Source organism: Malaclemys terrapin, chromosome 8 (genome assembly GCF_027887155.1).
Source record: "Malaclemys terrapin pileata isolate rMalTer1 chromosome 8, rMalTer1.hap1, whole genome shotgun sequence".
NCBI classification, from domain to species: domain Eukaryota; kingdom Metazoa; phylum Chordata; order Testudines; family Emydidae; genus Malaclemys; species Malaclemys terrapin.
Genome location: NC_071512.1, coordinates 107,095,480 through 107,299,779, shown reverse-complemented (window position 1 = coordinate 107,299,779; position 204,300 = coordinate 107,095,480). Strand labels below are relative to the sequence as shown.

At 50.3% G+C, this 204,300-nt stretch overlaps 2 protein-coding genes across 2 annotated transcripts; both read right to left on the bottom strand.

The window, feature by feature from the left end:
- Positions 1-2,943: 2,943 nt before the first annotated feature.
- On the bottom strand, positions 2,944-162,897 carry ZSWIM5 (zinc finger SWIM-type containing 5). The gene is made up of 14 exons (XM_054037212.1): positions 162,550-162,897; positions 48,930-49,286; positions 36,919-37,067; positions 35,628-35,778; positions 24,757-24,936; positions 20,422-20,598; positions 17,474-17,620; positions 16,546-16,683; positions 15,165-15,425; positions 13,862-13,997; positions 12,229-12,386; positions 6,376-6,539; positions 5,317-5,398; positions 2,944-4,377 (listed from the first exon to the last, which is right to left on the bottom strand). The coding sequence occupies exons 1-14, from the start codon at positions 162,710-162,712 to the stop codon at positions 3,515-3,517; spliced, it is 3,126 nt and encodes a 1,041-aa protein (XP_053893187.1). The 5' UTR covers positions 162,713-162,897; the 3' UTR covers positions 2,944-3,514.
- Positions 162,898-194,273: 31,376 nt separating this feature from the next.
- Positions 194,274-202,413, bottom strand: LOC128841984 (selenoprotein Pb-like). The gene is made up of 6 exons (XM_054037572.1): positions 202,321-202,413; positions 201,297-201,350; positions 199,650-199,878; positions 199,110-199,322; positions 196,506-196,641; positions 194,274-195,556 (listed from the first exon to the last, which is right to left on the bottom strand). The coding sequence occupies exons 3-6, from the start codon at positions 199,856-199,858 to the stop codon at positions 195,326-195,328; spliced, it is 789 nt and encodes a 262-aa protein (XP_053893547.1). The 5' UTR covers positions 199,859-199,878; positions 201,297-201,350; positions 202,321-202,413; the 3' UTR covers positions 194,274-195,325.
- Positions 202,414-204,300: the final 1,887 nt, after the last annotated feature.

Here is a 204,300-nt window from a genome sequence, read left to right as displayed (position 1 = left end):
GTGCTAGACACTCCAGCGCGGGGGCCAGACCCGGACCTGGCGGGCTGGAGAGCAAGAGTCCAGAACGCTGCTCGGGGCCTCGACCCTGCAGCCCCGAGCCGCAGGTACTGACACGTTAGCGCTTGGGGGTTCAGGGGTGCTCCGAGCCCCAGGCCGGGGGCCGGAAACATCTGCCCCCCCCGAAGCAATAGGACTCCCGGTAATTCCGCTATGGGGTTAGTGACGGCTCCATAGTAACGTAGCCCAGAGCCCGAGTCAGGCACAGGCAGGAGAGACCCAGGCCGTGGGCCCCAGCCTCAGGCAACGACCACAGAATCGGCCTCTATTTGTTTAAAACCAAAAGCGAAGGCGCCAATTGTTCTGGGTCTGACCAAACCCTCCAAAATGTGATGCAGGGACGGGCCTGAGTCTGGGACCTGGCTCGGGGGGGGGGGGGAGACGGATACCTCGAGTGTAACTGACGCAGGGACGGGCCTGAGACCTGGCTGGGGGGGGAGGTTCGAGAGCCGCTAACATAACCTTACAGTGATGTTAACCTTGAAACTCTCTGTCCTGGGAGCCAACGCCAACAGCAGCCTTGCAGGGGTCTTGGAGCCGCCCATCATGGCTTGGCTGGGGCGGCGCCAGGAGGGCCCCCGGCACACAGGAGGAGGGGGGGAGACGGGCCCAGCACACGGCTTGTGAGCAGCTGGCCCCAGCGATGGGCCCTGGCCAGGGGGGATCCCCCACGTGGGGTGTGGCTGGGACGCTGGATCAGACCTTTCCAGAGCCTATTTCAGGGTTTCCATCTGGCCATTCTGCTCCCTGGCAAAGCCACGGGGCAAACACCAGCCAACGCCCCCCCACGCGAGGGCGTCCTCCAGGGAACCAGACCAGCTGTCACCCTGCGGTGCAGGACCCCCACTGCACCCACTCAGTGCATGCCGGCCTGGGCCCGTGTTACCCAACGAGCACTTTCCTGAGACTCCCTTGGGAACCCCCGACAGCCGCATCGTTTCCCCCCAGGATCAACGAGCCATTGCAAAGCCCCAGGCAGCCGCCATGGCGGGGGATTTGGGGGAAGCAAATGGAGGCTCCCGAGAGGCAGCGTGAAGTCAGTCCCCTCTCCGGGCGCGCGGGACGCAGCACTGCCTGGGCTGTGCCGTTCGGGGCTGGAGCAGCCAGCCAGGGCTCCCCAGAGCAGGTTCCGCTGGGCATGGCTCTGTGCTGAGGCGGGAGGGGAGTTCCCCCGGAGCTGCCCGGCGCTCTTTCCGCTTGTGAGCAAGGTGGCGGACGCTGGGCCCCGTCCTGCGAGGGGCTCTGCACAGCTCGGGGCTGGGCAGCCAGGCCTGCAAGAGACAGAGCCAAATGCCGGTTCTCAGCAAAGCCAGGAGACAATAGCTGAGCCCGTGGGCCTAGACACTCCAAGTGACGGACACGCCGGAGACCCTGGTAGCCCACATTAGAGTCCCAGCGGAGTCTGTGCCCGAGCAAGGACAGGCTCCCATCCCGCAGCTGGCTCTGTGCACGCAGAGCCCTGAGCATCTCCAAAGCCAGTTGCAGGATCAGGCCCTGGGGGGAGGGTCTCCTAAGCACCCCCATTGGCCTGACTCTGCTCCCACTGACCGCCACGTCTGCGGGCGCACGGCTAGCCAACGCTGGGCCACCTGGAGACCCCGCCCTGGAGGGCTCGCTAGCCTCTGCCTCTCACTCCATGCTGCTCAGAGGTAGATCCCGTAGGCGCCACCCGCAGAGCGCAGCGACTCAGACCGCTTTCCCGGGCTGGGCGTTCTCACGCAGTGCCACCTGGGGGCGCCGATGCCCCGCCAATTCCTGCCCTTTTCGCCCAAATACCAACTGACCTCAATTTGGGGTCCCCCCGCTCCCAATTTATTCATTATGAAAATAAAGAACAGCACTGAAATTCCAACACAGTTTATAGAAAAGGGTAGTAGTGATACATAAATAGTATTCGCTTTTTAAAAATTTTATTATTAAACATTAGGTCAAGAGGTTGCGCACACACAAAAAGAGAGAAACAGGTTGAAGAATGATACTTTTGTGGCAACAAATACTGAGTACAGCTGGTTTTCCGGTCCACAGCGCAGACACAAATCTCTTTCCAAAAGAAAATTAGACAGTTGATCATCAGTCCACATTGTCTAGCTACAAGTCACCTTCCCCACTGGCCCCAGCCCTCCCAACCCTTTTAAAACTAAGACACACTGGACCAGGGGAACACAAAGACACCTGGAATGAGGAAGACCATCCCTGCCCCGCGACAGGTTTGAATCTAGCCCGGATCGCTAAGCAGTGGCAGGAGACGGAGTGACACAAATCGGGAAACGTGACGAGACGCCTTCGTCCATCGGGTGTCCGTGTTAGCCAGAGTGACAAAGGCTTGGAAATGGAGAGGAAATTAAAGGACAAAAGTAACCAAAGTCATCGTGTTCGTGTTCCTGCCCCTCCCCCTGTGCAGAAAAGGCCATCAGCCCCCCACCACACACACCTCCACGCACCCAGACATTCACTCCTCACACGCCCACACACAGAGAAGGCCAAAAATAGAGATATGTACACACTGGGCCCAACGGCTCCATTCTTTGTGTTGTGTTCAATCCTCCACCAACCACTTGCGGAACTTACAAGGGGCAGGGCTCCCGGAACGTCCGTCCGCATCCGACCAAGTCCATCCTTTGACTGTCCAGATGCCCTGCCGTTAATCCAGCCTGCCTAGGGCCGTCTCCCCCAGGGCCGCAACCTCATTGTGGTTCTGCAGAGATTCTGGATTCATTTCGATTTGCCCGTTGCCTCCCTCCCACCCCTCTTTTCATGTACCAAGGATGCCGGGGAAACCTGAGAAATGGTCACGTGTCTCCTCCTCCTTTTTTTTAATTAAAAAAAAAAGTCCCAGCCCATGACAATTTCAAGTATCCCCCGAATAAAAGACAGAATAATTATAAATAATTATAACTTTACAATTTAATAATTGACACATATACTATAGTATTTACAGTATCATAAATGCTTTTTTTGTTTTTGTTACTTTTAGTAAGCAATCCCTGAGAACAGTTACTCTAGTTTTTCTTTATGTATCTTCACGAATGGAGAAGAGGAGTTTCACGTCTCCGCAGGGTGCGTACGGCGCTGCAAAGCCATCGCTTTTGGTGACGCATGAGGTTTAGTGTTGCGTTTCTCTTTTGCTTTCGATTTTTATTCTTTCCTTTTTCCTTTTAGCTTGGCAACCTTGGGACCAGCCGGCGAACGCTTCCTTTAGGAAAGAGGTATTAGATTTCCAGGTTAGCTTTTGGTATTAAACGGTTATACACTCAGGAGAGTAGGATGCTGAGTAAATTGTTCTTCCCATGCTTGTCTTTTGGTTTGATGTGCCCGAAGAACGTTGGAATCCTCGCAGGATGTGAAACGGTTAAATCCAACAAAAGAACAAAAACCCTCTGTTTTGCCAATTGCAGTTAGATTTTCCTTTCTTCTGCGTGTAGTGCCCCTGCCGAACCCTGCCAGCGCCAGCGGGAGCTCACCCAAACCGCTCCCGCACCAGCATCATCAGTTTTTTCTTGCCTTTGTAGATCTGTTTGAGATTGTCTATGAACTGCGCGAACTGGAGGTGGCCGTCCTGGGCCAGGAGGAAGGTCTCCCTGGCTTTGCTGAGGAACTCGATGAACTCGCCGTAGTGCCGAGGGCTGATGTGGGTGAGCCGGGAGTGGGTGGTGTTGATGTAAGCGCTTATCGTGGCGTCCAGCAGCTGGCGCAAGGGAGCCTTGTCGGTGGACATCAGTTTGCCAGAGTTCCTGCGGCCGGGAATGCCGGCCAGGCCCGGGGCCGTCATGGTGCAGCGCCGCAGGATGTCCGACAGCACCGTGGCGCAGTGCACGCTCTTCACCACCAGGGGGATGATGGCCGCCAGCTCGTTCTTGCCCAAGGAGTGGCTTAGCGCGCAGGCCCACAGGACGTCATTGATGGCCGGGTGGGTGTCCTGGTTGTAGGCGAGGTTGAGGTGCGTCATGGCCAGCGAGGCCAGTTTGAAGGCCCGCAGCGGGTAGCCCCGGTGCTCCATGTAGCGGGCGATGGTGAAGAGCTGCGCGTAGGTCATGCCCGTGGCGGCGGCGTCGATGACGATCTGGTAGGCCGTCTCGAAGGCGATGTGGTCTTTCTCGCACAGCGTGAGGGCGGAGAGGGCGCAGTTCTGGGGGTCCTTCATGGCGCACTGCAGGGCCAAGGTGCGGGCGCAGCCGGCCAGCTCCTCGCGCTGCGGGTAGTCCAGGCTCAGCCGCAGGATGGTGTTGTGGGACATCACCGTCGCCGCCACGATGCTGGTGGCTTCCGTGGGGGTGAAGAGCGTGTACCAGTTCTGCAGGATGCTGAGTAGCGCCCGCACACCTGCCGGACAGGAACACGCCGTCAGCGCGGGCTGGGGCCCGGCGCCTAAATCCTCCAGGGACTCTGCCGGGCCTGGAACGCCGAGCGATCCCAGCTCCCTCCGTGCTCCTTGGGACCTGGGGTCGCTCGGCACGGCGGACAAGTGGGACACTTCTCATCCGGAGCCCGGGGGGAGGACCTGGGAGCCCGGGGGGAGGACCTGGGAGCCCAGGTTGAGAGCACTGGCTTGGATATAAAGGGACAAACAGAGGCCAGTGCACTGCAGACAGAGATATAGCTCCAGAGCTTCAGGCCAATGTTCCGAAGCGAAGCTACGAATCCCCCGCGGTGCAATAGTGCAACCGTGTCCCCACGAACGGGAGCCGGAGCCAGCAAACGCCAGCGCACTGCGGGTCACAAGCTCCCCTCCAGGAGTCCTGCGGTTCCCACCACAGCCCTCCACTCAAGGGCTGGGCGCTGACAGCTCAGGCTCCAACTGTGGGCTAGATCTGGGGTCAGGAAGGAATTCCCCCCAGGGCAGACTGGCTGGAAGCTTGGGGGGAGGGGAGGTTGCATTCCTATGCTGCACGGGGCGTGGGTCACCTGCCAGGGTCATCTGGGCACGTGTCAGCTACTCAATACCCGGGCACTGCAGGGGCCGCAGGCACTGGTGCCCCCTGGTCTCTGCCTGCGGCACTGTTCGGTCTCAGCACAGGGGCGACTGGGGGACGTTCTTCAGCCTGGGCCATGATCCAATGGTCTCGTCTGGCCTGAAATGCCATGAAATCTACGGATGTCTCATCCCGTCGCTCAGGGACTTGGCCGCAGGCTGGACCGAGCGAGCCCCTCCCCGGCCCTTTGGCAGCGGGGAAGGGCAGGCACCGGTTAAAGGGACAGGGAGTGGAGCAGAGACCCAGCCCCTCCTGGGGGGCCAGGACGGCAGTGACGAGCGGCACCCACCCACTTCCGTCGCACAGGTGACCAGCCACCGCACCATCTCCCTTCGCCTCCAGTTCAGGGTGGACAGAGTCATCCGCATGACCTAGAAGAGAGAAAACAGTGACCAGCCCTCCTCTTCCTCCCTGCTTTGCCCTCCCCTATGGGGCACCGCTAAGGCCGGCCTCGCTCCCGGCCCCCCCGGTGCAGTTTGCTGAGGGCGCCCCGGCCCAGGCCTGCAGGCGGAACGGCTCCAATGCATCTCCAGACACGTCTGGGAGCGGAGCCAGGACAGCCCCGTGCCCTGGGCCATGGAAAGGCGGCGTCGGAGGGGCTGCGAATCGCCCCAAACCAAACTGCGAATATTTGCCAAGCTTGTCCCGGTTTGACACTATAGAGTTACTGTCACACGCGGACTGGCCCCTTAGTGAGGGGAGCTGGGGCCAGCCCCACCTTGGTCAAGCTTAAATAGCTGCGTCCCTGCCTGAGGCAGGAGGGTCTGACTGGACAGCCGGGCCTGGGACGGGGAGTTACAGGGAGCCGGCAGACTCTGGTGGAAGGCCTTGAACCAGGGTGTGCAAGAAGCCCAGGGCGCCGTTCCAGAGCAGGGAAGGCTGCAAGGGGCTGAGAGCAGCCCTCCAAGGGAACCCGCCTGGGGGCTGCAGGGGACAGACTGTCAAAGGCAGCCCAGGAAGGGGCCAGGAACTGAGGAGAAGCCCCCAAAGGGCTGAAGAACTTGGTTTGTTGGGACTTTTCAGTCGGACTGCTGCTGCCCTGGATGGGGCTGCATTTGTGACTTGGCCAGAGGGCTAAGCCACGTCTCCAGCAGGAGGAGATCCACCTCAGGGAAGGAAACTGAGGCAAGGGGCCTGAAGTGCCACACTCGGCCAGCAGGGGACACTGCAGGGCAGGCACCCCTCCGACAATTCCGTTCAACACACTCCAAACAAGGCCTTCCCCCAGCCCTCAGCACTGCTGCCCACTTGTCCGGGGAAGGACCCAGCCAGACTGCCTCGGAACTGGGCCGCCCAAAGCAGCGGCTGGGTTAGCCTCCGAAGACGACACTGCGGCCCCCTCCTCTACCTGCAGCCCCAGCTCCAGCGCCACGTTGAGCAGGGTGGTGTCGGGGTTGCTGTCCGCGGGCGTGGCGATCTTAAAGGCGTCCTGGGCCAGCTTGAAGATCAAGGACGAGGAGTGGATGTTCTTCTGGATTGCTTCCAGGACGGTGCGTAACCGCAGCATGTCACCTGCACGCACAGGAGGGACAGGTCGGAAAGTCAGGCCCCGCCCCGCCAGGGCCCTGCCCCTCCAGACTCCTTCCAGCCACCCCAGGTTTTCACTTGGGTTCGCATCTTCCCAAGTCTGGAGGCACCTAATTCCCAGTGATTTCCCAGGGGTGAGGATCTGGGCCTGGCTGGGCCACACACAGCGCAGACTGCCTCTGCGTTTGCAGCCGCGCAGGGGTCAGTGCTCTGTGCAGCTCCCGGGCTCTGCGGGGGGCTCAGCGAGTCCTGCCTGACCTGGTCTCTCGCTCAGCCTGCTCGAAGCGGGGCTCAGAGAGCGCACACAAAACTCAGTGCATCATGGACTCTCCTGATGGGGCTTCTCCGAACAGAGCTGGCAAGTGGGATTTCTCCGTGAAAGGCGGCTGGTGAAAACGGTGTCTGCTCGCTCCGCAGGCTGGGGGCAGGGCTTCCTGACACGAGCGCCTAGCCAGCTGGGGTGTGACTCTGCCACGCACTAATTGTCTGCATGGACCCCGCCAACGCGCACCAACAGTTTTAATGCACTTGGCTCTACTCCTGCTTCAAAAAGGACGAGATCAAAGCACACTAGCGAACTAGGGATGAGCCTCAGAAGCCGCCCCCTGCCCCCACCCAGCCTGCTGCCAGTTCAACGTTTGTGCAGACAGGCCCTCGGAGGCCTCACCGCTGACCGGAGCAAGGGCAAGTTGTTACTTTTGGCTCCTGTTAGCCCTGTGGGAGTCAGCCCAGCCTAGAGCAATGGACCCCAACCAGTGTGGCGTACCCCCTAGGCACGGCAGGGGCTGGGCTGGAGCGGCACCCAGCCCTGCTCCGACCCCAGCCCCAGCCCCGGCTCTGGTTCCGTTCCTGGTTGCAGCCCCAGCTGGCCCTGGGCTCAACCCCCCCTGCTCTCAGCCCCGATTGTGGCCCCACTCCCAGCTGGAGCTCTGGCCCCCTGTCTCCCCGGGAGGGGAGGTGCGGACAGATTCTATTACTGGTAAGTGTGTGTGTATGGGGGGGGGGGGGGGGGGAGAATTGAAAAAGTTTAGGGACCACTGGCCTAGAGACTGGAGTCTGTTCCAGCTCTTGCCTCCTCAGCAGAATTGTTCACTACACTCCAATTACTGTCATGGGGAAGGATTCGAATCTAAAAGATCCAGTCTGTGTATTGCAGCGTGTCCACCGATAACTACCGACCTGATACAAAAGAAATGTACTCTGCACCCCGAAAGGATCCCCGAGGGCCGGACCCTTCCAGCCAGTCCCAGGGCGTCACGGTGTGTCCGATTCCATCCCACGTATGATCAGTCATGTCATGTCACTTCCTAACGCCACGTCACTTACATTTCATCCCACATTTCTACTCGAAACCTTCCCCAGCCCTTGGCACGCTACGGCTGTTTGGTGGCCACTACCTAATTACAACCTAGCCGACGCGTTCACAGACAAGGCAAGTGCAGTCGTATTCTGCTTGCCCCGGAAAGCACAGACAGCTCTGGAGTAACCTCCACACATTGATACCACAACTCCGGGTGCACGACACACACACACACACACACACCCCCCACTGGTAGGAGACCATTCGGGTGAGTTCCCCCCTCACGTGCCGTACAGCCCCCACTCCTCTGCGACACGGGACCCCCCACTCCAGGATGTTCAGTGAACTCCCTAAGAGCGGAAACGTGCTGAGTTTTATCTTCACTGTTCTTGTAGCACATGCTACGTTCCTAGCTATGGTTCCATCCACCCCCACTCAGCTCCAAACCCGATTCTTCACTCCACGTTCTGGGAGCAGAGCTCGCCAACCTGGACATTTCGACATAAGGAATAAGGTCTCTTCAGCTGCCTTTCCTAACCACACTCGGCCGAATCTACCCAGCTCACTCCATGTGGTGGGATTTGTCTTCGGTTGTAAACGGATACGTTCAGGTGACCAAATCTCATCATCGCTCCTGCACTGTTCCTAGGACCAGATGATACTGATGATACTGTTCCTAGGACCAGAGAGTAAACCCCTCCCTCTGTGCTTTGATCTCAGGTGCGAGCTAGCCACGCTCGTCCATCCACGGCCTGACCATCAGCCATGAATTTTTTCCATCAAAGGGTCTGCCCAGATAAAAGCCCTGATACAATTAACCGATGTGGTTAATTCTGAATTCTAGATACACTGAAAAAGAAAGTGACTTGCCACAGGGATACCTCCGTCTTCTGTTAGGAGCTGTGGGGTTAAGCCTTGTCGTGGGTTGAGTGTGCCCGTTACTTAAGACGGCCGTGCGACAGTGAAGGGGCCACACCTAAACTAGAGTCTGTCCAGAAACTAGCACCGGGGGAGAGGGCTTGGCACGCCCAGGTGTAAAAAGACCAGCTGGGGCAGACTCAGAGAGACGAGGCAAAAGGCAAGAAAGCCAAGCAGGAGCTGGGCGCACGATGGGCCCGTGGACAAAGCTGGCTCTGGTAAGCGAAGAAACTCTTCCTCTTGTTTCTGGCTCCTCTTGCGTTTGGAGAAGCAGGACTTCGCACGTTCCTTGTAAGTAAACCCAGTTGCATCAAAGACAGTGCCAGCCGCCATCGTCAATTTCTACCCTCAGCTGGAACACGCCCCCCCCCGCCCCGCTTGGGTCAAACCCCTCTTTCGTCCCATAAGCCCTTTCCAAGTGTGAGCGCCCAGGAAGACCTCCGCACTCACGGAAGTAAATGGAAAGACACCTGTTGGCTTCAATGGGCTTTGGATCCGGCTCAGGCCGAGTATTGGACATTTGCAGCAAGGGAACGTTTTTTAATGTCTGGAACTTTCCACCCACACCTGCCCGGAGGGAGGAAAACTCAGTGTCAATTGCAGGGTCGGATTCTGCCTTTGGTAACAGCTGTGGGACCCCATCAGCCTTCCCCGGGGATGCACATGGACAACAGAGGGCAGAATGCGAAGACAATGGGATTGCAGACGTCACCACGGAGGAATTTCACTGCAAAACCTGGCATGCTAGCAATGACGACAACCCAGAAGGGCCCGTTTGCGTCCTAGGACACTGGTCGAGTTTATGGCAGTTAAAGAAACAACTCCTCTCTGCAAACAGCCCATTAGCCGTGGCGGCTCGGAGATGCAATCGACCAGGAACGATGGAAAGTGACTAAAGATGTGCAGAGCAGAGCTGGACTTGAAAACGAAAAGCAATTTCAAATGCCAAATGATTAAAACGATCTTCTGCCCCCTCGGCAGCAGTCACCACAGTGCCAGGGACTCATGAGCCAAGGCTCCTCATACGACCAGATGTAAAAATGGAAGGTGTGTGTCGGAAAGATGGCAACGAGACTGGATTGAATACGGACACGCTTCAGCATTTGAACCTTTGGGGGGGAAATGTGAGAGCTGGAAGAAAACCAAAAACCGAACTCAAGCGGCCTTTTCATCCCCAGCTCCTGCCCCCTCCCTGCTCGGCCCCCCCACCGTCCCCTTCCTCATCCCTCAGCCTGCCACTGGCTTGCTGCATCCCTCCTCAGTCCCCCACCCATTGCTCGCTTCCCTGCCCGCCATTCACCCCTACGGTGCCGACTTCCCCTCTGCCGGGTGGGGACTCGCCCACCTCTTCCCCACCCTCGCCCTGCCCCCATTCCACCCCCTTCCCCCAAGTCCCCGCCCCTTCTCCACCTCCTCCCCTAAGCGCACCGCATCCCCGCTCCTCCCCCCTCCCTCCTGGAAAGCGCTAAGTTCCGCCAAACAGCTGTTAGGCAGCGGGAAGTGCGGGGGGGAGGAGGAGCAGGGATGCGGTGCGCTGTGGGGAGGGGGAGAGAAGGAGGTGAGGAGGGAGGAGCTTGGCTACAATTTTTCTCCGTGGGTGCTCCAGCCCCAGAGCACCCACGGGGTCAGCGCCTCCCACCCGCTGGCCTCCTTACCCGAATATCAGGACAAATGGCGTCCTGATCGTACATTGATCGGAACAAAGGGTTAAATATCATAGAATATCAGGGTTGGAAGGGACCTCAGCATGTCATCTAGTCCAACCCCCTGCTCAAAACAGGACCAATTCCCAGACAGATTTTTACCCCAGATCCCTAAATGGCCCCCTCAAGGATTGAACTCACAACCCTGGGTTTAGCAGGCCAATGCTCAAACCACTGAGCTATCCCTCCCCCCCAAGATGAAGTGCCCAACATGGGTATGAACCCACGACCCTGACATCTGGTCGCCCTAGCTCAGCGTCCTACAAGATCACAGGGAGGTGAGAGCAAACCAGAGCCCTGAGAATGGACAAACTGGAAAAAGCAAGAAGGGGCTGGGAAAAGTTCTCATGTTGGCTTGTGACGGAATGGGAGAATGTTCCGGTTTCGAACGGCTGCGAGGGGCTGGGATTTTACGGCTCTGAGTGACACGGTTATCGACACACAGCGGAAGCCTGTCAACTGGCTCTGATTTCAAGCCCTCGAAGCACATCATGGCCTGTCACCCATCTGCCTGACGTCACCATTTATTTGCTTCCCTGTCCCGCCTGACCTGGGGGGTTGGTCTGGTTTCCTGTCAAATGGAACTTTCATAAATACAAAGTAAAAAACCCATTTGCCTTCCTGTCTCGTCCGTGCGCCCCGGCTCAATAGATCCCCGGCCAGCGGTTTTACAATTTCTGCATCTGGGACCCCAGCGACGGGGCGGCAGCACACGCCAGCCCTCGGTGGCTTAGGTATCGGACTAACCTTGTTGAGACCCACACGCTGCTTCCACCTTCCAAAACCTCATGGTGAAAAATCACCCCGACGCTCGCTGTCTGCTTGCGGGGAGCAACGCAAAGAGAACGTACTGAATCCAGAGAGACGGACGTCCTCACCCCCGCCCCCTTCACTCCCTTCGTGGGGGCCTCAGCGTCCCTGAGGGTCTTGCTTTATATGTTCTGCCTTCCTGGGCTTCCCACTGCAGCCCCAGCCCCCTTAGAATGGACAGGACACGCAAGCAGAGGCGGTCAGCTGGGAGAGCCACGCCCCAGCACGCTCAGCCCCGAGAACAGGAGACAAGGGGCTTGGGTCAAGTCCCGCTGAAGCCAACAAGGATCTTTTGATCCATTTCAGTGGGCACTGGGTCAGGCCCCAGGAGAAACTGGACCCGTCTGCCCCCTGGCACTGAGCAACGCCAACCCCCCCCGGCTGCCCCGGCTGTGCACGGCGAGCGCTGGCGCTACCTTGGCCGTGACGGCCAGTGCAGGACGGACTGCCAAATCCAGACAACGCTACCGCTGGGATGCAAACAGCCAGGGCGTCCGGCTGATCGGGAAAAGGATTTGGGACCACGGCCCCAAGCAACGCAGGATTTCTAAGATTTTCAGCATCTGAACAGGAGTTCTCCCTCACCTGCCTGCATTCCTGGGGTGAGCTGGGGGGGGAGCAGGAGGGTGTCTCTCACCTTTGAGAGGGTCACACGCCCCATTCCCCTCTCCCTGCCGCACTGGAGGCTACATGGGTGATTCTCTTCCCAGTACTGCGCCCGCAGATCCCTACCAGCTCACGGTCCCTCCCACCTGCCTCCCACGGGGGAGTTTGCCGCATGCTCCTGGAGTCTGTCCATCTGACAGAGCCCCCCACTTCCCACATTCCCCTTCCAGCGGGTTCTGCAGTGGAAAACCGCGGGGAACCTGCTGGGGGCGCCGGCTCCGCTGCCCAGTCTGACATGAAACACTCTGCTCAGGTGCAAGACGGGCTCCGCACCCACCTTTAGCTGCCGTCAGCATGGTGGAGGCCAGTTCACACTGCTGCGATTCCAAGTGGCCCAGGGTAAACCACCGGGGGTACCTGCTGGGCACGACCGACACCAGGTGGTGAGGGTGCGTGACGTCTCCGGAGGGAGCGGTCGTCTCCAGCACGGGCAGCCTAGGAGAGACAGGAGAATGCCAGTCAGAGGGTCCCTGCCAACTCAAAGCCCTGCCAGCGAGGAGGGGGGCTGATCGCAGGCGGCCTGGTGCACCAGCGGGTTCAGCGAGCTCTTTGAACGCACCAAGCTGAATTCCAGGCGCGTGACGAGTCCCGAGGCTGCACGCGGAACACATGGGCGCAAGGATCAATTTCAAACAGACTTGAAAGGAGCCGAAAGCCGCCAAGTGATTTATAAACTTGGAAAAGCTCGCTCAGGCTCCTTTCATCTTTGGGTAAGTGGAGCTTTCAGGCAAATCATCTGGTTCCTCTTAGAGCAGAGGGCTGGGATCAGAAGTAGCAGCATATTGCCCCAAGGCCCCTGCAGTGGGTTTGGGTTACCTGCTCGCGTGGGAATAGTCCAAAGCCGCAGAGATTCTGGGTGACAGGAAACCACAGGTTCCCCCTCCTGCCCCGGTGCTACTGGGAGCGACTGAGCAGGCAAAGGACGGGGACCCCCCGGCGGCTAAGCTCGCGTCTGCAAGCCGCCATTCGGACTAGACAGTGCAGTGCCAGTAACTCCGTCTCCCGGAGGGCGAAGTTACACATCAGCAGGTTCAGCGGGCTGGAGTCCCGGGGTGGATTCCAGACCAGCCGGGTTACGGAGGCAGGGAGACAAGCAGAGCGAAAGGCAGAGGATGCGTAAGCAGCGCCCGCCCCTCTTCCGCCAGGGAAAGCTAGGACGGTCGCAGCCCAGGTCGGAGACCCCAGCACGAGGGCAGGGTGTCGGCTGCCAGAAGACAGAGCCCCCCAAACTCAATCACAGGGGAGCCATTTGCCATTGTCGTTCATCCCTCTCGTCCCCCGTCTGATGCGACATTCCAGGGGCGTGTCTAGCTGGGTAACAGCAATTCCAAGGGCCAAAGCCACGACTCGAACGGATCCCAGCGCAGCCCTGGGCCAGGGGAGGCTGGGGGCTGACAGACAGAGCAGGGGACTGGCCCCTGGAGGATCCGTTCTGCCAGTTGTCCTGCCACCGTCAGTGCAGGGTCAGCTGGGTGCCCAGCCCAGCCGTGCTCTCCCCCAGCTGGGCTTTTCCTGTTCTTGTCTCTCCTCTCAATCGCGCTTCAAAGGAGGAGCTGGATGCAGAGAACAGGGTCTCTGCGCCCAGGCGAGGGGAGATCTCCTCTGCCTTTCGCTCTCCGTGGGAGATGGGGGGAAGGACCCGGCGCCGATGGATGCAGCCAGTGCCTGGGTCATTCACCCAGCGCAGCAGACGGGGCGGTTTATACGGGAGGAAATCGTCTGGTGCGGCGTAGGCATTTTCTCGGACGAGCAGAACCTAAGCTTGGCCGTCACAAGCTCCCCCAGCGGCTCCCAAGCAAACCGACACCGACTAGACTCTGGGATGGGGGGAGGGGGGGATATCGGGCGCGACGTCGCTGCTCTTGAGATCAGATCGAAACCAACCCCAGGCGGAAGAAACGCCCACAAACCTCATGGCCCGGAGCGCCAGCTTATAGGCCAGGTCTGCGTCGTGAGGCAGCAAGGCGGAGAACAGGTACTTGGCAAAGGTGTGCATGGGAACGCTCTCCCGATGGATCACTTCTCCCAGGCCGCTGAAGGGACCACCTGCACGACAGCAAAGCCGCGTCAGCCACTGCGCCGCTCGGCCAGACAGCTCCCCACCAGCCACGCTGGGGCCAGGGACCAGAGCCGGCTACGGAGAGCCTCTCGGGTCTAAATTCCTCCAGGGCTCGGGGAACGTGCTCAGCACCGATCTCCACAGTCCCTTGGAGGTGAGCACTCCGGGGTTATCTGAGCAGCACGAACAAGCCAGCCCCTAGCCCGTTCTCCTAGACTGCGGGGCGCTGCGGTGGCCAGAGGCCCTTGTGCCTGGCAGGAGGAAGTTACCAGTCACGCATCCAGCTAATGGTGCAATCCTGTACAGCCTGGTCCCCAAACTTCTCAGAGTCGTGGCCCCCTTACCTGTCTGCCACCACGCCGGGAGCCAGGGCCGGGAGCGACACAGGCAGGGGTAAGGGGCCCAAGGCTGGGGCTGCAGCTGGGGATGGGGCCGGGAATGGAGTCACAGCCAGGGCCCGAGGCGGGGGTGGGGCTGGGAGTGGGGCCAGGAATGGAGGTGGAGCTGGGAGCGAAGCTGGGGGGTGGGGGGGCTGGGAGGGAAGTCACGGCTGGGAATGGAGGCGGAGCCAGGGCTGGAAGCGGAGCTGGGGGTGGGGCTGGGAATGGAGGTGGAGCTGGAAACGAAGCGGGGGGAGGGGAGGGGGGTGTCAGGGTCAGGAATGGAGGCAGCACCAGGGCTGGGAGTGGAGCCGGGGGGGTCGTGGCCGGGAATGGAGGCGGAGCCGGGGCTGGGAGTGGAGCCAGGGGGCCGGGGCTGGAAGCCAGGAGCAGGGCTGGGTTGCACACACTCCCTCCCCTCCGTGGGGGCTGTCCCGGGCTCCACCCTGCCCCCCCAAACGTTCCTCTGTGTCCCTTGGGGGCGTGCCCTACACCACCGCTGCGTAGGGACTGGAGTGACGGACTGCTCAGGCACCGGGCTGGCAGCCTCAAGGTTAATGACCCTGGTAACACGGGCATGGCAGCAAGTGACTGGTGCCTTGCCAGAGCCCTGGCCCAGCAAGCGCCTGCGGGGGGGCCCTCCCCGTAACCAGCCTCCCCCAGCTCCTCGGTCCCCTGGGCTCCTGCACTGTGAGCGAGGGGTAATCTCCAAGGCCGGCCTCTCAATGCCACCAGCAGCTGTTCAGTGCAGCCCGGTTCCCCGACCCCCCTCACCTTCCAGCAGCAAGATACACTGCTTCCGAAGGGCCTGCACCAGCACCGCGTCCAGCTCCAGCTCCTGCAGCCGGGCGCTGATCTGCTCTTCGTTGCGGCACACTTTATCCTGTGCGTACAGCCCCTCGGGCATCACCCGCTGCTGCCCCATCCCCATCAGAGCCACCTCTAAGGCCAGGGACAGGTAGGACTCGCCGCTGTCCTGGCAACCAGTCCCCACAGGCACGTGCTGGTACACCGGGGGCTTGGCGTCGCCGGCATCTAGAGGAGAAGGCAGTCGCTAGGGTGAGAAAGGAGAATGACCTGGGAACGAACCCAGCATGAAACCCAAGCCCAGCGCCACCCTTCCCTGCCCCCAAACCACGGCCAATGGAAGCCAGGGCCATGGTGCTCATTGCTTACGCTGGTTCCGCGGAGACTGAGCAGAACCGAGCGAGCCCGCGTGGGAGGACACTGCCCTGCATTTCTGACCCGGCTGGAGGGAGTGGCTTGGCGGAAACCCAACCTGACCCTCCCAGTTCTGACTCCAAGTGCCAACGCAATGGGCCGGGCTATGAGCGTCCGCCTTGCTTTTACCAGCCATGGGGAAACAAGCCAAGTTCAACGTGCCATGGGGCAAAGCCACCCAACAGGCAGAACGGCCATGTGTCCCGGGACGACCTCGCACAACTCTGGGCATGGCTGTTCGGCTGTCGTCCGACCGCCTCAGTCTGCGGCCACCCTGCACCTGGGAGGTGCCACGTCCCCCCTCGCTGCGTTATAGGTTCCCAGATTCCAAGGGCAGGATGGTTGTGCCCATCTCGTCTGACCTCCTGTACAGCACAGGCCCCCGAATAACTCCTAGGACAGAGCTTCTACAGAAACATCCCGTCGGGCTTTAAAAACGGCCAAGAATCCACCGCAACCCTTGGGGAACTGTTCCGGTGGTTAATGACGCTCACTGTTAAAAAACGAGGCCTTATTTCCAGGCTGAGTTTGTCTCGCTTCAGCTCCCAGCGACTGGATCCTATCAGACCTTCCTCTGCTAGACTGCAGAGCCCATCATTAGACATTTGTTCCCCATGTAGCTACTTACAGACTGTGATCAACCCCCCCCTTAACCTTGTGTTGGGCTAAATAGAGCCTATCGCGATCCCTCCCGGCCCCTTCTCTTCCTCTGCAAGTGGAGAGAGCAGAGCTGGGCGCGAGCGAGACGGAGCGGTGGGGTGAGACGCGGTTGGAGAAGCAGGAGAAGTTTGAGGAGGAGACACAGAGAGAGACACTATACGAACGGAAGCGTAAGGGGCAGGGGAGCCGTTAGCTGTGTCTTGGGGTCAGCAGCTCTCAGGCTGGAGCTCTGGAAGTTTAACTCACTGGTCTGGACAGGGAGTGACTCAGATACCTGAAATTTCAAGGCAATTTTCCTCTTCTAATCTACAAGCCTCCGTCAAGGTGAGGAACAAGCAGCCCACGGGATTCAGAGGGTGCCCGACCCAGCCCTCCAGGTTTGTGATGGTGGTGGCTCCCCTCTGCAGTAATTCTGGGGACGGGACAGAAGCAGAGCGTTAGATACACAAACGCTGAGTCGAAGGCCTGAAGCCGCGGCGGCAGGTCACTCAGGTCCCGCTCAGGTTGGGAAGAACGCCCGGCGGGAAGGCCCGGGAGAAACGGCGCGAGAGTGCTCCAGCCGCGGTTCTCAACGCCCGGGCCCCGAGATCTCCCTGACACGGCTCAGGAAGGCAGCCAGCTAGAGAAACACGGAAGGGTCGCTGCTATAACCAGCTCGTTCAGTTATTTTCCAAACCCTGGGGGCTGCTCTCCTGAGCAGTGACCCACCGTTACTAGTCACCGGCAGGACTCGGCTCAGCGCGAGGGGAAGTGGGATCGCTGTGCTGCTCCCATTGGTGCAGCACGTGACTCGGGAACGGCAGCAGGAATGTCTCTGGGAGGCACAGGCCTGTCTACAAACGCTTTCATGTCGGTCTTTCACCCCCTCCCAGACATGACGCTCAAGGCCAGGCCACGGCAATCCAAGCTATCCAATATCAAAGGCTATTTGGGCATTTTTCAGATTTGAAAACCTGGCGTCAAATGCTGCTGGGATCAGACAGACACACCGGGCGAGCGTTCTGCTGGGCAGTGGGCTGCATCCAACGCCCTGCAGCACTGGCAGTGCCCAGCGGAAAACAGATCGGCTCTGGGGCACCCATGCGCTCGGCATTCAGCAGCATCTGAGTGAGGCTGGGCCGCCGTCATTTGCCCCCAGGATACTGGCCAAGCAAAGTGGTTGATTCCAGGGTTGGGTCTACAAGTCTGGGAACAGCCCATACCTTTCTTCTGGTGTTTGTAAATTTCCAGCTGCCTTTGCTGCTGCAGTCTCAGTGTATTGATTATGGCAACCGTCAGTCGGAGCGCTTCTTTGGGGTACCCATGGGAACGCAGGGCATCAACCCGCGCACACGCTGTAGGGACGTGCTCTGCAAAACAAGGTTAAATGCAGCGTGCCCATGAGCCTGAAGAGCACCGAGATTCACGGCTCTGCGGCGGGAAGGAAAAGCACCCGGCACGGTCAGCTTTCTCCCTGGAAGTCCAGCCCCTGTTCTCTGCCTTAGCGTCATCCGCCCCTCTACCGCTCCGTACGGGGATGCTTGCCAAGAATATGAATGGAGTTCCTGCCACATTCTAGGAACAGCAGCTATAAATAACCAGACCCTGCCCTGGATGGTACCCCAGGAAACGAACTCTGCTTTATCTAATCTAGGAGGCACCGTTGAATCTCAGTGCCAAGCCAACAGTGAGGGTTTGCATTACATTTATCCACAAAGGGATTCTGCTTTTCACTATTCCTAGGTGCAGTCCTCCCCGCTGAGATCGCTCTTCTCCTCCCCTCCCACAGTTCTTCAGCTTTCCTAACTTCTGCACACAGGCACGTGCTTTGCATCGTGACTTTCGATCCGGGCGTCTAAACTGCCTCCCGGATGCCTCGCTGGAACCAGTGGTAACGATTGTGTATTTTCTTGTTCTCTTTCCTGGTGGTTTATTATTAGGAACAGTTGCATGAAAAACAGAATCATGGTTGCTTAGAAATTCATCTGCTCCCACTGCTTATTCCCCACCTGAAGTCAGGAGCTACTGCGGAGAGGATTATGACTCTGCGTGAGAAATTAGCAGCAGCAGATGATGTGCCATACTGTACGGTGAGGAACTAAGATCTTGTCTTCCTGCAAATGTCCCTAACAAGAAAATAAATGGGAAATGAAGAAGATCTAAAATTGTGGACGCAGGATCGTCCGTTTCCATGAAACATCAGAGGGTCTTTGCACAAAAATCTCTCTCTAAATCCCAATCTGGTTTCTATGTTACACCGAGCACAGCCCCCCCATGTGGAAATAGGTGAAAAACAGCAGGGTTTGCAGAAGAATTTCTTACTGGCTTCCTCTACTGTTTATTTGCTAAATGGGTGAAATATTTGCCTTCTCTCTGAATTCATCATTAAAATGTTGCTGACAAATCAGATGCTTTCCATGGCATTGTGAAACCCTCCAGAAAGAGGCTGTGAGAATATAAAATGGACAATCAAGGCAACAGAGCTATTAAAAAATAATCGGGACAAGAATGTGCTTCGTTAAGTCTTTTTCCTAGACTAGGGTGAAGCAAGAGGGATCTATTATCAAATCTCTGATAGTCAAGGTCTCGAGGAACTGTGGTCCTCTTAGTCCAGCGCTGTCTCTAACAATAGCGGGGCTCCCCTGCTTCCGAGCAGGGTGCAAAGAGCCCTGCTGTGAGACAGTTATGGAAAAAACTCCCCACTCTGGCAGTTCATGGCTAGTTTATGCTCCAAAGCATACAAGGCTGTAGGGCCTTTTTACCCTCTCTAACCAGGAATGTTCTGATGATCTTTATAAACACCGATGTATGTATTTATTAATTATGGAGCTCTTGGCCTTGCTGGTAGCCTCGCGGCAGTGAGTTCCACAGGTTAACTATGTGGGTTATCTTTAAACGTTTTCACTTATGTCTTGGGCCTGTTTCATTTCCTTGTTCTTGTGATATGGGATAGGGAAAACAGGGAGCCCGATTTGCCTTCTCTATCCCAGCCACGGTTTTATATAGCGCTGCCTTTTCCCCCCTTACTCATCTCTCTACACTACACAGTCCTCAGTTTTTCAATCTCTCACTGCACACAAAAGACTTTTCAGGGCTCTGATCATTTCTGTCACCCATCTCTGCCCCCCCCCCCTTCCTGCACTCAGTTTTGAGATTGACTGACCCGAACCAGACACAATATTCAAGGTGATGAGCTGGTTTCAGATCTGCTGTAGGTCACAAGCACCCGCATTTAACAAAACCACCTGGTTGCTATGGTCACAGAGCCCCACATGCCTGCGAGGGAGAACAACAATTGACACCCAAAGTAGAGGTGATGAAAAACTGTCCTAAGCTCGGTGATGGGGTCGACTCTGCCCCGGGGGAGCCCTGCTGACGGAGGATCTCACCACCACAACTCTGCCCTGGACGCTCCCTGGAGGCCAGGGCCTGGACGGACACGCAGAATTTGGGCTGCAGGAGCTGGGAGGAATGTCGGGAAGTTCAACGGGGGGGAGGGACCCAGGGCAGCCGGGCTCACAGTCTGGGGTCATCTGTCCAGCAACAAACTAAAATAAACGCACGCCACCGAAAGCGTGTGCCGTTTGCTGCCACGTGCCAGAGGCATGGCCCGTCCTGGCGGTATTCTCTACGCTATCCTTGCTGCTTAGCCAACGTCGAGACCCTTTCAATGCCCTGCGGTGGAATCCGGGCTCCAGGGAAGTCAATGGGAGTTTTGACATTAACATTAATGTGGCCGTGTCCAAGCGTACAAGCATGCTAGCTAGCAGGCCAGCTCCTCCCCACACCCGCCTGATGGCAGCTGTGCTGGCCAGAGATGCTGAGGCTAACGGAGCTCACCCAGGCCAGAATCGGTGAGGTTTGGGAAAAGGATGTTTCTAGCTAAGTGGCAGAGATCAGATCTGGTCAGTGTCTCACCGCGCTGGGGGCCAGCCAAGTCCGGTCTCTCTCCAGAAGCCTTGCTGTGCCCGAGGGAACGAACCAGCCTGGCTTCCCTGGCAGTGCCTTTCAGGGAGTGGTGGAAGTCCAGGTGCCCAGATGCCAGGGGATAGGCCCCGCACAGAGAGCACCTGCCCCCAGCCCTTGGAGCAGGGCCCTTGGGGTCCCCATGCTCGGGGCGACTACAGAGGCATTACACTCAGGGCATGGGAGGCTCGAAGGGGGGGGTTACCTAGCCACAGCGGCTGTCCTTGCGCATTGAAGAGGAGGCTCTCGCCGTCCCGCTGGTACGAAGGGGACACGTAGAAATCGCTGCTGATTATCCGCTGCAAGTGGCTGTCCTGCCAGTGCAGGTCGCAGCCCTCGATGGCGCGGGTGAACACCGTCCGTCTCGGCCGTGCCAGGGAGTCTGCAAAGAAAAGAGCTCTCAGTGTCTCTGCTCAGCGGCTGGGTCAACGCCCATCCCGGCTAACGAACCTTCGCCGCCCCGGCGCTCAGCTCCGCTTGGCTCTGTGCAGAAACGGCCCCCGCCGGACGGGCCTAATCTCCTCTCGGCAAGAGCTCGGCCGCACTTCGGCCACAGAGCAGACGACAGGCTCCACAGGGAATGGGGGCAGACCCGCTTCCTGAGCCACATGCCCCGTCACTTCAGCCAAGCTGAAGGCTGCTAGGATCAAACCAGCACCTCCTATTCATAGGATATCAGGGTTGGAAGGGACCTCAGCAGGTCATCTAGTCCAACCCCCTGCTCAAAGCAGGACCAATCCCCAGATGGATTTTTTACCCCAGATCCCTAAATGGCCCCCTCAAGGATTGAACTTACAACCCTGGGTTTAGCAGGCCAATGCTCAAACCACTGAGCTATCCCTCCCCCGGAAGTCACAAGCTCTGGGCCGTGCTGCTATCTGCAGTGGAGCGCAACGGTCTGATCACGAGCCTGAAAACAAGAATGTCTGAGTCTGAATCCAGTCCTGACACCAAGAACATAAGAACGGCCAGACTGGGTCAGATCAAAGGTCCATCCAGCCCAGTGTCCTGTCTTCTGACAGTGGCCAATGCCAGGTGCCCCAGAGGGAATGAACAGAACAGGGAATCATCAAGTGATCCATCCCCTGTCGCCCATTCCCGGCGTCTGGCAAACAGAGGCCAGGGACACCATCCCTGACCACCCTGGCTTATAGCCACTGATGGGCCGATCCTCCATCAATTGATCTAGTTCTTTTTTAAACCCTGTTATAGTCTTATATAGTCTCAGTTATAGACACTGACCTTCCATGGACTTGGGCAGGTCCCTCCCTGCCTCAACTTCCACCTCTGTGAAATGGGGAGTATGCGACTTACCCAGCTCACAGGCTGGCTGCCAGCAGTCGTGTTTTGAAACCGCACCAAAGATGAAAATCACCCGGTAAAAGCTGCTCTTGTGCAGATCCGGGGGAGCCCTCGGGCTCCAGAGAAGCTGCCAGCGCAGCCTGTGCTAGGTCATTCTGTCATTAAAGTTCCAGGCCAATACCCCTTGCCACGTTAATCAAGTGCCATACCAGTGTCAGCTGACCCAGACCGAGGGGTCAGTGTTTATCGCCTGTAGAACAGAAAGGAACGGTCCATGTTCTAAGCTCATGTTCCAGTGTCAAGTCAAAAGACTGACAAGACCTGTCTATTTCGGTGATCACCGTAACCCGGAATGGAGATCTGTTTCGCCACAGGACAGGAGTGACACCGGGGACCAATCCAAGCACAGGTAGGCAGCTGTTCCCTGACGAAGGGGGTATTCTGGCAGGCCGGGCTGTTCCATGCTTAAATTTCTGTCATGCTACATCCCTTCTTGGCCAGGGCTGCTAGGGGTCAGAGGAGGAATGCCTGGGAACTACCGGCCACGGGGAGAAACGGCAGGGTCGGCTCAGCACTGCGCGGCACTGCTCCAACGCTGGGCAGCTTACGGCAGGCTAGAGAAACAGACCGAACGTGCATCCGAAGAAGTGGGCTGTAGTCCACGAAAGCTTATGCTCTAATAAATTTGTTAGTCTCTAAGGTGCCACAAGTACTCCTGTTCTTCTTTCTTTAGACCGAACGTGCTTCAATCAGAAAACAAAGGCAACTTGGGCTCAGATTGACTTCTGACATGGAATGGGCAGAGCTGGAAAATAAACACATGCTCATTCCCAGAGAGCCAGAGCGAGTCTAGGCTGCAGAACTGCTTTCAGGCATCAAACACAGTATCTTACGGAAATAAAAACACTAAAGCCTCATGGAATTTCCATCTTCCAGGTGTTTTACATGCATGCGCCTCCGAACCCTGCTGGGAGGTAGGTCAGTGCTAGGCAGCCTGCGATCGACAGGACCTCAGACAAAGAGATCCCAACGGTCCCTCCCTGCTGGCCTTGGAATCTATCAGCCCTATTTCAATGTTGGGGAAACCACGGGCCACATTTTGGAAGGTATTTGGGTGCCTAAAGATGCAGACACTTCGCTGCTTTCGACACCCCACTGGGTACCCATCTGCAGCTTGTGATACCTTTCAAAATCTGTTCCAGCGAGCTCGCAGGACTCGCCCAGGTCACCCGGAGACACCAGCAGAGCTGGGAACCACCCGACTCCCAGGCCTGTGCTCAGCTCAGGAGGCCAGGCTGCTCCCCAGCGTAACACCAAGTCTCACTAAGCCCGTTTTAGATTCAGATGGTCCTTGACAAAGCGCATTTAAGACGCGAAGGTCTAGCAAGTTGAGAGCGCATCTGGTTCTGAGCTTAGCTGCACCACAGCTGGTGTGTCTGCTGGGGGACTGCACGATTAGTGGGGGAGGCTTAAAACTCTAATTACACCCAGAAGAGTGAAGCTTACTTCGCAATATCGCTGCTTCCCTCCCCCCTTTCCATACTGGCTGCATCAAATACACGGAGACCAACTCTAGTGCGGCAGATGCAGACATCGCTAGAGCGGCATGTTTCAATTAAGGTCTATCTTGAGCAAAGAAAAAAAAAAGGTGCTTACAATTAAAGGGATCGAGAAAATCTTTTAGTGCTAATGAACATTCCACAAAGAAGTTGCTTGATTCGTGCTCTGCACTTGCGCTGCACTCAGTAGCCCCGGTTAATAACTTATCCATTGAAACGCACAAGCTAAAATCTAAATGTAAGAGCATTAAGGGAGATTAAACAACCGGTTAAAAAAATGGTGACTGGCAAGGTCTCTACGACATCAGCTAATTCCTCTCACTTGTGGAAATATTACATCAAGGATTTCACAGCTCAACTTCACTGCAATTCACACAGGACTGGATTTCTGTCTTGCTTTTTCAACTGCCCACTTGGATCGGAATTCACAGAGCGCTGGCGGCATTAAAGGGACGCTGTCAAGGAGTTTAGGTCCAATCACAACCAGGTAGAACAGAACAGAACCCTTTCATGAACATTTAAAATTAATGCCAGTGAAGACAATGTTTTCTATTGAAAATTCCCACAGCAGCGTCCTACTGGGCATGGGAACCGGCTGTGAAACTGACCAGAAACACGTGAAACTGAGCAGCCTAGTTTCGGGGTCTGAGCGCAGAGCAGGAAGCAAAATGACCCTCTTCCGAGTTGAATTCAAGGTTTATGTTGCAGTCTGCATCCAACTGAGTGCGTATCCGGGGCAGCCTCCAGACCAGGCACTGACCTAACTCCACTCCTAATGCAGTCAATGGTAAAACGCCCACTGACTTCAATGGAAGTGGAGTTGAGCTAATGATGAGTTCTCAAAAATCCCACCACTCGTACTTTAAAGCAGGGGTCTCAAAGCAGGGGTCTCAGGGCAGGGAGTTGGGGTGTGGGGTGCAGGAGGGGTGAGGGGTGTGGCAGGGGTTCAGGGTGCAGCAGGGGGCTCAGGGCAGGGGGTTGGGGTGCAGCAGGGGGTTCAGGGCAGGGGTTCAGGGTGCAGTAGGGGGCTCAGGGCAGGTGGTCGGGGTGCAGGGTGCAGCGGGGGGCTCAAGGGCAGGGGGTCGGGGTGCAGCAGGAGGGTCAAAGTGCAGGGGGTTGGGGTGCAGGAGGGGTGCAGCAGGGGGCTCAGGGCAGGGGGTCAGGGTGCGGGGTGCAGCAGGGGGGTGGGCTCTGGCCCGACGCACACTGGGGCAGGGCAGGCTCCCTGCCTGCCTGCCCGCCCTGCCCCTGTGCCGCTCCGGGAAGCAGACGGAACGTGGGAGAAGAGGGGCGCAGGGATGTGTGTGGCTGTTGCTTCAGGCACCGCCCCCAGCAGTTCCCATTGGCTGAGAACTGGGAACCGCAGAAAATCCCCCGCGGGCCGCGTGTTTGAGACCCCTGCTTTAAAGCACGTTTGACTTTTTCCATTCCCATTCTAGCGCAGCGATCACGCTGTACTCAACCTGTCCGGCTGTTTTTGGTACAGTGCATAGATACAGGCGAAAAACAATTTAACACAGGACACGGGATTTTCTGTAGTGAGATTTTTATCTTGCCTGTATCTGTTACATTGACACCCAGCTGCTGCCAACTACAGGTGAATCAACGGAAACACATCTGGTGAGATCCTGCTGGAGACGGCTCCGTGAAGCCCTCCCAGCCAGGCAGTCCCGACTCACCTTGGCTGTGATTTGAGCTCTGCGTCAGTGCGTCGGTGATGTTGGGAAGCTCGTTGCCGTAACTGCCGTCCTCCAGCGGGCACACGTCCATGTCGCCCCACTTCCGGAGCTGCCGGAGCCAGCAGGATTTCTCTTCGAGCTTGCAGTGCGGATTTAACACGACACACACCCACAGGGCCCCTACGGGGGAAGAGAAAACGACACACAAACCCACACGCGCATGGAAAAACGATTCAGCGTGATCTGGCTTCAGCGAGCCGGCTTAGCTAACACCTCCTGCCTGCAGTGAAAACTGGGAACATTTCTAAACCATCAACAGCCCATTGCAGGGAAATCTACAGAGCCCAGGAGGCAGATTTAGAAGCTTAAAATAATGCAAGTAAAATTCCTCCATAATGAAGCTAAATTATAACCTCAAGAGGTGAGGAGCCTGTCTGTTCGTTCGACAGGACTTCCGTCGGCCAGGACAAATCTACTGTTTGAACTACACATCAAAGCAAGCTCCAAACCACCCTGGCAAGCTGGCGAGTCTGCCTCTCCACAGAGCCACTGGATTCTGATCCTGCCCACGTTCCCACTGGTTTAAAGCTGGAGCAGGATTTCAGCTGCCACCGTTCCTGGGGCCATTTGCATTCGACTATTCAAAAAGAAGATTTGATTTATTTTTGTATTAATCCTCCAATGTCCCCAGGCCTCAGCAGAGACACGTGGAGTTTGTGTCCTGGAGGCAAAGTGCTCCAGGGCTGTGACACTCGGAGAGCTCACAGGCCGGCCAGGAGCCCACTCGCCCCGGCCCGAGGGTGGGGATGGTAGCGATACAGGCCGGTGGCGCTCTTCCCGGGGTCACTATCGAACCGATGCCCCAGCCCGGCACTAGGAGGCGCTGCGCTGCTGCAGATGCTGTCTTTTAAAGGAGATGCAAAACCAAAGTTGCGAGCGTTTGTGACCGTTACGATCCAGTGACATTTTTCATTAGACCAGGGCTGTTAGCCCTGGCTCCTAGCAGAGCCAAGCGTTGCTCTCTGTACACACTTGCACCCCCCCACTGACTGGAATGGTATCACGGGTATAAATGAGGGCAACCCCCTGCTGTCTACCCCACCTGGGGTAATCACACTCCTACACACATCTCCCCTGCAGACTCAACCAGATACAGTATTTTTCATCCCTTCCCGGCCTACCCGGTGGTGCAGCGTTGTTGTGCACTGCAGAACAGCTGTTATGTTCTACCCCAGAGGAGACTGCATCACACAGATGCTTCTACTGATGTGCCAGGCCGAGGAGGCCAAAGTGCTGCACGTGGTCTGTATGGCAGTTCTGGGTGGAAAATGTTCGTATTAATGCAAGGAGTTAGCACTGATCTCAGCGTAATCCAGCAGGCCCAGAGCTACCCCAGCCGTGGGCGCTCCCAGCTGCCTCAGATACTCCAAGGTGTGGAACGCATGCGTTAGTCACATGGTTCCCGGCTGGAGCCTCACCACGGTCCCTCAGGTCACATCGTGATCTGATTTTAAGCACTGGATGTCAGCAGGGGACACAGGTTCTCTGGAGCATCTTCTCCTGGGTCCTATCTGACTTCGGTGTCGGTATCACACTGGCAGCCCACCAGCCAGCAGTGAGCATCCGAGAGCTGTGCCGCTCGCAGATCACAGCCCCTCTGCTGCATGCCGGACAGATCCCCTTTCTTCAGCCGCACTCCTCCCCCAAGTATTAATTAGAGACTCACAGCCCAGCTGCTGTCTCAAGGTGACTGAGCTTGGGCAAGACACAAACTGGAGTGGAGAGAGATGAATGCAGATGTTGACACTTTGCCCTCTCGGCCACGCTCAAGTGCAGAATCGTTTTAACATCTGTGGCCCGGGTTGAGGGGGCTGTGTCCTGCCTGGCCCTGGGGGAAGGACTCAGAGAGAGGTCTCTCCAGTCTCTTAACCAGCACGACGCTCCTACAAACAGTGCCCGGTTCGGACAGTACGGTAACATAAGGCAGCACCATCACTCTGGTTTGGCTTGCTGCGGGAGAACCAATCTGCCCTTCCTCCGTGCCCAGCACGCCTCTGCTACCATGCGCAAGGGTGAATGTTTTACAAACCACCTCCTGGTTTGTGAGTGCTCAGGCCATCAGAGGGCCTTCTGAAGCAACAGCTGGGCCCTCTAGACAACCACTGACCAGGCTTCAGGACCGGCTCTCACTCAGCCTCTGCAACACGTGCAGAAACCACCTCAACAGGCACCGGACTCAACAGGGCCACTGGTGTCTCAGCTGAGACGGCGAACGCCGACGCTGAGCAATGCCGATTGCGGGGGGGTGGGGGGTGCTGCTGCTGCTGGTTAGGCGGACGCTGGCCTGCCAGGTCCGGCCTGTGAGAACTGATTCAAGAACAGCTCGACACCATGGCTCGGGATGGACTCGACGGCTGTCCTAAGGGGAAGGAGCCGTGTCTCCAAGCTACACATCTCATGAAGAATAAACTGGAACTAGGTCTCGGGCTGGAAACATTGGTAACTCAGTTGGCCTGCAAACGGGCCAGGACATAACGTACCTTTCACTTCCCCCGCAAGTGGCTGTAGTATACAGACCCTGGAGCCTCAAGCAGTCACCTTTCCAGCTCCAGGGAGGCTCAGAACTAGGTCAAGGCTCGAGGGCCAATCCTCGTTTTTCTCTCAGTTCTGACTCTCACCAACCGCCAATTCATTTCGGTAGCAGTTTAGCCGGATTATGGACTGCAGGATTGGGCCCATCGGCAAGGTCCCAGCTCTCCCTCCTGAGACGTTCACAGCCCATAAATACTGCACAAACCTTCCAGATCTACTGGACAGTCCCTTTTACTACCATTCCCTCATTCCCAGCCCATGGCCAGGGCTGGCTTCCGACTCGCAGAAGTGCGCAAACAGGGGCTGGACCCTGGGCAGCAAAGAGCGTGCTGCTTCCCTCCCTCCTAGCCAAGAACTGTTCTCAGCCTCACGCCCACAACTGGCCATCGGCTCACCCCCCAAAGCGACCGTCAGCGGCAGGGCACAAACCAAGAGTCCATAAAGAACGAGGAGAGTCAAAGGGAGGTTTCTGGAGGCCACAGCCCATTCGATTGAGCTCAGAATACCTGGACAAAGCTGATCATCACGATAATGCACAGCTGATGCAAAACGCATGCACAGAAACCTTAACGTGCTGGCTTCCTAATACACCAGACAGGCGGGTGGCGCACGAGAAGTTAGTTCTCGGCTCACGAAAAGGTTTCATTGCATTTTCAATCACTGCCCTGTATTTCCATGTTTTCCATGGCTGGTTCCCGATCCTCCTTTCCTCTGCCAGCGGGTACGGCACACCTGCTCAGGCTCTCCACTCGAGTCGAGCAGCACAGCTCCAATGAAGCCCACGGGCTACATCAGTTTATGCCAGCTGAGAATCCGGCCTGTTATTCACTAGAAGTGACGTTACGATCGAAAGGGAACCAGCGTGCACTGCGGGGCCCCAGATTCAGAGTTAGCGCACGGTAAGCCAGGGGCTGAAACTACAGTGGACTAGCTTGCCAGGCAGCAACGTCCCTTGTGCGCTACAGCACACGCCAAGTTCTGCAGCGCGCGTCGACGTGCTCCCGGGTCAAAGCGCACATGACAGAGCCTTTCCCCACCATCAGCCAGAGCTTTTCCCCACCGCCTGCCCCCAGCCGGGGCCCTTCCCCGCCGCCTGCCCCCCAGCCAGGGCCCTTCCCCGCCGCCTGCCCCCAGCAATCAGAGCACAGCGATTCGGCTGACAACGCTTAAGGCAGCACAGATGCCATCTTGCCCTACTACGGACACCCCGGTCCTGCAGGGCTAACGGGAGCAAACAACTGTGTTTCGTCAGTGAAGTCAACAGCTCAGCGCTGTGCAAACGTAGGGAGAGATGTCCCTCGCCCCAAGGAGCTCCAGCCTTGTATGCACCGACTGACTGGGCCGCTCCGGGCGTCTGGCTGAAAGGCGTGGTGGGCCACGTCACCCGGGGAACTTGGCACCGGGCTGCTTAGCCCACAAGGAGACAGTTCCAAGCCCAAGGGACCAGGAGAAAGGCCCAGAGGTGGCGATCAGGCAGGAGGCTCGGGAACCGCACAGATGGCCAGACGGTTGAAGTGAGAGCGAGGCAGGCAGCGCAGTTACGCCGGGCGGTGCCAGGGGCACGAAGCTGACATGGAAGGCGGGAGGAAACCAATGGCAGGATCGGAGCGGAGATTCTGCCGAGGAAGAAGGTGACATTTTTACAATCTTTCTTCGGGATTTCACACCATTTTCAAGGCAGTAGGGCGAGTGATCTGCAGTTGCTGTTCCCAGCGGAGATGCTGCTGTTACCGGGGCATTATTTACATAGCGCTGGAGGCGTGCAGGGGGTTTCACGCATGCAAAACCCAGCGGTGCCCCTGCTCCGAAGAGCTGGCTGTGGAAGACACAGTCAAACTGCCGCTGGGGAAGAGGTGCAGGAGAGACAGGAGGGGCGGCTGCTGCCGCTGGGTGCAAACGGAGATGGGGGTCCCTTCCTGCACAGAACACACAGCCCACGTATTTGGTGCCTCACACTCTTCTGGTTCCCGTTAGTGGTCATGGCGTCTCCGCTGCAGGAGTGCCTGCACGTTCAGAAAGGCACTGCCGCAGCCCAGTTGGGAAAAGCCGTTCCTGGGGGGTTCCGATCTTTGTTTTGTTTTTTGGCTCCCTTCAAGAGGAAAAAGCGCAAGCTCCGCTCTTCCTTTGAAGTGTCCCTGCTGGGTCGCCGTCCCGTTCAGCTGCATGGCCCGGAGCAGGGCTGGGTTTCCAAAGCTGCCCGTTTAAGGAGTCTGGTCTTTTCGAGAGGGTGGGAAGAGTGGCGTGATGCAGAGCACAGCTGCAGACTTTGAGCCCCTCCCCTGGCTTACAGAAAGCAGCTGAACTGCACCTTGATCACGGAGGATTCAGGCGAACGGGGATTCAAGAAGAGTCTTGAAGCCCTACGTGGGGTGACCCAGCCCAGGAAGACGACATGGAGGACGATTTTAGTCCTGTACATTAAACAGAAAGGGCTGGGTTCAGAGGCGAAGTGCAAGGGCTCGTAAGTTACACACTGGTAACAAGGTACGGGAATCTCTGCTGATGTAAGTGACACACCATGTGACCTGAAGGGGGGTGTAGCAGATGATATGCCAGGTAAGCCAGTTCCCACCTGCTTTCACACACCTTCTCCCAGGCCCTGGGCACGTCGCTGACCTAGATTCCCTTGTGCTCTCAACACCTTTGACTTTCACCCCATTAATACACCCGAGGAAAACTCCAAAGGGAAGCTCTCAGCATCTCCGGGTTTAATGCCGAATATGAACTGTTCTCCTGGCTGAGCTGGGGAACGGCCATTCTCACATACCAGCAATAGGGGAATGTTGAGTGCATCTCGCACCAACGTAAACCGAACGCTAAGGAAACAGGCCGCATGTATCGCTGCCCCCTCCTGAACAACCCAAGTGCAGCCTGAACGCTGAGCAGGCGTATCGGTTCTACATGGACGGGTTTGGATGATGATGATACGGTTGCTATGGCTTTCGTACATTCCACTGTCCAGAATTCTCTCCTTGGTTTTGTATTGGCATGAGAATCAGTTATAGCATCCGATGGCAAATGGGGCTACAAAGTAACAGTCAGGGAAAGATGCAGGAAATCTCCATGAATGGATGATACTGGAGGTTGGAATTGTTCCAAATATAGTCAACATTTTTATGTAGAAATGACAGCACTGAAATGAGCCTGTGTGTGACCCACCACCACGTGTCAGCTCATCCTGGCAAAACTTTAGGTCTTGGGGAACAAGAGGAAACCCCTGGGGTTTTAATTTTAAAAGTAGCCTGCCTGAGACGAATGAGAGAGGGGGCAGAAGCATGACTCCTCTAGCTAAACAGAACAGAGGCAACGGAATCGAAAGGATCATTTGAAACATTTCTTCTGCTAAAAGGTCACTGAAAAGATTCCAAAGAATATTCACTGGTTTTCTGATCAGACTGTCCCAACGTTGGAAACTAAATCAACTGCTAAAGGGTGAAACAAAGAGATTTTAGACCTTCTTTAATGGAAAACTGCAATGCAACCTTAACTGTGAAGTCGCTCCCAACTACAGTCATGTAGTTACTAGCGCTATTCTCTTCTCTATGCAGACAGACATAGGACAAGGAAAAGGAATGTGGAATGGTGCATTTAACTGCGGCTGAAAAGTAAATGCTCTGTACACTCTAAGTGGCTTAGGAGCATTTATGGTTCAGGAACTAAGCACGGTAGCGTAAGTGCCCGGTTTAAGTACTGAAATGCTGGGAAGTGAAAAGAAACGGAAAGACATTCTCACGAACGACTGAGCTCTGCAAACGGCCCCGGAGCTGCACAGCAGCTGGGCTGATTTTCAGAGGGGCTGAAGGGCCCCAGCAAACACTGAAATCAAATAGGAGCTGTGTCTGCTCAGCGCTTTACAAATCAGACCCCCAGGCTTTGAATCCAGTCTTCGTTAGGTCTCTGGTTCAGGCCGCACGACTCATAGCCAGGGGATGCTGTGAAGGCCAAAAGTATAAGAATGAGACGTTCATGGAGGACAGGTCCATCAATGCCTATTAGCCAAGGTGGTCAGGGCCCCACCCCCATGCATCTGCCTGCCAGATGCTGGGACTGGACGACAGGGGATGGATCACTCGAAATCGCTCTGTTCTGTTCGTTCCCTGGTGCTGGCCGTTGTCAGAGACAGGATGCTGGGCTAGATGGGTGTGACGTGAAGAGCTCTCCAATGCCCCAGGCAAGGGGCTAGCACCGTTGGTCTGACCCAGTGTGGACATGATGAACTTCTTATGAGTCTGCCTGAGTTTGGAGCCTAAGCTAGTGAAATCAGTGGAAAAGCCCTTTCCATCGACGTAGGAAGCGCCTACACTGCGGTGTGACACGCCCTGGGTCTTGGCTCAAACTAATCCGCGAGGCTGAGGTGCTGGGAGTCCTTTGGGGAGTATTTTAACTCTGATCCCTCACCCCAAAACCTCCGCTCGCCTAGAGTTCTCTGCTTGCAGTGATGTGAGGACACTGCAGGTTGTGTGAAGCGGACGTGTCACTTCGTAGAGTGGGATGAATCCGACACGATGTTCTCTGGGAAATGGAAAAAAGTTTTACCTGCCCTTCGGTCAAATGACATCAGCTGACAAGACCATTCCCGGAGCTTGGGTTTAGAGGGCTGGGTTTTGGTCTACGTATCCCTTTCTCCTACAAGCACGTTGATTTGCATTTAGTTGCATTGTCCGCTCTGCTGCTACATAACCCTCCATCTGAACTTTTCAGGAAACGGCACGGTAAGGAAATCTGCCCAGCACGATTCCACTGAGCCCCTAGACAATGATTTCAGCTGGGTGATGGGAGGAAGGGGGCTAGTAGAGCTTCCTCCAGCCCAAAATCTCTCTGATCACCTCCCTGAAGAAGACACACACTGACGTTCTACACCTGAGTTTGCAAAGAATCGAAGAACTTCTCCGATTTCCTACAATGCCCGTCCCCTCCCGGACCCGGGGAAATGCCCTGTTGTAAACAAACAGGGGAGCTGAATAAACCCGTCTCCAGGCAGATTAAGGTCAGGCTGCAGTTCAGCTGTTTTCTATTTCTCATGATGGGGATTTAATCTTAAATCCTAATGCAACGTTGCGAACCCTCCAAAGCGACTCAGCTCTCAGACTAACCCCAGACCGGGTCTTTCCTTTGGCTCGGAGCCCACCACTTAAATCAGGCTCTGTTTGCAGGCTAGATAGAAGCAAATTATGCCTTTGAGAGGTTTTTAAACTACGAAATCCAGCCAAGCCCTTCACTTTTCACCCAGTATAAATCCACAATCTATTTTAAGGCCGGTCTTTTTCCAGTCGTAAATGAGGTTTGTACAAATAATTATTCGTTATTAAGTGTGTCCAAAAACATTCTTTTTAAAGGGCCCGCTTTCTCTTTCATACCACAAAGCAGGTTATGGGTAGTCCAGTTTATTTAATCAGACAGGTACAGGGCTGCTACCTTATTACATCTTACGGCTTTCTGTTGAAGGTGTGTCATTCTCTACCACAGGTAGAACTGCACTGGTGCGAACACTGGTGTAAACACAAGTGTAGACAGGGCCCAAGTGTTTTCACCACTGTCTCATGTATGGCAAACCCTAATCTTAATCTCACTAAATTGGGTCTCAATAAGACCTTGCAGCAGTGGGTTTCACAGATTAACTGCACTGCATAAAAACACATTTCCTTTTATCAGCTTACAATTTCTTATCTTTCAAATTTCCCTGCATCTCCCCCGGCTCTTGTATGAGGAGAATGAGTAAAGAGCAGCGCCCGATTTACAAACCATCTGCTATTAAGTACACCTCCATCACGTCTCCTCTCATTCCTCCCTTCACTAAGCCAGACGGAAGTCTCTCCACATCACTAATAATTTTCATCACCAGTCTCTGAACATCCATTATTTCCATTGTCTCCTTTTGAAAGGTGACTTGGTCTGAAGACAGTATTCCAGGGGAGGCTATACCATGGATTTACAGACTACCATTATAATATTTGCTGTACACAGTTGGATTCCAATGTTTCTTCTTCCTGTCCGGTTGTTTGCCTTTTCGATTGCTGCTGCACGCTGAGCCCAGGTTTCCACCGAGCCGTCCCCAAAGATCCCTGGATTTTTCCAGGTGAGAATCCAGCAATGTGAAGGAGTCGTTCAAATGTTTCTTTGCAATGTGCATCCCCTTGCATTTTCTGGCTTTGTATTTCAGCTGCTATCGCACTGACCTAGCCTTGATGGGTCTCTCTGATGTTCCTCAGATGCTTCTCTCGTTTTGGCTAGCCCCAACCATTGTGTCATCTGCAAACGTGCTCACGGCACTGCTCAGCTCCTTCCCAGATCACTAATAAATATCACAGTGCCAGGCCCCACGTGCCACGGCGGGGCATCCCCCCGCTAGCCCTCTGCCATGCTGAAAATGGACCGTTCAGTTCTACTCTGTTTTCTGACTCTTCACTAGTCTACAAAGCTGTAGTCCGGTGGCTCGGACACTCGACTAAGACTCAGGAGACCTGGCTGGGTGACTCTGGGCAAGACCCTTCCCCTCCCTGTGTGTATGTCTACATTGCAAAGAAAAACCTCGATTGACCCGGGCTGGAGCTGTGGGGCTAAAATAGCCGTGTAGACATTCCCGCTCGGACTGGAGCCCAGACTCCGAGACTCTCCCTCCTCGCCAGGGTTCAGAGCCCGGGTGGGGATGTCTACCCTGCGAGTTTTAGCCCAGCAGCCCCAGCCCCTCAACCCTGGTCTTCGGGACCGCTGCAGAGTGCCCCGCTCCGTGCAAACAGAGCACCCCTCAGTTCAGCACTCTCCTTAGCACCAGGCACTTAGACGGGTCCATACGAAAACCAAATCCAAGTTTGTTTCACAAGCTCGAGAAGTCAGCTGTGTAAACGTGCTGTGGGGAAGGGCGGGGGCTTGCGACAGCCCCCAGAGCGGAGCGCCTGCGTCACCCGCAGCTTGGGGAAAATCCCTCCCACCCCCACAAACATAGACGAGGCTCCCTCCTGCAGCGAGTCACCCTGGTTAACCCTGAACAGCGTCACTCCCTCCCCCACACACTGGTGACCTGCCCCCACTGCCTGTCACGGGGAAAAGCGTCACTCCCTCCCCCACACACCGATGACCTGCCCCCACTGCCTGTCATGGGGAAAAGCGTCACTCCCTCCCCCACACCCCAGTGACCTGCCCCCACGGCCTGTCATGGGAAAAGCGTCACTCCCTCCCCCACACACCGATGACCTGCCCCCACTGCCTGTCATGGGGAAAAGCGTCACTCCCTCCCCCACACCCCAGTGACCTGCCCCCACGGCCTGTCATGGGAAAAGCGTCACTCCCTCCCCCACACACCGGTGACCTGCCCCCACGGCCTGTCATGGGAAAAGCGTCACTTCCTCCCCCACACACCGGTGACCTGTCCCCACGGCCTGTCACGGGGAAAAGCGTCACTCCCTCCCCCACACACCGGTGACCTGCCCCCACTGCCTGTCACGGGGAAAAGCGTCACTCCCTCCCCCACACATTGGTGACCTGCCCCCACGGCCTGTCATGGGAAAAGCATCACTCCCTCCCCCACACACCGGTGACCTGCCCCCACTGCCTGTCATGGGGAAAAGTTTTGCTCCCCCGGACAAAGCTGAAGAAGCCACCTCTCTCCTTGCAGATTAGGGCTCGCTAGTAACACTAATTCCGGCCCATGGCAACAAATGGTGTGGACCCCCGCAAAGCTCCTCTGACCTCGGCCACCGCCCGAACCTTTGAACGGGTTTCTCTGCCAAAGGCTGAGCAGGGAGCTCCAACTGGCAGACGGCTAAAGGGAGCGGGGCATGACGCCCCCTGCCAGAGCTGCCAGCCCCAAACCAAAGTCTACTCAGAGATTTCTAGCCAGCCAGACGAACTCCCTTCCCTACCCCCATGGCTAAGCCACAAGCCAAGTTGTTCCCACAGCAGCCTCTAGGACTTGCCGCTTACTGACTTCCCTGGGCAGACATTTAGCCGAGCAGCTGTCAACATAGTCACCTACACCCTAACACCGGTTCCTCTCCTGGGTAGAACAGGGCTGGGTTGGTTGGTTATTTCTAAAGCGGAGAAGCTAAATCAGGGGGAAAAAGAAATTAATTTCTGTCTGATCGATTGCTATGAAACTCACCCTTCCCCTTACTGCCTAGCACCTGTCTAGCCTTCTGCAGCCTGGCTGTGCGGAGTCAGACAGTGCTGGGTACTTACGGTCTTTCAGGTCGCTCTGCTGAGACGAACTTTCCCGCCCTTCCCAGCCCAACTGATCTGACAAACCGACAGCCCTGCTGTTCTTTGCAAGATGGGAAACTTACCCAGCTCATCCCAGAGCTGCCTGCATTTGTCCGTCATGCCCGTTCCCTGCTGTCTCCAGAGGGAGAGCCGGGGATCCGCCATGAACTGCTCCGTTATTAACGTCAGCATCCTGGCGCCGTTGGAATCTCTCATGCGCAGCATCTCCCGGACCTGAAGCGGGGAAGGAGGAAGAGGTCAGGAGAAGTCCTTAGGTTAGAGACGGGAGGGGTCAGCTGGAGAAGAGACGGTTTTTAAAGACACGCTCAGGCTCTCCGTAGACACGCTCCGTCTCACCAGGATCACATTAGCCGGCAGGACAGTAGGATGCCGTGCTACCTCTAGGCTGGTGGCTCAACCTTTCCAGACTCCGTCCCCCTTTCAGGAGCCTGGTGTGTCTTGTGGACCCCAAGTTTCACCTCGCTTAAAACCGAGTTGCTACAAAATCAGACATAAAAATACAGAAGTGTCCCAGCCAAACTGTTGCTGAAAAACTGCTGCCTTCCTCATTTACCATAGAATTATACTATAAATCAATTGGAACAGAGATAGTGTGCTTACGTTTCTGTGTATCGTATATAGAGCAGTATAAACAAGTCAGTGTCTGTATGAAATTTTAGTTTGTACTGACTTCGCTAGTGCTTTTTATGTGGCCCTTGTAAAACTAGGCAAGTATCTAGATGAGTTGATGTATCCCCTGGAAGACCTCTGGGTACCCCCACGGGTCCACGTACCCCCTGGTTGAGAACCACTGCTCTAGCCAACCCGTGGTCACCCATCCAGGCTACTAGAGGGACAGTAACTTACCCAAAATTCTTTCAACAGGGCTCTGATGAGCCCAGCCCAGCCCTCAGAACCGTTTGAGGCGGCATGTCCATCCCAGGCTACAGAACTGCTGTTTTATTGGGCTTGGGCTCATGAAAGATCTGGAGCAGACACTTAACGACGGGAGCAGAACTAACGGTGCGACCCACCTTTGCAAGCACACGCAACCAGCCACAAGCGTTCACTTGGATTGCTCCTGGATGCACAGTTTGGCCGCCCTCCCCCATCCCGCGCTGGCAGGGGACCCGGGGGTGAGGAGGAAGCCACTTCCTGGAGCACTCTGGGCAGCCTAGTGGGGAGAGCATGGCGTGGAACGGACAGTGTATGGACGACAACATGCTATGTCAATAGAGGGCCAAGCTGTGCCTTTGAAAGCCCAACCCCCACACAACGATTCCCAGCCGAGCGCAGGGTGGTGGTGGAGGAGAAGCCTCACGTGCGGACGAGCACCATAGAACTCCACGTGGAAAAGAGTAACCAACGGCTCACCTTGGCGAACATGGAGTTGAGCTGCTTCCCGGAGCCGTAGTACCCTCCCTGAGACAGGAACAGCTTCACTTGTTCTCTCACTTGCTCCTCGTCCAAATGCCAGCAGTTTTCATCGTCGATGCTGGCCCCAGCGGTGGGGTCTGGCGCACCTGTGGAAAGGGAGGCGATCACGTTTATAGCTGCAGACGCCAGACCCGGGCGCTCTCCCCTCGCACGCTTCCCCAGTGGAAGAAGCCCAACGACTTGCAGGAGATGCTGCCTGCCGGTGTGAGGCCTGAAATGTGGTGCTTGTTAACAAAGAGAGAGAAATGAGCATCAAGCCCTCTACAGGTTCTACCACCACCAAAAACTTTCCATGATTCATTTTGTAATGGTCAGTGAATGCTTGTGTTTCTCCTTGTCTGTCACCAACCTAGGCCAGGGGACGTGAACAGGTCACTGACTAGGAGTGGAAGGGAACTCCCCCGCGAAGTGAGTGAAAGGGGAGAACAGACCCCAGGGGAGAAGTCAAAGGCTTTGGGAATGTTCAGGGTTAGCCATCTAAGGGCTCAGGTCACACTCTAACGCCCTGATCCTGCAATTATATCCAGGTGAGTCCTGTGCCAGGAAGCGTTCTGGTGTCCGTGTGGATCCACTGGCAGGATCAGGGCCCAAGATGACAAACCAAACTGGTGGTGGAGAGGGATAAAATGAACCCAACTCCCCCCCACGCTCCTCTGCCAAGCAAGGTTAAAGAAAAGATAAGGAGTGAATCTGGTTTCTTTTAAATACAAAGAGGATAGGGACAATGTCACTACAGCAGATGGGCTGAGGTTTTCCTCTGGCTCTTCCTAGTGGTTGGAGATTTCTGTTTGCCCCAATTGTTGCAAACCTTCCTCAGACAAGCAGGCCTCACTCTCACGAATGGACCCATCGACTTCAGCAGATCTGCTTGTGTGAGCGAGGTTTGCAGGGGACGAGCCGTATTTTCTAACAGCTGAATCAGGATATTTCAAAGGGAAAAATAGTAGTGTCTTAGAGAAAGAAAGAGGAGGATCTGATTTTCCCTTCCCTCTCTCGTTCTCCTTTTCGTATTTCAAATTCTTCTATCTGTTTTGCTACCTTCATACCCACCGTCAATGACGGTCCCTTGCGTTGCAGGCTCACACTAACTAGGTTACAGTTACGGAGCTGGTGGAGCACAGCTGATATGCCCAGCCCAGTTTACCATTTGCATGGAAGATACCCGAATACGGCAGCTTCCAAGACATTCCTTGCAAAGTCAAAAGGAGCTAAGCTTAGAGATGGAAGACCCAGTTGACAGGATTTTTCTTCTCAGAAGCCACTAGATAAAATGCAGTGTGTGTCTCTCGAGCACAAAGCAATATTTATTCTGCAGTACTCAGCTGTGCAGCCCTCCTGTTAAATTAAAAAACATTTTGCATCTCGGAGCCGCTGTCGATTTGCGCTAACCACAAATATACAGTATTTTAAAACCTTTCACATTCTTCAAAGGCAGCTTTGTGAGCAGCCGAACAATGCTGCTACTTTGTAAAAATTATCAGCATCTCTGCATCTGGATGCTTGACATTAGATAACAAAACCCTCCGACTCCCTGTGCGCGACTGTTTCGGTTCCATAGAGCAAAAGGGCTCAACAGAAATTCCTCAGTGAAAAATGGTGACAATGAAAAATCCAGGAGCCTGGAGCATGTGCCGCTGAACTTTAACCGACTTCTCTCATGCTTATTTTTACTCCTGAGTGAGTAAGGGGGTCAGCGCTGGAACAGCAGGACACCGCACGGACAGCAATCGCTAACACGTTCCCAAGTAAAGCTGTATGACGTATTCTCTGCTCTGCAGGAATGCGACCAGGAAAGCACCTCTCTACTGTCACGACCGGCTGGCTAGGAAAGGCAGCTCTGATCTTCCTGATCATGGCTGGGCCACGGAGTTTTTCCTGCAGGTTCTCCACCTCTAGGAACTAGCCCGGCGTGCCATCCAGTCAGCTCCCGCACTGGGCAATGGGCCAGATCCCGAGAGCACTCAACTCCCAGAAAGGGCCTCTTTGAAAAAGACGAGAGACAGTCGCTGTTGCTACATCAACGGATCGAAAACAACCCCTCTAAAGTCCAATTCTGATATTTCTGGTGGAGCCAGATAACTGCTTCTGAGGAGAGGGCAACAAAACGAAGCCACTTGGCGACCTGTCGGGTGTGATACTGAACACATTTGACCCGATAAGATGTAATTACTTGTCTTTTATACAACCCCTTTAAAAACCTCCTTTAATTCTTGCTAGCAATCAATGCGTGTGGGACTTCCCAGCCAAGCCCTAGACATACACTGTACCATACCCAAGGAAAATACTGATTGCTATTTCCTCAGCAGCATAATTTATAATCAACGGGACACTATCATTGGGGCAGAATTTAAAACAGTAGCAAGGACATGAACAGACACTGGCTAAGTCCAAAGGCATCCGTGTGGCGCTCCTGACGTTCAACTGGAGACAACAGGCTGATCCTGATTCCACTGACACCAATGGCCAAACCCTACGACTTCGGCTGAAGGAACAGGCCCAAGGGACTGAAACCCTTTTGGCTCAACCCCGGGCTGGAGTTTAAACATCTTTCGTCTGTATTCCTGGTTAGCTCCTCTCCCCGCCCACTAATGAATGAGAGAGATAGAGAGATTGGTCTGATTACCCAGAGCCAGGGACCTCTGATCTATCTCAGGCACTTATCTGGACGCCATCACCAATGTCCCTGAGCCCCTCCCGCCTGCAATGTATTTAGCCAAACACCACCCCTGGACAGAGGTAGAGAAGTGCTGCTATCCCACTGCACAGAGACACCGAGAGACCAAGTGGATGGCTCAAGGTCATACAGGGAGTCTGAGGCAGAGCACGGACCTGAACCTGGGTCTCCCATGTCTAACCACTGGGCCAGACCTTCCTCTCATGCCCTGGTTTGTAACGTTCTGAGCACCCATTGCTCTCAACGGGTATGTCTACACGGGGATAAAAACCCCGCAGCTGGCCTCGGTCAGCTGGCTTGGGCTCACAGGGCTCAGGATCAGGGCTGAATAATTGCTGTTTAGATGTTTGGGCTCAGGCTGAAGCCCAGGCTCTAGGACCCTGCAAGGGTGGAGGGTCCCGCCCTGAGCCTGAATGTCTACTTGGCCATTTTTAGCCCCGTGAGCCCAAGTCAGCTGACCCAGGCCAGCCGTGGGGCTTTTATCCCCGTGTAGACAGACCCAATGTCTCCTAACACAAGCACAAAGGGGCGGTCAATGACATTGAAAGGCGACAGATTTAAAACTGATAAAAGGAAATACTTTTTCATACGATGTGCAATTAAACTGTGGAACTCATTGCCACAGGAAGTCAACGAGGCCAAGTATTTAGCAAGCTCAAAGAAAGACTAGATGTTCACATGGATAACAAGAATACCCAGAGTTGTAATAGATATTGCTAACCAAAAAAAAGTGTTGAAGGATATAAAAACTCGTACTTCAGGACCCAAACCAAGGGATTAGGAAGAGAGCTACCTAGGGGGCAGAGTACCCACATTGGCCTACTGTGGGGTTCCCAGACCTTCCTCTGAAGCATCTGGCACTGGCCACTGTTGGAGACAGTATCCTGGGTAGATGGACTTCGGGTCCGATCTAGTCTGACAATTCCCATGTTCCTAGGGAAACAGTGCGGACTAACAGACCAGACATTGGATTGGGACTCAGGAGACCTGGGTTCCGTTCCTGGCTCTGCCACTGGCTTGCTGGCTGACCTTGGGCAAGTCACTTCCCTTCCATGTCTCAGTTTCCCTACCTGCAAAATGGGGGTGATACCGACCTCCTTTGTAAATGTAAATAATAATAGTACATAGCTCTGCTATGGCTCTTTACATCTAAGGGCTGTATAGACGAGCTAGGTATGGTGATGAGTGGTAAGTGACATCGCTGGGAACGGTGCACACTCAGCGCCTCTGAAAAATGCGGCCAGTGGGTTTAAAGTTTAAACCCAAGAGTAATGAACAAGAGGATCGTTTAAAAACATGCAAAACTGGACTGATCCAGGGGTCGTGATTTCCATCCGGCAATCGGTTATAATGGTCATTGCTCTAAACAAAAACATAATGGCAAGAAAGAAGAAGCGTGTGAGTGGATTTTGTATGTAACATTGTCCCCCTCCACCATAACAAGTCACCCAGGTTTCACATCCAATTTTTAGATTTCAGTTGAATAGTAATATACTTCTTGCACTTCAAAATAAATATCTAGTTATTACTTGTGAATTTATTTTGCATTAATATAAAAGATTCATAGAGGGTGTTTGTAATATCAGACTCCTACACAGTCGACCGGGAAGAGCAGATAATGTATTACCAGTTACACTGGGGAAATAGACAAACATTTAAGAGTAAATAATGGGATTTGTGAAATGTTTAAATATTAATGATAGGAACACTCAATCGTATATTGCCAATTTTAACATTGCGGTAACCTAGCCAGTAGAATGTGGTGACGTAAGTAAAACCGAAGGGTGGTTCTTTGTCCGGCCTCCAAGTTAACAGGGAACAGCATGGAAAGCAGGTCTCGAGTCTGCTTAAAATGCTGCTTATATTACTATAGCAACATTCCTGTTCTAAAAACCCTGTTTTCAGATACGCTTGACAGATTTCCTACAAGATCAAGATTTAAGAAAGCACCACCACACATCTCCCCTGGAAAGGGTGCAAACCCATCACACAGACTTCGGAAGTACAGTTACACATGAAATTGGTCCAACTAGCGCCAGCCAAACAGTCCCATCCATTACTCCAGCCTCAACGCTTAAGAATTTCCAATCCACGTAAGAAAGATAATATATGGAGATATATCTAACTCCTAGAACTGGAAGGGATCTTGAAAGGTCATTGAGTCCAGCCCCCTGCCTTCACTAGCAGGACCAAGTAATGATTTTGTCCCAGATCCCTAAATGGCCCCCTCCAGGATTGAACTCACAACCCTGGGTTTAGCAGACCAATGCTCAAACCACTGAGCTATCCCTCCCCCAGAGGTCTCCTTCTGGGAAACAAAGCTAGACTAGAGAATCAAAGCTATCAACCTGGTTAAAGAGAAGATGAAACAAATGGCTAAGAAATCAGTTGCTAGATCTGGAAAAAACCCAATTCCGTCTCGGAACGTAAGTGGCCAAATTTTCACGGCGTTTGGCTGTGGAATGCAGTTGGAACCTAGCTCTGTTCACATGATTACAAGGAAGAGAGTCATTCACACGGCAGGTGGACAGGAGAAAAGCAGACCACCAATGAATATTCAGATATTTCCTGGCTAGCCTCCAAAGGCCACAGGACCCTCGTGTCGATACCCCAAGTGCTTGAGCACAGCCAAGTTCTCCGACAAGTGCTTCCTAATGTGATTCTTCTGGCGTTCCTCTGAGGTTGTGCCTGCCACCTGCAATGCCCTCTGACTGGCTGCAGGTGGCAGGGAGTCCTTCACCCAAAGAGGGTCAGAGGTGTGAAAGAAAGGCCGACAACCCCTGCCTAGCTCCACAGCCATGTGCCTGCCCAGGAAGCGCGTAACCAAATGCAGAAGCGGTCACAAAAAGAGACCGAGAAAGGGGTTGCTTGGGCCAGGAGAGGGACGGGTAGGGGAGGAATAAAGGGGATAAAGCAGAAGGCCTGGCCTCATGGCGGTTCAGACGGTAGGTCTATGTATGGATCAGAGATTGTGCTGTCCTGGGGCTCACTGGTGTTGCTCTGGGACATCTGATGATCCACTGTGTTTCCACGCTGGTTTCCTCTCCCAGCCCCCTGCTTTCAAATGTATTTGTCTAGGGATTTAAACATCCCTCATCACTGTAGTAGCTCAAAGCCACATGCTGCAGCCTCTGTTGCTCCAGCTGCCTGGACAGAGCATTCTGCAGAATGTAAAGGACTGCAGCAGCCCTCAGCCCCTCCCCTCCTTCCTTCTCTTTGCAAAAAGTCACAAGCTTGCAACTACACAGTCACGGCACACGAGAAGGAGACTGAATGAGACTGGCGTCTGGCTGTGCCTGTGTGTGAGAGAGACGCCCTCGGCCACATCGGTACTTGGATGGGAGAGATTTAATAGGCAAGTGCTAAAAAAAAAAGGGGGGGGGGGGAATAAAAAAATCTGGGTAAAAAGAGAAGGAAAGGATTTTTTTTTTTAAATCTGGAAATGGAGCAAAACCTCTCTGAATACTGGCTAGGAAGGCAGCGCCTTCTCCAGCCATGAAGCGCCTTCTCCAGCCATGAAGCGCCAAACAGAACCACAAGGCTGCTGCTGGTAGATCTGCACTGAAGGACGGTCTGAGTCTCAGCTCCTACCTAGGGTGCTTAGGACTTCTGCTAAGGGGCTTCCCAGCCAACCTCGCATGGACCAATTGGAAGCTTTGAGGGAGGTCAAAAGTGTCTTGAGGCACTTGCCCTAGGACCTGACAGCTCAGGAAGAAAACCTGAAGCCGATCTCAAAGCCGGCTAAGCCATGGCCTGCCCCAAAGCCCAGGAGGAATGTCTTATGATTGCACACGGGGCCTCACGGAGAGCCCGCTGGGCTGCTTCTCTGACGTTTGGAGAGAAAACAGAACTGAATGAAAGCCCCCCAGACAAACACTCAAGGGGAAAAACAGGCACCAGGAAAGCAAATGACCTATAACAAGAGATAAAAATAGCAGAGAAGTGGAGGCGTGGAGAGTCATGTCTTTTGATGGGTCTCTCAAACCGCCTCTCTTTTTTTAAACTAAACGAGCTCAGATGAGGGTTTCTAAGGAAGCCTGAGGATTTAGACAAGTGACCCAGCATACAAAGCGAAGACAGTAACTGAAACTGAGTCAGGTCAGAGCAGTAGCCCTGGAAGCTCCCCTCCTACCAGCAATGGCAGAAGACTTGATGGTACAGCTGCTCTAGCTGCGTTAGCCGGAACCATGTTTAAACAGGATGGGAAACCACACATCTCACGCACGCAGTTACATGCCACCGTGTGCATCATCTCTGGCACCCTGCATCCGACTCCACTCCCATGACTCCCAGTTCTGAGCAATATCACTCCTCCTATCAGCCGAGAGACAAGTTACTGGAGAACGTATGCGCCAGCCCAAGCCTGCTGCTGCACAATGACCTTTTTACACCACCAGCCGCACGTCTGCCATCACGTCGCCCATTATGGGCTCATCCGCCACGCTGGGATGTTAGGGTGGAAACACTCTGACGAGAGGAATGGATCCGTTATAATCCCCAGCCAGTCCCTCGTCGCCGGCCTCACGATCTGCCCGCCTGGTTCTGACCTGTCCCATCGCCAGTGGTCCCTGTTGAACAGGTTCCGGACCGGGCAAGGTCTCTGTGCAGCCGACCAGTAGTGCTGGGGCCTTCGGGACAGCCCTTTGTGCAGCCACGGCGCCACACAGACGATGCCACACGTTGTCGAGGAATGCCTGCTGACTAGGTTCACTGGTGGCCTAGAAGAACTGCATCACGCCACTGCAGACACCATCACTTGGCTAGACAACTAGACACACGCTAAATAAATCAAGGGAAGGAAGAGGGAGGGTTTCACCGCCGCACGGGCTGACCAAGAACCGAACTGACAGAAACCTCGATGGACAGATACGTGTAAATGCAATGCTCCAAGGAGAGGCGTGCCCCGTATCACCCACCTCCTAGCGCATGCCTCTGCAGGGGTGATGTTGCCAGCGAGACTAACACCATGTGAGGCTTGAAACGTTGACATTTCACTGCTTCATAGCCTTCTCCCGCAATACCCTTTCACTTGGAACACACTTCCCCAGTCCAGTGTAAAGATTCTCCTAATCTTTCCCCCTCCGTCACCTCCTCAAAGACACACTTCTCTCGTATGGCATCAGCTAATCCCCCCATTTGAAGAACCACTGCTAGAGAACCCCCGCTCCCCCCCCAAACAAAACGGCTCTCCCTCCTGCGTCTGCACCATGTGCTTTCTTGTTACCTAACTCTGCCGCCGTAGACTGCCTTGGGGCAGAACCATGATCTCGTGTTCTGTATAGCGCCAACCAAAATCATCGTCCCCTCTGTGAAAAGCACAACTTCGAGTTCCGTGAGCTCTCAGGGGCTGGGAATGGGTCCATCAGCTCACCCAGAGGGAGAGGAAGAGGGCAGGCAGCTAGCCGGAGTGATAAGAAACCCTCCCAACAGGGAGAGCAGTGGGCGCGGGGGCTGAAGGAGAGAGAAAGACTTCCAGTAGCTTTAGTTTGTACCACAGTAGAAACGGCCACAACCAGTTCGGTCTGCCCCTTTAGCAGCTCTCCCTTGCTGCCGCCGGCTGCGTGAGGGCCGTTACCACCCGAGGCAGACAGCCGAGGAAAAAGGACAAGAAACGGAGTTTGAGCTGCAGTGTTAATGACAGCAAGCCCACCATTTTGTGCCACCTCTGGGGGTCACGTTGACTTTTACTGTAAGCCCATGAGACTCCTCCTGGGGGACAATGCTCATAATGAAAGTCTCTGTGGTCACCTTATTAAAACTGCCAGAGAAGCCTCAGAACACGGACGGGTTTAAGAGGGTGAGACACTTTCATTATGAGTCTTTGCAAGGTTCCATTCGAGCCCACGCCTGACGCAGCAAAACAGACCGACGGTCACTCACAGGGATGATGAGGGGCACCTTCAGCAGCCCCGGTTCGATCGAACCCTCACGATGCCATGGTTCGTCACTGTTAAGCTACATCCCTGGAATGCTGGAGATCCCCTATGTCCCGCTAGGGAGGGGATTTGAGCAGATCTAAGCCCAATATGGAAATTAACCGCCCCGGCTCCCTGACAGTAACAGGAACAAGCCCTAATACTAAACACACCCACATGGGCTGCCGGACACAGCTGGCTGCACACGATGTTCCATGCTGACTGCTCCGAATGCACTGAGGAACTCTGGCAGGAATGTGAACATTATCATCCCTATTTTATAAATGGGGCAACAGAGTCACACTTCACCGAGGTCACGTGACGGGCCTACGCTCACCCAGCAACTCAGAACACACCCAATTCCCAGCTGCTTGCACTAATCACTAGACGATGCTGCCCCCGCATGACTCACAGCGCTGAAGGTTGACAGCTCAGAACGAGGCTGGTTAGTGAGGGTGAATCACAGGGGCTGGACACCCAGGGCGAGCTGATCGGTACATACACCTCTACAAAAAGCAGCTTCTTCTGGGAGCAGAGCCAGGCAGGGAAGATTTAACACTGATCTGATATGTGAACGCTCTCTCTTCACAGAAAGGTGGGATTTCAGGGCAGACAGCTCCTTCTCCAAGATGAAGTAACCTCAGGCTGTAGAGGCTGACATGCTGAAAGCCTCCCCTGACTTTAACACCATGAAAGGGACTAAATCTTGGCACCCGGAGGGTTTCAGTCAGACAAGACCAGGAACGACGGGGTAGGGGGGAGAATTGGGGAATACGTCTTAAAAGTACCATTTCAAGTATAGCCACATGATAGAACTTTCAGGGGAATGGAATCAACTTCTCAAAGAGGTGGGTGAATAAAAAAAAAAAAGCTACAAATTTTTAAATCACCCAGCTTCAAGAATACAGAGAGATTGTCCTAGGCTGGCACGTGTTTGGGCAAGGAAGGGCAGGGAAAGGGAAAAATAGACTAGGCCTACTTCAGATTGCTGTCCGCTCCAGCCATTGGAGAACTCTGGTGTACTCGCAATCTGGTACACACAACCCCTTCCGATGGAGGCTGCAGAACTTCCTGGGTTCCTTGCCTTAGGCCTTGTTGCTCAAGATGCCCGTTCCGTATAACTGCATTACTGCTGTGCGTTATTGGTGGCATCCAGAGTGCATTGCGTACTAATAAAAGTCTGCAATACTGATCCGGTTCCCAAGCTAAAACCTGGGCAACAGGCACCTTAGACCACTAAAATTTTCTACTGGGCCCTTTAGACTCCGAGTCATCTGAGGGAACTGATGATTTATCTGAAGTTCTTTGAGCCTTGTTTTGAATCCTGGTGCAGTGGGAGAGATCGACTGATTTAGGGTTTGTCAAAGCATTATGGATCTCTCTCTCTATTCCAGGAACCGTGTCTGTGTCATCTCCAAGGATGAAGGCATGTGATATTTAAGTTTTGGCATCAGAGCTTTCTCATTCATGAATCTTTGGATAGCTAATCACACACCTACATTAAGGGTAGGTCTATACTTACCTCCGGGTCCGGCGGTAAGCAATCGATCTTCTGGGATCGATTTATCGCGTCTTGTCTAGACACGATAAATCGATCCCGGATCAATCCCGGAAGTGCTCGCCGTCGACGCCGGTACTTCTGCTCGGCGAGAGGAGTATGTGGAGTCGACGGGGGAGCCTGCCTGCCGTGTCTGGACCCGCGGTAAGTTCGAACTAAGGTACTTCGACTTCAGCTACGTTATTCACGTAGCTGAAGTTGCGTATCTTAGTTCGAAGTGGGGGGTTAGTGTGGACCAGCCCTTAGTAAGCATGTGTTGCTTTGTCAGAACAAGGTAATTTGTTAGTGTGAATGTATGTGTGTGTGTGTATATATATATATATATACACACACACACACACTGAGAGAGAGAGAGAGAGAGAGAGAGAGAGAGAGAGAGAGAGAGAGAGAGAGAGAATGGATTTTTTAAAAGAATATTTCACCACTCCAAACTTTAAAATATAGACACTAACTAAAAAACAGCATCTGATTTTTACAAGACTTGGAATCAACACGATTTTGGCTGCTATCTGCTGACTACAGCAACAAACGAATTCCCTTCGTACAGGGTCTTCGGGCTCTTCCTACTCTGGAGAAAGAAGTGCTATGAAATGGCTCGCTCACCAGCTACACCCCAACGGTGAGGTTCAGAGCGAGAAGAGAGTTGCCACCATTTTTTGCTTAAACGTGAGCAACTTTGCTCTACACAGGGATTCAGACCAGTTTTGATCCTACTTACCCTTATATTGGACTTTCCATCTTCACAGCATTTTACACACGTTCATCCCCACAATACCCTTACGCAGCAGAGAAGTATTATCAACTCCTCTTTACAGCTGGAGGAATAGACACAGTAACTCCCGGTCTGATAGTCAGAGGTGCGGAGCATTCCAAGACCCCACTAAAGTCAAAGGGAGCTGAAGATGCTCTGCATCTCTGAAAAACCTGGTCGTGTCTGGCTCAAGGCCACGTCAGAAGCTGGATTAGAACGAATGAGATCCTGGCACTAAATCTTGCGCTCAGATTGCTGGACCAAAAACATCATTACTAATACTCACCTATACAGTACCTTCCAGAGGAGGATCTCGAAGCACATTATAAATGTGAACTGAGCCTCACAAACTCTCCCCACCCCTGATGAAGTAGGGTGGGATTGCTATTCTCATTTTACACTTGGCAAATAGATGCATGGAGAGATTAATGCCTCATCAACACTTGGCTACCACAGGGTTAGCCCCAGAGGAGATGGCAATGTTTGAAACATCCTCTAACGCAGCTCTGGGCTGGCACAGCTCCCATGGTGCTGCACTGGGGCTCCGCACACTGCTGACGCTGGTGGAGCACAGCCGGGGATGGGAAGAGTGAGCATTTGCCAAGATTTCCCAGGGTTAGGTGAGCTGGCCAGAGCGATGCCGGGAATCAAATCGTTCTCCTGACTCCCTGTCCTGTGCTTTAACCCAACAAGGACTCCTTAGAGGAGACAAACACATGCAGCCCTCCCCCTGTCTTTGACTCTCCCCTCCCCCTCTAGTCTGTGCTATTTATCGCACATCATCTGTGACCCTTGGTTGTATCTGTCTGTGTGATCCACTGGCCAATGAATAAACATGCAGCCAACAACAGAGACCAAAGCAGATACAAAAGGCGAATGCCGATGTGATACTAACGCAGGCGCTTGGCTGTCAATTTAATTTGTTCCTTTTCATCTCTCTCTGGGCAGAAGCAGACAGGCAAGGCCGCGTCCACTACTGTGCAATCTCTATCGCCAGCCCCTGAGCCTAAAGATATTAGTGCAAGTCATCAAACAAGCCATAAGAATTACCATGCGTTTGGTTGATCTCGGAGTTGGAGGACAGGATGTCATCCGCCAGTTTCTGGGCAGTTGGCAGTACCTCGGTGTGGTGTTCTGTGATTAAATACTGAACAAACTTTTGTAGCTGGTCCCTGTTCATCTGGAAAAGGGTCTCTGAGATGGGAAGACGGAGTTTGACCTGCTCTGGCTTGCGGATCCTGTACAGCGAGAGCGCCACCACGTGTGCGCAGTAAAAAATGTCCTTGTTCCCGCAGCCGCACGTCACGGAAGTGATCTTGCAGCGATCGAAGCTGATGGCGACTTTATAGGTCATCTCTGGTTCTGTCGCTGTTGCCGGCTCCGTTACTGTCCCGCTCAGGTGGAATCCTGGGAGAGAGGGGGAAAAAAAATCAAGAAAGGCAATTTTAGCTTTGCAAATGGCCACCAACACATATTCACAATGGTGTGAATTTCTGCAAGCACCTGTGCATTCCAAAAACCATCACCCAAAATGTAACGATTTGGAGAGGACTGAGTCCATGGACTGCGTAATTAATTGTATTATTGTAGCTCTGAGGAGCCGTAGTCAAGGACCAGCGCCCCACCCTGCCAGGTGCTGTACAAACAGAACAGACAGAAAGTTCCTGCCTCAAGGCGCGTATAATCTAAATATAGGGCAAGGGAGGACAGATGGATACGCGCAGATGGACGGGGCAGCACAGGGAACAAATGAGACGATATTGGTCAGCACGATGGGCAGTTGTCTCTGCACACCAGCAGCTTAACTGTGGCCAGGTTTTGGTAGGAGCCAGGGTAAAGGAGTTTTGAAGTGGCATTTGAAGGTGGATACTGAGATGGCTTTGTGGGTGTCTGGGAAGCGCCTGCCAAACACGTGGCCCAGCCTAGGAGAAACCACAAAGGTGTCTGAGAACTGAACGAGTTGGCAGCGGGCCGATCGGAGGGGAGCAGGGATAGCTTGATAGGTAGGATGCTGCCTCATTCCAGGACAACGACAAGCTAATCAGTTACACCTTGGGTCCAAGAAACTGCCAGCTCTGCAGAACTGATGCCCCTCTCCGCCCCTGCACACTGCTCTATAATCACCAGGCCCTGTCTCCGCAGTGTTCAGCTTAAATCATCCAAAACAAAATACACAGACGCTGCTCCAGAATGAATCTTCCTCGGTATGTGCCTGTTGCTATTGTCCCCGCTGGCTGGGGAGGACCTGTAACATACACGTCCCATTGGAAAGCTACAAACAGAGCTCTGCTCGAACAGACGCCAATCAGGTGGCTCTACTTTGAAATGACTATCTGCGCAGACACACTTTAAACCATCCACACACAAACAGCCCTTCAGCCGCTTTATTTAACAGCCGAGTCTAGGGTTACCATACGTCCAGTTTTTCCCGGACATGTCCGGCTTTTCGGCAATCAAACCCCCGTCCGGGGGGAATTGCCAAAAAGCCGAACATGTCCGGGAAAATGCCGGCCGGGCACTTCCCCTCCCGCGGCTGCTCTGCTCCTCCCCTGACTCTTCGGCTCTGTTTAAGAGCCGAGCGCTACGGGCTTTGGGCAGCCCCCATACCTCCGGACCCTGTGCCGCCGGAGCCCGGGAGGGGAAGTGCCCGGCCGGGGGCGCAGGGTCCAGAGGCATAGGGGCTGCCCGAAGCCCGAGCGCTACCGGCTTCACGGTTTGCTGGGCAGCCTCCAGACCCTGCGCCCCTGGCTGGGCGCTTCCCCTCCCGGGCTCCAGCTGCGCTGGGGAAGCGCCGGCCGGGGGCGCAGGGTCTGGGGGCTGCCCGGCAAACCGTGAAGCCGGTAGCGCTCAGGCAGCCCTTTTTGCGTGGCTGGGAATGGGAGGGAGGAGGGGGCGGAGTTAGGGCGGGGAAGGGGCGGAGTTGGGGGGAATGGGCGGGGTCAGGGCCCGTGGAGGGTCCTCTTTTTTTATTTGTTAGATATGGTAACCCTAGCCGAGTCTAAAGAAAAAAGTTGAGCTATTCTGTGCAGTATCTATTCTTCCAACCATCATCTCTGAATTCCCCCAAGGGCCCAATCTTGCCAACACTTACTCACCCAAGCAAGCCCTGCATGCCTGGTGTTATTTAGGTGATTGGTACACACACACACGTGTTGGGATTAAGAGGAACCAGCCAATACGTTCTGTTTCCCTGACAAGGATATATTTTAACACCATGCAGGTTCCTGTTCAGTCTCTCAACCAGTCAGGTTGCTTTCAGATATCACAGGAAAAACACGCTTTTCTAAAGGGCTGGAACAAACAATGCAGGGGACTGACCCTCCGTCAAGAAAAGGTGGCTTATGCTTCCAGCTCGGCAGTATTGTCTGCTTCTCCGTGAACTTTAAACCCACGTTTGTTTGTTCAATGAATTACATCCCTCTCAGAGCTGGGTAACCGAGCTTCAATGGAATTTCTGTTCCACGGCTACACAGTGTTCTGCCTGTCAAACACACTGCGGCGAACCCTTCAGATCCACAGACACAGGCAGGCTTGAATTTTACTGAGCTGCACTGCCTAACCAAACCGCTCATTTGTTAACGAGAGAACACACACACACACACACACACACACACCCCTCCCGGGTCAAACGGGAAAAGGCCTGGTGGCTCTTAAAACCAAGAGCATCACCAATTCTAAGGAGCCAGACGCAGAGGAATAAATATTCCCTGTTATTTGTGATCAAAGTACGGCAGGTCTACATGGCATGTTGCAAATGCCTCTCACAACAGGGCCTCTCATGCCAAGAATAGCCACCCCGATTTAGAAAGAACCAGGACAAATAATTGAGCCTCAGACATGAAAATGAAAGACAAGATCAGCCAGAGAAAATGGAGGGTGAGAAATGGGGGTTTCGGGGAAGGAAGGTCTTTCGGTGCATGGCACGGAGGGTGCATCAAACAAAGGGGTGTGCGGTTGTGGAGAGACGATTGTACATTCATCCATCTGCTTTTGAAATTAAGACGGTAGCTAAGAAACCCCAGCGTCTGTCAAGGAGCTCTTTGCACAAGGAAGCTACCAAAGGAAATGAACCACCATCCTTGGCAGTGCTAGAGCCTCCCAGCAGAGTAACTCCCTGCGCTTCACAAACAAGGCATTTGGCCTTTCGCCTCACAGTGCCCCACACACCCGGGGAGGCACGTAAGGATTACGGGCCCACATTCGCAGAAGAGACTTGTGATTCTGCGGGCCCAACTGGAACAAAGTGCTGAGCACCCATCGTCCAAAAACCAGACACGTTTCAGTCTCAGAGGGGTAGCCATGCTAGTCTGGATCTGTAAAGAGCAAGAGAGTCCTGTGGCACCTGATAGACTAACACATGTATTGGAGCATGAGCTTTCGTGGGTGAATCCCCACTTCGTCTGACGTCTCTGTTAGTCTTAAAGGTGCCACAGGACTCTCTGTTGCTCTTTACACCGTTTAAGGTGTCTCATGCCGGGCACCCAAAATCACTAGTCACCTTCGGAAGTCCTGGCCAACAAGCCTGACCTACCTCGGCGGGGGAGCAGCAGGGAGGAGAGCTGGGAGGCAAAAAGAATGATCTGCGAAGTGTAGTTAGTTCCTTCCCCCCCCCCCCCCCCCCCGGAAAACAAAGGCACAGGAAGGCTAATGGACTTGCCCGGGGTCACCCCGTATGCCTATGCTGGAGCCCGGTGTGGTACTCCAGAACCCAACCCGCGGTCCTGTGCGCCTCGACCATGGTCCTGGCTCCTTCCCCAGGGACGATGCTCACTTCGCCTGTGTCGCCGGAGCCCCGTTAAGAACCTGTTTCAATGGAAGCCTCCCGGGGCCTCCCATCCCCCTGCAGCAGGCGGCTGAAAGGGTTACAATTAACGACGAGAGAGAGAGAGAGAGAGAGAGAGAGATTAAAATACATTAACTGCATAAAACCCTTGTGCGCTTGCCAACCCTCACAAAGGCTTTCCGAGACAAATTCTACCAGAGGTTTTTAATAAATGGCATCAAAACCGGCTATTCACTGCCAGTCTCTTTAAAGCAAGGCCAAAACCCACATTCGAATCTGATTAAGTGTCAAGGAGGCCTGCTTTCACTTTAGAACCAGGGGGAGAGAAAAAATAGACCTGTTCAGCAGACCTCTGCCATTCGGATCGACTAAAACCCAGTTCATGCGGTCGATAAAAGCAGCTAATTTGGTAACATTCAACTTCAGAAATAGGAAGGAGAGAGCAGGCTCCCTCTGTCTCTCATTTGCACTCCGGACTGAGTGTGGTGTTGAGATCTATGCAGAGAGCCAGAGGGGGCAGTGTATTAACTAGCCCCTAACTCCTCACGAATCCATCTGGCACAGCCGGGCCACATAAATCCCCAGGATAAACTCCAAAGTGTTTATGTTTTACCACATCTTCGGTCTGCGGTACTTGGCCAGCTCCTCAGTTTCACTGCCAGCTCCTTCCAGTTTATTTTTGAATGAGTTAAAAGGATGTGAAACAAAGTTCTTTCTAATTAAAAAAACCCCCAAACTTTGAGACCAATTATTAGCTATAAATGCTGCCTTAAAACGCTTGCTTTACAGGGACTTTGGGGCAGGGCATCCTCAGTTAACTGGTGTAAACCCAGAGGAACTCCAGTAACTTAAGAGAGCTACTCACTTTACACCGGTATAACCGTGGTTTGAATCTGGGTAATCTGAGTGTGAGTTTAACACGTGTGAAAGCAAGGGTGTGAATGCACTGGCTGCAAGCTTCTCGCACGCACCACTCTCAAAGCTGCCTCCATCTTGAGCGGTGGCATTTCTGGCCCTGGCCAGCCACTACTGAAGAGCGTTGGTGGTTTTGTGATGAGCGAGAATGGGGTGACTCACATTCACTTGGGAACCAAGTCATAACTTGACCCCCACGGTTGTGTCTGCACCGCGACATGACACTACGATTGCTGCCTGACTGCTCTCAGCGAGGCTTGGTCATGGTCTGGCCAGTAGTGGACAGAAAGCCAGTACGTTCCACACCCTTGGTGGAAAGCCAGGCTGAGGGCTTGGTCTCCAACCTCTGCATAGAGACACTGGACCGGGCAATCTATGCTGAGAATCTCTGTAGCTGTTCCATGCGTACGAGGTGCCAATCCAAACCAGAGACCCTGAGGAGCATTGGACCCTGCCATCTCCTGTCTGCTACTGAAGTGATGCTAAGGAAAAGAGTGAGCTCAATTCAGGTCCTATATTTTTATAGCAAATAAGACCATTTAATATGCCAGCATCTGCCAAGTTAATCTGGCGTTAGAGCCTGAAGTGTCAGTTTAGAGTCTAGCTGTCAAGGCAGCAGGTCTATATAAAATAAACTAGAAACGCTATACAAAATATTTATCATAAGCTTAGCTGGAAATTAAACACGGCTAGAGAGAAGAATTGGCCACGGCGGCAGAGTTATTTGGGAATATTTACATTAGCGCTAGGAAAACCTGCAGCTACCCACAGTTCCTGCGTGTTCTGTAAGCCAGTGGGAGAACCATCCGAGCCTAATGCCAGGGGGAGCCCCTCCTGATCCAGACAGCGCAGCAGCAGGGCTGGGGACCCACCAGGCTGTCATGGCTCCGGCCCCCACTCCCCCCACTCCTAGGGGCGGGAATTTGAAGAGAGGGTGGTTGCTATAGGGATGAGGAGCTCTGGAATTAGGGAGCACTGGTTAAAGGATACAGCTTTTGTTTGGGCTATTTATTTAATTCTCTAGTTAAGCACCTATCCCTGGCTCCCAACACATAATGTTGCTGCCTGCCCAATAATGCAACACTTACCTGCTACAGATACAAACCCCTAGTAACCCCACAGTCAACACCCTACGGCCCATATCCCACTCCTCTCCGCAAACGCCGCCTATTCAAAGTAGGCCATCATCTCATCTTCTACTATTTGGCGAATGTCTTTTTAAGGGCTGCTGGGTAGTCAGCTCACTTAGGTGGCCGAGTTCTATGCATTCCACTTTGACCACAACATAGCAGCATTCTCTTGCTGCAAATGGAGGGTCTCGATCATGCTGACAAATGGACACACTACAAAAGAGGTCATTTTCTGTTTCCCTTTGTTGCTCGAATCTGGAGCAGGTAACGCCGAAGAGACCTATATTTGGCTCTGTGTTCTTCCCCCGCAGTTCAGTTTAAGACGTTCCTACAGTCGAATGCTTATCTAGGACTTTATCTTCTGTTCCAAGCATGCATTTAACACAAACTAACTTAGTGTTTGATTTGCTGCCAGCACAGCGCCTGTGCCAGGATTGGAAAATCATGAAAAAATTAAGTCTCTCAGTCGTAATTAAGGTCTTGTCAAATTTCATCTGAGCTTGACTTGCCTAAGAAACAGCTACAGTTTCTCATAACCTGCTTCCTCCCTGCCCCCATCACAACACCCCAAATATTTATACTAAGGCTCAAAATACTATGGATACTTCCCAATTTATAACACACAAAATTCATGCTCCGTACATACACAATTCATCAAACCTGCTTCAGCAGGTCACTGCTAGGTCACAGAATGGTTAAGGGTGTTTAAACAAGGCTTGTATAAAGTTTGTACTCAGCAGAGCTACAAATGTTTAAATCACACAGTGCAGGCTTAGTAGGTCTCCTTCCTAAATAAACTCTAGTTACCTACCAAATGGACTGGGGATAGTGGGCCACATAAAGCCGAACTACTTAAACTTCCTGCACCGGGGCGCTAACCTGTATGCAGCATCCAGGAGAGATGCTATGACATCCGCAGAATAAAACAAATTCAGTATAGGGTAGAGTGGAGTTCCATCTCTGTATGTTTCTAGTAAGCTCTCACTACATGTATGTATAGTCCCTACCACAATGGGATCTAGCAGAAGATGCATATTCACTTGGGGTTTGATTTCTTGGCCTGGAGGACCCAGGAATATCATGATCTGGACATCAGGCTAGGATGAGGTTCTCTTTCTGTTCCAAACAGCAGCCCTTCCATCCTGTTAAGGTGCAGCTCTGTCATGGCTGCTCTATACAACGAAACTTGACTGTGTTCTGACACAGTCGTGACGAATCGAGCTAGCTGACTTTCACCGTGCGTTCAAACATAGGAAAGCTTGAAAGTGAGACAAGACTACTGAGGTGTCAACACAAGTGCCCTTAAAGGCCAGGCTAAATCCCTTGATCTGTAGATCTATCCAACCAAAGGTGCTTACAAACTCCTCTAGTTTCACCACCATCAGTGGAGTCCTTCACCAGAGTTCTGCAAACCCAGCCGTCTGCAACCAAACTCATTCGTGCTACAAACTCAAAGCGCTGCAGTCAGAAACTGCCAAATTCTCTTATTTTGTAGATCTCAAAAATGAAGAAAATCTGGAAGTTCTGAAAGTTAAATTTGGCAAGATCTTTACAAAAGAATCTCTAATGGTGGGATCCTTAACAAATTCATTTAAAAACACAAAGTATAAAGCTACAGAGGGTCCTGTGGCACCTTTGAGACTAACAGAAGTATTGGGAGCATAAGCTTTCGTGGGTAAGAACCTCACTTCTTCAGATGCAAGTAATGGAAATCTCCAGAGGCAGGTATAAATCAGTGTGGAGATAATGAGGTTAGTTCAATCAGGGAGGGTGAGGTGCTCTGCTAGCAGTTGAGGTGTGAACACCAAGGGAGGAGAAACTGCTTCTGTAGTTGGATAGCCATTCACAATCTTTGTTTAATCCTGATCTGACGGTGTCAAATTTGCAAATGAACTGGAGCTCAGCAGTTTCTCTTTGGAGTCTGGTCCTGAAGTTTTTTTGCTGTAAGATGGCTACCTTTACATCTGCTATTGTGTGGCCAGGGAGGTTGAAGTGTTCTCCTACAGGTTTTTGTATATTGCCATTCCTGATATCTGACTTGTGTCCATTTATCCTCTTGCGTAGTGACTGTCCGGTTTGGCCAATGGACATAGCAGAGGGGCATTGCTGGCACATGATGGCATATATCACATTGGTGGACATGTATAAAGCTGACGCACATAGATCACGTTTATCAAACTTAGACTGTGTGTTACTTTAAAACCACTGAGCCGATTGTCTTCAAGTTTGGATTATATTTCAACCCCCAGAAGAGCTACAAAAGTAAGCGAATATATAAAAATCTGAAGTTTCTACCTTAAGAGGATTGGGAATTACCCAAGTGCAAAATGTCTGAGCAGATCATACGGAGAACGTATGTTTTGATGCCTGTACAACTCCAATACAGCTCAACTGATTTTGCTCAAACTTTCCAAACCGAATTCACCTGAGACAAAGCATAGGACGCTGCAGTCCAAGAACAAGTGTAACCCATGCTTACTCTCCACGCCCTCTAGCGTCTGTGCTTGGAAAAACGTGAGGAGAAGCTGTTAAAGCACCAGACTTGGACTCTGGAGACCTGGGTTCAGCTCCAAGCTCTACCATAGACTCTGCGTCACTCCCTGATTAAACAGATTTAAACTGTTATCCCACTTTGGAACATTTGTTCTTTGATTTGCTAGATCTTGCAGGACGGCATGTTCGGTTGTCTCCCACAAAGCAGTAGCACAATCCCTTTAGTCAGGATTTATCAAGGCCCAACCATTCCCAGAATTTGGCATAGGACCAACATGCACTGCCTGACAGAAACCAAGCTCCGGAAAATGGGCTGTCTTGTTACAGCTCCGTTCTAGCCACTCTGGGATTCAGATTCATGACACCTGGGTAGCAAAGGGTCAAGTCGCTTTGCTGCTTCACTGCCATGGCTGGGACGGAACGAGAGCCAGCTGACGGGGAAATGCTGACCCAGATCCCTCTCAGCGGCACTTCAGCGTCTGTAGAAAGTCCCTCCATCACAGAGCTTAAAGTGCTCTTCTCGGAAGCGTCGCTCCTGCGTAAAAGCAGGGAAATTAGCATCTCTCCGGTGTCAAGCACGTAACCCCCTTTGTTCCATTCAATGAGACGGTCATGTTGGACACTAGCTTGAAATGACAAGATGAGATTGATTTACTCACACTCACACACACACACACACAGTGTGTGTATTTATTTATTTATTTATTTTGCTATTAGGCTGGTACGTTAAAATGTCAAGTAACTGCATAGCTACCAGGCCAATATTCTGGGAAAGCACCTTTAAGATCAATATTCGTAACTGAAGAGAAAGCCAATATATGCTGCTTCCAGAAACCCTCAGTAATTTCTGTTTGCGCGCTGGCCAACAAAGAGCGGCTGTTGGGGCGGGCAGCTTCACGGCCTCTCTCCTTCGCTCTTACAAAGCATATCATCTTACTCCATGCGCCCAGCTCCCAAGGACCCACATCTAATCAGACTAACCCAATTTCAGATCTGCGTTTGCAGCACAACAGGCCGCTGTCCAATTACCAAGCTGACTGGAAAGCAGGCATGTAATAGTGATAAATGGACAAGAAGGCATGCATCATATGGCTTTTCCTGGATGAGGTTGATTTGGCATCTGCTGGACTTTACCCTATCCTTTGTCATCAACCTTACAGAAGAGGGATGCTTAAACTACCTTTACTGTCCTGCCCCTCCTTCCCCCAGAGATGCTGCCCTTCTAAGTCGGAGTTAAGGTCAATTATGGGGCAGTGTGCCGCTATCTACAGAAGGACTTGCCTCTGAATAAGCAGATGTTTTGCAGTATGCAAGACTGTCAAGACTCCCAACCTTCAGACAGACAAATACTTGGAAAAACAAATGGGAAAGAAGACATGGATATTTATGGGACTCAGCAGATGTGTCCAGGCTTAGTGGCAACCCTCAACACGAGTCATATAAACAAGGTTAACGTGACCCAAAATATTTCAGAATTTCCAGGCTGTCGCGGGAAGGTATTTTAAACTAAACTGAATCCAGGCTCCTTAGTGATTTTAATAAACACACACTGACTGCAGCTCAAGCTCATAGTGGAAAAACCATTTGTTTTTCCATGGGGTGAAACCAATAACTAGCAATGAATAATAATTGCAGCATTGAGTGTTATTTATAACCCACTCTTGGTCACATTTCCAAGACAGAAAACACAACAGCAACGGTCCCAGGGTTAACCTAAACCAGTCAATATTTGTAATGGATACACATGCTTTGTAGAAAGATCTCTGTGTGCGCGCGTGCAGTGAGAAAGGGAGGTTAGCAAACTCTCAGAAAGCTTTCTAGCTAATAGATCAATTGCTCCAGCCAGCTGAAATTGACAATTGCTCTGTCCCTGACCTTGCAGTTGGGAAGAAGATGGGCTCGTGAACTCATTTGCACATGACAATGCTCCAGCAAAGTGGATCGTCTGCCTCCGACAGTAATGGAGAGTACTTCTCTGTACAGCCCTCCCAGGCTCCATTCAAACAGCACAGGGATGGCCTTTTGTTCGTCGAGTGCGAGAAAGACTCCGCTGAAGATGTCTGCAATTAAACCCACTTTTCTTGTTGCTCTTTTGATTCCCCAGGATTCACAGAGGCGCCCTAGGCAGGTGTTGCCACACAGAGAGAAAATGTGTCTTTTCAGCAAAAAACGGAAAGAGAAAAAGCTGAATCAATTGTAATTTCTCTCTGGCAAAACACAGACTCAGTGGTTAGAGATCCAATTAGAGAAGAGATGGCTCATATGAATTTCAGCCTTTTCCCTTGGAAAGCAATTTCCTCCTGTGACAAATGGATGGCGTAAGCAAAGGGGCTGCGATCTGGTGAGACCTGATCGTGCAGGTCCCTTGCACGGTGTGGGAGGCCGGCCCTTTCCTCGGCTGCAAGAACCCACTTTATTTATTTTACATTTCTTTCTTTCCCCCTCCCTCAACACCCAACAAAGCAAGCTCAAGATTCTCAGAGCAAATAAGCCATTAAGATAATACCTTGAGGAATTGTGTTTGTCAGCAAAACCTCAGGAGAGTAACAAAGGGATGAGGCTGAATTAGAAGGGTTCTGTTAGAATGTTATCCAACGGGCAGCGGAACAGGCAGCACCTATTTTACATGGGTGTACACACACACGCACACGGGCCCAATAAACAGGAAGCACAAACGATTGCAGACCTAAGAGAGAGACTGCAATCCGGGGGGAGGGCCGCAGAGGTAAGAAATTTACACTGCAGCTTTAAACGGAGAAGATGTAAGTAGACTTGTTTGTGCTAGAGGTCATGGTAAGCTTCTCTGAGCAGCTGAGTAAGCTGGAGGGACGCTTTCCTGGCCATCTGCTCCTATCCCAGAACACCTCCTGCAAATCAAGAGTCAATCCGCTGGTTTCTCTTCCTGTTAACCTCTAATCAGCCACAAGGGCCCTTCTCTGCTTTGCTCTTTATCTGCGCCAGCTAATGCGTGAAGTGGCCTTCGCTTCCCATCTGTTCCAGCATTAGTAGAGTTAAAGAACAATGAAGCTTTCCTGTCCCGAGCATTCACATACACAGACGCCCTTGTATTAACTCAATTTTCCAGTGTTTCCCGCTATTATCCATACAAGATTTTTGGTGTTTGTTTATTTAGAACCCTGAAACCGAGGTTTCTTTTCTCTCCAGGCCTTGGAAGCTTTTCAATGAAGTCTGTACGCCAGGACAATGTTTCACGGCAATGACATTTTCCCAGAAAATTCAAAGTGAAGATCGAATTCAGATTGTTCCCTTATCTTGCCCAACCCCCAGGTTCTTTGTTGTCTGTTAAAAATCTGGGATGTCTCTCCTTCCCCCACCCCCCAAAATCTCCTGCATCACCCAGAACATCCATCAGTCGTCCTGTAGACAAATGGATTTTTAATCTGCCCAGACGTGCAAATCAGATGGTCTCCTGCTAAGATGACATAGATTTGTAAGAGTGTTTGGAAGGAAAAAAATTCAACAAAAACCTAACAAAACCTTGGCTGCACAATGGATTTCCTTTCCTAATTTCAAGCCTGATGAACTGCATCAGAATATCTGCTTTGCAGTAGTACAGACAATACAGAGAATTTGGACAAAGGAAAAATATAGCAAGTCTTCACTAAGGTGTATTATATGCCTGTGTAATACCTAAAAGGTGACATGCAGTCAAGCCTGCGTTCCATATTGCAGGACTAACATTTCTAACTCATGGTGATGTCTAATCTAAAGAACAGCAAGCCTTAATACCTAGAGAAAATAAAAACTAACGCTGGTTTGTGTAGTAAGTTTCTACAAAGAGCAGGGGAACATGGCTGCTTTGTATCAAGGCAATATAGAGGAGTGTTTGTGCTTGCAGATCACCACAGCTCAGCCTTCACTTGGCTTTCATTAATGGATGTATCGGAAGGCTGAATGCCTAATCCAGTCTCGTAAATTCACACAAATACCTTATTCTGACATTTTTCTCAAAAGATGCAGTTGGTGCTACCCTGGTTCGCTATAAGCATTGAGAAGTCATCAATGACATTTTTTTTACCTCAGGTACGAGTTCAAGTAACCAGGTTCTGTTTTACACTGATCAAGATTGCAAAAGGGAGCAGGCCAAGCTCCAAATTTTTACTATATGCAAGAACCCAACCCAAGAGTCACACAAAATGCCAACACACATATAGAGGGCCAACTCCTGAGGTGGTGTAAAATAGCATAGCTCTACTGACTTCAATGGAGCTCCCCAGATTTACACCAGTTGAGGATCTGGCTCACAATACAGAAAAGGTTTTTAATTAGAAACGGCTCGTTATCAATCCATAAAATCGTTACCACTACAGCATACCTGATCTTCAGTGGGTTTGAAACCTAATGCCATTCTCCGTGTGGCCTTTTTAATATGGTGATTCATGCATACGCCACAGAACGCTTCAGTACTACAAAAAATCATCCCAAACGCTAAAGCAAAGCGCCTATCCGTGTCTGATTCCTTTTAAAAAACAATGACGTTGTTTTTACTGATGAGTCACATCAAGCAAAAACTAGACCCTTTTGTTAACCCAGCAAACCTGAACTGGCTGGGGCGGCAGGAATTTCAAACCCCGATCCAATTAGCACAGGGCTTTCAATTTTATTATAAAACAATTGAATCAAACCCAGCCGCCCTGGCTGTCACTGTAACTGAGTCACACCTGCAGTATGCAAATACGGCTCAGTAGTCCATGTTCAGATTTGCTTAGGGAATCATAGAGGGCTAAAAGCATTCAGATCTCATACAGCAGCTCAGAGGAGCTGTTCTTCAGGGGGAAAACCCCTACTGTCAGCAACTCTGTCTGAATAAAAATTGAGTTACGTCTGCATAATCCTGTTAATCGGTCATAGTCTCCTTGTACCCATTGTCCCAGTCTCCCGGTTTAAGCTCTTGTCACTATGTACCCTCTGGTAGGGAAAGAAGTTACTTCAGAGCATGGTAATGTCCTTTTCATTCCATACACTCATTCTCATTGGTGACCTGCTTTTCGGAGACACAGCCTCCCTGCTGTGTGTGCAACTTTACCAGGCCTTTTGTTCTCTTTACAGGCTTAGATTTTGCCTCTAACCAGAGCAGTGCCTTGGTGACAGCTTGTAAGCATGGCTGAAAATGAGAGGGTTGGTCCAGAGCTGCATATGGGGATGTACAAATGGAAAACAATTTAGAATTAAAAACACTATTAAATAAGATGCTGCCATTGCCAAGATCACAAGAGTTCGGGATACGATCGTCTCTGCTGCTAGGAAAGGGAAATAACATCAACCACTGTTGCAATTCAAAATGCACTGGAAAATGCCAGCTCCACGGAACAGGATGCTGGAAAGCACTGAAGGGTCTGATATTGCTAGACAAGAGTACAGTGTTAAATGCGCACACACAAACACACTCAAAGGAACTAGTGTATGACACAAGAGTGTGAAAGCGATGAGAAGCAGAATTATGGGATAAATGGCACTTCTTACACACTTTGCAGGTCAACTGCACTCTGCCCACTAACGCACCTTAAGACTAATTCTGCTATTTGGAGCAACTTCCAAAGAGCTGCCTTTTAAAAAAACTAATACATACTAACCAAGCCTCCACGAAAGCCTCCTCTTCTCTCCACACACAACAAAATAAAGGGCTCAGAGGTGTACGCCCAGTAGCAGGGGAAGGGTCCAACGTATTGTGACCCGTTGGGATCAGGAAGGGGTATTTTATACCAGTGAAGAGGAATGGATACCACCCTGCAGTTAAAACAGCAGCACTTCAATGTATGGGAAAGCTCTCTGGTATAGTTTTCCTGGCCTTCCAGAAGCCTACACAGTTAGACAAGAGGCAGTTAGGCAGTCTAGATTTACAGGAAGAGCTGGTCAAAATTTCTCAAAAGGAGACACTTTTTCATTTTAAAAATGCCCTTTTACAAATATGAAGAATTTTGAAAGAAAGGACTTCTTAAATATTTTGGCAACATTTTATCAAAAAATAGCAGTTACCAAAAATCCAGGTTTTGGCAAAGGAAAAATGTCACTAAGCACGTTGATAACTGTTTTCATAACATTTTGAGTAAAAATTTCAGTTCCTATTTTTCACAAATTAAGAAAAAGCAAACCCCAAAATGGACATGGATCTGTTTTGAGGCCCACAAGATGGAAACGACTGCAAAAATTTCAACATTTCTATAGATATTTTCCCAGCCAGCTCTGTCACAGACAGAGCATAGTATCAAACACCTTTTTATTATTTAAGACTCTGTGAAGTCTTTTTTCTACAATATCCATGTCACACAAAGAACAGCATGAGGTGGCCTGATTGGCCTAGGTTTCAAATACACTACACTTCACACTCACGCTCAGCAACCTTTATACCACTTGCCTCATTTCAGGGTGGATTAAAAATCGATGACTTTAAAAATAAATCAAAATATCAATTTTTAAAATTTAAATTAAATATTTTAAAAAAAACATTTAAAATCAAATTTGAAATGACGACAACCTATGGCAAGGCCTAAATTTATTTTATTTAATTAAAATTATGTTAATAGATTATAAACAATAACAACACTGGCTAAGCCCCTGGAACCAGAGTTAGGGCTGGTCTTCACTACGGAGGTAAGTCGACCTAAGTTACGCTACTCCAGCTATGTGAATAATGTAGCTGGAGTCGATGTAGCTTAGGTTGACTGACCCCGGTGTCTTCACGGCGCTGAGTCGGCAGAAGATGCTCTCCAGTCAACTTCCCTTACTCTTCTCGGAGAGCTGGAGTACCAGGGTCGACAGGAGAGCACTCTGCCATCGATTTAACGGGGCCTCACTAGACCAGCTAAATCGATCCCTGCTGCATCGATTGCAGCAGCATCCATCTCCCTGGTAGTGGAGACAAGCCCTTAGTTGAAGTGCTAAACCAGCGTTTGACAGCAGAATCCTCTTCCGCAGGTGAATAGAGAATATTTCTTCATTTCAATTTATTCTACTAGTTCAGGTCAATGACCAATTCATTCAATGGGAGCTAAGAAAGCAGAAAAGCTTGTTTTCCTCTTCCAGTCTATGACTAAAAACTACATATGAGAGGATGAGATCTACTAGCTCTAAAATCTTGAAGGACATGGTGACCAGAAACAACCAGTTCAATTCACTAACTACAGGTGGCACTTCCTTAGTTTAATACATCAGTTAGTTTTAAATGCAAGGCATGTTTTGAAGAACTTTTTGATAATCTTTCTTATGTATCCAACACATTTAATTAATTATGGGGCATTTTTAATTGAATTTGAATTTCCATCAAAATAGAGCTTGAAACCAATCACAAGTAAAAAATTAATCAAGTAAATTAGACATGTATCATTCACCATTTTCTAACATAGTAAATATGCAAAAATTAAGAATCTGAATAAATGTAAATTAAACTATATAACTGCTTAAACAAATATGCATACATATGGTGTATCACCCTGGTCCTCCAAAAGAGACAACAAATATAGTGTAAAGGCTGTATTTAGTTGCAAATCAACATGGTTACCAACCAACGAGAATTAATCTTTCTTTAGGAAAATACCTAAAAAGTATAAATGCAAAACACAATTAAAATCAATTATTTAAATCAAGTTACATGCTTGATTATTTAAATAATGATAAATATCAGTGCTTTAATTCATTTTGATTTAAATTAATCCACCCTACCCCACCTACACTATTTTTCAATTTATATTTAGAAGATTTTGCTTTTCCTAGCTGTTAGTTTGATTTCTGCATCTTCAGTTCTCCAAAATCAGAGTGAGAAAAGTGGCTCTGATGTGGGTAGGGGAATTATATAGGGGTCCTGTGCATGACTGTACCAGTCTGGATCTGGGGAAGAGGAAAGTGTGGGAGAGTGGAGAGAGAGTCATCCAAAATCTACCTTAGTTATGTGGCTAGTGAAGTCTCTGTACAACAGAGGCCTAAAAAGGAAACTACATGTCTGCTGTATGCGCACTGAGCAAGGTATCCTGGTATCCCACTATACTCAAGATGAAGAAATACACCAACAGAGACCATGCGCACAACAGTTCTGAGCTGCTCAACTGAAAGGGGTACAACCAATGTTTTCTATATCCACCAGTTAATTATCGGAGCTCTTCTAGAAGGAAATAATTTGCAATTCCACCTTCCTCACAAGCATGTGGCGCTGGCCCCTACTGGAGTCAGGATATCAGACTAGATGGAACCTAATGTGACTCAGAACAGCTAATGCAACGTTCCTCCATTCCAATGAAAGAGGGGAGTTATCAGATTTGTATACGGTGGAGATAGATTTGAACGGTCCCTTGCAATGAGAGCGAGTTGGGAAGCAGGACCATTAAAGGGAAGGCTTCATTAACATTTCTTTTATAAAGCCCATTGATAATCAAACTATAAATATTCTCTTTGCAAGAGAACTTGGCCTAGCAGATCTCAACCAAACACTTATTTATACTTGTAAAACCAGAAGAACTTTGAAAAAATTAGTTTGACTCACTCTGATTATGGGAGTCCCCTCCCGCCCCCCCAAAAATAAATAAAAACAAAAATGAGTGGATTGCAAAAAAAATGAAATTCATTTCTTTATTTGAATCTGAAGGTCTGCAGCCTATTAGGGCTGGTCTACATGGGACACAAAGTGACTTTTATCCCAGGGCACAGTGTCAACTCGGAGAGCTATTCTGGAATAATTTATCCTGCAATTTCCCTGTGTAGACAATCGCTTAGTCCGTAACATGAGTGCAACTGGCTGGCAGACTTTGTCTGGCAAATCTCCCTCTGTTAGCAGGCACTGATACTGCTGGGTGACCGCAGGCTCTGACAACTCATCAAGGCTGGTGGTGTGTTACCCCATCAGGATAAGGAAGGTGGGAGTAGCTCTGGAGAGAAAATCTAGCTTGAGTACTTTAGAGGAAGGGCCCTAGAAGCAGCAGAGCTTGGAGAGAAGGTTTAAGCTGAACTTTATCTTATTGTTAATTTCGGTGTTCGGAAACCCCAAACCAAAGAAGGTGGGTGAGTTTGGACTCTACATTGTGTGTGGTTCGTGTGGAGGAGGTGCTTTTCCCAACCTTCTTTCAACCAGTGAGGCAGTGCTGGAGGAGTTCTCCACGGGAAAGAGTACAGGACTGTGTCAAGAGTTTTAGATGCTCCATTCTCTAGGCTTTGAATGCCACTTCAAGGTCCGCATCCTGGTATTCCAAAACTTCCATGGAACTAGTCCAAACCACCCAAGAGACCCCGTCCTACTGTGACTTCCCATGACAATTGCATTCTACTGGTACTATCTGCCTCAAGAGGCGGTCTTCTCAGTGCAGGAGACCACACTTTCAAACAGCTGGACCAAGTCTGTGGAATCCACCGGAGATAAGGCCCCCAAATTTTGCCACGATTAGAACTAACTGCAGATACACTTCTTCAGATGTGCCTTCCCGCAACAACTACTTTAAGAAAATTGCAACGAAAACCAACAATTGCAGCTAGAGAAAGGATTTAGGCACTAGACAGGGAAAGACAATGCACCATGCGTGGTGCTAGGAGGGGCACTTGCAGTCAGCGGTGGCCGCTTTAAAGGGGGGTCTCCCAGGCTAGGATCCGAGTGCGCTCAGGGCCTCATTGCCTCCTCCAGGAGGTATCTGCAGAGGCGGAGCTCCCAGGCCTCTCTGGTTGTGGATGGGAAAGACTTACAGAAAGCACAATTCACCCAGATGTGCACCTTGCCCAGACAGTCGGAGAAGGAACGAGGACAGGAGAGACAGTTCTCGAAACCCGGGATTCTGGGCTAGTGAAGGGCTGAGTCTCCCAGACCAGAGAAGTTACACACCATACTAATCGATACTACACAAACTTATTTAACTAACTCTATAAAGTACCATAAGCTATCTACAAAGCACGGAACAGCTGTCTTGGCATGCTAAGCACGAAGAAGGAACGGGGGTTCCGACTCAGGCCATGTAGCGTTAAGAGGGAACTGGAGTGGCGTCAGCCCACTCTGCCCCTTATATCCTCAGCAGGGAGATGAGGAGACGCACTACACAAGTGCAGTCAACGGAGACTGCTCGGAAACACGTCCGGACACAGGGGCATGGCGCACATGTGCACCCACGTGTGGCATACACATAGGGGATCCCTCGAAGAACAACGCCTACATCACAGAAGTATGTGCAGGGAGAACGGGGCTGACTGTGGCTGGGAAAACTGTTGCAGCACCAGCAAAATGAGACCATGAATCAGACTGGGGAGGAGACAGCCATTTACCAAGCAAAGGACTGATTTTCACAGCAGGAAAACACACACACACACACACACACACTTCGAGTGTGATGCTCTGATACAGCAGTTATGAATGAGAAATAATTCCCAAGAAGAAAGCTTCCTTCACACACATCAGGCCCCAGCCTGCAACCGGGTGCCTCAATTCCCACTGAAGTTAAAAGGAGTTGAGGATGCTTAGCAACGCGCAGGATCAAGCGCAAAATTATTAAGACAAACAGGCAATGGGCAGGATTCTGCACACTACGCCGTGGCAGTCTGATCCCGCGCAATATCAAGGAAACACAAAATTCCAGTGTCAGCCAACCCCATTAGAATAAAGAGCTTGGGAATCTTACCCAGCCAGATCAATGAAATTCATCACAGCAGTCACACCTAACATTCCTCCACAGAGTAAAAACCCAAACTTCAGGAGTGCACGACTAACACGGGTACTACAGAAACATCAAAAAGAAATTAGAGAGTCCCAAGCAAGGCAATGGTTGAACAGTTCAGCCAGTAGAGTTTGGATCACGTTTGGTTAGCAGGAAATCATCTATTTCTGCCCCCAATACACAATAACAGTGTTGCAGCCGTGCTTTAAAAAACAGGCAAACTTGACTCTCATTGCTCCAGTGTGACCCTTCTGGCTAGCCAGGTGTGGTACTGAGGGGCTTTAAAAGTTGGAATCTTTGCCAGCCATCCCTGGTGGAAAAGAAGGCTATTGTGACAAAGCCTCAAGGAAGAAACCAGCTTCTTCTAGAGAGGAAACTTGAATTGGAGAAGTATGCGGGGGGGCTGAAACCTACTGGAATGCATCGGCTCTATTTTCTATTGAAAGGTCAATCTTACTCCATTGTGTAGCAGTCTTCAGAATAATAAAAGGCTATAAACAGATAACCAGTGAAATCTGATCCATCACTTCTTTGTGTTGGAGGCAGTTTACCGGCTGCCTCCCTAAAACTCATGTTTCTGATTAAAAACATCTGATTAACAGATTTTTGCTGGAAAACATTGTTATTCAATACACAGACTACAGTGCAGTCGCCTTCCTTTGCTTTTGGTGCAGTGCAAACATCTAAAATGACACCGCATAATGACCAGATCGATCACTGGGCGAATATGGCTACAACACAAAAAATAAAACAAAACATTTTTAAAAAACTGTCGCAGACAACTAAGGAAAGAGGTTTGTCCTCGCTAGAGCCGATAAAAAAATACACAGAAAAAGAAGAAGTGAGTTACACAGCTAAAGCAGAAACCATAAAACTGAAGGGAAGGGGGGAAAATTGTGAAGAGAGGCATTTTGCAATGTTCTCCCCTCCCTCCCCCCCACCGTCATTAAAATATCCACAGTATGGCATGAAATACTTTTGGCAAGAGAAGTAGATTCTCCAACTTCCAAGCCCACAGATGTCTCTTAGTCATTAAGTCTTTTTATATATTAAAAATATATATAAATAAAAACCAAAAGTAAAAGAGAAAACCTTGCAAAAAACTCAGCCAAATATCCGCTGCTTGACTGAAATATAATTTCAAAGTCCCACAAATTCATTTAATCTTCCTACGCTATCCCCAAACCCTTCAGAGCTCTAATCTCTTGCCGATTTGGCCCTTTCTTTAATAACTCAAATTAGTCACAGCTCCACAGCAGAAGACACTACACATACGCGCACACACACACGCACACGAGACGTTTATTTTGACTTGGCATTTGAGCAACCAAACTCAGTGACACTCTGCATAATAAAACAGAAACAAAGCAAAGAGCAAAAACAGATGGGCAACCATTTCTCCATTTGCCTGGGGTAGACAATCCTGTATAAGGGCTTCATCCAAGATCACAGAGAAGGGTTTTTGGAGACAGGGGCTAATCATCAGCATATTATTTCAATATCAATTGGAAGCTTCCATTTGGAGAGAGATTATTTTAAATTAACAAGAGACATTTTCCAGGAAGGGTATAGGAAAAAACCAGGAGAAGGTAAGGAGGGTTTGGTGGGATACACAATCTCTTTGGGCTTTGAGAAGAGAATCTTACTGTTGAATTCAAGTATTCTACAAACATTCAAGCTATGTCTACACTAGGAGAACTCTACGGGTTTAGGACTAGCAGTCTATCATACTGGCAAAGCACCCCTAGTGGGGTCCCAGCTATGTTATTCAGGGATCACACCTCTGACCCACATGGCGGTGACTGGCAGAATTCTAGAGTGCAGACATTGCCCAAGGCTTCGAACATCCTCTCTCAAACAGTGGCGCACGCAATATACATTCCCGAATGGCCATGTCAAGTGCCTGGGGTGATACGTGTTGTGTTTGCCATGCGGTAGCAAGGCAATAGATGCCGTAGACGTATCTAAAACGGGTAGATATTTGTTCAGAACCATTTGCCCGCTGCACAGTGCTTTATCCTAAATAATCGTCAGGCGTTTACACATTTTCCCATTAAAGTGTTGTAAGGAGAAAAACAACTTTTTTGCACCCTGGCCCATCAAGTGCTCAATCATTTTGTTTCTAAAATATAACCACCCGACCCCACCCCAGCTCTGCTCCTTAGAGAAGTGCTATGTTCCAGGCCTAAAACAGAGAATCCCCTTTTGCCATTTCATGGCTGAGTCTGCGCACCTCAGCAAAAACAATTCAAGCCGAAAGGAGCGAGTCTGGTTCACAAGTCCAAAAATAAATGTCCAGACAACTCAGTTTGTTGGGGGAGGGACGGGAAAAACTGAAAACTGCTTTCTAAATAAAGTCTGGAGCCCTGAGCGAACCTCCGAGCCCTGCACAAAGACTGAACAATGCTGCAATTCAGAGCTCAGCTCAACCCAGAATGCGCCAGAGGAACCCAGTATACAGCGACAATGAGCCAGATGCTAAATATGGAGTAACCCCAATGAACTCAGTGTGATTATTCCGGATTACACCCGTGTAACTGAGAGCAAAATCTGGCCCAGCGTCTTGCAAGATCCAGAACTCATCCTCCTTGCAAACTAATCACATTTTTAAGGTTAAAAGGAACATAGCTACATTGAAAACAATACACTGTTACTTTGCCAACGGGATCAGCATGTATAGAACATTTAAGATGCTGCCAAGGCTTTCTGAATAAGCACCACTTTTCCACTGGCCTTTTTCTGCCTGCAAACACCAGAACGAAACAGACAAGCGCTGTGTCTTTGTAGTAACCTCTCCAATGGAACAAGCTGTGTGTGGCAGTGGAAATTTAAAGAGGAATTGGGGGGCAGAGGGCCATTGTGTGAGGTATGTTTGCATTCGCGAATGTGAGGAGTGTCGGAGAACCTAGTAGATTAAAAAGTAAGGGCACGAGGGCCTGGCAAGATGCAGAGAAACGCTCAGCCTGAAGAGAAAGATTGTCTCAAGGGACAGCAAATGACCCCAGAGGATGACAAAGGAGTCAGCCCACTAGAAAAGTGACCTGATGCCAACAACAGTTTTAGATGGAGTGAAACCAATCCTCGATCACACCTTTCTGTAAGGATGCCGGAAGCAGGATCCCCTATCTGCCCTAGGAGTTCGACCATCTCAATACCAGTTCGGTGGAAACATGTTAACAACTGTTGTCAGCGACAGGCTGATTCCTCTGATAGGTGGGGCATCAGGCGGCTGATTTCCAGAACACCTCTGAGCTGGTCAGTTTCTGCTGCACAGAGAAATGGATCTTGCAACACCAGGTGGCCCTCGCTGATTTCACTGTTCACAATTTTCCTCTCCAAAGATTTACTGGTGAAGTTCACCCCAGAGTAGACTAGCACCCCACACCCTACTTACACCATTAGCAATGGGCTTTAAGTGGTGTTTACAGGGAGCCTTGCACTAGGATGCATTTCACCCTAATGCAGCAACAAAGCTTATTGGATAAAGAATTCCTATTAGAGCCGTGCGTGCCACCAACTTAGAGCCATGCAGAAAAGCAAAGACTGGCAGAAGAGGCCAGGTTTGTGTTGCTTTAGATACAAGTCCCATATGATCCTAAACAAACTTTATGGGTGAGAGGATTAGTACCATCTGTGTATGAAATCTGTCAAATCTATTCCATAATTTGAGTATATTTACCGTGGATGTCTACTAGACCCTACAACAACATGCCAAACCTGCAGAGAATTTATATTCTTGTTCTAGGAATGGTTTAAAGAGTTTTCCATAGTATTAACAATTAGGGTGACCAGATGTTCCGATTTTATAGGGACAGTCCTGATTTTTGGATCTTTTTCTTATATAGGCTCCTATTACCCCCCACCCCCTGTCCTGATTTTTCACACTTGCTGTCTGGTCACCCTAATTAACAATGCTTAGTACAGTTTGCATAATCACAGTGCTTTACAAACCTTTATTTAACTAACCCTCAAAACAGCCCAGCGTACTGACCAAGTATTAGCCCAATTTACAGATGGGAAAACCGAGGCAGAGTGATTAAGTGACTATGGAGTCCGTAGCCGAGATGAGGATTAGAACTCACCAACTGACCACACCTCAGCAATTTTACATGGTTGTTTGCAGTGTTGTTGTAGCTGCAATATGAGAGAGACCAGGTAGGTGAGGTAATATCTTTTATTGCACCAACTTCTGTGGGTGGAAGGGAAAAGCTTTTGAGCTACACAGAGCTCTAAGACGTGACAAGATCGGTGAAACTCAAACGCTTGTCCCATTCACCAACAGATGTTGGTCCAATAGAAGATATTTCCTCACCTACCTTGTCTCTCTCTAATTTGCATGGTGTCAGACAAGAACAAAAGGGAGAAAGAACCTTATTGCCACATCTCTGGAAAGAAAATTCCCTTCTTGAGGAGCAAAGCCTCCCACACAAGCTACATTCTTGGTTTCAACCTTGAATATCTGCAAGGTTTCAGTAAACTCAGAGGTCAGTTTCTCCAGGAAGTACCTCATTTCAATGGAAACCCAATCGGCTACGGTGCATAATTTACAAACTAAATTGCTCTAATCAAGGGGGTCAAGGCAAATGCTGGGAAAGTCACCCTAGCTGAGAACACACCTGAAAATTGATCTATCGGTTGATTCAATCTTGCCCCAATGTTATTAACTAGGTTTCCTGCTGTTGCCAAGCAACCATAACAGTTTGCTGCACTGATGCACATTAGGCATTAAATACCCTCACACTTTGTTTTTGCACACGAGGAACAGCCAGGAGAGAAAAGAAAGAGGCCACGTCCCCCTCTGAGATGTACTGTCTGAGCATTTGTTTGACTACAAAGTGCACCTGTCAGGAGAAAAACGACACACAACATATGTTGGAGAAGAACGCCTTGTCAAGCCAGTTTTTGGTTCAGATGTTCCCCCAAGAAAGGGTCAGATCCCCACGCGAGCCGAGTGGACTGAGATGCTATAAATCCACTGCATTCTGGGTATCCAGAGGTGAAGCTCTTGGTAGGTTCAACTGTTCCAGACCAGCTCTTCCAGACTCTGACTGCACAATGCAAACAGGGGAAACTTAAAAGCACAAGGAAAAGGTGCAGGGTTGGGAAAAGGCATGTCCGGACCAGACTATACGCCTCTCGGAAAGCTTGGCCTTGGGATTCACAGGCAAGTAAGATACAGTTAAGGGTGTAGCTATTTACACGCCAAGGGCCCAATCCTGGCATCCGGCTTTATGTCTGAATGGGACTCTGAGTCTGTATTATTCCACATGAATAAGTCACAGAATCGGGCCCTAATTGGTCAGGGTCAGATTAATCTTTCGTGGGCCCCGGCACCTTGACCATGGCCCCACCCCCTGCTGTACCCCCACTTGGCCTCTTCCCCCAGACCCTGCCTGCTGCTTGCCTGGGGGGAAAGGGGGCAGAGAGGGGAGAGCGGCAGGTGGGGCCTCAGGTGAAGAAGCCGAGCAGGGGCATGGCCTCAGGGCAGAGTGTGGGCGGAGCATGGGGAGGGGCCACAATCTGAGTGTGGGCCCAGCACCAAGGCGCCACTGTAAACCCAATACTGGTACTGGCATACTGCAGTGAGCAGACGCACACACATTTTAAATGAGAAAATTCAGTTGATGTTGCTACACCACCTTCATTCTGCCCCTTAATTCCCAGCCCTTTTTCCCTTATGCACATAGGAATTACATTGCTTTATTGTCATACCCACCCTTGCTTTGTATGTCAGCTGCCAGATCTCAGGCCGTATGCACGGGTCTGGAGAGCATCCGGCCCGACCAGTGCTTAGGTAGCTGTCAGGAGAACAAAGTTATATGTAGGGCCTGGCAGAATTCAGTATTTCTTATTTCATAACTTTGACGGGTAACATGGATGTTGATTTTTAAGCACTTCACCTCCCCCAACTTTTTAATCAATTTAAATTTTCATTGTTGCACATAATTATGGGTTTAGGCCTCTCCTTCCCCCTCCCCATTTTTATCATTTTAAATGGTCAGATGTGGGAAATTCTGGGGAGAGGTCTCAGGCAATAATAATTTGACAGCAAACGTTGAGATTCAAAAAGGTAAAGCAGGGCTAGACAACCTATGGCACGTGTGCCGAAGGCGGCACGTGAGCTGATTTTCAGTGGCACTCACACTGCCCAGGTCCTGGTCACCGATCCGGGGGGCTCTGCATTTTAATTTAATTTTAAATGAAGCTTCTTAAACATTTTAAAAACCTTAATTTACTTTAAGTAACAATAGTTTAGTTCTATATTACAGACTTATAGAAAGAGACCTTCTAAAAACATTAAAATGTATGACTGGCACACGAAACCTTAAACTAGAGTGAATATATGAAGACTCGGCACAGCACTTCTGAAAGGTAGCCGACCCCCGAGTTAAAGCTTTATAACTGTTAAAACCCAAATTGTCAACATCCCATGTCAAAATATACAGAGTCAATATCCTTCAGCCAAACTCTAAGAAGTTATCAAGCAGCATTTGCCTTACTTTGCCTAGCTGTACCATCTGATTATTGATGGAACTATTTGTGCATCGGTGTGTATGTGTGCGGTGAAATCGATATTTACTGACATTTACCAACAAAAATCTAATCCCGCCAAGCCTTGTTATCCGTTATCTACCCTGTAACTAGAGGGCAGGAATCCAACCAATAGTACCTGGGCCATCTCCCAGGTAATAGACTTGGATGCTTTCCCTCCCTTCCACGGAGCCGACAGGCGAACGTGAGCAATGGGGTACAAGAGGGATTGTGGCACTCTAATACAGCCTTTCATCATTCCAGGGCATTAAAAATGGAAGCACATAGATGGAAATTTGCTAATGTCTAACTCAGCCACTGCCTAATCATTTGCTTTCCAGGACAACAAATCTGGAGAGGTTTCTCTCGCTCTTCTGGCTCAGGTAACAGTAACCAGGAAAACCAAGAGGAAGGACGGTCCAGTGCTTATCACATTAGCCCCAGGGTCAATTCCCTAATTTGCACAGACTCTCTGTGTGACCCAGGGCAAGTCACTTAGTGTCTCTGTGCGTCAATTCCCCCTCGGTACAAGGGAGGCAACAGCCCTGCCCTGTCTCCTGGGGGCAGGGCTGGCTCCAGGCACCAGCTTCTCAAGCAGGTGCTTGGGGAGGCCGCTCCGGAGAGGGGTGGCACGTCCAGGTATTCGGCAGCAATTCGGTAGATGGTCCCTCACTCCGCCTGGGAGCAAAGGACCTCCTGCCGAATTGCCGCCACAAATCGCGATCGCGGCTTTTTTTTGTTTTGTTTTGGCTGCTTGGGGCGGCCAAAACCCTGGAGCCGGCCCTGCCTGGGGGTGCTGTGCAGATGAAGGCACTAGAGATTGTGAGGCCAGTAATGGGGGGGCCACGTAAATGCCTGAGATAGAGGATGGAGCTGAGAGAGGGAGAGAGAGAGAGATCTTAATGAGCAAACATCAGTGAGGATTGCTACAAAGGCTAATTTCATCAGTCCACAGACGACAACTCACAAAGTGGACTCTCCTGCTCTGGACATGCCAACGTCTCGTACTTGTCAACCTAACAACATTTTGGCATCACAGCAACGGATGATTTAGCTCACAGTTCCTCAAATGCGGCCACTGGGCCACAGCAGTTTCCTGAGCCGGGGAGGGCGAAGGGGGGGCATCAGCCCCTCCAAGTTCCCTGTAAGCTGCATGGCCGCGCAGCAGCTTATTTAGCGCCACGCAGGCACTCAGGGAACCTGCCCGGGGACCAGCCGGGGGGGAGGGGTGCCCCTCCCCCGACCCCAACTTAGCCCCTCCCGCTCCCCCAACCTGTTGCGGACGAGATGCCCCTCCCCCAACCCAGCCCAGCCCCCAACCTGCTGCAGCCGGGATGCCCCTCCACTGGCCCCAACTCTGCTGCAGCCCAGCCCTGCGGCAGCTGGAACAGTGCGACCTGGGCCAGCCCCAGGTGCAACCTGGGTGCCCCTCCCCCGGCCCAAACCCGGCCCAGACCTGCTGGGGCAAAGGAGCACCTCTCCTGCAGCCCCAGCCCCGGAGTTGCCACAGCGGGGAGAGGCACCTTTCCCCCCAGTCCAGGTGCTGCTGCAGGGAGAGAGAGCTCGGGGGGGGGGGAAGGTCCTCTCTCCCTGCCATTGCCCTGGAGCACCCTCCTGCACCCCAAGCCCCTCATTCCCGGCCCCAGCCCAGAGCCTGCACCCCCAGCTGGAGCCCTCATCCCCTGCACCCCAATCCTCTGCCCCGGCCCAGAGTCCCCACCCCCAGCCAGAGGAGCTCGAGACAGGCCAAGGCCCCGAGGAGCCCCTGGCCAGCTGCAGGCACAGCCATGTCTCCCCTCCTCTCCCCTCCCCAGACCCAAGCCGCTCAGAGATGTTTTTCATTATTATTTGGACTTCTACTACGTCAAAGCATTTTTAAATGTACTTCAGAATTGTTGTACAAACACTTTTACCAAAAAAGCAAAAGAAACAATAATAAAAGAAGACAAGACCATGCAAAGCACTTTATTTGTGTTTCTATTCGGTTACGTCCAGTACAGAATAGAGACGTGTGCATTCTTTTTACTATTGAGTCTGCAAAAACCCCAAAGCCTTACATAAATAAATGACAATGATTTGGATGTATAGATGTGCATATTACTTTATTAATTTAGGAAAAATAAATAATATTCAGAAAAAGTGTCAGTGCGGCCACCAGCAAGAGTTGGTGGCCACACTCTGAGGCCACCAAAAAATGTGTTGCGAGAACCCCTGACTAGCTACTAAGGGGTGGGCAGAGAGCTGAAGCCAAATCCAAGAGGAGATCTGTCAGCAGAGACATCCAGAGGCTTAAGCCTCAGCTTCTGAATAATCCAGTGTAATTCTTTCATCTCACACAGTCCTGGACATCCTTGCTCCAAGACCTACTTTCAAGATTTTAAAATGATTTTTATTTTGTGCAAGGAACTGCTACTTCTTAAAAGCTTTTATCAGAACGGCCCTATTGGGTCAGAACAATGGTCCATCTAGCCCAGTATCCTGTCTTCTGACAGTGGCCAATGCCAGGTGCCCCAGAGGGGATGAACTGAACAGGGAATCATCAAGTGATCCATCCACTGTCGCCCATTCCCAGTTTCTGGCAAACAGAGGCTAGGGACACCATCCCTGCCCATCCTGGCTAAGCGCCATTGATGGACCTATCCTCCATCAATTTATCTAGTTCTTTTTTGAACCCTGTCTTGTCTTTCACAACATCCTCTGGTAAAGAGTTCCACAGGTTGACTGTGCGTTGTGTGAAAAAATACTTCCTTTTGTTTGTTTTAAACCTGATGCCCATTAATTTCATTTGGTGACCCCTACTTCTTGTGTTATGCGAAGGCGTAAATAACACTTCCTTGTTTACTTTCTCCACACCCGTCATGATTTTATAGACCTCTGTCATATACCCACCAACCTCTCTCATGTGGCAAAAGAGACCATGTACAAACACTTCTGCACCACCGATTTTCCTGCCTTTAAAGAGCAGATCGCTCCCTTGCCGTTAAGTGACCTGCCTCAACACCAGAAGAATAAACAAATAAAGCAGAGACCGGATGGGCCACCCTAGTATAACCGTTCATCCCTACTGATCAATTGTAATGCAGTCAGCCCTGCACTCCCCAGAGCTTCAGAGGGGATGCAGGGGTTCCCCCCAGCAAGGAATGTTGATTCACAGATGAGAGAAAACCTCATTGTTGTGGGAGGATTGGTATGGTTTAATATTGTTCCACACTCCCCCTCACATCACCATTCCCCTCTGAAAGCCAGATGAACAAAATATCCAAACAGCCATGGGAACCGCCACAAGCCTCTTTGGCCCCACCCTCCACTGCCAGAGCTGTGTTTTGAGCCCTGTGTATGAAAGAAACCAGGATGCAGATTTTCGTTAGCAAATGTCACGACCCAAGACCTGATTTCTGGTCTCCTCCCACACAACTCTCAACCTTCAGTCACTCATCCGCTGTCCAGTCCCGAACGGGGAGGTGAGTACGAACTGTGTGAAGCGGAGGCGAGAGATGCTGAGGTCAGAAACAGCACAAAAAATAAATTTGGCCCCATTTTCCACAAGTTTTAGGCAACTCTGCTAATTTTCCTAGCGGAGTTTTAGCAGTAAATTGAGATTCTAATGCAGACAGATCTTTCATACACTCCATGAAAGCCATGTGGAGCGTTATGGAAGGAGGAATCTGACTGGTCAGCGAAGGACCTGGCTACCTACCAAAGCCATACAGGTCAGGACTCATTAGAGCTTATTTACTTTTCTGCCTGGCATTATGCCCCAGAACGGATATAAAAATTCAAGGCTGTTATAACTCTGTAAAGTGTCCACTGTAAAATAGATCCAGGTCACTATGCACGCACAGACGAATAGTTAAAATTATCCTGGTCTTATGATCTAGATATACCAGCCTCTCTCAAAAGAAAAAAAATTATTACTATCATTATTTATTTTGCAATACTACCATATAAATAAGACGCCACATAAAAACAAAACCCCAATAAAAATCTTAAATTCTTAATACACTGAGTAGGGAGGGAATATCTACAAATAAATTGAAAGAAAAAAATGTATAAACAAAACAGCACAAAACAACACTTTTGTTGACTTGCCAGGACCCACCACATTCTGCACGTGTTGAAAACATCAATACCTGAAGCGGTTGGGCAAATAGTTTAATGGTTTAGTTATTTGGGGAGTCAGCCACTCTTTCAGGGGGAAAAAAAAGAAAACTTCAAACTCAGGCCCTCACTGGTAAAAATCAACAGAATTTAAAAATTAGAGCTTTCGTTTAAAATGTGCTTATCTGCAATTCTGGCTACGGATCTGTCCTATATTAATGACTTCAAGATCTAGAGAGAGAAGCTTTTTTTGTTTTTTTAAAGCAATTCAGTTCACCGTTGAAGAGAACAGAACAGCTGATACGTACTGACTGGAATGGAATTTTTCCATCGGCTGTGTATCGAAGCTGGAGCAGGCCAATAGAGTAGAACCTGAGAGTTACGAACACCTTGGGGACGGAGGTAACTGAACAAAATGTTCTGGTTCTTTCAAAAGTTTACAACTGAACATTGACTTAATACAGCTTTGAAACTTTATTATGCAGAAGAAAAATGCTGCTTTCCCTTAATATTTTTAGTACTTTCCCTTTAACACAGCACTGTTCTGTATTTGCTTTTTTTGTCTCTTCTGCTGCGTGATTGTGTACTTCCGGTTCCAAACGAGGTGTGTGATCGACTGGTCAGTTCATAACTCTGGTGTGCTGAACTCTGAGGCTCTACCACAACTGTAAACATGCAATGTAGAAAATAAAACTTCTACCCCTGAAAAGTACAAGCCATTGCTCATCACTCACTCCAGACAATCAGACGTCGAACTCTTCAAACAGTTTTCCACATTTTGTTGTGCCGTTAACAGCAAAGAGAAATTGTTCATTAGCAGATTTAACGGTGCCCCACTCACTCATTCGCTCCCGTGACAGCAGGCGCAAGGTGCAAGAGGGGAAGCTGTGGGCGCTGAAGGGGCTGAGCATAGACCCCGGCCCAGGACTCTGTTCTGCCAGGGCAGGACCGGAGCCGTCCCTGCACCTGGCACCTGCAGCGATCAGGTGTCACCGGGCCTGTGGCCGCACAGGGAGCCCCCTGCAGTCCCGCTGTTATGCAAGGGAGTGAGCAGGGCAGAGTAGAGACCCCCAGCAGGATGGGGAGGAAACGAACCATGATGAGCCCCCACAGCTGCTGAGTGGCTCCTGCCCTCTTGATTATCCAAACTCCCAATTACCTGAATAAAATCCCCCCGCACTATTCAGCTTAGCAGGAGTACAAGACAAGAGACAACAGACGGATACAGACAGATGGGGAGTGCAAGGAAACAAGGAGATGATAGCGGTCAGCACAATAGGCTATGGTCTCAACACACCTGTAACCAGACATTATGCCCATTCAGTGCCAGCTCCATAGGCGTGCTACAGAACTGACACGGGTCCCCAAACTGTGGGGTGCGCCCCCCACAGGGAGGCGCAGAGAAATGTTTTGGGGGGGCAGGCAGGGAGCATCACCCAGCCTCACTCCACTCCCAGCCTCGGCCCCCGACCGCTGCCTGGCCACGGCTCCACACCCAGCCTTGGCCCCTGTCCTGCTCTCGGCCCGGCTCAGGGGCGGGGGGCACACAGGAGGCACGGACGGGGGCAGGCAACCCTGACAAGTCTGGGGACCACTGGTATATGGGCTCAGTCACAGATTGTAAGAAACTTGATTTGATTGGTCATAACTAACGTAACATACATGTTTAACATTTTTACAGGTGCCACAGGGGCGCCCGAAGGGAAGCAAATTAATTTAACAGCACAGGGGGACTTCTTACAACCATGAGCGGTTGGCAGAAGCCTGTCATTCTTTTATATGTAAGTACGTGTGTGAGACAGGGAGAGAGCGCAGGTGCAAACAAAATAACTAGCCCACCTAAAAACACGACCAAGGTTAATAATGCAAGGAGCATTCAATTCTTTCAGTGCATTACAAGCCAGTTTGCTTTTTACAAATAAAAGCAGAGATGCTTCCATACAACCCAACACAATACTGATGCTTCAACCGGCCCAGCACTATTTAATGATGAGCTCCGGCCCCCCACCTTTACCCACATTCAGCTGTTACTTGCAACACAAACACTGTCCAAGCTAGCAAATGGGGAAGGGAACGCTGAGATCCAGTTAATTCAACTGCTCATTTCAAGCAACGCTGTAGGAGCCTGCCCAAGAAGTTGCACGTTTTGCAGTTTTTCCATATTTTATCACAGACGTTCTCTAGCCATTTATATTTTCGTAAGCCTCTGTTTCTAACCGGCTAAGAGCTGGACGTGGTCAGCATGGTCCCTTTAGCCAGTGCTTAACACAGATGTCAAGTTCAAATTCATGAGTTTTTTTTGTTTGAATGTGAGCTAACCAGTGTGGCACCTCTCCCCGCCCCCTACCCCCTCAAATCTCTGCCACGTGCCAAACACAATGACCCTGCGGACTTGCATTCCAGAGGCACTCTCCAGCCATCCCCATGGCTGCAGCAGGGAAAAGCAAAGCGCCAGGCGACCAGCCAAATCCTGGAATTACAATGCAATATTTGGGAGGGCCAGGGTAGCTGGCTTCGCAGCCTATGATCAGGAGTCAGAAAAATGCAGTTATGGTACAAGGGCAGCTGTGGATATTTCTCTTTCAAGAGGACACGATCTCCTAGCTGTTCTTAGCCAGATTTTCTGGCTTTGTTCTACATATAAAGTCAGAATGGCCCAACAGTCAAAACAGTGCTCATTAGCCAGGCACACTGAACTCTAAGCAACCCAAATTCCTGCACGCTATCCACCTTAAACACAGGAATGCAAACAGACCCATTTTCCTGTTCTGTTTTGCGTTTACAACAGGTCACAAACCTTTGATGTTCTTCGGAAGGGTTTTCAATTCAACGGACCTTTGGGGACTGGTCCTGTTTCAGATGACAATTAAACCATCTACATTAATCTCCAATGCTACGCAGCCCTGCAGATCAGTTATTTAACCCAGCCGCCAACCTACACGCATTCCCTTAATCTGAAACTGACTGATCAATCTGCCTCAAACATGGGGGAGTCAAAAGCTAATGAAAAAAATCCCCCTGGGGCAAAGACACCACCAGATCGGAATAGTTTTATTAGACCTAAACCATGCGAAATTGGAAGCTCTTTAGCTGTTTAATTCTAATACTTTTGACTCTGTGAAACATTAACTGTATAAATAATCAAATCCCTCACGTGACTGAGCCGTATGAACAATCTGGGGCCAATAACTCCGAGGTTAATGAAGGGAGTCGTCTTTGGGCTCAAGGATTTTCACAGCTCTGAAGCCCCGCAAACATCAGAACAAAGGCATTCGCTTTCCCTCCAAGGGCTTCAAAGGAAAAGCTTTGACTCTCTCCGGGTAGACCACATCAAGACATCTCACAGACATTCTAATGCTACATTTCTCACAGTGCAATCTGCTTTAGAGCCGCATGAAGACACCAGCTAGAGTACGGTAGGATCTCTGGCAAACCAGCTGGGTTTCAGTGCAGACTACAGGAAAGAAATAGCCACAACCCAACAATCAGCCACCACCATTGTCCCCGAGTTGGCTGGCTTTGGTGATTGATCCACGGAGATTGAGCTTCCCTCCCATCCACATCCATCTATGTCATGGGGAAGCACATTAGATGGAGTGACGCAGCAGAAGCTTACCCAGCCCCGTTTCTTGTGCGGTACCAGTCTCGTGGAGAAGGGCTTCCACCATTACGACTCCCAGCCTGTACCTTCCACCAACTTACACAGTTACACAACCAGGACATGGTGTGCGCACACACACCCTGTCCTGAAACTGCGACTATTCTGGTGCATCACACTGAAAACACAGCACACGCCCTGTTCTGTTAACACCTACAGCGTGTCGCACAAACGCCAGCCAGCCACGACGGATTTCACTGCTTCCAAAAGGCAGCCTGGTCTAGGGAACCGAGCTCAGGTGACGAAACCAAGAATGCCTGTGTTCTAATCTCGGCTCTGTCACTCACTGACTCGTTCTGCAGCCATATGTTGAGAGCCCTGATTTCCAGGGGTGCTGAGTATGGCAGCATCCCATGACTTCAGATGGAACTGTGAGGACTCAGCCCCTCTGAAATTAGGCCTGTTCCCTCTGTGCCTCAGTCTCCCGGGCTGCAAAATGGGGATAACACCACTGACCTAGCTCACAAGGGTGTTTAAAGATCAGGTCTGTGACGTGCCTTGAAGATTCATAGATTCCCAGGCCAGAAGGGACCACTGTGATTATCTAGTCTGACCTCCCATATAACACAGGCCAGGGAACTGCCCCACAATAATTCCTAGAGCAGAGCTTTCAGAAAAACATCCCATCTTGATGTAAAAATCATCAGTGATGGAGAATCCACCTTGAGCCTGAGTAAACTGTTCCCATGGTTAATTACACTTACTGTCAAAAATGTACGCCTTATTTCCAGTCTGAGTTTGTCTAACTTCAGCTCCCAGCCACTGAATCCTGTTAGACCTTCCTCTGCTAGACTGAAGAGCCCATTATTAGATATTTGTTCCCCCTGGAGACACTTATAGACTGGGATCAAGTCACCCCTCAACCTTCTCTTTGTTAAGCCAAATAGACTGAGCTCTTTGAGTCTATCACTAGAAGGGATGCTTTCTAATTCTTTGATCATTCTCAAGGCCCTTCTCTGAACCCTCTCCAATTTATCAACATCCTTCTTGAACTGTGGGCACCAGAACTGTGTACACAATTCCAGCAGCAGTCACACCAGGGCCAAATACAATAACCTCTCTCCTCCTACTCAAGATTCCCCTGTTTATGCATCCCAGGATGGCATTAGCGCTTTTGCTCACAGCATCACACTGGCAGCTCACATTCAGCTAATTACCCACAACCCTCAAATCTTTTTCCGAGTCGCTACTTCCCAGGACAGAGTCCCGAACCTGGCAGCATGGCTTCCATTCTTTGTTCCCGGACATTTACAATTACATTTAGCTGTATTAAAACACATGCTGTTTGCTTGTACCTACTTTACCAAGCGAGGATACTGAGCTCCTTTGCCAACGCCTTGAGAGCCACTGATGAGAAGAGCTAGGATTCATTATTAGAGCCGGTCAAAACATTTTCATCGAAAAGAATTTTGACCAAAATGGCTTTTTGTTGCAAACAAAATATTTCACTTTTTTTTTTTTTTTTTAATTTTTGATGATTTTTTCCTGGTTTTGGACAACAAATCAGAAACTGAAAATTGAAAAAAAAAAATTGGTTCTAAAATGTATCCGGTTTTGGTTTAAAAAAAACAAAAATCAGGTTTTTGGAAATTCGTCGTTTGGTTTCATTTTTTGGTTGAAAAACCAAAACGTTTTCAACGGAAAATTTCTGCAAAAATGCAAAAAACCCAAATGGTTTGACATTTCCCTTGAAAAAACAATTGGTATTTTTCAACTGGCTCTGGTATCAACTTACTTCCTAATGGACGTCTACTATTGTCGTCACAAAATGGCCAGAAAACCTGACACAATGAGATCAGGCCTGAGGTGTATTAGCACAGCTGTCCACTCTGGGGTCTGTGAGTGCAGGCGGGTGGCGGAGGCTGACTATGTTTTGTCCAACACCCGTCTACATTACGTTGGGCTCAAGAACAAGCCTTGGCCCTATCCTGGCAATTTAGGGGTCCATGAATGTGGCAGTGTGACTTGCGATCACTGCCTGGATCTAGGAGAACGTGCAGAGAAGGAAGTAGGCCAGAGAGACATGGCGACTCAAAAAGGAGACACTGCCTCTGGTTTTATCCATTACGTTGTTGATTTAATAGTTAAACCAAAGCATTTCTAAAGCCCAAGACTCGCTGCATCATCAAGAATACAACACTCCGTCCCAATCATGCTCTCACTAGGAAAGGGGAGCAGGATGCAAACCAGGACTTGCAGGAGAGGGGGGAAAACACAATTTCTCCATGGCTGTGTCTGAAACCTCTCTAGATTGCAGCACAGTCAGTCTCAGATCTTTGCTGCTCTGCTCTAATTAATAAAGTACAGGTGGCGCACTGGAGCAGTACAAAATATTGCTCGAAAACAGTAGCTGAAAGTGGCTTTTTCTCACAGGCCCAGGTGACTTGGGAGGACCTGGCTGGTTTTTATGTGACTGAAGACGTTTGTACTGCCCTTCTTAGGAGACACGCTTGGATTGCACAACAGAAGAAAGCTGGCTTTGTGATACTGAAGCACATCTGCCTTCGTGCCTACAGTCTGACCTGGAACGTCCCATCAATTCATTCCCTATATTAAGAGTACGAGAGACTGTGAAAAACAGCTGCAGCTGTCTTCATATTTTTCATATTGACGTCTTCCAGGAACATCTAATTCAACAGTGGGACTTGTGAGGTAATGACCACACTAGTCCTTGAATGCTTTACACGAGGGAAAATCCCTCAGCCCTCAAATGGCAGCAAATGCTGGGGCGGTGATTCTGCAGTCAGCTCCACATGGGTGGACCCTTATATGCACCTGTGGAGAGAGCCCAACTGACCTCCAGCAGATCTGACTGCAGGTCTGGAGCCTGTGCGCAGCATGGCTGGATGCGGTTTCCTTTATATTCCAACTGCCTCTCTTTCTATTTCGTAACGTATCAAGAACACGGAATACGATCTCTGAGCGAGCACTTAACCCGGCAGGCAAGGAAAGACAGATGAGTTGCCACAACTGGACTCTCTGATCATTTGCTACAGGTGGCTGCTGCAGCACGCTAGATGGGAGAGGGGACAGGGGAGAGAAGCCTGCATTAGCTGCTACCTAAACTGGGCCTGTTCTGTGGCTGTGAAGCAGCCATCAGCCTCCAGGGCTGTTTGCTCAGCACCGTTCACCAGCTTCAAATTCCCTGAAAGATCCCGCAGAAAGGAAAAAGGCACCTCCCGGCCTGCCGGGCCCGGGATCTCATCCTGACCAATTGTGGGGCTGTCTCGATGTTGCCTTTTGTGTGTGTCTGACTGTAGAGACGCAATGTGCATTATTCAGCAGTGGGGAAAGTCTGCCACCATTCCTCCACGCCTGAGCAGATCATTAATGCAGGTCACTCTGCCATGTCCCAGCAAAGCCAATACTGTGCTAGATTTCCAAAGTTGGCTCAGAACGATCGAGAACACAATTTTCAGCAGAGCTGTGGGTCGAACGCTTTTCCATTTGGCTCCAGCAACTTGAATTCTCAAAAATCCCTTTCAGCTTTTAGGTCAGCATTATAGTGACAGGCATCAATTTAAAAATGTGGAAGGCCAGAGTATTAGATGGTTACATGTACCAAAACCAGACCTCAGCTTGACCTTGGAAGGGGGATGCAGGCAACAGTTTTTAAATACTTTTAATTTTTAACTCCTTATGTATAACACCTTCATAGAAGGTAGTGAAGAGATTTTTTTTTTTTTGCCCACGTTATGCAGGGGTTTTGCTGTATTACTGATATTCGATCGTCTTGCTCATTGTGGTGGATGAATAATTTGGGACTGGTGTGACTGTTGCTGGAATTGTGTCTGGCTCTAGTGCCCACCCTTCAAGAAGGATGTTGATCAATTGGAGAGGGTTCAGAAAAGAGCCCCGAGAATGATTAAGGATTAGAAGCCTGCTTGCTAGTGACAGACCCTAATGGTACGTCTACACTGCAATATAAGCCCAGGCTTGAGCCCAACCCTCCTTTCCATTCACACACAAATCTCAGGCTCAGACCCAGAGTCCTAGAGCCCCGCGGGGGTGGAGGGTTCGAGACCGAGTCAAGCCAAGAACCAGGGTTCAAGCCCTACTGCTTTTCAGTGTGGACGCAGCCCCGCCACCTCCCCACTGACTCGGATCCTGGGAATCAGCCGAAAAGTATCCCACAAGCCCATGGGCCAACTTCCTTTGTTCTCTCCATGCCAGGAATTTCCAATCGACTTCAGGGAAATGGAAGTAGCCCCCAAGGTGTAGCGCAGCAGCTTGGTGAGTTAGTGTTGACCCCTTCCCATAGCCGCCTGACCGCCGAGCTGCAGACGTGCCAGCGGCGAGCTTTCTGTGTTTGCAACGAAGACTGACCAGAAGCAACGTTTTGCAAAGCGCGCTGTGTCGTGGCCACGGCAGCCCAGGCAGACTTTGGTAAATCTCTGGTGCGAGGCCAGCCACCCAGTGGGAGTACAAGGAACGACCATGCACACCAGCATACAGTGAAGAAGCTGGCAGCATTGAACATTTACCGGACCAGTGACCAGTGCAGGACGCAGATGAAGTGGCTCAAGACTGAGTAGGGCGGCTGTGGAGTTCTCTGTGCTTCCATATGACCATGTGACCAAACGGGTCTGCAGACATCTCCCATGGGATTTCAAGCTGCCGAAAGCACATTCAACCACCATTCTACACCTGCCGAGAGCATAATTCAACTGTCCTTGGCCAGGGCCTCCGAAATCAGGGTATGATTCCATAAGCCACGGGTTCTCTAACCGGGGTCAGCTGACTCGAGTCCCACTAACCCTGGGCTTTCCTTGCCATGCAGACGTACCCAAAGAGCTCAATCGATTTAGCTTAACAAAGAGAAAGTAAATGGGTGACTTGATCATAGTCTATATAAGGATCTACATGGCAAACAAATATCGAATAATGGGCTCTTTGGTTTAGCAGAGAAAGGTCTAACACCGATCCAATGCCTGGAAGCCGAAGCTAAACAAACTTAGACTGGAAATAAGGTGAAAATTTTTGCCAGGGTAATTAACCGTCGGGACAATTTACTCCTGATCCGGGTGGGTTTTTCATCACTGGCAACTTTTACATCAAGACTGGATGTTTTTCTGAAAGATCGGCCCTAGGAATTATTGTGGGGCAGTTCCCTGGCCTGTGTTCTACAGGAGGTCAGACCACAATGTTCCCTTCTGGCCTGGGAATCTATGAATCTTCAAGGCATGTCACAGACCTGATCTTTAAGCAGCCTTGTGAGCTAGGTCAGTGGTGTTATCCCCACTTTGCAGTCTGGGAAACTGAGGCAAAGCAAGGAGAAGGGCCAAATTTCAGAGGTGCTGAGTAGTCAAGTCCAATTGAAATCACTGGAAGTTGAGGTGCCCCAAGAATAATTTTAACCAAGTGCTTTGGCCTTTCTCCAGTGCCTTCTCTCCTCCCTGCATTCATGGCCACTGCCTAAATCCTGCCCCAGGGTCCGAGAGAGAGCAGAGCATGGAGAGACGAGAAATGCACAATCACCTCCGAGATGCCTTGGCCAGGTATCATTGGATTGTGCAGCACCTGGAAAGGGACTGATCCCAATTTTACAGGACAGGCAGAAACCAGTAAGGGCACAAAACACCCGAAAATAAGAATAGATGCAGAAAAAGACATGCCATTTTTGGTTTGTTTGTTTGGGGTGCCAGAGCTATGTAATTAAAGAAAAGATTTTTCCCTTGCTAAGACTCTCCTATTTGGGTTATTTCTTCACAAACGCAATGGGGCCCCTCAACCCCGATCCCATTCAAGTCAGTCACAAAACTCAATGGGGCAGGATTAGACCTGATATTACTAATGTGTGTGGGTGTTTGTCCGTTACCGCATTCTAGCTGATTCTCTAATCTCTCCCAAATGCTGATCCACGTCAGTGAAAAAACACCATTGCCACCAAAAGCAAACAAAGCCCTGGGTTAGGCTTCCAGTGCACTTGTTGACATGTCTCTATTTAAAACACAAAGGGAGCATGTCTACTTTTTAATGTTGTACAGCACCAAGCGCCCTGTGCATAATAAATGTAAGAAAGTCCATTTCCTTCTGAAATGGCTTTTAAAACAAAGCCAGGGGGACACGGACTCAGTCTGCCAAGAAAATGTTAAGAAATCTTAGAAGATGAATAAATCGTGGGCCTGGATTTTGTTTTTCTTACTGGATCGACAAGAGTCCTGCAGTTCCACTGACAACCTCCTTTTCTCCTGCCTCCTTAAGAGACGTTGTGGAGAGAGCTTCAAAGCCCTATTCCAGCTTTGCAGCAGAGGGCCACCATATGCAAAAGCACAGACCCACCAGGAACATTTCGAAGGAGAGGAGTGGTCAGTCCTTAGTAAAACCAAGTGTTAGGCAAATATCTTACAAGGAAGGCAAAATCTAAGTTTAAAAATAGTTAAGAATTGCTCCTCTTCACAAAGGACATGAGACTCTTCCACTGGGTCAAGCTTTCAGGGAGACAGTTCTTATATGCTAAAAATGAAATAAATAATTATCTGATCTCTACATATGGAGGTTTTAACCCTCACTGGCGCTGCCGGGAGAACAGAATTGCAGTAAAAGCTGTGTTATCCGGCACTTTACCAACCGGAAAGCTCTATAAACCAGCATTTCTGATCTTCATTGCAAGTCCGGTTTATAGTCCGGTTGGCGTGGGGCCGGCAGGCTCCCTACCTGGCTCCACGTGGCTCCCCAGAAGCAGCAACACGTCCCTGGTGCAGCTAGGCGGCTCTGCACGCTGCCCCAGCCCTTCCCTTCCCTGAGTGCTGGCTCCGCAGCTCCCACTAGCCAATGGAACCACGGCCAATGGAAGCTGCAGGGGCAGCACGCAGAGGCGCTTGGCCGAGCCTCCGCCTAGGAGCAGCACGGACATGTCGCAGCTTGTGGTGAGCCACCTGGATCCAGCACCCCAAAACCCTTCCTGTGCCCCAACCCCCACCCAGAGCCCACTTCCCACACACCCTCCTGCACCCCAACCCTCAGCCCTGAGCCCCCTCCCACACCCAAAGTCCCTCCCTCTTAACCAGAATTTTTTTTACTTACCGGCACTCTCCATTCCCCCAACATGCTGGATAACAAAGCTTTTACTGTAACAACAAACCATTTTGTTTGATTTCTCTGTGGCTTGCTAACACTCATTCCCAGCTGTACAAAACATACAGAGCCCATCACAAGGAGGCGTGCGCGCCGGTACTTCTCCAAACAAAGTGCATGCAGTGCGAAGCCAGAAGGGCCCAGAAGTCGGGCTCTCACAAGAGAACGAACATTAAGAAAGTTCAGCTCAGGCACTCTCCCCCAAGCTAGGCCGCTCCTAGGGTTCCTACCTCAGGACAGCACAGCCGCCCCCAGATGCTGTGTCTCTTGCCCCATATAATGCCAGATATAATTCCAATTTCCTAGCAGCAGCAAAAGAGTGCCCATCACCTGGGGTTTGGGGAGTACAGCTAAAAGTTCCTGCACTGGGAGGGCAGATATTTAGACAAAAAGGACTAATGCTGTTTCCATTTCCACTGCATAACAAGTCACCAAAATCAAAAGGAAGTATGCACTTATTCCCTTTTCTCCAATCTGGTCCCCATACTCAAATTCTCTTACTCTCTAATAGAAAACTCAACGCTGATTTTATTCCTGGCTTGTGCATCCTGACGAGAAGAAGCCCAGACCATCTGCTGTAGATCCTTCACAATGGAGGCAAAAGATTGTACACTGAGACTTCCAGGCAGAATCTAAAGAGGGTAACACGTGAGACTCATCTTGGCTTGGCTGTTCAGTTCTTTAATACAGCTTTGGATCCAGCTGTTTTAAATACAGTAACCCAGCTTGTATTTGTTGAAAAACTTACTCTGATTTAAATATCCCTTAGAGCACATCTCTCCCACTAAACACACTCTGCAGAGCTATTGCTCTGTGCTGTAAAAGTCATTCTTGTCGAGTAGAAAACTTGCCTGTATAAAATAAACATTGCTTGTAACCAGGGAGAATGCAGAGATTACTTGGAGGCTGACTCTATTCTCAGTGGCAACATTTTGTACGACGGTAAAAAGGGTTCCAGCAATTCCCAAACTCCTTACAACGAACCCTCTCTCAAAATTCTTACAGGACGCAAGTGGTCGGGGATTGAGAGAGGAGGGTGCCCAGAATGGATCCCTCTCTTACAAAGGACTCTGGGGAAGGAAAGAACAAAAGAACTACCGTCCATCACATCTCATACAGGCATTATACTACTGGGCTCCCTTCCATACGGACCTCTCTGTAGATCTCATCCTTGTCACTTTAAGAGATGGATTGTGCCCAAAGCCTACAAGCTCATCTCTCCTAAGCACACCAGAAGGAGGCTCTGTACCCCGGCGCAAAGACCAACCGGAAGAGGGACTGACGCGTGCTGGATGCAGTGTTTTATAACGATTGCCCTCAGCTGCTGTACAAAAGGGAAAATCAATACATAACATTTCAAATAAACCTTACCGCATTCTTACATCTAAATCCGTATTTCCAGGGGCACTCTTTGCTCCTATGTACAATGGGAGCATCATTTGAAAAACAAAAAGCAACTTTCTACTTGATTTCCATAGGCGCAGTGTGACAGTGCAGTCTATATGGTTTTATAAAAATATGCTAATGAGTAAATATAATGTAACTGGAATATGCTTCATGCAAAAGGTCTCTTGTAAGGGATCATTACAAAGCTTATAATCTACTGAGTGTGGTCATCCTATTTGTATAAATGTATCACTCTTGTATCTGAAACTAGAAATATGAAATATAACTCTGAGGGCCTATTGTAATTATGCAAAGTGTGGGCCATTAATGGTGGTTTGGAATCTTGATGACTCCCATTAACCAGGACAATTGACTGTAGATGGCTCTGTTTTACCTGTGAGTCTTCCTGTATATGTGTGTGCTGGCAAGTGGGTAATGAAGTCTTGCAGTGACATGTGATCATGTCACCTGAACTGGAATCCATCTTTAACCTGGTGCTTTTCCAGTGAGAAGGAGGGGGTGGGAACCCAAAAGAGGGACAAAGGGTTCCCGCCTTATGCAAAAGATATATAAATTGGTGGAACAGAACAAAAGGAGAGAGGAGCCATCATGAAGAATCCCCTAGCTACCACCTGAGCTGGAACAAGAGCTGTACCAGGGGAAAGAATTATGCCCAGGCCTGGAAGGTGTCCAGTCTGAGAAAAAACATACTGAAGCATCTCTGAGGGTAAGATTATCTGTACTCAGTTTGATTAGACATAGATTTGCGCATTTTATTTTATTTTGCTTGGTGACTTACTTTGTTCTGTCTGTTACTACTTGGAACAATTTAAATCCTACTTTCTGTATTTAATAAAATCACTTTTTACTTATTAATTTACTCAGAGTCTGTATTAATACCTGGGGGAGCAAACAGCTGTGCTTATCTCTCTATCAGTGTTATAGAGCGTGAACAATTTATGAGTTTTACCCTGTATAAGATTTATGCAGGGTAAAACGGATTTATTTGGGTTTAGACCCCATTGGGAGTTGGGCATCTGAGTGTTAAAGACAGGAACACTTCTGTGAGCTGCTTTCAGGTAAACCTGCAGCTTTGGGGCAAGTAATTCAGACCCTGGGTCTGTGTTGGCGCAGACGGGAGTGTCTGGCTCAGCAAGACAGGGTGCTGGGGTCCTGAGCTGACAGGAAAAGCAGGGGTAGAAGTAGTCTGGGCACATCCGGAGGCAGCTCCCAGGAGGTTTCTGTGATCTAACCCGTCACAGTCGCAGCAATTAAGCTTGGCTTCCATCATTCTCCTGGAGTGTCTTTTCTCATCTCTGCGGGGCTGGGAACCAAAGTCTGAGCTGCAGTTTTCCCAAGTCCCAAGCAACAGGAATGTTTCCCAATGTATCAAGACACAAGGTGGGGGAGGTGATATCTTTTATTGGACCAACTTCTGTTGGGGAGAGAGACAAGACAGTCCTAATGCACCTGTCAGAGTGAGATACCACACAAAGACTTGCTCCCAAGAATAGTCTGGCTTCAATGGGACGATTCATGTTAGTAAGCACTACACCCATAGTAAATGTTGCTAGAATTGGGCTAAGGAAGCAAATTTCCTTACCCATGTTACCAACCTCTTATATTATTAAAACTGGGGAAAATTTCAAACCTGAATTAACATTTTATCTCTATGCCTGCATGTTTTCTGTTTGCGTTTCTTTCAGCTTGGACAAAGAAATTCAATGGCGTCAGTTTTTGCTTTTTTACAGTCAGTTTCACTTTCAAATTCTCAGGGTGCCATAGAATCCTAGAAAGGTAGGGCTCGCAAAGTCATCAATAATAAATAATAAACTTAGACCATCCCTGACTGCTGTTTGTCCAACCTGTTCTTAAAAACATCCCGTGACGGGGATTCCACAATCTCCCTGGGAAGCCTGTTCCAGAGCGTAACTACCCGGAGAGTTCGAAAGTTTTCCTAACATCTAATCTACATCTCCCTTGCTGCAGATTAAGCCCATTGCCTCTTGTCCCGCCTTCTGTGAGCATGGAGGACAACTGATCACAGTCCTCTTTATAACAGCCCTCAACATATTTGAAGACTTCTCAGTCAGGTCCCCCCTAGTCTTCTTTTCTCAAGACTAAACATGCCCAGTTGTTGTTGTTTTTTAACCTTTCCTCAGAGGTTAGGTTTTCTAAACCTTTGATCATTTTGGTTGCTTTCCTCTGGACCCTTGCCAATTTTTGCGCATCTTTCCCAAAGGGTGGTGCCCAGAACAGGACACAGTTCTCCAGCTGAGACCTCACCAGTGCTGAGCCGAGCAGGACAATTACCTCCGGTGTCTTACACACCACACTCCTGTTAATAAACCCCAGAATGATATTAGCCTTTTTTTTTTCAGCTCCATCTCATTGTTGCCTCATATTCAATCTCCATTTTGTCGTTCTGTATTTGATTTTTATTTCCTAAGTGAAGTACTTGCCTTCACTGAATTTTATATTGTTGAATTCAAACCAATTTTCCAATTTATCAAGGTCCTTTTGAATTCTACTCCTGTCCTCCAAAGTGCTTGCAACCCCACCCAGATTGGTGTCATCTGCAGATTTTATAAGCATACTATCCACTCCAGTCTACAAGTCAATATTTTCATGAATGACTAGAACCAAACCCAAGGCTGACCCCTGTGGGGCCCCACCAGATACGCCCTCCCAGTCTGACAGCGAGCAATTGATGATGACTATTTGAATGTGGTCTTTCAACCAGTAGCACACCCAGCTTATACTAAATTCATCTACACATCATTTCCCTAGTTTGTTTATGAGAATGTCATGGGGGGCAGTGTCAAAAGCCTTACTAAAATCAAGATATAGGATATATCATGTCTACTGTTTCCCTCCTATCCACTAGGCCAGTAACCCTGTCAAAGAAGGAAATTAGGTTGGTTTGGCATTGGATATCTTGTAACCTGGTATCCTCAAGATGCTTACAAACTGATTGTTTAATAATTCGTTCCAGTATTAGAATTTAGACTGACTGGTCTATAATTCTCTAGGTCCTTTTTGTTCCCATGTTTAAAGACAGGTGCTGTGTTTGCCCTTCTCCAGGCCTCTGGGACCTGTCCTCCAGAAGTTCTCAGGGATAATTGCTAATGATTCCGCGGTTGCTTCAACTAGTTCCTTAAGTATCATAGGATGAATTTCATCAGACTCTGCCAACCTGAATACATCTAACTTATGTAAATGCTCTTTAACCTGTTCTTTCCCCATTTTGCGTTGCGTTCCTTTCCCCTTGTTCATATTAATTCTGTGTTGCTGGCTATGAAACTGATGTACCCTAACTGCGTCGGCCTGATGAGCTCTTGGCTCAGGGAAACTTTGACCTTTCTGGTGAAGACGAACAAAATTGTCATTAAACACCTCAGCCTTCTTGATGTCACCAGGTATTAGCTCTCCTTCCCTACTAAGTAGAGGACCTCCACTTTCCTTTGTCTTTCCCTGGCTCTTAATGTATTTAAAGAACCTTTTATTCCTATTTTACCTCCCTTGCTAGGTGTAAGTCATTTTGTGCCTTGGCCTTTCTGATCTGGTCCCTACAAGCTTGCCCTATTCTTTTGTACTCCTCCTTAGCAATTAATCCGTGTTTCCAGTTTTGGTAGGATTCCTTTTTTATTTTCAGGTCATTAAAGAGTGCCTGATGGAGCCATATGGGCTTCTATTTTTCCTATATTTCCTTCGCATCGGGACAGTTTGCTGTTGTGCCTTCAATACTCTCTCCTTAAGAAATCGCCAGCTCTCCTCTCTCCTTTATCCCTTAGATTTTCTTCCCATGGGAACCTTAGCTACCAGCTCATGGGTTTGGTAAAGTTGGCTTTTTTAAGTCCATTGTCCATATTCTGCTGCTCTTGCTCCTTCCTTTCCTTAGGCTCATGAAAACTCTCATTTTATGGTCACTTTCACCCATATTCCCTTCCACCTTCAGACTCGCTACCAATTCTTCCGTCGGTCAGAGTCAAGTCTAAAATGGCTGTGCGTAGGGTTCGTTCCTCCACCTTCTGAAACACAAAGTTGTCCCCAACACATTCCAAGAACTTATAGGAATTGATCCCACCAAGTCTCTGTGATGCCAACTATGTCATACTTGAGCTTATGGCTAATACTTGCAGTCCTTCCTGTTTATTCCACATACTCCTTGCATTTGTGTACAGACATCTAAGATACTGAGCAGATTCCTCCACTGATTTCCCTCTCGTTGCTCCTAGGATCCTATTGTAATTTTCCATGGCCTCACCTTACTCTGTTAAGGTCACCTCTTTTTATGCTTTGTCACCTGCCCCCACTGAACCTAGTTTAAAGCCCTCCTCCCTAGGTTAGCGAGTCAGTGCAGGAAGATGCTCTTCCCCTTCTCGGGCAGGTGGACCTCATCTCTTGTCAGCAGACACTCTTTGCAGAACATCCTCTCATGGTCGAGGAAGCCAAAGCCCTCCCATTAACACCATGTGCACAGCCACGTATTCATCTCCAGGATGCATGTGTCCCTACCTGGGCTCTTACCCTCAGCTGGGAGGACAGACAAGAAACAAACTGCACTCCAGACCCCTTCACCCTTGCTCCCAGAGCTCCTCTGCTCTGTGTCACACCTGACAGTATCATTAGTGCCCATGTGGATGAGCCTTGGCAATCTTTCCATGACTCAGACACGGGCTACAGGCAGGCAGCACATCTCCTGGGACACCACAGCACGTCAGCAAACAGATGCCTCCATCCCCCTCAGAAGGAAGTCCCTGACCACTAGCACCCTATATGCCTCCTCCTCTTGGTAGCGGGGCTGTGAGCCAGTAGAACATACCGGTTCTTCACCTCGATGGATGGGGGACCTGGATGGAAGACCCAAAGTGGCCAACAGCCAATCTCCTGCCCACAGAGCAGCCAGTTCTCCTGCCTTCTCTGGTGCCACTGTAGTCATCTGCCCCCATGTTCAGGTTGCAAGCAAGGCAGGGGAATGTTTATTTAAAAAAACCAACTGTTTCCACTAAAACATTAAAAAAATATTCCAACAATTTTTCAAAGTGGTTGTGGTCGTTAGAAATGCCCGGTTTAACAACATACAAATATAGCCGCAAATGTGTATGTCCCATTAACTTACTGCCAATCTATAAAACGCTGCGCACTCCGACAGTGTTACAGAAATAATTATACCCAAAAACACTATGTTCAGAGCGCATTAAAGGTTGTAAAGTCAAGTACGCCAAAGTTAGGAAATGCCGTAATTAAGGTGGCCTGGGCAGCCCTAACTCAGCCCCCCTCGGACATATGCCTCCGATAGTGTCTTTAATGACATGATCACATACTATTTTTCCACAGGACACCTGCCTCCCGGCTCCCAATCCCAGTCTCCTGGGACAACTCCCCCCCCCCCCTCCTGATTCCCAGTCCCAGTCTCCTTGCCTAGCCAGTCCCAGATTCTCTCCTATTTCCCTCCTTATCTCAATCTACTCCTTTCCCTTCCCTCCTTTGTCCCCTCACCATTCAAATCAGATGGCACCCTCCTCCTGGGTGCACAGGTGAGACAGATTTCCTTGGTCTTCATGTCAGTACCAGGCCCCACCCTGGCCTGGAGCAGCGGGAACGGCCTTCGCAAGGAAAGTCGAACTTTGGCCTGCTGCTCTGGGCTGCAGTATGCACAGCGGCTCTGTGGGGATGGCACACGCACAGGCCGGTCACCAGCAGGAGCCGAGGGAGGCTCGAGCATGCTCAGTGAAGATGGAATCTTCGGCGATTTAGCGGCGGAAATCAAAGAAGTCTCTACTGAGCATGTGTGAACTGCGATTTTTCAAAGGCTTATCCATTGGCCAAATTTGAGCAAAATTTTACTGGGACGGCAAAAGGCACATCCCAGACACAAAGGCCAACTGTCTGCCAAATGTCAGATTTCTGCTCCAAAGCCTGAGGACGCTAGGGCTGTTCAAAATAAAAGGAGACCAGGTTTTTTTATTCTTTTTATTTTTATTATTACTGGAAATGGCTGAACCATTTTGTGTGAAATTTTAAAAAATCAGCAGGCAGTAGACACCCAGCCTGGTCAATTTCAGCCTAAATGGTTAAAGTTTGGCCAAGTTATAAACAATTAAAAACAAGTTCTTACACTGGGAGTGTCATGCAACCTTAATAATAGGTGGTGCTACAGTCCCGCATGTAATACACCTCTACCCCGATATAACGTGACCCGATAGAACACAAATTCAGCTATAATGCGGTGAAGCAGTGCTCGGGGGCGGGGGGGGGGGGGGGGGGCTGTGCACTCCGGCAGATCAAAGCAAGTTCGATATAACACAGTTTCACCTGTAACGCGGTAAGATTTTTTGGCTCCCGAGGATAGCGTTCTATCGGGGTAGAGGTGTATTTTAAATCCCTTGAGCAAACTGCTTCCAGACGTCAGTCTACCTCAAACAGACAGTAACAGATCACTCATTTCAAATCAACCTTCCCCAGTACAGACACCAAAATTGGAAGAGAATGACAAGATGATAATTTAGGAGGAAATTACATTTTCCAGATAACTTACATCCACAACTATATTTAGCAACGAGTAACAAAATATCAGCACATATTCTGTAAATATGTATGTTCCTCCAGAATCTCAAGACAGACATTTTAAAGATACTCTTCACATATGGACTGTTAAAAATCTACCTTACTCAGCTGGTATTTGATCGTGTTATTAATTGCTGTCTTAAATAAGGAAACAGAATACAACCTCCCAATACTGAAACTTCTAAACTACAGCATGCCTAGAGATAAACTTGCTGTCCTCTGATCTCCATACCCCGCGTCGTTTCATGGGAAAACTGCTTTCTTATGTGAGCTACAGCACTTCAGCATTATTTCGCCTGCAAACTTAATTTAGTGCACCAGTGAAACTCTATCACGTAAGTAAGCATCCATTTTTTGTGGCCTACATATAATCTATTGGATCAATGTCTGAAACTAATTCCTCTCCTTCAAAACTGCCAGCTTTGCAAGAAGACTGAAGCCAGCGTCTTTCCACCTTTCACATCCAAGAAGTATTAATCACAACTGCATCACTCAACCTATTGGAATTTCTGATCTAAACGGATGAATTTTCTCTATTTCAGGTATTTAGAGAGGTTGGTATCTAAAGGCTGAACCTGGGGAAGGGATACCGTACTACTTCCCCTGCCTCCATTATGGGTCAAAGCCAGGAAACAGTGCAACTTTTTCGTTCTCATTTCCTCAGATTTCTACCCAAGAGAGTTCAGGAGGTTTAAATCAGCACCTGGCACTCGATCTATCAGATATGCTAATAAGGTATCTTACCTTAACAAACACCCTCAAGAGCAGACTCATCTATCTTAATTGGTAAACGCTTCATTAATAATGCAGCTAAGGAGTCTCAAGTTCGAAGTATAAATAGCAAGTTCTGATGCAAGGGCTTTTTGTGTTCTATCAGCTTGGATTCAGAAGAAAGGTCTCCACATCTTTGACTCACTGTTCAGCATTGCAGAATGAAGAGAGAAGATCCCTTTTCAGCAACCAGAGGATCTAGAAAAAGCCCCATTCTGTTTCAGCCAAGATGAACCTTCAGATCATCCAAGGCATCAACTCAAGGGGGGAGGGGAGGAAAAGAGGCACATTGGATAATATTCCTGAATTGGAAAGAACTGAGGCTCAGGGAATGCAGTCAAGTGACATAGCTGGGGTCAATAAAACATCACCACTGAGGCAGTGTCTTGTACGCTGCTGATTGATTACAGGAAAAGCATTAAAATGTCTATTCAGTTAAGTCAGAAATTCCAGCCTCGTGATTAACACTGCTTTTAGCCAAAGGACAAAGCAGGATCGGACAGAACTCCACCAGAAGGGACGCCATTCAGAACAACATCTAGCATAGGTAAGATTCTATGCTCTGCGATGAAATGACCTGACAGCTACCGTATTAGTCTCTAATTTTCCACTTTAAAAAGTTAGCCAAAACAAGAGGAAAGTTTCTGAAATCCTGCACTGTTCACACATTCCATGGGTGTTGAAATAACAGACTTGGAGTCTCTTTCTCCTATAAATTCATCCTGTATATAAAGTCGGGCAATTAGATATTTAAACATATGGTATCATGAGTCAGTCCAGCTGGAGACTACATTCTGCTAATCTAATCAAGTTTTATCGGCATCGTTCCCATTATTTGTACGCAGATCCTTTTTACCTACACGAACAACCCTTGCTGCTGTAAAATATATGCAGTGGTCATCATTACGGTCTATATTTGCCAACAGTGACAACAGCTTTTCCCTAGACTCAGAAGAAGAAATAACTGGCTTCTCAGTACTATGATGTGGCAACTGTTGGCAGATGCTGACTTTTTTAACGGTGATCACTAGAAGCCCAAACCAACTCCCAGTAAAGTACATGGAAGACTCCCATTCATTTCAGTGGTGGGTCTTCATGATCCTTTAAAATATTGCAAATAATGGGTTTTCAACCACTTTCCTTTAGACAATTTTCCAGCCACCACTTTTCCCTGATATTCAGTCATCATGTTCCCCATCTGAATTTTAATCAAGTGTCCCTACTTATCCCCCTACAAAATTCCTCTCTAACCCTGATGTTTATATCCACACCTTTTCTTGGGTTTCTTTTCTAACTAGCTATTTGAAATGGCTTGATGTCTTTCTTCAGCAAGTAATTTTAAAGTAGTTAAAACTTGTGCCTAAAAACCTAGAATCTTTTCAAAAGCATCCAAGTTACTCTGCAGCATTTCAGTGAGACGTAGGCTACTAACTACCTATCTTTTAAAAACTGGATTTAGGCCCTTTTGAAAACCATCTGCCTAGTCACTGTCACAAACACTTAACACTCACTCAAAAACTGGCTGCCTGCCGAGGGGTTATTTTCATGGGCTAAAAACAATCCATCCTGGTAACTCTGTATTTTCCAAAACCTTCCCCAGCATGGACATATGGATAAACTTTTTACACGATGATTTTAAGAGTTAGATACATATGAAATGGAGTATACAATTTTGTACATGCTGCAAACAGCTGACCAATTAATGGTATTAACATGTGTTTTTGCAAAGCATCTGGGTTACTATCTAAGGCCTTTCAATAGCACTGATCACCTCAATAGCTAACATTGATTAGCAGCTTAAGAGAGCCCAGTTTCAAACACTGACCTCATGCCTCAGAACAGAATCAATCCATAACAAATCCCTACAAGCGAAATGCATCACAACCCAGGAAGCTACAGAGACAGCCAGCCCTGCAGAATGTCAAAGCAATTGGAAGCGAGCGTCTTTGGCTGCTCTGAATTCCCAAGATGCATTGATTAAAGTTTTACCAAAACAGGTGGTTAATGGGATCTCCTCCAAAATGCAAAATGCCGGCATTAGAGACCCCTCCAGACCTGTCTGCTGTCTGTACAAATTCCCCATTTACAATTCACTGCACTGTGTACAGCATCTTTCATACAAAAACTGTCCCCAATTTCAAGGGCTTTTTTCCCCCCACCTCTGTGCTGCTATTCTGCCAATTGCTAAAGCCTGCTGCTCTAATGCTGTCACACTAATACTTCCAAGCACCAGGGTGCAGACAACAAAACAGAAAACAAATCTGTTATCTTCCTCCCTGCCCTCCCCCATCTGCACTTTCCTCTCCTGCAGACAATCTGGATTAGGCTAAACTGGAAGGGTTCAGACTCCAGGAGCAGTGGGAGCAGTTCCGACTCTACACAGTCCCTGCAGGAAACCAGACTAATGCACTTAACTTCACTAACTCAGGGGCCGAGGAGCTCGTATCAAACATTTTTACGTGAGTGGGGAAACTGCAACGTGGATTGTCCCACAGCTGGCTTCCAACTGCCATCAAAGAGTTAAAACGCTACACACCTGTCCATTGCTCAGAAAGGCCCTTTTGTAAGAGGCTAACATCAGGACAACCGGCTCTGCCGACAAAAATTTCCTGCTTCCAATTTTTTTTTTTTTAATCCATAACTACCGGCTTTTAAAGCTTTAAATCAATATCTCCCCACCCCTTGTGATCTGCATTCAGAGAGGAACTATTCACACTGGGAAAATCAAAATTAAGCTAACCCCGCAGATCCATGAGAAACTTAAATCACAGCCACCTTTAAAACTGGATCACCAGCACAGCCTGCATCTTAGATTTGAATGCAGACTGAGTGGGGAAAAATACAGCTGACGACATTACTATGCTAAAAAATAGGGACCCCAGAGTCTGGATTTTCCCAGAGGCACATGCTAATGAGCCTTGCTTCGTAAGCAGAATTCAGCTGATTGGTCTGTGCTAATTTCACCCCCTCAAATGGAACAGCCTAACCATCATTATGTGGGGGCGGGGGGTATTCACCTGGCCAGGCCCACCCCGGAGGAAGTTCTAGCAGAGGCAAGTTTGTTGTGTGGCAAGGAGGTGGCAGAAAGCTCCAGGGTTGGGCAGTGCTGTCTTTTCAGAGGGGCCCACTGCCCCCAGCGCTCACTGGAGAACCAGGCCCTCAAATGCACCCCCTGACCCCACACCTGGCAGAAACCCCACGGGAAAGGGAAGAGAGCAACCAATCAGCAATGCTCCTGGAGCTGCCAAGACCCAACTGAAAAAGGGAAAAACCCTCAGGCAACTGCTGTTTGTGGGGAAGGAGGAACCTCGGGGGAATCTATCCTGAGGCTGTCCAGGGGAAGCACACAGCTAACGCTCTCACAACTGTGAAGATCGCCTAGGCCTCCTGGCACACCTATTCTCCACCCACACCCTGCCCTCATACACCTGAGGAGCTGAGAGTTATTACTCCTCAGTGCAGAGGATACACCAGCATTTAACCTTACCCATGGCCCACACGAGCCTTCTTTCACGCCCTTTTATCGGCGCACAAGAACCCGACGCACCCTGCTGTGCACCACACAAGCACTTGAGAGATCAAGGCCTTACTGTTTGCAAAGTCCTTAACAGATCCATGGTGGGGGGCAAGAGAGAAGGTCGACATATTATTATTTAATAATAGCATTTTATTCCATTCCATCTGCAGGATCAGTTTCTTTGTCTGGACCTTCACTGCACAAGCCAAGGGTTCAAACTTACCTCCTGTGGGATCTAAGCTGGACATCCTGGGCAAAAAGACGTGTTTGGACTCAAATAAGCAGCTTTAGATCTAACAATAGGGTGTTGAAAACAAAAATACTCCAAATGCTAGAGAAAATCAAAACTGTTTAAGTATCCAAACCTGACATTTCTAACACCACCTGAAATGGGTATTTTCCTTTCCGTTTCAAAGCCTTATTTTCCAATCAGATTACATGCAGGATAAATACCATTATACACTGACAGCAGGCATTGCACAAGAAAATTGAGGATAAAGGTAAATGCAAAGATTTACAGATACTTATCTCAGCATCTGTGCAAAGTGTTAGCTTTGAATTTGGTGTTCAAACACAGTGTCAATCACTCAAACCCAGAGAAACTGCAAATTTGCTTAGCTGGGTTGAGCCCGAGAGGGGCAAAATGGAGCCAGGTTTTTAGGGAATGGAAAAGAGCAACTGGCTATGAAGAGAAGGCAACAGCTTGCGTGAAATGCTGACCTGATCCAAGCTAGCAAAACACAAACACAGTCGAGCGATCATCAACCAGGGCCGTATGGCTCCCAGAGAACATACTGCACCCCAGAAGATCAGATTCTAGCCACAGCTGCAGTGAGCCACTACCTTCTGCAAAGAAAGCGTTCTAATGGGGAGGTAAGACAATCGCAGGTGCTAGGAACAAGGAGGACACATTTACAGCTTTCTAAAGATTCACAAGTAATTCCTAGAGGGCCTGATCCTATCCCTAGTCACACGAGTAATCCTTCCATTCAGGACTTGGTGTAATTTCCCACGTGCACTCACTCGTATTGTCCCTGAGCATGGGGCGCAGGATCGAGTCCACGGTGAATAAACGACCTTTGAAAGAAAAGGCTCTGCTATAAATATAAGGAATTTGGGGCCCAACCTTGCTCTCATTAAAATCAGTGAGTGGTGAGTTAAGCAAGCGCAAGGCCAAGCTCTTCGTGAATATCAGTTTGGAGCAGTTTTGACCTCAAGCTCCTCATCACAAAAATAGACCAGCATGCTTGTTTGTTTGTTTTCAAATCGTGATGCCTGGGCTAAACCTCTATTTGACTGACTCAGTCTTCCTACCTCTTAGCCACCGGACCCACTGTGTCCAACACTGCACGTCGCTCACAACAACCAACTGCTGTAACAGTTCATCAGACTGAAGCAGCTCCGTAAAAGCTTCAAAACGTGGATCTTGGTGAAACTGCTCCAGATGCTCCTTCGCATCAGGATTTTCCTGCGCTGCATACATTCCCCACCAGCTCCCTACACGGACATCTTCAGTCAATGCTGGTACCAAGGTTTGGGACCCAAAACTGATCCTAATGACAAGCCATGCGGTACAATCTCTAACTGCAAGCCTCAGACGGCAACCAGAGATCAACCCAAGAAAAAGGCAACGCCATGACCTGCAATCTTATCTGTTCACTGCAGAAACCCAGTGAAGAAGATCAAGTTTCCCTCATTCCATCAAATAAAGAAACACTCAGAAATATCACTGGCATGTTAAAACTACTTCGGGTTTCTGCTCTGCAGCCAAATATCACTCCCCGGCTGTTAAACAGATTTTTTAGCCATTAGTGGAACATTAGAAGTTCAGTGAATCTGAAGTTTATTATTTCCATGATTCAGTTGATATTCTTTTCTGAATTTATACTGCTTGGCTGAGCTACTTCAGCTATAAATCAAACCATTTACTAAGTTGGTTAATACGCCGCGGCACAGGACTGGCACATTTGTGCAAGTTGGCTGCAGAACGAGAGGGTTTAAGGAATTGCCAGAAACACTAAACCCAGTTATTTAAAATCCATTAAAAAAAAGAATAAGCCTGTGGTGATCATTGGATGTACAGAACAGGCCAAACTCAAGTAGTTGTGCTGCTGTTCAATATTACATACATTTGTGGGAGTGGTTTTTAGATAGAGAGAGATAATGCTTTGAGCAGGGGGTGGGACTAGATGACCTCCTGAGGTCCCTCCCAACCCTGAGATTCCATGATTCTATGATAATGTGAGGTCTAGCAGGTTGGGGCATATTCTCCTGAAGGAAGTAGCATTACTTGGCACATCTAATACCAGAAGGGACAAAGCAATAGAGAGTAAGTTCTAGGCAGGCATCCTGTCCTGGCAGTGGAACAGGGTAGATATGATCCAGGACTTTTCCATCTCTAACTTCTACTTGTGGGCTTCATAATGTTGAGTTTATGCCATTGTCTTGTCTGATATCTTGCCATTTCTCGCCAGGCTGTTACCCTTTCTTCCATTTAAGAAGTGACCCAGAGAGCAGGCTGTGGGGATTGCCATGTGGGAGCCGAGGTTGAAAGCAGTTTGATATAGAACGGCACAGAAGAGAGGTTCGTTCTCCTACCTGAAAACTGGATTTCTGCTAAGATCTCCTCCCAGCGTGGGGCAAAAAGGTTCCTGCTTCTCCCCTGAACTAGTTACATAATGAATGTGTCCACCTTTTGGCACCCATTTGAACAGCCCATTCCTCACGGCCATGGGCTGGCATTTCCCTGATCACAGAACTATTAATTTTGTGCTACTTTGTACCACAATTCAGGTGCAATTATCCAGCTCCGTACTTCTGTTCCCGCCCCCTCTTCAGGGCCCTGTAAGTACTACACATGGGCTTTCAGGTGGGCTGGTTTAATAACCGAAACAGTTCAAACAATCCTGAGGGTCCCAAAACAAAGGTTCATCACCACACAACAGTCCATACTTAGCGCTGGTGTCTTCTCCCACAGCCGGAGCTCTTCCTCTGCCCCAGTCTGTTCTCACAGCCCATCCTCCCAGCGCTTCCTAGCTGGAGCTCAGCCTTCTGGCTCTGGCCTCTAGCTCCCAAACTCCATCCAGGTTTTTCCACAGAAGCCTCCTGGGCTCATTTCTCACAGCTCCCTCGAGACAAGAACTTCCCTGCAGGACCCTTCACCCTCCCTGCTGACTCTCTACAGTTTTCTATTCTTCCCCTCTCATTGCGGTCTCCAGCTGCTCTTTGTAGGGCGATCACCCTGATCTCCCAGGCGTGACTCATTTGTTAATTAGGGGTGGCTAGCCTCAGCCCTCACAGGGTGGGCCACTCTGTTCTAGGTGCTGTATGTACCCAAAATGAAAGACAATCCCCTACCCCCAAGGAGTTTCCAATCTACATCGACCACCACCAGCATGCTTTGCACTGTACAAAAATGTCACTGGCCCGAGCTCCAAAGATCCTACAGTCTGACCAGCAGCTAGGGTTTCCAGGCTGGGAGAGTCCTTCGCAAAAATAAAACACTTCTAGACTGGGAGAACTTGTGAAGAAATGCAATTAAAGAGCTCTGCTTAGCAGTAATCCTAGGCACCCCTAAGGACAGCAAGATCAGCTGAGACAAGCTGCCCCACTGAGGAATGCCATATCTACAGGGTGGCACATGGTAAAAGGTTGCTGCCTGATGGGTCTCTAGCACCAAAGGACAAGGTGACTCTTAGTGACCGTGCCCAGGCCCCCAAGGAGGAGAGGGACTCTTCCCAGCCTTTTAAGATTCTTTAATACAAGACTGTATCCACTTAGTCAGACCAGATCAAGCCGGTTATGGACCTTTCTTGGAACAGAGGATAAAACGGGAATGGGGAATCGCATTTGTTCAACTCCTGAGTTGCAGGGAGACTGGAGTTTAGAACCTCAACTCCATCCGGGCAATATCAGGATTTCTCATTTTAGAGACGCAGACACCTTGAGCCCTATGAAATTTACCTGGGGAGAGAGATGGGAACCATTCTCTTGGGCCAAAAAATAATGCAGAGGAATTTACAAGGCAGGGCCTGCTTCCCTTCCCACTTGAACGATCCCCGGCAGAGGTGGGATCGGACTCTGCACACCTGACCCCTGGTCTCGCCTCTAAACACTAGGCCAATCTTGCCTCCGGTGGACGTGACCAGGCCCAAAGATACTTCAAAGAGCCGCGACAAGCAGCTTGGTCTAACTACCGGAGACGGGGAGAAGGAGCAGCCCTCTATTAGACATTGGGGGAAATCGAGCAGAAACAGGCAACAAAGGCAAATTATACTCCCACTTATTGGCTAATCTGCGTTCTGCAGCTTGGTCTGCGACAGCACAAACACAGCTTCCTCCTCCTTCGCCCTGACAGGCCGGGTGACAACTGATAGCCACCCAGGCTTTCCCCCACACTCCGCATCTTCAGTCCGATTCCTTCTGTTCAGGACAAAATCTGTTAGCCCACTCCAGCTCCCTGCTAAAGGCAGAGATTCTTTCTCTGAACTCGCAGCTCGGAAAGCTCCGCAGAGCAGGCGTCTGTTCTGTCTCAGCTGACCCACAGAAAGCACACGAGCTAGTGTCCAGGAGTATAAATCTGCCCTTCTTGCTTGTTTCATGGTCAAGGGCACCCTGCAGGATATCCTGTGGTCTAAGCAGAAGCCACAACAATTCGGATTCTATTGGCGCATGTAAAACTATGATGTGGGTGCCTGGCTTTATTTGCTGCGTGTTATCTGGAAGTGGAAAGAACTTACTTTAGGAGACGAGAATACTGGTCATCAGGCATTTTACCGCACAGAAAATGTAAACTAGATTTTGTTGCTAAATAACGTGCATAAAAATAAGAGCTTTATTTCCCCCAAAGGATTTCCTTGTATCTAATTTTTCTTCTTCTTCCCAGAAGTCAAAGTTTTGTGATATGAGAAACAGAAGGGGAAGCTCCTTCCACGGTTCCATCACATGATTTATGCAGCCTTATATAGCCCTTCGGGGCTTTACATATATAAGTGAGTGATGGTGCCCTCTAGTGGCTGGGCACACAGGGCACATGGAACCTGCACACCTAGCACCTAAAGGAGACCCCCTTAAGCTCAAATAAGAGAGGGCAGTGGTTTTGAAGCCAAAGAACCAGAGTTCAAGTCCCGGGTCTCCAAGCAAAGATATCCTTTACAGAGTAACTGAGTCTCATCTGCAGTGTGCTGACTGCTTACAGCTGAGTGCACGGTTTATAACAGAACGTGACACAAAGTCATACCGATTTCAGACATGCACTTAGATCATGCAGGGGCATTCTGGGGCGGGCAGCTCAATTCGTTTGTTACGGTTACAATGCAATCAAATATTTAAAACCAACGTTTTGTCTCCGGTCTCGCCCTGCCATTCCAGCAGAAAAGCGATCGCAACCGAGCAGGGAGAATGTGTAGTGTAAACAGAGAGACGCTGCTGAAGGGCAGAGTTTCGGTACTTGACATGCTACAATAGGATACACTGTCTGCTTTTCTTGGAAATGAGAGGCTGATATTGTGAAGCAGTTAAATGCTAGACAACCAGGAGAGGCTATCGCGGTCCGGTGTCTGAAAAGCCAGCCTTTGTCTGCCGCTCTCACAGAAACTTGGTAATGTGCGAGGGAAAGCAGTGGGTAAAGCCTTGGATCTCTTTACTTATAATCATCCATGGTCTCATCACAAAGGGCTTGAATACATCTTTGATTGGTTATGTATTAGAGGAACTATCCCACAGCATGGGGCCAGCCATGTGCAGGAAAAGGAATTCTATTCACCAGCCAGGGCTGAAATGTAAAATGTGGTAATTATTTCATCCAAACTGGTTTAAAGCTATTTCTGGTTCAATACGACTTTTCTTCAAAGGAGAGATTGGAGGTTTTGGGGGGGAGTTAGAGAGCCAGTGCCCATTCTGATGATCCTTAGCCCAGCTGTTTCCCACCCCACAGCCATCTGAGATCTCAGAGCCGAGACCGACGGGGCGCAACCCTTGTTGTCCAACCTCGCTTGAGCATCTAAGCTCCTCGGTCCGCCTTGTTTGTTTGTGAGTCAGCCACTCCCGCCTCTAGCCAGCCGCGGCAGGGTGGGCATCCGAGCCGCTGCCCTTGTTCGCACGCAAGCGGCTTCCTTGTTGTTCTAATGAAACAAAGGACCGATGGCACATGGGCCTTGACAGGACTCCCTTTAATGAAGGTGATTGAAATTCAAGTGAATATTCATAAATTATCCCTGCTCTAATTTGTACAAAGCGACAGCCTGAAAACCAGTGATGACTGAAGAGGCCCCAAATAATTTTGTTTGATTACAATCTCCCTCACCTTCATTATCTTTTATGTCTATTTCAGCTCTGGACACTACACATTCATCTCCATTCTCCCTCGGTCTCCCCTTCTGTTTGTGTTTCCCTCCCCCACCTTTTATTGTAATTTCCCTCTTGCTTCTGTTGTGCATTCACGGATTGTTTTTTTGGAGTTCATTTTTTTTTTTTAAAGGAGTGTGTTGTCTGGATAGAAAATTACATTTGCATGCTTGAGAGGGGCCTGAGGGGGTTCGCTATGGGTTTTGGCAAAGATCCTAGCTTTTGGGGAGGGGGGAGGGACGTTGATTTGATTTCCTCCTCTTCCCACCCCCTTCTCCCTTTTCTTTCCATATTATAAATGTCTGGCTGATTTTTCTTTTCTTTTTCTGCATGTGCAAACCACTTGAAGAACAATGGCACAGATTAGAGGCCTTCCTTAGGGCTGTTTATGAATGCAGTTGTAGAGTTCAGCAAAGCAGAAACATTACATACACTAATTGGACATTTAATTACTAATGAAGCTGGCAACTGAGTAATTTTTTTCTGAGGTCTGAAGTAATTTGACAGTCCCTCCAAAAAGCTCTCTTAACTGCCCATTTAATTACAGCTGGGCACAGGTTTTCCTGCTCACACAGCAGCCTGCTGTCCTCTTACAAACGCTTTCACCTTTTATTCATTAAAAAAAAAAAAATCGGATCAGTTTTAACCTCTAAAAAATTTCCATTTTGGCCAACTGGGCAAGAGGGAGCTGCGTGGCCTTTTTGCTCTAAGTAATTGACGCCGAAGCAGTGTCAGAAAGCAACGGCTCAGGATACTGTAGGTTTCAGGAAAAATGAAGGCTTGTAGAGGTTTGAGAAGGAAAACACCTGGTAGGTTAGCCAGTCCACTGGCCACAGCCCAGACTGTTCCTCACCAGAGCATTTCCCACTCATAGTCTAATCTAGTTGTTAAATGACCCAGGTGTCAGGGTTTAGGTCCTTTCCCATAGGAGCCTGTTTCACGGACCAACGCATCTCACTGTCAGGGAGATCTCCCCGCCCTTCAGTGGTCAGCCTACGTTTTCCCTGCCTTCCTGTCGCCATCTTCCCTGTCGAGCTAAGTTTGAGTGAACTCCACCCCTGCGCAGCCTATCCAAGCAAGGCCCTATGCACCACATAAGCAAAACTTTTCCCTCCCCAGTGCTTAAAGCGATGCTCCTGAATCTACAACCAGGGACTACAGAAACATAGCCTGACTTCCAGAGGTGCTGAGTGCCTGCAGCTGCCATGGACTCCAATGGGTTTGTGGGCACTCAGCACCTCTACAAAGCAGGCCATGTTTATTTAGCTGCCTGAGCTCCCAATCCTGGGACTGACAGCAGGCGAGGAGCGCCACGTGACGGCAGCGAGGCTCCCTGCAGGCAAGCCGACCCACCCGGGCACGGTCAATTGCAGAATCGGGGCCTACCCATGGATTTTGGAAGCTAACTTCAAGCCACCTTGCTCAGACCCCCAGCACTGGGGTGAATTTCATCCACTGTGACTTGGACTGCTCTCTTTGGGTTAAGCAAGCCCCAATGTCTCTATGCCTAGCATTAGGCTCCAGGGAGAAGATCCTAGAGCTTCGGTTGATCAGAAATCTTTTAACTGTCAATGAATGTAGCGTAGCAAAATGACAGGGTTTAAGAGTATAAAGACAGCAGTTTACAAAAGTGCTCTGTCATGTAGAGTTAGGGGGATGGGGGGGATTTCTAGCTTTAATTATGGAAGTGCTGGCTGTAGCAGGTCCATAGCAATCATTCTAAGTAAGTTAACAAATAATCTTTAGTTATCCTCTCCTCCGGATTTGCCATCACATCGTACTGTCTGTCTATCAGACTGTAGGCTCACCAGGGCAGGAGCGGTCTGCTTTTGTGTATTACCCAGCCCACAGTCAGCACTTACATATAAGAGAAGAAATGCGTTTTTACTGCCCACTTCTGAGAAATTGGGTTTGTTAACTTGCTTCAAAAACTATCACACCCAGGTACATTTCTTCACAGATCACAGTGCCCGGAGCTTTTAGTAAGGCCTCATTTTCATGCGAAAGTGGTGCCCATTTTAACTAAATCAGTTTAGAAACTGATCTAGTTAATCCGGTGCAGGGCCCTCGTGTAGACACTCATTTCGGTTTTGAGTGGCTGGGTAAATGGATTCCTTATTGTTAAACTAAACTGATCCATGGCGATCTTAGGGCTGGTCTACCCGGGGGCGGGAAATCGATCTAAGATACGCAACTTCAGCTACGAGAATAGCATAGATGAAGTCGAAATATCTTAGATCGATTTACATCGGGTCCTCACGGCGCGGGATGGACGGCTGCGGCTCCCCAGTCGACTCCGCTTCCGCCTCTCGCTCTGGTGGAGTTCCGGAGTCGACGGGGAGCACGTTCAGGGATCAATTTATTGTGTCTAGATGAGATGCGATGAATCGATCCCCGACAGATCAATTACTACCCACCAATCCAGCGGGTAGTGAAGACGTACCCTTAGACTGAAATAAAAGAGTGTCTGCACAAAGGCATTGAATTAAAGACATTGGTCTCTAAACCAATTGTTAAAGTCTCATGAAGGCAAGGGCTGAAAGCAGAATTGTGATTTAGCCAGAGGATGCGGTATTCGTAAGTGACATGAAGCCACAGTGGAGATGGTGGTGCTGTCACCAAAACCATTCCAAAGACTAGACTGGTTAACTCACCCTGTGGACAGCAGAGCCCCATGGCCCAAGCTGTCTGGATGATGTCTGGGGAAGGGCTGAGGAGCAGCTGAACTGCATTTCAGCTTCCTAGCATTTCTTGCAACGGTGAGGCTGCAAGTGTGCTGAGATCACTGCCGCTCGTGCTGGCTGATATTGTCTCACTGTTTCCTTGCATCAGTCTCCATCTGTTGTTTCTTGTCTTATATTTCGACTGATAGTTCTTAGGGGCAGGGACTGTCTTTTTGTTCTGTGTCTGTACAGCATCTAGCACAACGGGACCCTGGCAAATACAAATACCAAGAGATCAGGCACTTCCAGCAACACCCTGTCACTTTCTCTTTTGTGCAGAGGGTTCAAAGAAGAACTATTTAACGCTGAGCAAGATTTTTTTCCAGGCCTTCATTCACACAGCACAGCTGTGATTGCAATTGATTTACTAAGTTATACTTTTAATGAGGTAAGTCTTTTAGATTTTTTTTTTTTTTAAACACACACACACACACACACACACACACACACACACACCAACAACAGAACATATCAGTGTCCCAGTGCAAGGAGACTGGAGGGGGAAGAACCATTTTTTAAAACGACAAACATCACCGCATATTGGGAGAGCAAATCCTTTTTTATTTCGAAGAGCACCAAGTGTTTTATGAGATAAGGCTGGTGGGGACGAATCAAACTGTGTTAACTGGCCAGAGGTTCTTCTACAGAAGTGGTGGCCCATACTTGTCCATTGGTAGTTCAATGCAATGGGAACGGCACCTTATAAACCAGAGACTCGGTTGCTCTTCTGCATACCGAGAAAGCCTATTGGCTCACCTCAGTGGTTCCAGTTTCCTGGAGAGTCCTAGACATTAGGAACATCCCCTAATAGATCCTGACGCCCACAAGAGCACAGATCATATCCTTCAAATTCTATTAATGTTGGATACATTTCAAACTATCGTAAAGCAATCTTGGCGAGCATGGAAACCAGGCTCAATGAAGATAGCTCCTTAAAGCTTTCTTTACCCATCTCAGTCCCCTCGAACACCACAACATTGTGTATAACTCACACATAGGCTAAATACAAGGGCCAAGATTTTCAAAGGTGACTTGTGATTTCACGCGCCCAATGGAAACACTTCAACAGGGGACTGTGCACCCCCAAATCTTAAAATCAGGCTCCTGTCCAGGTCTCAAGATGGGCAACCAAAATCTGTAGAACAAGTTGGCCTCTCTTGCTCTCTTCGTTATCTACCCTTGTGGCTCTCTTCTCTAGATGACAGCAGCTGAGGTTGCAGGAGAACCTCAAAGGAAAGATCAAACAAAAGGGACACTGTGCTTAAACTGCACTGTCCACTGAAATGAACCAAACGGACATCAGCATGTGTCTTCCTGAAAGGTTTATGCTCATGTCACATTTGCCCTCTTACTCACATGCTCAGCTTAGGTACTCACTAATGAAACTTCTTTTTCCGAGAAGAAACTGACAGGTAAGGAAAATTCTCCTCTTATTTAACACACGTCCATCAATCCTTTGGAAAGTAGCCAAAACATATGTGCCAAAAGAAGAAAAATCCTATAGACCGATTTTTCCTTTTTCTTGGCACAGATGCTGGACCCGATGCCCATCCCATACGTATTTGCTGAAGTTTTTGGACTGTTCTTATCCATGAAGGAGGGACTGCTGTGGTTCAATGAGCTTCTCTCTTTGAGGGCTAAAAACTCCTTTTAGGGTAGGTCTAGACAGCAAGTGAAGTAGGAGTGTAGCCCAATGCTAGCTTTAATCTAGCTAGTCCGTAACAACAATAGCACAGATGCAGTGGCCCACAGAGGGGCCTGGGTATGTTCTCTCCTTGCTATGTACTCTCCCACACTGAAGCCTGCACGGCCACATCTACAGTATTACCGTTCCCCGGGCTAGCTAGATTAAAGCTGGCATGACTATGCCTACCTGTGCTACAATCATACTTCCGCTTGCCATGTGGACATGACATACCCTTGGAGGACAGAACTCTCTGATGCCATGTCTGAGCCACTGAGCCAGAGTACTACACTTTGGTGTCCCTACACATAAAAATCAGAATCAGAGAGAAAAAAGAAGTGAAACTTTCCTGAAAGGGTCTGGTTGTTTGTACATTTCCAGACACCCTACAGACATCAAACAGGCCTGTCTTCTTCACAATAAAGATCTGAGCAGTAAAGAAGGTAACACTTTCTTTAGTGAGTGGTGAACCGTCACTAACTTTAGGAGTGGACGCACCCAGCCCGATTACCACCACTTTGTCCTGGTGAAGCGTGCGGACATAAGGAGTCCCCTGATCCAACACCTGTCCCACTGAAGTCAGCCAGAAGGAGAAATGCTACCTCCTCCCACACTAAACTGCCAGGGTAAAGTGGCCTCTATTGGTTCAAGAAATTAGCTCAGCAGAGCTTGCAACTCAAAAGTTTAAATCCCAGACAGATAACTAAAATAGCTGCCCCTCTTAAAAATTCCACGTGTAGACGTTGAAAGACAGCAAGAGGCTTTCAGTCCCAGAACTGCAACTCACACCAGCATGGCTTTTAAAATCTTAATCTCAGCGTTGGGTCTGACAGGAGGAATTCTGTAATGTCTACTCATTTTGCTCTTTCTGAATTAAATTATTTTATCCACATACCAGCATCCAAATCTCCTCCATATCCTGGCACATACTCTGGGGGGTCATTTCTCCCCTTGACCCTAATAATCAGTGGCCACCTTACAACAGTTTCTATTAATAGTTCTCTCGCCACCTCTAGAACGGCAGAGCTTTTCCAGATGCAAGTCATAAATGAATCCCTGAAATCACAAACCCCATTTGAAAGGTAGATGTAGATACAGAAAATGGAGGACCATATGCTTTCTCTCGCTCTCTCTAGCTCGGTCTTATTTAAGTGCTGCTAGTGGGTTTTGGTTTGTTTTTTCCCCGAAGCAGACAATTCTATTCATTGCCTTGACCCAGCTGTCTCAGACCCTGTCATGCAGCAAGGAGATGCAGCTGCTGGGGGATCACCTTCTGATTTGGAGAGTTCCTTTGAGATTTGGGAACGACCACAAACAAGGCCCCTCAACAAACATCAGAGAGAAAGAGAGAGTTCCATTTGGTGCTGCAGCAGAAGTTAGCTCAATACAGAGATGTTACATAGCATTTTCCATCCATCGTGCTCTATAAAAGGAGAAAAGCATCACTATCCATGTTTTACGGATGGGAAACTAAGTCATGGGGAGATGAAGCCACCCAGCAACTAGTGGCGGGGCTGGGAATAGAACCCACACCTTCTGTGTCCCACTCCAATACTCTATCCACCAGACATGCTCCTTTTCTTCCTTTTGCCGTGCTCGGAGCCCAGCAGAGGACATCATGGCCTCACAATACTAAAATTACTGACCCGCAATAGAAGGAAAAGCAGAGGTAAGAAACATGCGTTGAGAAACATTTCCCAGAAGTATTAAAGCTCTCTGGAGGAGGCACAAGGACAAACGGAAGTGCCCCACTGTCTCTCAGGCGGAAAACGTCCTGATTGGTTCAGCAATCAACTTCCTGTTGTCCAGAAGACACTGAGAGGGGACTTGCCAATCAGAGTACTGGTCTCTTCAAACTCATTTTGTTACGTCCAGCTTCATGATCAACGACCACCCCCAGCCCACGTGGAAAGCATCCATGGGAAAGGCAGCCACACACATTGGAAATTGCAGCTAAAATCTGGCTGGAAACATCTACTACTCACACCGATACTATTGGCATGGTAGAAGAACACGAGCTCCAAGAAGAACTGTTTCAGCATCTGTAACTTACTATAAGCTGCTCCTTTCAACGGTCAAGGGTCAGAGAAGGTTGATTTCCAAAAAGCCGTGTATTTAAATAGCAACATGAACCCTAATGTGCACCATGGTCCTTCAACACAAATAGTCTGATCCTGGCTTATAATTTCAACAAGCTGACGTTTTGTTGGCCAGCATCAATTCATAGGAACTGACGATAGAAATGGCTTGAGTCGTTCTATCCAACCCCACAGCCCGGTACTGCCTGAAAGGGTCCCAAATGAGGATGGCTACCATAGCCATGTGACTAATATTACAGCAAACATGCCGCCTTCCCGCCAGCACACACTCACACAATTAACGAGTCACACAGGCAGCTAACCCTGAGCAGACACGTGCGCTCACCAGTACAGCCTCAGTATGGAAGCTCATGCACACCCTATGCACCACAAGCTATTTATTGTAAAACTGCCAGTTTGCAAAAGAGAAACAGCTTTAAGCTCGGATTGTAAAATTCTCCTCCTGTAGGTTCTGAGCTGTAAGTATTATGGGCCCTATCCTGCTCCTGCCGGAGTCAATAAGAGCAGGATCAGGCCCTAAATGTCCAGTCAATTGTTTTTACCAGTCCATATTGTCACAGCAGCAGGACCACTTGCTTCCTGTTTACATTTAGTTGCAACTAGGTATTTGAATTCTATACCAGAATAATTTAACTCACCAAATAGCCACGTCAATCAAAAATCGAGAGACATTTTTGTCACCTGTTAGGACATTGCGGATCTCGCTATTATGGTAGGAATCGGATGGTTTACACACTATCCATGGAGCTTGGAGGGCATGAAATGAAAGCTCAGCTGGCATTGAGAATGGCAGCATTACTATTTTATGTATTGCCTGTACACCACTACTGTTTAAATTAACATATGGTGGGTATGTTGCACATTGCACAGCTAAAATGCTTCTTTCCTTTGTCCCTTGTGCCAAAAGTACTTTGTGAGCTGGCTAGGTTTGCAAAGCTGTACTCCCTTAATGCAGATAGAAATAAAAGCATTAGGATGCAGAAAATTTCCTAACTTAAAAGAAGAGATTTTCACAGTTTAACAGAAAACATTCCTCCTACGTTTATCTGGGAAAAGTTGGGATGAGTGTTAAGCCCCATAAAACCTGCATTTCTATACCCATCATTTCTGTGCCAGGACTGGTGATGCACACGGGTTATAGCTCAGTGGTTTGAGCATTGGCCTGCTAAACCCAGGGTTGTGAGTTCACTCCTTGCAATGGCCATTTAGGGATCTGGGGCAAAAATCTGTCTGGGTATTGGTCCTCCTTTGGGCAGAGGCTTGGACTAGATGACCTGCTGAGGTCCCTTCCAACCCTGATATTCTATGATTTGACTCACTTCCTGGAGTCCTGGGATCAAATCCTGACTTCTATTAAAAATGATGAATTTGGTCTTTTTTCTTAGCAAAAATACATAAGAACGGCCATTATCGGTCAGACCAGTGGTCCATCTAGCTAAGTATCCTGTCTTTCAACAGTGGCCTATTAACAGAACAGAGCAATCATCAAGTGATGCATCCCCTATCATTCAATCCCAACATCTGGCAGTCAGAGGCTTAGGGACACACAGAGCATGGGGTTGTGTTCCTGACCATCTGGCTAAGAGCCACTGATGGACCTATCCACGAGGAACTTATCTAGCTCTTTTTTGAACCCTGTTATTCTTCTGGCCTTCACAGCATCCCTTGGCAACAAGTTCCACAAGTTGACTGTGCGTTGTGTGACAAAGTCCTAACTTTTGTTTGTTTTAAACCTGCTGCCCATTAATTTCATCGGGTGACTCCTGGTTCTTGTGTTACATGAAGGGGTAAATAACACTTCCCTATTCACCTTCTCCACACCATTCAGGGTTTTATGGATCTCCATCATATCCCCCCTTAGTCATCTCTTTTCCAAGCTGAATAATCCCAGTCTTTTTAATCTCTCCTCATATGGAAGCCGTTAATCATTTTCATTGCCCTTCTCTGTATCTTTTCCAATTCTAATAGATCTTTGTTGTGACAGGGCGACCGGACCTGCATACAGTATTCATGCATTACACAGTTCGGCACAACCTGCAGTTTCTGCTCTGAGACCCAAGACTGGGTTCAGCAGGCTTCAGGCGCGTTGCCAGAAGCGTGTCAGGAGATCTTCCTCATTGTTTACATCCACCCTCCTTTACAAAAAAAACTGTGCCCGTGTCTGTGGCCGGTGTTTTAGGAGTTTAAAAATACAGGAGGTGGGAGGGAAATGTGAATCTATTTCACAGAGAAGGCGTCACAAACAGCAACAATCACAAAGGAACGTATCTTCCTTTGAAAGTCAATCCGAAACTCCCATCAATAAGGGACAAACAACAGCCAGATTTTTAAAAGAAAAATCTATAGCTTAATCTGCCTAGTGATCAGTAGGGGAGAGAAATGGAGCGCTCATTTCCCCCTGTTAAACTGTCCTCTGCGGCATGCCGGTATGTGACCAGTTCCTTACACTCCTAACTGGAGCATTTATTTTCAGAGTTAATAAAAAGAGACCTATAGGAAACAGCTAATTATGAAAATAAAGACAAATGAGTGCAATATAGGTATCCTAAATGACTGATCTGGTTGTGTTTCTCCCTACGCTTTTTCTGGTTTTCACTCAACATCCCCGATAGTTTTAAAACAAGACTCGCTCAGATGAAAATCTCTCCTAATTAAATGTTCTAATTAAAAAGTGGCACGCTCCATAAAATTACCATGCCTTTGAAAGCTGATTTTCAATCTGGAGGGCAAATATCTCCAATCGCAAGTTGAAAGATGACACTTCTGCCTATTCAACATTGTAAAATCAAACTTACCACTTGGATTTGGGTGTAAAACCTCTGAACAGTGACTGAAGGAATTTGGGAAGACAAAACAAAAAGAAAGCTTCCCACTCTTTTGGGGGTGGTAAGGAAATAATCTGAAAGATAAAAAGGAAAAAAAAAGTTTCCTCTGTTTGTACGGCACCAGCACGCTGGTTTGCAGCCTTCGAGAAGTACCATAATAGAGCTATTTACTGCCACTTCTAAAAAAAGCACATTGATGTTTCCATACATTTTAAAAGACGGGTTTAAACAATGTCATTTCCTTGCCTGACACCGTTCGCGAATCCCAGCTTTGTGAATGGTGCTCATGAATGCAGGCCAAGGAGTTCCTTACAGGATCAAGTGCATGAGGAAATCCATCTAGTTTCCCTTCAACAAATTTGCCACCAACCTGTTTTTACAATGAGCTCTTTGCCCTTAGATGAAATCCACGGGTTCCGGGAACGGAGGACAGGTCTCTGTAGCACGTAGGCACCACTGGGCATGTTATGGGATTACGGTCAGTCCATTTACCAAGAGACAGAAAAGATGGGCGTACTTATGTGTGGGTAACCCAATAAATTATTAAGCACAACGGCTGAATGAATACCAGAGCTGGGAAGTGTCACGATCCATCTAGGACCAATTATTTTATCAATTTTAAACACCCCAATAGCCAGGAATGTAAATGGTAACCATAACTCCCATATCTGAGGCAACGTTGTCTCGATTACTTCTGTGCAACTCCCATTAAAGTCAATTACAGTTCTGAGTGCACATCAGAGTGGAAAACTGGGACGATCACAATTTTAGGTCAGCTGTAACAGCGTAACCAATAACTCCAGATTCTCCATAGCTGGATGAAGGACGGGGTAAGATTCTCACCCCTGCTCCAGCCTTCTTATGCCAGGCAAAAGGGCCAGAGCAGAGTGGAGGGGCCCTAAAACCCACAGAGAGGATCCCCAGGTGCAGATGCTGTGGAAGACAGCTGATAATCCCCTTGCCAACTCCCAAGCTGAGTATATGTGTACATAAGCGGAGGAATCACACCCCCAACTCGTAGGGGAGATGTACCGTGGGCCCCCAGGACTGTCTAAGTTACGCCATGGCCCATGGAGCGCCCCAGAATCAGGCACGAAAGGTGACTTAAAACCAACATAACACCCGCTCCCTCCGGGCTGCAGACCAGAATCTCACCCATGGTTACTATGACAACTTGAACCTTTGCCTTTCCAGCTTTCCGCATGTTTAAACTGTATCCTTAACACCGAGGTGCACAAATGTTCTAATTCCGTTTCCCTATTTAAAAAAGAAAGGAGGGTGACACCCTAATGTCTGGGCTGATTTTATTGGGAACATAGTTGTACGTTATTTTGACTATACACCTAAACTGTGAAATACCAATGCAAAACTATCCCTACACAGCCAAGTGCAATTGTAGTGTATTATTCCGTACCCCTCTAAACAGCACTGACCTCTAAAAATGGAGTGGAAAATTCATACTACACGAGTGCAAAGCTTCTTAAACTGCTTTTAACTCAATTTTTAATTGGTCCAAAGAATAGCCATCACAGAGGTCTAATCATTTGGAAAGCTGATTTTTTTTTAAGCTAACTACATACCAAAAGGTCTACAGCTTTTTATGGGGAAAATGTATATTTTTTAATACCACAGCAGAGCTCAAAAAGGGATTTTGATTTGAATGGACTGAACAAAAATTAATCATTGATCTGAGACCAAGCATAGAACATTTCAGCAATTTATTATCATGTTCATGTACAACTTCAGAGGTTCGTAACAGAAATCTCACAGAATCCTCAACTCTGCCACTTGCTACCAAGCAAACATTAGTAATTTCTCTTTCCTAATAAATTAGCTGCTATGGCTATCACACAGATTCAACACTTCACTGCAGTCTCAAGCATGAGGAGATGGGGTTTTATGGTAAAAGAATCCTGGTTTAATCACAGCTCTCTGACAGATGACAGCAGTGCTACAGAAATGAAAAATATTCATGAAACCCCAGAGAAAAGATCAATGGATTCAGGTTTAAATGTGATTATACTGTAGATTTTTTAAAAGGCTCTCCAAGACTTCAATGCAAACACGGTTTAGTAAAAAAATAGTGTAACTTACAGCCTTTGTTCTTTCAGGGTTTGAGAGTCACCTCTTATTTTGGAGGTACTTCTCCAGAACAATTCCCAAACCACCAGAAATGGGAACTTCACCGCAGATTTAGCCACTACAAACAGAAAGCCAAGAAGCTGACATTTTTCTATTTCCAAGGAGAGCTGAGAATATGCGCAGTGATTGTTCAGTGTCTCATTACAGCATTGGAGGCCAGGCCGAAGGACTATGGCATCGATCGGGCTGGAGAACCCCAAACTGCCAAAGGGAGCTCTCATGGTGCTCAACGTTTTGCAGGATGTAGCCTTTGATTTCTCCTCCAGCTTTGGGTAAGACCGTGTCGAGAGGTATGGGTTCTTCTTGCTCACGGCCCCACTGAAGTCAAAGGCAAAACTCCAGTTGACTACAATGGGCGTTCAGGATTTCATCCCAGTTCTGAGACCTTATATCTGAATGTTTCTTGGCTAGTCCCTAAAGATGGGCGATCAGCAATCTAGTTCCTGTCCAAGTTGGCCTATCAAATCATTACATACTTAGAACTTTTTTTTTTTTTTAAACAAAAACAAGATTATGGAAAGAAGAGACATTAAAGCACTTGGAGCATCAATGTCCTTTGACCAGTGCCCCCCAGCCCCCACACCTCTCCGGTAAAACACCTACAAAACTGCCAACATGCAGCCCTCCTTCACACTCACTTCAAATGCCATCATACTGCGAACCTCAGCTCTTAAAACTGAACACACAACATAGAACCACCCTCTGGGTCTTTCAGTTTGCTCTCACACCACTGAGAGCACTAGAGAGCCAGAGGAAGAGAGACAAAGAGGGTAAGATGGGCAGGAAGACCAGAGGGAAAAGCAAGAAAAGATGAGACGTGGAACGGGAGAGGAAAAACAAGGGAAGGAGAAAGGAAAAAGAGAATAGAGTTGTCCCTCTGATCTGGAAAAAGAATTAGTAGGTTCTTTCCAATCTGCTCAACTGCAGGAGGAAGACAAGCAGGGGGGGAAAAAAGACCAAAAAAGGTGGAAAAATCCAAATGATTTGGAAACAGGAGAAGTAGAAACGTGAAGAAGGAAAGGCAAAGACAGACAAAACCTTGCTGATTTTTGTCAGCGAATCACATGTGTTTCTTCAATTTTACAGTACTGTAGCTCCCTGATGCATCTCCTACAGCTCTGAGTTTGGGCCGGGGGAGAGGCGCTGCAGAAGGTTGTTGCTGCAGGGAACTGAGTCTTATAGCTTTGTAATACTCCTGCTAGGCACAGTTTTTGTTTAAGTTAACACGCCACAGCAGGTCTATGCAATTATAGGAGAGTTCCCAAAATAGCAGGAGACTAGTATTTCATTTAGCAATTGTGTATGCTATGCTGTCTTTCCACGTCCGACTGCACAGAATTTAATCCTATCCTTAAAAAAAAATCAATTAAAGATCCTGGGGAATGTTTTTCCCACTGTCTATAGAGCTGATGAACAGAAAAGCCATTCAGAACTCCAGCTGTCAGGCAGTTGTGTCACTAATTCTATCAAAACAAGTACCCCAATTTCAGAGGGCAAAAATCCAACCTCCCTCCGGCATTTGGTAGCTGCAATAAATAACATTCATCTGAATGTTAAACCAGTATTAAAAGCAGGGAGGAATCAACTTTACAAAGAAATTCCTAACTCCTGGTATCATCGGTGATTTCACATTTCAGCAAGATGGCCGCCCTCAGCCAGAGATGGAAAGAGGCACATTGTATTTTCAAGTACATTGTACAACTGAGACATCATCACACCAGTTTCAGAAAACCAGGATGACCAAGAGGCGGGAGGCTTAATTTTTACACACAATTAGGCCTTTCTTTTTCCCTTTTAAGGGTTACTAATTGAGATGTTTCTAGCAAGACTCATTTCTTTAGAAGTCAACCAATTACTGTATGTCAGGGGATTATGACCTGCTTTGGGCCTGCGGCTCTAATGTCACCAGCAAGATCACAGGTTCTGGTGAAAATAACAAAACAGAAGCAAACTCTGATTCTCCCCTCCCCTGCGCCTCATGCAGATATTTTCACCAGCACAGTGATGCAAAACGGGAGCATTTTGCACCAGTGGAAGTGACTACACAAGGAGACTCAGACAATGGAGTCTCCAGCCCAAAGATCATGTATCATTAGCGATTTGCAAGGGGAGGGAGAGAAAAATGTTTGCAAACTGTTTCTAAATGGTGATTAATTGGAGGACTTCCAGGAGGACTCAGCCCTTTTTAGAAAGAGAAGCACGAGGAAACATCATTCTTTGTACAGGAAAGACCCAAACATGGGAAGTGGGTTTTAGCCAACGAAAACTTATGCCCAAATAAATTTGTTAGTCTCTAAGATGCCACAAGTACTCCTCGTTCTTTTTGCTGATACAGACTAACACGGCTGCCGCTCCGAAACCTGTAAACATGGAAAGGTTTCTTGGAGATGGAATTTTTTATATATTGAAATGCAACAGAGAACCTTTCCCTCCTCCTGAGCTCATTGACGGGAAGTAAAGAGAAGAGACTCCTGAGAGGTCTGCCTGCAGCCACTGTCCGCAGAACTCAGACAGCTGTATTGTGGAAGCAGGCCCCACACACTGTGCCTCCTAGCAAACAAAATGGAGATTTGATTTTTTTTTTTAATTACTGTGAAACGTAGGCTTAGGAGCAGCAGGCCTGTTTAAAGAGGGAGACAACTGAGCTCGCTGGGCCGTTGTTCAGTTCCAGAGGGGTAAAACGTCAGAAGCAGTTGCTGCAGCTTAGGTTAGCTGCCCCAGCATCAAATTGTCACTTCCATTTGCAAGCGGCAGGTTCGTGTTAAGATCTGTCAGATGTGGTTTCTCCAGCATGGCAGGAGGCCCAGACCTAATGGAAACTAACCCAAATCTTGCTCCTAGTATTTGAAGCTGTGGTTACCAACTGCTTGTGGGCTCCATGTCTCCTACCTAAGCCAAACAGGAGGGAGTTGGGTTTTCTTTGAAAACAATAAAAGTTAAGACCCTTGACCTCTTAAAGGGCCACATGAGGTGAACAGGTCCAAAATGTACCCCCTTTCAAAACACCGGGAAGGCCTATTTCTACGTGCTCTGTTGGCCCCAGAATGCCCATCCGTTCCCATAGTGACACAGGCCACACCAGGGTGTGCTCTCCCGTGTCTGGAGCTGGCAGGGAGGGTGGGAGGGATAACTCAGTGGTTTGAGCATTGGCCTGCTAAACCCAGGGTTGGGAGTTCAATCCTTGAGGGGGCCACTTAGGGATCTGGGGCAAAATCAGTACTTGGTCCTGCTAGTGAAGGCAGGGGGCTGAACTCGATGACCTTTCGGGGTCCCTTCCAGCTCTATGAGATAGGTGTATCTCCATATATTACCTCATTCCTTCTCTGTCTCTAAATCGCCTCTGGCCTGCTAAACATGCCGGCTGCTGCTACCGGGAACTATACCCAGCCCTCCTTGCCGGTGAAAGGTTACAAACCAGGGCCTGGAAGGGGACTCTGGAGGGAATCCACCACACAACACCATTCTGCTCAGTGACCCAACCCCAGGTACTGGGTTTCTTCGTAAGAGCAGCAAGGGGGTCGGGGGGTTGTCTCTCTGTTCCAGGCCTGTGAGCTGACCACCGGAAGACAAGACAGGCGCCGAGGCTCTAGTACATTTCAGCGTCTTATTGGCTCAGAACCACCAGGATGGCGGGACAGCACAACTTTTTCACCTTCTTCTAAGAAATGTACTGAACAGCTGCCCAGCGCAAGATTGTGCCCAAGATCACAGCTGCGTTAATTTCATTTGCAAACGATGAATCCATCAGAATTCAATTTTAAAACTAAAACAAATTAGCCAATTGAATCTGTGTCTTTTTTTGGGTCTAATTTAGTTTTTAAAATTCATTATTTTCCAGGGCAATGTGTAACAATCTCACCTCACCAGCTTTTTAAGTTTAGAAATCTCAAAGGCAGCCAATTAGCCAAGACGATCAGAGAGCTCAAGTTAAAAAAAGAAAGCTGCTTACATTTTGTTATGGAAGCAGATGGCAACCATGTATTTTATACCCTGAAGGCTGCATCAGCAATTTCTCCACCCGACTGTGTCTGAACACAAGATGACTGCAGATCCTGAGAACAAGAACTGGGGTAGTCTGGCTGACTGTGCACCAACACACGGCGAACAGGTGACTCACCCTGGTAAAGAATTCCTCCTTCGCTCAGCTGACAGAGCTTTGAAAGATTTTTTTAAGTCTTAGAGCAGTTAGACTTCTTCTTGCACAATGGAGTCCTGGTGCAAGGCTGCGTTTCCTAGGTATTACCGCAAAACAAATTCATCATCATCATCTCCCTGTTCTTGCTGGAACGTGTGGTGGGGAAGAGACACTTTCCCAGTGACAACAGTGCCACAATTTGGGGGGGCTTTGGTTTTCTTGTTTAAATTCGTTCAGTGATGATGATGTTAGGAGGGGATTAGCTACAAGACAAAGGAAGGAGGGTGGGGGGGACTGAAGGGATCGGAGAAAACGGCCAGTCTCACAAGAGAGTGACAATGCCTGAACGAGGTCAATCCTGGACACAAACCTTCCATTTAAATTACTGGGTCTAAAACTGACCCTTTGGTGGCTCTTTTAGGCCCTTACAGAAAAAGGGGCCTTAGCCACTGCAGAATATTCCCCATCTCATTCAGCTGGACATGGGAAATGAAGAGACCCCGAGGTACCACAGGTGGGTTGGAAGAAAGTAGAATACATTTATCATGGGAAAGCCCATGTTTAACAACGGAGATAGACAGAGCAGCGTTTATCTGGGTGAGCTTCTCTTCTAAAATAAGGACAGAGTAATCCCAAACACAGCCAGGGAACCAGACACCCCTCTTTTTAAAAAAGAATAATTTATGTCAACAAATAACAGCGCCACCAGAAGTCCTGAGGTTCGGACTCGGAGTGGCGTGAGGTAGACTAGCTGCAACCCAGTACCTGTTTGGACTGGACTGTCATGCTTGCCACACCTGTTGGTTTTAATGGCTCCCATGTGTTCCTTTCTGAATGGCATGGCCCCGGTTAATATCGTAATCCATTGTGCTGTGCAAGAAGAAGCTCGTCCTGGCTGCTAGCGCTGCAGGATCTCCCAAGCCCCACATTCCCCCACTCCTTCAGAACTGTAGGGGACAACTGAAAACTGGCTCTGTAGGGCAACAGATAGGGCAGTGGACTCCTGCCGCTAGGAGGGCAGTCGGAGGTTGGGAAGTTGAGTCCCACCAGAGGTGTGCTTTTGAGTCACTTCCAACCAAAGGAAGGTATTTCCTTCAGAAACGCTCAATGGATTGTGTTACGCAGGAGGTCACACTAGATGTCCATTCTGGCCTTGGAATCAATGAAAATTTAAGCTGCAGAAACTAAACAAGAGAAGGCAGCACTAGAGACCAACAGCTGAAATCAATGCTGGCAGTTGCCTTTCCCTGCAACCGACCCCACCGTCCAGCTCTTACTCACACGAGTAATGTCAGTGAAGTCAGCGCGACTAGTCCCGTGAATAAAGGCAACTTGGGTGAGCCAGGGCTATCAGGCCATAACCAAGTGCGATAATGGAAAGAAAAAGAAATGTGCCTAAAACTAATTGACCTTTGCCCCATTCCCTGGCCTTCCAACAGCCAGAACCAACAAGGAAGTCTTCGGTTTTACTGTTAGTGGTTTGATTGTTCCAACTTCTCCCACCGTCAGCAGAACTGGTTCCTAACCCACGTATGGTCCAGGGCCATCCCGAGTGCTGCAAGGAAGGAGGGACACTGGCAGTCTGGGAAGGGACATCCATCACAAGAGCACACGCAAGGTGGAAAGATGGTCAACCAGCACCATTCAGTCTCACCTCGGTAACGATACAAACTATGTTGTTAATGTAATGGCAGGATCTTCTCCATCCCAAGTGCTGTCTGTAGCAGTCACCCATCCCAGGGCGCGTTATTTTTTACTGGGTATCAATGCATCCATAGCCCAGATCAGCAAATCCATAATTATTTCTATAGAAACAAAAACAATCACACTCTCTGGAGCTCAGGTTTAAAGTGCATGAACGGTTATTACGTTATTGGGGCTGCTGGTGAGTCATCTTGAATTCCGATGACAGGAGAGATGATGAACGCTAACTGCCTGCTAACACCCCTTAAACCACACTCAACATGTGCTTGGCCACTAAAAGCACCAGAAAGCAACACGTTCTTCGGAATAGCCCCAAATACTCCAGAGCTGTTGGCCTTCAGAGCACGCTGCAAGGCCCAGCTGTTCGCCCAGGTCTCTGTGGAGGGGGTGCAGTGAGTGGAGGTCTTTCTGGGTAGGTTTATTTATTTAGATGGGAGCCCAGGGTTGGGCTAGTGACATGCAGTGGTGCGCATTCTTGGTCGAACTCGGGAGAGGCTGTATTTTTAAATGTCTGTCAAAGGCAGCTACAGCCTGATCAGCATTTGTAATGAAGTGTATAAATGTGAGGAAGGCACTAAAAGCCATGTGGCCTTTCGGAAAGATGAGCAGCCAGGCAGGGACAGAAATCCACACCGGAAGCAGTTGCAGCTGGGACTGATGGACACTGGTGGTGTCATCTGGCTGCTGTATGTAGCTTTCCTTCTGATGATTTTCTCTCTTGTGCTGACTGGCCATTTACTCCAAGCCCTTCTGTCCCCATCCATCCTTCCTTTGTCTTGCCATTGACCGAATCCTCTGCTAACATCATCACACCGAAAGCATTTAAACAAGAAAACCAGAGCCCCCCTGAAACGGTGGCACTAACATGATGTTTGTTCATTCTACTCGTGTGATCATCCTGTCTTGTCTAGTTAGACTCTAAGCTCTATGGGGCAGGGGCTGTCTCCTATTCTGTTTGGACAGTGCCAGGATCCCGTATTCCGCTGGCCCCTTGGCACCGCTGTGTCTAGAAAACTCGATATTTGGAAGGGTGTGAAGGGTAATGCAAGACTTGCAAGTGGGGAGCCGCCTGGTCTCTAATAAGTAATATGGCCTTTTCAGCACTTAGAGACTGATCAGTGGGGACTGATCCCTGAACATCAACGGGAACTGCAAGCGCCGAGCACAGCTCGTTCATGTCTAACGAACAGCCTCTGTTATTAAAGCTCGAAAGCCGGTCTCGTTCACCAGCAGAAGTTGGGCCAATGAAAGATATTCCCGCCCCCATCTTGTCTCAGGCCAGGTCTGCACTACAGACCTAAATGGGCATAACTACGTCATGCAGGGGTGTGAAAAACCCACCCCCCTGAGGGATGGAATTATATCAACCTAACCCCCAGTGTAGACAGCGCTATGTTGACGGGCGAGCTTTTCCGTCAACACAGCTACTGCCTCTTGGGGGTGGATTAACTCCGCCGACCGAAGAACACTCCCATCAGCGTAGGAGTGTCTCCACTAAAGCACTGCTGCATGTGGAAGCAAGGCCTCTGCCTTTATTAAAGGGTTTGAACTGTGGTTAGTGGAGGGGTGCTAAACGAAGATTTCATTATGAATAATCACTGCGGGGGTGGAGCACAATGCAGAAATCTTCATGATCACTCAAATGAGTGAAGGGGAGAGAGAGGCTATGAAACACAATGCTTAAAGGAATAACCTGTGACGAGGCTGCAAATAACCAAGGAAAGGTGTGACAGGGGACATCAGACTGGGAAGGAAGGAAAGCAGGCTGGGGATTTGCTGTATAAAAATAATCAATAATATGGTAATTACCGGCCCAAACTCACCCATAGGTGCTGGGACAATTTTTATAGCGGGGGTGCTGAGACCCATTAAGCAAAACTGCAAACCCTGTAAATGACGAAAACCACTTCAAACCAGGGCATGTAGCTGCACCCCCAGTTCCAGCACCACTCGGCTAACGGTAATGCCTGGAACTAAATAATCAAATTAACCGAACATATTTGGCAAATCCGGGGGAGGGGGGAGGCGGGAAATCTGCTTCCCTTTTATTAAAAAAAGATTGAAGTAACAGCTATCCCATGCAGCTCCCATCCTGTGCAGTAGCTCCATACAGCTGTTCAGGCAGGGAGTTACAAGGGAACCTTTTCTATGTCTGTACCAGACTGCACAATCCTCAAACCTGTCCACGGTAGAGGGAAAATGCAAAAATAAAGACTTGCTTTGAGACCAGATTTGCTTGTTATATAAAGAGTTAATACTGCAGCTGTTTTAGACTCTTCTCTAAAGAGTTAATAAACCCAGTACCACAGCAAGGGTGTTAAACTCCTACACCTTTCGGTTCAAAGGCAGCTTTGCAGTGCCGAGCAGTCTTCTGAAGCGTGACCTTTTCACAAGGTTTCCAATTCAGTAAAGAAAAACGGTTTTTAAAGGCACCCTAACTAATTGCAGCCAGAAGGCAGCACCTTAAACTCTGGCATATGCTTGGGTAGGTCTCCACACTGCAGTGCAGAAATGTCAATGCATTTGGTTATTGTGAGGGGGTTTCTGCAAAGGTTCAAGGGGACAAAGTCACTGTGCAGGTCTCAGGAATTAGATACCCTGACGCATGCTCAGAAGCCAATTCTTATTTCCATTCAACTCTTTTCTTCTTTTAGCAAGAGGCTAGCTCATAAACGTAATAGCTTTTAAGGACAAAAGGGCCATTATGATCATTTAGTTTGACCACCTACATAACAGCCACAGAATCTCAACCAGCAATTCCGGTACCTAGCCCAATAATCTCTGGATGAACAAGAGCATCTGGTTAGATTTAAAGACTCCAGAGGTGGAGAATTTACCACCTTCGTTGGTAATCTGTTCTAATGGTTAATGACCCTCGCTGTTAAAAACACCTGTCTCTTGTTGCCAGTTTGAATGTGCTGATTTCATCTCCCAGGGATCAGGTCTTGTTATGCCTTTGTCTGCTAGATTAAAAGGCCCTTATCGCTTTGTTTTGAGGCTAAAGGCTATGTCTACACTAGAAACGCTAGAGCAGCACAGCTGCAGTGCTGCAACTGCGTCGCTGTAGTGTAAACCCGCTACAGTGACAGAAGGGATTTTTCCATCAGTGTAATGAATCCACCCCTATGAGTCACAGGCTAAGTCAATGGAAGAATTCTTCCCTCGACCGAATGGTGTCTACACCAGAGTTTAGGTCAGCTTAGAAAGTTTTCACCACACTGAGCGATATAGTTAAGCCAACCTAACTTTGATGTGTAGACCAGCCGTAGAACAAATCTGGATCTGTCTTTGTGCTGTGCTACTGAAACACGAATGCCAAGCTCACATGAGTTAGTTTGTGTTTACACGGCTGATTCATTAAACTTTCCTTGATCTTGGTTGTCCAACATTTTCTCCAAGTAACGAAGAGGAACAAGATCATTTTAATCCAAAGCGCATTAAAAAAAATCCCTACAGTGTAGCAGTAAGCGGATAGTCAGCACGCAACAACCTAGATACCGTTAGATGTCACCACACCTGGAAACTACAAGAGCATTTAGTGTTATCCAAATAACTCCACCTTTTACATGAGTCCGGAGCTCAGATTTTCCAGGCTGCTATCCAATGAGAAAAGCTACCTTTTGCGTCAAGCCCAAAGCACCGAGGGCGGACCAACAGGAAGAGTCTTACATCGGCATAGAACTGACTAGATGACCCAGTGGGACTTTTGCATCTTTAACAGCTATGATTCTGCAAGTACAGGGAGTTACTTGTTTCCTGCTTCCTCTCTGGCATGAGGAAAATGACTTCCTTCTTGGAAGGGATCTGGCTGACACAAATTTCAGAGGATGCAACAGAAAGGAGAGGAAAGCATGAGAGGGCCACAGAGAGTTACTGGGGATTCTGCATCCCTCCCTCCTCCCAGCTAGAGCCATTAGCTCGGGAGGTCTGTACATTCATCTTTCTGCTAACTGCTCAATGAAGCTGGCAACCTACAATCTGTCCTGCTTAGACTGTAAACTCATCCGGGCAGGGGCCTGCCTCTATATGTCCATACTACACTCTCAGATGCTACGTGAATAATAATACACGGAATAACTGAACTGTGGCACCCCACTATTAAGTTTGATAGAAACTTCCCTCTTGTACTTCACACAGTCCCTTGTAGATAGGCTAGTTGTTTTAAATCAGCATTTAGTTTTTCCGATTTGTAGTCTGATTCAGGACACAAAATGCACAATCAACAATTTCAGAAACGCTCCCTGCGAGTCTAAGGTGGAATCTCCATCCTTAGAGATTTTTAAGGCCTGGCTTGACAAAGCCCTGGCTGGGATGATTTAGTTGGCTTGGTCCTGCTTTGAGTAGGGGTTTGGACTAGATGACCTCCTGAGGTCCCTTCCAACCCTGATATTCTATGATTCTATAGTACGGTTGGGTAGTTTTTAGATGCTACAGAACTGCACAATGAAAGCCACCCCAGGAACACTGCGACAAGATCAGAATAAATTTAGTGAACGTTATGGCTCCAGGACAGTGCGTTCTGCATTAGTGCCCAATGCATGCAAAATCTCAGTGCCCATTGTTAATAACATTCCCCTGGCTTTTCTCTTTTTTGCTTATTCAGAAGCAGCCCTGTCAAACCAGACCTTTAGCAGAGTCACTGGGTCCATGTACATGGCTTGACAAAGACATTGAGACCAATGCTGCGGATGTATGGTTGGGGAAGTTGCTTTATTTTGTAAGCTTATGTTTAAGCATTTATCTAGTCGAGTAAGGTAAAATTAATTTTCACCCAGGCTGTCTTCTCACATAGGACATACCCAGCACAAACAAAAGAAAACTACACACATAGGGTATAGTCCGTATAAAGATATACTGGATAGTGATACATTTATTATTTTAAATTTATATTGCAGAAGTCCTGCAGGTGTCCACCAAGTTGGGGCCCCAAGGCACTAAGCAATCTACAAACACAGTAAAATGACAGTTCCCACAGCAAAGCTTATACAAAAATAAAAAAAAATACAAGACATGATAGGTGAAGGAGACAAGTAGCTAGCTGTGTGCACAACTCTTAGCCAATGATGACTAGTAAGCATAGCCAAGCCATGGTCAGATGGCCATATTAATATTACTGTCTGACAGTGTTCACCTATTCCTTTCAGAAGTTCAGAGCTGGAGTTGCAAGTTGGGAAGTTGAGGGTGTCTGCAACCCCAACATTGTAAATCTGTGACTCTCAAAGGGAAGCTGACTTCCTGGACATTTCATTGTCCAAGGGGAGAAAAACGCAGAGCAAACAGATAGCACGAGACATACTGGATTTCTAAAATTTCCAGTTTTAGTAATCTACTTCAGCAGTTCTCAAACTGTGGTACATGCATCAGAGCAGCAATCAGGTGGTCTGGGAACTGGTTTAAACTATTGTATTGGACCAAAAAAACTATTATATACTGACTAAAGTTATAAAGGTGGTAAGCTAAGCGCATTTGAATTTTAGATGCCATACATTAAGCTCTTACAGTCCATGAATAAAATTAAATACATAAATAAATAAATAAATGGAGATATCCTGTCTCCTAGAACTAGAAGGGACCTTGAAAGGTCATTGAGTCCAGCCCCCTGCCTTCACTAGCAGGACCAAGTACTGATTTTGCCCCAGATCCCTAAATGGCCCTCTCAAGAATTGAACTCCCAACCCTGAGTTTAGCAGACCAATGCTCAAACCACTGAGCTATCCCTCCCCCCCAATCACTGATCTAAGATACTGTTGATTACACAGAAGAATAAATTTGTTTGAAATACATAACTTAAGTTGACACTGTGTCTCTTAAGATGACACAGAAAAAAAGTTTGGTGTCAGGGTTATAAAAACGCAAGGAAACATTTTGTGCCCAAAGAAGAGAAAAAAAATCCCACTTCTGCTCCTGACCTCACAATCTTACCCTCACCATACAAGCCTAATAGTTTAATTTGATTTTATTCAGACATTTTCACCACTCATTCTGGCCTTGTCGTACATATTTTTTGATAAACTGCAAATGATTCTCTCTTTGGAGAAAATCCAAAATCTGTCTCCCTTTACATTTCCCTGCAATATAATTATTCGCACTGATTGATTGCAGACATCTGAAGTTTGATTTCTTACACACACTAATTCTAATTCTAGGTCACCACACTACTTTCATAGTCGTGTCAGCACTGTCTAGACAAACCATTAAAAACAGGATGCAATGATCATCAAAAACGAAACGTCAAGTTCACAGCTCAGAGATACCGAGGGAGCCATGAAAAATGTCTGTCACCATACAGTCTCTTCAGTTTCCGTTCTGGCCAGTGACATTGTTTAACAGTTACTTCATTAGTTAAAAAAAGTTATTTGATGCTCGTTGGGCAAAGCAAAATTTATATTTAGCTCCAATACAATTATTGTACGAAGCCCAGCACACCTGTACCGTGGAATCTCTTCTAAGAGCTTGTCTACACTACAGTTTGCAGTCACGTATTCAATGACAAGTTAGTATGCGTTGCTCAAAAATTGCACCTTTTTGTTATTACATCGCCTTGCCTCACGCCAACCTGCTTCTCCCCTAGCACTGCACACATCCTGCGGCTATCCTTACGGGCAGAAAAACAAGGACTAAAAGAAGGGATTCACCTATGGCTCATGGTGCACAACTCCTAGAATACTGGATTGATTAAATTACTTTTTTAATCTCTATAGCATTAAACACAAGAGGCAAAATTTCACCATAGCATATGCAGGTACAACTCCCGTTGATTTCAATAGAAGTTGCCCTTGCATCAGTCAGAACAGAATTTCATCCAAGAGGTGGGAAATTTAAGGCCTCAAAGCCCACTGAAGTCTATAGAAAGACTCGTTAACTTCAATGGCCTTTGGATTGGGCCCTTAGCAAAAAATGGAAACTGAATGTATTGATCGAAACACCGACCCCTAGATCTTTGGTGTTGCTGCATACAAATACACACTGAAATGTGATGTGGCTCCCCTGAGCATACCTGTCTTCTCTATCTTTAATGGATTTCTCATCACTACCCCCCAAAACATAAATTCCATACAAAATGAGATTAGTTTGCTAGTGTTTTACATCAGAGCTTGCTTTCCTTTTTTGCTACCTCTGAATGTGGAACTATTCCAAACTCTGAAAACACAAGTTGTAGTCTTGGCAAAATACAAATCAGCACTCTGTCAAAACAGAAAAATAAGGCAGGAGCTGATCTGTGAACATTAATCCACTGCAGTCAAGGAGGAGACAATTTTCCCTTGAGAAAGTCATACATTAAAAGAAAAAACAAGATTAATGTGACTTTGAAATATCACAAGCACTGTTTATCTTCCTACTGTCACAGCAGATTTTTTTTATACAAAGAGCCTTAAAATTCAGTCTATGTAGCTCTTCTGCTTTAGATGTACAAACGGGTATATTAAAATCTTAGAGTATAGCAAAAATAGATATAATGTAACCTGATTTTTCTCACTATACAGCTTTAGAGTTACTGAATAATTACTTCATTTAAAACGTATGCTTCCTAATTGCTTCCATTGATATAATCTCTGCTAATTAAACTCAACATAGATGCATATTACTGTGCATTCCCAGGTATTTAGTAATTTGAACGCACACACAAAGTTCATTCCTTAACGGTTCCATGTCAGTGTTAAAACGGTGCAATGTATTTAAAATGTTCTCGCAGTAGACACACACTTTAGCAGCAGATACAATGCAAATGCCCTTGATGGATACAGTCAGAAATAAAAGCATCTATCCCCATATGAGGCAGAATGAAAATGTTATACAAGTTTAATAAAAAGCAGAATCTACTGCATGAAGATAATATCCAACATTTAACAACAGAGTTGCATCTTTTTCATGTAACCCAGAATAACACTGAGACATCAGGCTGATACAGAAAGCTCGCCATCTCATTTATATCCTCCTCATTTTTCTTCTACACATATCCCATAGATCATAAATATATATTAATAACTAACACTCAACGTTTACATTCATCCATAACATTTACAATTAATACTCTTCAAATGACCTTTAATAATAATGAACTACCATAATACTGTCTCACACATTAATTTTTATTACAAATACTATATTACAAAATGTTCAAACTAATCTCTTTACAAAAAATATACATCCTCATTATATTTTTCCTTGAACAAAAGCAATGTCTCATTTGGCCTCTAAGAACTGCGGAAAAAACCCCATCCCCATCTCCTTTTTTTTCTTAATTAAAACATTTGACTCAAAGGTTGGAGGAGGGAGGGGACCACTCTCCGGGGATGAACAGGAAATTTTCCCAAGGAGATGGGATTGGCTGGGGCTACATTCTCAATTAATGTAAGCCTGTACTGGAGTGAGGGAGGCGGGAAGACAAAAAGTACTGATCCCCTACAGTCGTAAAGGTAACCGCCCAAATGAGATCCTAGGCAGAGCTGTCTTTCCTGGGTCTGCAGACACACCACTGGAGAGCATCCCAGAGATGCAGTGGAGTGAAATTTGGTCAGTTCCACTCATGCTCACAGGGTTCTACACTGATCACGGTCCTGTCAATTTCAGGATGGGGCTGTTTGGGAATACTGTGACAGAAGCAGCCATTGAAAGTAATCAGTGGAGGAAGACCAAAAGGAAAAAAAAAAGAGGCTGCGGGAGGAGTAAAAAGATCAAACCGTTCGCCCAGTTATGAAACACAGTTAAACAAACACCCTCCATCTGAAATCCAGTCTCTTTTTTTTTTTGTTAATGCAAGTTAAAAGCAATTCCAAATCCTACCCAAGTCCACCTGCTGGTTTTGGGGATTTCATAGTCACGTTTTCCTATTTTAAAAAAATGTCTCTCTCCCCCAGGGCTGGGAGACCGTTACACAAACAACAGGTGAAACTGACCCACTACTTACGGCAAACAGTGAAAGTGAATGGACAGGAGGGGCTGTCAAATACACTAAAGAAAGAGACTTGAAAACAGAGAAAAATATTTGTCTTTAACCTTTCCAGTATATTGCTTGTGTTACTTGTTACTGTAGCAGGTTAAAAATGATAATAATTTAAAAACTGACACCCTTTTAATGTCCTGTCTGCGCTATGTATTATAACCATGCTATTAGTTCCCCAACTTGATTGTAGTTAGCGCATGGACAGGTTTTAACACTTCATTCTGAATGTCTTGGAACCCTGGAACCTAGTAACGCTCCTCTTCTGTTTCACACTGTTCTACACAGTCATATGGAAAACAAATCTCTCCATTAACATTTTTAACCACACTGACATTCCTCTCCAATAACCCATTTCATGATTAAGTCATTTTTAAAGAGGGGAAGTCAACATTGGAAAGATATACATTTTTTAAAAATACCAAGATAGTTTTAAAAGCTGATTATCCAACATATCCCTCCCCAAAATACTTCCTATGGCTCTGTAGTATTTCTACATCAGCTTTTAAATACAGATACCTGAACAATAGAATTTTGCTTTGCTTTTATGAAGTAGGCCTCAGCTTGATGTTAAAAATGCCCAAAATTTCAGGAACAGAGAAAAAAAAAATCTTCCTATTTGTGCAAATGGAAACTAACCCACACAAAAACCCACACCCAGCAATAGCTGTTGAGGAAAAAACAACTGATTTTGCAGACAGCTTTCCAAACAATGTGAAATTTATAAAGGGATGCACATTTCAACCTCCTTACGACAGATAATAATTTTCTATCGCTGGGCTTGTTCCACAAGCATCTGATTCAGTTACTCGAAGGCAGGCATGAGGCTATCCAGCCTTCCATCAGTCAAGTTTATTCTCCCTTTTTCCAGCAGAATGAAAACCACATGCTCCCTGGCTTCCAAGTCCTTTATCTGGGTCAGTGTTACCACAATCTCTCCACACAGCAGACTGCTTCCCTATTGGTTGTTGTCAAGATTCATTAAGGCCTGGATGAGAGACAAAGGATCAAGTGCACCATCTTTTCAGGCTGTGGACAACTGATCTGCTCTGGATAATTTCCATTGTTTAATGACCTGAAACAGGCCAAGTCATAAGAAAAATGTAGCAAAACAGGAGAGGGGGGCCTCTCCCTTGTTATTAGTCTCCACATACAGATAAAAAATTATTACACTTTTAAGTCAGAACAATTCCCTGCAGTTGTATTGTAGCCATTTCAAATCTAGATTGTCTAATTTACATGCATATTCATAATCCCTGTGTAATTAAATTCTTCAATCCCTGGAGTGTCTTTCCTAAACAATAGTCATTTATCTTACCCAGATAAGGGTGCCCTCCATTTATTCCTCTTTGTAGCTAACAGCATTCCCTTTTGATCAAGAGTACGCAGCAGACTCAAATACAATCTTCAAGATATTGAAATAGCAAGATTACACTCCTTTTCTTCTAAAGTTACCCATTTAAATGATAACACACTCTCTCCTGAATTTAGAGTAAAACCTTTCACCTAAAGTCACCATAACCAGCACACGCAACAACGCTCCCTTCAAATGGACGTACTTGCAATATGCCCCTCAACATTACCCAATTTTCACCCATTCCAGACATCTTAGCAACTAAAGGTCAACACTTTGTATCCAAGCAGCCGAAAAATCACTTTTAAGAGACACTACCAGGCTGCAGAGTACTAATCTATTCAAACATTATGCTGGATAAATTAATTTGACCTGTAATTATAAAAGTGTTTAATATTTAACAAACTCAAATTAGAAGATTCTGAAGAAAAAAGCCTGACACTACAGGCCAAACCTAGTTTGGGGTCACGGAATTATAAGTGTTGGGCTTGACCTGTTCATGCCATTCTACCCAAACCTTCCTCTGTAGTTTTATGCGGCGTCACAATGGCACGCAGTGAAGCCATGTCCTTAGTTATTGCTAACAGCCATTTATTATAACACCCCTCTGGTTGTGATCCTGTCAGGTCTGGCAATCTAAGCAGAGTTGGGCTAGGTCAGCGCTGGGACAGGAAACCCCAGAGTGCCGCAGGACGCGATGGAGCTGACAATTCTTCTTTCGGAATCAACGCCTTGGCACGGCGCTTGGGGCTGCTCTGCTGCTGAAGGTGCTGTCCTCCTGATGGCGAGTAAAACCCCCAGCCAAGCCACTTGTAGTCATTAAAGATCCTATGTCCGTATTCATGAGAGTAAGGGGGGAGGGGACCACATTCTACTTCAAGTATTTAAACTCCCCTTCAGGGTTCATTTGAACACCGTATGCTTCTCTTCCTATTCCTGAGAGACACCGGCCTCCTTATGCCCCAGGAGTAGATGCCGACTGCCTGTCAGCAGGAATTCAAGTGATGCCCGTGTCCTTTGCACAGCATCCACCCCAGGATGGCGCGGTATCAGGTAGACAGTCAAAGGTCATCATGACAAGGACCACAGCAACAGGAGATTTTTCAATTATTTTTGTTTTCCTTCGAACTGATTCCCTTTTTACAGGAAGACAAATGGTTTGTGAGTGAGTCATACCCAGAGCACCCGAATCAATCCACAAATGCCAACCTCTCTCACCCCAGGACTCTTGGTTGGATGCAGCTGTCCCCGCTTTGTTATTTACTTTAATATTTTGTTCTCTCTCTGGGGCAGAGGAACATCTTCCTTAGTGACCTTCCGACTCACATCCAGACAGGATGTCTGCTAAGAAGGTGATGAGGACTTTTCTTTCCAGCTGCAGGTAGCCCTCTGCTGTGGGAATACCTGAACAGCCCCTGCAATTGCTTCTCAGGCTGACCCCACAGATGTCCCTCAGGATCCAAGCCACTAATACGCAGCGGCAGGCGAGTGCAAACCCATCAGGCTTAAAAATGTCACAAGCACCTACTTGTCCAAAAACATGGCTAAGCTCCACTTTGGAAGCCTGACAAGCCATTTGTATCCTCGGAAAGGTTCCTTCTACCCCCAACACTTTCAGGTTAGTGGGTCACAATACAGTAGAGCAAGCAGGGCAACCACAGGAGGGAAATAACCATCTATACCAGTGGTCCCCAAACTGTGGGGCATGCCCCCCTAGGGCAGAGGGGGGCAAGCGGGGGCCTGAGCCAGCCCTCAGGGGGGCAGGGAGGGAGCACCACCCAGCTCCAGCTCCAGCCCTGCCCTCAGCCAAGGCCCCAGCTTCGGCTCCTGGCCCCAACCACAACTCAGCCCCAGCTCCTAGCTATGGCTTATGGCTCCACTCCCGGCCCCTAGCTCCTGAGGGTTTAGCCATATGTCATATTCCTGAGCTCCAAACCTCCGAACACTTAGGCAACACAAAAACCCTAAGGCAAGCAGCATCTGCAGAGAGCACCCGAACAGTCCTCTGTGACTCTTTCCGACATGGCATATTTCTAACATGCAGCCACAATGATCACACAAAAGAAGGGAACTAGATCTTATTTTAAGAACATTCTCCACAGCAGTGAATTTCCCTGTGCAAAAGAGCCGGGCCTGGTAAGCCCATCCTCTAGTTATGTGACTCTTCACAGATGTTGAGCAGCACCAACGGCTTTGGGAGAGAACAATGCTGTTTGCAGAAGAAAGATGCGGCATTTGAATGTGCTGTTTGCCTTCGAACAGGCCTGTCACCATAATCGAATTTGAATTCTCCACACTACCCATTCATTCTCACCTCCAGCTGAATTCTTATTTGATTTGCCTTCTTTCAGCTGTTCCTTATTTTGCATCTGTTACTCAAATGCAAAAGAATAAACGGAACATCAGTCATTCTGCGGGGATCACCACTTCCAACACGGTCATCATTTGCCTTGCTGCAAAGTGCCTAGTTTTGAATAAATTTTCCAAATTTTAGGAGTGCCACTAAACCACCTCAAGTGCCGTTCACGATCTGCTTTACAGGGATAGTGAAGGATCTGGAACCATGCATAAGAACACTTGCCAATTCCTCTTGACCCTTCCACAGTTTTAAAAAGGAGGGACCGGAAAGGGAATTTTTCTTGCAATCCGGAAGAGTCTGGACTAGATCCCGCAGTCACTTATACAGTCATGTGAGTTGTTCCATTGGGTTCAAGGGGACGGGCTGCTCACATGAGTAAAAGGAAGCAGGTGTGGAAGCCTTGGCAGGATTGGGGCCAAAGTGAAGATCTCAATGACCCTTTGTACCTATGAGTGTACAGCAATACACAGCCTGAGCTTCCACTGGACTTTCCATAATTATCCCTATTGGGCTCTCCCAGCTAGTGCGACAGCTTTTATAATAGGCTTTCAAAGGGATGCCCATTTCAATACTGGCGGTAACATAGCCACTATAAGTCATTCCTGTGTGAGTCCCAGGTTCAGCAAAGCACTTGTGCACGGGAATAGCCTCACTGAAGCCATCAGGACTACCCACATGGTGGGTGATATGCATCCGAAGAAGTGGGCTGTAGTCCACGAAAGCTTATGCTCTAATAAATTTGTTAGTCTCTAAGGTGCCACAAGTACTCCTGTTCTTCTTTCCACATGGTGAATGTGAAGGATGTGCACCAGTGCTTTGCTGAATCATGGCCTAAATGCAATAGAGATATCCTACCTCCTAGAACTGGAAGGGACGTTGAAAGGTCATCGAGTCCATCTCCCTTCCTTCACTAGCAGGACCAAGTACTGATTTTGCCCCAGATCCCTAAGTGGCCCCCTCAAGGATTGAACTCCCAACCCTGGGTTTAGCAGGCCAATGCTCAAACCACTGAGCTATCCCTTCCCAGATGCATCCTATCCACCTGTTATGCACTACATGAAACAGGTGTTCAGCATTATTCCAGCAATGTGATGGGGGGAAGGAAGGGGGGCGACAAGACACGACGTTCTGTAACATTCCAAGTGACGGATCACTGCTAACACCAATTCCCAATAAAGCTCGTCTAGAAATTCAGAGGCTACTCCCGCATGCCCTCTGCACAGGAAAATTCCATTGACTTCAGAGCCCAGAACTGCAGGAAGCAGAAACGTGTCCTGACATTTTCTACTCATGTTTTCTTCCAGTCGCTTTCAGCTTTGCCTACACACCAAAAAATAAGTACTGCTAGCAGTGGGTGCCGCTGAACTGGCGCCGAATGGGGTTTAGCTACAAACACAGCCGCCTCAGAAGATAGGGCTAAAGACCGTTTTCTGAAAATCTGCTGCATGCAGTCAGTTTGTCCTTGGCTATGTTTGCAACTAAATCCTGTTAGCTGCATCCACTGGTGAGCTCCTGGTCGCGAACAGGTGTTTTTCCTAGTGTAAAACAGGTGAGCAGGAGCAAACAACAAAGGGGGCAGCTAACAGTGTGTTAGACAGCCATGTTCTCAACCACACGCGATTATGTGGCACAACCAACTGTTTCTCAATTTCTTCAAAAACTACAAGCGCCTTTGGAATGTCAAAACACAGCCGAGCTGTCTGTTCTATCCCAGCTCACTACGGAATAGAGGAGAAGGCACCTGGCTTTTCCTCACATTTCACCCTACCCCATCCAGTTCCTTTGCCTTTTTGTTTCAGAAAATGGAGGAAGTGACCAGGGGGACAGCGATTTTACACCTGATTCTAACCAACAGGGAGAACTAGTAGCAAATCCAAAGGTGGAAGGCAATTAGTGGGAATGTGATAATGAAATGATACATTTCAAGAGTCTAAGGAAAGGAAGGAGATAGAGCAGCAAAATAAGGACAATGGACTTTAGAAAAGCAGACTTTACCAAACTCAGAGAAACAGTGGGTAATATCTCTGGGAAGAGCAACAGAGGGTCCTGTGGCACCTTTAAGACTAACAGATGTATTGGAGCATAAGCTTTCGTGGGTGAATGCCCACTGCATCAGACGCAAGACTGGGCATTCACCAATACTTCTGTTAGTCTTAAAGGTGCCACAGGACCCTCTGTTGCTTTTTACATATTCAGACTAACACAACTACCCCTCTGTTACTTGATCTCTGGGAAGAAAATCTAAGGAGATCTGGAAGTCTCTCAAGAAGACAATATTAAAGACACAACTGCAAAGTATCCCCAACGCAAAGCAAATATAGGAAGAATAGTAAGAGGCTAATATGGCTCCATCAGGAGCTCTTTAATTACCCGAAAATCAAAAAGGAATCCTACCAAAACTGGAAACATGGACAAATGGCTAAGGAGGAGTACAAAAGAATAGCACAAGTATGTAGGGACAGAATCAGAAAGGCCAAGCCACAAAACGAGCTACACATAGAAGGGATATAAAAGGCAATAAGAAGAGTTCTTTAAATACATTAGGAGCAAGAGAAAGATGAAGGAAAGTGTAAGTCCTCTACTTACCAGGGAAGGAGCGCTAATAACTGGTGACATCAAGAAGGGTGAGTGTTTAATCCCAATTTTGCTTCAATAAAAAGGTTAATGATTGCCAGATACTCAAGGCAATTAATATTAACAACAAGGGGGAAGAAACATAAGCAAAAATAGGGAAAGAACAGATAAAAGAACATTTAGATAAGTTAAATGTATTCAGGTCAGCAAGGCCTGATGAAATTTCTCCCAAGGTATCTAAGGAACTAATGAAGCAATCTCTGAATCGTTAGCTATCGTCTTCAAGAACTCATGGAGGTTGGGTGAGATGCCAGAGGACTGGAGAAGGGCAAACATAATACCTATCTATAAAAATGGGAACAAAGAGACATGAGGAATTATAGACCAGTCAGGCTAGCTTCGATACCTGGAAAGATACTGAAATGATTAATCCATTTGTAAGCACCTAGATGATAAGAGGGTTATAAGGAATACCCAGCATGGTTTTGTCAAGAACAAATCTTACCAAACCAACCTAATTTCTTTCTTTTACAGGGTTACTGGTCTAGTGGAGAGAGGGAAGCAGTGGATTTGATACATCTTGATTTTAGTAAGGCTTTGGGGACAGTCTCACATGACATTCTTATAAGCAAACTAGAGAAATATGGTCTACATGAAGTTGTTATAATGTGGGCATAAAATTGGTTGAAAGACCATACCCAGAGAGTAGAACCTGGGAGGGGGGGTTCCAAAGAGGATGGATCTAGACTGTCCTCAGTGGTAGCAGATGACAGAACAAGGAGTAATGGTCTCAAGTTGCAGTGGGGGAGGCTTAGGTTGGATATTAGGACAAACTTTTTCATTAGGAGGGTGGTGAAGCACTGGAATGGGTTACCTAGGAAGGTGGTGGAATCTCCTTCCTTAGAGGTTTTTAAGGTCAGGCTTGACAAAGCCCTGGCTGGGATGATTTAGTTGGGGATTGGTCCTGCTTTGAGCAGGGGGTTGGACTAAATGACCTCCTGAGGTCCCTTCCAACCCTGATAGTCTATGATTCTATTATTCTAGTTAACAATACTGTAGTTTGCAGTCAGACTGGGAGGGCATATCTAATGGATTCATGCAAGGATCAGTCCTGGGTCCGTTACTATTCAATATTTTCATTAATGACTTGACTAAAAGAGTAGAGAACATGTTTATAAGATCTGCAGATGACACGGGGGGGGGAGGGGGTTGCAAGCACTTTGGAAATCAAGAATAGAATTCAAATGGACCTTAATAAATTAGGGAAAATTCAAATGCACAACTACAAAATGGGGAATAACCGGCTAAATGGTTATACTGTTGAAAAGGATCTGAGGGTTATAGTGGATCACACATCAAATATAAGTCAACAATGCGATGCAGTTGTGAAAAAGGCCAATGTGTATTAAGAGGAGTCTCGTATGTAAAACACGGAAGGTAACTGTCCTGCTCTACTCAGCACCCGTCAGCCCTAAGCTGTAATACTGTGTTGAGTTCTGGGGCCACCGCACGTCAGGAAAGATGTGATCAAGTTGGGAGAGAGTCCAGAGGAGGGCAACAAAAATGATCAAAGGTTTAGAAAACCTGACCTATGATGAAAGGTTAAAAAAAAATACTGGGCATGTTTAGTCCTGATAACCGTCTTCAAAGATGTGAAGAGGACGGGGATCATCTGCTCTCCATGCCCACTGAAGGCAGGACAAGAAGTAAGGGGCTTAATTGCAGCAAGGAAGATTTAGGTTGGATATTAGGAAAAACTTTCTTACTATAAGGATAGCCTCTGGAACAGGCTTCCAAGGGAGGTTGTGGAATCCTCATCATCAGAGGTTTTTAAGAACAGGTTGCACAAACACTTGTCAGGGATGGTCTAGGTTTACTTGGCCCCACCACCGTGCAGAGTTGGCCTAGATGACCATTCGAGGTCCCTTGCAGCCCTACAGTTCCATGATTCTATGACCCACACACAAACCAACACAACTCTTCGCCCACCCTCACTCCTAGCGGCCGTGAGGACCAGACAGAGGTTGGAGTCCAAAGGTCCTATGGTGGGTGGTAGGAATGTGACAGTGACCAGAGAAGGTGGGAGTGACAGCTCCGTGGGTTTATGTACCTCCAGCCAGGGGGACAGCTCTGTGCACCACCTTAGGGGAACAGGTAGTTTTAAGTTTTCCACTATTTTGACTTTACAAATTCCACAACACAAAATCCCCAAGCACAACCCTCCCACACACAAATCAATACTACCACTCCCCCTTCACCGCCCACACAAATGTTCACAAAATCTCCCAACATGGCAGCCCCTGCCACAACTCAACACAAATCTCCCTACACAGCACACACGATAATCCCAATCATACGTAACCCCCCACTGCAGCAAACACCCCTCATTCGCCGCCTGAACAAATCAATACAAAACCTACCAACACAACACACACACACGCCCACCCTCACTCATCCTTACCATAAACTTGAGCAGCAAAGTTCAGGTCATCTCTAGCACTGAGTACCGTCAGACACAATTAACCTGTTCCTATGCACTGTCTCTACAATCTCTGTTGATTCAAGTCTTCAGCGATCACAGCTGACCTCAATGACCTTCCTCAATGTAATGAAATTTCAGAGAAGAATTTAAGACACAATTTTCTAATTTCCAGGCCAGACTACCTATTTCGGCAAGAACTTCAAATATATAATATTGTTGGCCAGTGATTTATGGATCAACCTAAACAGGATGACTTCATGTCAGACTCAATGAAGGGAAGGTACTTCCCAGACAAAAAAATAAAAGCTAGAACACTACTCTGAGCTCAGAATTTAATAACCTCAGGGAACAAAATAAGAGGAAAACATAAAATGCTTACCTAACCTTTTTATTTTTAATTCTTACATCTGTTATTTGACAGTAACTTTCAGCCACGATGTATAATTAGATGCAAATATATATATTTTATTTATATTTTTTGCTGGTTTTAAATCCCAAATTAAATTCTTAATTGTACTCATCTCTAGAACAGCTGAGATTTCACATCAAACATCTGCAATTAAGAGATCCTGCAATAGGCAGGAATATTTTTTTCCAGATCCACAGGAAATGCTGAAATTTAACACAAGATACACTGGCCTAAAGCCCCCGGCTGAGAACTGGTAGCACCAATATAAAAATCACATTTAGCTATTAGTAAGACTGGCCTGAAGGCCATCCCGGGACAGACACAATCAAGCCTACTTCCCCCTCTGAAAATCCCAAACCATTGATCCAAATCTGAAAACAGGAGGAGTCTGGAAAATGAATCCTTGATCAACTCCCTCATTCAAGCTGTCTCTCCCTGCTGTGCAACGGAGATGGAGAACCTGCTGTGGAGAGGAGCTGAGCGCCACCCCCAAGAATTTCAGGGAGATGGACTGCTTACTGTTTCCCCGGATAAGCCCATCTATTGAAAACCAAGCCCTCTTTCTAAAGGATAATTAATAGGTTGTTCTAGCACTGCACTACAACACCATGTTCCTAACGAAGCCAAGTGGCCATTAGTACTAGGGGTTCTTGCTACAGCACAACACCCCAAAACAAGTCATGGAAGCTCCCTAGCCGAAACACAATAGCCCGCACCCTCCAGCCTGGAGGGGATTATTTGTTTTCATCGGTCAACAAAGCTCCTTGCCAAGTTCTCGCTGTCCAAGGCAAGTATGTTCTAGCACTACATTTCCTACTGAAAAATAAGACCACTGATTCTGATCCTAAAAGTCAGCCTGTCCAGACATCTATAGACAGTTCGTACAAGAGCATTCAGTCCATAGGCGCCAATTTTCTCCGCGCCCCCCGTCCCGACTCCACCCTTTCCCCGCCCCTGGCCCCGCCCCCATTCCAACCCCATCCCCAAAGTCCCCGCCCTAACTCCGCACCCTCCCTGCCCCTATTGGATTCCTTCCTAAAATCCCCACTCCGGCCCCGCCTCTTCATCCAGCGTGCCGCGTTTCCCCTCTTCCCCCCTCCCTCCCTACAGATCTAACAGTGGGAGAAACGGAATTCATGCCAGGGGAGACCACTCTTTTGCAACCATTCTTCTCTGTTATATTAGACGATGAGTAATCAAAGCCGTTTAGGTCACAGTATGTCTCCTGCCAACCCCAGAATACACCCACCAAAGGCCACCCATGTCCCTCAAAATTAAACACTTAAGATGGAAAAAAAAAGAAAGAAAGCTGTCCCCATTTATACTTGAAGGACCAAGTACACCTCTACCCCGATAGAACGCTGTCCTCGGGAGCCAAAAAATCTTACCGTGTTATAGGTGAAACCGTGTCATATCGAATTTGCTTTGACCTGCCGAAGCGCGCAGCCCCGCGCCCCCGGAGCGCTGCGTTACCATGTTATATCCTAATTCTTGTTATATCGGATCGTGTTATATCGGGGTAGAGGTGTAATACAATAAAACCTGCCAAGAGCAACCACTCATGGGAGTTAGCAAAAGTGGTGGCTTGTAAGAGGTGGTCTCTCTTCAAAGGTTTGCTGCCTTCAGAGCTGGGCGGCCGGAGAGCAGCGGCTGCTGGCCGAGCGCCCAGCTATGAAGGCAGTGTTGCCCCGGCCAACAGCAGAAGAGAAGTAAGGGTGGCAATGCCATACTGTGCCACACTTACTTCTCTACTGCTGCTGGCAGCCGCACTGCCTTCTGAGTTGGGCGCCCGGCCAGCCGTTGTCACTCTCCAGCCCCTCAGCTCTGAAGGCAGAGCAGAGAGCAGCATCTGCTGGCTGGGTGCCCAGCTCTGAAGGGAGTAAGAAAATATGGTCGCTGGTCACAGGTAGTCTCTCTTCAGAGGTGGACACTAAGGCAGGTTTTACTGTACCTGCTTTGTCATGATACAGGAGGGATTAAAGCAATTTAATGAAACTGTTATGCCAAATCAAGTTCAAGATATTTCCCTTCCACCTATCTGAGTTATACATCTGGAAAAAGTCAAGCCAGCCACATATGTGAGTTAGGAAAGTTGAGGAGATATTCAGGAGCTCCTTGGTTATCTTGCACTCAAAAGAATACTTTTCTAGAAGCAATAATCGCCTCAATCCTTTATAATTAACTGGGGCTTCAGTTATTAGGGGGAGAAAAATCTATCTAGGGTATTTATACTACACTCATCACTCAACTGTCTGTACCCCTGAATCAGCATTGCTCAAAATGGCTGCTTAGATGGTTGCCAACAACAACCACCAAATCTGTCCATCTGTTTGCATTCTTTTTAATCCATCTTCAGCACTTTTTAAAAAAAAAATGCCCAGAGAAAAAGTCTGCCTTGCTAATAGAAACTGAATCCTCCTATAGCCGAGCCTTTTCAACAAGATTTAATGCCACCCCAGTTACCAGGACACACACACAAAGGTTAATTTTATGATAAAAGAACCAGTGTTAGGTGCTTTTTTGTTATGAGCTCAGCAAAGGGAATGGAATTTGAATTGTCTGCGGTGGCATGTATCTGACAAAGATTAATTTAAACGGATATTGTCTCTGAAACCAAAGTCCATTGAACAGTTTCACAGCCTATCAGCCACGTGAAACAGCTCCTTTGACTGCAACACTGCCTTTAAAAATGGTTTAACCTATTATTTGTATGAAAAAGGTCAGATATCGTTTTATGTTATTGAACCCACAATAGCCAAAAGCAATAGCACGCAAATTTAATGGTATGACAACGGTAAGATATGGGGATTTTTTCCCCCCGTTGCTTCGCATCTGGATGTTACCCAGTTACACTGAAAAAAAATACCCAGGAAATGTTGAACAAGCCATTTCAATGTGCACTGTTGGGAGAGCTATACATATTTCAACAAGGCTAAATAAAATAAAAGGGTTGGACCTCTGCAGTGTCCCACGTGCATGAAGCCTGGAGCAGCCACTCTGGAAAACGTACAACTGAGAATCCCATTGGCAGAACAGCTTTCCACCCAATGACAAAGGACATCTCTTGTAAAACATTTAGAGAGAAATTAAGATTTGAACAGAAGTATACAAGCTGCCAGTTAGTTCATACATGGTGACTCCTGGTTCTATTGCTTACTTATTTAATCAAGCAAGAATCTAGGCGTAATAAAGCAAATGAGTACATTATTCCTCTCCCCAGCTACCCCACACTCACTCGCAGCGCCTATCCCCGGTTCCCCCCATTCAACACACTGGGGCATTATTTCTCCCTTTAATCGCAGAAACTGATCCGTGGATGTCATCGGCTGCTTGTGGATTAAGACAGCTGCTCAGACTTCAATGAGGAAAAACAGCTATAGCAGAAGTACAAATCCATGCAATTTATTTAGCTTTGATTTCTAGTTTACTTTGAGAATGCAAGGAAAATGCTAGCAAACAGATTTTAGCATATTAGAAACAATAACACCCGCTCTTTTGAAAACAGGATGAAAAAGACAACAACAAAAAAGCATTTGTAGGATAGTTCCAGTCTTTCCTCAGAGAGATTTCAGATCCTAGGATCAATTAATTGTTAGTGAAATAAATAAAATTGGCTTTGCCAAAAGAGGGAAAAAAACAGTAGATGAAGAAGTCTTATGTGGTTTTTCTTAACCTACAAATACTTTTTGTACCTCCTGTATTTAAACAGCTGTAATTTGTTAAAGCGAGTTTTATTTAAAGACTCTATTGTTTTGTATGATGCAATTCCATTTGATGCAACGTTCATCTTTATCAGGGGACTTGTATTGTTAAAATCATACAATGGCACGGGGCTACTAGAGTGATTGTCACCTTAGAAATGCAAATAAGGATGGATACTCTCACTAATCATCAACATTTCAGCTTTAAATAAAGTGTACCGGCAGTTCATTGTGCACATATTGCACAATAGGGACTGTACAAGTTCTAATAAATAGCTGTATAAATCCCACACCATTATGAGCATTTAAGAGCGGCCCACTTTCATTTTTGGGCTTTCTGGTGACACACACTGGAGGCACAGATAAAATGAATAACTGAGCATGAGTAAATGAGTAAGGACTTAAACAGTGAATAACTAATTGCACTGAGTAACTGAGCTGCTGATTACACAGCATGTGTGTTAAAGGAGCAATGCAACTGGAGATATGGCATGTCAACAAGAGACTGAAGTTGTGTTGTTCTGAACAGTGATTAGCTGGGTAATCACATACTAGTGAAGGTTGAATCTTGACTGCATAAGGGAATATTTCCCATTCAAATCAAGGAGAGGAGGTATCGTCTAAAGGTGGACTGGTATGCCAGCATTAAGAACTTACTCTGTTAACAAATCCAGCATTTAGCATTTCAAGTGCTCTTTTTTAAATCCTGGCTTTTCATAACGATTCAAGAAAAGCAAAACAATGTAATATGCACATGCACTGTAGAAGTTACAAGAAAGTCTTTGAAATCTACAAGTAATAGCTCAAGATTTTGTGAAAGCAGCAAACTAATTCAACCACTTTAATAAGAGCCAACCAAATCCTGTTTTAACTCCTAAGCTTACAAGTTAAGACAAAAATGAATAACCGTAAAATGAAGCATTAATAAACGGTAGGGGGGGCCAAATCTGACCTCCCTCAGGTAAACCCTCAATAGTTAACAAATCACATGCACGGTAGAAGTCAGCCAAATATCATTTATATGGGATTTATATTTAAACTTTCGAATTTAAAAAAAAATGATGAAAAATAAAAAACTTGCTCTTGAAGCATTATCGGGGCTTGAGAAAAAAAAAATCCTCTTTACTTTTCGCCTCTGGTGAATGTAATGCGGGGGGGGGGAGCGCTAAGCCATCAATTCCTGCAGAATCTACACGGTTGTTTTGTTTTTTTTAAAAAGGAGATTATGGCCCCCCATTCCTTAAACGTATTATGTGTATGCAACAAGTCACGGGATCTGGGCCTATATTTCTAACCCTTAGGGCTGTGAAGACAAGATTGTGCACATGAATGGATTCAGTGCTGTTTTTCTGAATCTGCAGACAGGTCGTTTGAATGCCACTGTGCCTGCCCATAGTTTTCCCAAATATCAGCACAGTGCAACTGACAAGATTGGTCACTTTCATACCTTCTATTCAAAACCCTATAGGAGGCAGCTGTAAATCTGAGAGGAAACAGATCACTTTCTACTGAGTTTGATGCTGAGAAAGCTAGGAAACAGCAGAGGCAGATGTTAGTTACCCTGAAGAAAAAAAAAGAAATGGAGGAGGGCAGGACACATACAGGTTTCCTGTCTCCATTGCAACAACTAGGTAGCTGGGAGGAGAACAGAGCAGTGGCATATCCTTACGGCATCAAGGAAAACTACCATACGCTTCCACCACACAGTCCGGGGGGGACTCAAAATAGGGGCAAGAGAGGATGTGTTCATTCCAGTAGTTTGGGGGTAGGGTACGGAAGCGGAAGCACACCCAGCTTCAAATTTATGATCTAGTACTTAGAGAATTACACAAGGTAAGCCCCCAAAGCATGGTCCACAGACCGCATCCTGGTAGGAATCCCAGCACCTTCCCAACAGAGCTCTCTGGTTCTCCCTACACCTAACAAGAGAATCTTCCTTATCGGACTCGGTATTGTGGCTAGTAGGCATCAGGTACATGTTTCAAGCCCTGTCACTACTGAGGAAACAGTGAGGCTTCACTTTGAATACCAGGGGAACACATGCTTGACCCTGCTCCAATTCAAGTCAATGGAAAAAATTCCATTACATTCAGTGGTGAAGGATCAAGCATCATATGAAGCCAACAAGAGAAAAATATATTCTACAGAAACTCTTAGGTAAGTTCAGAATACCATGACTTCTTTCCATTACTCAGAGAGGAGTCAGATGCACAGAAATCTGAGCTCCACCCCCATAGGAAAAAGATCAGCAACTTCATATAGGTTTCCAGATGAAAACCACCCTTTCAGTCCAGTGCTTCAGTATTTAGTAACATGTTCATTGCTGCCCTACAACAAAATCTCTGTCTCTTGATTATAATTTCTAATCATGGCTACCTTGTGACAAGGCTAGTCACACACACAAAACCATGAAGTTCTGTTCCTTCTTAAATGAAGCTGTGGATGTGGTATACCTAGACTTTAGTAAGGCATTTGATACGGTCTCGCATGATATTCTTATCGATAAACTAGGCAAATACAAATTAGATGGGGCTCCTATAAGGTGGGTGCATAACTGGCTGGATAACCGTACTCGGAGAGTTGTTATTAATGGTTCCCAATCCTGCTGGAAAGGCGTAACGAGTGGGGTACCGCAGGGGTCTGTTTTGGGACCGGCTCTGTTCAATATCTTCATCAACGACTTAGATATTGGCATAGAAAGTACGCTTATTAAGTTTGCGGATGATACCAAACTGGGAGGGATTGCAACTACTTTGGAGGACAGGGTCATAATTCAAAATGATCTGGACAAATTGGAGAAATGGTCTGAGTTAAACAGGATGAAGTTTAACAAAGACAAATGCAAAGTGCTCCACTTAGGAAGGAAAAATCAATTTCACACATACAGAATGGGAAAAGACTGTCTAGGAAGGAGTACGGCAGAAAGGGATCTAGGGGTTATAGTGGACCACAAGCTAAATATGAGTCAACAGTGTGATGCTGTTGCAAAAAAAGCAAACATGATTCTGGGGTGCAATAACAGGTGTGTTGTGAGCAAGGCACGAGAAGTCATTCTTCCGCTCTACTCTGCTCTGGTTAGGCCTCAGCTGGAGTATTGTGTCCAGTTCTGGGCGCCGCATTTTAAAAAAGATGTGGAGAAATTGGAAAGGGTCCAAAGAAGAGCGACAAGAATGATTAAAGGTCTTGAGAACATGACCTATGAAGGAAGGCTGAAAGAACTGGGTTTGTTTAGTTTGGAAAAGAGAAGACTGAGAGGGGACATGATAGCAGTTTTCAGGTATCTAAAAGGGTGTCATAAGGAGGAGGGAGAGAACTTGTTCACCTTAGCCTCTAAGGATAGAGCCAGAAACAATGGGTTTAAACTGCAGCAAGGGAGGTCTAGGTTGGACATTAGGAAAAAGTTCCTAACTGTCAGGGTGGTTAAACACTGGAACAAATTGCCTAGGGAGGTTGTGGAATCTCCGTCTCTGGAGATATTTAAGAGTAGGTTAGATAAATGTCTATTAGGGATGGTCTAGGCAGTATTTGGTCCTGCCATGCTGGCAGGGGACTGGACTCGATGACCTCTCGAGGTCCCTTCCAGTCCTATAATCTATGAATCTATGAAAAAATCACTCTCCATCTCCTTCACAATAGCAGATATTCTAATCTAACATGAAGTGGGCAGATGAGGGGGAAATTGCATTCCAGCTGAACATAGAGCTGTAAATGACACCTAGAAGCAAAATCCCTAAAATTAAGCATAACACAACATATTAACTATGCAATTCATTTTCTTTCTTGCTGCTAACTAAAGTGAGAATATAATTAAGGCCCCAGTGTGACAGGCTTTCTACTAGTGGGATGGGGAAAGAATTTAATCTGTAAAACACAACAAGAAATACATTAATTAAACAAGCCCAACAAACCTGCTGTCTTTCTCCTATCCTCACATTTCTCTTCAAAATTACAGACTTAGGCTTATAGGGTTTATTTTAAATACATATGAAACCAATATACCTTTTACTCCAATACATAAAAAATCTCCACTAGAGTCTCCAAAGAAAATGAGAATTGCATACATATGAAGGGCTAATTCAGAGCACAAAGTTGCCTAATTAAAAGTACAATGTTCAAATATTACAGTAGATTTAACTTTATTTTTTAAAGTTTCCGTAAAATTCTAACTTGGGTTAAAGGTGATGACTGTAAGATTTCTCTCATCAAAATCTTAAATAATAGCGAAATACATTGCCTCATACAAAGCTCTAGAATTCACAGCAAACAGGGCTCTATGCCTTCTTTTACTGGAATTTTAGATTAGTTAAATATTTCCTAAATGATCTCTTATGTGACCAAAATAAAAGCCTGTTGTAAACAAACTGAACTTTGCAAATGGAAAATGCTCATGTCTCACCTGTTCTAAGCATTAAAAATATACATTATCCAAGTTAAAATTCAAAACCTTACTGGCTACTCAAACCAGAAATCACATTCTTTAGATTACAGAACTAGAACCTGTTCTATGTAATTCAGTTCTCTCTAAAGAGGCACCATTCAGATTCTAAAGCTAAGGCCAAATATTTAAGTTATTGTGCATTATTTTCCAAGTCTTCCTAATGCCTTCCTACTAGTACCACCCTTCCAGCAGTAATTGACTCTAAGCCAAAAAGCTCACCCTACTCTGAAAATCTGTTCATATATCTGAAAAGGACTCAAAAGCCAATAAAGCTGCTCAAGAAAATAAGTAAAATTCCAGTTTTCAAAGTTGAACTTGCCTTCTTTCTCCTATCAACAATCATGCTCCCTCTGTTTTTATCATCACAGATACAAAGTTATATAAATACTCAAAAACATGCTGGAGAAATATCTAATCTGTTCTCTTTATTACAGGGCGGTGCAAAGTTTAATGTACCCTGATTATTTCATTTTAAATGTTCAGAACTAATTATTAGACATGGAAAGAGGAGGGTATGTATTAAAAATGTGTAACTGATTCCATCATGGCAGTCCTCACTTGCCTCATACCACATAAATGTGAACCAGAAAGGTTACTTTAATATAACATGGTTAGGATAAACTAATCCAACTGTAAAAATAAAAAATTCTGTTTAATATTAATAAGTAAGGAGCACTTTGTGAAACAACTATTACATCTAAAAATAAAGATTCACCAGAAGAAAAAAAACTAATCTCTTTTAATCAGTGTCATTCTAATATACTACGTAAGATTTTGAGCTGTGAACATTCCTTAAGAAACTCTGTTTGCAGTGGTGTTGTGACCATGTTAGCCCCAGGATATTAGGGGAGAGGAGGTGAGTGAGGTAATATCTTTTAAGAAATGCTTTTCATTCTGCTTTCTATCAGAACCAGACAATTGCCAATCCCAAACCTGCTTTCAGGAGGAGAATGACTGATGCTTAAAACAAATACTTGATCATATTTAAGCATAAAGTGAATACAGTAAAAATTACTCCAAATAGAATATTTAGACCTTTGAACAGCAGTACATCTGTGAAGTTTACATTTTAAAAAGAAAAATTATTGTACATAAACGTTAGGCTTAACTCAGACGTTAAGTACGGCAGAATCCAAATGCTTATCTTCATTCTGAATCTAGACGAAATTTTAAAAACTGGTCTCAGTAAAGTTAAAAATGAGGTATTTTACTATTGTTTACATCTCCAAAAAGGCTTTTCAATTGTTATCAAAATCCTCACGCTTAAATTAAAACAGACATCTGATCCCAAAAAAAAAGTTTTAATTAAAAATGATTGAAGTGGTTTCTTCCAGAGCGATGTAGTTAGACCAACATAAGCTCCTACTGTAGAACAAACCAGGCCACAGGCTGACCATACGAGTTTGTTCAAGTACAATAGAACCTCAGAGTTACAGACACCTCGGGAATGGAGGTTGTTCGTATCTCTGAAATGTTCATAACTCTGAACAAAATGTTCTGGTGGTTCTTTCAAAAGTTCACAACTGAATATTGACTTCATACAGCTTTGAAACTTTACTATGCAGAAGAAAAATATTTTAACCATCTTAATTTAACGAAATAAGCCCAGAAACAGTTTCCTTACCTTGTCAAATCTTTTTTTTTTAAACTCCCCCCTCCCTTTTTTTTTTAAGCAGTTTACATTTAACACAGCACTGTTCTATATTTGCCTTTTTTTGGGGGGGGGGGAGGGGGGTGTCTCTGCTTGCTTGCATACTCCCGGTTCCAAAAGAGGTGTGTGGTTGACTGGTCAATTCATAACTCTGGAGTTCGTAACTGTAGAGATAGAAAATTCCCAAAGTCTTTCTATGACCAGTCTATGCATATAGAATAGAACGGTACATCACCTGCTGAAAGTTACAAGTTCCTGAACTGTGTAACACCAGATGGACATTCAAAATTATAAATAGATCTAAAAACTTGCTCACTCTTTATGTTTACAAATTCAAGGCATTTTTAAGCCATGCTTCATTGTCACTAACAGCAAAAGTAAATTCTGCTTATGTACCAATGGTTGGACTGCATACCACTACCCGACTGTACACAGGGTTATCTCTAAGAGTTCCTCGTCTGGAGAAGAAATATGCAGTACATATAATGCACTGCCATCCAGGTTTTCAGGTGTTATGTTATCGTGCAGAGAACAACACAAAGCTTGGTGTTTATGGTTACAATATAAAATGTACCTTTCCTTGCTGTAATCATAAAAGCAATAAAAAAAATAGACTCTCACCTAAAATTGCCACAGATACTTGCATACTCATAACTAAACATGACAACTCAAGGACAAACTATATTATACTAAATTAGGAAATGCAGACTAGGAACATGAATTTGTTATGATGGATAAATAGTCTGCTATCAAAATCTACTGAAGGTCTTTTCTCTCCACGAACCTAAAAGAGCAGGGTGTAAAACTTTTATTCATAAATATTTATGTGAATGCACTTGTTAAAAATTAACTTCCACCGTTAAAGGTTTTGTATCTTTTAGATGTCCCAGCATGCAGTGCTTTATATTAAGCCCTGCATTTCTGCATTCCTTTCCTGCATGCTTTTGTCATTTGTCTAAAAAAACAACAACACACACACACACACAAAGACGGGATCTGTGCACATAATAATTCAGCAGTTTTTAGAAAGACAAAGATGCTTGTGTTCAACTTCCAAGATCTTTCTTTACAAAAGAAAATCAATTTAATGACTCCAGTGAGATCATGGTTTAAGCCTCGTTTAAGTTTCACTAAGCATGAAGGAATTATTAATTCATAATGTGGCATACACATCACTCAAACCTGACAGATTTCCAGGCACAAAAGGGTCGCAGACCAAAACCATTTGTCCAAATTATTACAGTCTTCTCCACATTACATCATCTGCAATTTTCAAATGGGAAAGTTTATTTAGTTTGTATTTTTAGAATTTCAAAAACGTGTTTCAATCACAAAAAGATGGAACTGCATATTCATACTATTTTCGCAGGTCTGAGTAGGCAGGTCTAAAATTCAACCATGGAAACATGTGTTTTTTATTAACAACAATATGATTTATAGCTGTCCATGAAAGAGATCATCTGAGGCAAACAATAATTCTGTTTTAATACTGGTAAGAATCAAGAAAACAAAGTTCTTTTAAATATAATGGTTCCCATACAAGACGGCACCATAATTCCTATCTTAACATAAAACCTACTGGGACTCACAAGCCATTACATCTTTGTTGGTCGGGTTACCACAACTTTAAGTAGCATTATCAGAGTCGACGTGGAAAGTTAGCAGAAAACATTTTGTTTTGTTTTGTTTTTTTGCTATGCCTACCATCTGTATGACAAACACACAGCCTTTCAAAGCATTTTGTTTTATTTAAATCTTCTTTTGGCTCAGCTCTGTGAAGGCTTGTTATTGTGGAACTATTCCAGCCCCTCCAAACTAGCAGTCTTTCATCCCATCACAGTGCAAGCCTGTTATAATTTTATCTAGAATTGGCAAACTTTTAGACAAAACAAAAAAGCAGTGAAATTGTTAAATTCCGCACCATCTCCTCATTTCCATTTGAAGAGAAGTTACCCTCTATGTACATGGTACGTGCTCCTACAAAAACAAAAAACCTTTCTTGTTCCCATCCTACAGTAATATTCTTTTTTTAAAAAAAAAAAAAACATGCCCAATTATGCAGCAAATATTTCCAAAACAAAGAATCTGACCTAAAAGTTTAGGATTCAGAAGCTAGTGGTTGGGATCTCTAATCTCAAGTCATCAAGGGATATGAAATGGTAGAGACAGAAGCATCCTTATCTTCTTATAGGCTTCAATCACTGGTACAACAGATTAGGGGAAACTTAATGAGGACTGGGAACTTTGACTTGCAAAATTCAAATCGCTTTTTCAGTGCCATCACTTCGGAATCATGCTGTTTTGTCTCCCACATACCCACCCCAAAGTTCACAGTAATAATTTACATAATTTACATTAACTCCCCATACCTACTTCCAAACTGGTATTCGTGAAAACTCATGCTAAAAAAAAAAAATCATACAAAATCAGTCCTGATTTTCAAACCCTTATATGCCATATACCTAAGTAATCTATTCCCACATCTGCTGTTGATTTGATCCATACTTTAATAGGCAGTTTAATAAAACATTTCCCATACTAAATAATTTTTCTAATTTTAAGATCCTTTTGAACCACTTCCTTCCCTATAAAAATGTTTGCCTTGCAGTTTCAAATTATTTTAAGCAAGCTAGCCATCTCAAAGCAGCCTGCAGAAAACATGTATTGACAAAAAAAGTATCATCTTAAAAAACATTATCTTTTTTTTTTAACTAAATAACTTAGAAGGTAAAGTAACAATTTTCTATGTAAGAACAGGAAAATGTTTTGATAAAGCTCTTTTGAATGTATACTGTTCCACAATGTAATTATTTATACAGCCCACTTTCCATTCAGAAAACACAATACCCAAAAATAAACTCTGCAGGACTAATCATTCCTAAAAACCCAAACTTTCTCTCCATTCCAGGCGAATTGACATTAGCACAATATTGTTTTAATGGGAACGCTCATTCCAATCACTTTCAATAATAACCATAAGCAAATTATTTAATGTAAAACACTACAATTTGCTTCTCTTTAAGTACATACACGTGTACAAGCAGATTTCTGATGGGGCAAATACATTTTCAATTCACTACAAGTCTCCTCCCAAACCCCTTAATTAAAAAAACCTTCTGCTAACAGAATAAAAAACAATGGCACTATTTCCATGTTCCATTTGTCACTGATCGTAAAAAATTCTCCTTTATACAGCCTCCAAATCTCATACACACCCCACACACAATACTCTGTACACTCCTAAATTGTCCACCCAACTTGTCAGCACCAAACAATTTGTTTTATTTTCTGCCTCCCAACCCATGGAATGAATCCGATTCGCTGCATTTATGGATGTAATGAGATTAACGAGACTTGGAAGGGGGAAGAGGGGGAGAGAATTTTCTCTCATTTTTCAAGAAAAAGTGAAAAATGCGCACACACAAAACAACGGGCAAAATGATGGAGAGTATTTAGTGAAACACGGGATATATATAAACCCATGACCAGGTTTTGGTACAAACAGAAGTAACCCCACCTTCACAAGGGCTGTGTGTAGGTTTCACATTTTTCATCTGCAGTTATTATTGTCAGTCCAACCCTTGGATGCACAGCTAGCACTGAGGTGGGGGAAGAGGGGGTACATTTCAAAGGAGGCGCTGCCTGGAAAAGGCATTTGGTTTTGGAGTCCCTCTGTTTTCTAATTTTCAAAGGAATCGATTGAATCCAGATTCAGGCAGCTACAATCTGGGCTGCCCAGTCTTTGACAAGCACACACACCCCATTCCCAAGTCATATGCAAGGGGAAATGGGAAAGCAATTAGCCCTCCCCATTTCAAAATCAGGCTGGGAAGAATCCAATGTGATTATTGCCTACAGGGACGATGGGGGTGGGGGGGATATTTTACTGTCAAACAAGAAATCTGCCAGACAAAAGGCTGAAATATTTGCAAAAAAACAAAAACAAAAAACCACCTTTGGGAGAGCCAGATCCCCTCTAACAATAATGGGGTCACCGATCACAGGGAGGGAAGAGAAAACAAGGAAGGGGGCAGGGAGAGGAAAGGGGAATGAAAAGAGGAATATGGGTAGAGTGGAGGGGAAGAGAAGGAAGGAAGAGGGGAGTGAAGAGAGGAGAGAGGAAAGGGAGAAGGAAGAAGAGAATAAACAGAAATAAGGGGAGAGGTAAGGGGGAAGAAGAGGGGAATGAAAAGAGGAATGAGGGAAAGGGAAAGGAAGAGGGAGGATGGGAGAAGAGGGGAATGAAGAGATGCCAGAGGGAAGGCTCAGGGAAGAGGGGATGGGGAGGGAAGAGAGGAATGCAGGGAGAAGGAAAGGAGGGGGAAGAGGGGAAGGAAAGGAGGGCTGGGGGGGGAGAGGCGGGGAAGAGGCAAAGGAGGGGTGGGGACATGGGGGAGGCAGGGAGAAGGAGGAAGGTGCACCAGGGAGCTAGGAGGGATGGGGGGGGAAGGAAAGGAGAGGGGGCTGGAAGAGATAACAGAGAAGGGAAAGGAAGGGAGAAGGAGATGGGGGAGAAGGAAGGCGAGGGATGGGGGAGCCAGGGGGAAAGGAATGATGAGGAGGAAAAGAGAAGGAGGAATGGGGGGAAGGGGAGGCCGGGGAGGACAGGGGGAAGAGGGGGGGAAGGAAAGTTGGGGGTGGAAAAGGGAAGGGGAGGTCAACAGGGGAAAAGAAGGGGTGGGAAGGGAAAGAAATGGGGGAGGGGAGGAGGATGGGGAGAAGGGGGGAAAGGAAGCTGGGAGTGGAAAGGGGAAGCGAGGAGAGGAAGAGAAGGGAATCGGGGGAGAAGGGGGAGAAGGACAGGAGGGGAAGGAAAGCTGGCGGTGGAAAGGAAGCGAGGAGGGGAGGGGAAGGGAATGGGGGGGGAAGAGGGAGAAGGGGAGGAGGACGCGAGGGGAAGGAAAGCCGGGGGTGGAAAGGAAGCGAGGAGGGGAGGGGAAGGGAATGGGGGAAAGGGGAAGCAGGGAGAGGAGGGGAAGGGAATGGGGGAAAGGGGAAGCGGGGAGGGATGAGGAGGATGGGGAGAAGAGGGAAGTAGGGAGAGAGGAGGAGAAGGGAATGGGGGAAGAGGGAGAAGAGGAGAACAGGAGGGGAAGGGAATGGGGGAAAGGGGAAGTGGAGAGGGGGGAGGGAATGAGGAGGATGGGGAGAAGAGGGGGGAAGGAAAGCTGGCGGTGGGAAGGGGAAGCAGGGAGAGGAGGGAGGAGAAGGGAATGGGGGAGGAGGACGGGAGGGGAAGGAAAGCTGGCGGTGGAAAGGGGAAGCAGGGAGAGGGGGGAAGGAGAAGGGAATGGGGGGGAAGAGGACAGGAGAGGAAGGAAAGCTGGCGGTGGGAAGGGGAAGGAGAAGGGAATGGGGGGGAAGGAAAGCTGGAGGGGGGAAGGGGAAGCAGGAGGGGAGGAGAAGGGAATGGGGGGGAAGGAAAGCTGGAGGGGGGAAGGGGAAGCAGGAGGGGAAGGAGAAGGAAAGCTGGAGGGGGGAAGGGGAAGCAGGAGGGGAGGAGAAGGGAATGGGGGGGAAGGAAAGCTGGAGGGGGGAAGGAAAGCTGGAGGGGAGGAGAAGGGAATGGGGGGGAAGGAAAGCTGGAGGGGGGAAGGGGAAGCAGGAGGGGAGGAGAAGGGAATGGGGGGGAAGGAAAGCTGGAGGGGGGAAGGGGAAGCAGGAGGGGAGGAGAAGGGAATGGGGGGGGAAGGAAAACTGGCGGTGGGGAGGGGGGAGGAGAAGGGATTGGGGGGGAGGAAAGCTGGCGGTGGGGAGGGGGGAGGAGAAGGGATTGGGGGGGAGGAAAGCTGGCGGTGGGGAGGGGGGAGGAGAAGGGAATGGGGGGGGAGGAAAGCTGGAGGGGGGAAGGGGAAGCAGGAGGGGAGGAGAAGGGAATGGGGGGGAAGGAAAGCTGGAGGGGGGAAGGGGAAGCAGGAGGGGAGGAGAAGGGAATGGGGGGGAAGGAAAGCTGGAGGGGGGAAGGGGAAGGAGAAGGGAATGGGGGGGAAGGAAAGCTGGAGGGGGGAAGGGGAAGGAGAAGGAAATGGGGGGGAAGGAAAGCTGGAGGGGGGAAGGGGAAGCAGGAGGGGAGGAGAAGGGAATGGGGGTGAAGGAAAGCTGGAGGGGGGAAGGGGAAGCAGGAGGGGAGGAGAAGGGAATGGGGGGGGAAGGAAAGCTGGCGGTGGGGAGGGGGGAGGAGAAGGGATTGGGGGGGAGGAAAGCTGGCGGTGGGGAGGGGGGAGGAGAAGGGAATGGGGGGGAAGGAAAGCTGGAGGGGGGAAGGGGAAGCAGGAGGGGAGGAGAAGGGAATGGGGGGGAAGGAAAGCTGGAGGGGGGAAGGGGAAGCAAGAGGGGAGGAGAAGGGAATGGGGGGGAAGGAAAGCTGGCGGTGGGGATGGGGGAGGAGAAGGGATTGGGGGGGGAGGAAAGCTGGCGGTGGGGAGGGGGGAGGAGAAGGGAATGGGGGGGGAAGGAAAGCTGGAGGGGGGAAGGGGAAGCAGGAGGGGAGGAGAAGGGAATGGGGGGGAGGAAAGCTGGAGGGGGGAAGGGGAAGCAGGAGGGGAAGGAGAAGGAAAGCTGGAGGGGAGGAGAAGGGAATGGGGGGGAAGGAAAGCTGGAGGGGGGAAGGGGAAGCAGGAGAGGAGGAGAAGGGAATGGGGGGGAAGGAAAGCTGGAGGGGGAAAGGGGAAGCAGGAGGGGAGGAGAAGGGAATGGGGGGGGAAGGAAAGCTGGAGGGGGGAAGGGGAAGCAGGAGGGGAGGAGAAGGGATTGGGGGGGGAGGAAAGCTGGAGGGGGGAAGGGGAAGCAGGAGGGGAGGAGAAGGGAATGGGGGGGAAGGAAAGCTGGCGGTGGGGAGGGGGGAGGAGAAGGGATTGGGGGGGGAGGAAAGCTGGAGGGGGGAAGGGGAAGCAGGAGGGGAGGAGAAGGGAATGGGGGGGGAAGGAAAGCTGGAGGGGGGAAGGGGAAGCAGGAGGGGAGGAGAAGGGAATGGGGGGAAGGAAAGCTGGAGGGGGGAAGGGGAAGCAGGAGGGGAGGAGAAGGGAATGGGGGGGGAAGGAAAGCTGGAGGGGGGAAGGGGAAGCAGGAGGGGAGGAGAAGGGAATGGGGGGGGAAGGAAAGCTGGAGGGGGGAAGGGGAAGCAGGAGGGGAGGAGAAGGGATTGGGGGGGAGGAAAGCTGGAGGGGGGAAGGGGAAGCAGGAGGGGAGGAGAAGGGAATGGGGGGGAAGGAAAGCTGGAGGGGGGAAGGGGAAGCAGGAGGGGAGGAGAAGGGAATGGGGGGGAAGGAAAGCTGGCGGTGGGGAGGGGGGAGGAGAAGGGATTGGGGGGGGAGGAAAGCTGGAGGGGGGAAGGGGAAGCAGGAGGGGAGGAGAAGGGAATGGGGGGGGAAGGAAAGCTGGAGGGGGGAAGGGGAAGCAGGAGGGGAGGAGAAGGGAATGGGGGGAAGGAAAGCTGGAGGGGGGAAGGGGAAGCAGGAGGGGAGGAGAAGGGAATGGGGGGGGAAGGAAAGCTGGAGGGGGGAAGGGGAAGCAGGAGGGGAGGAGAAGGGAATGGGGGGGGAAGGAAAGCTGGAGGGGGGAAGGGGAAGCAGGAGGGGAGGAGAAGGGATTGGGGGGGAGGAAAGCTGGAGGGGGGAAGGGGAAGCAGGAGGGGAGGAGAAGGGAATGGGGGGGAAGGAAAGCTGGAGGGGGGAAGGGGAAGCAGGAGGGGAGGAGAAGGGAATGGGGGGAAGGAAAGCTGGAGGGGGGAAGGAGAAGCAGGAGGGGAGGAGAAGGGAATGGGGGGGAAGGAAAGCTGGAGGGGGGAAGGGGAAGCAGGAGGGGAGGAGAAGGGATTGGGGGGGAGGAAAGCTGGAGGGGGGAAGGGGAAGCAGGAGGGGAGGAGAAGGGAATGGGGGGGAAGGAAAGCTGGAGGGGGGAAGGGGAAGCAGGAGGGGAGGAGAAGGGAATGGGGGGGAAGGAAAGCTGGAAGGGGGAAGGGGAAGCAGGAGGGGAGGAGAAGGGAATGGGGGGGAAGGAAAGCTGGAGGGGGGAAGGGGAAGCAGGAGGGGAAGGAGAAGGAAAGCTGGAGGGGGGAAGGGGAAACAGGAGGGGAAGGAGAAGGAAAGCTGGAGGGGGGAAGGAGAAGCAGGAGGGGAGGAGAAGGGAATGGGGGGGGAAGGAAAGCTGGAGGGGGGAAGGGGAAGCAGGAGGGGAGGAGAAGGGAATGGGGGGAAGGAAAGCTGGAGGGGGGAAGGGGAAGCAGGAGGGGAGGAGAAGGGATTGGGGGGGAGGAAAGCTGGAGGGGGGAAGGGGAAGCAGGAGGGGAGGAGAAGGGAATGGGGGGGAGGAAAGCTGGAGGGGGGAAGGGGAAGCAGGAGGGGAAGGAGAAGGAAAGCTGGAGGGGGGAAGGGGAAACAGGAGGGGAAGGAGAAGGAAAGCTGGAGGGGGGAAGAGGAAGCAGGAGGGGAGGAGAAGGGAATGGGGGGGAAGGAAAGCTGGAGGGGGGAAGGGGAAGCAGGAGGGGAGGAGAAGGGAATGGGGGGGGAGGAAAGCTGGAGGGGGGAAGGGGAAGCAGGAGGGGAGGAGAAGGGAATGGGGGGAAGGAAAGCTGGAGGGGGGAAGGGGAAACAGGAGGGGAAGGAGAAGGAAAGCTGGAGGGGGGAAGGGGAAGCAGGAGGGGAGGAGAAGGGATTGGGGGGGAGGAAAGCTGGAGGGGGGAAGGGGAAGCAGGAGGGGAGGAGAAGGGATTGGGGGGGAGGAAAGCTGGAGGGGGGAAGGGGAAGCAGGAGGGGAGGAGAAGGGATTGGGGGGAAGGAAAGCTGGAGGGGGGAAGGGGAAGCAGGAGGGGAGGAGAAGGGAATGGGGGGGAGGAAAGCTGGAGGGGGGAAGGGGAAGCAGGAGGGGAGGAGAAGGGATTGGGGGGGAGGAAAGCTGGAGGGGGGAAGGGGAAGCAGGAGGGGAGGAGAAGGGATTGGGGGGGAGGAAAGCTGGAGGGGGGAAGGGGAAGCAGGAGGGGAGGAGAAGGGAATGGGGGGAAGGAAAGCTGGAGGGGGGAAGGGGAAGCAGGAGGGGAGGAGAAGGGAATGGGGGGGAAGGAAAGCTGGAGGGGGGAAGGGGAAGCAGGAGGGGAGGAGAAGGGATTGGGGGGAAGGAAAGCTGGAGGGGGGAAGGGGAAGCAGGAGGGGAGGAGAAGGGATTGGGGGGAAGGAAAGCTGGAGGGGGGAAGGGGAAGCAGGAGGGGAGGAGAAGGGAATGGGGGGGAGGAAAGCTGGAGGGGGGAAGGGGAAGCAGGAGGGGAGGAGAAGGGATTGGGGGGGAGGAAAGCTGGAGGGGGGAAGGGGAAGCAGGAGGGGAGGAGAAGGAAAGCTGGAGGGGGGAAGGGGAAGCAGGAGGGGAAGGAGAAGGAAAGCTGGAGGGGGGAAGGGGAAGCAGGAGGGGAGGAGAAGGGATTGGGGGGGAGGAAAGCTGGAGGGGGGAAGGGAGGGGACGGCAGGGGAAGGACAGGGCCGGGGACAGGCTCCGCAGGGGACAGCCGAGCCGAGCCGAGCCGAGCCGGGCCGGGCCGGTCACTCACCCACTTGCAGCACGTTGTCCACGGCGCCGGTGTCGAGCAGGCGGGCGCCGCGGCGGAAGGGCAGCCCGTCGGCGGGCGGGGCGGCGGTGGCGGCGGCGGGCGCGGGGCTCTCGTCGGGGCCGGGCGCGGCGCCCGGCGGCCCGGGCTGGAAGCTGGAGTACATGCAGATCTGGCGCTCGCTGCGGGGGAAGCTCCAGTAGACGATGCGGCGCTGCACGGGCTCCGGGATGCGCTGGAACCGGCCCTCCACCCGCTCGAAGGCCCAGCTGCCCGCCACCCGCTTGGCCGCCGCGTCCAGCAGCGACTCGGGCTGCAGCAGCGCCGCCGCCCCCGGGCCCCCGCCGCCCCGCGGCCCCGCCAGGGCCGGGCCCCCGCCGGCCAGCGCCCCGCCGCCCCCCGGCCCGCCGCCGCCGCCCCCAGGGCCCCCCAGGCGGGGCGGCGCCGCCCCGAGCCCCGCCGCCGCCGGCCCGGCCCGCGAGCACAGGCGCTTGGGCCCCGGGGCCCCGGCGGGGAGCGGCGGCCGGAGCAGCCCGTCGCCCTCTCCTCCCTCCGCCATGGCTGCGACCGACTGAGCCGGCGGAGGGAGGAGAGGCGGGCGGGCGGGCGCGGGCCGGGGGAGGAGACTGGGGGCGGGCCGGGCCGGGCCGGGCGGCGGGGGACCCCCGGGGGCGGGCGCGGCGGGGGGGGGGCAGGGGCGATCCTGAGGGGAGTGGGGGGACCCGAGTCCGGGGGGGCCGAGGGGCGGTGGGGAAAGGGGACCGCAAGGGGGGGAGAGGCAGGGGGAGACCCTGGTGGGGGGGGCGGGGGAGACCTAGGGGATCAGAGGGGGGAAGGGGGCCTGAAAGGGGAGAGGATGCAGGGAGAGACCCATGGGGGGGCAGAAGGGGGGCAGGGGAGTGGGAAGAAAGGGGGTGGGGAAGGGGGACCGAAAACAGGAGAGGAGGCAGGGGGAGATCCTGGGGGGGGGGCAGGGCAGGCGATACCCGGGGAAGTGGGGAGACAGGCAGGGGGGAGCAGGGTGGGGGAGAGCTGATTCCTGGGGGGGCAGAGGGGTGGTGAGGAAAGGGGACTCCAAGGGGGAGAGAGGCAGGAAAAGACCCTGGTCGGGGGCAGGTGAGGTGAGGTGGGCAGGCGAGACCCAGGGGATCAGAGGGGGGAAGGGGGCCTGAAAGGGGAGAGGATGCAGGAAGAGACCCATAGGGGGAGACCCAGGGGGGTCAGGGGAGTGGGGAGGCAGGGGGGAGCAGGATGGGGGAGATCCAATTTCTTGGGGGCCAGAGGGGCAGTGGGGAAAGGGGACCCCAAGGGGGAGAGAGGTAGGGGGAAGACCCTGGTGAGAGGCAGGCGAGGTGAGGTGAGGGGGGCGGGGCAGGTGAGACCCAGGGGATCAGAGGGGGGCAGGGGAGTGGGGAGGCTGGGAAAAGGGGCCTGAAAGGGGAGAGGATGCAGGGAGAGACTCATAGGGGGAGACCCTAGTGGGGGGGGGGAGAAGGGGGGCAGGGGAGTGGAAAGAAAGGGGGTGGGGAAGGGGGACTGAAAACAGGAGAGGAGGCAGGGGGAGACCCTGAGGTGGTAGGGGGGGCCGGGGCTGAGGCAGGGGAGACCCGTGAGTGGGGCATAAGACCCCCCCACTAGCAGCTCATGGGGGCTAATGTAGTATAGGGTGGTACTGTGGGAAATGAAATCCCTGGGATGTATTAATCTGTTCTAGGTGCAGCGCTGTCTCCTTACCCCAAGGAGACAGCGCCACAGGACAGTATGGCGAAATAGCTTCAAAGGGAAAGGGGTGTCTCTCCACTCCCTCCCAAGCCAAATCCTCATCAGCCCCCACAATAAATCCGTCCCACACCCCACCCATGGGCTGATTTGCTTCATAGTTTGCAGGTGTCCCCTGCTCACCCAACTTTATCAATAGTCTGTTATTTCATTACCATTTGGTTGTTACAGCATGTTGCGGAGGGGGGTGGGGGGGTTGAGAAGATACTGGGCTCCCCAGCCCAGTCCAGGGACCCAGCTTCTCTCGGGCAGATGTTGAGGAAGGTGCAGAATTTGGGTCAGAGTCAGGTTGATTCCCCATGAAACCTCCATCGGGTATTAAAGAGGCTCGGCCCCTATGGACCTAGACCTAGTACCGCTCCCATCGACACAGAGAGAAACTCCACTGAAATCTGGAGAGCAGAATTTGGCCGTAGACAGAAATCAGTTTTAAAAAGCCCTCCTCAAAAGCCAATAGTAAAACTGCTCACCCCTGACCAAAGCAGAGCACCCCTGGGGCAAGAGGAAATTCAGCCTCTGTGGCCCGCTCAGTCTTTGGCCTCTCTGCTGACATGGGCAGTAAATGCTAACTGTGATGGTGAATCGTGTTTTGTTTTGCTTTTTAACTCGGGATATATACCGAGGTCTTTTCTCTCTACTGCAGTTTGGACCATCCGGAAGTTAGGATTCCGATTTTTCTTTCACTTGCACTATTAGTGTAAATCGGGAATAACGCCACTCAAGTCAATATAGAGACACTGATGTAAAACCAGTGTAAAAAGAGAATCAAGCTCTAGAAAAAGAACTTCTTAGATCCTCCAAAGCAGGATTCTTCCCAGGGGTACATTCTCCATTGCCTTGTCCCGTCTAACATTTAATGATGATGCTCCCCACCAGTTACCTTGAAAGACTGCTCAATAACCTAACACATCTCCCAGCATTCAATTATATTTTAAATTTCTTCATTTAATCCTTGCACCAACTTAAATGATTCCTCACTCTCTCTCCCTGAGGGGTTTACCCCTTTAAATGCCCTTCTTGCCCAGTGCGGATCCTGATACACCATTCCTTTGCAGCATGGAATCAGGCACATCGCTAATTCCCCGACTATTTTTCAGAACCCCAATGTGCCGTGTTTGTATTACCACCTGCCTCCGTCATCCCTTTGGTTTTCCAGATGATCTGCGTTGTGACCTCTACCTGCTGGAGGCATCAGGAAGCTGGTGGCATTTCATAGACGGCAGCAGCAGCAGCGAGTACTGGTTTGGCTTTATCAGTAATAGGGAGGCATCTAGAGAACTGGTCTTGAGGATTAACGTCACCATTGGTCACTGCCAGCTGGCCCTTTTTGGACATGTTGCCAGCCTTGGAGACAAAGTCCCCACCCACCGAGCTCTGAAGATTGGACTTGAGATCAGTAATAACCCTGTGGAGCTCTTAGACGCCAGGGATGACGCTATACAGGGTGGTCATGGTCATGGACACTTGGTGCTATGGACCTCCACTGCCTAAGCATTGTGTGTGGTATGGGGGGGTGTTGCCTTCTTTCTGTAGGACGCCCCCCCCCTTCTTGTACCAAACAATGGAAGCAGTGCAGAACTCTTGTTCATGTTGGAGGGACTTTGCCACAGAACATTTTTTAAAAGGGGCCCTCTAGATAAATAACTAATAGATTTGGGTGGCTGTTGCCCCAGGTCTCTACAGCATCTTTACTATCTATGGTGATCACTCTATTTAAAAGCTAAAACATTTTAAATGGTAATGTTAAGCTCTTTGGGATAGGAATCTTGTGCTCCTCTTTGTCCGTATAGCTCCTAGGACCTTTTTGGTGCTAAATAAATCAAAATTAACCAATCAATTAATTAATAGAAAATACCTAGTTTCAATTATACTTACAGAGAGCAGAAAGGGATTCTGCTGAGCTCCACAGACCCAACATCCTCTCTGAGGGCTTCTTGGCACCAGAAAAAGCCACCAGCAAAATATCACTTACTGATTCAAGCTCCTTCCTTCAAGCCTTTTGCTATAGAAGAGAGAGGAAGTGGGACTAGTGGTTAAAACAAAGAAGCCAGATCCAGAACTCCCAGCTTCACTGCTAACTTACTATCTACTGGGGCTTTAGGCAAGTGAAAGTCACTTACTTCCCATCGTTGTGTCTTCGTTTTGTCCATGGATAAAACATAAATAATACCTACCCACCTGACCCAGGGTATTGAGAGACTCAGTTAACATTTCTAAAGTGCTTTGAGAATAACTAACAGATGACAGGGGCAATACAACCATTGATTATTGTCATAACCCTGGTAGACAACAGAACTCTGCCGGGTTTCCTAGTTTGCGGGCACGCCCCCAAGAGGAGTTCGCACTCTAAATCCGCGACAACAAATGTATCAGACGTTGCGATCCTTTTCTACACCCGCCATTCTGGAATGATTTTTTTGAGAGGAGCTGTCCCAGGCCCCTCCAGTGCTGTTAGTGACGTTAATTGACCAGATAGCCGTAAAGCAGATATGGAAGAGAGGGAGCGCGGCACCAAGTTATACTATCACAATACGTCCTGGAGTGGAGGTATTTATGGCTAGTGGGTTTATATTCTACAATAAAATAATATATGACAGGTCACCGAGGGATGACGCTCAAAGTGCTGTTTTGCTACCAAGCGTTAAGATTCATGTTTCACTTAATTCTGCTGCTCTCTGATTGTCAGATGCCATGTTGATGAGCCTGGTAGAAGAACCTATATAGAACAGAATAGATGTAAGGGTCTGGATATCTGGTGTTCAGGGGAGAGGGCTTCGCCTTTTGTCATGAAATTAAAGCTGCTCGGTTAAAAAAAAATCGTTGCCACTTTACGTTTCAGCTCCCTCTTGTGGTGGAAGGGAAGAAAGCAATTATGAGGCTAATTTTAGAAGCTGCGTGCGAGATGGACCCACCCTGATGCTAACTTAAACTCCTTTGCACACAGTTAGCCTCCCTTACGTCTACTTGCCTCTACTCACCACTGCGTAAGAGTTTAAAATGGGTTCCCAGCCTGGGGATCACTGCTTTTCTGGTTCTTCGCCTGTGAATTAAAGCAAATTAACTAAGGTCTTGTCTACACTGAGACTTCAGCTCCCAGTGTAGCGGCAATGGGACAAACCCCTTGTGTCAACACAAGTGACCACAGCACATCGCCGTTTGCACTGGTTCATTGCAGCCCCATCCAGCTGCAGTACAAGCGGCTGCGTGTTGGAGAATTAGAATATTAACTCCCATGATCCACCCAAGCACCTAAGACTCATCTGTCCTGCAAGTCTAGGTTCCTCCACTACCCTCCTCACCACTGCAGGCAAGGAGAACTCGTTAAGTGAAGTCCCAGATGGAGATATTTCACCTTGGAATGCACCAGGTCTTGTGCCGTTATCACGAGTCCTCTGGTTGACACATACGGCCAACAATTCCAATCCGAATCTCGGGAAATCTCAATTCCCTGCACCCACGTCAGGACACGACCCAGCCCATCTTGTTCGAGTTCCCAGTTTCTGAAATGTGTCCTCAGTTTCCCTTACAGAGCTCTCCTTGAATCCAGTAACTCTCCTCCGCCTCAAACTCCCTGCACGCTAGACAGGGAGTCACCTAAGCTAGCCAATGGGAGATGCCGATGAGTGGGGTGCCCCCACCCCTCTCCCGCACAGAGGCGCCTAAGTCAGCGTAGTGATCCGCGAACGGGAACCTGCAGCCTGGGGCCAAGCAGCGTAGACACCCGAACGGTTTGCTGAGGGAACGCGTTTCGGGTCTGACTCGCTCTGCACACAGCTGGGGGAGGACGAGCCAGCTGTGCCCACCTGCTGACTTTTAGCCCAGTGGTTAGAGCAGTCACCTGGGACAGGGGAAACGCAGGTTCAATTCCCCCCTCTCCAGAGGGGGGAGAAAGGATTTGCAAAGGGGTCTCCAGCTGTCAGGAGTCTGCTCGAACCCCTGGACTACAGCATCATTCTCTCTTACGCGTGCTCTCACCAAATGACTATCCCACACTGGAAAAATACTCAGTCATTAGGCCAGAGCAAGAGAACAGGTGTGACTGTGGTCAGGACACCTAGCTGGGTAGGAGATGGGAGACCCCAGGTCCACTCCCCTGCTCTAGCCACTCCCATTATTTATCCAGAGTGCAGCAGCTTCGAGAGGAGATATTGAGGCAGCCCCACTCAGAGTATCCCATAGCCCAGTGGTTAGTGCACTTTCCTGAGAGGTGGCAGATCCCTGAATTCTTTCTCCCCTTTTGGCAGAGAGGGGGAATTGAACCTGCATTGCTCATGTCCCAGGTGACTGCTCTAACCACTGGGCTAAGAGTCAGAAGGTGGCCAGTGCCTCGTCCTCTGGCTGGATTTTGGATGGGACCCAAGCCAGTGAGCATGCCAAACGGAGTGGGCCCAACCCACAACTCAGGCAGGCAAATGCCCGTCTTTCCCTGGTTTGTGAATCGCGCTGGGGCTTCGTCCAGAGAGAGGCATCTGGACCCGAGAGGGTTGCATACACCCAACATAAGCACCAAGGGAACTTTTACTCTGAGAAACGTAGGCACTGAGGGAGTTTAGACACCTCGGGGGGTTGAAAGGAGTTTTGTGGATACCGGTAGAGAGAAACTTGGGACTGAGGTGCCTAAACCTGAGAATAAGGCGCCTAAATACCTTTGTGGGTCTCACCCATTCAGAGTAGAAATAGGGCACAAAATCTTAACAGTGAGGGTAATTAACTGCTGCCTGGAACAGCTTACTCTGGGAGGTGCCAAATTCTGCCTTGCTTGAAGACTTTAAATCAAGATCAAGTGTCTCACTCTAAAAAAATCGGCTCTTGCTCACCCAGATGTTATGGGGTTGATAGAGGGCCCCGGGTGAAATTCACCGGCCTGCGTTACTCAGGTCTGACGAGATTAACACAATCTCCCTCCTGGTCACTAAAAAATAAACAGGCAAACAAAATCAACGAATCCGGGAGAGATTAAGGCCAACATTGTAAAGAGCAGCCTCTGATTTTTCATGCCCACCTGGGGATCCCTTCGGCCAGACTTAGGGAGGCTGAACACCGGCAGCTCTCGCGGATTTCAGCTCGAGGCGAGGGGACGCGGGATGTTGGAAAGTCAAGCCCAGCTGTTTCAAACCGGCCCAGGTGTGTCCCCCGGGGATGGCAGCACCCGTAACCAGCGATCATGTCAGATCAAGCCATTAGACCCAGGGTCCTGACTGCCACGCTCCCTGCCCCAACCAGCAGAACACATCAGTTCTCTCACTTTCAACACGTGTTGATCGCCAGGATTGGGCAGAAACTGAGCTGGTTCTGATCACAACAGATCTGCCTCTTCCCTGGCTAACCTCGCTCACTCTGGCATTCCAGATGCTGACTAGAGGTTTGCACCCGTTCGAGTTTTGCCCTAACTTTCTCCTATTTAAATGATCTAATCATTCCGTCTAGCTATTTCTAATTTGTCCCTTTGTCACAGATAATGCAGAGCGGCAAAGCACTGAATAGGCCATGCATACAGATCATTTGTTTTGCCCTTGGAGGTGATCTCTTCAGAACAGGGTTTAGGCACACACATATGGGTGTGGAATGGATGCGGGTTTTGCATCACTGCTTCCCTTGCTGGCTCAGCAGAAGGCTTACAATACAGCACTCTTTGTTCGGCACCAAATTTGCTTTAAAAACAAATGTAAAGAAAAGGGAAAAAAAATAGGACTAAATAGACCCAAAGCTCCTTGTCATGAGTGGTCCAGATTTGGTTCTGAGCTCAAAATCGGGCCCCGTATGTCTGAGCCAGGATGAAAATCCAGGAGTGTCGAGTTTTGCTGCTGGCTGGTGAGATTTTTCTGTCCCAGGGTGCCATGGTACTGGACTGGCTTTGTTTGCTCAGACTGTGCTCCTTTCAACCTTTGGATAAAGATAACAGAAGCAAATTGTTCTCTCTGTGCCATCCTTTAATTCAGTGTTTCTCAAATGCGGCTACCAGGGGCTTTTCTTGCGGCCACAGCCTGTGATGGGGGGGGGGAGGGGAGGAGAGGCCCCTCCCTGTTGCTTCTGGATGCATTGCCTTGGTGTTGGTTGCTGGGGCCGCCAGCAGTGGTTGGGCCCTGCTCCCCCTGTGGAGACACCCCGGGGCACAACGCTGGAGGACCAGGCAACCAGTGAGTTCCCCACCTTCCCAGGGTTCAGGCTTTAGACTTCAGCCCTGGGGTGGCAGGGCAGAGGGACAGCAGGCTCTGGCCACAGGGCTTCGGGCTCCAGCCCCTCCCCCCCCCCACTGCCTCCCCCTAACCTCCCCCATTGCCCCAGCCCCTGCTGCCTCCCCCAGCCCTTCCATCCAGGACTTAATTTGTCCCCAGGCTTGCCAGGGCTGAGTCAGTCTGCTGTGAAAAGCGATACTTGGATGCTTGTTAATATCACTTTTCACAACAGACTTACTAGCTGGCACTAAATACATTACAATGATTTGCCCGGGTCTATGCGCATATTTGTTTTTCCTAAAGCTAATTAAGTATTTTAGGGAAAAGTGTGAGCACAGCCACCAGCAAGAGTTGGTGGCCGCACTTTGAGGCCACCAAAACAGTTGTCCTGAGAACCCCTGCTTTAATTGCTGGCTGATGAAGGTAGAAGCCAAAGAACAGCCTAACATCACAGTGCAGAGAAACAGCTGTTTTGGGCTGGATCCCAATGGCTAGAACACAGCAGAAGAAAGAAAACCTACATACAAAACAGCAGGAAGGTTGAGCCAGAAACCCACAAAAGCAAGACCCAGCACCCTTAGCTCGGATCTCTGGGGCCTCGGCAGCCTAGCACACATTCATGAGAGACAGGGTCCCCCGCCCCCTACGGGAGTTGGCTCTGCCGGGGCAGATTGCCAGACTGTGGCTGGAAGCGATAGTCAGATCATGCCAACAGCTGACTTTCCAACATTGTTATTTTAGATTTGTATTCCAGCAGCTCCTAGAGATGCGAGCAAGGCTGCCCCATCGTGCGGGGCCCTGCAGAGAACCAGCGAGAGACAGTCCCTGCCCCGAAGAATTCACAATCTACATGGACAAGAGGAGAGACAAACCAGCAGTGGCTCCATTTCACAGATGGGACACTGAGGCGCAGGCAGATGCAGTGACTCAGCCTGGGTCACGCAACGATTCCGGGGCAGCGCTGGGAACAGAACCCCGATCTCCCGAGCCCCAAGCCAACGCCGTCACCGTAAAACCAACCTGCTATAAGCCTAAATAGCTTCAGCTCCATTAGGGCTCCATCCGCTCACCACAGCACTGCCCCCCCTGCCAGGTCCCCCGTGCTGTGCTCTCTCTAATGCCCCTTCCCTATCTCCGTCCCATAGCAGCATGCCCCCTTACGACGACACTGCTGCATTCTATGGCAATCCCCGAGGCCCCTGTGGTAACACCACAGCAAACCATGCCTGTAGCAGACCGGAGTACTTCTCTTTACTGGTGTCATTGGCAGCCCGCAGCTGGAGAGGGCACAGCTGTCAGAACACAGGGGAGGGGACACTAGGGGACAGTCCAGGCTGAATTGCAGGTGGAAAGGTGGAAGGCAGAAACCCCAGGTCGTACTCCCATCCCTGCCAGGCTCTCCTCCGTAGGATCCTATAGCAGGGTTGCTGTTTATTGAGCGCCCCCACATGGCCAGTGGTGCCTCTGCAGTGCCTTTGCTCTGTTCCCCCACGGGGTCCCTCAGGAACTCCCCACAGCCTCTCTCGGGACTGCCACCGACCGCCCGTGGGTCCAGCTTAACAGCCGATAGCCTATCAAAATGGTCCTCAGTGTCCCCGCAATAACGTGCATTACGGCCCCATAAAATTTCATCCCCGTCTCGGCCCCACCCTGTTCTTCACGGAGCCACCGATCCTGTCCTTCCTGGCGGGAGCTCAGCCTTCCAGCTCTGGCTTCCTTCTCCCTGTTGGCTTGCTCCGTGTTCTGAGGGAGAGGGCAGCATATATACAGCCCTCTCTCAGACAGCTTTCCCCCGATTGGTGGGAAAGAGGGGAGCTCCGCCCCACTCTATGCTACAGAGCTCCTGGTCCCGGGCCCTTAAAGGGACAGTGTCCTGTTTTTCCCATCCACTACTAGTTCCCCAGGACCACTTCCTCTCTGCTTGTTTCAAGGCCATTTCCAGGGCCTTTATTTATTCCAGCGTCCCTGGTCTTCTGGCTCCCTCTAGTCTTAAAGGGCCAGTATACCTCGCTACAGATCCTTTTCCTTTTCCTGCCACGTAGTATGTACTGTAAACATGGCTCTATCTACCAGACTGGCTCATTAGCTATGGGTTTGTACTCAACACTGGGAGGCAAATATAAAATGTACCATAATCATTAAACATACCAGCATGATTCGTCCCTCAAGGCAGCAGTGGATTTATACTAGGAATTAACTTGGCCCATCCTGTTCAGATCCTCCCAGTGAACTGGACATGGCCACGTTTCCCTGACGTCAGCACCATTCAGTTCAGTGCCTGTCAATTCCCCCACATTGCTTCCCCAAGCAACCTCCACGCTGACCTGCCGGGACCGGAGGGGGCTAATGCAGCCTCTACACTCCCTTGGCTTCTCCTGGGCTTCTGGGCAGCAGATACTGCTGATCGCCTCTGATTAGCCATGGTGCTGCTGACGGTCGGTGCTGGACTCAGGCTGCAAACCTGCTCGGCTGGGCCAAAGCAAGCGCTCCAGAGGTGAAAGATCAGGGCAGACGTCATCAACCCCCTCCAGATGGATTGTAACAGATAGGAAAGGAGCTGGTGCTGATTCCAGGTCTCCTGCTGCGTTAGATGGAGGGGCGGGAACAGGCTACGTTTGTGTAACTGAATTAGAGACGGAAGGAAAAGAGAGGTTTAGGGGACACAATTTACCAGGCAAGGGGAAGTTAGTGAATTGATTTAAAGACTCTTCCCACCCTGCCCCTTTAACTCCCGGACTCAGAGAAACTACAGATGAAGGAGGCCCACTGTAGTGGTCATCCCATCTCCCCCCAGGGCCGGTGCAGGATTGTGTCCTACAGTCAGGGGCGGCTCTGTGTATTTTGCCGCCCCAAGCACGGCAGTCAGGCAGCCTTCGGTGGCATGCCTGCGGGAGGTCCGCCGGTCCCGCGCCTTTGGCGTACCCGCCCCCAAATTGCTGCCGAAACCACGGGACCGGCAGACGTCCCGCAGGCATGCCGCCGAAGGCAGCCTGACTGCTGCCCTCACAGCGACCGGCAGGCCGCCCCCCACGGCTTGCCGCCCCAGGCACGCGCTTGATGCGCTGGTGCCTGGAGCCGCCCCTGACTACAGTACATTCTCCAAGGCACTGCCCAGTTTGGTTTAAATGTCCCCTGCTATGCAACTCCCAGCCCTTTGCCAGGAGACTGATCCACAACCTATGGCCAGACATTTATGCTGTGTTCTCTCTTTCGTCTCCCCTCTCCTGCTGTAGGCAGGAAGGGTTTGGGAGAGGCACTCGCTGACAGCTTACTCCAGAGAAGTGCTGTGGAGAACTCTCCCAGATGGACTTTATTTCTGGAGCCAGGGCCTGGCTTTGAAGAACACGGTTGGGGGACCCTGGGCCTAGCAAGGCTGGGTGGGCAGGGAGGCAGGAGACAGAAGAGGGTGCCGTAGGGAGACCAAACGTGTTTCAGCGCCATGCCCGCTGCTTGGGAAGGCAGGAGAGCTGCATGGTGCAGCCCCACGCAGATCTGGGGGAGTTGGTTCTTCCCTTGGGGATGTCAATGCATTTCATCTCTAGCCAATGAAGGATCGCCCCAGCTCACCTGCTCTGTTACATCCCCGCCGCCTGGGAGTCTGAGTCGCGCTGGCACCACGGAATGAAGCCGTCTGCAGGGAAGATGCGTTTTATCCCCCTCTGGTGTCGTCATTACACCAGTGGGCATAAAACGCTTCCCCTCCCATTCAGCAGTGCAGCCTCTCAGCTTTCTTCTCAATGAAATGGCTTCAAAGCAGCCTCGGCCGGCAGCTCTCCAGCTCCTGTCGCCGGTGAATGGGGGAGCAGGGCCCATTGCTCACCCAGCCTGTCGACATTAGTACTTGCCGTTCCCCAGTCCCCTGCGGGAACCGTCCTGGGCCCTCGCCGGGTGAGCCACACAGAGGGCGGGGGAAGGCTGGGATATCAAGGACTGTGGCTGCAGATTGTCTAGGAAGCGAGATCAGATCCACGGTCATTGGCAGGGGAGAAACTTCTCCGAGCCAACAGCCTGGCAACCCCCTCGCACACCGAGACCGCGACAGGTGGTAGCAGAACCCGTCCAGAGACACAGATTTGGGGCCTAGGAAGCAAGGGACCAACACTTCCCTTCACCTTAGCGACACGATGCTATTTGCTCTCCCTATCTGCTACTGCAAGAGTCCCCTTCCTCTCCCATTGGTCCCACCACGTCACCCCCTTCCTGAATCCCACCAGCGCCTGCTCCGTGGTGGCGAGCTCTGCCCTCCCCTCCATATCTGCCTAACACATGCTCCTCCCCCACCCCTCTCCTCACTGCTTCCTTTGTCCCAAAATCCGTCTCAGCTGCATCCTACATCCCAGGCATCCATCGCCCCACCTGGCTCCCTGCATACCCCTTCCCAAATCCCACGGAGCCTGCGGGGCTGATAATGGCTGCTTGGCCAATGCCCTGAACCTGGAGTCACGAGAGCTAGGCCCAGTTGCTGGCTCTGCCACAGACTCCTGGGTGACCATGCCCAAGTCACTTAATCTCTTTGGGCCTCAGCTACCCAATCTTCTGCTCATCTGTTGTCTCCTTCTCTTCTACCTTTGGTCCGGTCTGTTTAGAGTGTAAGCTCTTTGGGGAAGAGGCTGTCTCTCACTGTGTGCGCGTAGTGCCCGTCCAGGATCTCAGCAGGGGGCGCTACTGGAAAACCCGTAAATAAAATAACAATCTCCTGATTTATGAGGTCTGTGCCCACTTGCACCCCTGGACCAGCCCAGCAGGACAGGGACCGCTCCGCCAGCCGATGACTGCCCGTTGCACCATGTGCTTGGGCCAGCCCGACGCGCCCCCCTGCCGTGGGGAGGGAGCAGGTCATGTGGGCTTCAACGCCACCCATCTTCAGTTACCACTCAAAGCAAGGCCAATCAGCCGGGGCAGGGGCCCAAGATCAGTGGGGTCAGGAAGGGCCATTGCTACCAGCTCTGCTTTCGGGCCCAAACCCATCTCCAAGGTGACACAGCCCTGGGATGAGCGGTCATCCCAGGGCCTGTTCTAGTTCTCCTGGCCGGACTCACAGCCCGTCCCGCATCAGGAAGAGAGGAAGTCAGATGGATTTAGAAATCCCTCCAGGCATCTCATGCACGGCATACTCCCTGCAAGCTGCATGCCTGTTCCCCTGCAGCCCTACCCCCCGCTCAGAGAAACATCCGCAGCCCGTCCCAAGGGCACCAGCCGGCTCTGCGCTCCAGCCCCATGGCCAGGTGTCACTGCGGGCGCTAAGCTCCTCATAAATCTGCTCTTAATGAACGGGCTGCGCCAATGACACGTGCTCCGTGGTCAGCAGCGGGCACGGCTGGCTCGGCCTCCTTCTGCGGTGCGCCAGCCGGAACAGAGCCAAGCGAGGGGAGTCGGGTTTTTATGAATGGCTGAGGACCCAGTCCCACGCTGGAAACCCAGAGCCACCACAACTGCTGGATCCGTGACAACTCTGTCCCTCCACACAAACAAGAGAGAGAAGCAATTGGCTCTGTTTTGCGCCACAGAGATCCTCCTTCAGGCAGCTCTGCCTGCTACTAACTCCGGCCATTGTCCTGTCGCTGGTTGCACAGGCAGGAAGGCGAGGAGGATACTGCACGGTACTGGCTTGCTAACGCTTTGGCTGTCCACCGGCTCCGCCGCCCCACGAACTGCCTCCAACAGCAAAGGGAACACGCAGGAGGGCGGCGAGGGACTGAGAACGGAGCCCAGGCTGGAGACGCGGAATTCTTTCAGAGATTTCCTTCCAATTTTTGCGGCTTGCAATGCCAGTACAGGGGGATTAAATACCCAATTTGCTGCTTAATGCGGAGAGACCTGGGCCCCACACAGGCTCACAGCTGCCAGCAGAACACAGCTGGAGGCAGGCCCGGGATTGGAGCCCTGTCCCCGCTTCCCCCACAGGCCCGGCTGTTCTCATCCTCTGCCCGTTACAGGGAGGAGCCCAGGAAGGAAACAGGGGCTCAGGATCCTAGCTGATCTGAACGGACAGGCCAAGGCGAGGGACAGCTCAGCCGGAGGACGCTCCCCATTTTCACTCAGCCCCGTAGAGCTGTTGCCCATTGGGGAGCCCGGGGTCAGGTCCTCCCTGCAGTAACACGCAGGCCCCAGGCACAGGGGTCTCAGAGCCCAGGCTCCAGCCCAAGCCGGAACATCTACACTGCAATTGCAGAGCCCTGCAGTCCGCTGACCGGAGCCAAGCCCAGCCATGCCGCGGAGCTTTCATCGCAGTGTAGACATACCCCGCCAGCCCTGCCCTTGAGCACGCCCCCTTGTGGCACCCAGCGGCCCTGCAGGCCGGCTGCCCCCTTGAACTCCCTCTTGCCGCCTTGCAAAGCTTGCCTGCCAGACCAAACACTTCAATCAAGATCCCCCCCTCTGTGGGGCTCATTTATTAACTCCTGGGCAGGGTGCAAACTCCAGCCCACCCTTCTTCTGGGAGCCTGGCTGCCAATTCCAACAGGCCTCCGGCCTCTCCTAAGGTCCAGAGACCGACCCACAGCCTCCCCCTGGGCCTGGGGAATAACCCGAGCAGCATTATCCCCCGTGTATTCGAGAGCTGCCCAGTATTCTCCTGGGGCCTGTCTGCTCAGGGAGCTCCCCTCCGTGTGGGTTTCCTCAGCTGAGCTCTGGCAGCCCTTCCTCAGGCCCGGCTGCTCGTTAATCAATTAGATTCCAAGCGGCCATTCTCCCATCACCGGTAGACTGGGCCCTGGCTCCCCTGAAAGGGGCCAGCCAGCCCATGACAGAGCTCTTTGCCCCACTAAGCCACCATCAAGTTAGGTCCTCCCAGGACAGACGCTTTTCCCCTGGTCCTGGAACAACAGCCCCATCCCCTTCCAGAGCGAGACTCGCGTGCCCAGGAGGCAGAGCCATCTCAGCCGGGACGGGTTGAGCCGGCCACAAAACCTCTTCAACCCGCCTGCCCACAACAAAGCCAGCTGGTCCCTGCAGACTGGGCGGGGAGAGAGCTGAGCAGATCGCCCTGGGTTCTCCCCTCTCCACCCAGACACGTCAGCCACCCCGCTCCTTGGCACCATGCTGAGACAGAGAGGCCAGAAGGGAGAGCCCCTCATGTGTACCACTACCCACCCTGCTCTCTGCAGCACAGTGCCCCCGAACTACCGCCGTGCTGGGGCCAGCGCTGAGTCTGGGGAGAGGGGTGCCCCTTAAACCCCTTTAAATGCCCCCCGGCTTTTCCTTGGCAGCCTCAGGTACTGCCCCGCCCCAGCCCTCCTTGGGCTGTGAGATCAAAGGTAGGAGGGCTGGGCTGGGGCAGTACCTGAGGCTGCCAAGGAAATGCTTTGGCCTTGTAGGTCCCTTATACATGAGCTGCATGAAGCGCTCCTGGGCTTGCGTTCTGGGCCCCAAATCCTGATGTCCCTGCTCTATTCCGCACCCCGCTCCGCCAGCTGTTCCCTGCCATATCTTGAGGTCAGGTACCAAGGAGACCTGCCTGGCTGGCTACGGCAGCTGCCGGGGCTGGGTTGAAAAGATGAAACGTGTCTGGACGTTGTTGCTTTGCTCATGAAGCAGCGAGACGCCTGCGGCCCTGTGTTCCTGGGGGGTTGTTACTGCCGGCTGCCAGGGGGACTCCAGAGGCTTGGAGGGCAAGAGAAGGCCCTGCCCAGAGCAATCTGCTAAACACAGACGACGGTGACAGCAAGAAACCCAAGGGCAGAACGGCTCATCTGGGGCAGCGCTGCCAGCTAGTCAGCGGCCTTCACGTGAGCCCTGCGGCCGCCCACCTGCCGCTGTCTGAGAGCTAGAAACAAGGCCCTTTGGGGCAATCTCTGGGGAGATCCCTCCCGGGGAACAGGCCGGCTCGCAGGAGGGGTGAGGCAGAGCCGCGGGGAGGGCGTGCGGCGTGTGTTGGTGGCAGTATGCCAGGGTCCCTGCTGAAAATCACTAGCTACCCCAGCTGCACCATCTTGCTCTTCTCCCCAGGCTCCCCCTCGGGACCCCACAACGGGACCGCGTAACCCACCGGCGAAGGGGCGTTACAGGCACCCGCCGGGCCAATCCGCGGGGGTTGGTACAGCCAGCTACGGCACCGCGTGTTAGCTCAAGCTGTAGCCCCCTCGTGCTTTTAGCTCCGGAGGCCCCTGGGTCAATTTCCAGCACGTCAGCCGTGGCAACTGCACTTCCTCCCTGCTGCCCCATTCGACTAGCAGGGCGATCCCGGCCCGGCTGTGATAAAGGGGGATCCGGGGCCCGTATCTCCCTCCCCCCACCACACACACAAGAGAAGCCAGCTTTGCCCTATCCAGAGCCCTCCCCACAAAATACGGCCCAGGCCAGCCTTGGAAATGCCTTTCTCTGCGGCGCTGGAAGAGGAGAGACGGGCTCCCAGCGACTTGGAGAGGACCATAGAGGTTAGACGCCAGGCTTGGCCCAGCAGGGCCGGCCCTGGGCCATCTAGCTTTAAAGGGGACTGCGTCCAGGGGAGAGTAGTACTGAGAACACAGGGCCAGACGCTCATCTTGCTTACACCTGCTGGCTTCAGTGGGTGACTCTGGATTTACCCCGCCAGAAGCAGGAAGGGGAATCTAACGCCCAGCTTGGCTGTTAACCATTTCCATCTCCTCCCGGGCCCTGCCGCTAGACTGGTCCGTTTCCCTAGGCTCCCCCTGTCTCTCCTATGCTGGCTCCTGGCTCGCTGCGTTGGGGCTCGGCCAGTGCCGCCGGGGGACCTTGGATGCCATTGGGCTAATGAAGTGGTATCCTCGTTAACAGGGCCGGCTCCAGGCACCAGCTTGGCAAGCAGGTGCTTGGGGTGGCCACTCCGGAGAGGGGTGGCAGGTCCAACTATTCGGTGGCAATTCGGCGGACGGTCTCTCACTCCCGCTCGCAGCGAAGGACCTTCCGCCGAATTGCTGCCGCAGATCACGATCGCGGCTTTTTTTTTTGGCTGCTTGGGGCGGCCAAAACCCTGGAGCCGGCCCTGCTCGTTAAAACCCATCCCACGCAGCCCTGCCTTCCTCCGCTGGGTGAGCTCACCAGCCCGGGCCCGGCGTTGGGCTGACAGACTACAGACGCCGCCAATCTCTCCCTCCGGCTCTTGCCTGTTGATAGAAGCGATAAGGAGCTAACACTCCCCTTCCTCTCAGATTGGAGGGAGATCGGATCCCCTCGCCCACCCCCGCAGCTGGCCTGTGCCTGCATCTGGTCTGTGCCTCCCAGCAGGTCCCCCCTAGCCGGGCCCTTTACCAAGATCTCTTTCCTTGCCTCTGTCCCATGCCTGGCTGGGCTCTCCCCTCTCAGCTGTCTGCAAGATTTATGCTATGACAAGCCTGCTGTCCTCCCTCAGCGAGCGCCACACATGGAGAAGCCAGAGAAAACCCCACTTCCCCCGGCCCCGCACATTCCAGCACATTGGCACACATATCCGGGTACATTCATGTATAGTTGCACGGTCACAAATGTCCGTGCCCACACACTTGTAGGTACACACACACACTGCTGTACAGACACACAAATGTTCCCCCCACTTATTCACACACACACACACACACACACACGAATTCACCAGCAGGGCTAGTGATCCCTTTACAGGATGATCACACGGTTTGGTCCTGTCTACAATTACAACACAAAACTACGGTGCAACCTGGGGCCCGGCTGTATCGTAATTGGGTTCCCCAAGGTGGAGGCATTCTACCAGAGCCAGAACCACAGTCCTTCCATTCACACTAAACCATGTGAACAGGAGTGTGCGACACTTGCACACATCTCAGCGTGCAAAGTCACGCACCTGGAGGCAAGCCCGTGTTCACACACACCCCTCACTCCTCCGCCCAAGTCTGCCAGAGAGCCTGAAATCTACAGGGTGAGTTTTGCGGTCTTGTTCCTACAGTAGCAGCCCTGAGGGCACCCACCACGGTACGGCGCAGCTCCGCGAACGGTGTCTGCTATCAGCTGCCCTTGCAGAGCCAGCAGGGGGTGCACAAGAGCCTAAAACATTGCTTTTGTCTAGGCCCTCCACAAACTGTAGCTTCTTCCTCCCTCTTTTAAGTGTCTCTGTAATGGAGTGGAGGATTTAAAAGGACAGGCAGGTGTCCTGGATTGTAGGATCCGGCCCTCACTGGCTACAGTTTGAAGGAAGGTCACTTTTTTGCTCTGGACCCTGGGTTCACTGCCCCTTTAAAGTGTCTGCATCTGCTTTGCCCCTGGCATGAGCATTATCTGTAGCTGCCAGTCGAATGACAGCTCCACACAACCGCTCCCAGCAGGGAGACGGAACATCCAGGCTTTTCTCTCTCAGCCTAGACTGGGACCTTACAGGGTCCCGAGCAGAAAGCAGAAGGGAAACCTAGCCAGAGTCCCCTCCCCATCCCGCCAGGCTGCCGGGGGCAGGAACGAGTGAAGGAACAAACTGCTGTCAGTTGCTGAGTTTTCTGGGAGGACAGGTATCTCCAAAATACAGGGTCGCACCTCTAGACTGCCATCACCTGAACACACAAACAAGGGCAAGTGCCTTCTATGTGCACCACTGCCCTCCACTGGGCGGGATCAGAACTGCTCACCTAGGTGGCATAGACCCCATATTGCTAGCAGCTAAAGGAGATTCTCATACGAGTGGCAGGGACCTGTGCATTGGGAACAGGAGGATCTAGGTTCTATCCCTGCTGGGAGCAGCACTGGGATAGCTGTGAAATGCCAGGTGGCCATGGGTTTGCTACAATATTTTTGTGTAGGATTTTTAACTTGACCTCGTTCCCATGAGCGATTTCTTGCCAGAGTCTTCAACCCAGCCTGTGTGGAAAATGGCATCACTTTAGCTCCCCCGGCTCTCTGCTCTTTAATTCACATTTTCCAATACCTTTAGCCACTGTAAGAATATAAACTGCATGTCAGCTCAGGAGTCCAGCAGCGACCAGTGTGGGCTAGCAGAGAGAGAAGAAAAAAAGAGGAATACACTATGGCTGTTGGACTAAGGGAATGTGGCAAATGCATGTGGCCACCAGATGGCAGTATTGCATATTACCCAAATTTTCCTGATCATATGATTATTATCTGTATAAGACAAAAGGTGGATGCTGATAAACAAGGGCTTGTGATGCTGCCATCTGTTGGCTGGATGGACACATTACAAATAACCTTTTTCTTTAAAGTGGCCCTTGTTTATTTAAAAAGAAGAACAGGAGTACTTCTTTTTGCGGATACAGACTAACACGGCTGCTACTCTGAAACTTGTTTATTTAAATACCCTGCCGTGAGCCGCCAATGCTTCCTTCCCTGCGTCACTAAAGAATAATCATTTTTAAAACTTAGCTTATTTAAAAGGAATATTTTCAACATCCAGTTTTCTCTTGGCAAGGTGACTCTGTCACTGAGGCGATGAAGATCAGAGAAAGCGGTGTCAGGTTCCGGTTCTCAGCGCTGGAACGTTTGGGTTGCTGACACTGCAAGGAAAAGTTGCCATGTGTTTGGTTACAAACCAGAGCTGCTCATTGCAATTTAAAATAAAAGTGGAGGAAACGTTTCGGTCAGCCTTGAGTTCTGTTACTGGCATTCAGTCAGCGTTCTGACCGAACTGTGTTCCTGTAAAGGGAGTGCTCTCAGGTAGTTTTGGCCAGGTCTACATTACAGACCTATGGCAGTATTACTACGTCGCTTGAGGATGTGAAAAATTCACACCCCTGAGTGACATAGTTATACCGCCCTTAACCATCGTGTTAGTGTTATGTCAGCAGGAGAGCTGACATCAATGTACTGCTTGTGTCACTTGTGTTCTCACATGGAGCTCTGTTTCTCCCTGCTGCAAGTTCCCTGTCAATGGAGCTGTCCGGCAGGACCTAGGTTCCCCGGGGCTGGGTTCCTCCCAGGGCTGGCTCTAGGCACCAGCTGACCAAGCACGTGCTTGGGGCAGCACCTCAGAAGGGGCGGCCAATGTTGGGATGGCGAGGGGGCGCTCAAGGGTTTTTTTTGTTTTGTTTTGTTTTGTTTCGGCCGGGCAGCGCGAGGGTGTTTTGGCGACACGGCGCTGGGGGTGGGGGGAGGGGCGGCACGGCGCAGCATGGCACTCTGGGGGTTTGGCCAGCCCGGCACGGCGCTCTGGGGGGGGTGGGAGTTTGGGCGGCCCAGCGCAGTGTGGCGCGGCGCTCCGGGGGTTTGGGCGGCCCGTCCCAGCGCTCCGGGGGTTTGTCCAGCCTGGCAAGGCGCAACGCTCAAGGGGTTGGGCAGCGAGGCGCTTGGGGGGGTTCGGCGGCCCGGCGCGGTGCTCCGGGGGGGGCGGGGATTTGGCCGGCCCAGTGCGGCGCTCGGTGGGTTTGGGCAGCCAGGCGAGCCGCTTTGGGAGGGGTTGGGGGGGGGGTTGAGTGGCCTGGCGCTCCGGGGACTTGGGCGGCCCAGCCCGGCGCTGGGGGGGGAGTTTGGGCAGCCCGGCGCAGTGCTGGGGAGGGCGGGGGGGTCGGCGGCGCAGCACGGGGGGAGGTGGTGTTACGGCAGGGTGGCGCTCTTCTTTTTTGCCTGGGGTGGCAAAAAAGTAAGAGCCACCCTGGTTCCTCCAGCCCCAGAATCAGACGCACACACACATTAACAGAGCGCGTCTGAGCGGACTGAGTCAAACAGCACTCCCAAGCTGACCCCTTATATGCCCCAGGACTCAGCAGGCTGGGTCGAGCTGCACTTCCAAGCTGTCACCCTCCTATGCCCCAGGTTCAGCACGTCCCTATCCCCACTGTCACGTTACAGTTGTTCTGGCAGTAACCCACTGGATGAGCAAACCCCACAGGATTTTTGGGCGCTTTAGGGATCTTTAGCTTAGGTACAAGAAGTGTTGCTGCAGAGAGAAAGAGAGAGAGAGAGAGAGAGGGAGGGAAGCAACCAGCTTAACCATGAAAGTTATTTATTGCCAGGTAATAACCATACAAGGGGAGCCAAACAAACAAAGCAGTGATAATATTCAATCTAACTTACATTTGATTATAAAAGTCAGGTGTAGAAAACTAGAACTGATCACACAAGTCCGGGTCAAAAGGCTACACCGAGAGAGAGAGAGAGCTGGGTTCTCACCACTCCCTGAAGCTTGGATCGATCGGGGGTCCCAGGTGGTGGTGGTAGCTGAGGGTCCGGCGTGCTGGAGACAGGCAGAGCCCCCAGCACGATCAGTCAGGAGAAGATGAAGGCCCAATGGAACTGATGCAGATTTTGGATCCAGGCATCAGAGCACTTGAGCAGGGGCAGGGCTGGTTCCAGCGTTTTTGCCGCCCCAAGCAGTGAAAATAAATAAATAAATTAATAAAAGCCGCGACTTCATTCTTCTGCAGCAGGTCCTTCCCTCCGAGAGGGACCGAGGGATCCGCCACCAAATTGCCACTGAAGACCCGGACGTGCTGCCCCTTTCCATTGGCCGCCCCAAGCACCTGCTTGCTGTGCTGGTGCCTGGGGCCGGCCCTGAGCATGGGTAGGGGTTTTTGTAGGGAAAGACCAATGGTTCAAGGGAGATCACTAGATTTGTTTATGGGTAAAGTGATGGCTCAAGGGAGGATACCAACGTTGTTTTGTTCAGGCTAGAGAATAGGAACTGCTCATTCCTGGCTATGGGCGGTGTTCCTTCCAGGGAGCTCACAATGCAGATAGGCAGCTTCAGTATTGTGGATACCAATAAAGGATTTATTACTAGAATTGGTCTGACAACTACTGAGCTGGGTGTGTGCAGGCGTGGGAGCAGAGATCCCCCATCATGCAGTGCTTCCCTGCTTTTCTGGTCCCAGAGTTCCCTGTGGTTCTTGCCTTGGAAGGCTCTTGCCTGTTCTCCATTCTGTATGCTAATGGGGATGCCTCCCTGACCCATCCTTGAAGCAAATGAGGCCAGGGAAGTTTCCTTAATTCTGTCTCTCTTGTCCAGAGGGGTCTAGGTGTCTCCCCCACGGCCCTTTCATTGCTTTTTGTAAGTCTTTCTTCTGATCGGCTTTGGTTCAAGCAGAGGCTGGGGTGGGGAAGGTCTTCCGGGAGTCAGCCAGGCTGGGTACTGGGCCCTGGTTCCCCAAGAACACAGAGCTGATGGGGAACGAAGGAGAAACGAGAAGGGGGCTGGGCCTGCAGAGAGTCGGCGGAGCAGCAGGAAAGAAAGAGGTGGTGATGAATAGAGACGATTGGGAACCAAAGCGGGAGCGAGGTTGGAGGTAGGCAGAGCCCTGGCGGGGGCAGAGTTGGGTGCGTGTCTCTCTCCAAGCTGCAGCAGCCCAGCAGCGTGCACCGCGGTGGGACGCACAGTGGGCGGGAGTCACAGACGGAGGCTGCCCCTGGAGGCGGGTCCGTGCTGCACGTGGCAGGAGGCGGCAGGCAGCCCCGTCTGAATCCCTGACTCGCACGTGGATGAGTCTGGACAGCTCCATTAAGGGGCGAGGAAGGAGTTCATTTCATGGCTGAGTTGTTTTAATACCTTAGCCGGAGCAGGAGAGCGAGTCAACTCGGCCCCGCGTCGAGGAGACGGGAGGTGCTGTGCCGCCATCCCGCAGGGCTCATGCGCCCGCAGCCACTGCACCTGGGCAGGATCGATCCATCCCCTGCAGCGGGAAAGGCTGTTTCGCTGGCGTCCATTCGCACGGGGCCCCTTGTGCGGTGCACGCTGGATCGCTGCAAGCACGGCGTGCCGCGCGGCGGCATCTCAGAGCCTGCCACGCTGCCTGATGGCAACTGGCTGCAGGGAATTGTGGGATCCTGGCTGGCATCATAGGGAATTGTGGGTCAAAAGCCCAGAATTCTCTCCGATCCATCCCATAATTCACCACACGTTCATGCCTTTCCCGAAGTGCTCCCTGCCGCCAAGGCAGGGGCCCAGAGATCGCAGCATTAGCATGGGACCAGTGATCCTGGTAGCCTGGGCAGGGCTCCCCAGATCACTAAATATGCAAAACCTCCAATTCTTAGACAGCTTCAGTTAGTTCTTTCCAATCTCTTTTGTTTGTATTTATAGTTATAGCTGAAGAAGTTCATGCGGACTGATCTTGAGAGGGGCCCTCACCAGATGGGCCCAGAGAGACCCAGCCATCGTCGCCACCTCTGCCGGCTCCAGCTCAGGCCAAACACCATCAATGGGGTCAGACTTTAACAACAGCAGCTCAGCTCAACTCACTTATTCGCCCCCCGCGGCCCCCCATCCTTGATCCCATCTAAGAGACTGTCAAACAAGCTGTTTCCCCTCGTAAAACCTCTCCCGCTCAGGGGAGAGGGAACAAGGGCTGGTGTTGAAATAAAAGCCCTATTGACAACTTGATATTATTTCGCTGTTTTCCCTTCTTTTCTGTTTCTTTAATAAAAGGTCAGAAGGATTTTGAAGGGGGTGTTTGCTCCAGTACGATGCAGGCTGAGGTCTCTATAGACCAAACCCTGGACGTGGGTTAATGTTGTGTGGTGTCGGACAGTGACTGAGTTGTGTTAACACCTTTAACTCAACTGGCCCCTGCTGCTAAAGCTAAAAGAGAACTGCCATCAGTCGCGTCACGCCTGACACGCGGCTGGGCAGGTCCAGTTCCACCCAGCAGGGGGCAGTAATGACCCTCACACACGATCCAGCTCAGAATGTCTTAATCTCCTTTCCGCGGCAGGCTTCAGAGGCGGGGAATAAAAAATCCAGAAGAACAAAGGTGGAATTGGAATTCAAAACGGCCCTGCCAAGACCATGTCTGACGGGCTCTGGGCCCGCGTGTGCCAGAAACCTGCTCCTCTTGCCTTGGTACTTGCTAATGACAAAAAGACCAACCAGTCCAGGCCTCTTATCTCATGTTTCCTTTGACGTCTTAGGCAAACCGTTCCAGCCCCTGGCTGCCACCTGCCGGGAAGATTTCCATCCCTTCCACGCTGCCGTTGGGGAGCACATATTAACCGAGAGCAACGGAGCCCAGCAACTAAGAACTCCAGTTTAATAGCAAACGCGTAGGCAGACCCAGACCGTCCCATTTCCCTTTACGGACAAGAGACACAGAACCCATCCAGAAACCTTCAGCCGCTTAAGAGGAAAACTGCAGCAAATTCAGCAATTTAGTTAACATCACGGCTGTGCTGCATGTGGAAACGTCATGGCCACAGTGGGTGGAGAACTCAGATCCTCTCTCCAGAAGCTCTTCCACCACGAAAGCTCTAGGAGAATGACGGTTAGCAGCACAGGGACTATGAAACACAAATGAGACATTCTCGATCCCATCCGCTGGGATCCCAGGATTCGGGAGCAGCAGTTGCTGCTAGAAGGCCAGTTTCCATGATGGTGACAAGCACAAGGACCCTGCAGCCTCCCGGGGGAGACTGATTCCGTTACTGGAGCACACGGGGCTGCTCACTGGCAGGCCAAGGCGCCCTCTCTGCCCTCCCCAGAGGGACACTCATTCTCAGTTTGGGTGGGCGGGGGAAGGAGACACCCCTCTTCTCCCCCCACCAGGATCCGCTCGCTGGCTCTGCTGACAAGGAGCCCAGCCGCGTCCCGATAAGATGGCTTCATTGTCTCGGCAGCGTGGGCGAGATACGCAACGAGAACAGGGCCCGCAAGGCCCGGCCTGCTTTGTTTCAATTACAGCGGTTGCTGGAGCGAGACGACAACCCTGCTCTTGACGGCAGGAGCAGGGGCTAGAGGTGCCCTTGCCGGCTGCTGGGAACAGGGGAGGAAGCCAGATTGCTCAGCGTAGAGAATCAGAGGGAGGAGAAGGAAGGGGAACAAACTATACCCTCGAGAGAGCGGGGGCAGCTGGCACGCATTGGCCCCACGGGGCCTCTGGCGATGGCTGGGCAATCCAGGCACACCCAGGAGTTTGGGCAAGTTCTACAAGACAAGCCAACAGCTTGGCTGGCAAAGCCCGGGGGGACGAGATCAGTGGTCATGAACTGCCGAGCATCGATGAACCACTGCCCTCTCCTGGCTGGGCTCAGAACGGCTCTGCTGCGTGTCACAGACCCCCGACGGCTAGGGGAGATTCCCCTGTAGCACAAGCAGTAGGAGCCTATGCTTTGGGAATTGGAGGATCAGAGCGGCTGCCCCAGTGACAGCGAGAACTGGGAGGTTCTCTGGGGCTGTGCATCTGGCTAGTGTAGAAAGACAGGATTAATAATAATAGAATAGAATAGATGGAGATATCCTATCTCATAGAACTGGAAGGGACCCTGAAAAGTCATTGAGTCCAGCCCCCTGCCTTCACTAATCACAAGTACTGATTTTGCCCCAGATCCCTAAGTGGCCCCCTCAAGGATTGAATTCACAACCCTGGGTTTAGCAGGCCAATGCTCAAACCACTAAGCTATCCCTCCCCCCTCAATTGTAGCTGGTAGAAAGAGGATGCCGCCGGCGGCTGGTTTGCCAGCGGCCACACCAGTCCTGCCACAGGGATCTAGATGAAGCTGCTGCTAAGAGACGCTGCTTCCCCTGGGCTCTTGCCAGCAGCACCTATCCCCCTTGGAAACAGCTCCTCTCCCTGGGAGATTGACGGGGTCCCCGTTTCCTTCGTGCTGCCTGCAGCCGACTGTCCCAATCCCGGTGCAGAATCCATCCTCCGGGCAGCCCTGCCTCTCCTGCTGACTGCTGGGGGAAGCTGCTTCCCAGGCAGCCGGGCAAGGATCTCACTTAGAGAGTAGCAGCTGGTGCAGGAAACAAGCTATTCTCCCTGCCCCCACTAAGTCTCAGGGACATTGCAAGAAACCTGTGGTGAACCAGAACCTTACGGCTGCTCTCACGCTGCGCACCACGCCCAGGCAGAATACATAGCACCAGCAGGGAGAGCTCTTGGGGTTTCCTGCTCCAAAATCCTACCGCTGGAGCAAGAGTGGACGCTCCTAGGGCAGTACGGGGCCTATGACACACAGCAGAGCAGTGTTGACCCCATCCAGTGGAAGGTTCTGGGGACATCCCTCACCACAGAGCTCTCTGAGGCCTAATGGATCAGGTCCCGTCTGCAGGGAGGCAATGTCCCCCCTACTCCCAGGCTAGAGCAGAGCAGGAACCGCTCAGGAGGGAGCAAGGATGCCCCCAGCACAGGCCAGCTGGGGATAAGCAAACAGCACGGCGGCCTTGAGAGCCTGTTCTAACAACACGAGGGGGAAGAGAGATTCCCCCGGCGCTGCGGAGGGCTCCGCTCGCAGCCAGCAGCTGCACCTCTGAAGTCGTCTCCTGTTCTCTGGCAAGGCTCCAGCTGCTCCCTGGGGCCCTCTCCTCAGGGGCTGCAGCTTCTCTGCCTCGCTCTGAAGAGGAACCAGGTGGAGCTGTTTAGGGTCCTCTGTGGGATTCAAACCGGTGCCTGCTGCCTGCGGCATCCCCAGTTTGCCAGGAGACAAGTTATTTACCAGCTGCACCTGGAGGGACACCTGCTGGTACTTCAAAGAACTGCACCAGGCACGACAGGACCTGACCAGCGGTGATAGGTACAGTACCTGAGCTCCTCACAGGCCGTACTGTATTTATCCTCTCACACCCCTGGGCTGGATCCCCATTGTACAGGTCAGGGAACTGAGGCACTCGAGAGACTAAGCGACTCCCCAAGGTCGCACAGGGAGTTTGTAGTACAGCAGGGAATCAAACCCAGGTCGTGCCCTAACCAGTGGGCTGTCCTTCTTCCTCCCAGCCACTGCAGAAGCCAGAGACACAAAGGCTCCCATCCTGCAAAGCGCCCCCCCTTGACAGCATCAGCCCCCAGCCCCACACCACTGACAAATCAGAACTTCCTCGAAGCAGCCGGGCTCAGACTCAGCTCCTCGCCCTGCAGCAATGCAGACCCCAGCCGTCTCCGCTAAAGGAGAGCCGCTGCGCGCAGTCCCGGCCACTGAGCAGCCCTGGGGCCAGCCAGCGGTGGACAATGGTGACACAGGCACTAGCCAGCCAGCCAGCCCGCTTGGCCTATGTGTGACCACTAGATCCTGACAGTCAGGCCTGGCCAGCCAATCACAAGCCCAGAAGGGGGCAGGTTTGGTCGCTGCAGCACCCCCTTGTGGTTCATATGGCACTAGTCACCCTGCCTCAGTTTCCCTCTGGGCCATCAGTGCCCCAATAGCCACCTCCCACGTAGCCCAACACTGACTTACCCCATAGCTCCACCCCTTCCAGAGTATCCAAGCTCCCAAACAAACATAACAGAAACCTGGGAGGGGCAGCCATCCCAGTCCGTGGCCAGACCTAGCCTTTCCACCCAGGGCCTGGCTTCTCTAGTTAACGCTCACCAAGGCTCCCTGCTTCAGGCCTCTGACGGGCCCCCGCCTGGCTTCTCCTCCCAAGTGAGAGCTGCAGCCCCACTCCCTGGTCGCAGTCAGCCCCCAGCTGGTCTGGGCAGGATCTGCCCCCTCAGATCCCGCCTCCAGGCCCCACACCAGCGGCAGCTGCAGCAGGGCAGGGCTGACTGAGGATTGTTGACAGGTGATTTGCAGCATCGGCATGTTCCCCTCACTGGTTATAACCTAGCCGGGCAGATTGAACTGGCACCAGGGGCAGGGGAGCGGTTCTCTACATCAATGGCATCACCTGTTTCTGAGTCACTGCTAACTGAGAACAGGAACGATGGAAGGTCCCTAAAAGTGGGGGGGTCACCGGTGCCCAAACTGTGCCCCCCCCACACTGCCCCTTTCCCCGAGGCCCTGCACTGCCCCCCCTCCCCCCTGAAGCCCCACGCTCATGCTGCCCCTTCCCCTGAAGCCCCAGTCCCATGCCACCTCTTTCCTCCAAGACCCCCCCCCATTCACGCCTCTCCACCCCCTGTCCCCCTCGCTCACCCTTACAGCTGCTAAAAGTGGGCGGGGATAGATAGCCTTCCCACTTTGAGACGTGGGGGTGGGCCTGGCCCCCCTCGACTTGCAAGAAAGTGATCTTGAAGCTTAGGAACTGATGTCCTAACAGATAAAGATCTAGATGGGCCCCAGTTGGTGTCTGCTACAGACCCCCCAAATCACACCAGGGAGCAGGGTGGCTGGCTCTTATCTAGCATGTGCTGGAAAAAAAGGCTGTGTGATCATGGGGGACTTGAGTCTGACTGACACGTGCTGGAGGTCTCAGCCACCAGGCCTAAAACATCCTTGATTTTCTAACCATTACAGATGACGCTGTCTGACGCCGGGGAGTTCTGTATCAAACCTCGTCTTGACAGCTAAGGAGGAACGGATCCCAGAACTAAAACTGAACGGCAGCTTAGGTACAAGGGATCGTGACTGTACCACGTGTGTGAAAACAGAAGCAAGTCCAGACCAGGAGCGCTTCCGTGAGCGGGAGCTGGGCCCCACTGGAGACCTGCATTCACCTCAGGTTCCATGGCCGCTCTAGGGTCACCCTTCTGTCAGGGCCACGGTCTCTCCTGCTACAAGTGCAGCCCCGGCCCGAATTGAGCTCCCAAACTCTCCTTAACACTGTCAGTGCCAGTGGGGGGTGTACACCCCATCACACCCCCTTTCCCTTATGCCAAGGACTCTGTGTCTCGTCATACCCCAGGCTGCATGTCCCCTATTCTCCCCAATCCCCCCATCCTCCCTTTCCCCCTATGCCCCCTTTCCTCCCATCCCAGGATCCCCCCCTTTCCCCTCTCCCCACGCCAGGAGTTCTGTGTGCCCTCCCATTCCGCTTGTGCCATGGGCTGTCTATACCCCCCATTCCCCTCTGCCCTCCCCAGTCTCAAATCTTCCTGTCTGGGAGAGACGTCTCTCGTAGTGTTAACATGGTGAACTCGGATGGGAGGCTGGGCACAGGCTGGCATTGCGCTGGAAGGTGGTACTGCCAGCCGTCGGCTGGGTCTTTGATCTATAGCCAATCATAGACCTGGGTGAAGCTGCGGGGTCTGGTACCCACTGAGGCCTAGAATGTTCCCTGGTGTTTTGAAATCGATCGCACGTGGCGTTCAGAAGTTACTGCAGTACAGACGCAAATGCACCGAGGCCCAGATCCGCAAAGGTCTTTCGGTGCCTAACTCCCAAACCTGTGAGGATCTGGGCCTGACCTCACGTCTCTCGGCCAGTTAACCCCTCGTGAATACTTGGCACTCAGTACACACAAGGTGGGGGAGGTCTCTCTCATCACCAGAAGTAGGTCCAATAATAGATCTTACCTCATCCACCTTGTCTCGCTAATATCCGGGGACCGACAGGGCTACCCCCAAGCTGAGGCTCTCAAAGGGCTTTGCAAAGGGGAGGCGAGAAGATGTGTGTTTGCCTTACTAGCCCCATTTCACAGAGCAGGAAACTGAGGCCCTCTGAGATGAAGGGCTAGATGCTGCCACCTTGATGTAACTCAGCAATTAGCCCTGCAGAAACGATGGGGTGACTCGCTACATGAAGGGGGCAGAATCTGTGAAGGGACTTGCCCAAGGTCAGTTGGACAATGGGGAATAGAAGCCCGCAGTCCTGGCTTGGAGTCCCCTGCTCTAACCATTGGTCACCCTGACTGTCCGTTGTCATCCCCCCGCCAGCCTGCCCTCCCCCCGCATCCCCCAGCCCCGGATTTAAGCAGCAGCTGAAAGCATCTTAAGCAATGTAAAAAAGTACAAACAATGGAGCTGCCTCCTCATCACGAACTAGCACACAAGTCAGTCCGGCCGGAAGGCTCTGGGGAGCTCATTACTGGGACGGAATTAGCAAGAAGGGAGCCCAGGACTGAAACGGAAGAGGGGTTGTCAGTCGGGATTGAAGGGAATTGGCAGAGCCGTGGGGAGATCCCAGGACTGGAACGGAAGAGGGGCTGTGGGTCGGGATTGAAGGGAATTGGCAGAGCTGTGGGGAGATCCCAGGACTGGAACGGAAGAGGGGTGGCGGGTCGGGATTGAAGGACATTGGCAGAGCTGCGGGGAGATCCCAGGACTGGAACGGAAGAGGGGCAGCGGGTCGGGATTGAAGGACATTGGCTGAGCCGTGGGGAGATCCCAGGACTGGAACGGAAGAGGAGCGGCGGGTCGGGATTGAAGGGAATTGGCAGAGCTGCGGGGAGATCCCAGGACTGGAACGGAAGAAGGGCGGCGGGTCGGGATTGAAGGACATTTGCAGAGCTGGGGGGAGATCCCAGGACTGGAACGGAAGAGGGGCGGCGGGTCGGGATTGAAGGGAATTGGCAGAGCTGCGGGGAGATCCCAGGACTGGAACGGAAGAGGGGCTGTGCGTCGGGATTGAAGGGAATTGGCAGAGCTGTGGGGAGATCCCAGGACTGGAACGGAAGAGGGGCTGTGGGTCGGGATTGAAGGGAATTGGCAGGGAGATCCTGGGGGTAAACCAGCCCTGATTAGAGGACGAGCTGCACTTGGGTTGAATTAGGTGCTCCCAGGATAAAAAGAGCGGGAAGTTGGCAGGAAAAGGGGGGCCCAGGAAACTGCAGTTTGGGTGTAGAGTAAGAAAGCACCTGCAGGGGGAAAGTGGAAGGAGCTGGAGAAATCTCTCCTCGGGGAGCCCGAGTGAGAGGCCCTGAGGAAGGAGAGGGCTGTGACCACCTGGGGTGAAGCCTACACAAGTCTGTTCGTTTTCAAAGCCGTTGTGCTGGCTGCTGGGAGAGAGACACTGAACTAGCGTTGGGGGCTGGAGGGGCAGTGTGCCGCGAGGACTAAATCAAGGGGATCCCTTCTGGGGACTGTTCAAATTCTGGTGTGAACTGGGAGTTCTCCAAGGGCCCCTGAAGAGACGGGGTGGCCAGCGAGCCAGGGTGCAGTAGGGCAACCTCTGTCTGTGAGGTGGCGCACAAGGGGCAACCAGTGGCCACGCGGCTAGCGGCAGGGTGGTGGTTTTGTTTTCCAGCAGCACCGTAAAGCCTGAAGCCACACAAGGGAGCAGGACAGCCCTTTCCTCCCCGCAGCTGAACCTTCCCTCGGCGAGTCCCAGCACACGTGTTTCACTGACAGACTCGGAGAGATTCCAGCCCCATCACTGCTACTCCCTTATGCTGCACTCCGCACACAGGGCCACAACCGTGAATCAGGGCAGAGCCCTTTGCCCCCAGCCTGCACCTCTCCTGGGCGGCACCCTCCGTGCTGGGCCTCCTGGGACAGCCAGCGCAGACTGTCTGAATGTACAGTCTAAAGCCACTGCTGGGACATTTGCTTGCTAGAAGACAAGGGGGGGGTCTCCTCTCGGCTTGCAAGGGGCAGGTCGTGCTCTGGAGTGAATTTCAGGAGGGCGAAGGCCAAGATGAAGACGAGCCACCTTGGGAGAGCCAAGCAGCTGTCAGCCTCCGGCCTGCCTCGTCTTCCAGCCATCCCAGCGCTTCTATCCCTGTCTTGGTCTCTGCACCATACTCCCTTGGCCTCCTTCCCTCTCAGTCGCCCTCTGCCCGGCAGTGGCTGCTTTGGGTTAGACTGGCCCCAGCAAGTCCTGTTTGGTCCAAAAGCAGCAGACGTGCCCAGGGGTCCAGCTGCTGCTCCCATGTCTGGGGAGCTACCACAGGCATGTAAGGTACAGACCCCTCTCGGCACGTTCCCCAGGGAGCTGCCCTCCAGCCCCAGCTGGGGCTGCCGCAGGGGCCCGGGTATGACCAGAAGCCCAGGAGAACATCCCATCTTGCAGCCACCCAGCTTGCAAAGCCAGGGAGCTGCATTCCTGGTGCGGAAGGCTGCACAGAGGCCGTCTCATCCCCCCTGCCCCTGGGGGAGAGGATGTGGCCTTGACACTGCTTGCTAAGAAGCAGGGTGGAGAGTGCTTTGCCCTGGAGGGGGACGGCCAATCGCAGCTGGCCTCTCTCCTGTCCCGACCCCCTGCCCACCCCCAGGAGCGCCTGGCTTGGGTGCCAGACACACCGCGGGGAGAGGGGGAGCCCCGGCCTCGCCCCGCTTGCTGGAGAAGGAGCCTGTGAAATGGGAATCCCCAGCCAGGCGCTGTGGAAAGCAGGGGTGGGCCCGGTTCACGCCAGAGAGGTTTATTTGCACGGTTGTTCTGCATGAGGGCTCTTTAGCCTTCCCCGGCCGCCCCATCACACCCCCTCTCCCCCACCCATTGGGGCCCATGGGACGGTTCCCCTGGCCCTGGCTGCCGCCCCGGCTGATGGGTTTGTGAGGGGCAAGGGCTTGTGGCACCATCACATTTAGGCCTGGGGGGGATAGACGACATGTGCCCCTTCAGACTGGCCAAAGTTGGGGGGACGGGACGTGTGGGGAGAAAAATAGGGTCAGCAGATCTATGGGGCTGGGAGAGCTTGGGGGAGGGGCAGGGAGGGCTGGCGGGTATGGCCCACTGCCCCATTCACGTCATTAAGTGCCCCAGCCTCACAGCAAACCTTCCCCCAGCCCCACACCGTCCCCCAGTGGCTGCCTTCCCAAGAGCAGGTGGGCAGCAGCTTCCAGGCGTGGGGACGGGACAGGGGCTCGGGGTTATAGGAACAGAGCCTCCCCCCACCCTCAGCACTTTGCCCGCAGCCCCTTGCCCCCCGGCAGAGGCCGGTTCTGACTCCCGCTCCCCTGACGCGCTTTTCTGCGCAGCATCGGCCCGTGGTGACCGGGGGAGCCCGGTTTGCGCCACGGGCTTCATTGAGCGCGGACAGGCGGGATCCGGGGAGGAAGGGGTCAGAATCGACCCCAGGGTGGGAGACTGCGGCGACGCCATGTGTCTGGGGCGGGGTGGGGGGATCTTCCCCGTGGGCAGCTGCGGTGCAAAGGGAAGGACGTGGCAAGGAGGGGATGGGCCTCGGGGGTGAGGGGCCTAGTGGGGCCGTGTCTGCTGCCAAAGGGGCTCGTGCTGCGTTCGCAGTGGCACTTTCAAAGAGGTTTCGTTTGGGTGGCGCTATACCATTCTCCACCACCGGGGAGCGCTGTGTAGGTGGGGTAGCTGCGTGTGGGAGGTGTCTGGGAGACAGAGTCCCACACCGGTGAATGAGCCCGGCCAGCCGGCCATGCGGTGAGCTTGTGGCATTTCCACAGCACGGGGGTCTCCCCACCGAGCCCCCCGGGGCACCCCCTTTACGCCACATCCCCTTCCTCCTCCTCCTCGTGTGCTGGCACCTCCGGCTGCTGCCTCCGGCGGTGGTCTCGGTGGCGGCTGTGGGAGGAGGCCTGGGGAGCGTGGTTGCTGCTGGCTCTGTGGTGGTGATGGTGGTGGGCTTTGCTCTTGTGGGGGGACAGCTCCTGTTCCTTCTCTTCCAGTTCAGGGGCCTGGGTGAGACTCTCGGGTCCCTCTGCCGTGCTGTTTGCCTGGGAAGGTAACATCAAGGGCTGGTGTGTTACACAGACGGACATGCCCGTACACTGCTTTGGAATGACTTGGCTAGGGGGTCTGTGTCACCACTGCCCCCTACTGGATAGAATCACAGTGAGATCATAAACCCTATATTGCCAACAGAGGGCGGAGAGTCTCTGATGGGGTCTAAATTAGCTGTTACCACCCAAGAAACATCTTGGAGTCATTGTGGATAACTCTCTGAGCGGGGGAAGGAAGAGGCGGAGCGGGGCCGAGAAGAGGCGGGATGGGGGTGGGGCTTTGGGGGAAGGGGTGGAGTGGGGGCAGGGCCTGGGGCAGAGCCGGGGTCTAGCACCTCCCGGCAGTTTGAAAAGTCGCTGCCTGTGACCATCCTTGCTAAGAGCCATCGACAGACCTATTCTCCAGGAACTTATCTAGCTCTTTTTTGAACCCTGTTATAGTCTTGGCCCTCACAACAGCAGTGATAAGTTCATGGAGGACAGGTCCATCGATGGCTCTTAGCCAAGGTGGGATCAGGGCCCCACCCCCACGCTCTGGGTGTCCCTAAACCTCTGCCTGCCAGAGGATGGGACTGGATGACAGGGGCTGGATCACTCAAAATCGCCCTGTTCTGTTCATTCCCTCGGAAACACCTGGCCCCAGCCACTGTCAGAAGACGGGACACTGGGCTAGATGGACTGTTGGTCTGACCCAATACAACCACTCATGTTCTTACCATAAACCCTATACTGCCAACCGAGAGTGGGGAGTCTCCTCTCCTGCGGTTAGCAGGGGGCTATGCTAAGGGGACAGGATGGCAGCTCTCCCTGCCACTGCCCTGAATGTCCCTGGGGTGCAGTATAGTGACCACCATGAGGCCACAGGTGGCTTGGTCAGGGGGATGGGACGGGTCAGTGCAAACGGGACGGGGGCCCTGTGGCTGCCCCGTGAGCTGCTCCGTACCTCCAGGCTGCTGTTGGAGTAGAGGGAGCAGTTGCCACAGACGTCCTTGGCGTAGGTGACGCGCACGGCCGACTCCACGTAGCGGAAGTGCAGGAAGCTGTAGGGTAACGGGATGTGGAAAGCCAGCCGGCCGCACCTGCAGAGCAAAGTCTGGGGATGAGTTACGGAGGCCGGTGTCCCACAGGGCAGGACGAGCCTCTTGGCTCAGCAAGGTGCATTGGGCAGGAATTCAGCTTGGTATCCCTAACTCTAAAGGCCTTCGCCAGCATCTACCCCCCGCCACCCTGCTCTCATCTGGTGCGTTCCATCAGCAGATCTCAAAGCACTTCACAAAGGAGAGCAGTGCCCCTGGTTTACAGATGGGGAAACTGAGGCACAAAGATGGCGGCAGTGACTTGCCCAAGGTCACCCAGCAGACCAGTGGCAGGGCTGCCAGTCCAGCACCTCCTGGGGTTCCCTATCAGTTAGGCTCAGATGCCGAGCTTCTCCCCAATTTACCTTAACACCAGCTCCGCCTTCCCTCCCAGCCCCGAAAGCCCAGTGCTCCCCTAGTGAGAAATCCCCTCCGTCTCCTGCCCCACCTTTGCACCTTCCCGAGACACCTGCACGGAGCATTGACTTAAGAGCAAGGGCTGGTGTCGCCATTAGAATGCACAAGACGTGTGTGTGTGCACGCTGCTGCCCTCTGCTGGAAGGAATCGGACCCACTCACGTGTTAGTGACTATGTCACCCTCTAGTGCCACGGGCATGAGACAAGTGTAAAAGCTGTAATGCTACCAACAGATCCCGGGGTTCTCCTGCAACTCAGGGGCTAGAGCGCGAAGGCCCGAGTTCGATACCAATGACTGCGTAGAATGGGGTCACGGATGGGTTATGCCAAGTGGGGCTGGGCGGAAGGAAAGGGGGGGAGGATTAGTGCTAACACCCCGTCCCTGTTCCCAAGCACACATGGGCCTCGGGAAATGCTTCTCCACCACCCTGGCTAGTGGAATGCCCAGCCCTGGGGGTACAAGGGCAGCTTTGGGCGTGGAGCCAGAGGGACATGGGGGGGCATCTTTGCCTTGCTTTACAATGGCTGTGGGCAAAGGGAGGGGGCTCTGGGGGCTGCGGAGCTGTTCCACCCTTGGCTGCTGTCAGTAGCAAGCCGAGGAAAGGCCAGCGCCTCTGGGCCGAGGGGGGGAGACGCACAGGCCAGCGGGGACTGGAGGCAGGTGGGAAAAACCACAGCTCCAGGACGGGCTTGTGACCTTCAAAGTCTGAATCCCTCTCTGGTTTCCTGGCAGTTCCCCTGCCCCAGCAGCACACCCCAGGACAGGTTGCTGACTGTGCTGTGTGATTAGCACCCCCGCCCCCAGGCTTTCCCAAGGGCCCCTCCTCCACCGGCCAAAGTCCAAGGGTCCATAGAGCAGGTGATAGTGGGGTTAGGACAACAAGGCAGGGAGCAGGTTGCACAACCGAGCTGGGAGGGGGCGGGGGGTGCCGAGGAGGGGCAGGGAGATGGAGGGCCTTGGGGGCAGAGTGATGGGCACAGACACGGGGAAGTTGGATCCCATAGTGCGGGGGGTTTAGTCTGGCTGGTGATGGATCATGGGGCCGGCCCCCACATCAGTGGAGCAGGATCTGAGTGAAGTGACGCTCAGGGATTTGTACAGAGACTCCCTTGCTAGTCCCCTTGCTGGCCTCCGCTCGTCTGTCTGTCTGTCCGTCCACCCTCCAACTGTGAGCGCCTCAGGGCAGGGCGGCCCTGCCTGGCCCGCTGTGGGCACTGCAATAAATAAATTAACAATACCCCCCCCCCCCCCCCAGCATTCCTGGTGGAGGGCTTGGCTGGCTCGGGCCCAGCTGTTCAGAAGCAGAGCAAACAGCTGGGGCGGCGGGGGCTGGTGCCCCCCGGCCAGGTTCGAGCCCCCAGCACCAGCAGCTACGTGGCCATTGAGCTCAGCGGCGGTAGCGTGAGCAGCAGGATAACACGGCACCACTGCTTGGCCTTTCCCTAGTTCAATACTCCCCGGATCCCCACGCGCTTCACTGGCACGAGTTCCCTCACGTCTCCTGCAGGGGAGGTGCGGAGCAGTTAAGTGACCTACCTAGAAGTCATACAGCAAATGAGCGGTGACGCTGAAAATAGAACCCAGGCATCCTGGCTCCCAGTCCAATCACCACTAGGCCACGCTCCCCTCTCAGGGGCGGGAATAGAACCCAGGAGTCCTGGCCTCCAATCCAATCACCACTAGGCCACGCTCCCCTCTCAGGGGCAGGAATAGAACCCAGGAGTCCTGGCCTCCAATCCAATCACCACTAGGCCACGCTCCCCTCTCAGGGGCAGGAATGGAACCCAGGAGTCCTGGCTGCTCCTTCCCTATGTGTGTCACTGGGTTACATCCCCCCGAGACCAGGCCAGCTGGGGGGTTAGCCAGGTCCCCGGAGCCCTGCCGCCTGGCTGGATGTGCTCCATAACGCTGCCGGTTCTTTACCTTGACCCGGAGCCATTGGCTCAAGGCTGCTCGGACACACTCACGCCTGCTCCTCAGCACCGAAGGCATACCGGCGAGAGCGGCTGGTGTGCGCCCCAGAGGAGGGGCTGCCGGTTCCTAGGCACTCACCGGTCGTAGATGAGGAAGTCGTCCTTGTCCCCGTCCAGGATCTGCCAGACGTCCGGCTCCAAGATCTCCTGCTGGTAAACGGGGACCCCCTCCGGGGCCCGGCGCTTCAGCTCCCAGAACATGGCCCTGGAGAGCGGTGCCTTCTCGTTCACGATCATGTAGCTGATGTCGGCCAGCCCGTCCTGGGCCAGCTTCTCACGCAAGCCCCCGAGACTGGGGAGGTGGGGAGAGTGGGGGTGAGGCATGGGGCCACGGGATCCGCCTCTTGCTAATGCTCCGTGTCCCGGCTACCCTGCCGCCCCCAGCGCAAACACCAAAGAGGAAGGACGTGACGTTGCCCCGGATTGCTGCCCCTGACCTCTGGGGATGAAAGGGGGGTCCATGGGCTGAGTCCCTCTGCTGAGGCTGCCAGCAAAGGTGCCAATGCTGATTAGTGGCAATTGCCCACTGGATAATGGACTGAGAGATCCACCAGCCCACCACCGTCGCCATGTCTGCTCCCCACGCCCCCTTACCCAGCCCCACCCGGCCCCTGCTCACCTGTTGGCTTGCTTCAGACAGAACTGTCAGCTGGCCTTCAGCAGCGCCACCACCGTCACGCGCCCCAGCGCCCCTGTCATCGGGGCCGTCCCGTTGATCTCCCACTGCGGAGCTGGCTGGCAGAGCCGGGTCCTGTTCTCGGCCACTTCGGCCAGCGTGGCCGCCACCAGCCCCAGCAGGGTGGCCACGGCTAGGGCCGGGAGCCCCATCCTAGCCACCCCTCCTCAGCCTGGGGAGCAAAAGGCGTGTTAGAGACAGGCTGGCATTGACCATCGCTCTTGCATGGTTAGAAGGGGAGTAGCTGAGACACGAGACGGGGTCGGCTAGACACCCACAGCCACTTTTCCCCCAGCGGAGCTCCTCGGGGGCTCCAGGTTAGCTCAGACACTAGCCCCTGATACAGACCCACGCAGGGGCACACGGCTCACCCTCACCTCTACAGCCCCTCCCCCAGGATCCCCCAGGACCCTTAGCAGAACGACTTCCATCTCCACTGCGCCATTCACCTGGGAGCATCCCAAAGCGCTTTACCAACAATGCTGTAAATACAGGCATTGTTCGCCCAGCACTGAAATGCAGCCACCTCTGGGGTGGAACGCAGCAGCTGTGACCCACAGCAATGGCACCCAACAGAAGGGGAGAATTCCACACCCAGTGGAAAGAGTAGAGTCTAATTACCTGCCGGCTGGGCTAACACCCCTTCTCTTGGGGACAGTGCTGGGGAGGTCTGCTGAAATACAGCACCTCCTGCAGCACAACACCCCCTCATGCTGTGCTGGGGTATTGCAGTCAGCACCAACTCAACAGGGAGGGAGCCCCTCACTGCACCAGCCCATGTGGACCGAAAGCCCCAGTCACGTGTATCCCAGCTAATGTACGTGCACATGTGATCCATCCTTAAAGGAGCCTGATCTTTTTAACAATCCTACCAAGCTAGCTGCCTATATAAAATCCTGCAGCAGTGAGTTCCACAAGCTAGTGTGCACCATAAACAAACACAATCTATTTCTCCAGGGATCCTGCCAGTGACCTAGAGATAGGGGCCCTCCCTAGAGCCATTATCAAACCCCTTCATCCTTCAGCCCGTACATATTCTTTATGGGGTGGGAGGGAGGAACAGCTGCCACTTCAAAACAAAACCCAACCAAGCCGGTCCCAGCCTCCCACACTCTCACTGCTTGGGTGGACATAAAGGCTCAGCTGTGCCCACGGACAGAAACGCAGCTCCATTGTGTAGAACAGCTGCCGATTGTAGTGGCGTGATAAGTCCCTGTTTGTACTGGCTAGCGAGCAAGAGGTGGCTTTTGCAACATTTGCCTGGTAGTACAGAACTGCATTGATTTTCATGGGAGCGCCGCAAACATAACGCCGTTCAGTGCCCACGCTTGACTAGAAGGCAGTGTTCGAATGGCTCGCCCATGCCAACGGGAGCCGGGACGCGGGTTCTAGCCAAGCTCTTGGAGGGGAGTGGGGTCTAGTGGCTAGTTTGGGGATTGGAAATCAGGATTTCTGGGTTCTGTTCCCATCTCTGGAAGAGGAATGGGGCCTAGTGGTTAGATCAGGGGATTTGGCCCCAGTATTCCTGGAGTCTGTTCCAAATCCTGCCAGTGACTTGCTATGGGATCTTGGGTGAATCCCTTCACTTACCCGTTGCAGCTTTAGGGTGCCAAGAACAGTACTGTTGTGCCTCAGTTTCCCCACCTGTAAAACAGAGGCTATAACTAGTCTGACCTACCTTGCAGAGGGGTTGTTAGGGCTAATGAATTAGTGTGGTAAAGCACAGACACGCCATGGAAAGTCACTCTGTACAGTGAGTGCAAAGTAGAAAAAGCCATTCAAAGCAAACGGCTCCATTCCTGCCCCCAGGACCCCAGTCCGGAGCGGGAGGGCTTGTCCCTAGGTGTTTAGCCCAATAATTGCCATTTCCCCCACTCGGCCCGTTCTGAAAGCTCCCCTGGTTACTGGTGTTTACAGCTGTTCCCCGTTGTCCTCCCCACACGGCCCCGTTTACTCCTGGTGAACGTCGCAGCTGCAGCTCATGGAATGATGCAGCCAAGATTTTAAACACCCAGCCAGCCAGCAACCCAGAGCACCAATCCCCAGAGGCAGTCGCATCTGCAGCACGTTATAGCCTGATGGTTACTGCTCTCCGGCAGACCGGCAAACAGAGCCCTCCGTGTGCATGGGGGGGCCGTTTAATGATGCTTGGGGGGGGGGGAGAGAGGACATAGCATTGGGCATTTTCTGCCTTTTCCACTGGGAAAAATCTCACCCAGCTCTTTTCTGCCTTTCAGTTCCCTTGTGGGGAATAAATCTAGCCCGGCCCGATGGTTAACCCTGTGCCACACCTCTGCCACGCTGCACCAACACATCGAATGCAGAGCCCCGTAGACACCCCCCCAGCCTCGACTGATGTGAACCCCCTGGACACTGGCCTGAGAACAGAGAGACCGTTTGTAGTATCGTCCCTTTTGTACTAATTCTCTCTTGGCCCTGCAATGCCCCCAAACCCCTTCCCCACCCCTCCCAAGCCATGAATTTGTTCCAAGCCCTGCGTACAGAGCACGGCCCTGGCCTCATCCCCACAGGACTCACAACTCCCTGCACTTGTCAGGATCGGGCCCTTCACCCCCAGCATCCTCGGAGTAGCCTGGGCCCAAAGGAAACTGACCGGAGATACTCTGCCTTCTCGCCGGTGTCTGGTGCCGCTATCCTTGGGGCAAGCTCTGCGCTCTCCTGGGCTGGCCACGCACATCCCCCCCAGCCCCAGCCCCTGCCCTCCTTTTATCTCCTCACCCGGCTTGCTCCGCCCAGATTGAGGGAGGAGGCTGGGGGTGGCCGCAGAGCTCCCCCACCCCCAGTGCCTCCCGGTGCCAATGCCAGCCCCGCTCCTTGTTCGCTCAAAGGCCCCTGCCCGACTCCCCTGCAGCAGCTGTCACCGCCAGCTCCTCCAGGGCACAGAGCCCCTCCCGGCAGCACAGCTGGGAAAAGGCACAATGTTGCTTTAAAAGCAGTCAAGTAAATACCCCCCACACACCAGGCTGGGGGCGGAGGGGGCGCTCCTGCCAGATAAGGGGGCCGGGGGTGGCACTGCTTGGATGGGAGACAAACCCACAGCAGGCCCTGATTGCTGAGTCAGTAGCAGCGGTCTTAGGAGCCGGCACCACGACGACACCTCAATTTTCTGCTGGCAATCAGAGGAGGGGAGTTAACCCCGGTGTCCCAGCGTGGACAATTCCAGCCGTAGTTTCAGCTCGAGGCAGGATCTTTCTCTGCTGTCCCCCCTCCTAAACCGCTGCTCTGGTTTGCCCCAGAGGGGGCTGCCCAGCAGTGGTGGGGGATGTAATCCCTTGTACAGGGGCTGGCGAGAGGGAAGTTTGTTGGCGCTTTGCTGTGCGTGGCTGGCACGGTTTGCCTCGCCAGGTAGCAAGACAGTGATCTCTCCGCCCTCAGGCCTGGTAGAGAAAAACTGGGGTGCTGGTAGGGGGTAGGCGCTGGTTTGGCCCATCTCTGCTCAGCGAGCAAGCCTGCCTGCTGGGGAAGAAAGCTACTAGGAGGGAGGGAGCCGGCTGGCTGGGGAGAGGACGTGGGCCAGGGACCAGTTAGGGTGAAGGCTATTGACAAAATGCTGCGGGGAGTTCAGGCCTGGGAGTCAGACTCACTGCATGCTCTTGAAGACATTGCTTAACCTTGGAGTGTCTGTTTCCCCATCTGTCCAAGAAGGATCTCAAAGCACCCCCCCTCCCAGGAGCCACACTACTCCCAGACTCAGGTGGGGAAACTGAGGCAGCGGGGCTGTGAGTTATCCCACGTTCCGAGACATGCGTGTCAGACAGGGTAAGAACACGGATCCACTGGTGCATTAACCCATGACCAGGGGGCTTCTTTTTAGCACCTAACTTAACCCCCCTCTTGGTGTTTCTCTCTTTACCTGGGGGGAATTCAGCAAGGAAGCTTACAGGCAGGCCACTGAAGAATGGCCGCGCTTGGGAAGAGAGAGGGGAAACTCGCTGCCTGGACACCGGGAAAGGGAAACACACGTGAGCTCTCAGCAAATATTTGAGCAGCTATGGCAGGGGGCTCTGTGCAAAAACATGATACGGCGGGGAAGGGCTCTGCTCTGAACCTGAGGCCCCGTCTGCAAAGACAAACAGGGCCGGGGCCAGGGGTCCCAGGCGGAGGATTCGCGTTACAGGGAGCGCTCCAAGCACACAGCGACATAGACAGTGCTTAATTCATCATGAAACCGGGGCTGGCTGGGCTCAAGCCATTTTTTAAACTTTCATAACTGCTGTGGCAAGCCCAGGGGGCTCTGAACTAGCAGCCCAGAGGTGCCTGCACTCAGCCCTGGCTCAAATTAAGCCCTGAGCATTGGCCAATATCCACTGCCATGTGCTCCCAGTGCCCCGGCCCCAGCCGAGCCAGGGCGATGCGGAAACCACCTCGCACTTCAGCAGGGCTGGTGCCCGTTGCTGGGCTGACGCAGCATAGAGGCTGTAGGTCAAGCCGGAGCTGCATCGAGCTGGTTGGGGGAGGCCAGGGTGGAAACAGAGGAGATTGTGTGTGTCAGGGGAGGGGCGTTTTCAGAGCTGGGGATGGGGAACCCAGCACTGGCCTTGCCGAGCAGGGGTTGGGAGCTTCAGGTCAGAAT

Excerpts from the sequence above, each read along its gene's own strand:
- ZSWIM5 (XM_054037212.1), bottom strand. The coding sequence starts at position 162,712 with ATGTACTCCAGCTTCCAGCCCGGGCCGCCGGGCGCCGCGCCCGGCCCC. Across the intron at positions 13,998-15,164 it reads GTGTATCTTGCTGCTGGAAG|GTGGTCCCTTCAGCGGCCTG; the intron begins GTGAGGGGGGTC and ends GCTGTCGTGCAG. Across the intron at positions 5,399-6,375 it reads CGCTGGAGCTGGGGCTGCAG|GTCATGCGGATGACTCTGTC; the intron begins GTAGAGGAGGGG and ends TCTCTCTTCTAG.